At 42.6% G+C, this 288358-nt stretch overlaps 1 protein-coding gene across 1 annotated transcript; it reads left to right on the top strand.

The window, feature by feature from the left end:
- The first annotated feature begins 53090 nt into the window (after window positions 1-53090).
- On the top strand, window positions 53091-241031 carry LOC126184645 (leukocyte elastase inhibitor-like). The gene is made up of 4 exons (XM_049927122.1): window positions 53091-53146; window positions 121080-121404; window positions 183674-183901; window positions 239641-241031. Exons 2-4 carry the CDS (start codon window positions 121085-121087, stop codon window positions 240932-240934), a joined length of 1842 nt encoding a protein of 613 aa, XP_049783079.1. The 5' UTR covers window positions 53091-53146; window positions 121080-121084; the 3' UTR covers window positions 240935-241031.
- The last annotated feature ends 47327 nt before the right edge of the window (window positions 241032-288358 follow it).

The following is a 288358-nucleotide window of genomic DNA, read 5'->3' on the forward strand; positions in this document are numbered from 1 at the left end:
CCAGAGCCGCTGCGTAAGTCCTTCCGCAAGAGGGTGAATACACTTTTGTGATTTTTCTAATTTCCTGTGGAATATACGTATCGGTTATTGATCATTTTAAACAAAGGAGTATACTGAATTCCCTTAGCATTTTTCGATGTTGTTATAGTATAAATATACTTACTGTATTTTCCAATTTTCCTGTCATTTTAACTTAGGTCACATGGATTGTGACTCCAGCGCCATTACATATAGCGTACTAACGGTGGGAATCGGGATTACTATTCTGTACTTCGTGTTAGGCAGTCGGATCGGCCTCTACACCTACAGAACCCTGATCCGTCCCATCCTCTGCTATGCAAATGTTGCATGGATTTCCACCCCACCAAAATTCTACTCGAATCCTCGATCGCCACGCTCTCCGTCTAGCTCTCCACATCCGTTTTTACCTTCTCCCACACGAATCCTCTACCATCTCATCCAGTTCCCTCCCCTCCCCACCTATACTAACCGAAATCTAGATTCCAATAACTCCATTGTCTCCGCTCTGATCGACCGAGCGAGGTGGCGCAGTGGTTAGACACTGGACGCGCATTCGGGAGGACGACGGTTCAATCCCGCGTCCGGCCATCCCGATTTAGGTTTTCCGTGATTTCCCTAAATCGCTCCAGGCAAATGCCGGGATGGTTCCTTTCAAAGGCACGGCCGACTTCCTTCCCTGTCCTTCCCTAATCCGATGAGACCGATGACCTCGCTGTCTGGTCTCCTTCCCCAAACAAACCAACCAACCAATCCGCTCTGATCACCGACCCCGGCATGCTCCAGTGCCTTTACAAACACATCGCACCGTCCATACACCTACTCACACTCCATGTATACTTTTAATGAACGTAGGAGCATGTGGAATAGGTTCCCAGATATGTGAGTGGCTCGAAGACTTCTTAAGTAACATAAGCCCGTATGCTGTCCTCGACGGGGAGAGTTCATCAGAGACAAGGGTATCGTTAGGAACACTCGGGAAGTTGTGATTGGACTGCTGTTATTCTCTCTCTACATATAAATGATCTGGAAGACAGGATGGGCAGCAATCTGTAACTACTTGCTGATGATGCTGTTGTGTACGAGAAGGTGTCGTCGTTGAGTGACTGTTGGAGAATGCATGGTGACTTACACAAAATTTGTAGTTGGTGTGATGGATGGCAGGAGAATCTAAACGTAGAAACACTGAAGTTAATGCAGGTGAGTAGGAAAAATTACCTCATAAGTTTCGAATACAGCATTAGTAGTGACCTGCTTGACACAATCACTTTTTTTTACATATCTTGGCGTAACGTTGCAAAGCGATATGAAATTGAACGAATGTCTAAGCATTGGAGTAAGGAAGTTGAATGGTCGACTTCAGTTTAGTGGGAGAGATTTGAGGAAGTTCGTTTCATCTATAAAGAAGACACTATATGGGACACTAATGCGACCTCTTCTTGATTACTGCTCGAGTGTTCGGAATCTGCACCACGTCAGATTAAAGACAGACATTCAAGCAATTCAGAGGCAGGCTGCTAGATCTATTACTGCTACGTACCAACAATACGCAGGTATTACGGAGATGCTTCGGGAATTCAAATGGTAATCCATGGAGGGAAGGCGACGCTCTTTTCGAGGAACACTAATGAGAAAATTTAGAGAACCATCATTTAAAGGTGACTCAGAACGATACTACTGCTGCCAATGTATATTTCGCGTAAGGACGTCGAAGATAAGATACTAGAAATTAGGGCTCATATGGAGGCATATAGACAGTCTTTTTTCACTCATCTCTTTGCTAGTGGAACAGGGTACCCTCTGCCACGCACTGTATGGTAGCTTGCGGAGTATACATGTAAATGAAGGTATTCATCCCTCCTACCAGCTACCTCACGTGTCCCACTCCACTTTAGGACTCCTCTCCACCTATTTCTCTCCATTCGTCCCCATCCCTTTCCTTTTATTGCCATGGCCCTACCCACACATGGAATTCCTCCCCACTCTTTATCTTTCCCACATTCTGTCTTCTCACTATCCACCCCAGTACCTACCTTCTTTTTCATTGTATTGTATTGTATTGTATGTTAACCGGGGACCTAGAAACGACGGAGAGGCTCCGTCCCCGCCGCAACCGCAGTGGTCCACAACCCCACGACGACTACCGCAGTCCACTTCAGCCGTCCGCAGCCCCACACCGAACCGAGGGTTATTGTGCGGTTTGACCCCCGGTGGACCCCCCAGGGAACGTCTCACACCAGACGAGTGTAACCCCTATGTTTGGGAGGTAGAGTAATGGTGGTGTACGCGTACGTGGAGAATTTGTTTGCGCAGCAATCACCGACATAATGTAACTGAGGCGGTACCATCCTGCATTCGCCGAGGCAGATGGAAAACCGCCGAAAAACTATCCACAGACTGGCCGGTTCACCGGACCTCGACACAAATCCGCCGGGCGGATTCGTGCCGGGAACCAGGCGCTCCTTCCCGCCCTTCTTTTCCATAGTTATGCTATCCCTCAGCCCTATGGAACATATTATCTCCTCCCGAAATAATTTAAGTGAAAGAACACTGCTTTAATGCTTTTTCTGGGAACAGTTTCACAATTGTGCAATGTGGTTTTAAATGTATATATTGTCTATGTTAATATCCGTGTTTTAATTTAAAAAATAAATTCATTCCTCATGATGTTTTCTTATCTCTTTTTATATTTTTAAAAATGTCTTTGGCTGAAGAGTGGAATATTGTACTGCTCACAGCCCAGCCCCCGTCCATATGAAACGAGGACATGAGGTAAAAATAAAGAAAAAATACCGAATCTGCAGCATGCGTGCGGCGTCCCAGTGGGCGGAGCTGTCACTAACGGGAAAGAGGGACTTTGTACGCACGACTCTGACACTCTCAAGGACGACAGCAGTATCAGTGTGGGGACTTGGCTGACAGAATGGCGTTGCGCGTGCATAGTCGCAGGCTTGGCGGTAGCGTTGACGGCTGCAGCCTAGCCGTGCATGAAATGTTGCCCGCCCCACAGACATCTAATGTCACACAACGCGGTGGCAGTGGCACACGGGGCCCTACTAATTCTGTCCACTGTTTTGGCAGACAAAGAGAGAAATGTAGTATAAATTTTAAGCTCTTGTGAAATCCCTCAACATACCTAAAACGGAAAAAGATAAGCTTTTAATGTAGTACCAGGATTATTAGTTTATCCCAATTTTTGTAAGGTATCAGCCAGTAACATTTCTATGAGTATTTATTTTAGCCTTTGCCGGTTTTAAGAAGGTTTGGGAACAATGACAAAGTTAAAATTTCTTAATGTTTACTATTAGTGTGAATGTACGAACGAATGTGGGACAGAATACGAATGAAAATGGAAGAGGGTGAGTGCAATTTTAACTAATGAATATTTTAGCGTTATTACGCTTTGCGAGGTTGAACCACATCTTTGTGCGAATATTTAAACGGTGGGGGTAACTAACTCTCCGCTGAGAGCTCTAAATCTTCTCTTTCTCTCTCTCACACACACACACATACACAACGCTGATATCGAGACCATCTGAAACTGGTTAGCAGCTAAGACAGACGACGATAAATGTGTGAATAACTATGAAATTATACGAATTTCCTTCTTATGCAGCGAAGTTTTACAGTGGTAAGACACTGATGCGTATTTGAGAGCACACGGGTTAAAATATCTGTCTGGATATCCAGACTGAGGTTTTACCTGGCTTCCCTAAATCAGTTATGGCAACTTTCTGGATAGTTCCATTGAAAGGGAACGCCCATTTTCCTTTCGAATCCTTCACCATTCTGAGCTTGTGCGCAGGCGGCTCCAGTACATAAGAAGCTTAAATGAATGGACCCGCAAAGTTACAGACCAATAATCTTAACATCGGTTTGCTGCAGAATTCTAGAGCATATTCTGAGTTCGAATATAATAAACCTCCTAGAGACCGAAAAGCTGATGTCCACGAATCAGCATGGCTTTAGAAGGCATCCCTCGTGCGAAATCCAACTTGCTCTTTTCTCACATGATATACTGCGAACTATGGATGAAGGGCAACACCCACATTCCATATTTCTATATTTCCGAAAAGCGTTCGACACCGTACCCCACTGCAGACTGTTAACGAAAGTACGTGCATATGGAATAGGCTCTCAGATTATGTGACTGGTTCGAAGACTTCTTAAGTAATATAAACCAGTTTGTCGTCATCGACGGTGAGTGTCCATAGGAGACAGGTGCAACATCAGTAGCGCCACAGGGAAGTGTGACAGAACTATTACTATTTTCTATATACATAAATGATCTCGCAGACAGGGTGGACAGCAATCTGTGGTCCTTCACTGATGATGCTGTGGTGTACAGGAAGATGTCCAACATAAGTGACTATAGGTCGATACAAGATGACCTAAACCAAATTTGTAGTTGGTGTGATGAATGGCAGCTGGGTATTAATGTCGAAAATTGTAAGTTACTGCGGATAAGAAGGAAAAACAAATCTGTAATGTTTGGATACAGAATTAGTAGTGTTCTACTTGCCCTAATCACATCGTTTAATCTCTGGGCGTTACATTGCTAAGCGATACAAAATGCAACAAGCCTGTGAGGATTGTGGTAAGGAAGGCGAATGGCCGACTTCGATTCATTAGGAGAATTTTAGGAAAGTACGGTTCATCTGTAAAAGAGGCCGCACATAGGACGCCAGTGCGACCTATTCTTGAGTTCTCTTCCAGTGACTAGGATCCGCACCATGTCGGATTGAAAGAAGAATCGAAGCAACTAAGACGCGAGCTGTTAGATTTGCTACCGGTAGGTTCGATCAGCATGCAAGTGTTACGGATATGCTTCAGGAGCTCAGATGGTACTCTCTGGAGGGAGGAAGACATTCATTTGGAAGAAGATTAATGAGAAAGTTTAGAGAACCTTTATTTGAAGCTGACTGCAGAACGATCCTAGTGCCGCCAACATACATTTCGCGTAGGGACCATGAAGATAAGACAAGAAAAATTGGGGCTCATACGGAGACATATAGACAGTCGTTTTACCCTCGCTCTATCTGCGAGTGGAACAGGAAAGGAAACGACTAGTAATGGTATGGGGTACCCTCCGCCACACACCGTGTGGTTGCTTGTGGAGTATGTTTGTAGATGTTGATGTAGATGCTTCATCTCTAATGACTTTGTCGTCGACGGGGCGTGAAACCCTAATCTCCGTTTAGTTTTCTTGTTGGGATCATCGTTTCTCAGCTGAGCAGTTCCTTCGTATCCATAATTAAAAAATTTCCCTCTCATCTGGATAACATACATGCTAACAGAAAAACAGATACATGGTCTCGTCAAGAAAAGATCAACGTTAATAGTAATGGGAAGTATGCCGACATCGACTTGTTCAAACGTAACAGCAGTGGCCCTTAAGTAACGTTATTATGTTAAAGTTTGCTCGTCAAAGTACGTAAGCAGCGAAATGAATGGAAATGCTACCTAGATGAAGTACAAAGAAATAAAACCGTGGACAACGGTTTTCACACAAGAGTGATATTCTGCCACTATATATCGCACTTTAATTCTGTTTATTTTAAAATCTGATATATGGTTCAAATGGCTCTGAGCACTATGGGACTTGACATCTATGGTCATCAGTCCCCTAGAACTTAGAACTACTTAAACCTAACTAACCTAAGGACATCACACAACACCCAGTCAGCACGAGGCAGAAAATCTGATATATCAGTTTCGGGCCTGCATAAGAGCTATTGTAGTTAACCATTGAAAAAGTCAGCAATTTTTGAAGTAGGTCGTGAGAGTTGTGCAATACGTTAATGGCAAGAAAGGGATGTAATTGAACTTAGTGTGTATTTACCACTTTAAGCTTTACACACACGCAAAAATTAACTGGGCTTCTGTTTCGTTACTTTTCCTGTGCTACTTGCACTTGGACTAATCACTCATACTTGGGGCATATCGTGTATAGCCTCCTCAGCCGTTACGTAGGATATATCCTACACCGAACCATTATTTTTTGTAGCTCAGGCAATTAACTATGCCCGGTGTTCCTCATCGCAGCGTATACGTTAGAACTTGTGCTTCCAGCGCACCGCCTGTCTTCGTTTCAGCATGTTGCCAGTAGGTGGCGGCATCTGTTTAAAGAAATTAGTTGATCGCAGAGTTAACATCTCTTCAAATGTGCTACTATATTATACACTGTGAAATAAATAATTGTTTCATCACAAAAATGCAGCGATTTTTTTTCCGATGTAGCACTGGGACTACATTCAACAACGGCTTATACCTTCATATTCCACTGACTTTATCTTCATAATTTTTAGATATTTAATACTGATTTTTCTGAGAATTACAGATATTTCATTTATTTTTTAAAATAATAATTATCAGTTTGAGCATGTGAAACGTCCCCTTTCAGCAATTATACATGACTGTGCTTAAACTGACACACAATATTTTATAGCGCAACGCAATCTGACTTTCAGAAATCCCTACAAAGGAATGGCCCTGACTAACATTAACCTGTACCTTTCACAAATCACTTACCTCACAAAAATCTTCGTTACTCAAGCTACTGCAATACAGCGAGCGCCACTACTGCCAGCTAAATAAAAGATTCAAACTACTGAAGGCACTAACTACTGATAGGCATAGTTAGCAAATGAAAGATTTTAATAGAGAACAAACAATGTATTTACCTTAATAGTCATAATATATATACCATCGAGTCTTACAAATTTCAAATCTCCGCCATCTCTCTCCCCACATCCACCACTGCTGGCGGCTCACCTCCAACTGCGCAACGCTACGCGCTGTTCACATCCAGCTGCCCAACACTACAATGGCAGACAACAATGCAAACTAGCCACAGACTGCACACAGCACAGCCAGTGATTTTCATATAGAGCGCTACGTAACGTTGCCAATAAGAAAACATAAACAGCCTACTTACATAAAGAAAACATAAACAGCCTACTTACATAGCCCCCATGCTCCCCACAAAAAATTTTACAAAATGTTTTGGGCAGTGGCCAATAATGATTTGAAAATTTTTTTCATAATTACAATAAGAAAGATATCAAATGCACACACTTATTTATACAATGTTGGTCAAAAGCTAAAATTTTCTCACAGTCCATAAAGACAGTCCAGATTGTTCATCACAGTAATATGTGAGAAGTTGGGACTGTTAGTGTTTGCACGTGTGTTAATAATTCAGCAAGGGACTGTATAAGAGCATTGCTGGTTCTAAGGACAATTCCAAAAACTTTGTGAGTGCACAAGTGGTGATTATGGACTTGCTATATTAACTGCAAGACTCTTCGATGGTGATTGTGCACCTGCACAGTCGCAGCAGATGGCTGCTGGCCATCTCTACAAGGACTACAGTGGGTCTACACCTTTGATGACCCACCAATACTATTATTGCTACAAGGACTACAGTGGGTCTACACCTTTGCTGACTCACCAGTACCATTATTTCTACAAGGACTGCAGTGGGTCTGCTCCTCTGGTGGCCCTCCTATACCGTAATCTCTACCAGGACTACAGTGGGTCTACTCTGTGATAACCTACCTACCAATATTCTTCAAAACTTCGACTGACTCTGTTGTGGGTTTGCTCTGTTGTGACCCATTACCTGTCTGCATGTCGAGAGTCAGCACTGTCTTTCCGTTGGAATGACAACGCTACTTCGTCAAGACTGCATGGAAATCCACTACTTCTGTGTGCAATTTCTTTTACTAATGAGACTTTGCGAAAAAAAACTGTAACTACTATTATGATGAATGATCAGGACTATCTTTATGGACTGTGAGAAAATTTTAGCTTTTGACCAACATTGTATCAATAAGTCTGTGCATTTGATTTCTTTGTTATTGTAATTACGATTATGAAAAATTTTAACAAATATGTATTGCCCAGTGCCCAAAACAATTTGTAAAATTTTTTGTGGGGAGCATGGGGGCTATGTAAGTAGGCTATTTATGTTTTCTTATTGGCAACGTTACGTAGCGCTCTGTATGAAAATCACTGGCTGTGCTGTGTGCAGTCTGTGGCTAGTTTGCATTGTTGTCTGCCCTTGTAGTGTTGGGCAGCGGCAGCTGGATGTGAACAGCGCGTAGCGTTGCGCAGTTGGAGGTGAGCCGCCAGCAGTGGTGGATGTGGGGAGAGAAATGGCGGAGTTTTGAAATTTGTAAAAAAATGGATGTCATGAGCTGCTGTATATATTACGACTTTTTGATGACTATTAAGGTAAATACATAGTTTGTTCTCTATTAAAATCTTTCATTTGCTAACTATGCCTATCAGCAGTTAGTGCCTTCAGTAGTTTGAATCTTTTATTTAGCTGGCAGTAGTGGCGCTCGCCGTATTGCAGTAGTTCGAGTAACGGAGATTTTTGGTGAGGTAAGTGATTTGTGAAAGGTATAGGTTAATGTTAGTCAGAGCCATTCTTTTGTAGGGATTTTTGAAAGTCAGATTGCGTTGGGCTATAAAATATTGTGTGTCAGTTTAAGCACAGTCGTGTATAATTGTTCTAAGGGGACGTTTCACATGTTCTAAAATTTGGCGAATCGTACCAATTTTTAAAATTTAATATGTTAATGTTGTTTTATCACAGATCAGTTGCATAGACCTCGAATATAAATTTTGCATTCATAAAATAAAAGCTCATTACTGAATAGGAAAGTAGGTTGTATTAGAGGAAAATCTTGTCACAGGTGACATTCATAGTAGGTGTCTTAAATTTTGTAGCTGATACGTTTTACAGCTCGTTGTCTGATACTCAAGTATTGAAATACTGCGCGTTTCCGGCGGGACTGGAAAACAGTTTCGGAAATACAGATAATGGATTTTTGAACTCATAGTAAGTATGCTTGAATCTTTTTGTTCCTTTCCGGTTTTAACATGCAATCAGTATCACTATTACTACAATTAAGTTAATATTAAGTTAATTTTACGTATTTGTAGGAATACAACATCGATTCTTGTTTAAAAATAACACTCAATAGTCACAACCCTGAACATCGTCATTGACCTTCAAAATCGTTACGTGACGGTCATGTGATCATGAAATTCATAAATAACATCATCAATTATCTTGATGCATGCACGCATAATATCATAATCTATATCCATGATACCACCAATTAATAAAATCAATCGGCCAATCAATCAATAAATAAATTTTTAGAATCCAACTCTCTCAGTTGTGTTTTACGTACCCTCCCCCACCCCCACCCCCACCCGGTTCCCCTCCCCCTTCCTCTCTTGTTCTCCCTGCCCCTTCCTCTCACATCCCAAAATCTCCTACCAATCACATCTAAGTACCGAATCCTTGTAATTAAAGTGGAGCTACGTTCAGAGTTCCAGTGTTGGTTGTAATTGTCGTATGGCAGTCAAAGTTGGTAAAATTCTAATACATTAATGCGGAACCGATTTACGGTGAAAAATAAATTGCTCCAATTTTGGCCACCAGGTGCAAATCTGTCGCTGTAAAAGTTCCCATATGCGAAGGATTAGAATGGGACGTGGGCAGAAATGGTGCAACAAGTGAGAAAGGAATAGTGTTGATTTTGTTATTAACCGCAACTTACACAATTTGTTGAATATGAGCACTGGAGGCGTCGACGAGATGCTGCTACGTAAAACGTCGTGATCAATAGTTGATCGTAGCAGACCCGGGACAATCTGATACATGTGTTCCTGAATACTGGTCTTAATATCAGCTGGAGACCGAACGTGTCCCTGTTGAAAGCATTCTTTTAGATATTCCCAGAGACAAAAATAACATGGATTCGCATCAGGTGATCTTGCAAATCATGCAACTGGGTAACACCTGGAGATCGCAGGGTAGTGGAAGATAGTATTAAGCACAACTTTCACTGGACCACCGATAAGAGGCGTTGCCCCGTGTTGCATGAAAACAGAGGTTTCACACAGTTGTGATCTTACAAGGAATTATGTAGAACTAAGTCTCGATAACATGCAAACGTCACAGTACACTTGACAGTCTCTCTCGGTGTATTCTCTTCAAAGAAGAATGCACCAAGAATAAAGGTGCCTGCCAATCCACAGTCACATATGGCGAGTGCAGTGGCTCATTGAGCACAACATTCGGTTTAACGGTACCCCAAATTCGGCAGTTCAGTATATTCTCTGCATCCTGAAGTGCAAAATATCCATCGTCTCTCCATAGAATTTACCCAGACATGTGTCAACAACTTCGATCTGTGCCAGAAACCGAAGAGCAAATTCACAACGTTGCTTCGAATCATGATGTTTCAGTCGCTGCATCGTCTTGTTTTTGTAGGAGTGCCAATGTAAAACAGACCGTAGAACTTTCCATTCTGTTGACCATGCGAAGGACAATTCTTGTGATACTGCACGAACACTAGCACTATCTGGGGCACCTGCTGCATGGTCAGTCACACCAACAGCAACCTCGTCAATAGCTTCCACAGGCTTAAATGCTTATTAATGAATGAATAGTTAACTGGAAAGTGATTAACAAACAAAAACTGGGAGACGTTAGCCAATGTGGAATTCTTTCAGTCTACTGTTAAGTTCCATGTACCACAAAATTTTGCTGGGTCGCCACCCAGTTGAATTAAAGATCCAAGTGAATAGGTGGAAAGATCATATGGGAATAATTTAAATACACATGATAAATCAAATAATTCAGAGCAAACAGGAACATAAGTAAAAAAAGTGATCAGACAATAATTTAGAAATATAAAGCCTGTCTTTTGCGCTTCAGAAACACTAGGTTGGATACATTAAAATAATCTTACGAAAGGGAGGGGTTTGTTTGAGAAACAGTCATCACAATTTAACACAGTTTGTTGAAACAAAACATCATATTAAACATTCACAAAGTAATTTTAAACTATGATTTATCGTTGCCTATTATTTAATTATTAACTGACTTATTTCATTATTATACTGAGTACAGAGCTATATTGTGGTGATAAATAAAAAAGGAAATCTTAGGTGCGGAAGGGGAAAGCTCACCTAATCATACACGATTCGCACACGCGAGAAGACAGATAAAAAGAATTTTGCCCATCGCAACAAGCAAAAGGCTCAGAGGTTCATCCCCATAGCTATCATTGATTATTGTGAGTAGTAACACTACGGAACACTTTCCGACAAATAAATTTAACTTTATCATCTTCCGCCTGAAACTGAGGTACACTGGCGTGAAACACCCACAAATATCATGAATATTGAGCAACAAAGCAAAATTACTAGGACTCGTGAAAACTTTAAGAACGCAAAACATGTAATCCGTATGGACACAAAGAGGTGTAAAATTTCATGCGGAATTAAGAATAAATCATATACAAGGGGGTATAGAAATTACACACAGTGAAATTACCGTTACGTGGTACGAACAAAGCTACCCATCTTAAAAGTGAAACGGTGATGATGATGACGACGATGATGATGATGATTTTTTGTTTGAGGGGTGCTCAGCTACACGGTTATCAACGCCCGTACAAATTCCCAGCCTTTGCACAGTCCAATCTCACCATATTCATGAATGATGATGAAATGATGAGGACAACACAAAAACCCAATCATCTCGAGACAGGTGAAAATCTCGGAAAAATGGTTCAAATGGCTCTGAGCACTATGGGACTTAACATCTTAGGTTATCAGTCCCCTAGAACTTAGAACTACTTAAACCTAACTAACCTAAGGACATCACACACATCCATGCCCGAGGCAGGATTCGAACCTGCGACCGTAGCAGTTCCGCGGTTCCGGACTGAAGCGCCTAGAACCGCACGGCCACCGCGGCCGGCGAAAATCTCTGACCCCGCCGGGAATCGAATCCGGGACCCCGTGATCGGGGAAAACTGAAACGAAGTGGAAATCATAAGAAATAAAACACATACACTCGAGAAAAGTTCACACTTACATTCTAATTAAAAGAGAGGAAAACCTGTGCTAGATTAACGAACTTCCTACATCATGTGTCCTGGTTGCACAAAGGGAGGACCGGAAAAACTTACTAAACACAGAAAATATAGTGGTGACCAAACTCTGAAAAATATACTAACTCGACTACAGAACTTGAAACTGAACTGGTAAATTAAACATGTATATCAGTTAGAATAGCTACACACCATCCCACGTTGATACAATCACCAGCGCCAAATCACTCTTAACATCTTCACTGGCCAAAGGTGACAAGAACTTCTCCAAAGTAATCGGAAGGAACGAGAGGGGTCCTTTCCGCCACCGACTTAACTACTTTCAAATGACTACCGAAAGGATACAAATCTCTTTGCCTTGACTGATAAGCTGCATTGTAGGTGATATGCATAGGATTAGGTGCTTGCTGGAAGTATCGATATTATAATGTAGCTCTGTATTACTGAATGGTAACAAATGCGAACCAAAAAAAACTAAATCGCAAATTATATTATGGCGACAGCATGAAATACAAATAAATTAATATGAAACGAATCTAACAGAGACATTTCAAACTCATCCATGTTTTAGAATTTCATTATTATTTTTTTAAACCGCTTAATGACATCTGGCCCCTCCTCAGACCTTTCAGTAGGCGATTCTCTCTCAGTTCAACACTGTAATTGCTGCCGTTCACGTAAAACAGTTTAGCTAGCAGTACATTGCCTTTCTTCACGTGTTCACCCACCCTTACGGCTTGTCATGTGACAGCATAGATGTCATACCATTCTACAAACCGTGTGCAAATTCGCACCTGGTGGCCAAAATTGGAACTAATTTTTTCCAGCATAAATCAGTTCGGCATTAGCACATTAGCATATCTACCAAGTTTCACTGCTGTACGATAATTACAGCCCACACTCCACCTCCTTGAGTATCCTCATCTTCATTATAACCACCAAGTATTAAGAATGAATCAACCAACGAAAAATTCAAAAAGATGGAACTAACTCAACTCTGTTAATAAGAAATCTCCCTCTCCCCTCCCCATTTCCTTATTTCCAATCAGTCACAGCGTACTATTAAAAGAGAAAGAGCCAATCGAAAAACCCAGGATGATGAAAATAATCCAGGAATTATAGTGCTAAATTTCAAAGCCACCTCTCCTTCCAGTTTCCAACCAGTCATAGTGAAGTATTAAAAAGAGGTGTAATAAACTGCGTAGCGTCCACTTGAATGTACAAGATATACACTGAGGTGAGAAAAGTCATAGGATACCTCCTAATATCGTCCAGGACCTCATTCTGCCCGGCTTGGTGCATCAGTTCGACGTGGCATGGACTCAACAAGTCAGAAATACTGAGCCATGCTTCCTCTATAGCCGTCAATAATTTCGAAAGAGTTGCCGGTACACGATTTTGTGCACGAACTGACCTCTCGATTGTGTTCCATAAATGTTCGATGGGATTCATGTCGGGCGATCTGAGTGGCGCTTCAGTCTGGAACCGCGCGACCACTCCGGTCGCAGGTTCGAATCCTGCCTCGGGAATGGATGTGTGTGTTGTCCTTAGGTTACTTAGTTTTAAGTAGTTCTAGGGGACTGATGACCTCAGATGTTAAGCCCATAGTGCTCAGAGCCAGTTTTTTTAAAACCTGCTTTCTCGGATCGCAAGACAACAATTCAAGAAAGTCGTGTTAATGTAGTTTATTACAGTATGATAAATGACAGTACTTAACTACGCGTATTCACAAAGGTGTGTCGCAAACAAATTGCGACATGCAAATAATCGATGTCCTTCAGTATATACAGTTCCAATATAAGCAAACAATACAGTTCTTAAGTCACTGCTGCAGCGTTCGTAGGACGGCTCGTCTTCAACTCGGCGGGGGCTAGGCGGCGTGGCGCTTATATTCTCTTCGTGAAGAGGCGGCTGCTGTCTCGGTGTCGACCTAGAGCCGAGTCCGCCAGCTAGCATTGGCCGACGTCGTCTCACAGCCCCCTCTGCTCTGATATTCTGCACCGACGTGCCAGCGCTTGACGTTACGCTGGAACACCAAGAATGGCTGCAAATGGTCACCAAGTAGCCGAACATTCAGAGAATCCCGATCATTCCATGTAAACACAGCCCACACCATTATGGAGCCACCACCAGCTTGCACAGTGCCTTGTTGACAACTTGGGTCCATGACTTCGTGGGGTCAGAGGGTGGTGCGCAAACTGGAAAGATTCAAATGGTTCAAATGGCTCTGAGCACTATGGGACTCAACTTCTGAGGTCATTAGTCCCCTAGAACTTAGAACTAGTTAAACCTAACTAACCTAAGGACATCACAAACATCCATGCCCGAGGCAGGATTCCAACCTGCGACCGTAGCGGTCTTGCGGTTCCAGACTGCAGCGCCTTTAACTGCACGGCCACTTCGGCCGGCCAAACTGGAAAGCTATAATTAGTTCTTACCAACTGAAATTGAGGCTCATCTGATCAGGTTATTGTTTTCAATGGTCTAGGGTTCCGCCAATATGGTTACGAGCCCAGAAGAGAGGCTACAGGCGATGAAGTGATGTAAGCAAAGGCTCTCGTACCGGTGGGCTGCAGCCAGAGCCCGTTAACGCCAAATTTCACCACACTGTCCTAACGGATGCATTCGTTGTACGTCCCACATTGATTTCTGAGGTTATTTGATGCGGTATTGCTTGTATGTTAGCTCTGATAACTCTACGCAAACGCCGCTGTTCTCGGTCGGCCGTCAAGTTAAGGATGTAGACCACAGCGTTGTCTTTGGTGAGAGGTAATGTCTGGCATGTGGTATTCTCGGCGCACTCTTGACAAATTAAAGTCTGTTAATTCCCGTCGTGCGGCCATAGCACGTTGGAATTCTTTCCACATGAATCACCAGAGCACAATTGACAGCGTCGCCAGTGCATTGGCCTTTTATACCTTGTATACGCGATACTACTGCCATCTGTGTATGTGCATATTTCTATCCTATGACTTTTGTCAGCTTAGTGTACATTGTTTATGTTAAAGTGTCATACCTCTGGCGTAATGAAATGGTGTCAAAATACATTATTCCCGAAAGACATTTTACGTACACATCAAGCCATGCCCCTTCACGCTCCCGTCGTCCCTATATCCAACCAGTCAGAGCGTCGTTTTAAAATGAGACATAGAAATCTCACCATTAATGTAGTAAAAAATTACGTAACTTCCACTTGAAAGGCAAGGATATTCATTATTTCTTTGAAAGTAAAAGATATTTGTTATTTGCAGCATATAAATGACGTCAGGTTATATTGTTTACTTACGCATACATATCTCTGACATAATATTAAAGTGATACCGGGCCAAAGTCGTTTATTATGAATGTTCATATACATATCTTTGGCGTAATATTAAAATTAATCCATCGTGAAAGGTATGCATTATATACCTGAAGTAGCGTACACTCACACACACAAGCGGGCACACACACACACACACACACACACACAAACACACACTCCTCCGTACTCCTTAAACAAACATAGATCTCTGTCATGTAAAGTAATAATTCTCTCTCTCTCTCTCTCTCTCTCTCTCACACACGTACACACACACACACACACACAAACACAAAGACACACTCATGCACTACCTAACGTACCATTGACCATTATTGTCCACTGACCATCACAGTCCAACGACCAACGCTATCCACTGACCATCAATGATCACTGACCATCAAAGACCACTGACTATCCTTAACCGTTGACCATTGTCATCTTCTGACCATCATTGCTAACTGAGTATGTCAAATTCTGTACCCCTTAGAAAGATGTGATGTGTCTATATTTAATACATCAAATACTATACTCCTTTAACTCACCTGATCTCCCTCATGCACAGTAACTATTTCTGTTTGTATTTCATTTGTCAAAAATACTATACTCCATAAAACACCTCTAAGACCTCTCTCATGCTTGGTAATCATTTTCTCTCTCTCTCTCTCTCTCTCTCTCTCTCTCTCTCTCTCTCTCTCTCTCTCTCACACACACACACACACACACACACACACACACAAAATTGTCTCAAATTACGGTATCACGGTATCATTATGATCTACTACTGAGGTAATGGAAGGAAACACAAACACTACACAGGCTGTCCATAATTAAAGTTCCAGTTACCAAGCGCTGTAGGAAGAGAACGACTGCTCAGAATGGCGTAAAATTTGAATAGAATATTATCGACGCAGGGGGAAATGTCATGGAAAAAAAACACACACGCAAATTTGAACACTAGATGGCACTGAAATTATCAGATTATGCACACGGCTGTTCTCTGTTCTTCAGCTGGCGTTGGAGACTCCCAACATGACTGTCTTCATGAGAGGTAGCGCGCTATTGGAAAATTTCTTTTACAAGAACGGTGAGAGTGCTCCGGTAGCCCAGCAGAAACGCCGTACACTCAAGAATATGTAAGAAGGCAATGGTCCTATGTCTGCTAAGGGTCAGGAGAAAATGATTACAAAATTCGAAAAGACAGGTTCTTTTGAAGTTGAGTGTGGCAGAGGGAGGAAAGCAGTTGATCTGCTGTCTGTTGAAGATCATGCCACAGCTTTGCAGCAAGGGTCGAGTGGTGGTTTGCAAACCATGCAGTGCGCGGGGAATTGCCCGAATGTTGGACGTGCCTACGAGCATGGTGCATGAAATGCTACGAAACATCCTACATATCTGTTCATACAAAATCATCCAAGTTCAGGAATTGCTTCCTGCTGACCTGCCAGCAAGACAAACGATTGCTCTGGAATTTCTTGCTCTCATGGACGTGGGCACTGAATGGCTATGGAGCACTCTACACATAGACGAAGCCTACTGCCATCTCCAAGGAAATGCCAATACGCAGAATTACAGAAAACAGGCACGGAAAATCCGCACCACATCAACCGGTTCCGCTTCATTCTGCAAAGATGACTCTGTTGTCCGGGTTGACGACATAGTTTATGGTAGAGCTCTATTTTTCGAGGAGACGAGTGCTACGGGTCCTATTACCTGTGCCAACACTGGGAAACGCTATGAGAGTTTTCTGCGCACCAACGTCATTCTGACCCTTGAACAGCGTGGATGTGTGGGTAGGATCATTTTTATACAAAATGGGCCTCCTCCACACATGACGCGGCCAGTGAACAGGTTGCTAAAGAGACATTTCGGAAATGCTACGAGGGGCGTTCAATAAGTAATGCAACACATTTTCTCTCTGAAAGAAGTCTAGTTTTATTCAGGACTCCAATACACCATATTATTCACCACACTTTTGGTTAAAAAATACTATTTTCACCATAATCTCCGTTCAATGAGACGGCGTTGCGCCACGTTACTCGGAGGGCCTGTATGCCCGCATGGTACCACTGTATTGGTTGACGCCGGAACCAATGTCTTGCCGCATCAATAACCTACCCATTATGAAGGTACTGCATCCCACGGAGTGCTTTCTTCATTGGGTCAAACAGACGGAAATCGGAAGGTGCGAGATCTAGACTCTAGGATGGGTAAGGAAGAACAGTCCAATAAAGTTTTGTCAGCTTCTCTCAGGTGCGGAGACTTAAGTGAGGCCTTATGTTGTCACGGAGAAAGAGAAGTTAGTTTGTACTTTAGTGGTGACGACCACGCTACAGTCATTTCTTCAGTTTCCTGTAGGTAGTAGAATGCAATTCAGAATTGATCGTTGCACTGTGAGGAAGGACATAAAACAGAGTAATCCCTTCAGAATCCCAGAAGACCGTCGCCATAACATTATCGGGTGAGGGTGCGGCTTTCAACTTTTTCTTCGGAAGAGAGACGGTGTGGCGCAACTCTATGGACTGCCGTTTTGTTTCAGTTCGAAGTTGTGAACCCGTGCTACATCGCCTGTGAAGATGTTCGACATAAAATTTACACAATCAGGCCCGTAGCGCGCAAGCAGTCACGCAGAGGCGGTCCTTTACACTTCATCGTACTCTGTTGAGCGGGAGGAACCCAGCGGGCACACACCTTTGAGTACCACGGATGGTGGACGAGTATGTCAGCACTACCTAGAGAGGCATCTACACTACTGGCCATTAAAATTGATGGACCAGGACGAAATGCAGATGATAAACGGGTATTCATTGGACAAATATATTATACTAGAACTGACATGTGATTACATTTTCACGCAATTTGCGTGCATAAATCCTGAGAAATCAGTACCCAGAACAACCACCTCTGGTCGTAATATCGGCCTTGATACGCCTGGGAATTGAATCAAATAGAGCTTGGATGGCGTGCACAGATACAGCTGCCCATGCAACTTCAACACGATACCACAGTTCATCAAGAGTAGTGACTGGCGTATTGTGATGAGCCAGTTGCTCGGCCACCATTGACCAGACGTTTTCAATTGGTGAGAGATCTGGATAATGTGCTGGCCAGGGCAGTAGTCGAAAATTTTCTGTATCCAGAAAGGCCCGTACAGGACCTGCAACATGCGGTCGTGCATTATCCTGCTGAAATGTAGGGTTTCACAGGGATCGAATCAAGGGTAGAGCCACAGGTCGTAACAGATCTGAAATGTAACATCCACTCTTCAAAGTGCCGTCAATGTGAACAAGAGGTGAGCGAGACTTGTAACCAATGGCACCCCGTACCATCACGTCGGGTGATACGCCAGTATGGCGATGACGAATACGCGCTTCCAATGTGCGCTCACCGCGATGTCGCCAAACACGGATGCGACCATCATGATGCTGTAAACAGAACCTGGATTTATCCGAAAAAATGACGTTATGCCATTCGTGCACCCAGGTTCGTCGTTGAGTACACCATCGCAGGCGCTCAAGGGTAACCGGAGCCATGGTCTCCGAGCTGATAGTCGACGCTGCTGTAAATGTCGTCGAGCTGTTCGTGCAGATGGTTGTTGCCTTGCGTACGTCCCCATCTGTTGACTTAGGGGTCGAGACGTGGCTGCACGATCCGTTACAGCCGTACGGATAAGATGCTTGTCATCTCGACTACTAGTGATACGACGCTGTTGGGATCCAGCACGGCGTTCCGTATTACCCTCCTGAACCCACCGATTTCATATTCTGCTAACTGTCATTGGATCTCTACCAACGCGAGCAGCAATGTGGTGATACGATAAACCGCAATCGCGATAGACAACAGTCTGACCTTTATCAACGTCGGGAACGTGATGGTACGCATTTCGTCTCCTTACACGAGACATCACAACAACGTTTCACCAGGCAACGCCGGTCAACTGCTGTTTGTGTATGAGAAATCGGTTTGAAACTTTCCTCATGTCAGCACGTTGTAGGTGTCGCCACCGGCACCAACCTTGTGTGAATGCTCTGAAAAGCTAATCATTTGCATATTACAGCATCTTCTTCCTGTCGGTTTAATTTCGCGTCTGTAGCATGTAATCTTCGTGGTGTAGCATTTTTAATGGCCAGTGGTGTAGTTGTGCAGCAAGGTGTTCGATTGTGATCATCCGTCGATCATCTCGAATGAGAGTGTCCGCATATTTCCAACACTGCACGAGTCACAGTTCAGGGCAGCCAGCCGGCACATGAGAGATCGGAAAGGTTTGTGCTACCGTGTTGCGACGATGAGGGGTGCCTCACCCAACGACTCACCACGCTTTTGTTCACTGTCAGGTCTCCGTAGACATTCTGCAAGCCCCTATGAATATCTGCGATGCTCAGTTTTTCCGCCAAAAAACACATTGACAAATATTTGCTTGGAACGCACTTCCGTTACAGACCCCACTTTGATGGCTAAGTATAGCGCCACCACCTATTGGAACTTCACGAAACAATAGAAGCTGAAGCGGGAATATTCCGCTAAGTCCCACAGCAAATTTGGCTTTCTTTTTTCTTCAAACTGTCCGACAAAAAATTGTAACATTACTTATCGAACGCACCTCGTGGGTAGAAGTACACGAATCTTGAGAGCGAATCTTGCATGGTAGTCAGTACTTACGGGAACCACAAGTGTTCTGGCCCTAAACTCAGAATTTCCTTCATTAATTATAAGTTATTAAAGTCTACGTTTGACATAGTGGATACTAAGAGGAGCCTATGGGCCATAGGGGCTGTAATACAATAAGATTGCTATGCATTAAACCATTTAATTCAGTAGACACATGAATATTGTCAAATTACCGAATATGTACGTAGGGCTATGAAGTTCTGCGATGTAAGATATTTCGGCCGCATGCTAACTAGCCAGTCGGTGACAATATGTGCTCGTACACTGTTCTTATATGATCTCTGGCTTTACCATGCCCTCGAAACTTATTAACATTAGGAGATGAATCGTTTAAGACTACTAAACTGTTACTGCTCTGTGGTTTTCGCTACAAACTAATCATAATGGCAACCCGAGATGTATTTCAAGTTAATTAGCTATTCAAATGTCCTCTTATAATCACAGATAGCCTGCTTGCATCTTTTGAAGAATCAAATGCGCTACAAGGATTGTTTCGAGGGAGATCATCTATAACAGGTTCATAGAAAACAGGAATGAGGAAGTTCTACCTGCCGATTCATTAAGATAATCCATGAAAGGGTTAGCTTAATTAGCGTAGTCTCGGGCGGGAAGGCATGACCAGTTATAGTGTAAGCCACCTATACCACTTCGAACACAATCGCGGTGCAAGTGAGAAACTTTTATGTCTGTTTAGTAAATCGAGGGGATTTTGCAAGCTGGCAGTATGTATGTGCAGTGAGTGCTAGCTACTGAATTTTAAGCCTAAAGATAGCTTAAATTTATTGTCAGATGAAGAGTTTGTTGGGTTAGAAAGATAATTGTGTGTGTGTGTGTGTGTGTGTGTGTGTGTGTGTGTGTGTGTGTGTGTGCGCGCGTGTGTGTGTACGCGCGCACGCCATTTTACATAAACACTGCGTATTTTTTACCTTGGAATCATTTTAATTTTACGCTAGACTTATGTATTTGTACGTAAATAATGCATAATTTTGATCTTGGCATCGCTTTTACAATTAGATCACAGGTATTTATGAGTTTGTTAAAAATGTAGCTTTGCACAGTTTTTATGCCAGTAATAATGAATACCTTTTACTTTCAAAAATATAATGAATATGTTTGTCTTTCAAAGGGAAGTGTGTACGTGTCGCCATTTATACCACACACATCAAAAAAATGTTTTGCATCACCTCGCTTCCTAGAGTTCCGGAATCTGTACAGAAAATTGGAACAGAGATCAACATAAACATCATTTCCACCCGTTTTATTGCTCATGAAAACCACACCTTGCATGTTGTACCACCACACAGCGAGACCTTCAGTGGTAGTGGTCCAGATAGTTGTACACACTGGTACCTATAATACCCAGTAGCACATCCTCTTGCATTGATGCATGCCTGTATTCGTCTTGGCATACTATCCACAAGTTCATCAAGGCACTGTTGGTCCAGATGTCCCACTCCTCAACGGCGATTTGGCGTAGATCCCTCAGAGTGGTTGGTAGGTCACGTCGTCCATAAACAGCCCTTTTTAATATATCATAGACATGTTCATGTCTGGAGAACATGCTGGCCACTGTAGTCGAGCGATGGTGTTATCCTGAAGGAAGTCATTCACAAGATTTGCACATTGGGGGCGCGAATTGTCGTCCATGAAGACGAATGCCTCGCCAATATGCTGCCGATATGGTTGCACTATCTGTCGGAGGATGGCATTCACGTATCGTACAGCCGTTACGGCGCCTTCCATCACCACTGGCGGTGTACATCGGCCTCACAAAATGCCACCCCAAAACAGCAGGAAACCTCCACCTGGCTGCACTCGCTGGACAGTGTCTAAGCTGTTCAGCCTGACCGAGTTGCCTCCAAACAGTTCTCTGACGATTTTCTGGTTGAAGGCATGTGCGACACTGATCGTTGAAGAGGATGTGATGCCAATCCTGAGCGGTCCATTCGACATGTTGTTGGGCCCATCTGTACCGCGCTGCATGGTGTCGTGGTTGCAAAGATGGACCTCGCCATGGACGTCGGGTGTGAAGTTGGACATCATGCAGCCTATTGCGTACAGTTTGAGTCGTAACACGAGGTCCTGTGGCTGCACGAAAAGCATTATTCAAAATGGTGGCAGCGGTCATTCACTGCAGTAGTAGCCCTTGGGTGGCCTGAGCGAGGCATGTCATCGACAGTTCCTGTCTCTCTGTATCTCCTACATGTCCGAACAACAAAGCTTTGGTTCACTACGAGCCACCAATACTCTTACCTTGTTCAGAACCCTTCCTGGTACAAAGTAACAATGCGGACGTGATCGAACCACGGTATTGACCATCTAGGCATGGTGCACTACAGACAATACAAGCCGTGTACCTCCTTCCTGGTGGGATGACTGAAACTGATCGGTTGTCGGACTCCCTCCATCAAATAAGCGCTGCTCATGCATGGTTATTTACATATTTGGGCAGGTTTAGTGACATCTCTGAACATTCAAAGGGACCGTGTCTGTGATACAATATCCACAGTCAACGTCTATCTTCAGGATTCCTGGGAAACGAGGCGATGCAAAACTTTTTTGTATGTCTATTGTGACTGATTGGATATAGGTTGGAGGGGAGGGGGACAGGGCATGGCTTGAAGAGCCGGCCGGAGTGGCCGTGCGCTACAGTCTGGAACCGAGCGACCGCTACGGTCGCAGGTTCGAATCCTGCCTCGGGCATGCATATGTGTGATGTCCTTAGGTTAGTTAGGTTTAATTAGTTCTAAGTTTTAGGCGACTAATGACCTCAGAAGTTGAGTCGCATAGTGCTCAGAGCCATTTGAACCATTTGAACCATGGCTTGAAGTGTATGTAAAATGTCCCTCGATAATAATATAGTTTTAGACTGTTTGTACTCATCACTAAAAAATTCCGCCAGAGGTGTGTGACTTTCAAGTGAACAGTGTATATCTTTGACTTTCAAGTGGAGGAGCGAAAGGGGGTTTAAAATATCCTGCTAGAAAGCTGGGGTATTTCCGCTAGCATGGGGTTTTCGATTGGCTGTTACAATTTTAATACTACGCTGTGATTGGTTGGCCATAAGGAGGAGGGGGCGGGACAGGGAAGGGTGAAGGTTTTTAATTTTTCGAAACACAATTGGGTTAGTTCCACCAGGTCGAATTTTTGGTTGTCTCTTCCATTGCTAACACTCTGCTGTGATGACGATGACAGAGCGGGGAGAAGAGGGGCCGGAAGGGGTAGGCTCCACGACAGAGGTAGTCGATTTTTAAAATTTATTTTATTCTATTTATTGATGACGTCACTGATAAGGATCAACACATGAAGTAATCAAGTGTCGAAGACATTGATGACGTCATGCATGACCTTCACGGTCACGTGACAAGTGGTTGAAGGTCAATGACCGCCATCACGATCATTTCTGATCCAGAATCGGAATTGTAGTCCCAGTTTCATTCACAGAAAATCGACATAATACATTAAAAAACTGTCATGTCTAATGCATTCAAAGGAAGATTGCTAACATAAATAATCGTACTTAGTACCCCAACTGTCAATCTGTCACTAAAAGTGTATGGCAACTGAGGTATGCATGATTCTTTGTTCGCGTTTGTGTGTGTGTGTGTGTGTGTGTGTGTGTGTGTGTGTGTGTATGAGTGTGTAAGTGTGTGTGTGCTCGCGAGCACTCTCATAGTTGAGTGTTGATATGTATGCGTGTTTGGTGGGAGGGCAGGGGCGGGGGGAGTGAGAGAGAGAGATGCAAACACCTGAAGACGATACCAGCCACTCAGTCAGCAGGCTTCGAGAATTCTAGGTCACAGCCGCATTTTCACTTTCTTACCTCCACCACATTTCTCCTGCGGATACCGTTTACGTTCAGTTAGAGGGTTGCCTCAGTTCTGTAGTTCTGTGGGTTTGAAATGTCACTTTCTGCGAGTGTGTTCTCTTACAGACGACAGCGCTTCGCACTGAATGTGAGTTCATGTCTATTCCTTATAATAAATTCTTCACAACTTAAGGAAGCGTGTTTAATGTATTATAGTAACTGTTCGTTCTTAGCGAAATTATCAGCATTAGTGAAATATAAATCCAGGTGTGTGTACGTTAGGACGAAGTCGGTGAGATAGTGGGCTATCCTAGAACTGGCCTCTGTAAATGAAATTATTAATAACCCGTTTCAAGCCGTAAGTTCTTATCTGCAGATGGTTAATAATCTATACATGTCTCTTCATGTGATGGCTGATTCCTTTGATTTGCATTTCCGCCCAATTCATCATCCTATTTAAATGGGATATTGTAGGAAATTTAGAAAATTGACAGCTGTCTCAAGAGACCTTCAACAGAAAAATAGTTTTGTTGCATGCATGTACTAAATAATCTCAAATTTCATGTGCGTATCAGTGGTAGATGCGCCTGCATCGTATATGACGACTTACAGGCGCGTAAAACGCTAAATTTATACCTAACTGCCGAATTCGTGCAAATCACTTTATTACATACATACGGGGATTTACGAGGCACAGACAGACGACCAATATCATTTCTGAAGTATCTCCTTATATTTTTAACTTTAAATCACTAAAATATTGCAATGTATTCAGATGACACTCTTGCTATTTGATTTTGTAGTGCCAGGCGCAAACCACTGGCACTTTTCACTACTGCCAACACGAAAGTATTATCTGGCTACACTACTTGAATCCAATAATTCACATTAGGCGTTCATTCTTTGCTAAAACTCCTCTACCAATTTATTCTTGTCGAAAAATAACTAACTTCGTAACGATATCCGTTTTAAAAATGAAGTGGCATTAACTCAGTTTAATATTTGCAGCCATTGTTCTCGAAATTAAGTTTACTACAGTGTCAGCCGTAATATGACAACTAAATACCTAAAATTGATAGAGGATAATAACATGAAAGCACTTAATGTATGTATGTCAATCTATCATCTAGAAACCGCAATTTTCATAAAACACGCACGACCGCATCTGCCTGTCACGGGCAACGAATTGCCGTTAGTGATCACATTACTGCAATAGGAAATATCAGTTCCAGGATGGCGGATTGGCTAGAAAAATTGACTTCCAGGAATTCATTTTAATGTTGGAACCTTAATCCACGCCGTGAAACCGATAGTAACTTACGTTAACTTTTCTCTCTTTCACATTTAATGTCAGGTCGACAAAGAGATTTTTAGAGTCAAATTAAGTTAAACAACGTCTAACTCCTCCCGGTTTGCCTTAAGAGAAGGTAACTCTGCATCTGATAATGAAATGCGTAGGCTTCATTGTAAACAGAGCTTCTTTACGGAGCAGATGATGCGGAACCGGAGTATGAAGAAACTTTCGCCAACACAAAGTAAAAGGTTGTTAAACGCCACGAACGCTGCAACCTGGCTCCTACCTACTTATCCTTCTTCTTCTGAGAACCATGTATTAAAAGTTTAGGCTCAAGATAATTTCTGAACGATGAGAAACTCCATGTCGAAACATGTTCTTAGAGTAGAGTCTTGGTAACATGCCATTGGTCTGACATTTAATCATGCCGCATGAGGGCTCATTCGCGGAAGTGTAATACAAATATTTTCGAATAAACACTTTCATAATGTTGGGAACATTGTACGATTTGGCTCATTATGTAGGCAGACTGTGGAGTTCTGTTGTAAATGACAAAGAGCATCATAATCAGAGAAAATCAGCACTCCAACGAAATTTCGGTGTTTATTCAGACACGTAGTCTGAGTATTTAGATATAAGGGACCCGCGGTCTTCTGCGGTTCTTTACAGAATATTTACATTTCGCTTGTCTTCTTACCTCTAGTTTTCTTTACATAGTGAAGCTCCCAGAAAACTGGTGCAACTTGCGTATTCAGACATAGAGATCTGTTAATAGGCAGAATACGGCGCTGCGGTCTGCAACGCCTGTATAAGACAAGTTAAAAAAATGGTTCAAATGGCTCTGAGTACTATGGGACTCAACTTTTGAGGTCATCAGTCCCCTAGAACTTAGAACTAGTTAAACCTAACTAACCTAGGGACATCACACACAGCCATGCCCGAGGCAGGATTCGAACCTGCGACCGTAGCGGTCTCGCGGCTTCAAACTGTAGCGTCTAGAACTGCACGGCCACTCCGGCCGGCTATAAGAAAACAAGTGTGTTGCGCAGTCGTTAGATCGGTTACTGCTGCTACAATTGCAGGTTATCAAGATTTGAGAGAGTTTGAAAGTGGTGTTGTAGTCGGCGCACGAGCGATGGGACACAACATCTCCGAGGTAGCGATGAAGTGGGTATATTCCCGTACGACCATTTCACGAGTGTACTGTGAATATTAGGAATCCGTAAAACATCAAATCTCCTACATCGTTGCGGCCAGGAAAAGATCCTGTAAGAACGGGATCAACCAAGACTGCAGAAAATGTTCAAAGTGAAAGATGTACAACCCTTCCCCAAATTGCTGTAGATTTCAATGCTGGGTCATCAGCAAGTGTCAGCGTGCGAACTATTTACCGAAACATCATCGATATGGGCTTTCGGAGCCGAAGGCCCATACGTGTACGCTTGATGACTGTATGACACAAAGCTTTACGCCTCGCCTGGGCCCGTCAACACCGACATTGGACTCTTGATGACTTGAAACATGTTGCCAGGTTAGACGAGTCTCGTTTCAAATTGTATAGAGCAGATGGACGTGTATAGGTATGGAGACAACCTCATGACTCCATGCATTGAGCAGGGGACTAAAAAAAAGTTCAAATCTGTGTGAAATCTTATGGGACTTAACTGCTAAGGTCATCAGTCCCTAAGCTTACACACTACTTACCTAAATTATCCTAAGGATTAACAAACAAACACACACACACACACACACACACACACACACACACACCCATGCCCGAGGGAGGACTCGAACCTCCGCCGGGATCAGCCGCACAGTCTATGACTGCAGCGCCTGAGACCGCTCGGCTAATCCCGCGCGGCTCAGCAGGGGACTATTCAAGCTGGTTGAGGCTCTGTAATGGTCTAGGTCGTGTGCAGTTGGAATGATATGGGACACCTGATACGTCTAGATACGATTCTGGCAGGTGACACATATATAAGCATCCTGTCGGATCACCTGCATCCATTCATGTCCGTTGTGCATTTCGACGGACTTGGGCAATTCCAGCAGGACAATCAGACACCCCATACGTCCAGAATTGCTACAGAGTGGCTCGAGTAACACTCTTCTGAGTTCAAACACTTCCGGTGGCCACCAAACTCCCCAGACATGAACATTATTGAGCATATCTGGGATGTCTTGCAACGTGCTGTTCAGAAGAGATCTCCATCCCTCCAACCCATACTCTTACGGGTTTATCGACAGCCCTGCAGTATTTATGGTGTCATTTCCCTCCAGCACTACTTCAGACATTAGTTGAGTCCATGCCACGTCTTGTTGCGTCACATATGCATGCTCGCGGGGGCCCTTCACGATATTAGGCAGGTGTACTAGTTTTTCTGTCTCTTCAGTGTATATGTATCACACTGAAAAGATCTGCGCAGCACGGAAATGACGGCGGCAATCGCTATGTGTATTGTTTGGAAACAAACTTGTTCCATGTAAATACATAAAATTGCAACCAGTCACTTTTTCGAAATAGTTATTTAATATTCCAGCCATGTACTATACAACTGTATAGCACATGCTGGATGCTGGCGAAATTTCTTTATCACAGCGTATATGCAAACATATTGTGTAAAAGTGTGTGATGCGGTACCGACTGGCCACCACAATGGAAGCAGATAGATGGATATTAACAACAAAAGCCACCCCTACTGTCGCAAACTATCACCCAGCACCATACTTGAAATAGCTATTTAACTTTCGGAAAATCATCTGAAGATGAGCCTGAAAAGATTCGAAAACCATTTCATGGGGTAACAAATAACTATTTAGAAAAAGTGGCTGGTTGCAGTTTTATGTATTTACACTGAATAAAATGCTATGGCTTCTAAAACATCGGTAATGGATAAGCTTAAACTTATACGTTACCTGAGCTTGAAAACCGTAGTGTCCACCACTTCACTCTTCGCTCTCGAATTCGCATTCACCGGAGACCGCGGATATCTTACACCAAAATACTCAGAAATATCCTGTAACAATCTCCGGAATATTGCTTATGGAGTTATTTGTTAAAAAGAAAAGAAACAGCCTGTACGGTGTGTGTTCATCCCGGGGGATTCATTTCAGTATCCTACTCACTTATGTAGCAAACGTTCAGTGTAACTCGAAACGCAATGACGTGGAGATCGGTGGAATAAATGACAGCCTGAAGTGGCCTGTAATAACAGTAAGCTGACGTAGCGAACAGCTAGCTAACAACAGTCCTAAACGCAGCAAAGTCGTCATAAGCGTATATGATCAGTCCAGAGCGAAAGCGGAATGAGAGAAAACCGAAACATATGCAGCAGCTGGACACTATATCAAATGGCGCGGTCTGAAGCCTCCAAGTTGTAACAGGTATGTGGCAGTACGTGACCGCGCCCACGTATCAGAGCGCTGTACTCTATCTAGCGTACCTTCTACTTGGGCCGTCTGAGAAGCTGCGAGAAACTGTTATTACATGCCAAACGCAGCAGTTCAGATTACATATCGATAGTGTTCATTGGCGGGGAATTCGAATCGCTGTCAGAAACAAGACTTAAGCCATTTCACGTAGAGTCTGATAGTGGTGTGTACAGTGCAGTAAGACCTGCAGATAGTGTTTGCGTTTCATCTGCAGTGCGTATTTCCCAGTTCGACACAACCGGAATTGTGACTGCTTCAGATTTAACATGCAGAAGAAGCGTATCACGAAGCGAAACAGTTACCTTAAGTGCATTAGTATCGAAGACGTGGACAAGCTACCGCTAAGCTACTCACAGACGAAATATCAACAGAAAGTGACAACCATGGAGGTACAATAGGGGTAGATGGCATTGCAGACTTAACGATGTACATTTCTTTGAAGCCAACACCGCCATGTTAGATGCCCCAAAACATTAGCTGACTAATGTTTACGATTGCTTCTTGTACTTAATATCTATTGTGTGCACGGAACAGTTTTTTTTAAATAGAAAATGTTACATTGCATCCGTGAATAACACAGCACCAGGATAGCATTTTCATACTTTTTCAAGTCTTAGATGCATATTTGATCCAGTATTATGAAATATTTCGCCTCCTTAATGTAAGTTGCTTTTTGTTTTTTACGTTTCGAATAACTAAAAAGAGAAGTATGTGACGTGAAAAGGCTGCATTCGTGAAACATTTTTATTAATACGGTTCGACAAAACTGATGTTCGATGTACGTCCTCTTCTCGAAGTCGCTGTGAACATATTTTTCTGTGTTTGGTCCGTTTCCAATCTTATCTTCTCACAGTGGCGACCCAGCGAACTTCTCGTGTTGTACTGATAGGAAATCTAAAGTCAAATGACAGAAATAAATCCACTACGCTAAAAGTACAAAGGGCAACCAAATTTCTTGACCGAGGTGGCGCAATGATAGCACACTGTACTCGCTTTTGCGAGGACGACGGTTCAAATCTGCGACCGGCCATCCTGATTTAGGTTTTCCATGATTTCCCTAAATCGCTTCAGGCAAATGCCGGAATGGTTCCTTTGAAAGGACACGGACGCCATCCTTCCCCATTCTTTCCTAATCCGATGCGACCGATGACCTCGCTGTTTGGTTCTCTCACTCAAATCAAATAACACACTAAAATTCTTGTATATGAAAGAAATATCGTTTAGAGGAGTTCACTTAGGAATGAAATGTGATTCCTTTACACATTACAGTATAATCAGAATGATTAGTACACTCGTAAATAGCACAAGGCGACATTTTTTTATCAAAACACTTCCACCAAAAGCTGATGTTTGGAGCAACTAACATGGTGGAGGCTGGCTTCAAGTTTGTGACGTCATGACAGTTCCGCTTATCCAACTTTGATTCCATAAGGAACCGTTGTGCACAGCGATTTATTTAAGGAAGGATAGGAACACAGCAATCAGTAGCAATCCCACTGGTTTTTTTATTATTCTTGCATATGCAGACTTCAGCTGTAAATACCATTAACAGTGCAAAAACGCAAGGATATTACAGAATGAGAACTGATTTACACAAAAAATAAGCAAAATACCACGTTATCCAATAGCAGTGATCAATACCAGCGGCTGGTAGTCCTCCTTCGGGCATTGGTGTCTGTGTTTGTCCTTAGGATAATTTAGGTTAAGTAGTGTGTAAGCTTAGGGACTGATGACCTTAGCAGTTAAGTCCCATAAGATTTCACACAAATTTGACCATTTGAATATCAATACTAGTCAACATACCATTTGAGTGAGTTAACACTCAACAAACTCGTAGTAATACATGGCGTATAGGCAGAAGGAAATTTAGGTAGTTGTTTACAAGTATAGCAGCCTGAGTATGTGTCATTTAATAAAGTAACGCCTTCTACACTAGTGGCCATTAAAAATGCTAGCCGGCCGCGGTGGTCTAGTGGTTCTGGCGCTGCAGTCCGGAACCGCGGGACTGCTACGGTCGCAGGTTCGAATCCTGCCTCGGGCATGGGTGTGTGTGATGTCCTTAGCTTAGTTACGTTTAAGTAGTTCTAAGTTCTAGGGGACTTATGACCTAAGATGTTGAGTCCCATAGTGCTCAGAGCCATTTGAACCATTTGAACCATAAAAATGCTACACCACGAAGATGACGTGCTACAGACGCGAAATTTAACCGACAGCAAGAAGATGCTGTGATATGTAAATGATTAGCTTTTCAGAGCATTCACACAAGGCTGTCGCCGGTGGCGACACCTACAACGTGCTGACACGAGGAACGTTTCCAACCGATTTCTCATACACCAACAGTAGTTGACCGGCGTTGCCTGGTGAAACGTTGTTGTGATGCCTCGTGTAAGGAGGAGAAATGCGTACCATCACGTTTCCGACTTTGATAAAGGTCGGATTGTAGCCTATCACGATTGCGGTTTATCGTATCGCGACATTGCTGCTAGCGTTGGTCGAGATCCAATGACTGTTAGCAGAACAAGGAATCGGTGGGTTCAGGAGGGTAATACGGAACGCCATGCTTGATCCCAACGGCCTCGTATCACTAGCAGTCGAGATGACAGGCATCTTATCCGCATGGCTGTAACGGATCGTGCAGGCACGTCTCGATCCCTGAGTCAAAAGATGGGGGCGTTTGCAAGACAACAACCATCTGCACGAACAGTTCGACGACGTTTTCAGCAGCATGGACTATCAGCTTGGAGACCATGGCTGCGGCTACCCTTGACGCTGCATCACAGACAGGAGCGCCTGCGATGGTGTACTCAACGACGAACCTGGGTGCACGAATGGCAAAACGTCATTTTTTCGGATGAATCCAGGTTCTGTTTACAGCATCATGATGATCGTGATGGTGAAGCGCTCCACCTAAACTTATGCAAAAGACATTAGTTGGTTTCTACAGCTGTCGGATACAGAACTGTTACAAATTATTAGGAATGAAAAATTAAACATTTTTTAAAAATCATCCTGATAAAATATAGATCTACATCAATTTGAAATTCGTCAAAAGCGAAAACGTAGCGTAGTCGCTCGTATCATTGCGGTTAAGTGATCCACTAAATAATTAGTATAAAGGAAGCATAAAAAAGTTCATACAAATCGTTTTTATAAAGATCTGTTGATATCATAGTAAAATACTGAAGATCAACGTGACAGATCTAATTTAACCAGATACATTTAATAAAAACATACAAATGTCCTCTACTGACGTCAATTTCTTAAGTGATGTATGGCTTAGGTCCAATTGCGGTACGTCGTGTGATGTGTTGATTAGAATGGATCATTGTTATTGGATAACGTGGTGTTCTACTTAACTTTTTATGTAAATCAGTTCTCATTCTGTAATTTCCATGTGCTTCAGCAAAAAAAAAAAAACCTATGTTGAAATGTGGGTGAATTTCTAAGGGACCAAACTGCTGAGGTCATCGGTCCCTAGATTTACACACTACTTGAACTCACTTATGCTAAGAGCAACACACACACCCATGGCCGAGGGAGGATTCGAAGCTCCGGCGGCTGTTTTAGCACTGAAGATAGTTATTTATTACTGAAATCTGGACATGCAATAATAATAAAAGTCCACTGGGATTATGACTGATTGCTGTGGCCCTATGCTTCCTTAAAACTGCTATTATTATACCTCCATGGTGACAAAGTCACGTCACTGTCATGTTTCATTTCGCAGAGTACTGGTATCTTATAAGATACTTTTTGTCATTACGATCAGTGGACAAATACGTAGAAACTGATAATGCTTCATAAACAGATATCGGTCGTTACCCTAAGTACTTTGCAATAACTGCTGAAAACTGGTGGAACAATATATGCTCGGACTTAATGCATCCTGCTGTGCGAAAAAGTCAAGAGTTAAGCAATTTATCATTGGTCAAGAGAAATGCTGTATCAGTTGACGACTAGATGAAGCAACCTGATCCAAGAACAGCATGCATAAATTAGACACCTCGAATAATTATTCTGGAGCATATGTTTCACAGATAGAGCAGCTGTCGAAAATCCCTTTGGGAAGTTCTCTCAGGTTAGCACGCCGATCATCTATAAATTTGGGAAAATGGACTATAGAAACCGCCTCTGTAACTGACGCCACTACTGAACACAAGTAGAATGGTACTCGATAGGGAAATGTTTATTTTGAATCATGATCGTGAAAAGCATATTCATTATCAATATTCAACCGTCAAGGGAAGGAGAGGAGAAGGCATACTGTTCGGGATCAGCAGACTGCCCCTCTTCGATCTGTATAATAAAGTGAAGGCAAGAGCCCCTTTGTAGCTGCCATTTTGATTCCATTCTTGAGAAACAAGGTAACTGCCACCTTCTGGTGGCCCTTCATCCGGAGTACTCCATAGCTAATTTAACAGAACAGCACACTGCCCAGACCCATCAGTCAGTATTTTCAGCCTGAAGAACCGCCTAAGGCATAAATAAGTGTGGATTCAAATCTAGTTTTTGGTAAAACTTTATTGTATCAAATGGCGACTACTCTAATGGAAAACGTTCCTATCCACAATGTCACTGCTGTATAAAATGTTACAGTGAAATATGACGTGTCACATACGATAAAATACCACATAAAGTTCAAAGAATATTTGGAAAATTAAAAATAGTTTGGAAAATCAGCCAAAAGTTTGGAATATCGAAGATTCAGTGGAATAATTAAGGTTTATTTATTCTAATTTTCAACATAACAAATAGTAAAATTCATAATTAAGTCTCGTGTTTTGTGAAGTTTTTCACATCATCACTTGGCCTTATTACATCTACGGCCTCTTCTGGCTTTATGCAAGTCTCTGATAGGCTGTGACTGACTTGAGGTCAACTTGATGTAAAAAAGTCCATATAGAAACATGTTCCTATAGTGAACTCTTGATGTCACTCAGTTGGTTCTAAATTCACTCATGCTGCCTGACAGCTCATTATAGCTTAAATAATTCCTTGTCGGCAGGGATTTATTTTATGAGTACTTATAAGCAAACGCCTTGAAAAGTTTGGAATATTGAGAGATTAGGCATGGACCCCCGCTACAGTTCGACAACTCTGAAAATGAAGTCCCGGTGACAACCAGGTCATTAGAGACGCTGGGCAACTCTAATACGGCCTGCCATTGCTTATAGAAATGGTGAAAAACCAAAATCAGCCGACTTCAATCTGTCTCGCGTGCAGTTCATGTCAGGTGAACAAGCCAGTCAATTCACACGTTTGAGGCCCACGTCAGTCGTGAAGCTACTCACTGAAGCATCACTATGAGGGTGAGATTGGTCATTGATGAAATTGAATACATCGGCACATTGCACCTGCAACTTTCGTACAAATAATCGAAGAAAGCAGTTAAAGTCTCTCGAATTGTTGTCAAAAGCGTCTTAGCCTAAAACAAGACACCACAACCTCCAAATGCATGTGTCTGTTAAACGTTTTGGTCCATTCCATTGTGTGGTTAACGGCACCGAACGCTTTTTCGCTCTGTATGTTCCCTTGGTAGTATCAGTGTTTAATTGCCAAGCGTGAGATTACACCATTTAACCTCCAATGATGATGCTAGATAATCAATCATATCCTCTTCACACGATGACGATGTTCTGTTCACATAAATGTGCGTCGGCTACAATGACTATAATCCGGACTTTATGGAGCCGATTGTCCGCAGTTTCTGCATGCACACAAGCGCCATTTGTCCTCAAGGTGTCCTAGTAATTGGTTAAATCTCGATGACGGACTCCACTGCAGTGTTCGATTGGCATTTTTAAAGGCAAGTTTTAATTTGTTGTCCATGGAGCTTCTGAAGCATCCATTTATACAACGATGACTGCTCGATTTTCTTTTTGTAGAAAGTAACAAGGCTATCGGACGCCTTCACGTCACGTCCCTGGGCAAATTCATTCGGAAAAGAGACCGTAATTGAAAATCTTACAGCATCAGTGTAGCACCGTGTGAAAATTGAGACAATATAAAGTCTGAAGAAAGGAAGGAAGATTAGCGTTTAACGTCCCGTCGATATCGGGGTTATTAAAGACGGATGACAGTTTGAAAATCCGCTAGGGAGAAATGTTATATTCACCATGAACAGCCTAAAAGTCTACATTTGTGTATCCTTCATCAAAAGACGAGATATAATACGTCATATAAATATTGCTGTATTAGAATGTGATACGATAGCATAAATTTAAAATCTAGTTCAGGTTTTAGAAGTAAAAAGAGTTACTAAAAATAAAGTAAATTGCGGTTACAGTAACAAGAACTCTCATACTTTGCTCCATCACATTTATTGCCACACAGTGAGCAGACTGAGCAACGATTCATGTACTAAGTTGTCCAGCAGAATGATACATCACTTCAGTAACGATATATTGCAACTATCACTGAAGGAAAATCTCTACCCAGACAAACGTTTTGAATGAATGATTTATTTCACCATAACCAGTTTCAACTAGCAGATAGGATTTCTCGTACAAATTTCGGACTTTTATGCTACAATATAACAGGATATTCATGAATTTCTTGATTATAAAAACTGTTACGTTATGTGCAAGATTATTAAATTTTAGTTACTGGAGGAAAGATTTTGGGTTATACGACGAGGTGTCAAAACTCATGGGGTACCTATTAACATCGTTACGGACCGCCTTTTGAACGGCGCAGTCTAGCAACTCGACATGGCATGGGCTTAACAAGAAGTTTGAAAGCCACTGCAGAAAAACAAGTCGTTGGAAATCCCCGGCAGAAATAACGAGGCATGCTGCCTTTTATAGGCGTCCGTAATTACGAAAGTGTTGCTGGTGCAGGATTTTGTGCACTAGCTGACGTCTCCATTATGTCCCATTAATGTTCGATGGGATTCGTATCGGGCGAACTGGGTGGCCAAATCATTCCCTAGAATTATCCGGAATGTTCTTCAAAACAACTGCGGCTCGGTAACATGTTGTTTTATCATCCTTAGAAATTACATCGTTATTTGGGAACATAAAGTCCATTAATGGCTGCAAATGGTTTCCAAGTTGTCGAACATGAACAATTTCTAGTTAATGATAGGTTCAATCGGACAAGAGGACCCAGTCCATTCCATGCAAACACAACCCACACCATTATGGAGACACCGCTAGCTTACACAGTTCCTTCTTGGCAACCTGCATTCATAGCTTCAGGGGGCCTGCACCACACTCGAAAATACCATCAGCAGCGCCACACTCGAACAAACCATAAACTAAAATCGGGACTCATCTGACCAGACCACGGTTTTTCAATCGTTTAGGGTCCAACTTGTAACCTCCCCCTCACTTATCGACCTTAATGACAGTGAAAAATTAAACCGCGTGTACCTAATGGAAATTTGGGAAAAGCAATCGTCAGCGAAGTTAATCTGTCGGTATAGAGGGAGGAAAGGGTTACATCTTAATGAAAGGAAAAATGCTAATGAAACTGGTGGAAATTAATTTTGAAAAGGGGTAAAGTTAATAAAGAAAGTAAATGTGCGGCCGTTACGTTAACAATTAACTAGCTGTAATTAGATATTTGAGATTTGGGGGAAATTACGGTCGCCAGTCCTAAGGCCAATTACTATAGTAACTGAAAAAGAAAGGTTATTACACATATAATTAGCACTAGAAGCGTGGCAACTGAAGGTTGACACGTGTAGTGTGAAAACAGAAAGTTTGTCAGAAGTAATAAATTTCGCTACACTCTGACTTAATTTAGCAAAAGAGTTAATAAAACCGGAAAATCGAAAGTTAATTTAGTGACTGAAGTTAATAGTGAGCTTTCTTTCTGAAGCACATCGAAATTCAGTAAAATACGGTTAGTCTTGGACTGCCTCAACAATCATTTCAAAAGCTACTTGAATCTACGCAATTTAGAAAGAAGAGATTTAACTTTGAACTTGAATTAAATGATTCTGAACAATTAACAATAGTAAAATTTAGTACGTACCAAGCTGAGCTGCAGTCACAGGTAAGCTAAAATACGGTAACAAAACTCGCACTCTTAATTCGTGCTTGTGTAATCTAAATATTGTAGCCAGCTATGAATACTTTAACTGAACTTTGAAATTAAAGCAGTGAAATGCTACATTATTATTTTAATGCTGGCGTTTGAATTTCAACGACACTCGGGTTCATTCCGGAAAAGGAAGGGACCCTGCTTGGTAATGCAATTGGGACAATGAGCAACAAAGGTTCATTCTACGTTGCTGTAATTTTGTGATTTGAACCGTTTTAAAAGCTGAGGTCTGCCATACAGTTCTAAAGCTTTACGTGCGTCCAGTCTTCCTTGTCGGTTGATTGAAGGTTTGAAGCCGTCGATCGAGGAGGTGGCGACAGTCACTCATTGTCGGCCGTCGCTGTTGCAGAAGCTGGATGTTGGCGCGCCTTCTTCTCGACACGGTCACCAGACGAAACGGGCTCTTGATGTGCGTTAGTTAATGTTTCCCGTCCGCGACACCATGTCAGAAACTATCATCGCAAGTTGAGCGCAATTACATGCTGCCAAACCCCGAAAGCGCGGCAACTCGCGGGAGCTTCACACAACACAGCTGCTCCACTCGCTACTCCAGCCAGACTCCCTCTGCCCGCGCTCCACGCGGCAGAGTTAACACTACCAAAGATCCTACACACTTTGATTCTTCACACGCCCTATCGATGTAATCGTTCGGTAGCAGTTTTCCCTAGGCAAGACCCAGCGTAAAAATACAAATAATATTTACGAAACAAACCAATTATACATCGACATAAATGCATAATTATATATATACAAATAGTAAAACAATTACAATATACGAAGACACAGAAATGTTGTATATTCAGGTAACAAAAATAAGGAAAACAAATTTATAGTACAATAAATGGAAATAGGAGGATATGCATTTCCGGCGTTACAAACTGATATGGTCACGAGCCCAGGAGAGACGCTGCGGCCGATGTCGTGTTGTTAGTAAAGGCTCTCGCTTCGGCCGTCTGTTGCCATAGACCATTAACGCCACATTTCACCGCACTGTCCTAAAGGATACGTTCGTCGTGTGTCCCACACTGATTTCTGCGATTATTTCATACAGGGTTGCCTGGCCGTTAGCACTGACAACTCTGCACAAACGCCGCTGCTCTAGGTCTTTATGTGAAGGCTGTCGGCCACTGCGTTGTCCGTGGTGAGAGGCAATGCCCGAAATTTGGTATTCTCGGCACACTCTTCACACTTTGGATCTCAGAATACTGAATTTTCTAACAATTCTGACATTGAGTGTGCCATGTGTCTAGCACCAACTACTATTCCGCGTTCAAAGCCTGTTAATTATCGTCATGTTGCCATAATCACGTCGGCGACCTTTCCATATGAATCTCTGAGAACTGATGACAGTTGCACCAGTGCACTGCCTTTTTATACCTTGTGTACGCGATACTACCAGCATCTGTATATGTGCATAGCGCTATCCCATGACCTTTGGCACCTCGCTGTACATTAAAACATAAGAGTATGCATCACTAGTATGTGACATGCTGAAAATGAGCTAGTGTGTGGGCTAGATGGGGTATGCATGTGCAGCATGTCAGCTAATGACTTGATTGGCTGTAACCATGAACAGGGTGCCACAGTGCTGGATTACTTCTACAGCAATGATGGATATTATTGTTAAGATTCTTGTTTTTAGACTAGATCATGAAGGTAGTTATAAATTTAATATGTTTATAAAGTGTGCCAATGTCCAATAAAGTTTTATTTTAATTTTTTATTAACTAACCAAAATAACTATGGCAGTATATAAGGGAGATCAGAATCAGTCTGAATAACGTTTAGGTGTGTTCGAGGGTAGTTGTGCTCAGAAATTGTTGTTAAGAAAAAAATTCGGTACGTTGCGCTGTTTCAGAGTTAATTAGCATTGAACTTACAAGGAAACGGTCCAATCTGACATGTCGAACCTGCCCTGAAATTATTCACGCATGACGAGTACACAGAAAGAAATGTGGTGTAAAAAATTTAGCTCCAAAGGCGCACTGCAAATATTTTTATAAAAAATGTTGAAGTTACTCTTTTTGGCGCTCGAAGAACCGCTTGTAACAGCGGTTTGTACAGCCCTTTCTGCCTAGTGCGTGAATCGGCGAATAAGCAGACGAAGCTCTGGCAACTGAACGTAGCGCCCGTAGCACAAAGACCAAAGAGCACACACGTAAGTTTTAAGTTTATAGTTTACATTTTTATTCCCTGTAGTCGTTACAAAAATTCGAAGTGTCTATTGTATGACGGAAACAACATTTTCCCTACGCCAGGCAACCCTGATACGCGGAAAACTAATACATTCAAGAACTTCGCAGTCATTACTAGTTTTATTTAGACATAACTGTGATTGAGTAAGAAATGGTCATCGCGTTGTTCTACATATTGCGCTGCGTGCTAGGCATACTTGATCAGATTCTTAGAATGTGGCGACACAAAGTGACAATGCAGAAATGATGTCTGACAGTAGTGTTCCGCTGATAAACCTGAAATGACAAAGAGCTATTGGAAATTATGGGTTACGACAATTCTCTGAAAAATTATTTACGCTGTTTAAAATTTTTTGTCGATAGTTTGAATCACACTATTAGTTCAGGGTAGAACCCAAATTTCTTTTCGTTGTCCGCCAAATGACAGAGGTTTCATTATGTCCCGGCCAAGAGTCCAACAGAAGTAATGAACTATATTCCGAAAATGGTAAGACGTTTCGGATGTAACAATGAAAATTATTCTTTCTAGTTTTTCCAGAGTTTGCTGCTACGTCGATTACATGACTTTTGCTAGTAAACGGTCTTCGTTTTTTAATTTGTTGTCCCAAACTGAGTTGCTGTTCCTGAAGACGGATATACAGAAGCGCAAACGATAATCCAAAGTTATATATCACTGCCACTGTTTTGTAAGAAAGTATCTAAGTATTCATCGACTGCAAAAGTGAGTGTCTGTTTTTCGCTCGAAATAATAAAGTACGATTTGCATGCAGCTCTTGCACAAAACCTAACTGATTAGCTTTATACACAACGTTCCAGGGGACAACGAGAAGCTGCGTCTAAACGTCAGCTACCAATTTATTTTTAGTATTACCTATTAATGACATCTCCTCTGCAGGTTTGCTAGAGGTATACTTCATAATTTTGCGATTTCTCTTCCTTATAAGTTTCTGATCTGTTTAACCAGGTCCAAGTAGCCTAGAAACCAGTAATGTTTGTATTACTTGGAACGCATAGTGTTCAGTCTCGTACGTCTCCCTGAGTGACGGTACACTGACTCTCACGAGCAGATCTAACTTTTTTGAATAGTTTTTATTTCACGCTTTTGAAAGTTTTATTTTGTTACTTATCTCGAACTTCAAGTAAATTTTTCTTCCATTTATACAATTAATGTTCAGATTTTACAGAAAGAAACCGGTTTCCACAATGTTTCTCCCGCCTTTGTTTAACCAAAAAATTTAGAGCCTTTTCTTTGTCATTGAGGACTATCACTGTACCTGTTTCCTTTCGGCTTGGAACGTACTCCATTTTTGTCCTGCACTTTAATTAGCGTATCATCATTCGAACCACAATTCGTGAAATCGTCAGAGTTATTTCCTGTTACTTTTAATGTTGTCAGGTTTCTAACGAAATGCCCAAGAACTAATAAGTAACACACTTGTAGGTTTTCAGGAGAAATAAATGATTTAGATTGCATAACAAATTCTTCATATTTCATCTTGCCTCTGGATTTATTGTTATACGGATGTTTACCTGAAGATGTGGCTTTTAGTGCCACGAGACCGGCAGTGATTCAGTAATAAAGGACTAAATACAGCTGAAGCGGTTATTAATACCCAAGATCATATTTGTAAGGTTGAAAATATTAATTGGACTCCACACTATGAAACTCTGAAACCTGCACAAGGACAGCTGCCATTAGCAAGCATATACAAGGACATCACAAAGAAAATTAATTCAGTTTTATCTTCACTGTTAACACTTAGCGATACTACAAACGCAACTGTTAATTATCATGGATATTAAATGAGTTGCAAATTCGAGTGGATAGTAACTGAGTAATTTATTGTGTCATGGACACTATCTGAAATTAGCTTTACAAATTGCGATCGTGTTGTACCATGTTATCTGCTTACTTGTGTGCCTCCAACCAAGGACATATGCACCCCGTGTTGGGCATGTACTGTCTGCTACAGCTGCGGCAGAGATGACTTCCCCAGCCGCCTGGTAAACTACGAATTTGTCAAATTTTCAACATTTAAAAAAAATTCTTGCAGTGTGTCCTAGCAGGTAAAATTCTGACATTGTGTTTCTTTCGAGGCATTCTTCCTGCACAAAATGTTTCAGGGCCATTTCGACGTGCCAGATTGGATCATTCCATAGTTAGCGAATCAGGCCAGTGCACATCCAAATACTGGTGGCCCACCAGATATGGTGCCACCAAACGCGTTCTTCGTTTGGTTTACTAAAACTGAAGAAGAGAGTGATACAAAAATTGGACATGGTAATAAGGAACGAACCCGAGCAGAAGGTTGATCAGTATTGTGTGCTGTTATGTACTCTATGAGACACTAACTATATCTGGCGAGCAGCTTGAATTTGCAAGCGCAATAGCCTAATTGACTAACTTCAATACTAATTAACTCGCAAACGGCCCAACGTATCTAAATTCTTTCTTAACCTTTATTTCTCAGCATATCCAACCCTGCAGCACTGTACCAGCTTTTCAGGCTGTTTCTGACCACCCTGTATACTTCCTCTATCAGTACAAAATTACAGAATTGGATACAATTTTGTAGTCACACTACTGATCGAAAGTATCCGGACACCTATTACTGGACAGCAATATGAGACGTCTGTCCTCGGGCTAACTCTGCTGGGGACATTTTCAGTGAGATGTCTGAATGTCTGTGGAGGAATGATTGTTTATTACTCCTCAACAGTTGAAACCAGAAAATGTAGTGATGATCGACTCTGAAGTCTGAAGAGAAACTGACTTTTAACTCATCCAAGGATGCAGCATTAGGTTTAGGTTGGGATTCTGGGCAGATTAGTTCATTTCAGGAATGTTACTGTCGACAACCCATTGGATCAATGATGATGCTTTATGACAGGGTGCAGTGTCTTGCTGGTAAATACACTCCTGGAAATGGAAAAAAGAACACATTGACACCGGTGTGTCAGACCCACCATACTTGCTCCGGACACTGCGAGAGGACTGTACAAGAAATGATCACACGCACGGCACAGCGGACACACCAGGAACCGCGGTGTTGGCCGTCGAATGGCGCTAGCTGCGCAGCATTTGTGCACCGCCGCCGTCAGTGTCAGCCAGTTTGCCGTGGCATACGGAGCTCCATCGCAGTCTTTAACACTGGTAGCATGCCGCGACAGCGTGCACGTGAACCGTATGTGCAGTTGACGGACTTTGAGCGAGGGCGTATAGTGGGCATGCGGGAGGCCGGGTGGACGTACCGCCGAATTGCTCAACACGTGGGGCGTGAGGTCTCCACAGTACATCGATGTTGTCGCCAGTGGTCGGCGGAAGGTGCACGTGCCCGTCGACCTGGGACCGGACCGCAGCGACGCACGGATGCACGCCAAGACCGTAGGATCCTACGCAGTGCCGTAGGGGACCGCACCGCCACTTCCCAGCAAATTAGGGACACTGTTGCTCCTGGGGTATCGGCGAGGACCATTCGCAACCGTCTCCATGAAGCTGGGCTACGGTCCCGCACACCGTTAGGCCGTCTTCCGCTCACGCCCCAACATCGTGTAGCCCGCCTCCAGTGGTGTCGCGACAGGCGTGAATGGAGGGACGAATGGAGACGTGTCGTCTTCAGCGATGAGAGTCGCTTCTGCCTTGGTGCCAATGATGGTCGTATGCGTGTTTGGCGCCGTGCAGGTGAGCGCCACAATCAGGACTGCATACGACCGAGGCACACAGGGCCAACACCCGGCATCATGGTGTGGGGAGCGATCTCCTACACTAGCCGTACACCACTGGTGATCGTCGAGGGGACACTGAATAGTGCACGGTACATCCAAACCGTCATCGAACCCATCGTTCTACCATTCCTAGACCGGCAAGGGAACTTGCTGTTCCAACAGGACAATGCACGTCCGCATGTATCCCGTGCCACCCAACGTGCTCTAGAAGGTGTAAGTCAACTACCCTGGCCAGCAAGATCTCCGGATCTGTCCCCCATTGAGCATGTTTGGGACTGGATGAAGCGTCGTCTCACGCGGTCTGCACGTCCAGCACGAACGCTGGTCCAACTGAGGCGCCAGGTGGAAATGGCGTGGCAAGCCGTTCCACAGGACTACATCCAGCATCTCTACGATCATCTCCATGGGAGAATAGCAGCCTGCATTGCTGCGATAGGTGGATATACACTGTACTAGTGCCGACATTGTGCATGCTCTGTTGCCTGTGTCTATGTGCCTGTGGTTCTGTCAGTGTGATCATGTGATGTATCTGACCCCAGGAATGTGTCAATAAAGTTTCCCCTTCCTGGGACAATGAATTCACGGTGTTCTTATTTCAATTTCCAGGAGTGTACATTGTCTCCGAAATGTTTCTTTACTGCTGTGCACAGTAAACAATGCTGTCAAAAGTGTACATATCATTCTGCATTTTCAATTTTTTAAGCATTATGAGGGGGACCACACCACAACACAAAAAACATCCCGAACTGTAACACCAACTCCTCCTTACTCCATTGTTGGCGCACACAAGTATTGCCTCTGGGAAAGCTTGTTCTAGACTGCATGAATGTGCTAGCATACCGTTTCCCATCTGCCTGCTCAGGACGCGTTCACAGTTGATCGGTTAGTCCACTAATGAGAAATGACATTGAATAAAAAATTAGTTTTGGAATGCGAAATTAGAGCTATTGCAATAACAATTAGGAAGCTAGCAATGTGGAATTCTACACAACTATTTAAATAGTAAAAGTAAATAATCCAAGCCACGCACTTGACGCCAACGATAACGGGTGAATCACAGCTTTCTCAGAGCACGCTTCGTCAGGACTCGGCCTCGTCCTCACGCTCTCCGGTCATCTATGTTTCATGGGATGGTGTGGTCTACCGATACCGCCTGCTTGTTAACTCTCAGTAGCGAGAACCTAATTGCCTAAATGCATAAATGCATTGTATGGTAATTTAGACGGAACAGTCACGTTAATGTGATCACCAGCTACGTTCGACATCACTGTGCAATAACCACTCACAGACGGCAGATGCCAGCACTGGCAGTGGAGGGTACGTAAAGTGTGTCGGGGTGGACGCGGAAAAAAGTGTAGTCGTTGTTATATTGAGGAAACGAAACGATTTATCTGACGTCCAAAAAGGCATGGTCACTGGCTTTCTGGCCAAGGGTGGAAGCATTTCCGAAGCGTCTAAGTTTGAAAACTGTGCGAGTGCCGCCGTGCTATACCGTGCATGGCAAAATGGCGCTATCCAGAAATGACGCCGAGGCAATTGTGGTGCACCACGGGAAATAGATGAAAGGGCTGAACGACGGTTGCGGAGATGTGTACGGACGAACAGAAGTTTAGCTGTTGAGCAACTGTCTGCCCAGATTAATGAAGGGGCTACTATCAGTGTCTCCTCAACGACTGTCCAGAGAACTCTGCTGCGTATGGGCCTTCGCAGCAAGTGGCTGGTTCATACACCCATACTAACTGCTGTTCGTCGGCGACGAGGGCTGGAATATGCACGGCAGTACCGCAGGTGGTCTCCAACGGAGTGGTAACATGTAGCCTTTACAGGTGAATCAAATTTTATGCTCCATCGGAAGTGTAGCAGCCGGAGGAGAGAGCATCACCTTTTGGGGAATGTTTTCGTGGCATTCCATGGGTGATCTCGTCATTATGGTAGGCACAATGGGTTAACACAACTATGCATTTACGCTACTGTCCATTAAAATCACTACCAGTCGAGATGACAGGCATCTTATCGGCATGGCTGTAACGGATCGTGCATTCATGTCTCGATCACTGAGTCAACAGATGGGGACGTTTGCAAGACAATAACCATCTGCACGAACAGTTCGACGACGTTTGCAGCAGCATGGACTATCAGCTCAGAGACCATGGCTGCAGTTACCCTTGACGCTACATCACAGACAGGAGCGCCTGCGATGGTGTACTCAACGACGAACCTGGGTGCACGAATGGCAAAACGTCATTTTTTCGGATGAATCCAAGTTCTGTTTACAGCATCATGATGGTCGCATCCGTGTTTGGCGACATCGCGGTGAACGCACATTGGAAGCGTGTACTCGTCATCGCCATAGTGGCGTATCACCCGGCGTGATGGTATGGGGTGCCATTGGTTACGCGTCTCGGTCACCTCTTGTTCGTACTGACAGCACTTTGAACAGTGGACGTTACATTTCAGATGTGTTACGAGCCGTGGCTCTACCCTTCATTCGATCCCTGCGAAACCCGACATTTCGGCAGGACAATGAACGACCGCATGTTGCAGGTCCTGTACGGACCTTTCTGGATACAGAAAATGTTCGACTGCTGCCCTGACCAGCACATTCTCCTGATCTCTCACCAATTGAAAACCTCTGGTCAATGGTGGCCGAGCAACTGTCTCGTCACAATACGCCAGTCACTACTCTTGATGAACTGTGGTATCGTGTTGAAGCTGCATGGGCAGTTTTACCTGTACACGCCATCCAAGCTCTGTTTGACTCAATGCCCAGGCGTATCAAAAATGAAATGTGTGTGAAATCTTATGGGACGTAACTGCTAAAGTCATCAGTCCCTAAGCTTACACACTACTTAACCTAAATTATCCTAAGGACAAACACACACACACCCATGCCCGAGGGAGGACTCGAACCTCCGCCTGCACTAGCCGCACAGTCCATGACTGCAGCGCCTAGACCGCTCGGCTAATCCGGCGCGGCTCCAGGAGCATCAAGGCCGTTATTACGGCCAGAAGTGGTTGTTCTAGGTACTGATTTCTCAGGATCTATGCACTCAAATTGAGTGAAAATGTAATCACATATCAGTTCTATTATAATATATTTGTCCAGTGAATACCCGTTTATCATCTGCATTTCATCTTGGTGTAACAATTTTAATGGCCAGTAGTGTATGTTTGGGGATCATGTCCACTCCCACATGCAGTTTGTTTTTCCCGGCTCAATGCCATCTACTAGTAGAAGAATGAAATGTGTCACACAGCTCGCAGTGTACAGGCGTGGTCCGAAGAGCTCCAGGACGAGTTTTCTGTACTCACCTGGCCGGCCGCTGTGGCCGAGCGGTTCTAGGCCCTTCAGTCCGGAACAGTGCTGCTGCTACGGTCGCAGGTTCGAAACCTGCCTCGCGCATGGATGTGTGTGATGTCCTTACGTTAGTTAGGTTTAAGTAGTTCTACGTTTAGGGGACTGAAGACCTCACATGTTAAGTTCGATAGTGCTTAGAGCCATTTGAACCATTTGTACTCCCCTGGTCGCAAAATCCCCCAAATTTAGACCCAGATCGCACCATGAAATCTCAACTGTGACACCTAGCGCTGCCGGCCATGGCACTGCAGTTGGTATGGTACTACATCCCTGTCAGTACCTTCCAGAACCTCACTGACTCTCTTCCTGAACGTCCGCGCTGCAAAAGGAGGTTATTCAATCTTTTGATAGATTGTCACCTTAATATGACTGGACCTTTTACAGCGAAATGTGGTCTGACGTAGGGCATAAATGCCACACTGTAACTGAATTTTTCTCATTCTTACATGATATGGCAATATCAACAAAATAGTAAGGAATAAGATGAGACCTAAATAATGCGCTACCCTGTAGCCCATGTATTTTTCTTAGGTGATTATTCATATTATGCACTGAAATGCTCAGCGAAGGTTTTTCGGTTACGCATTGCAAAGTTTTTTCATTTATCTTGCAATTCCAGAGAATTATAAAGAAAAGTGCGTTTGATATGGAACGACGGATTCTTTCCTAAGTTAGAAATGGCTGAAACATTTAGAAATCTATTTCATCTGTCGTCATTACGACGTGTACTAATTACGGAGCAAGTGTTGCGTTGGATGAACATAGACCTTGGGCTACATACACTGCGGAGCAATATTGAGTGGATGGGACAAGAGCATTATCACACTCGAACCAAGGAACATATCTGGCTGTATAAATATGAGTGTCTAATCTGTGGGCAGTAGTGGAAAGGACTTGCTGTAGCGGAGAGTGCAGAGCGAGGCTCCGACCGGATGTTGTGATGACGTCAAATCTGAGCCCAGTCAGATCATGCGGACTGCTGTACTGACTACGTAGCTGATGTAGAGGGGCGTTGTCGTGGTAGCTCGGGAGATGATAATACCCATTAAACTCTACTGTTCATCACTATTACGTGTATGCTGGAAGTACAGTCTATGAGATCTGAGCACTTACCGATACTGGGATGACAGAAAACTATGAATAGTAAAGCCTTTACTATGAACGGTAAAGCCTTAACTCAAGTACAGACAACTCTACAAGACTAAATACATAAAAAATTGCCTTTAGTAACGATGAAAAGTTCCAAATTTAGAAAAAGGAAATGACGGAAACTACCTCCTAAGAAGTCAGTTCTCTGGGGAAATGAAACGTTCCTGTTCTTTGTGAGTAGAGAGTGGCTCTTTTATGCTCCATGTGTACATTACTGAGTTTATAATGAGTTTATTTATCGAACGACAAATCCGTAGTGCTCTTTTTGTAGAAAGTAACAGGACTGCCGGTCATCTGCACTTCACCTCCCTGGAAAAACGCATCCGGCTAGGAGAGAAACTATGTTATGAAGTGTCTTATTCTCAAACTCTGCTACAGGCAGACAGAAGGACAACCATCTGCCTTAACTACAAAGCTGCATATATAACATTTTGAGCGCAGTAGCCTGGTAGATATGTACGGATGAGTCAGTGACTATTGCGAATGCACTCTCTTATGTTCGCTGATTTTTATCTCCTGCTTATCTTTTGTTAATGAGCGTGGGGTCCAACTGCTGCACAAAAGCGTGGTTTTCTGTGCACTGCTCGTGACTGAAAGCTTCATTACATGCCTGGAGAAGATAAACAGTTTTTTTTTTCGCTACTATACTTCTATCAGTGCATTACTGTGAACAAGTTTTTTTTTCTTTTTCAGTAGTGGAGAGTCACACTTAAGTCAGACTGCCTCACTATTTTGCTCTTAGCTGCACTTCTCACATACAGACAAAATGGTTCAGAGTCCTACGGTTTCGTTGATAGGGAGGTTACTCGCAGCCTGCACTCCTGGACCCCTGTTCCGCTGCCACACCCTTTCTCTCGTCACTCGTCACCCGTTACCATACCACTGCCAGCTTCAAGCCCCAATCTAAGCTCTCTCTCTCTACTGCTGATAATTTCCTCTCTCCTTAAATAATCACTATCTGCCCCTGTCTACTATAAAATCATCCGGCTGCCAGCTTCAGAATTGTTAATAGCAAACTCTAGGATGGGTGTGCACGTTTTGCATCTCTGAAAGCTTTGAAGGAACTACTTTTACGTCAAACCCTGGAATTGAGCTGTTTAGGTCCTTCGAACAGCGAGGTTTTTGCATTAGCTGCAAGTAAACATGATATGCACAGTGTGTGTTAAGATACAAAGGAATTACAGACATTGGCTGCTAGTGGACACTGATGTAAATCAAGGGGGGAAGTTGATTTACGTCAGTATCTGCTCGCAGCCAACGTAGGCAACTGATTTGTGGCTTAAGTGACAGTGGCTACCAGATCAAAAATGGCGTATGTTCTTTTCGATATGTCCGAAAGAACAGACGCCACATATATATAATTAAGGTGAAGGCGGCCAATGATATCTTCAGTGTGGATGCACACCAGGCCCGATCTCTTACGGGAATCGGCGAAATGCCGTGAGTAATGAGGATAATGGGCAAGGAGGACTTCATTCCTGGCGTGCGGATTTAAAATAAATAAATAAATAAATAAATAAAAACTGCTAAGGTCATCGGTCTCTATACTTCACGCTTTTGAAAGTAACTTATGCCAAGAACAATACACACACCCATGCCCTAGGGAGGACTCGGACCTCCGGCGGGAGGGGACGCTCATCCGTGACATGGTGCCTCTAACCACGCGGCCACTCCGCGCAGCAGTGTGGGGGTAAGATGAGGATTTGAGTCTGATGGGAGGCATTCTAGGGTTGCGCTGACGGCTGCGTCGGCATGGCTTAGTGGATGCCGGCACGGTAGCTCAGCGGTCAGAGGGTTAGCTGCCCACTTAATAAATAAAAAAAGAACTGAGAGAATGGACCACGATGAACTTCAACAGGTGTCATTTAACGTCCACCCGGAACAAATGCAACGAACAGTAATGAAAAAATGAGATCGGAAAATAAGTGGTCAGAGCTTCTGCCTAGTAAGCAGGATACCTGCGTTCGAATCCTAGTCCGCCAAAAATTTTCAACTTTCCCAATTGATTTACAACAATGCCCACTCACAGCCAATGTCTGAAATTCATTTGCGTCTTAATTCGTAGTGACTGTAGGATTAAAAATAGTCTGTTCTTTTGGGCATGTCCGAAAGAATAGACATCACATATACATGCTATATCCTATCGTCTAGGACAGGGCGGCCAAGCATTCGGCTCACGAGTAATGCCATGGCACGAGTGCCACAGCATTCAGCCTCGCTGCGTGTTTCCCCCACTACCACGGTACACTGTCTGAATGCGTGTAGGGGAAAGTGGGGGGAACTACGAATGAGCCACATTTATGCGACAGTACAGTCGCACATCACACAACTTGGTTCTATATTTCACATTTCGTAACAATATAAATGACAAATAAAACAAATTTTCAGTATTATTCATTTATTTTTGGCGAACTGAAGACGTAATATAATTTTTATCTGGCACAAACTGTCGGCGTACGGACACACGCAGACAGTTTTACAGATTTTTACAACCAGATTGCCGCGTATGGTGACTTATTTAGTTACGAACTCGAAATACGCTCTATCATACAAATACGTCGATCGGAATATAGTAGCACTTTTGGAATCTCATTACGGAAACGTAAAAACCTTACCTGAGAAAAACAACGTAGACAACCCGGACAGTTTTAACCTAAAAGTATTTAATATTAAAACGGAAGTACCCTGCAGGTGACTCAGTTACATGTACATCGACATGGGTGCTTTCAGCTGTAACGACAAGCGGTTTCGAAAGCAGCTTCAAAACAGATGTATGACTAGCATTGTCCACTAGATGTTTGGGAAACTATCCACTTAAAATTCGAGGTCTGCAATCCATTCTAGATGTTCCAATTTTCCTTCCTGCACTCCTTTTACAACAGCGAGTTATAAATCGAAAAAATGATTACAGATATGCCTCTTGACTTAATCAACGTACTTTGGAGTAATACATCACGTCTCCATACTCTTCGTTCAATTCCATCGAAAATTGTTGCAATTGAGAGTCGAATAATGCGGGCCACCTCAGAAATTTTGCTATTCATACCACCAGTTTATTCACGTGCTACATACTTGCAAATTTGACACAAAGTACAATTAATTCCGTCATCGATCGTTGTAATTTTTTGCTGTTTCATTGTCAACTAAATCTTTAAATTCTTTCTGCTTGATATTGTAATATTGTTTCATAGCAAATCTGCAATACCTGTCACTTATGTAACGGCTTAATATGTATTGGGAAATCTATCCGTGTCTTCTGCCGTTCCTACTTACTTTTATAGGCTTGTGATGATAGATCGCTAGACGTTCTCTTTTAGTGAACGTCCATCATACTACGAACAAACAGAGAAGGAGTGCTGTACTGGCAGGAAAATCCCACATCACAATACTAAATGAAATGTCGTGCTATACCGAGTATATCTGGGAAGGAACAAGCAAAGGTGATGCAGACTGAGCCTTGGCCTACATGTGGTCTGCGTGATGTTTGGCACGTTGTGGATAGCTGGAACTTCAGCAAGCCATCTAGCCCAGATTATCTGCGAATTCTTTGTGGCACTTAGAGGGGTGGTGCAGTGGTTAGCACTATGGACTCGCATTTGGGTGGACGGCGGTTCAAATCCCTCATCGGGCATCGAGATTTTTGTTTCCGGCGATTACCCTAAAACTCTCCAGGCAAATGTCGGTGTGGTTCGTTCGAAATGTGTACGGCCGGTTCCCCGGAAAAATGGTTCAAATGGCTCTGAGCACTATGGGACTTAACTGCTGAGGTCTTCAGTCCCCTAGAACTTAGAACTACTTAAAGCTAACTAACCTAAGGACATCACACACATCCATGCCCGAGGCAGGATTCGAACCTGCGACCGTAGCGGTCACGCGGCTCCAGACTGTAGCGCCTAGAACCGCTCTGCCACTCCGGCCGGCGCAGATTCCCTTCCCCATCCTTCCGTACTGCAAGCTTCAGCTCCATCTCTAATGATTTAGCTGTCGACGGGAGGTAAAACTCTAATCTCTTCCTCCTCCCTTGCTTGGGCCACCCTCATAACTGAGGCTATTTACAGAAAATAGCTATGCAACCGAGTTGATTCTTCTCGCCCATTGTTCCCTCCCTAGTTCCAGAGAACTTCTTCGGCTCCCATGTAGCCGAGCACAAAGTCCCAAGCGACTGGAAAAAAGCGCAGGTGACTGCAGTGTATAAGAAAGGTAAAAGAACGGTCCAGCAAAATTACAGACCAATATCCCAAACTTCTGTTTGCTCCACAATCCTTGAACACTTTCTCAATTCGAATACAATAAACATTCTTGAGACTAAGCAGCTTATGTCTACGAATCAGCATGGTTTTAGAAAGCATCACTCGTGTGAAACTCAGCCTGCCCTTTTCTCACTTGATATACTGAGAACTATGGATCAAGGGCAACAGGCAGATTCCATAGTTCTATATTTCCGAAAATCATTTGTCACGGTGCCGCATTGCAGGCTGTTAACGAAGATACGAGCATACGGAATAAGTTTACAGATATATGAGTGGATCGAAGACTTCTTAAATAATAGAACCCAGTATGTTGTCCTCGACGGCGAGTGTTCATCAGAGACAAGGGTAGCGTTAGGAGTGCCCCAGGGGAGTGTGATAGGACGGCTGTTGTTCTCTATATACATAAATGGTTTGGCGGGCAGTGTGGGCTAGCAATCTGCGGTTGTTTACCGATGATTCTGTGATGTACGGTAAGGTGTCGAAGTTGAATGACTGTAGGAAGATACAAGACGACTTAGACAAAATTTCCGGTTGGTGTAATGAATGGCAGCTAGCCCTAAATGTGGGAAAATGAAAGTTAATGCGGATGAGTAGGAAGAACAAACCTGTAATATTCCGATACAGTATTGCTAGGGTCCAGCTTGACAAAGTCAAGTCGTTTAAATATCTGGGCATGACGTTGCAGTGCGATATGAGGTCGAACGAGCGTGTGAAAACTGTGGTAGGGAAATGGTTCAAATGTCTCTGAGCAGTATGGGACTTAACTTCTGAGGTCATCAGTTGCCTAGAACTTAGAACTACTTAAGCTAACTAACCTAAGGACATCACACACATCCATGCCCGAGGGAGAATTCGAACCTGCAACCGTAGCGGTCGCGCGGATCGAGACTGAAGCGCCTAGGACCGCTCGGCCACCCCAGCCGGCTGTGGTACGGAAGGCAAATGGTTGCCTTCGGTTTATTGGAAGAATTTTAGGAAAGAGTGGTTCACCTGTAAAGGAGACCGCATATAGGAACACTGATGCGACCTATTCTTGAGTACTGCAAGTGCGTTTGCGATCCGCACGAGATCAGATTGAAGGAAGAAATTGAAGCAGTTCAGAGAAGGGCTGTAGATTTGTTATCGGTTGGCAACTTAATTATTACGGAGATAGTTCGGGAACTCAAATGGGAATCCCTGGAGGAAGGTGGCGTTCTTTGTAGGAAACACTACTGAGAAAATTTAGAAAACCGACATTTCAAGCTGACTGCCGAACGATTCTGCTCCCGCCAACATATATCGCGCGTAAGGACCACGAAGATAAGATACGAGAAACAAGGGCTCATACTGAGGCGCACAGACAATCGTCTTTCCCTCGCTCTGTTTTTGCGCGTGGAACAGGAGGGAAACCGAGCGAGGCGGCGCAGTGGCTAGCACACTGGACTCGCATTTGGGAGGACGACGGTTCAATCCCGCGTCGGGCCATCCTGATTTAGGTTTTCCGTGATTTCCCTAAACCGCTCCAGGCAAATGCCGGGATGGTTCCTTTGAAAGGGCACGGCCGACTTCCTTCCCTTTCCTTCCCTAATCCTATGAGACCGATGGCCTCGCTGTCTGGTCTCCTCCCCCAAACAACCCAACCCAACAGGAGGGATAGGACAAGTAGTGGTACAGGGCACTCTCCGCCACGCACCTTACGGTGGCTTGCGGAGTATCGATGCAGAAGTAGATGTAGAAATGAGGTATTACACGACAGCAAATCAGTGAGCCCGGCCGCATAGGCAAGAAGCGCGCAGATCTCGGTACAGTGACCAGGACGCTGGTGTGGAAGGGACGCGCCGTGAGTCAGCTGGCTGCGGTGTTTACGCGGCCGCGGCGCGCGTGCTGGCCGTGGCGGCTGGCGGCGGCCTCGCCGTGGGCAACCGGTTCGTCTGCTCACTCCGGCAGCGCTCTCCCGGCCGCGCGGACGTCGGCGCAGCACGCAGCACGCACCAGGTCAGTACCACCGCACCGCACCTAACGAGCGCCGATACGCATCGTCTCGCCAGTCCCAAACGCAGCACGTGGCCTCGGGGCATCCCGATTGCTTCTGTGAAGTTGTCAGTCGCCTCGTATCTCGTAACGACATTGACTGACATTCCGTGTCGCACGGTAGCGAGTGAGGTCGTTCAAGAACACAAAAAGGAATATTAGGTTCGACGTACCGTCGACATCGAGGTCATTAGAGACGGGGCACAAGCTCGGATTGTGTTAAGGATGATGAAAGAAACCGTCCCGGCATCTGACTGCAGCGATTTAGGGAAATTACGGGAACCTAAATCTGGTTGGCAAGACGCGCGTTTGAACCGTCGTCGGGAGGACGAATCCAGTGCTGCACCACCTCCCTCGGTGTTTAAGAACACGTCTCTTCGTGAATATTCGGGGTGTATATTCAGAGACGACGTTCATTGTTATGTGCCTGGGCAACCCATCAGTGTCGCACTTATTAACGACCGTACAAACTATTTTACTGCTTCACAAACCAAAAACACAAAGCCGCGTAACGCACCCTTAATAGAAGCGGGACTCCTGCAATTTCAGTACCTTAATGATCATTGTACAGCATTACTAAACGATCAGCGAGGGTCTGGGAGTCTTTCTAAAATTTTGCGTTGGGGTATTTTGTAAGCAAATTTCGTCTGTTCTGCAATCGTGTGGTTACAGTGTCAGTATTTTTGTGCATTTGTTTCAGCTATTTCAGACCGGCCTCTGCAACTAGTAGCGATTAGCAACTGCAAACACGGATTTGAAGTTCCGTAAATAAGTTTCGTCGGATTCAAGTGATGTCGCCTAGAAAACCTCTTCATGTTGTGATTTCGTGGTCGGAATTGCCGCTGTTCATACGTGATTGCATTTGAAACAATACTGAGTTATAAAACACTGCAAGTATGACGGATTCACATAATTTTGTATTAATGCTGCGGGCCTCTAACAAATCGTATTGAAGACTGTTACAGGCTCTGCATAATTGCGGCAGAAGTATTGTTCGTTTTCTCGGTGACAGTGGCTGAACACTCTTCACTTCTCACGACAATGGCAACATGTGCTTCTTTCATCGTCATCAAGAAGCAGATTGGTAGATTAGCGGCAGGACATTCTTGCCTTAACTAAAATACGTTATTTTGTTGTAATCTATAGATTCATTTTACACTCACTTAGGAGCTATTTCTTTTGAGTTGTGATGGCTTTTTCGTGCGAACGTCTACCAATAGCTTGTACCGGCATTTGAAATACGCTTTGAGGTGCCGTTTCTTCCTCTTCGGCTGTATTATCGCTTTTAAGGCATCAGCATTTGAATATTTTCTAGTTTTGCACTTTTATTTTCGCATCGTGACAACATCCCTTTAAATTTCTCGGTAAGTAGTATAACTTTTATGTATGAGAGCAACACACCGGGGGAGATTTTTTTTTTATCTATCTAACTTTCGTACCAGCTTTTGCTCTATAGTTCCGGATATCCCAGAGCCAGTATCCGTGCATTTTTCCTGGAGGTATGGAAGTGCATACCTGTCACTTTCTTCGGACGGATTATCAAAAGCACTAAGCAGCAGAAAATATTGATTAGAAATTGCGTACATGCTCTCCAAGAAATGAAAATTGTATGGAGGGAACTGTACGTTTGTGAAATTAATTACTTTCATTTACTTCTTTTAAATATACAACCAAGGAAACTGAAGTTAATTTCCTGAATAAAATAATGTACCTTGAACATATGTGTGACGAAAAGTCGATCCTTGAGGAAGTCCCTTGGGAAAAATTTTAATTTTGTGGCTGTATAGTACCAGTCTCAGATACGTGTGTCGTTAATTGTATTAGTCTTCATCAAAATATATGTCACTTCATTTCAAAGTAAAACAAATTTTTCATTAAGAAAAAATGCAGTTATAGTAACAGTGGTGGAAAATTTGTGAAAACAGAGAAGCATCCGATTTTCTCAAATGGAATGTCGTATATGTTATGCCTGCTAAGGTTTCTGGATGATATGGCAGAGTGTTGCTGTATGGCACCAATCTTCATGACCATTATAATACATGCAGAAAAGAATGGAAAATGAAGACATCAAAACTAGTTCTATTAGTTACATGTCATTCATGTTGTGTTGGAGACAACGATAGTCGTCGTCGTTGCGTATTTACAGATATGATAAACAATATAGCATGCTACCAAAAGTGTTCATTCTTTTTTTCAACTTTGAAACAGAACATGTTCCGTTCAGTATTGTTTCATCACCAGATGAACAAGATATGTAGCTTACCAACGAAGCACCGAAGACTGCTGAAAAGGATATCTAATTTAAAAAATATATCTTGAGTAGTTCTGAATCGATTCCAAGCAATGTGATCACTTCACGAGACCTAGGCGTACACGAAATGATTTACTTGATCATATTCAGTTGCACGATCTTTGACAACTCGTGTCCTGCCACCAAATTTATTTGAGAATTCAACAACAAAACCACTAGAAACGCTCAGTTTTCTGCCACTCTGCACTGTATATACACGTCACATATTAGCACAAAATGACCTCAGCGGTGAAGTTCCCGCCAACGCAGTGACATGTGCAAACCAGAAACGTGAGTACAGACAAGTCACTGTGCACTCTGAGAGATTCCGAGTAGTTATCACATCTCTTCATGGTTCAGATCCTGTTCTGCGGGAAAATACGCTACGTTCGAAGAGTCAGCACTTTCGCCACACAAAGAAGACGGTTTGTCCACACAGGTCTGCACTTCATTATTGGTCATAACGTGCTGTAAGAAAATAAGACAACAATTATTTACGCACAATTATCTAACGTATATAAATTATAAGGGGCCTTCAAAAAGAAACGAGCTGGAGGCATAATTACAGAAACTAGTACCTGTATGTTAGAAGTACTGACCGTGGCTGTTAAGACATTTGCCCCACTGTGACACAAAGCGGTGAATGGCTGTCTCATAAAATTCCCGTAGCTGCGATTGTAACCAGTTCCGCACGTAACAGAGAGAGATGTCCGGACTGTATAGAGGGTGGCCGAGAACCTCCAATCTGAATTTCTGCAGGAGTGCCACGACTGTGTTTGCCGTATGAGGCTTTGCATTGTCGTGGAGCAGAATGACCCCACGGCTGAGATTGCCTGGTCGTTTTGATTTGAACGCTTGGCGAAGGGTAGACAAGGTTTGGGAGTAACGCTGGGCATTCATTGTTGTCCCGTACTACAGGAAGTGAATCAGAAGGCGCCATCTTGATCAAAGAAGAACGTCAGCATAACCTTTCCGGTTCACCTCGGACGACGACGCCCAGCTGTACGCGCGGAACTGGTTAACATTGCAGCCCCGGGAATTTTATGAGACAGCCATTCACCGCCTTGTGTCACAGTGGGACAAGTGTCTCAACAGTCAGGGTCAGTACGTCTAACATGCAGGTACTGGTTTCTGTAATTATGCCTCCGGCTCGTTTCTTTATGAACGCCCCTTACACGCAGACTGTTGTCCTTTGAATTCATGTCGTAAGCTAAAGGTGTAAATAAAGATGGGTTTCATAGGAATAGAAAACACAGTAATGAACCACTGAATTAGAGATACGAGTTATCACAATTAATACAATATTCCGGGCTGTTATGTCGTTGTCGAATGGGTTTCACATTAAAACCCAACGTTTCGTCTCCATCTGCAGAGGACATTTTCAAAGATGATCGTAGCTTCTTTCAGTGTTGGATCAACATCCTGGCTCGCTACTGAATGAATGTGAAATCCATGTGACCACGACTTAATAGTCATAGTATTTTATTAATTGTCACATTTCCGGACGTGAAAAAAAATAGCTCTGAGCACTATGGGACTTCACAGCTGAGGTCATCAGTCCCCTAGAACTTAGAACTACTTAAACCTAACTAACCTAAGGAAATCACACACCTCCATGCCCAAGGCAGGATTCGAACCTGCGACCGTAGCGGTCGCGCGGTTCCAGCCTGAAGAGCCTAGAACCGCTCGGCCACACCGGCCGGCTCCGGACGTGAAAGTTTACATTTTACTAACGATGCTACTTGGGTTCGAGAGACAGTTGTAGTGTCGCCCCGACGACTGGTATAGCTTAGCATACCACACTGAAACGTTCCTTTCGTCCTTACTTCGTGGCTTCCATGGCGTCGCGCGAAATCACAGTAACGGCCGCGGCTAGAATCCATGTATCTTGGCGATGTCTGATGCGACACATTGTTCCGCAGTTAAGCGGAAATATTTACTGGACAACCAGATTAATTCTCTTCGCTAATACATCTGTAGGATAAGGTGAAACTATATAAGTTAAGCTAAATAAAATAAGCTAAGTAAGGTCGCCAGACTTTCTTCAACCTGCGAGGGAGGTTTAAACATCTCACTACTCCGATGTCACCAGTTAGGAACTCTATAGCTATCAACCACTCTCAAGATGATTACGGCATCCGACCACTGGACTGAAATGTTTACACAGCTACCAGCTTATACTTCGCCTCCAACTTGCTTTGATCACTTTCCGCAGATTATCTCCGCAACAGCAAATCTGGAATACAGTTCAAAGTCAATAGGGAAAGAGTCACACAAAAGCACCACACTCATATTTCCACGGAAAAGAATATAATTTATTAGCTTCAATGGAAACCCTATCAAGTCTGTCTCGTTCAGTAATCACGATGGCCCAGCTAGGTACTTGGATCCACAACGCAGTCTCAGGTCTCTGACTACTGGGCGTCTGCACATTCGCGAAGTGGGAACAGTCGCCTAGAAACCCGCAATGACTAAATCCTAAATCACGTCAACACACTTACGGATTCTGTCCATTTTTCTTACTGCAAAACATAACTCTTTTGATCGCGGAGGAGAACCTCCTGGCGTCTTCCGAAATACACCATCTCCGCCGCTGAGAGTACACCACCTCTACACTACGTGACGGCTGCAAACTGACTATCCGATTTCACGATTCCTAAATTGTCATGAAACTGTTATAATATTCAGATATTCCAGTCAATCACAATAAATAGTAGTAATATAGGCATTTTAATTGCAATTTCCTGTCCCAACTAATAGCACTTCTGTAAAGTGCTGCCTCGTGTCAAGACGATCGAAAGTTTCTATCCAACGGGAAATCACCAGCCATCACTGGAAATTGCGAAAATTTAAACCAGGATATAGGCTCCGGCCACAACTCGCTACGAGTAATTTGAGAGAGATCGGTACATCATCTCGAGGCTGAAGAAAAGCGCCATTGCCCCTGCTACGAACAACTGTCCATAGCGAACAAAGGCAGCTCGAAATACGCTGGGGCCACTTCCAATGACATGTCTGTATGTCTGTGGACCAATGATAGCCCATTCTTCCTCAAGAGCCGAAATCAGAGAAAAAATGGTTCAAATGGCTCTGAGCACTATGGGACTTAACATCTGTGGTCATCAGTCCCCTAGAACTTATAACTACTTAAACCTAACTAACCTAAGGACATCACACACATCCATGCCCGAGGCAAGATTCGAACCTGCGGCTGTAGCGGTCACGCGGATTCAGACTGAACCACCTAGAACCGCACGGCCACACCGGCCGGCGAAATCAGAGAAGGTAGTGATGTTGACCGCTGGCTCTTGAACGAACTTGACGTTCCAACTCATTCCTAAGGCGTTCTGTTGGGTTCAGGTCGGGACTCTCAGCAGGTCAGTCCATTTCAGGAACGTTAATTTCCACAAACCATTGCCTCACAAAGGCTGGTTGTATTATCACGTAGAAACAAACAGTCATCGTCTCTGAACTGTTCTTCTACTGTATCCAGTACACAATGCTCTAAAATCTGTTCCTGCACTTCGGCATTTAGCGCTTCCTGAAGCACAATAAGGATACCACACCCTGACCAGGAAAAACAACCCTCCCCCCCTCCCAACTTAACACTAGCTCCTTCCTATTCACTTCACTGTTGACCCTACACATAATGGCAGGTAACGTTCTGCAGGCATTCTCCAAGCCGTAACCCTTTAATCGGATTGCGACAGGGTATAATGCGCTTCATCACTCCAGATAACCGTTTCCACTCGTCTACTGTGCAGAGAGGTCGCTCTTTACACTACCTAAAGCGTCGCTTAGCAGTCACTACTGAAACGTTTCTATACAAGGAGCTGCTCGACCACTGTACCCCATTATTTTTAACTCCATATACACAGTGATTGTGCTAGCTGGACTGCCGGTAGCACTTCTCAACTCACGAGTGATTCCCTTCGCTGATTTCGTACTATTTTTTACAACTGTTCTCCGCAATGCTCGACGGTCTCTGTACATGAGGTCTGCTTGGTCTTGTTTTAACTGTGGGTATTACTTTGCGTTTCCTCTTCACGGTCACACCACCAACAGTCGACTACGGTAGTTTCAGAAGGTTTGAAATATCCCTAATGGATCTGTTACTCAGGTGACATCCAATGACTAGTCCACGATCGAAGTCACTGAGCCCTCCAGAATGACCCATTCTGCTGTTACAATTTCTCTACTGACAACACAATACTCCCCGCCTCCTTTTATATTAGCGGGTCCGCCTCTCGTGATATTTAGTGGTGGTGATGATGATGATGTTTTGTTTGTGGGGCGCTCAACTGCGCTGTCATCAGCGCCCGTACAAAGTCCCAATTTTTACAAGTCCAATTTTTATACAATCCAATCCAGGCACTCTCACGAATGATGAAACAATGAAACAATGATGACAACACAAATACCCAGTCCCCGGGAAAAAAAATACCCAACCCGGCCGGGAATCGAACCCAGGACCCCGTGATCCAGAGGGAGCAACGCTAGCCAATTTTTGTTTCTATTGATCTTTACTGTCTTTCATAGTAGACCACGAGCTGCGGACACATTTACTGGTGAATTTCGCGTTGCATAGCATTGCATACGGGTGTCTGGATAGTTTTGCTCAGATATTGTATGAAACAACGTGACTGGGATTTCATCAGCCATGTACTGGCAGATGGTGTCACAGTCGCACGTAGGTTGGACAAGCTGCGTAATATCACGGTATTTCATCGTGGCCAGAACGTGAGTTGCCTGGACTGATGAGTCAAGGTACATGCTGAAACGTACCGACAGCAGGGGCGTATAAAACCATTTTTAATGAAGCATACAACTTGTTAACAGGGTACAGGACGGAGTTATTCTCGCGGGAGATTTTTATATCTGGTGGAATGGGGGCTCTGGTACATTCTGGGGTTAACCGAGCGGTCCGAGGCGCTGCAGTCATGGACTGTGCGGCTGGTCCCGGCGGAGGTTCGAGTCCTCCCTCGGGCATGGGTGTGTGTGTTTGTCCTTAGGATAATTTCGGTTAAGTAGTGTGTAAGCTTAGGCACTGATGACCTTAGCAGTTAAGTCCCATAAGATTTCACACACATTAGAATATTAGAACATTTATCTGTACCTCTCCTTACGTCAAATGACACAGGAATCTACTGCCCGAGCTTTTGCAGGTACGCTGTACCTTCTACAAGACAACACACCGTACCATTGCTCCCCCTCCCCCCCCGCCCCCCCCCCCCCCCCTACCACAGAAATTGACAGAATGATTCGAGAAGAACACCACGAAAGAGAGTTTGATTGTGTGGCCAGGAAGGTTACCTGATCTTAGTAACCATAACTGCACGCCGTAGAATGAGATGAACGCTCCCGGAATACGGCACCGACTAACTTGGCCGAGCTTTAGGTGACGTATGAGCGCCCATGGATCGCAATGGCATTCCCTTTATTTTCTGCGTTTCCATACCTCTACGTGTCACGGCAGCAAACAGAACGGAAGAGGATGCTAAACGTTACTAGTTGTCTGCCAGTAATTAAACTGCTCGCGAGTTTGTGTGAATGGAGTACTTAGTACAGGGGCAAGCTTAAAGCGAAGCGAACGTATCAGCAATAGCCACCAACATGAATTTGCGGATAGAAAGAGCAAGTCAGAAGTAAAATTTTTCTCTATCCACAATTAATAGTTGCCAGTCAATTAAACTGTAAGGCGCTAGTAAACTTTTAATAATTGGAAACCATTTCGTAGAATTTACCAACTCAATTTCCGTGAAATGCTGTCCATTATTTTCCACTGTCATATCTTTTGCATTACTATCTAAAGCGAAACCATGAACATTCACTTTGCTCTTCAGTAGATGGCCTCAGTTTTTCTCTTAGTTCATTCCGATAAACCCTGCATTTTGAAGCACTATTCTAGTACAGATCGTACAAGCTTCATATGAAAATTTGCTTCGTAAACAGTTTCCGGTTTTACAATACCCTATGAATCGTCCGAAACCTGGCAACTAGTTTATTCGCGAATGACCGTCTAAACCTTGCTTTCCACGACATGCGTGCAGATTGTTACTTTCAGGAATTTGGATGATATATCTACCATTAGTTTTAGTGTCAAGACAATTTTTCTCCCAAAATGAGAGAGAAATAGTACACAGACATAGGTGACAAAAAGTCGAACTCTAACACCTGTGCTTGAATTGCATGTATAAAAACGCACCTGTAGAGATAGCTGTAGTCCGTTAATCAATCAGAGAGGTACACCTGTAATTGAACTATAAAGCTTCTGTCACCCCAGCAGGAAGATACAACCAAAGCTTAAATATCACATACACTGCCAGAGAAGTATCATAATTCTCTCCAAATAAAGCAGAATTTGAACGGAATACACAGAGGCAAACACAAATAGTAGCCTAACAGTTAGATATAGTTCGGCGTGGCTAATATAATGATTCTGTTACAGAGCGACGGAGCAGGAAGTGTATAGTTGGAAAAGATTCACTCTCTTGCTGTAATAGGATCCTTACCCCACTGGAAAGACAAGTGAAAGGAAAAGTCAGAATCATAAAACGACCGCCATACTCCAGTCGAACTTTAAATGGATGACTGACGCATGTGGACGAACTGAAACTTTTAGCAAGGAGATCGTTGTTCTTGTGTATACCAGGCACAAGCTCTTGCTCTAAGTGCATCTAACGTTCCGTAGAAAGAACGACCTCATCTGATGGAGAACTAAACGCCAAGTGGCCGCAGCAATCTTTTTAACATATGCTCCTCTCATAGAGCTTTCCGTACCATTCCTCATAAGGAACATGATAACGTTTGCTATCATGGATTAAGGTATTGAGAGCCTCATGATATTGTAAAATGTGTGAACATTGGAGAAAACTTACAATATTGTTGTAAGCCATCACGTTCTCCGACTGTGGCAGACACAGCTCAGTGAGAAGTGCTCGGCAGTCTTCATATAGATTTTCGTGTCAGGCAGAAAAGAGTCCAAAATTATGTCCCCGAGAAAAGTTATCGGCGAGGTAAATTTAACGCTGAAGAGCGAACTTGCTGTGCTGAAAAATTGCAACTAGGTCCAGAAATGGGTGAATCATATTACCAACACGATCCACCACTCGGCTGAGGCGCCCATGCGTTAGTCGTCAGAGCAACTACGAAGCAGCCTGTCCCATGGTGAATTGATGATTGCTACTTTGCAGTCACGGGAAATCCAGCAGTACTGCGAAAGTTCAAATGCCACCAAAAAGCAATGAACTCTGCAGGGTCTTGGGTAAAGAATGTTAAATGATGATGAATTATGTAAGGAGAGTAAGTCATTCCACACACTCATCGCGTAACAGGTGTCTTTGTTTTCGATGACAAAGCCTACGATATTACTTAAACACGTAACATCCTCGTAGAGCTCCATAAATCGGGCTTCTCGGGACGTTTTTCCAACTTAACGTCCTTTCATTTCTTCCATCCACCCTATTTTAAACATGAAGCCAATGACGCTCTGTCTAACTGCTTTGAACAGCAGAACGTGCCAGTAGCAGATTGTAGTTGGCAGGCTGCTGGAGTAGGTAGACAAAACGAGTTTCAATTTTCGATGATGATATAATCATTTGTGTGCTCTCATCGAGATCTTTAGTGCCCATACTAAAATATGATGAAATATGAGTGGTTGAAATGGCTTATCATAAAAATAAATCTACACTTAAATGAAAATAAATTATTTCACTTGAAGTTCGACTGTACAGATATCATCAATACACACACAACCTCTCTCTCCCTCCCCCCCCCCTCTCTCTCGTTCTCTCTCTCTCTCTCTCTCTCTCTCTCTCTCTCTCTCTCTCTCTCACACACACACACACACACACACACACAAATTAAAAACTGTTCATATGACAGTTTTTAAAAGTTTTTTTTTAAATAGAAGTAGAACTCAATAAAGAAGTGTTTAACAGAGTGTCCGATATATGTGCGTAGCTGATCATTAGATGACAAACGATGAGCCGGCCACTCTCCGACACCCTAAAACTTCCAGTGTAAGACTTTAGGATGGAGTGCGCACGATGCAAAACACACTTGTCTCGTCATTAGCAAAAGCAGAGGGCATGTCCCCACTTACATTAGCCAATGCCCTCAAGTCCGAGTTACTTTAAACTCTATTAAAATCTGACCCTGGTAAATGGTACGCCACAAGCTCCAGACACTGGACATCCTTCTGCTGTAGTAGGAATCCATGCGTTAGTGGACACCGTTCTATTCGACCGCAGTTTATTGTCCCTTATGCCCCGCCAGTCTTCATCAGACAACCTCATGGCTTTTTTACCCAATGCCGAGGTACCAGCTTGCAAAGGAATGACACAAAGTCACATTGAATTCCCTGCAGGCCTTCTTGGCTGCTACATCTACTAGCTAATTTCCCCAAATTCGTACTTGCTCTGACACCCAGAGGAGTGGTAATACCTACTTCCTCTGCTGTTGAAGGAAGAGTAGTTTTTCCTGTGTTATTTAGACAATTATATCTGCCGAGACCGTTTGTTGCAATGCTTGTAGAGCACTAAGGGAATCGGAGCAGATAAGAAATGCTTCGACATCACCTCTTCCGCACCATTGCCACCAATATAGCGCACAGCTCATTACTAAAAACTATTAACCGAATGGGCAGTAGATACGTGAAAAGTTGGTCAGGGAAGACTGTGGTCAACCTATATCCGTTTGCCTTAAGTCATCTGCACATACCTCAGTAAAATTGCCGTGTTTATTTATGAGTACTAAAGAAATAGATTTACGTTTTATAATAGGAGAGCATGATTTCTTGGACAGAGCCGATTATAAAATAATTCTGTGCGTCTTGAGAAGTGAAGGGGTATTTTTATGCGGCCCTCGCGTAAAACATCGATACCTGCGACACCCATTTGGGAAAGGCTGCCGTAGTAGGAATTATTAACGTGTGTCATAAAAGACCTCGTTGCTCGCTGTCGTATAATAAAGGATCGTTCAGACCTTGGACGGTAAATGGAGTGGTATGTATCTGAGAACGGATAAGAATACATTTTGTATGCTTGTCGCACCATAAGGATTTTCCGTTTGAGGTGCAGTGGTGGTCACCAACCACAGTGCAGAGGCTGGATATGGTGCTCATCTTAAACGCTACAGTGGACGGCGTTTAATATTTGTAAGTATTATTCTCTGTCTGACTCAAACACTATACAGCTATACTCGTGACGGGATCATCCCAAGTTCGATAAAAGCGGAGAAGATAAGTTCTGCCTCCTACCCAAGCCCTGAGATTAACACATTATACACTCCTGGAAATTGAAATAAGAACACCGTGAATTCATTGTCCCAGGAAGGGGAAACTTTATTGACACATTCCTGGGGTCAGATACATCACATGATCACACTGACAGAACCACAGGCACATAGACACAGGCAACAGCGCATGCACAATGTCGGCACTAGTACAGTGTATATCCACCTTTCGCAGCAATGCAGGCTGCTATTCTCCCACGGAGACGATCGTAGAGATGCTGGATGTAGTCCTGTGGAACGGCTTGCCATGCCATTTCCACCTGGCGCCTCAGTTGGACCAGCGTTCGTGCTGGACGTGCAGACCGCGTGAGACGACGCTTCATCCAGTCCCAAACATGCTCAATGGGGGACACATCCGGAGATCTTGCTGGCCAGGGTAGTTGACTTACACCTTCTAGAGCACGTTGGGTGGCACGGGATACATGCGGACGTGCATTGTCCTGTTGGAACAGCAAGTTCCCTTGCCGGTCTAGGAATGGTAGAACGATGGGTTCGATGACGGTTTGGATGTACCGTGCACTATTCAGTGTCCCCTCGACAATCACCAGTGGTGTACGGCCAGTGTAGGAGATCGCTCCCCACACCATGATGCTGGGTGTTGGCCCTGTGTGCCTCGGTCGTATGCAGTCCTGATTGTGGCGCTCACCTGCACGGCGCCAAACACGCATACGACCATCATTGGCACCAAGGCAGAAGCGACTCTCATCGCTGAAGACGACACGTCTCCATTCGTCCCTCCATTCACGCCTGTCGCGACACCACTGGAGGCGGGCTGCACGATGTTGGGACGTGAGCGGAGGACGGCCTAACGGTGTGCGGGACCGTAGCCCAGCTTCATGGAGACGGTTGCGAATGGTCCTCGCCGATACCCCAGGAGCAACCGTGTCCCTAATTTGCTGGGAAGTGGCGGTGCCGTCCCCTACGGCACTGCGTAGGATCCTACGGTCTTGGCGTGCATCCGTACGTCGCTGCGGTCTGGTCCCAGGTCGACGGGCACGTGCACCTTCCGCCGACCACTGGCGACAACATCGATGTGCTGTGGAGACCTCACGCCCCACGTGTTGAGCAATTCGGCGGTACGTCCACCCGGCCTCCCGCATGCCCACTATACGCCCTCGCTCAAAGTCCGTCAACTGCACATACGGTTCACGTCCACGCTGTCGTGGCATCCTACCAGTGTTAAAGACTGCGATGGAGCTCCGTATGCCACGGCAAACTGGCTGACACTGACGGCGGCGGTGCACAAATGCTGCGCAGCTAGCGCCATTCGACGGCCAACACCGCGGTTCCTGGTGTGTCCGCTGTGCCGTGCGTGTGATCATTGCTTGTACAGCCCTCTCGCAGTGTCCGGAGCAAGTATGGTGGGTCTGACACACCGGTGTCAATGTGTTCTTTTTTCCATTTCCAGGAGTGTATTTACTGCTCTGGGACACCTTGTCTTTACATTTTTGAGGTGTTGCTGCAAGAAAATTTTTATCAAGATTAGGCCCAGTAACTTTACCGCTTATTTAAAGTGGAGTCCCACATGCTCTATTCAGGTAAATTAAAAACAGGGAGAGCAAACGGCTAAAAAAGGAAACATATTGAATTTTCAGTCGATAATCAGAAACAGGTTTTATCTGCCCTTTGGCCCCCTAATTGTCAACTGTAGCTTGCGTGTGATACTTGCAGTGCTGGGAGACGAGCTAATTAGAAAGAAGTCGTCCACGATCTGGAAGCACTCTACAGGGCACCTCACCGTGGACGTAATACCGGTAATAGCAACGGCGAACACGATCACACTTAAAAGACTACATTGAGGGTCATGGTTTTCTTGCTGAAAACGATGGGGCAAGATATTGCCGACTGTGTATTTAAAATAACGTGGTCAAAGGCATGACCGTAGCACTAGTGATAAAATTCCACCGGATGAGCCTTTCATTGAGCTGTCAGAGACTGGGTGTTGCGTGCTGTCCTTAGGTTAGTTAGGTTTAAGTAGTTCTGAGTTCTAGAGGACTGATGACCTTATATGTTAAGTCCCATAGTGCTCAGAGCCATTTGAATTTGAGCTGTCAGAGGATATTATGCCTCCAAGTACTATTTTCCAACTTATACGTTCTTTCACTGCTTCCACTCTATTTTAAACATCAAGCCAATGACGCTCTGTCTAAGTGCTTTGAACAACAGAACATGCCAGTAGCAGATTGTAATTGACAGGCTGCTGTAGGTAGACAAAACGGATTTCAATTTTCGATGATGATATAATCATTTGAGTGCTCTGCATTCTAAGCCGCAGGCAAAGCCGACGCTTACCATACACTCCATGCTCTTTCCTATGTAGGTAGTGTTGGTATCACTACTATAGGTACTCAGGTATGATCAGTACTCGCGAGATTTTAAGAGGGTCATTGAAGTGGACCTTGATACTCAAAACATCTCAAAGTTTCCTGCTGTCGCTCAAGAATTGATCCTATGCAGAACCCCCGTTTGCACCTGATACTAGAGCGGTATTCACCACTCTATAAGGGAACAAGCTGTCTTCGATGCTGGCTTGAAAAGTGTCGTATATATGCTCCATTGGCACGGTGGCTCACTTTCATGAAATTATCTAACCATTCTCCGACTTTACAATCGCGTTCAACAAAGCAGTTCACGTTTACAGGGTCCAGTCCGTCTTACTGAGCACCCATTGTGGCGGCTGACATTCTGGCGCAGCTCTGTCTGACTGGTGAATCCAGACTGAGAAGACGTTTAGAATGTAAGTCGTCAAACACTTCCCAACCATCAGTGTGTGTGAGGCCGAAATATCGATGGCAGAGAACAATCTCGTAGCAACACTGAAGGTAATATGCCCACACAGGAAGAATGGGCGGGGAAACTGGGTCATGAAGTTGGAGAGAGCGTCCTGATCGATTGGCTGATGAGGGGGCAGGCAAAGGGAAGATATGTTATCCTATGTTGCACATAAGCGATGGTAGAAACTACTTACGTGTTGGTAACAACGAGGAGAAGAGAAATATGCATAATATAAAGTTAGCACACTGGACTCGCGTTCGGGAGGACGACGGTTCAATCCCGCGTCCGGCCATCCTGATTTAGGTTTTCCGTGATTTCCCTAAATAGCTCCAGGCAAATACCGGGATGGTTCCTTTGAAAGGGCACGGCCGACTTGCTTCCCCGTCCTTCCCTAATCCGATGAGACCAATGACCTAGCTGTTTGATCTCCTCCCCCAAAACAACCCAACCCATAATCTAAAATGACGAGCGCTTCATCCTTAGCTCTCTCGGCACTCAGGTCGTCCTTCGTGTGGAGACTATATCCACTTGGCAGAGGGGTCTCGGAAATCTGAAAATATGTCTCCTGTAGACAGAAGAACAGTAGTCTGTCCCGTACTATCAATTTCAGTTCCTTCACGTGACTCCTGCACCCACTGATGCCCCAGTGTAGTATGGAAGTCATTCTAATGGTGACTTAATGTATTTTATAGTCTCTCTGCAGGGATGGATACCCTACGGCCCTTAGCGGATTTATTTGAAGGGCTAGAGGGGTACCTTAGGTAGGTTTCATATTCCATTCACTCCAAAGCGGAATCATTAGAACGACCAGACAGAATTATACCTGCAACGCCTAACGGTTTACAAACTGTTTTCTTCTGTATTTGGCACTTATGTCGTGGTTATTCTGTTGGAGGAGGTTCGGGAGGAAATTTCTTGGCACTGGCAGTGCTTGACTCTGCCTTTTAAGTTCTGGAAGCTCTATAATGTTGGCAAACGTTCTCTCAGGGGTCTGTCTGGAGGGAGCTGCCGCTTTTGAGATAATAATACCGTTTGCAATTGCATATAAAATTGCAGGTATTTCTGCTGGTACTGTTTATCTTTGTTTTTGAGAGCAAACGAAGTAGTGAATGTGCGAATTGAATAGCTTTGTAGGCTGTGTTTGCTTCACCATACGTAATTCGTTTCGTTGTTTTTAGCTCCCGTAACTTCTTTCGTGCGTGGTATACAGTGCAGTCTCTAATGAAGACAGAGCGAAAGTCAGAGAAAGGAATAGTCTTCATAGGCGGCGAATAAACGTGGGAAGTCTTACCACATTTGCCGCCAGTGGCTTCTCTATTATACGCTCGAGCTGACACTTGAAACAGAGAATCGGCTTGTGTATAGAAGGTCGCACTTTTAAACAAATTTGTCCTTAAGTTATGTTTCTTAGGAGTGTTGAGCTGCCTCATGAAAAGATAAAGGCTTCTGATCACACTAGTTCACCATCTAAGCTTTTCATTATATTTTACACCCTAGCACGCGTTCTTGAGCTGACTAGTCTTTCGGCTCTGCTTCTGAAATATCTATAATATCTCTGTATGAAGTAATATATTTGGTATATCTCCAGACGTTGTGCAGAACTGTGTCTATGGCATAAACCCCAGTACATTTAGATACCTTAATTTATGTTGCTTATTGGGAAGTGGATGTTTCAAACAACAGTGTCCTGTTTCTCAACTATGGTACAGGTTTTATGGTGTCAGCAGTGCCGCCAAGGTCCATGTGGATGTAGATAGGTGAAGCTTCCTCATAAATGGCCACTTTCCTCTTAACGATTAAAACACATTTAAAACACACTCCCAGGAAATTTCAATTAGCTGTTGGTACATTAGGGAAGTTTCCTCCTGCCATTAGTTCTTCGAGGCATCTTACATGTTAAATACACTCCTGGAAATGGAAAAAAGAACACATTGACACCGATGTGTCAGACCCACCATACTTGCTCCGGACACTGCGAGAGGGCTGTAAAAGCAATGATCACACGCACGGCACAGCGGACACACCAGGAACCGCGATGTTGGCCGTCGAATGGCGCTAGCTGCGCAGCATTTGTGCACCGCCGCCGTCAGTGTCAGCCAGTCTGCCGTGGCATACGGAGCTCCATCGCAGTCTTTAATACTGGTAGCATGCCGCGACAGCGTGGACGTGAACTGTATGTGCAGTTGACGGACTTTGAGCGAGGGCGTATAGTGGGCATGCGGGAGGCCGGGTGGACGTACCGCCGAATTGCTCAACACGTGGGGCGTGAGGTCTCCACAGTACATCGATGTTGTCGCCAGTGGTCGGCGGAAGGTGCACGTGCCCGTCGACCTGGGACCAGACCGCAGCGACGCACGGATGCACGCCAAGATCGTAGGATCCTACGCAGTGCCGTAGGGGACCGCACCGCCACTTCCTAGCAAATTAGGGACACTGTTGCTCCTGGGGTATCGGCGAGGACCATTCGCAACCGTCTCCATGAAGCTGGGCTACGGTCCCGCACACCGTTAGGCCGTCTTCCGCTCACGCCCCAACATCGTGCAGCCCGCCTCCAGTGGTGTCGCGACAGGCGTGAATGTAGGGACGAATGGAGACGTGTCGTCTTCAGCGATGAGAGTCGCTTCTGCCTTGGTGCCAATGATGGTCGTATGCGTGTTTGGCGCCGTGCAGGTGAGCGCCACAATCAGGACTGCATACGACCGAGGCACACAGGGCCAACACCCGGCATCATGGTGTGGGGAGCGATCTCCTACACTGGCCGTACACCACTGGTGATCGTCGAGGGGACACTGAATAGTGCACGGTACATCCAAACCGTCATCGAACCCATCGTTCTACCATTCCTAGACCGGCAAGGGAACTTGCTGTTCCAACAGGAAAATGCACGTCCGCATGTATCCCGTGCCACCCAACATGCTCTAGAAGGTGTAAGTCAACTACCCTGGCCAGCAAGATCTCCGGATCTGTCCCCCATTGAGCATGTTTGGGACTGGATGAAGCGTCGTCTCACGCGGTCTGCACGTCCAGCACGAACGCTGGTCCAACTGAGGCGCCAGGTGGAAATGGCATGGCAAGCCGATCCACACGACTACATCCCGCATCTCTACGATCGTCTCCATGGGAGAATAGCAGCCTGCATTGCTGCGAAAGGTGGATATACACTGTAGTAGTGCCGACATTGTGCATGCTCTGTTGCCTGTGTCTATGTGCCTGTGGTTCTGTCAGTGTGATCATGTGATGTATCTGACCCCAGGAATGTGTCAATAAAGTTTCCTCTTCCTGGGACAATGAATTCACGGTGTTCTTATTTCAATTTCCAGGAGTGTATAATGACCGTTCTGCAGACTGATAGCTTTGCACCACGACAATTTTCTAGACCTCAGTCGCTGGGGTTCTGATAATGAAAATTCTGAATGGATTGGTAATTCTAGATTTTTCTTGCACACGCGTTCAGCAATGAATGTGATATTCTTGTGGTTGGTGGTGGAATATTGCTAAGAACTGATAGCCAGCTCGTGTTTGCGGGAAGAATACACCCTGTGATGGTGTATTGCTTCAGTCAGCTGTGTGTCATTTATTTCAGTGCGAACACTGTTTAGCAAGGTGGAACAACAATATTCTGCTATTGAATATAAAAGAGCTACAGCTGATGATCTGAGGACTGTTACAATAGTACTTCAGTCGGATTTGCACCCGGTTGGTAGTGCTGAAGAACCACAATGTTTCGGCGAGATTATTAATCATGATCTGGTGATGACTTCAGAAGATTACGAGTGCGACATCTCAACACTGCCTCCGGCTAGAGACCCGAGAGCTGTTCATCGGTAGTACTCACTAGGAAAGTCTACATTCACAACCGGATGGTCTTGATCGTTCCAGTGGCTTAGCATATATGGTCGTGCTACAGATTATTCGCCCTGACCTGCCTCTGATTTGTGAACCGGTTGACACAGTCAATTCCAGAAAATCGGGTTGATAGTTTAATGTGGAATCGGGAGCATCGTACAGCATCTCATTTCGTGTTTGCGCAAAGAGTGAAGAGCTGAACCATAGATTAAACTAGGACCTGAGCTAGGGAGGGATGGAGGCGGGAAACGGAAACTGCTATTAGTCTCGTGGATGATGTAAGCGTGGAATCAACGACGCACACATTTTCACAAACCGAATTTAAAAAATATTGCAAAACTAAGTATTAATCACCGAGTATACTAATACTACTACTTTATAACGGGTAATTACTAAGTTCAAATACTACGACTTTATAACAGGTAATTACTAACTTCAACCTTATACATCATTGACTGACCAATTCATATTGTACAACAGGTGTTTAAATACCGCTGTTGAACCTATTGGAACATAAAACTGAATGAAAAGTTCAGTAGTCCGTTGTAGCTGTACTTATAAATGCCGCTACAGCGGACTACTGGACTTTTAATTCAGTTTTATATTTTAATAGTCTGAACACCTATATTTAAACATCTGTTGTACAGTATGAACTCGTTAGTCAATTCTGTATAACGATTTTAGCTGTAACTGCCCTGCCGGCCGGGGTGGCTAAGCGGTTAAAGGCGCTACAGTCTAGTACCCGGGGTCTAGGAGTAGCGTATTTGATTCATAATCAAAACGTCTTCGGTCCCGCGTTCGATCCCCGCCACTGCCTAAATTTTGATAAATAATCAGCGTTGGCGGCCGAAGACTTCCGGCATAAGAAGTGAGCCTCATTCTGCCAACGGCCTTGTCAAAGAGGGCGGAGGAGCGGATAGAGGTTCAGGGCACTCTCTTGTCCTAGGGGTGGGAAATTGCCCCTAAAGGCGGAAGCATCAGCAATGATCAACGACATGAGGATGCAGAAGGCAATGGAAACCACTGCATTAAACACACGTAACGTGTATCCACAGGGCATGTGGCCTGTATTTGAAGAAGTGTCATGATGATCTCTCCATTGGCAAAAGATTCCGGAATAGTCCACCATTTGGATCTCCGGGAGGGGACTACCAAGGGGGAGGTTACCATGAGATAAAGATTGAATAATCAACGAAAGGATAACGTTCTACGAGTCGGGGCGTGGAATGTCAGAAGCTTGAACGTGGTAAGGAAACTAGAAAATCTGAAAAGGGAAATGCAAAGGCTCAATCTAGATATACACTCCTGGAAATTGAAATAAGAACACCGTGAATTCATTGTCCCAGGAAGGGGAAACTTTATTGACACATTCCTGGGGTCAGATACATCACATGATCACACTGACAGAACCACAGGCACATAGACACAGGCAACAGAGCATGCACAATGTCGGCACTAGTACAGTGTATATCCACCTTTCGCAGCAATGCAGGCTGCTATTCTCCCATGGAGACGATCGTAGAGATGCTGGATGTAGTCCTGTGGAACGGCTTGCCATGCCATTTCCACCTGGCGCCTCAGTTGGATCAGCGTTCGCGCTGGACGTGCAGACCGCGTGAGACGACGCTTCATCCAGTCCCAAACATGCTCAATGGGGGACAGATCCGGAGATCTTGCTGGCCAGGGTAGTTGACTTACACCTTCTAGAGCACGTTGGGTGGCACGGGATACATGCGGACGTGCATTGTCCTGTTGGAACAGCAAGTTCCCTTGCCGGTCTAGGAATGGTAGAACGATGGGTTCGATGACGGTTTGGATGTACCGTGCACTATTCAGTGTCCCCTCGACGATCACCAGTGGTGTACGGCCAGTGTAGGAGATCGCTCCCCACACCATGATGCCGGCTGTTGGCCCTGTGTGCCTCGGTCGTATGCAGTCCTGATTGTGGCGCTCACCTGCACGGCGCCAAACACGCATACGACCATCATTGGCACCAAGGCAGAAGCGATTCTCATCGCTGAAGACGACACGTCTCCATTCGTCCCTCCATTCACGCCTGTCGCGACACCACTGGAGGCGGGCTGCACGATGTTGGGGCGTGAGCGGAAGACGGCCTAACGGTGTGCGAGACCGTAGCCCAGCTTCATGGAGACGGTTGCGAATGGTCCTCGCCGATACCCCAGGAGCAACAGTGTCCCTAATTTGCTGGGAAGTGGCGGTGCGGTCCCCTACGGCACTGCGTAGGATCCTACGGTCTTGGCGTGCATCCGTGCGTCGCTGCGGTCCGGTCCCAGGTCGACGGGCACGTGCACCTTCCGCCGACCACTGGCGACAACATCGATGTACTGTGGAGACCTCACGCCCCACGTGTTGAGCAATTCGGCGGTACGTCCACCCGGCCTCCCGCATGCCCACTATACGCCCTCGCTCAAAGTCCGTCAACTGCACATACGGTTCACGTCCACGCTGTCGCGGCATGCTACCAGTGTTAAAGACTGCGATGGAGCTCCGTATGCCACGGCAAACTGGCTGACATTGACGGCGGCGGTGCACAAATGCTGCGCAGCTAGCGCCATTCGACGGCCAACACCGCGGTTCCTGGTGTGTCCGCTGTGCCGTGCGTGTGATCATTGCTTGTACAGCCCTCTCGCAGTGTCCGGAGCAAGTATGGTGGGTCTGACACACCGGTGTCAATGTGTTCTTTTTTCCATTTCCAGGAGTGTAGTAGGGGTCAGTGAAGTGAAGTGGAAGGAAGACAAGGATTTCTGGTCAAATGAGTATCGGGTAATATCAACAGCAGCAGAAAATGGTATAACAGGTGTAGGATTCGTTACGAATAGGAAGGCAGGGCAGAGGGTGTGTTACTGTGAACAGTTCAGTGACCGGGTTGTTCTAATCAGAATCGACAGCAGACCAACACCGACAACGATAGTTCAGGTATACATGCCGACGTCGCAAGCTGAAGATGAACAGATAGAGAAAGTGTGTGAGGATATTGAAAGGGTAATGCAGTATGTAAAGGGGGACGAAAATCTAATAGTCATGGGCGACTGGAATGCAATTGTAGGGGAAGGTGTAGAAGAAAAGGCTACAGGAGAATATGGGCTTGGGACAAGGAGTGAAAGAGGAGAAAGACTAATTGAGTTCTGTAACAAGTTTCAGCTAGTAATAGCGAATACCCTGTTCAAGAATTACAAGAGGAGGAGGTATACTTGGAAAGGGCCGGGAGATACGGGAAGATTTCAATTAGATTACATCATGGTCAGACAGAGATTCCGAAATTAGATACTGTATTGTAAGGCATACCCAGGAGCAGATATAGACTCAGATCACAATGTAGTAGTGATGAAGAGTAGGCTGAAGTTCAAGACATTAGTCAGGAAGAATCAATACGCGAAGAAGTGAGATACGGAAGTACTAAGGAATGACGAGATACGTTTGAAGTTCTCTAACGCTATAGATACAGCAATAAGGCAGTACAGTTGAAGAGGAATGGACATCTCTAAAAAGGGGCCATCACAGAAGTTGGGAAGGAAAACAGGTACAAAGAAGGTAGCTGCGAAGAAACCATGGGTAAGAGAAGAAATACTTCAGTTGATTGATGAAAGGAGGAAGTACAAACATGTTCCGGGAAAATCAGGAATACAGAAATACAAGTCGCTGAGGAATGAAATAAATAGGAAGTGCATGGAAGCTAAGACGAAATGGCTGCAGGAAAAATGTGAAGACATCGAAAAAGATATGATTGTCGGAAGGACAGACTTAGCATACAGGAAAGTCAAAACAACCTTTGGTGACATTAAAAGCAACGGTGGTAACATTAAGAGTGCAACGGGAATTCCACTGTTAAATGCAGAGGAGAGAGCAGGTAGGAAAGAATACATTGAAAGCCTCTATGAGGGTGAAGATTTGTCTGATGTGATAGAAGAAGAAACAGGAGTCGATTTAGAAAAGATAGGGGATCCAGTATTAGAATCGGAATTTAAAAGAGCTTTGGAGGACTTACGGTCAAATAAGGCAGAAGGGATAGATAACATTCCATCCGAATTTCTAAAATCATTGGGGGAAGTGGCCACAAAACGACTATTCACGTTGGTGTGTAGAATATATGAGTCTGGCGATATACCATCTGACTTTCGGAAAAGCATCATCCACAAAATTCCGAAGACGGCAAGAGCTGACAAGTGCGAGAATTATCGCACAATCAGCTTAATAGCTCATGCATCGAAGCTGCTTACAAGAATAATATACAGAAGAATGGATAAGAAAATTGAGAATGCTCTATGTGACGATCATAGGAAAAGTAAAGGGACGAGAGAGGCAATTCTGACGTTACGGCTAATAATGGAAGCAAGGCTAAAGAAAAATCAAGACACTTTCATAGGATTTGTCGACCTGGAGAAAGCGTTCGACAATATAAAATGGTGCAAGCTGTTCGAGATTCTGAAAAAAGTAGAGGTAAGCTATAGGGAGAGACGGGTCATATACAATATGTACAACAACCAAGAGGGAATAATAAGAGTGGAAGATCAAGAACGACGTGCTCGTATTAAGAAGGGTGTAAGACAAGGCTGTAGCCTTTCGCCCCTACTCTTCAATCTGTACATCGAGGAAGCAATGATGGAAATAAAAGAAAGGTTCAGGAGTGGAATTAAAATACAAGGTGAAAGGATATCAATGATACGATTCGCTGATGACATTGCTATCCTGAGTGAAAGTGAAGAAGAATTAAATGATCTGCTGAACGGAATGAACAGTCTAATGAGTACACAGTATGGTTTGAGAGTAAATCGGAGAAAGACGAAGGTAATGAGAAGTAGTAGAAATGAGAACAGCGAGAAACTTAACATCAGGATTGATGGTCACGAAGTCAATGAAGTTAAGGAATTCTGCTACCTAGGCAGTAAAATAACCAATGACAGACGGAGCAAGGAGGACATCAAAAGCAGAATCGCTATGGCAAAAAAGGCATTTCTGGCCAAGAGAAATCTACTAATATCAAATACCGGCCTTAATTTGAGGAAGAAATTTCTGAGGATGTACGTCTGGAGTACAGCATTGTATGGTAGTGAAACATGGACTGTGGGAAAACCGGAACAGAAGAGAATCGAAGCATTTGAGATGTGGTGCTATAGAGGAATGTTGAAAATTAGGTGGACTGATAAGGTAAGGAATGAGGAGGTTCTACGCAGAATCGGAGAGGAAAGGAATATGAGGAAAACGCTGAGAAGGAGAAGGGACAGGATGATAGGACATCTGCTAAGACATGAGGGAATGACTTCCATGGTACTAGAGGAAGCTGTAGAGGGCAAAAACTGTAGAGGAAGACACAGATTGGAATACGTCAAGCAAATAATTGAGGACGTCGGTTGCAAGTGCTACTCTGAGATGAAGAGGTTAGCACAGGAAAGGAATTCGTGGCGGGCCGCATCAAACCAGTCAGTAGACTGATGACCAAAAAAAAAAAACAGTCTGGAACCGCGCGACCGCCACGGTCGCAGGTTCGAATCCTGCCTCGGGCATGGATGTGTGTGATGTGCTTAGGTTAGTTAGGTTTAAGTAATTCTAAGTTCTAGGGGACTAATGACCTTAGAAGTTAAGTCCTATAATGCTCAGAGCCATTTTTGTAACTGCCCTAGTTTTGAAAACTATCTTTACCTGCAAAATACTTAATTGAGACAGCATAATTAGTATGAGATTAGTGCATGTTATTTTGCTGTTAGGCAGGTAATTTTCAGATACATAAAAATGCTCTTTGTTTTATTTTAAGCATTGAAAACGGTGGCTGAACGCCTGAGGATATAAAAAAAGACAATGGATTTGTTATAAAAGCAGCAAAAGTTAAAATTGGGTTGTTTTTAAAATCAGCCTTATGCAAACACAATTTGTTTATTTTTGTATTTACCCAGACGTGTTTCGACACCTATGTGTCATCTTCTATGGATCAAATTTTTTACTACTGTAAAGTACAATATGAAATTTATAACAATTTAATTGCTGTATGCCTAAGAATTACAATATGTGCTATTTGTTTTGTTTTGTTTAGATGCTCACCTTAAAATTACATCGCTAAATGAACTGCATTATTGTACAACGGTTTTTATGCTCTTTATCGTCGATCTTTTGACAGCATGTCATCTGCAAAGTAGCCATGGAAGAAAATTAATGTGTGTTTATCAAGAACTGTTTCGTGGGTAGAGGTCATGTGGGTTTCTGTAATTACATTTTTCCATCCTGTTGCGTGTCTGGTTGGTGTCTCGATCAATGGCTATTCAGTGTACTACTTCACACAGTTTTTCACACAATTTGTGCTCACTAGCTTACTTCACATGAACTTACACAAAATGTGGCGATATGTTATCTGAGCAGACACTTCTGACACTATGTGGTATGTTATTTCGCTGCTCACTTGTTCGTCGTTGGTCTTGTGTTTGTTGTGGCGATAATTTTGAATGTTTCGTCAGAAATGGTGTGGTGTGGCTGCTGAGAGAGAGCTGAATGTATGTAATTTGTATGTGTGTGTGTCTGTGTCTGTGTGGAATATGAGTGAGAGAGAGAGAGAGAGAGAGAGAGAGAGAGAGAGCTGAAATAAACGGCTGGGGAGGGAACTGAGAAAACAGAAGTTGTTTTTTTTTTGTTTTTTTGTTTGGGTGTTTTGTTTTATGTGGGGAGGTATCTTTGTATAGTACACTGAATGTTCCAAACAGTGTTTGGCTGCACATTGTTGTATTTTCATTCAGGACTCTCTTTCTTTGTGTTATTAGTTTTCGTATGTGGTAGCTCTGCTATTGTGAGGAGCGATGTAATGTTAAGGTGAGCATCTAAACAAAAGAAAACAAATTGCACGTGTTGTAATTCTTAGGCATACAATAGTTAAACTATTATAAATTTCATATTTTACTTTACAGAAATAAAAAGTTTGACCCACAGTAGAGGACACATAGGTGTCAAAACATGTCTGGGTAAATACAAAAATGAACAAATTGTGTTTGCGTAAGGCTGATTTTCAAAACAACCCGATTTTTAATCGCAAACACAGAAGAACATCAAAAGGAGCTTCAAACCTTAGTACAGGAAAATTTATTTTATAACAAATGAAACCAATATTCTTCATATTCACATTCTTTGTAGTTTTCACATTGTCTCAAACCACAAGAAAAACATTACGAATTGTATGTACGTCTGAACAGGAAACTTTTAAAGCGCCGGTCTGCCTGAAATTTTCAACTGCAAGCACAATAATGGCGAACAATGAAAGACACTTCCTGACAAAAAACGTGAAGCACCTAGAGGACATGGTCGAATGCAAGTGTAACTTTGTACGCATACTCGCCATATGTGGGTATGTTAATAATTAGAACAGAATTCTCTTTGGCAGGTAAAAGGCCAACAGAGTGCAATAATGCTGTTCGGTTTAGTGTTGTTACCAGGCCTGGCAGGGTATATAAGGGGCGTGGACAACTTCAGATGTTGAGTTATCACTGCGAAGGACACAGAGATGCCGAGTAGTCGTGTGAGCATCTGACAGAGTATCGAACAGGGCTTCATTGTGCGTCTCCCTTTGGTCGGCTGGTCAAGTCGTGGAATGTTGAAATTTGTGGGGCTTTCGGGACTCGACAGCTGACATACTCATTGTCAAGGTTCTAGGTCGACAAGGTCTGAACACATGAGGGGGGACCACAGATCGTACACCAAGCACATGATAACCCATTCACATCAGCGCCTGCCATCCAAGAACAAGTAATTGACTCCCTGTAACATTCTGTTTCATCCTACGCCATTAGTCGGAGATCAGCAGCAACCTGGCTAAGGAATAACCGTCCCAGGCGCAGGCTGCCATTAACACCGCAACACAAACGGCTGAGTTTGGAGTGGATCGTGACTGGGATGCATGGACTGCTGATGAATGGCGTGGAATTGCGTTCACCGATCAGTTGCGTTTCTGCACTACTCTGGAAGAGCATCGTCGGTCGCTATAGCGACTATCTGGGGAGAGGCCTCAATTTCCAATGTTTTAGAGAGGTTGGTTGGTTGATTTGGGGGAGGGCAGCAAAGAGGGAGGTCATCAGTCCCATCAGATTAGGGAAGGATGGTGGAGGTAATCGGCCGTACCTTTTCAAAGGAACCATCCTGGCATTTGCCTGAAGAGGATTAGGGAAATCACGGAAAACGTAAATCAGGATGGCCTGACGCGGATTTGAACCGTCGTCCTCACGAATGCGAGTCCAGTGTGTTAACCGCTGCACCACTTCACTCGGTATTTTAGAGAGGCATAGCGGTGTTACTCCTGATGACATGATGTGGAGAGCCATCGTGTATGCCTTCAAGTCACAGTGGTAGTGGCTGAGGGAACTCTGAAGGCACAATGGCACGTCACAGACGGCCTGCGTCCTCAAGTGACACCTATCATTCCACAGTATCGTGGTGGCATTTTCCAGCAGGACAACCCTCCCCCACACATGGCACGTGTCTCCATGAACGGTCTGCTTCATGTTGAGGTACTTCCGTGACGAGAAAGATCCAGAGATCTGTTGCCGATAGAACATGTGTGAGACTAACTGGGATGTCAGTTCTGTTCCAGTGTCATTATCCAGGATCTCAGGGACAAGGTAGAACAGCTGTGGCGCAGTTTGCCTCAGGAAAAGATTCAACGTTTTTGTGACACCTCTCCCAACCATATACCAGGGGTGCAACGTCATGCTGTTAAATGTGTTTATACTACCAAGTTATTTGTAAATTCTTCTCGACAATCGCTGACATAATATCGTATATTCTCTCGACCCGTGTAATTTCATTCCGTTTACTACTTCCTCTCTCGGTCCTTCACTTTTTTTCCTGTCGAGCAATATAGTTTCGAGATCTTACGACGAATGGCCCTGTGTACTCTTGCGTCTAATCCACTAGTACGTCTGTGTGTTGGGCGGGGCCGAATGCGAGTTAAGCTTCAAAATATCATTATTTGTTTCCTTGCCGCTCACTGGGATTCCCTTGGATTGAAATCCGCGTTTTTTATTTGTCTGCCGCTTCTCTTTTGAGCCACGGAGTAAATCTGAGAGTGAGGTAGCAGTTACTGAATTGCAAAATTACAGAATTGTTACTGCTGTGTTTATACCGTGAGTACAATGACAATTTCTGATCTAGTTTGTTGAAAGCAGTATCAGGCTTTACAGCGAAAATGTAGGTCTGCAGTGAAAGGAAACTCATCCGTATTTGAACGTAAAATGTGCAGAGACTACATCATTCGATTTGCTACTGTGCTTTCGCAATTCGGCTCTAGCTTCCCAAAATACACTTCATTAGTCATTTATTAGATGTGTACAAAATTTGACTGTCTTGATTTTTCAGAAGTGGAATTTCTTGAATTCTGGAAAAATAAAAAAATGGAACTGGGTAAATAATGATCACGGAATCGGCTGAGACGAAATCAGAACACTTCATTCTTAGACATATTGAATCGTTCTTTAGTTTTTAGATGTACATGTTGATGTTGATTCGCAATATTACATAGAGATTTGCGCTTTACCTGCCTGATTCCATGTATAGGAACCTGACGAGTTTCTCCTTCAGTCCTAATTCCAGTAAAATACAACAAAAAGGAGTGGAATAAATTTCAAGGCAGTGTCTTATCTGAATCGTAGTTTAGCATTACGAAAACGGTAGCACTCATTTTAAATTCTTGTACGTTTTTATTCATTTTTCAAGTTTTGTATAAAACTGTAGTGTAGTTTCCTCCGTCTTGTTGCGTGTTCAGTATTCCGTGACAATGTAAATATATTTGATAGTGTGGAAGGAACACCAAATTTTACTGATCGAGCTCCTTCCAATATATTTTCTGTATTACGCTTTGCGTACACGAAGTAAGAATCTACATCTCTGCTCTGTTTACCGTCGTGTATCCATGCGGCCTTGAGTGATGACGCAAAGCGCCGTCTAGTACAGACGTCCGCACGCTTAACCTGATACGTTTCAAATGCCGGTCTCCCCCAGACGTCAAGGCGCTGGGAAATTCAACTTTTTGCACTTACCAGACGAGAGAGAGCACAATCTCAAGATTGGGAGGATGAAACTTTTTAGTCATGCTTGATAAAATTCAGTACTGTTTTGCTGCATCGTTGGTTAAATGTCACAACGAAAATAAGAAATCCATTGAAGTGGTGCAATAGCTGAAATCATGAAATTGTATTTGCGAGGAGTAGGTTTCAAATCTCATCCGGCCATTATGTTGAATTTGTCCATAGTTTCCTTATATCATTTCAAGCATCTGCCGAGATAGTGTGGTTTCTAGTGACCGTGCTGTCCTTAATAATTTCCTTTTAAATCAAAATGCAGGATTCTAATGTCGTTAGGCACTGTGGCTTTTAACGTGACTCCCGTCTCCAGGAAATCCTTTCGTAGACGAAAACCGTCAAGTTGAACAGCGGTTACAATATTGCTTTAGACTGCAAATCCTCAATAATAGACAAATCGAGTCGTTTCGCAGGCTGCATACAGTAAAGCAGTAGCGTGTAGAAACCAAAATCATGGTTGATAATTCTTTTACTTTAACGACACACAGCCCATTGCCGATAGGATATCTAGATCATTTGCCACGTTGTAATGCAACAATCTGAGATATCTCTCGGTACGGTGAATTCCAATTTTTATTTATTTATTTATTTGTATAGCCCACATGCGGTTTAAAAATACAGTTATACAACGGTTTTAGCCAGTAGTATCACAATTGTACTTTCGGAACCATTCACGCCCTTCAGGATTTTCAGTAACTTGACAGTTCTGATCCCACAGGTCTCTCACCCCGATATTACTGGCATCTAGCTGTTCTGCTTACCACAGAGGTGCATTTCTTGAACGGAGACTATTTCTTCTTAGACATGGTGTGCCTTCCCGTATGGGCAATTCCAGGTTCTCCTGTAACTTGCGGTATTCACTAAGCAATGCCTCGCTTCTACGGATTGCCGATGTTCAGCAGAGGAAGCCAGTAAGTCGGTGTTGGTCGGATTGTCCCAGTTATTAACCTGAAGCCAGACCAAATATTGGATTTAATAGCTACATACATGCTGCCATTTTCAAAATAAGGGGCCCAAATTCGAGGTGCAGATAGCATGGTATTGTTTATATCTACAAAACAATATGCTCCGCATTAAAACTTGCAGCTGTTTATATATGTTAATAAGAAAATGAGTTTGTGAACGAAATGTTTCATTTTCAGTATCTGTCATGTTTCGTATGTATGCTTATGTATGCATAATTAACCCACCGTTGACGGATTCAGCTGGAGCAACGAACATGAATCTACGTATTATCCTAGCACCGTACGATTCGGACCTCCATTTAAACTAAATTCAGATGAATAGTTTACATTGATTGTGAATGGAGTTTTGATGGTATGTGCAATTGTCTTCAAAACTCGTATTTCGCCTCTGATTGAAACAAATGTCTCACAGTAAGAGGGAGGGGCTAAAAGTGTAACAGGAATATCACGACAGAAATAATAATAAAAAGTTACCTTCGAACAAGGCAGGCAGGACAGAGCAATGGCGTACTTTTGCAAATCAAGCCAAGGGTTGACCTCTAAAGAGCGAGACCTTTGAGTTCTGCATCTCAGATAAAAAAGAAATTGTCGATTAGAGCTGAAAAGATATTATATCTGCCTCAATGAACACGCTGCGTATTTACAGGACACTGTTTTAGTTGCACTCTTAACGAAGCCAATGGTGTATATGATAAATATTCTTTAAGTTTTTACTGGTGAAGCCGGATGCATACTTACAATCTCACAATTAAATCACATGACCATAGCTGAAAAAGAGTTATTCTGAGTCAATGCTGTTAGAACAAATTTCTAGTTGTGTTACCAAGCTATCCAAGACGTCTTACCACTCCATCTGTTCATTTCAGCTGTGCCCAAGACAGCGAACGTGTACGAGTGAAGAAAGTGCATCATGCTAGATTAGTTAGCAGTTACTGAGAGCTAGTGAGAATGTTAACTGGAATCCAGCAGATGGTAGACTTCAGTTTATTGTAATCATGGTAGACTTCAGTTTATTGGAATAATACCGGGGGAGTGCAATCACTCTGCAAAGGAGATTGCTTGCAAATCATTCGTGTGATACATTCTAGAATATTGCTCAAGGGTGTAGGACCCGCACCAAATGAGACTAGCAGAGGATATGGAAGGTATACAGAGAAGGGTAGGACGAATAGTCACAGGTTTGTTTGATCAGTGGGAAGTACTGAACTGGCTCTCTCTTCAAGATAGGCATAAACTATCCCGAGAAAGTCTTTTAATAAAGTTCCAAGAACAGGATTTAACCGATGGCTAGGAATATACTACTACTCCCTATGTATCGCTCACATAAGGATCGTTAAGTCCCATAGTGCTTAGAGCCATTTGAACCATTTGTTACTCACTTGTTCATCGTTGGTCGTGTGTTTGTTGTGGCGCTAATTTTGAATGTTTCGTCAGAACGGGTGTGGTGTGGCTGCTGGGAGAGAGCTGAATGTATGTAATGTGTATGTATGTGTACGTGTGTGTGTGTGTGTGTGTGTGTGTGTGTGTGTGTGTGTATGTGGAATGAGACAGAGAGACAGATTGGTTTTTGTATGTGGTAGTTCCCCTCTATTATAAGGAGTGATGTAATTTTAAGGTGAGCAACTAAACAAAACAAAACAAATTGCACATATTGTAATTCTCAGGCATACAGCAGTTAAATTATTATAAATTTCACATAGTACTTTACAGAAATAAAAAGTTTGACTCATAGTAGATGACACATAGGTGTCGAAACATGGCTGGGTAAATACAAAAATAAACAAATTGTGTTTGCATAAGGCTGAATTTTCAAAACAACTCGATTTTAAATCGCAAACACGGAAGAACAAGAGGAGCTTTAAACCTTAGTACAGCAGAAGTTATTTTATAGCAAATGAAACCAATATTCTTCATATTCACAATCTTAGTAGTTTTCAAATTCTCTCAAAACACGAGAAAAACATTACGAATTGTATGTCCGTCTGTACAGGAAACTTTTAAACCGGTGATCTGCCTGAAATTTTCAACTGCAAGCACAATAGTGGTGACCAGTGAAATACACTTCCTGACAAAATACGTGAAGCACCTAGAGGACATGGTCGAATGTAAATGTAACTTTGTACGTGTACTCACCATATGCAGGTATGTTAATGATTAAACAGAACTCTCTTTGGCAGTTAATGGCCAACAGAGTGCAATAATTACAGCAAGACAGAGGCATTCAAACAATCATTCTTCCTACACTCCATACGGGAATGTAACGCGAGAAACCGTAATAACTGGTAAAATGGGACGTACACTCCGCCATGCTTTTCACGGTGATTTGCAGAGTATAGATGTAGATGTAGATGTAGATGTAGACACTTTTAAATTCTGATTGTAGCCATTGAGAAGGACGTCAGACAGGTTGTAACCTATCGCCCATGTTATTAAATCCGTACGTGGCCAAACAGTAAAGAAAACCATGTAGAAATACAGAATAAGCGTTAAAGTTTGCCGATGACATTGTAATTATGTCAGCGACATCAACTCAGTTGACCTGAATGAATACTTCTTCAAAATTGTGTATAAGGTGGCCACCATCAAAATGAAAACCCGTGTAACAGAGTGTAATCGAATGAAATTAGGCAACGCACAAAGTCTCAGATTAAGAAACGAGACATTAGAAGTAGTAAACGAGTTTTGTTATTTGAGCAGAAAAATAACTGACGATGGCCGAGGTAGAGATGATACAAGACAGAGACTAGCGAGTAAATATTATTTGTGTTATTATCTAATTGGCTAGTGTTTATCTACAGAACTTGCGTATTTATTGGCTGAAGTAGCTTTTGTGTGAGATTAGATTAGATTAGTACTTGTTCCATAGATCATGAATACGACATTTCGTAATGATGTGGAACGTGTCAGGCTAATAAAAGGTGTCTATACAAGATATTAATTACACAAAATATTACATGACAGTTAATTTTTTTTTTGGGTGGTGGGTGAGGAAATTACCCACTTACTATATCCAAAAATTCATCTAATGTGTAGAAGGAGTTGCCATTCAGAAATTCTTTTAATTTCCTTTTAAATGCTATATGGCTACCTGTCAGACCTTTGATGCTATAACGTAAGTGACCAAAGACGTTTGTGGCAGCATAATTTACCCCCTTCTGAGCTAAAGTTAGATTTAATCTTGAGTAGTGAAGATCATCCTTTCTCCTAGTGTTGTAGCCACGTACACTGCTATTACTTTTGAATTCCTTCGGATTGTTAATAACAAATTTTATAAGTGAATATATATATATATATATATATATATATATATATATATATATATATTGAGGCTACAGTGAAGATCTCTAGCTCTTTAAATAAGTGTCGGCAGGATGATCTTGGATGAACTCCAGCAATTATTCTGATTACACGCTTTTGTGCAATGAACACTCTTTTACTCAATGATGAGTTACCCCAGAATATGATGCTATACGAAAGCAGAGAATGAAAATAGGCGTCGTAAGCTAATTTACTGAGCTGTATATCGCCAAATTTTGCAATGACCCTAATAGCATAAGTAGCTGAACTCAAACGTTTCAGCAGATCTTCAGTGTGTTTTTTCCTGTTCAATCCCTCATCAACGCATACACCTAGAAATTTTGAATATTCTACCTTAGCTACCGATTTCGGATCGAGGTCTATATTTATTAACGGTGTCATTCCATTTATTGTGTGGAACTGTATATACTGTGCTTTGTCAAAGTTTAATGAGAGCCCATTTGCAGAGAACCACTTAATGATTTTCTGAAAAACATCGTTTACAATTTCATCAGTTAATTCTTGTCTGTTGGGTATGATAGCTATACTTTTATCATCGACAAAAAGTACCAGCTCTGTTAGTAGTGTAGAGCCAGACAGTCGGCCGGCCGCTGAGGCCGAGTGGTTCTAGGCGCTACAGTCCGGAACCGCGCTGCTGCTACGATCGCAGGTTGGAATCCTGCCTCGGGCGTGGATGTGTGTGATGTCCTTAGGTTAGTTAGGTTTAAGTAGTTCTAAGTCTAGGGGACTGATGACCTCAGATGTTAAGTCCCATAGTGCTTACTGCCGTTTGAACCATTTGAACATTCAGACAGTCATTTGCGCCACCGTCGTCAGATTCGCTCTGAAATTTCTAACCTTGCGACCAGTTGTTTATTAGTCAATCTAGGGTCAGCTACCCGCGCAAGAGGAGCGTCCAGCAGCCGCAGGCCAGCGGTTTGAGTTGGGACCAGAGCGTGCTGAAAAGTAATGCCTCCGAATTTTTTGGGAGGAAACGCTGAAAGCTCTTTCAATAAAACGAACGTTATTAACAGTCTACATCTTTATTTTTTATGTCTACATATTTCTCTCTCAACATAGTCATTCTACCAACGAACACATTTCTCCCATCGGAAGATCAGTTTGTTGATACCATCGCTGTAGAATGTTTGACTTTGTTCACAGGGTCACAACCTGATTTCTGCTTGCACCGCTTCACCCCTGTCAAAGTGACGACTTCGAGAGTGTTCATTAAGTTTTAGAAACAGATTAAAATCGGATAGGGCCAAGTCGGTACTGCATGGAGGATGAGCGATGACAGCGAACCCAAGGCATCAAAGTTTCAAATGGTTCAAATGGCTCTGAGCACTATGGGACTCAACATCTTAGGTCATAAGTCCCCTAGAACTTAGAACTACTTAAACCTAACTAACCTAAGGACATCACACACACCCATGCCCGAGGCAGGATTCGAACCTGCGACCGTAGCAGTCCCGCGGTTCCGGACTGCAGCGCCAGAACCGCTAGACCACCGCGGCCGGCTCATCAAAGTTTGCAGATGTCACAGCGCTCTGTGTGATCTGGTTTTGACATACTGAAGGACGAACTCTTCATATTCGAAACTCTATTACAGCACGCTGTTTCTTACACACGTTACCCATTGCCATATTACACGCTACAGTTCGGACCTTCTAATCACATGGAGCTCCAGATGTGTAGACATGAATAGTAAAGATGTAGAATGTTAATAAAACTTGTTTTATTTAAAAAGCTTTGAGAGTTTTCACATAAAAAATTCGAAGGCATTACTTTTAAGTACGCCCTAATACACTGTGTTAAGTTTATTTCTGAGTTTGTTTTTCACGTGCTTTTGTGTTTGTGTTTTTATCCGCTTGTCTAGGGTCTGTCTCCATTTAGATTTCGCATATTTATTTGCTGCAGTAGCTTTTGTGTAATTTGAGTTTCTGGTGAAAAATCACTGTGGTACGTCTGTATTCAGTAGTGAAATTTATTTCTGTTTTAAGCGTTCGTGGATTTCGTGATCTTAGTGTTTAGTGAGAACTGTGCAGGTCAGATTTCAGGGTTTGTTTATTCTCCTCGTTTACATCTGTGTACACGTGAACCTCAGTAGCGCCATAGTCGGGTAATTTTCTGTCCTACAGTGATCTGTTTGTTCTTTCCCGTTTACTCCAGTTTTTTTGTGTTTTTGAGAATTTATGCAGTGCACACGGTGCAATATGGGTTGGGACTGTGTTTGTTGTGTATGGACAATAGGAGAGTTGGCCGCTGTCCGTTAACAGGTGGAAGTTGCTTTGGCTGCAGTCGACAGACTTCAGGCCACTGCTCAAAGCTGCAGCGATATCGTGGCGCTAGTGACGACTTCTGCTACACCTTTGGTGCCATTGGAATCCCTCGTTGACCCGCTTGTCACTTCGCCTTCTGATAAGCAACATCCGATAGGCCTGTCTTCACTCGAGAGTGAGCGGTGGATAGCGGGGGACTCGCGTGTCTCTAAACATAAGGAGAAATTGGGAGCAGGCCGCACGACAACAGGTAAGAGGCGTTATCCAGAGTTGAAGACACTTCTGAGCGAACACGGGACGCCTCTTCTGTCGACCCAATGGCCGAATTTCCAGCCCAGTCCGGACAAGTGCAGCGGGCAGGAATGTTAGTCATTAGGATCTCTCACGTCCGCAGGCTTATGGAGCCCCTCAGGAAAGTAGCGGACATGTCGGGAAAGAATGCCAGTGTGCCCTCATTATGTTTGTCGCCATGTCTCATCCGAGACATGAAGGAGGCTCTGCCGGCAGCTATCGAGCGCTGTGGTCGCAACAGGCTGCGAAACCGCAGAAATGACACCAGCCGCTAGGGTTTTGAGGCCATCTTCGCCTCCTTTCGGCACATGGCTGATTTGGTGAAGACAGCATGTGAGGTGGAGGCTAAGGTCACTATTTGTAACATCATACCCAGAGTCATGGTGGTTCTCTGGTTTGGAGCAGAATGAAAGGTCTATACCAAAGGCTGAGATGATTCTGCGACGGTATCGGATGCGAATTATTTGACCCCGACTGTCGGGTTGAGAACTGGAGAGCTATAGCGTCCCCCATAATAGGTGAGACGTGTACTACACTCGAGAATTGGCTACTGTAGTAGAGGAACACGTGTGGCGTGTACATGTTGTTTTTTTTTCTTCTCTTAGGTTAAAGCCTTCACTCCCCTACCCTCCTCCTCCTCCCCCCCCTTGGGACCAAACATCAAGTGCCTGCCGAAATCGAAGAACATCAGCCTCATTGTTCTCAGACAACGCTGATCCTGCGGATAAGAAACAGAAAAGGTTAATATGTTTTTGGATAGGGCCCGCCTTTAGAAAAACACAATTTTGTTTTTTAACCCAAACATGTTTCACTGCAGTTGCAGCATCTTCAGTGAGCTTTTATTTTATGGCTGTTAAAGATAAAGAATGTTCTTTACTTGTTTGTATACATGTAACTATTAGTTTTTAAATCGTAATTACAGATATTTGAAAAGAAAAACACAGAAAATTATGAATTCATATCTGTTTACCACATGGTGGGGGTTTTTCTGGTGTATTGAGTTTCTACAGAAACTGTTTTGTTCCACAGTTTGTCATCTGCAAGCACTTACACTTTAAAGTAGAAAAATTGTCTAAGCCAAAATTACGATTTGGAAATTGTTATTTCTATGCCTGAAATTAATTAATTCTATGTATGTGAGTGTGTGTGTGTGTGTGTGTGTGTGTGTGTGTGCGTCTAGTTACATTATGTTTCACTTGCGTTTTCTTTTTCATCTTCATCACTGTCAAACACTATATATTGAGCTGTCACTGCCACTGTCACTGTCACTGTTTCACTGTTTACCTGCTGTAAAAACAAACATGGCTGACAGTGGAACAGTTGAAGGTGTTCCTGGCGGTTGTTCCGTATCTTTCAGAGGTGTCTAAGCGTTTTGTGTGTGTGTGTGAGAGAGAGAGAGAGTGAGATGAGAGAGAGAGAGAGAGAGAGAGAGAGAGATGGAGATGGGGAGCAGGTTTGAGGGTTTGTCATTATTATTACAAGTACTTTTGTGTGTGTATTTGTGTGTGTGAAAAGCGAAGGGGAGAGAGAGAGAGAGAGAGAGAGAGAGAGAGAGAGAGAGAGAGTGAGTGAGTGAGTGACAGCAGTAGGTTTCAGAATTTTTTTTGGGGGGGGGGGGAGGGGGGCTGAGAGCTCTATAGGTTGGTCTTGCCTAATAATTCTTTGAGGGCAGAGAACAGAGTTCCATTGCAGAGAGCTGTTAGAAAACTGTCGGCAGCATTAGGAACAGAAAGCTGATTGAAACAGGAAGTGAATAGCAACGAAATCCTAAATTCCGATTGGAATATTTGTCGTAAGAATAGGCTAGACGCGAAAGGTAGAGGCGTATTTATTGTAATAAAGAAAGAATTCGATAATATCGACTGAGGTTATGATGGTTTCCAAATGTGAATTAAGCAGGATGAAGAAAAGTATAAAAGGTGGATCATGAATTGTAATCGGATGCTTTTATAGACCACCTGCTGCAAGAGCCTTACTTATAGAGCACCTCAGAGAGAACTTCGCGAATAAGTTTCCAGAGCACACTACTGTGAAAAGGGTGAGGATGATTATGATGGTGGGGCGCTAAACATCGTGGGCATCAGTGCCCGTACAACTTCCAAAACTTTCTATTTCCAGTTTCGGCACTTCCCGAATGACGATGAGATGATGAGGACAACACAGACACCCAGTTCCTGAGCGGAGAAAATCCCCAGCGCGGCCAGGAATCGAACTTGAGACCCCGTTATTCACAGGCAGCAACGCTAGCCACTAGACCGCGAGCTGCGGACTGTAAAAAAGGAGGTGACTTTGACTTTCCAGATATAGAATGGGAGTGTCATGTTATCAAATCTGATGCCAGCGACAGGGATTCGTGAAACATTTTTCTCAGTGCCTTGTCTGAAAATTACTTTGTGCAGACCGTTTGAGAACCAACTCGTTAAGATAACGTCTTACACCTCCTCGCAACAACCAGGCCTGAATTTCCCGAATCAGTTATCGTAGAACATCGTATCAGTGGCCATAAGGCAGTGATTTCATCTGTCACTATGGGTACTATAAGGAATATTAAGGAAAGTAGGAAAACAATTTGCTTTGCAAGAGTGATGGGATACAAATTGATGACTGTCTGAGGCCAACATCAAACATTCAGTGCTGAGGACGATGATGTGGAGTACAACTGGAAAAAATTCAAAACAATAGTCCAATCTGCCATAGGCAAATATGTTCAGAGCAATGTCTTGAGGGATGGGGAAGACCCACCGTGGTTCAAAAACCGTGTCAGAAAACTGTCACGTAAACAAAGAGAGCTTCATCACAGATTCAAGAGAAGTCAAAATCTAGCTGACAAACAAAAGCTGAACGAAGCGAAAATAAGCGGAAGAAGAGCAATGAGAGAAGCTTTCAATGGCTTTGAAAGTAGAATTTTGCTAACCGATCTGACTAAAAACCCTAAGAGCTTTTAGTATCACGTAAAATCAGTAAGTGGATCGAAATCGTGTATTCAGTCACTCAGGCACCGTACAGTCACCGAAATGGAATCTGACAGACAGAAGATTGAAATACTTCATTCGGTCTGCCGAAATTGTTTCACGGCGTAAGGTCGTAGTACAGTCCCTCTTTTCAGCCATCGTACGAACATCGGAATGGGCGACAGGTCTATTGAAATAAGGTATCACGGAATAGAAAAGCGGGTACAATCGCTTTTTAGTGAAAAGGCATCAAGATCAGATGAGATATGTGTACGATTCTACATAGATTATGAGGGAGAACTTGTTCACCCACTAACAGAAGTTCATCGTAGGACGCTGGAACAACGAAGGGTACCTAGGAACTGGAAAAACGCAGGTCATTTCCGCTTCCAAGAAAGGTCGTAGGCAGATGCATGTAACTATAGACCTGTATCGCTAACGTTAGCCTGTTGTAGAATTAAGGAACATGTTGTATGCTCAGGTTTTAAAACGTTTTTGGAGAACGAATATCTCCTCGATAAAAATCTACATTGATTCCCCAGAGATTTTGCTAAACTCGGATAGCTCTGTTCCTCCGTGAGATCCATAGCGCTGTAGAGAGCCGTGCTCAGGTTGATGCCGTGTTCCTTGACTTCAGGAATACATTGCCATTTAGTGAAAAGAAAAACGAGCTTATCGAGTATCGTACCAGATTTGCGACTGGATTCAAGAATTCCTGGAGGAGAGAACTCAATCAACACGTCGTCCTTCACTAGATAAAACTGACAGATGTGAAGGTTTCCTTTAATTTACGTCTATGGTCACAATCTTTTTGTTTAACAGATTACCGGTTTCAGTCTTTAATGACCATCATCAGATCTGCAGCAAAAAATGGGAAAAATATAAATACACTCGCAAACTGTATACAGCTTAAGAACAATACATAGACCATACTGAAAAGTAGTACTGACAAAATTTACATTTGTGCGCTTTAAATATGAAGAGGCATAGCTGCTTCCTAATGTACTGCAGCCATGGTGGCATCGTCAAATGTTAAATGCGGAATCAGCACCAGCATCGTCAAATATATACAGGGTGAGTCACCTAACATTACCGCTGGATATATTTCGTAAACCACATCAAATATTGACGAATCGATTCCCCAGACCGAACGTGAGGAGAGGGGCTAGTGTAATTGATTAATACAAACCATAAAAAATGCACGGAAGTATGTTTTTTAACACAAACCTACGTTTTTTTTAAATGGAACCCCGTTAGTTTTGTTAGCACATCTGAACATATAAACAAATACGTAATCAGTGCCGTTTGTTGCATTGTAAAATGTTAATTACATCCGGAGATATTGTAACCTAAAGTTGACGCTTGAGTACTACTCCTCCGCTGTTCGATCGTGTGTATCGGAGAGCACCGAATTACGTAGGGATCCAAAGGGAACGGTGATGGACCTTAGGTACAGAAGAGACTGGAACACCACATTACGTCCACATGCTAACACCTTTTTATTGGTCTTTCTCACTGACGCACATGTACATTACCATGAGGAGTGAGGTACACGTAAACACGTGGTTTCCGTTTTCAATTACGGAGTGGAATAGAGTGTGTCCCGACATGTCAGGCCAATAGATGTTCAATGTGGTGGCCATAATTTGCTGCACACAATTGCAATCTCTGGCGTAATGGATGTCGTACACGCCGCAGTACATCTGGTGTAATGTCGCCGCAGGCGAGGGCGCCTACAACCCTCTGGGGTTGTAGGCACATCACGGTACACATTCTCCTTTAACGTACCCCACAGAAAGAAGTCCAGAGGTGTAAGATCAGGAGAACGGGCTGCCAATTTATGCGTCCTCCACGTCCTACGAAACGCCCGTCGAACATCCTGTCAAGGGTGAGCCTAGTGTTAACTGCGGAATGTGCAGGTGCGCCATCATGCTGATACCACATACGTCGACGCGTTTCCAGTGGGACGTTTTCGAGCAACGTTGGCAGATCATTCTGTAGAAAGGCTGTTTTGGCCCCTGCAATGAAGTGAGGACCAATGAAGTGGTCGCCAATGATTCCGCACCATACATTTACAGCCCACGGTCGCTGTCGCTCTACCTGTCTGAGCCAGCGAAGATTGTCCACGGACCAGTAATGCATGTTTCGTAGATTCACTGCCCCGTGGTTTGTGAAACCCGTTTCATCGGTAAACAGGTAGAACTGCAACGCATTCTCTGTTAATGCCCATTGACAGAATTGCACTCGATGATTAAAGTCATCACCATGTAATTGCTGATGTAGCGACACATGAAACGGGTGAAAGCGGTGACGATGCAGTATACGCATGACACTACTTTGACTCAGTCCACCGGCTCTCGCAATGTCCCGTGTACTCATGTGTGGGTTCATGGCAACAGCAGCTAACACACCAACTGCACCCGCTTCTCCTGTGACGGGCCTGTTACGGACCCGTTTGCGTGCTACGACCATACCTGTTGCATACAATTGGCGGTAGATGTTTTGCAATGTGCGGCACGTTGGATGCTCTCTGTCCGGGTACCTTTCTGCATGCACTCTGCAGGCTTCAGTTGCATTTCGTCGACACTCGCCATAGATGAGTAACATCTCCGCCTTTTCAAAGTTCGAATACACCATGGTCACAGTTCCTACAACACTACACTATCACAGACGTCTGGTAACACGGTGTACTACAGTTGGCCTGCGTGCGGAGACGAATGCAGAATAACAATAGCACCAAGCGTTACATGCGGACTCTGCGACAGCTAGACCAAACCACAACAGTGCACTACAGCCACACTCGTAAACACGGTCGTCATCGTAAACATGTCCCTGCAGATGCTGCTCACCGACCGTGGCCCGTGCTTGTTACAACACGCAACTGGACGACGGAGGTTTCAAGTGTCAACTTTAGGTTACAATATCTCCGGATGTAATTAACATTTTACAATGCAACAAACGGCACTGATTACGTATTTGTTTATATGTTCAGATGTGCTAACAAAACTAACGGGGTTCCATTTAAAAAAACGTAGGTTTGTGTTAAAAAACATACTTCCGTGCATTTTTGTATGGTTTGTACTAAACAATTACACTAGTCCCTCTCCTCACGTTCGATCTGTGGAATCGGTTCGTCAGTATTTGATGTGGTTTACAAAATATATCCAGCGGTAAAGTTAGGTGACTCACCCTGTATAAATCACATCACATGTACGAGGAATGTTGTCCGTTTAAAAGAATCTGCCGTACAGTAGCCACAAGATGTTTGTGTTCTAAGTTCACCAGATGTCGCTAATGTCGGCATACCCTACTTTTTCAATAATTAATTGAAATAGTGAAAATAAAGGGGGATATAATAGTTGAAGTCTGTAATAAGCTTATAAAGTATAAAAGGCCTTACAGTAATAAAAAGCAATAAAAAGAAGAACACGACAAAAGTAATACTGTTAAAAAGAGGAAGAGTTAGCGTTAGCGCTAACAGAGGGCGCTGATTATGTGCAGCACTTTTCTTTCATTTGTGGGTCCTTTAGCGATTTGTTTTATGTTGTTTAATATTACCCGGTGCACTATCAACATTGTTTAATATTTATGTCATTATCTAGAATATTGGCACTAGAGCACATGTCAACCACTGTTATTTAACTCTTCCTCTTTTTAAGTGAGTGAGAGAGAAAGAGAGCGAGATAGATAATAGAGATAGATAGAGAGAGAGAGAGAGAGAGAGAGGAGATCCAACGAAGAGCAGTGTGTTCCGTCGCAGGGTCGTTTAGGAGGCGCGAGAGCGTTACAGAGAAGCTCAACAAACTCCATTAGCAGACATTACAAGATAGGTGTTCTGTATCATGGACTGGTTTACTTTTGAAATTCCTAGAGAGTACGTTACGGGAAGAGTCGGACAGAATATTACTTCCTCCCACATACGTCTCGCTAAACGACCATAGTGACAGAATTCGAGAAATTTGAAATTATACCGATGTTCACCGTCAATCATTCTTCCCGCTGCCATTCGCGAATGGAAAAGGCAAGGGGAGATCACTTAGTGGTACCAAAGCACCCTCCGCCACACACCGTCAGGTAGCTTGCGGAATATAGATATAAATGTAAAAGCGTTTCTGGAAAGGTGTAGTCTGTTACTATCGAATACAATTTTAAGTATCAGGAAGTGTTGGTGTAGGGTGTAGCCTTATTTAGAAGTGAAACATGGCTCACAAATAGTACACACAAGGAGAGTACAGAATAATATGTGGTGAGATATGTGGTGCTGTGATGTGTGTGAGATATGTGGAGCTGGAAAAGAATGGTGAAGATCAGGTGGGTGGATCGGATATGTAATGAAGAGGTACTGAATCGAATGGGCGAGAAAATAGCTTATGGAGAAACTTGGCTAAAAGAAGGGTAAGGTTTCAGTACACATCCTGAGGTATTAGGGCTTAGTTAATTTGCTAATTGGGGGAGAGTAAAATTGTAAAGTGTGACCAAGACGTGAATATACACTCATGTTCATAAATTAAGGATAATGCTGATACATGGTGAAACAATGCTCTGGTGGGTGGTTTGCGGGTTTAAATCAGCTCCGGGTATGACCATGCTGTGCATTTGACCTGCGGTCGTCGTACGGTGGCGCTGGCAGCAGTCCACATATGCTGAGGTGTGCTGGTGCGTGTCAGAGTACGGTGCAGCGAGTAAGTGTGCAGATGTTTTCAGACGTGCTAATGGTGACTGTGTGTTGAAAATGGTTCAAAGAACACATATTGATAACGTTACAAGGGGTGGAATACTAGAGCGACAGGAGGCTGGTCAAACACAGAAGGTCGTAGCACGGGCCCTCCGTGTGCCACAAAGTGTGATCTCAAGATTATGGCAACGATTCCAGCAGACAGGAAACGAGTCCAGGCGCTACAGTACGGGACGTCCACAGTGTACAACACCACAAGAAGACCGATATCTCACCATCAGTGCCCGCAGAGGGCCACGGAGTACTGCAGGTAGCCTTTCTCGGGACCTTACCGCAGCCACTGGAACAGTTGTCTCCAGACAGACAGTCTACAGACAACTAAACAGACATGGTTTATTCGCCCGGGGACCTGAAAGGTGCATTTCACTGACCCCTGGTCACAGGAGAGCCCGTAAAGCCTGGTGTCAAGAGGACAGTACATGGTCATCGGAACAGTGGTCCTAGGTTAGGTTCACGGACGATTCCAGGTATAGTCTCAACAGTGATTCTCGCCTGGTTTTCATCTAGCGTGAACCAGGAACCAGATACCAACCCCTTAATGTCCTTGAAAGGGACCTGAATGGAGGTCGTGGTTTGATGGTGTGGGGTGGGATTATGATTGGTGCACGTACACCCCAGCATGTCTTTGGCAGAGGAACTGTAACAGGTCAGGAGTATCGGAACGTTATTTTACAGCAGTATGATCGCCTTTTCAGGGGTGCAGTGGGTCCCACCTCCCTCCTGTTGGATGATAACGCACGGCCCCACCGAGCTGCCATAGTGGTGTAGTACCTTGAAACAGAAGATATCAGGCGAATGGAGTGGCCTGCCTATTCTCCAGACCTAAACCCCACCAAGCACGTCTGGGATACTCTCGGTCGACGTATCGCTACACGTCTTCACACCCCTAGGACACTTCAGGAGTTCCGACAGGCACTGGTGCAAGAATGGGAGGCTATACCCCAGCAGTTGCTCGACCACCTGATCCAGAGTATGTCAACCCGTTGTGCGGCCTGTGTCCGTGTGCATGGTGATCATATCTCATATTTGTGTCGGGGAACATGCGCAGGAAACAGTGGCGTTTTGTAGCACATGTGTTTCTGGACGGTTTTCTCAACTTATCATCAATACCGTGGACTAACAGATCTGTGTCGTGTGTGTTCCCTATGTGCCTATGCTACTAGCGCCAGTTTTGTGTAGTGCCACGTTGTGTGGCACCACATTCTGCAATTATCCTTAATTTATGAGAATCAGTGTAGTAAGCAAATTAAAGTTGATGTAGTGTGCAGTAGTTATTAGATATGAAACACTATGCACAAAGTAAATTAGCGTGGACGACGGCAGCAAAGCAGTCCTTGGACGTAAGATTACACACTAAGCGATGCCAGCGAATCACATGCAGCATGTTATACCATGTGTGCATCTTCCTGACGCCTCATTCTCTTACTGTTTATCTGTGGTCTTGCGTCGTTCCAATTTTTTGAGTAGAAAATTGCAAGGTATAGTGTGTCGTGATTTAAAATGCTTCCCTTTATGTCACAATTTGGAAACTATTGACTGACACTGTAATATTATTAAAGTTGCTATATTATTACTGTTCTTTTATAGACATTATTGAACGGCCAACAGGGAAGCGCTTATTTACGCTTCAGCTACATCTACATGGATACTACGCAAGTCAATTTTAAGCGCCTGGCAGAGGGTTCATTGGACCACCTTCTCAATAATTCTCTATAATTCAAATCTCGAACAGCGTGCAGAAAACACGAGCACCTATATCTTTCCATGTGAGCTCTGGTTTGCCTTCTTTTATCTTGATGATCGTTTACCGTACGAGGGTCGAAATCAACAAAATATATTCGCATTCGCAGAAGAAAGTTGTTGATTGAAGTTTCGTAAGAAGATACCGTCGCAACAAAACCTCCTTTGTTTTAATGATGCCCACGTCACATTCTGTATCTTACCCGTGGCACTCTCTCCCCTATTTCTCGATAGTACAAAACGTGCTGCCTGCCCTTCTTTGAACTTTCTCGATATACTTCGTTAACCCTATCTGGTAGGAATCCCACACCGCACAACAGCACTCCAGAATAGGATGGACAAGCGTAGTTTAGGCAATGTCTTTAGTAGGTATGTAGCATCAAATAAGTGTTCCGCCAGTAAAACGCAGTTTTTGGTTCCCCTTCCCCACAACATTTTCTATGCGTTCTTTCCAATTTAAGTTGTTCGTAATCGTAATTCCTAGGTATTTAGTTAAATTTACGCCATTTAGATTTGATGGATTTATAGTTTTACCAAAGTTTCCTTCTAGCACTCATGTTGATGACCTCACGCTTTTCATTATTTAGGGTTGATGCCAGTTTTTGCACCATACAGATATCTTTTCTAAATAGTTTTGAAATTTGTTTTGATCTTCTGGTGAGTTTATAAGACGAAAAACGACAACATACCTGCAAACAATCTTCGTGCTACTATTATCCTGCAGAGTGGAAGTATGACATATTCAGCTTAGAAGCCCATAAACCCCAACACACACACACATACAGCTTAGAAGAACCATATGTAGACCAAAGCTACTGGGCTGTTAGGCATCTGACTGTTTCATTTAAACGAAGAATTTCCAATAGCCATTGTAGGTTCTTTACGCAACGTAAGATCGCCACTGTGCTTAGCAAATAAAGATTGCTACAGAAACAATTATGAAGCAGGAGTTACACGCAAGTAACACTTACTGAATTGTGCTGCACGTCCGCTTCACTACAACATCGCAAATCAAAGGATAACAGGATTTGGAAAGGCTGAAACAGAAATTCACAGGCTAACACATTCATATCAGAACATCCTTATCACAATTGCACTAAAATAGTAAATAAATTGAAATGAAATATTCAGTAGCTCGTAACAGCGCAAGGTGTCCTAACAATAAACTGATGTCTACTTCCTTCTGGTTAAACTATTAAAGGAACGTAGAAAAATTAGAATTTCAAGATGACGTGGTGTTTAGAGACGGAGCTCAAGTTCAGACTGGGGAATGAAATCTATCTTAAAAGCAACCATCCCGGCATTTGCCTTAAGGGGACACGCCCCTCAACGAGCTGCATTTTCAGCTTTATCTTCACCTTTATACTGCATCTGATCTATAAATGAGAGATAGCTCAAAATTCTTACACACAATTAGGGACATCTGAAAAGCACTTCCCTAAAAATCATTGAGATGTTTATCATATTTTGTTACTGACAACTATATTTATAATAGTATAAAAAACGGAACACTATTTCACTGCAGTACCATTTTCTTTGGAACCACTGACTGCACAGCTTGGAAAAAGAGCCAGCGTACAGACAACATCCACATAAGTGTTTTATGCCTCCAGTTTCCTTTCATGATGCTGATCTGTGAAAAAGACAAGTAATTTATTCTACTACAACAAAAATGTTTAAAAATGTAGCTCAAATATCACTGACATCATCATGATGTTATAAATTTTTCAGGAAATAGTAGGCAAGGAAGATAGAGGAGGACATCCTAAATACCTGTACCAATTTTTGTGATTTGACTTCAGTCATTTAGGAGAGAAGTGTACCTGAATGATGGAAATTCAAGTTTTCGGTAAATCGCAAAAGAAGATTTACAGATTTATTAACTTACCACAGTGCTCATTTAGAACATTCCAGCTGCATACTCCAGATGTCCTCCAGTTTTCTTATCCTCCATACTCTTTCTCTTCATTTTTTTCTTTATCCTTGACTCCTTGGTAGCAGCTTCTGCAGCTGTCTCTGCTTCGGTTATCCGGCGCTCATCAATAGCGGTTGAAGCTGATTCCATATTCCTTCCCGTCTGGATGTTCAATTTTTTCATAACATTGATCCTTGAAATTGCACCATCATTGAATGTTATTATTGCATTTATTACACCACCCTTCAGCATTGTCAGCCAAACAAATACAGTTTTGGGTAATCTCTCCCATATACAGCTGCTGAAGTTTTCATTTACATTCTGAGAGAGACCATGCATACATTTCCTAAGTAGATCTTTATTTGCCAGATCCCTATATGTATAAGCCTAATGTCCTCCATTACAGCAAGTGTTAAGGAATGATTGTGGGTATATTGTATGCCTGTAGCACTTCTCACCCAGTACTTGCACCACGAATCTTCCCCTTTTGGACACAAACCATGCTGTGCGGTTTCATCTGTTGACAGTCTGTGAAACCATGTTGTCCAAACAGCTCGTTTCATGTTCTCCAAATCTCCTACATTTCACCTTATTGGTAGTCCATAATATTGAGCCAAAGAATCAGTTTCACTTTTTGTAAGACGACCTGGACCACCTATGTGTTTTCCGTCTGGCAGTTTTTTTCCACTGAAGTCTTTGCATAATTTTCTCAGCCGAGGTCCCATTCTTTTTTGTAAATGCCCAACACATTCAAGCTTTTCTTTCAGAGTGTCCCCATATGGTAGTGTGTCCTTTACAGCCTCCATCCCCAAGGTGGCCTACATACGTCACACCACGACTGACCTCTAATCTTCTAAAAATGTTTAGAACTCCGTTCGTTTCTATGTTTACACTTGGGCTATCAAAGTTCTTTACACAAACATGGGTGCCAATAAATTTACTTGAGCAACCCTGGCAGTGCTTTGTTAGACATTCATAATCTAGTATCTTACCAGTTTCGATAAATGTGGTAGTTCCAACTCCATTCAGAGAAGTATGACCTCTCTTCTGCCAAGATCCGTCAAATGCTGCTACACTGTATTTCTCAGACAAGGCTACTGCTTCTTCTGCTGCTCTTTTCATTGAATGTTCACTTACACCACATAAAACATTACGTATTAATTTATTGTATCTGTTAAACCTCAGTGGAGGTGGAGGCAAATCCATCACTGCAAAAAAAGTCTGGGCAGCTCTCCTTCCCCTTCCAATACATTGCATTGCGTAAGCAAGCTGAATATTTACACTGTAATGTCGACTATCAGTTTTGGCGATGTCATAGTATAACTGCGCATGTTACACGAGTTACAGGCAATCACTAACCGACTTGAAAGACCCTTCCTTGCTTAAATGTCCTCAGAAACGTTAGTACTATCTTCACAATTGCAGTACTTACATTTCACAGCACTCTTCGAAAGTCTTGACAGCATAGTTAGGTTCACAATAACATTTCCGTCGTTATTGCTCATCACAATACTACTACGCTTGTTCTTATTATAATCAGAAAGCGAAAGCTTACGTCTAGAAGCACTGCCCGTAGACACAGTTTCCCCGGGCGACTTTTGAAGCAACTGATGTGTATTATTCGGTTGTGTTTGGAACTGGTTGCCACGAAACTTTCGTTTGTGGCTACATTTCTTTACTCTCGGCATTTGTATCACAGGAAACACACACACAGAAACAAAACAACACACAATAACTACAATACCACACTCGTGTGAAATTCCGGTATTATATATCTCCGATCTTCGTTTACATTTGAACCATATCCTTTTAGACATGACTTTAGGCTTTGGTTCCGGGAGTCAGTGCCTTCTAGAATACACCTGTGTTGACGATCCGTAACTAACGACGGAAAAAACAGAAGAACAAAATAATGCGTCACGTATTCTGACGCACTACAGACTGACAGATGGGCGTGGTCCCTGTGCAACATTACATTCAACCCCAATTTTAGAACGAACGGAAAATGACAATACCCATAAACTATAAATTTTTGAAATCAGCATGAAATGCTCTTTTCAATAGACCAAGAATTTTTTTCAAATTTTTGGTCATTTTCACGATCATGTCCCCTTAAGCTATGTCAGGAAACAAAGCAGTACTTAAATGAGAATGACCATACCGGGATTTGAACTGTGGTGCTCTCTAAAGCGGATCCAGTATCTCAATCGCTGCGCTACATTGCTGAGCAGTCAAACTATTACAGCTGTAAGCAACAGAAACTTACTGACGTCGGAGTCTCCAGAATAACTGTGATTGATTCAGTTTCAATAAATTAGTTTTTTGTTAGTTTCTGTTAAATTTTGTCTTCCACTGTTCCGTTAAGCAGCGTCAGCAGTTTATGCCATTAATAATATGATAATCGAGCTTTGAGTCTTATACATATTAAGTTATTAATGAACTTACAAAATTTATTAAAAACATTTGGTATCCAATATGACAATGTACATTTCGTATAGTCCCTGAGAAAACAGCAGTTTCCTTTATAGCATTAAGAGAAAGAACACTTATAAGTAATAAACTTTCGGCACCTACTGAATCAGCGATTTTAAGAAACTCGTTGAGAATGTGTAGCATGCGTGGAAGTTCCACTAAATTCTGAAAACATGATATGAAATGAGAACTGACGTAATACTTAAACACATGAAATTCCGTTCGTCGCTTTGGTTGATGGTAACGTGTAATAATCATTAAGAGCTTTTACGCTGCTCTCGACGTCTGGTTGATATAGAGTTCACGGAAGACGAAACATTGGCTGAGCTTACATAAGATGGAAGGAAGATGCCACCATGTATAAGAGCAAGTTGCATTGCATCATTGGCACATTCGTAGACAGCTAATGAATTTTTTACTACCACAAAGAAAGTGGACAACTGCAGTATAGGTTCGCGGAAATTTAGGAATATGAACATTACGTCTTACATCGTACGAGCAGAACTGACTGGTATATAGGTACTGTGATCACCACACTAACGAGGTTGATGCTATACTGAGTTTAATAATAAATGACGGTAGGGTTTCCGTACTCTCCAAGCGAACGTTGAGCATATCAGAATTTATGTTTCTTCTAATCTTTCCGTACAAGTATTTCACAATGATTCAACAACATGTATGCTAATGGTAGTAAGTTTAGGATAGAAAACTCTATCAAAGGCGACGTACTTAGTGACGGAACGCAAAATCGGGATAACCGGATGGGTATTTCATCCCTCCTTCTGCCTAAATGTGAGTCCATTTCTTAACCAGTGCGTCACATCACTCGGTTAATATATTCTAGAGCTCAAACCCAAATATCATGGAGGTTGGAATACTATCAATAACGCTACCGCAAACGAAACAACGTAACATGAAATGAAATGTCAGAATCTTAAAACTTTTCCTTTGTCATTTTTCTTCATCTTTTAAGTTTATGACGAATGCCATAAACCACCACTAACCGACAAAGGCCATTGCTGCTAAGTAGTCCGTTTCAAGCAACGGAATTCGAAAGATATTTTCTGGCTTTTAATGCGGCAGTCGGTCTATCGAATGATGCAATGGTGAAATCTTATACGCCCTACCGTTTCCAATTCAATTCTCAGGTGTCACAGGCGTTTATGATAATTCCGCCACCCCGTTCACCCACTCCACTTCACACATCTTTTTCCCTGCTTTCCAACGAGGAAAATTTATGTTAACGATTTTTCGTAGAAAAAAACGACCAACTCACTTTATTTATTTGCAATTTTCTGTTGCTGGTAGTTTTCAAACAGAGAAACGTATATTCAGTCACGGAGAGACTACCGTTGCCGTATCTGCGCTTACGATTCTGAGTGTCGAAATTGCAGAGAGAGAAAATTTCGCGGCTGAGTTGATTCTGCAAGGCGCACTAGACGTCTGTTGTATGGTGCGGAAACAGAAATGAAAAGTGACAGGAGCGGCGCATGGCCGCTGGGGACTTGCTTCTCGAGGGGTGAAAGAAATTTCAAGGGACGCCTTTCGAGCGTTGTGCTGGCGCCCTTCCACCTCTTTCCAGCGGAGTCACGAGAAAGCAAGCGGTATTTCATTACGCGTCGTGGAAACGGTAAAATTTCCTGACAGGGTATTGCCATTATGAGTCTTTTGGCTGTAACATAGGCTGTTTTCTTGTTACGAGCATCTTATTTATATTTACGTTGTATGGATGTTGCTAAGCAGTAGACGGGACTGATCTTGTTTACATTTAAAAAGAAATATAAATCATGACAATATAATGAAATCTTATTCTTTTTGTGTCTATTCTTTGACATCTTGCCGTTTAACTACAGAGGATGTAGATTATAAACTCTCTCTTTTCCTTGGAGTGAGAAACTACCCCCAAAGGTGGAAGAGCCAACAATTATCATCAATATGATACTGCAGAGGATGTTGTGAATCACTGAATTCAGCATAACGTAAAGTGTATCATAGAACATGCAATCTCTAAAATTCACGATGACCTCTTTCACTGAAACAAAATTTCTGGCGCTAAAGTAGTCATGAGTTGGGATCTATGGGTGGCGACTGCTCAAGTGTACGAAGACAAAGACTGACTACTGCCACATATCCCATATTATTTTGTTTGTGTTTGACTAGTTTTGTTTATCAGACGGAAGACCCCTGAGCTATTAATTGCCTCGGTGGTAACACATCATAGTTTTAAAGCACCGCTCGGTTCCATCGTCAGCACAACTCGCATCTTCCTACCGAAACTAATCAAATGATTGTGCCACTATATCCGTACATAGATTACAAAGGTTGCTGCAGCCCTGCAGGCGATGCTTGGTAAATATGGTTAACATTTCATGAGTCGGAGCATGGTGTCTTGGAGGTCTGAATGTTGGAGGAAACTGGAGAACCTGAAAAAAAAATACGAGACGAGAAATTAAAAGTAAGACTTTTTATCAATTGATGAAGTGAAGTTAAAAGAACCGGGGACCTAGAAACGACGGAGAGGCTCCGTCCCCGCCGCAGCCGCAGTGGTCCGCAACCCCACGACGACTACCGCAGTCCACTTCACCCCTCCGCCGCCCCACACCGAACCCACGGTTATTGTGCGGTTCGGCCCCCGGTGGACCCCCCAGGGAACGTCTCACACCAGACGAGTGTAACCCCTATGTTTGCGTGGGAGAGTTACGGCGGTGTACGCGTACGTGGAGAACTTGTTTGCGTAGCAATCGCCGACATAGTGTAGCTGAGGCGGAAGAAGGGGAACCAGCCCGCATTCGCCGAGGCAGATGGAAAACCGCCTAAAAACCATCCACAGACTGGCCGGTTGACCGGACCTCGACACTAATCCGCCGGGTGGATTCGTGCCGGGGACCGGCGCTCCATCCCGAAGGTAGGGATACTGGGGAATATGAGCTGTAGTAAAGGAGTGAAGGGAAAGAGGAGGGGAGATGAGGAAGGAAAAAGCTCCTGGGATTGGTTTCAACCGGATTTAGTGAACACACGCTTCCAAGGTAAGAGGAATAAAGGTGTACTTGGAAAAGATTAAGAAACAGAAAGATGTCAAAAAAAAATTACACTGGTGGGAAAATATCGCAATATCAAGAAGTAATTAATGTAGAGTAATGAAATTTCGGGAGTACATTTGTCTAGGTAACACATTTCAGTGCTTAACACTGCAAGATCACGGGCTAACGTAGGCACAAGATAAGTCACTGCAAATGTGAAATGCTGTGGCATTAATAACGGGTGCAGCCGCCAGAATGTTGACTGTAAGCATGCTGACGTGCGTGCATTGTGTTGTACAGGTTCTGGATATCAGTTTGTGGGATGGAGTTCCATGCCTGTTGCAGTTGGTCAGTCAGTACAGCGATGGTTAGAGCATGTTGGGTTACAACCGCAGCGTGTGTGCGAGCGCAAACCATTTGGGAAATACTCCTTAGAATGCTATTCATGAATGGCAATACAACAGGTCGAATCACCAGGTTAACGTACAAATTTGCAGTCAGGGTGCGGGCGATGACCACGAGAATGCCCCTGCTGTCATACGCAATCGCACCCCAGACCATAACTCCAGGAGAGTTCCAGTGTGTCTAGCACTCACATAGGTTGGTTGCAGGTCCTCAACTGCCTGCCTTCTAACCAACACAATAACAGCACTGGCGACGAGGCAGAACCAGCTTTCATCAGAAAACAGAACGGACCTCCACCTTACACTCCAATGAGCTCTAGCTTGATACCACTGAAGTCACAAAAAAAAAAGGTTCAAATGGCTCTGAGCACTATGGGACTTAACATTTTAGGTCATCAGTCCCCTAGAACTTAGAACTACTTAAGCCTAACTAACCTAAGGACATCACACACATCCATGCTAAAGGCAGGATTCGAACGTGCGAACGTAGCGGTCGCGCGGTTCCAGACTGAAGGGCCTAGAACCGCTCGCTGAAGTCACAAATGGCGGTGGTTTGGGATCAGTGAAATGTGCCCTACAGGGCATCTGGCTCGGAGCTCTCCTTGAAGCAAGCGATTTGTAACAGTTCGTATTGTCACTGTGGTGCCAACTGCTGCTCAGATTGCTGCAGCAGATGCAGTACGATGCGCCAGAGCCACACGCCTAACACCATGGTCTTCCGTTGCGGTAGACCCACGTGGTTGTCCGTATCCCTAGTCTTCTTGAGACCGTACATTCTCGTAACTACCGCTGCCAGCAGTCGTGTAGAGTAGCTACATTCCTGTCAAGTCTTTCTGCAATATCGCAGAAAGAACTTCCACAGCCTGGTAGCCCTATTACCCGTCCTCGTTCAAACTCAGTGAGGTGTTGACAATGGCGTATTTGTCCCCTTAAAGGCACTCTTGACTAACATCCAATCTCAAAGGTAACTGGCGCTCATGACCGTTACAGCGTTTATTTAAAGCGAACGTCACAGATAGTGGCACTTCTAGAGCCAAACTTATGCGACTGGTGCGAAATTTAAAAAGATATAATCTTTCAGATGTAGAAACACACGTACCAACTTTTGTTTATGTCGCACAACTCCTTCATGGTGCTTCGATTTTTTTTCCATCATTGTACATCGCGGTTAGACGAAGATAAAGATTTTGATATCAAATTCTGAACTGCAAAACATACCCGGATGTGAACAAAGATTCAGACCATAGGTAACTAGTTATGAACAGCTGGTTGAAGTCTGAAATGATAAAAAAGAAATCTATGGTGATCTGGAATACTAAAAATTTGGGTCAGACTGAAACGAATTGAAAAAACTCTCAGACATTGAGCTATTGTCAAAGCAAATGTCTTTAAAATCGTTCAATAGGAGAAGAGTGAAATATACGAGTAATAAAGACGGGCATTGATAAGGCATAACCGCACCACGTAGCAATGGCAAAAGGGGGGGGGGGGGGAGCGGCGAAGGAACCCTGGTCGTGTCAAGAAATTTTCTGTCTTACATATGGAAGTCACAATGTAAGACTTTTACGAATGAAGTAGGAAGACAGCAGTATAGGTTTCTAGGTACGAAATTAGTATGGAGGAATCTTTCCTTGTTTAAATAATTTGTCAGAATTCAGAGCAGAGGTATCGGTGCCGCCCTTGTGGTTCCAAAGTTCCTCACATGTGACACGATGATATTCGATATCTTTTGCCGCATGCTACATACTTCATAACTGGAAAATTTTTGGCAGATGGGTATTCTCATAGGAATCGTTCTTTTAATAACAGAAAAGGAAACAATTACATTTACTAACTCACAAATCACTTACCGATTTCTTACATCATCATAAAGTCGCAGCCACAAATGAATTGATGTGCGAGACATAATTTACGTGGTCACAGTTCTTAGAAAGAAAATGTTTACCAAAAAACAGATTACAAAATAAATCGATTCAATTTAAAAATAAATAAGAAACGTTATTTTAATATTGTAATCAGGTTCTATCACATTTCCAGAACTGAATTTATAACACTCCTCTTTATACAACGCCATAAAAGTACTGTCAGCTTTTATTTTACAAAACATTTGACCGTGTTCGTGTTACTAATGGTTCATTTAGGCAGTCGGGCTCAAAATTAATTATTCTACTACAAAAAATACCATAATCAGTCGATAGAACCACACAGATTACAAATTGTTTGTTAGGTCACACAAATCTGTAATTATGTGGTGTAGGGAGATAAAATTACGGTCGCCAGTCTCATTCGGACGTACTTTTTAATGAGTAGAGAAATTTCAATAATTGAATCCAAAATTTCAATTATTTATTAATTATCTGCCCTAACTGTTTGATGACAAAGCTTGGTTATTTACTTTACTGTGGGACACTAGTTAACCAACAAGTCATTTCCTCACATTAACGATTACGCAAATATTCTGTAAGGCTTTAACCAAAGCAACAACTAAAGTAACGTTAGAAATTTATCTGTAGTCCTGTATTCTCTACACAGATGTCCCGTAAAGATTAGCTTACATAAATGAGCATTACTTCCAACACTTGGCAAACGGTGACAAGTTAGTAAATTGTTAAGCGTTTACCTTGAATGACTGCTGAATAATAATGCCAGAATAAATTTACTTTTAGATTACTGGTTGATTTCTCATGAAAAACTGATTCTGTTCCAACATTATGCCACAGGACAAGTTTTTAAACGTTTGAAACTAGATTCAGTCTGTAAATTACTTTTCAAGATAACGTAAATTACTGACAATCTTCGTTACGAAAATAAGACAGTGTTTCGTTTAAAATTATGACGCTAAGTTAATCTTTAGGATTTGAGCCACGAACCTATCGTGGGCAGGATGACTTGGATTAAAACAGTCTCTATGCACACGTTAATTAAACTATACTGATAAAAGAACACTTTGTACATACTGTCTATGTAGTTTACGATGCTAGAGAAAAGAGTACATTTTCTGTTCGCGAAGAAGCACAACACTACACCGTCGCCGTCGAATATTCTGTAGTTTCAGGCTCAGCATTTAACAAGGATCACACATGGCTCTCCATTTAAGTAACAATTGAAATGGAACACTGTTAACACGTTCCACGTCTTTACTGTCGGAGCCAACAACTATCCGAGGTAATCTTTCCATTTAATTGTTTAGTTTTTAGTCTCATATTTGATCCGAAATGTGTCCACTATGAAGGCTGAGTACTGACTGCTGCTTTGTCCTCAGTTGGGGCGCTCTCCACGCCCCTACCATCTTTTCCACTTCCGCAGTTTTGCCTCACTAGCACAGAGGACTTAGAGGGCCTCGGGATAATAAATGAGAGGGCTTCACTCTCATAGGCTGCAGGTCAAATACAGAACGACGATAGACAGAGGAACAGTCGGTATTATAGTCGTAAATTGTGTTGGGAAATAACCTGAGCTCCAAGCCCTAACAGAAAGCACTTAAGCTCAAATCGTTACAGGTGCTGTAAGCTGGCTAAGGCCGGAAATACGTTCAGACAAAACTCTTACAGAGCACCTGACGGCGTTCAGAAAGGATGGATTAAATAATGTTGGTGGTGGAGCGTTTGCTGCTGTTATATGTAGTTTATCTTGTAGTGAAGTTGAAGCAGAAAACTTGTGTCTCATTTCAAACAGGTAACCCACTTTTACATTTATAGTTGGAGGTGACTTATATCCTCGATATGTTGGAGAAAATAAATGTTTGAAGTCGGTGGTAGGTATAAAACATCGTCCGAGATTGTACTAAATACTTTCTCTGGCAATTAATTTGAGCAATTTGTACATGGGCCAACTCGCAGTGCAAATGCTTGCGAAAACGTACTTGACCTCTTAGCAACAAATAATCCTGAGCAAATAGGGAGCATCATTACGTATGCAGTGATTAGTGTAGCGAGACTGAGTACTGTAACATCCAAATCCACCAAGACTAAATGTAAATAAGCAGATAAACATTCTTTTAATGCCTTCCTAAGAGGCAGTCTTCACACCTTCCAAAGTATGTAACCGTTGATCAGATGTGGCTTAAAATTAAAGGAATAGCGTCGACGTCAGTTGGAGATTTACACCAAATAAATTAATGTTAGACGGAACTGATAACCCATGGTATACAAAATGGGATAGAACACAGTTACACAGCCAGCGAGAAAAGCGTACCAAATTTAAAGGAATGCAAAATCTACTAGACTGAAATTCTGGAAACATCTCCAAGACTGCCGATATTTTACTGGTGATCTAAATTTAGCACGGACTTCAATGCATGACACTTTTAATAGTTTTCACAACAAAATTCTGTCTCAAAATCTTGCAGAAAATCCATTGAGATTCTGGTCGCATGTAAAATACATCAGCTGCAATACACTGTTACTATCCTCACTGCGCGATAACAATGGTAATGTTTTTTTCCAGGCTTCCTTCACAAAAGTGGACAAAGTAAATACTCCAGAATTCGCATCAAGAACAGCTGCCAACATAAGAAACTCTGAAGTCGACATCCCCCGTGCAGCGAAGTAACAAAAGGCGCTTAATAAAGGCAAGTCTTCCGCTACAGGTTCTACAACGATTAAATTCCTTTTAGTGAACGATGATACAATATTTCTATACGTACCAATCATATATATAACCTCTCTCTCCATGAAAGATCTGGAACTAAAGACTGGAAAGTGGCTTCGGTCACAGCTGTACTCAAGAAGGGAAATAGGAGTAATCCGCTAAAATACAGCTTCGTATCACCGATGTCGATTTGCAGTAAGATTTTGGAACATGTATTGTGTTCGACCTTTATGAATTACCTCGAAGAAAACGATGGTCATCACTGCTTCATAAAACATCGTTATTGTGAAACACAACTAGCTCTTTATTCAGATGAAGTAAAGGGTGCTATTAACAGGGATTCTCTGACTGTTTCTATATTTCTAGATTTAGATGAGGCTTTTGATATTGTTCCTCATAAGCGCCATGCAATAAAGCAGCGTGCCTATTGAATATCATCTCAATTTTATGATTGGATTACTGACTTCCTGTCGGAAGGGCCACGGTTCGTATTAATTGACGAAGAGTCGTCGAATAAAACAGAAGTGATACCTGGTGTTCTCCAATGAAGTGTTATTGGCCCTCTAATGTTCTTAATCCGTATAAATGATTTAGGAGACAATCTGAGCAGCCATATTAAGTTTTTGTAGGGATTCTGTCATTTAACGTTTAGTAAAGTTATCATAAGATCAAAAACAGTTGCTACGCGATGTATACAAGACATCTGTGCAGTGCGAAAAGTAGTAGTAGACTAAACGGAGAAAAGTATACGGTCATCTACCTGAGTACCAAAAGGAATGCGCTATGTTTCGGTTACACGATAAACCACACAAATCTAATGTCCGTCAATTCAAGTAAATATCTAGTGATTACAACTGCAAACAATTTAAGTTAAAATTATCACATACAAAATGTTGTGGGGAAGGTGAACCGAAGGCTGCGTTTCATGTTTGACTGACAGAACACTTAGAAGATGCAACAGGCCTACTATAGAGGCAGCGTATACTAAGCTTGTCCGTCGTCTTCTGGAGTATTGCTGTGAGGTATGGGATCCTTACAAGATAGCACTGACGGAGGACATCGAAAGTGTCAAAAGAAGTGCAGATCGTTTTTTATTATTGTGAAGTAGAGCTGAGAGTTTCACGGATACGATAAGCGAGTTGAAGTGGCAATAATTAACTCACGAAATTTCAATCACCAACTTTCTCCTCCAAATACGGAAATCAGAACTCGCGCTGAAAGATTTAAGTGTTCGTTTTTCCTCCTCGCTTTTCGGGAGTGGGACGGTAGGGGAACAGTGTGAAGGTTGTTCGATGAACCGTCTGGCAGGCACTTAAATGTGAACTGCTGAATAGTCATGTAGATCCAGATGTTGATGAGGGACTTCCCTCCAGCTGTTCGTAACCTATCGTTACAATTCTATCGATCCTATACACATAGTAGTAATCTATACAATATTTTCACAGATTACATTTGACAGAAATGGTTGATATTTGGTACAAAATCAGAAATGATCATATAGTGGTAATATACATAAAACTCAGGCAAAAAATTATGTATAAACGACTGAAAATTATGAATGACATAATGTGTTGGTGTTACAAAATATAATTTTGTTTAACTTAAAACTAAGCCTATGTCAAATGTGTCTTGATTTTAAGGATTTTCAGTAGTGTCATCTTCCCGCTATTGTTAATAACACGTAGGTCATCGTAGTGTACATCGTATATATGGTGTTCTGTTAAAAAATGCCCAGTAAAGGTTAAATCCGTCTTTCGTAGTCTCCAGCTTCTCTCATGTTACGACAGTCTCTCACACGTCTACCTGATTGCTCTACAGTGGTTGCAGCTTATCTTATTCGCACCACATTATACTAAGGGTAAAAATGTGTCTTTCCTGTTGAAAAATAGCTTAACTACGTTATTGTTATTGTAAAATGCAAGTGTATAGTCGCAAGAATTTAGCCTTTCCATAAAACTACCAGAATTTTTGTCAACAGAAGGATAGTGCACCAGTCTCTACTCTTGTCAATGGTTCATTAGTGTACAAGAGTAGAATGATTTTACGCCTTCCGTTTTTTTCGTAGAATCTCATAAGTCATCAGCAAGATCAGATCTCTGACTGTTCATAATTCTGTCTGAAAGATCGGTTCGGATAACGGAACTGGTATACAGTGGTGCACCATGGAAGCGGAAAGTGCTTATTCTTGGGGTTGATTTTAGGTTGTTTGGGGAGGAGACCAGTCAGCGAGGTCATAGGTCTTGCTTGTTCTTGACTTTGTGGGCGCTGGAAGCTGGCAAAGTTTTCTGTAAATGTTAAATGAGCGTTTCTTTCTTATAATATCTACAGTAATGTCCAAGAAATTCGTAGATGAGCATCCCAGATTCACTGTGAACTGAATTTTATTTCCATGGTGCTTTAAAAGTTGAAAATTCGTACGTTATTCTCCATTGGTGCCATTCATTAACAAAGCACGTCGTCCGAATATCTGGTACGTTACTTAGTTCAGCAAGTCGGGGCCTCTTTATATAACAAAATTTGTTCAAAGTTACTCACGAAAATTTTACTTGTTATGCGACTGTGAATCCGAAGGTGATATACTTTGTTGTCGTTGTTGTTATTGTTATTGGTGTTGTATTTTCCGATGACAGTTTTGAGGATACTCTCCATGCAAGTCTATTACTCGATCGCATTATTATTGCACCTAAGAGTGAGGTGGCGTGGGTGAGCTCGTGTGTTTTCCTGTGCGCTTGAAGCCAATAAGATCGTGATCTGCTGTTCCAACAACCAGATAACTTACTTGGGAAGCTGTTCGGACTTCCACAGTGTATACGACAGTTTCAAAAATGGTTAGGTTTTTGTTTACAATAACGTCACGTAGATTTTCCGACAACGGCCATGGCAGGCCAAGCGAAATAAAATCGCTGTTGGGTAATACAGGATGCAAACGATAGTTGTTTACGACCACCAAAGGTCAGAATGCGTCTTTCCTGGTGAAAACTGGCTTCAATGTGTTTTTGTTATTGTAAAATGGAGTTCTGTGGTCACAAGATTTTAACTTTTTTGCAAGGCTATCAGAGTTTTTGTAAACGGAGGAATAGTCCACCAATTTTGATACCACAGTGGTGTAAGGGAAGTCGAGGCAAAAAAAGAGATACAAGGCGCCTGTGATCTACGAAGCCGGGAAAGTAATTCAAATTGGCTTACAAAAACCGTCTAAGCCATAGCGCATGTGCATCGCGTGAGGTGTTGCTATCCTCTTACCCTCTTTTTTTTTTAATTTATTTGTTGACATTTGGCGAGAATCATTTGGTCAGAGAAGTGAGTAATGACAGACTTCGTATACAATTTCTTGTATACAACATAAGGATATCAAATTAGACTAATACCAGTTAAACTTCACGGTACACTTTATTCATTCAAAACAGTCCAACTATCACATTCTCTCACGTTGGGTCCTTTACGGCTGGTTTATAGCTGTATACTCGCTTATTCCAGAATCAGCTCTCGCCCTCTCGTGCCACCAGCTGAATCGGTCTTAGCTGTTTGAAGGGTATTTGTTTTTCTCGCTAAAATCTTCCTTCAATATTAAATGAACCTACTTCTTGCGATTGAAAATCATAAATTTGACGTATGAGTAAATTTTACCTCAAAATTTTGTGAACTTTAACACCTCAACCATGACAAGCGCAGTAGTCTCGTAGGAAGAAGGCCAAGGAAAGAAAACGATTTAATTGTTAATTTTTTTGCTCTTAAAATTCACTAAATTTTGAGGTAAAATTTATACAGATGTCGATTTCACAATCTCAAGTGGGAAAAAAATATGTTTAATATTCGAGGATGATTTAGCGAGAAAAAGACATGAGCTTCAAATAGTTCAGACTGACTAAGCAGGTGGCCTAAGAGGAAGAGAGGATACTCAATGTCTCGCACGGCGCTCTTGCACTATAGTTTATGTGACTTTTGTAGACCAATTTCAGGTCGTTTCCCGGTTTGATGCACCACAAGCGTCCTATATAAAAGTGTTCGTCTCAACTTCCCCGACAACACTGTGGTACGTTGTCAAGCGTTTTCGCTTAGACCTTGTACATTTGGCAGGTTTTACTTCTCTGCATAAATACTGTAACCAACATTCAACTAAGTTACCTACAACGAAGTGCGGTCTGAAAAAAGTTGTACAAATATTCAGGCAGACCTTGCTAAGATTTCGAAGTGGTACAGTGATTGGCAACTTGCCTTATGTTTTCAAAAATTTAAAATTGTGCGCTTCACAAAACGAAAAATATAATCTTAGTAAGTCACAGTTGGAATCTGTAAGCTCATACAAATACTCGGATGCAACACTTAGTAGAGATGTGAAGTGAAACGATCACATAGGCCCAGTCGTGGGTAGAGAAGGCAGCAGACTCCGTTTTTTGAGTAGAATAATAGGGAAATATAATTAATTTATAAAGGAGATTGCTTGCAAATCAAGCGTGCGACCCGTTTTAGAATATTGATGAAGTGTGTGGGATACATACCAAATAGGACTAGCAGTGGATATTGAACTTTCACAGAGAAGGGCAGCACGAGTGATCACAGGATTGTTTGACTCGCGGGAGACCGTCAGCGAGATGTTGAAGGAACTGAACTGGCAGACTCTTGAAGGTGGACGGAAACTCTACTGAGAAAGTTTAATAACAAAATTTCAAGAACCTGCTTTAAATGATGACTCTAAGAATATACGACACCTCCCTGCATATCGCCCCCATAGGGAGCGTGAAGATAAGGCTAGATCAATTACAGCTTGCACAGATGCGTTTATACAGTCCTCTTCCCCGTGCTCTATATATAAACGGAATGGGAAAAAATCCCTAATAATTGGTACAATGGGTGTATCCTTTGCCATGCACTTCACAGTGGTTTGCAGAGTGTAGGAGTAGATGTAGATATATATGTAGAAACTGCTTGCTGTAGTCAGTCTCTATTTGCAGTTTTTATCACCAAACTATCCCCGACACTTCCTACAGTAACGAATTAACTACTACTCGATGCCTAAGGAGGTATCTTATCAACCTATCCCTTCTTGTAGTCAAATTCTATCATAAAGATCTGTCCTCACCAACTCGTTTCGGTATCTCTTCATAGGGTATTCGATCTACCCATGACGTCTTCAGCAATTTTTTTTGTAAAGTTTCGTTTTAGGGGCTTCTATACTCTTCCTGTATCTACTGTGTTTCTTCCACGTTTTCCCTTCCTTACAAGGAAACACTCGAAACAAGTTGTTTCGGAAAAGACTTCCAGACATTTAGACATACATTCGATGTTAACGTGTTTCTCTCCCTTTCAGAAAAGCTTTCCATACTATCGCCAGCTTGCGTTTTATATCCTCTTAATTTATGCCATCGTCAGTTATTTCGCTGCTCCAATAACAGAAACTCATCTATGCTTTTTTGTATGTAATTTCGAAATAAGGGTAATTTTGATAAACGAGGACAAACAGCTGGAAGCGATCCATGATAGGACAAGGAGCAAAAAAGATCACATGGGCATGTGGCCGTAAATGCGTTTGGGCTCAAATGAAATGGCTCTAACCACTATGGGACTTAACATCTGAGGTCATCAGTCCCTTAGACTTACGACTACTTAAAACTAACTAACCTAAGGACACCACACACATCCATGCCCGAAGCAGGATTCGAACCTGCGACCGTAGCAGCAGCGCGGTTCCGGACTATAGCGCCTAGAACCGCTCGGCCACAGCTGCCGGCTAAATGCGTTTCAAAGGAGGTATACCCACTTGGAGGTGGAGGTTAAAAGATATTTGACAGTGCACCTTTCAGTGATTGAAAGGACACATGAGAACACACTAGGCAAGTGGGAATGTTCTGCCTGTACTAGTAGTCCAGTGAAACTGTCAGAAAAAAAAGCCTGTACCTTGCAAAAGGTGAGGTAGAAGATTTTATTTTTTTAACTCGTTCATATTGTTAGAAAGGTTAGAAAACCAAGTTTTGCCAACAACATTTTCTCTTGGGAAAACTTTCTGCAGTCAAAAAAACTTCGAAAATTTCGGACTTTTTTCAGTTTTTTCAAAATGTCTCAGTTACATTTGCTCCTGTCGCTTTAACGTCTATTTTCTTTTTTAAAGAGCACAAAATTCTCTACAAATTTGATTCTTACCATTTTTTTCTACTCCCAGTATCTAAGGCGCTACAGCGCGTCAAAAAACACCAATTTTTCAAATTTTGAGCAAAGTGGCAAATTACCTAATTTTTGAACACTGTTATTTGAGTTTCTATTTGTGTAGTATAAACATATTACTCATCATGTTATTCGTTGGCATTTACCATCTCACTCTGCTGCAGGGCCAGGACAAACAGCATCATATTCAGTAACTACAAACACATTCACGTCGGATTGCGTGAAATTTATTTATGTTGCAATATGTAATACGATTGCATGCAGGGTGCCGTAGATTTTCTACAGTTGATTGACGTTAATGATCAGTTATAAGAAAAAGTATGTAGCAATTGTTCTTTAGCGGACAAAAGCGTATTTATTCTTTGGCGGGCGGAAGGCGATTACCTCTGGTGATTGTTCACAGCGCGCTGACAGCTATTAGCACACAACAATAAGGGTCCTACAGTTTGGAGTCGCTTCCATTCAGTATATGTCGTGGTGCTGAAAATGAGTATGTCTGACATGAATTTGTGTTTCATTTGCGACAAACTGTGGTGAGTGGTGGACGCAATGTGGAAAAGAAGCCGGCCGGTGTGGCCGTGCGGTTCTAGGAGCTTCAGTCTGGAAACCGCGTGACCGCTACGGTCGCAGGTTCGAATCCAGCCTCGGGCATGAATGTGTGTGATGTCCTTAGGTTCGTTAGGTTTAAGTAGTTCTAAGTTCTAGGGGACTGATTACCATAGATGTTAAGTCCCATAGTGCTAAGAGCCATTTGAACCATTTGTGAAAAAGAAAGGACTGAGCACACTTATCGATTGCAGTGCTAAACGCAGGGAGTCTGCCCATACCCGTTTTATGAAAACGCTCAGTGAAGTAATGTAGCATGAATCATGCTCCAAGAAGTACATTAATGAGAGAACGATAGCAGCTAGCCATCGACATCCTCAGGAACCAAGAGGCGTGCTACGTCGGTCGCAGGATAAAGGTCAGTTCAGTTTCAAAGAGAAATGCTTCTTATTTGCAAAAGGGAATTCTGATGACTTTTTAACCAAGCAGTTAAGATTGCCATATGCCAAACGAAATTTTGTTTACAAAGTAATGAAATTGGAAGTGCAATCGACAGTATTAGAACAGGCTTAGCGACGTAGTGATGAATTTGGTCAACAAGTGATAGAGCGGCTTCAAAATGTGTATGATTTGGTTGCTGCAGATGGGTGATACCACAGATTTTGCTACAGAAAGTTCTTTCACCGTGTTTCAGCTACTGGATAGAATCGAGGTTACCGACCTGGAACAGAAGTAGGTGAAGGCGTGGAGGCTATATTTGCCTACCTGGAAACCAATACGGAAGAATGTCAGTTTTCTATGGACGATCTGTTAGAGCAAATACCCACATCACCTCGTCCTGATATTCGAACTGTCAAGGCTCGCCTTTTCCAGAAATATGGTGACGATGTGGTGATAGCTGAAACAGCTTCAAAGCCAGGCACAAGAAGATGCTGACGTTATGATTGTAACATCTGCCATTTCAAGAACCAAAGATTTTGGAAGTGTTGTCATTGTAGGAGAAGATGTTGACCTGCTTTTGCTCATGACCGGTTTGGGGCAAGGCAATGAAAACTTATTTTTCTTAAAGCCAGGAAGAGGAAATGCAGAAGACAAGTGGTTTTCCACTGCATCTTACAAGTTTTGACAGTGAATATATAATGTTCACTCACGCCTTTAGCGGATGTGATGCAACATCCGCTTTCTTTGGTCAAGGAAAAATTAAGCGCTGCAATATTGTTGCGAGAAATGCACACCTAACCTCAGCGCTTTGCACGTTCAATAAATCACATGCTACCCGTGAAGAAATAATAACAGCTGGAGAACAGGTTACTATCGCATTGTATAGTGGAGGTGTCAGCAGTTCCCACACACTAGACCATTTGCGGTACCAGCTATTCGCCAAGTCTGCCACAAAAAGCAAACTGAATCTTGCACGGTTGCCACCTACACAAGATGCTGCACAACATCATTCGTTGCGGACTTACCAACAAGTCCAAAGTTGGAAGGGAAACTGGAAACCTCCTGAGAAATGGGGCTGGAATCACAGTGACCACGGTCCAATATTCGTTATAATGAGCCAAGATCCAGCACCTGAAGCACTTCTTCACATTGTTTCATGCTCATGCAAGCTGCACTGTGGAGGAGCGTGCTCCTGCAGAAAAGCGGGTTTGAAATGTTCTTCAATTTGCAAGAAATGTATTGGGGTCAACTGTGAAAACGTGCCAAAATTTTTATATGAAGACAGTGAAGAAGATGTTATGGAGGATGTTGAGGAAACCGCTGACGAAATCAACGAACTTGCTGAGGCTGTCTCGCTGTTTAAAGAAGAGGTCAATCTGGGATCAACTCTATGTACAAACCCTGAATCCGTAACTCAAGGTATTTCTGGTGACACTGAGGAACCTGGCCCATCAAAACGTTGTAAGTGATGCTCATACCTGTCTCAAGTGCACTAAAGTGCGATATTACAAGCATTACACACCCAGAACTGTCAACATATTTTAGTAACTGACAATGCATTTTAATTGTAATAAAGCTACTTATTTTTAATGTCAACTGTGTGGCCTTTATACACAAGAATAATTACCTACCAAATTAGGTTGCCTATTGCACTAATAATAGTTCAGTTTCCTGAGACAATTTATTTTGTGTGTATGTATGTGTGTGTGTGTGTGTGTGTGTGTGTGTGTGTGTGTGTGTGTGTGTATGTATGTCTCTTAATGATGTATTTTTATATTTATAGTTTTACAAATACCAGGGCTGAGGTGGCCCATAGTGAACTTCACGTAGTGATGTAAGAATCACAATATCGGGTGCCCAGCAATCCTCATATTGCATACAGAGAAATTGAATACCTGAAAGTGAGGTGGTATATTCCAAAATATAGCATGATGTATAATGTATTTGTACTACACAAACAGAAATTGAAAAAATAGTGTTCAAAAATAAGGTATCTTGCCACTATGCTCAAAATTTGAAAAATTGGTATTCTTTGACGCGCTGTAGCGCCTTAGATACTGGGAGTAGAAAAAAATGGTAACAATCAAATTTGTAGAGCATTTTGCGCTCTTTAAAAAAGAAAATAGACGTTAAAGAGATAGGAGCAAATGAAACTGAGATATTTTGAAAAAACTGAAAAAAGTCAGAAATTTTCGAAATTTTTTGACTGCAGAAAGTTTTCCCAAGAGAAATGTTGTTGGAAAAACTTGGTTTTCTAACCTTTCTAACAATATGAACGAGTTAAAAAAATAAAATCTTCTACCCCACCTTTTACAAGGTATATCTGCAATTTGACTGGACTATAGTGTTTTAACGTTCAAGAGGTCAATTATGTTGGCTACAACGTCTGCCACTCCCACTACTTGGCCTTGAACTGAAATTTCATTTTCACCTGTATCTTTCGTTTCACTTATGTATATTTCGACCATGGAAACACTTCTGCCCTCTTCAGTGTGGGGCTAAGACACTATGACAGAACATTCCCAGGAACCTGGTGTGTTCTCATGCGCGCCTACACTGTCAAAGATCCTCTCAGGGACTGTTTCCCGTAGTTTGTTCCCATTTAGGAAAATCATTCTGTACAATTTTATCAAAATCGCCAAATTAATTCAACTACAGTACTTTAAACTTGTTTTACTTTTGTTGATTCTCATCTTATAACTTCTTTCAAGGGAGTATCCATTCTGTTCACCTGAACTTTTCCAGTCCTTTGCCGTCTCTGATAGAATTACAAAGTCATTGGCAAAAAAACACTACATCTACATGACCACTTCTCAACTCACACTTAAGTGCCTGGCAGAGGCTTCATCGTACCAGTTTCACACTATTTCTCTACAGTTCCATACACTAAAAGCGCTGCGGGAAATACGAATATTTAAATCTTTCCGTGCGAGTTCTGATTTCTCTTATTTGATTACAATGATAGTTTATGAGTGTGTAAGTCGATGTCAACAAAATATTTTCGCATTCGGAGGAGAAGGCCGGTGATTGAAACTTCGTGAAAAAAAAATCTCTCCGCAGCGGAATACGCCTTTTTTTTTTTTTTTTTTTTTAATGACTGACATCTCAACTCGTGTAATGATATCGGTGACGCTATCTCTTCTACATCGCAATAATACAAAACGAGCCTCTCTTCTTTCCACAGTTTCAATGTCCTCAGTCAATCCTTTCTGGTAAGGATCACACCCTGCACAACAGTAATCTAGCAGAGTACGGAGAACCATAGTGTAGGCCGTCTCTTTAGTAGACCTGTTGCAGCTTCTAAGTGTCTTTAGATTTGTGCGATTGATCATGTAACCGAAATTCGAGGGATTCCTTTTAGTACTCTTGTGCATGACTTCACACTTTTCCTGCCACTTTTCGCGTCGTGTAAATATCTTTTCTAAAACATTTGACAATTGGTTTTGGTTTTCTGATGACTTTACTAGACCGTAAATGACAGCACCAGCTGCAAACAATCCACGATGGCAGATCAGATTGTCTCCTAAGTCGTTTATATAGGTTATGAATAGCAAAGGGCCTATAACACTTCCTTGGGGAATGCCAGGTGTAACTTCCGTTTCACTCGAACAATGATTTATTTATTCTTCCAAAACTTTAATTCCCTTTTCAAGTTTTTCTTTCGTTTCCTATACGTATCGTTTGAAGAACATAGGGGATAGATCGCAGTCCAGTTCCATTCCTTTTCCGGTTACTACCTCCCGCTTATGTTCTTCGATTCATAACTGTAGACTATCTCCTGCTTGAGATGCCTGACAGCGCTGTACGTTTGTTTCAGGCACGATGAAGCTGTACGTATGCATGCTGCTGCTTGGTCTCGTGTGCGCACATCCCGCACTGGAGCTGAGCCGCGGCCGGAAGGAGGGCTTTGATAGCGATAAGATTTCCTTCCCGGAAGACATCTCGTCACCGTTCGTCGAGAAGCAGGAGATTGTGGCCGACCACTACAAGAACGCCGTGAAGGCTCTGTTCGAGGTGGTTATACGGCTGAAGAGGGTGGTCACTGGCGCCGAGGAGCGCGGCGGAAACTTCATCGTGTCGCCGCTCAGCGTCGCCGTGGCGCTGGGGCAGATCTTGTTAGGCGCCCGCGGAGACACCCGGCGGTCAGTCCCGCTCATCATCAAACTCTTAAGTTTAAACTCAGTGTCTGTTGTAGAGCTTTATGTACGCGTATTATGGGCTTTACGGAGCCTGACAATCTCCTCTGTTGGAATCGCTCACTCTGATCGTCCACGAGAAAATGACGACAGAAGATATCGAGACTCAGGATGGAACTATGTTACGATTTTGTTCATAGCTATAGTTCGGCAGCTGTAGAATATCTTAACAAAGATAAAAAAAATCAGTCGTCAGCTGAACAAGAACAAGCTGACGACCGACTTTTTAACTTTGTGAAACTATGAACCTTGAATGCCGAAGGTGCTCAATACAGTTACGTACTGTCGCCTAATAGGCAAAATATGAGCGTAAGAAATATCCGCAGTGAATAGTTCCAAACAAACAAATCACATCACGTCGTTTTTAGCGGAGAGATAATTGAAACATAAAAGTAACTTTGGATGTTGTCCATGGAAGGATTATAGGACTATAACTGTTCGGAATTCACATAAATGGCACAGTGGATATCATCGGAAGGACCATGAAAGCAAATGATAGTTTTGTATGTAAAGACATCGCAGCACTAGGAAAAAAAAGCAGAAAAAAATGGAGCAACACCTATAGGGGTCGACGCTTGGTGCAGATATTGTCAGTTGTCCCTCTGTATCAAGATAGTTACCTACTGATCATAAGTAGTTGGAAAATATCGTTATTGTTTGATTAAACGATTGCCGAACAATTTCTGGAAACAATCACATCAGTTAAATGCACTATGTGGTCTAAAGTATCCGGACACCCCTATGTTATGCGGAACTGACAACGAGATACCTCGAGAGGCGGGGGAGTATTGTGTTGTCAGTAGGGAAGCAGTAAAATGGCTCAAATGGCTCTGAGCACTATGGGACTCAACATCTTAGGTCATAAGTCCCCTAGAACTTAGAACTACTTAAACCTAACTAACCTAAGGACATCACACACACCCATGCCCGAGGCAGGATTCGAACCTGCGACCGTAGCAGTCCCGCGGTTCCGGACTGCAGCGGCAGAACCGCTAGACCACCGCGGCCGGCGGGGAAGCAGTAACAGCAGGATGATTTGGTCTGGAGAGCTCTGTGACCTCGAATGTGGATTAGTCAGTGGATGCCATCTGAGTACCGTCCGCCCCGATAGCTGAATGGTCAGCATGACAGACTGCCGTCCAAAGAGGCCCGGGTTCGATTCCTGGCTGGGTCGGGAATTTTCTCCGCTCAGGGACTGGGTGTTGTGTTGTCTTCATCATCATCTCATCCCCATCCGGCACGCAGGTCGCCCAATGTGGTGTCAAGTGTACGAGGGTGAGTCAAATGAAAACCTTAAATTTGTAATAACAAATCGAAATTTTGCGCTGTTATCCTGTAAGTTGGTAAGCGTGCTACAAACAGCGTGCAGAATGGCCTGTATGTGCCAGCATAGTGCTGATGCACACATACTGTCGCAGTATCAGTATATAGATGGCCGCACCAGGGAAGAAGAGCATTCTGTTATTCGGTTTTTGCGTAGTGAGGGTGTGAAACCTATTGAAATTCATCGACGAATGAAGGTTCATTACGGTGATGCAAGTTTGTCACAGCAGCAAGTCTACGAATGGAGTAGGAAGTTCGCAAATTGTGTGACTTCAGTGGAAGGTGCTCCTCGTCCAGGTCAGGCACAATGAGTTGTGACTCCACAGAACATTACAGTAGTGGAAGCCATGGTGAAGGAAGATGGGTGCCACGGCAGCTGACTCCTGAAAAGAGAGAACGACATGTTGATGCTTGTGAAGAACTTCTTCGGCGCTTTGAACGAGAAGGTGATGGCTTGCTTGCAAGAATCGTTACTGGGGACAAAGCCTGGGTTCACTTCCACCAACCGGAAACGAAGAGAGCGAGCAAGGAATGGCGCCATTCCTCATTACCAAAACCGAAGAAGTTTCGAACAGAACCATCAGCATGGAAGGTTATGCTGACTCTCTTTTGCGACGAAAAAGGCGTCATTTTGGAGCATTACGTGCCTAGAGGGACCACTGTCACCACTGCATCATACACAGATCCCCTAAAAAATCATCTGCGACCTGCAATCAAATCAAAGCGACGTGGATAGCTTTCAGCAGTTGTCCTTTTGCAACATGACAATGCAAGGCCCGACACTGCCCGTACAACAGTTGCAACAATCACAGACCTACATTTTGAGTGTCTTCCTCATCCACCATCCTCACCAGACCTTGCCCCAAGTGATTTCCATATGTTTAGACCACTCAAAAACGCAATAAGAGGAAAGAAGTTCGGTTCTGATGAGTAAGCCACGCGCTGCGAGAGTGGTTGCGCGGACTACCAAAAGAATTTTTTTCTAAAGCAGTTTATGCACTTTCTAAGCGCTGAAAGACTTGCATTTAGCGTGGGGGAGATTATGTTGAAATGTGATACAGCTTTGTACCACTTCTGCACACTAAATAATATTTAAAAAATATTTAAGGTTTTCATTTGACTCACCCTCGTAATAAGACCTGCACCAAGGCGGCCGGACCAGCCCCGTATGGGGCCTCCCGGCCAATGACACCAAACGCTCATTTCCATCTGAGTAACACATCCATCAGGCACATTTCTACCCCTCTAACGTTACGTAACTCGACTGTTGGTGATGTGGCTCAAATGGCTCTGAGCACTATGGGACTCAACTACTGTGGTCATAAGTCCCCTAGAACTTAGAACTACTTAAACCTAACTAACCTAAGGACATCACACACATCCATGCCCGAGGCAGGATTCGAACCTGCGACCGTAGCGGTCGTGCGGTTCCAGACTGTAGCGCCTTTAACCGCTCGGCCACTTCGGCCGGCTTGGTGATGTGATTGTGAAGTGGAAACGCAAAGGAACAACCACAGTTCCGAAGTCTACCATCAGTCCAGCTAACACAATGGCAGTTCGTCGGGAGTTAAGAAGAACGTGGACCAATGGTAGAGCAGCTCCTCATAACCCACATATTTCTCTAGGCAATGCTAAGCGATGCTTGATGTGGTGTAAAGAGCGGTGCCACTGGCCATAAATGACTGAAAACGAGTCATTTTGGAGTGGTGAATTACGCTATACCCTGTGGCAAATCGACTGAAGCGATAAATGGAAATGCCGTGTGGTTAGAGCCTCCCGTCGGGTAGACCGTTCGCCTGGTGCAAGTCTTTCGACTTGACGCCACTTCGACGAGTTGCGTGTCGATGGGGATGACATGATGATGATAAGGACAACACAACACCAAGAACCTGAGCGGAGAAAATCTCCGACCCAGTCGGGAATCGAACCCGGGCGGTTAGGTATGACATTCCATCGTGCCAACCACTCAGCTACCAGGGGCGGACGATGAAGCGATTAGGTTTGGAGAGTGCCTGGATAACTTTACCTGCCATTATGCGTAGTGCCAACGCTAAAATGCGGAGGAGCAGAGCCGGCCGCGGTGGTCTTGCGGTTCTGGCGCTGCAATCCGGAACCGCGGGACTGCTACGGTCGCAGGTTCGAATCCTGCCTCGAGCATGGGTGTGTGTGATGACCTTAGATTAGTTAGGTTTAAGTAGTTCTAAGTTCTAGGGGACTTATGACCTAAGATGTTGAGTCCGATAGTGCTCAGAGCCATTTGAACCATTTGGAGGAGCAGATCGGAGATGATGATTGAATCAGCATGACAATGCAGCCCGTAATAAAGCAGAATCTATGAGGACATGCTTAGCAGACAACTACATTCCTGAAATGGACTGGCCTGCCCAGATAGCCAACCTCAACCCTGTGAAACATCTTTGTGATGAGTTAGAACGTCGACTTTAGCCCAGGTGCCTGCCTCCAACATCATTACTTTTTCTGGTTTCGGCTGTTGAGGAGTACTGGGCTGCTATTCCTCCACAGACGTTCAGACATCTTACTGAATGTGTCCCAAGAAGAGTTGAAGCATTCATAAAGGCGAAGGGTTGACACATCCCATATTAATCTCCGGTAATAGGTGACTGGATATTTCTTCTCAGGCAGTGTATCTACGAGTAAATGTCGGGCATCATTTGAAGTCAAAATAGACATTAAACTTATCGCAACATAAAGCAGACGCCAGACTGAGGTTCACTGTGAAGACCCTCGGGAAGTTTGGCCCAGTGAGGGAGGGTACAGGTGACAAAATGCGCGTTCGACCGATATATGAGTAATGGTTCTGAGTATGCGACGTTTACCAGGTAGGATTCTTGGAGGAAATAGTGAAGATCCAGAGAAAAGCAACGCGTTTAGTAACGGAATGGAAATGAAGATTAGCGTTTACCGTCCTATTGTCGACGACGTTATTAGAGACGGACGGCAAGCTTGTATTGGGGAAAGATGGAGAAGAGAAATCGGTGCCGTTTGCATGGAACCATACTGGAATTTACTTTGAGTGCTTTATGAAAATCACGGCAAACTTAAATCTGGATGACCGAACGGGAATTGAACCGCCATCATCCCGAATACAGCACGTCATTACTCGGTGTTTTAACACGAGATCTTTCAGTAACTGCGATAGCATCATGAAGGTGCTCATCCAGCCCAAGTGGCAGTCACTAAGAGATAAGTGTGGATCACTGTTAAAATTCTAAAAGCACACATTCGTAGAACCAGTATATTGCTTTCACCAAAAGACAGTGAATGGAGAATTAGAGAGAATCGAACTCATACAGTGGCTTACCAAGCGTCTGTCTTCTACGGCGTAAATTGGGAGAGAAAAAGAAAAAAATGGCTTCCGTGATATAGATACAGACATGGGGTGCAGCGAAAAGGCACGGCTGCACTAGTAGGACACTTGTCTCACCTCTAGAAGAGGAAAATACAGGATTTTCTTAAACAAAGGCACATATTTCTACAGGAGGTAATAATGGTAAAAACTAGAAGAAAAGTTCCCATTATTCTACGTCCGAAAACAAATACCTGTTGAGAGGTGCGATAATCAGTCTTCTCAGTCCCATCTGTCTGTTACGTAGAAACGGACACTATAGGACGAGCCGTAGGTGGTTACCACGGATCTTGACAAATCCTTCACCTCTTCTTCATAACGAGTGACGCACTCTTTCGAATACACGTAGCTCCATCTGGATTACATTGCATGCGTTGGTCACACGCTTCTGTAACGTCTCACATCTTCAATGGTTTGGACATACACCAGTGACCTTAAATGTGCCCATAGAAAGAAATCCAACGGTTTCAGGTCTAGTGAAAGGGGAGGCCATGCTACCTAGCGCCGTCGCCCCTGAAACGCTGAGGTGAGATACTATCGCACAGTCGGTAGAAGATGTGGTGATGCCCCCCGTGCATAAACCACAGTCATTGACTTTCGGCAAGGATAACGTTCTGCAGTAGCACTGGTAATTCGTGTGTTTCGCCCTAAGAGTCTGTCACTGACAATTCTTACCCACTCATTGACACTGGACCAATCCTGATGCCTCACCTCGATGATTGCTCAAGGATTTTCACCTGTCGACACTTTCGCATTGTGGTTATCCACTATGACGTCTCTTATGAATACTTCGTCATATGTAAATAAAATGCAGACTGAGCACTGCGGATATTTAACAGCACATATCTCAACAGGTACTGAGTTCTAGACCTATGATTGTTGAAAGTTTTCTCATATTTTTGACCTGTACTGTCTCCTGTTGAAATATGGGACTTTTTTTAAACATCCTGTATGTTACATGGACATGAATACGGAAATGCTCTATTTCCACGTTAGAAGTAATTTTGTGCTACTCTCCACAGTACATTGTGGTGAATATAGGAACAGAATACAACATGAAACTCGCTCTGGCATGACATGTTCAAAAGCCCTTCGTTAGCATTGCTACACACAGCAATCCGCGTTTACATTGAATCTCTGGTGTGATTATGCATTTATGGAGTTTTGCGTATGCTAGCGCAGTTGAATGATGATGATGATTGGTTTGTGGAGCGCTCAACTGCGCGGTAATCAGCTCCCGTACAAATTTCCAACCTTTGCTCAATCCAATCTCGCCACTTTCATGAATGATGATGAAATGATGAAGACAACACAAAGACGCAGTCATCTCGAGGCAGGTGAAAATTTCTGAACCTGTCGGGAATCGAACCCGGGACCCCGTGCTCGGGAAGCGAGAATGCGACCGCGAGATCACGAGCTGCGGACAGCACAGTTGGAAGAAAAGATGCAGCGGAAAAATGATGACGACGATGATGGTGGAGGTGGTGATGATGATGATGATGATGATGATGATGATGATGATGATGTATTCGTTGGGCACACGACAGCCAAGTTCTTTGTTCCCGTCCTGCAGAGGTGGCTTATCGCAGGACAAGAGGCTATTTCCGGAATGGATCCTTACAATCTTCCAGAAAGTTTGAAAACCGCAGACACTACGCAGTGTGACATCACTGCTGTCAGGAATAACAAAAATATGAGCTCAGGAACGGCTCTAATGGCCATTTGAACAAAAGTCCAGCCACATTGTTATCGGTGTGTGATTGGAAAGGGGTTTCTCGCATCTGGTGCTGTGGGCTCCTTAAAGTCCACAATAAATAAATTCTGGGATGGTGTTGTTCATGCTGTAACCGAGACGAACTGCTTGTGATACAATGGAGTAAAATGAAACAGTTGCTGGAGCATGGTGTGAGTTTAAACTGGATACTCCCTTGGTACTACCAGCAAAGTCGAAAGGCAAGACATCCAATCTGCATAATCTACTAAAAAATGTTGGAAGTTCTCTTTGGCCGCTCTCGTAATTATAGGGAAGTCCGAGAAACAACGAAATAAAGCCAGAGTAAAAACCGCGCCTGAGCTCTGAAATTTTTAAAAGTGCTAGTAGGACACACAAGGATGTTCGTAGTTGAATCCGAAGCGTGCTTTTGAATTGCGGCACTACCTGTCACAGGTCCGGTAGCCATCGTAGGCCTATATAGTATCTTCACTCCAGCCTCTTACAGTAACCTCGGGCTAGATTGCCCTTAATTACCTGGCGTTCATCTCACAATTTGCTCCACTATGAATTTGCCATTCCTGTATCCTAGATTATAAGTATGTGCAATTACACAGGAAGATGCACACTATCATGAGGATTAATTTGAAATGTTGCAGTGAGTCATACTATTGCCAGTTCGCCAACAGTTAATAAAAATATAATTAGCAAGCTGGCTTAAGTTTATTAAATTATTTATAGTGTCTAAACTTTATTATTAAGAAACTAAATGACATATCAGTCAAACGTCATACGAGAACTCACTTTCCCTTCCTGTTGGTGTAGTACGGTTTCTCAGAACTTAAACAGAATTGATATTACGGGCGATCATAATTACGAAAACGTTAACCGGCTGGATAAACATTATAAGACTTGTATCATAAAATCAGTGTGTGATGTGTACGGCAGTATCTTGAACATGCCACACTGCTATTATGTGTAACTTCCTTGTTTGATTAATCTAAGCCATTTTTGAAAGAATTTACATAAAATGTGTTTTCTCGGTGAAATCTGATGTTTCCGACGAAAGTGGCCGTATTACCTGATGCGTGTTGCCAAGCTCTGTAATGTGGCACCACGTACCAGTAACCTTCAGTGTTGTGACCAAACAATTTCTCCACGATATCCTTTTCATCTGTGAGCGCTAGTCCCGTAACGTGTGCAGGAGAGCTTCCTAAAGTTTGAAATGTGAGAAAGACGAACTGACAGAAGTGAAGATGGGAGGCGGTTTGCGAGTCGTGAGTGTGATGACAGTCAGAAATAGCACTGCCAGGCAAAGTTAAGGTTCTGAGTCAGTATCGACCACAAGGTTTCAAGCTGCCAGGGTTTTAGAAACAGCGCACAAACCTCTACAGAGTTATAGATTCATTGAAAAATATAGTGAGCCTAGTCCCGGAGAACATAGAGGGCAGAGTATTGATCCACGGACATTAACAGTCAAATGAGATGGAGTTCCATCGTGCACGAAGTCCAAGTTCCGTTGTTCTAAATTTTTGGATTAAGTTTAACCAAAGACATTAAAACAATTATAGAATCCTGTAGAAGAACGCATTAAAACAACAAATTTATTTTTTCAAAAATTTAAACTATAAAATATATGATTACAGTACAGTATTCAGGGAAGATATGCATGAATTTCTTCCTTGTTGCAGCTTATATTGGTTGTAACGGATTTCTGATTCTAATGTACAAAGCAGTTTCATATGTACAGTTTCTGAGGTAGTTACTGGATGTCAATTATTGAACTATATGAAATAAAATCGTCATAAATTCTGGACGATTTGCTTTAGGACGTTCAAACTGCACGGTTGGCCGCGAGGCATGATTGGAATTAGTATGCATGCGCATACATTGGTTTAGCGACGAAGTCCACTTCCGTTTGGATGTGTTCGACAATAAGCAAAATTGGCGCATTTGGGGAACTGAGAATCTGCATTTCACGATCGAGAAATCTCTTCACCCTCAACGGGTGAATGTGTGGTGTTTAATGTCCAATCACGGAATAAGCGGTGCGACATTTCTTGTTGGCACGGCGACTGCCAAACGGTACGTGAAGGTATTGTTAGATGATTTCATTGCCATTACCCAAAGTGGCCATTATTTAGACAGGATGTCGTTCATGCAAGACGGAGCTCGACCCCATCGAAGCAGGGGAGTGTTTGATGTCCTGGAGGAGTACTTTGGGGACCGCAATCTGGCTCTGGGTACCCAGAGACCACTGGCATGGGCCTCAGTTGGGCGCCATATTTTCCGGATCCGAACGCATGCGACTCCTTTTCGTGGGTCTATTTTAAAAACAAGGTGTACACCAATAACCCCAAAACCATTGCTGAGCTCAAAACAGCCATTCAGGTGGTCATCGACAGCTTCGATGTTGCGACACTTCAGCGTGTCATGCAGAATTTCGCTATTTGTCTGCTCCATATCATCGCCAATGATGGCAGGCATATCGAACATGTCATAACCTAAATCAGAATATCTGTAGTGACTATTAAATGTTGAGTAAAGTGTGTGCACGCCGCAGTTTATAATTATTTTACGTTTTTTCATATAGATCAATAATTGTCACCCTGCATATAGCAATCTAAAATAAACAGTAGAGTTTCTAAGGAACTGGCGTCAGAACTACAGGCAAATATGAAGTTCAACGTATCACCCAATGATAATCGTACGATTTCATTTCTTATCTATATAAAGCTTACAATGTTCAGCGTTCATCTATATTTACAAATTCATTTGCGATGTGAATGTAAAATGGCTCGCTCCAAATTATTGACGCTCTATCGTGCAAATTATCCATGGGTATGAAGCTAACTAACTAGTTACAGTCAAAAAGACCTGCAACATTTAATGCATGCGCTAAAAGTGCATCAGTAAACTGTTCTGCGGCAGTGCTATCACTCTTTGAATCTCTTAACAGGAATAAAGAACTATGCGGCCTATCGGACTGATCACGACCTATTAAGAACATCTCGCGACCCTGCAGCCAATAGGTAATGAAACGCTGACACGTAAAACTTACTTTAATAACAAACCTGTCTCTCTACTATACATAGATTGCTGGAAGAGGCACAAATGCAGATGTTTAATTTAATATTCCTATCGTTTAAGGGCGTGTGGAGAACAACGGACAGAAACATTACTTTAAAAATATACATACATTATTACAGCCTAAAGCACAAGATTTAATGTTATGAACGTGACACACTGTGTCTAGCTCAACCTGAAGAGATATCGTGATGCAATACTAAAACCAGGGAAAGAACCCATGCATGGCTGAAAAACAAGATAAGTTATTTAAGCACAGAATGTCAATATAAAAACTAGTAGCTAAATTGTTTGGATGAAAGTTCATTCATCATCATTTCCTTGTGTCTTTGTCCCACTTCAACGTGAGGTCGGCCTTGTTACTTTTGATTTGGCGTTGTTAGTGTCAGAGGGTCTTTCCTGTCGCCACTCCATATCCCCCCTCGCCTCCCCCAAGGATGGGATTAGTGTACCACTTCGGGTAACTGAGGCGAGACGTGGGGACCAGCCAGGTATTCACCTTGCGGGATGTGGAAAATCGTCTAAAGACCACATCCAGGCTGACCGGCACGCGGGCCCTCGTTGGTAATCCGCCAGGCGGATTCGATCAGGGGGCCGGCGTCCCTACCCGAGTCCAGGAAGCAGCGCATTAGCGCTCTCGGCTAACCTGGCGGGTCTTGTATGAAAGTTCATTAAATGGTATATTCCAGTCCAGTTGTTGCTGTCAATGTTTGTTACAAAATAATTGACACAATACAGAAGATCTCGGTACTTGACGGTTTCAGACTGAATAATTTTTATAGTAAAGATACCCAGTGCACCCTATTATGTATTTCACTGTTGAGTCTTTTAATTACGCACCAACCAAAGCGGCACAGTTGATAAGACAATAGAACCAGGTTTCAATTCCTCATCCGATCCCAAGTCTAGGTTTGTCAATTTTTTCTCAAAGTCTTTTGTGTCTTTTGTGTTCACACTCTATAGAGATCCCAACGTCTATGTGACGTTGAACCCTGATCTTGCTCCCTTGCTACCGCCGGTCACGCGTAAATTGCTCCAACTGAGTTTACATACTTTAGTGGACAACGCTCGCTTCCAAAAAGTAACATTCTTTACACTGAATGCAGATTTGCTAATAAATAAATAGCTTGTAAGGAATTGTGCCTTTACAAAAACAATCATTTTGCAACAACTAAGTATCTTTGACAGATCTTTTACGAAATTTACGATCACGCTCTGATTATCATAGAAGCACCAGAGAACGCTGTTAAATATTTGAGAAAAGATCTCACGCAAAAAATTTCACGAAGTTATTTTACAGTATAATTACGACTCATCAGTGAGTGCGTTCCGAGGAGTAACTTATGAACCAAGGGTACTTCCTCTTTCAGTACTTTTTGAGTACTGATTTATTTATTCAGCTTTAACAGATAAACATTATTAAAGGTGACTGTTGGAGCTGTACTTGCATTTATGCTATTTTTTTTTTCAAATGGACGCGATACACTGCTTATTCAATGAGATTTATCTACTCTATTTACTTCATTTGTGTATCATTTTCTTCCCGTATTGGGTATTTTATAATAGCATGAGCTAGTAGGCACAACGACACTTCCTTTCATTTCTCTATTTGTCTTTCTGTCTGTAACTTAATGCCCCCTAGTCTTAGAGGTTGGGCACATATTTTCACTAGTGCTCAGCGACAGAATGTTATGTAGTTTATTTGTTACTCCCTAAAATATTTTATCTGTAAATCGGTGGCTCCTCAGAACTGCAATTTGACGTATGCGTCATAAGCTACCCTTTGTGGATGTCACATCTGCCGTAATGTCTGAGGTATTTCGATATTTTACCTCCAAAATTTTGAAGACCTTTTGATTTACGATATTTAATTTGGAAATATATAAAATCAGAAACATCTGTTCTTAATTTTTTTGGTGTAACCTGAAAACTATGCAATTTTCGGGGAACATAATTCAATACTAAACCGAAAAAAATTATTCCCTAGAGATTTGATCTTTTTTTTGCCTGCTTAATGGACTTTTTCCTTCAATGATTTATTTGGTTCCCTACTGCTAAAAATGTTCGAGAAATTATTGAAACATAATCAGGGATTAAAAGAAGCTGTGGATATAATGAATGTAACGGTATTTCCGTACGTAACGCGTCAACTATGCATTATCTACAGCAGGTGAATAAAGTTAGAGGAGATAAATAATCAAATTAGTTTCCGTCTTTTTGTGTTGGAAGGTCCAGACCGCTCACTGTCTCCTTCCTCATTTCTATTTGCTCTCAGCAAAAGGCATAACCGGTACTAAAAAGTTCTTTAAGGTCAGTACTTCCACTATGAAAAATATTACACCGTGAAAGACGTTAAATGGTGGTCTTACGATAAGCTTACATAGTTCGTTGTCTCAATGTCAACTTGCTGTAATAGATCAGCCCCTCAGATACAATGGCAGTAGGGAGGTAATGGGCATTCAAGGTATAAACTGAGCACTGATCTTTTGGTTACCTACATGCAGGGTCAGGGAAACCACATGACGTCCTCAAAGACCTTTTACCCTGACTGCATGACGGCATCAAAGACGTTGAACACATTACATAATCATACGCTCCCCTTCCTGTACATTTATTCGGAACCAGAGTATTCGCTCCAAATAAACACTTTTCCATCATTCACTGATGCCTAAATAATCTTCACGCCATGGCAATACTGATCGGCTGTGTGTGCATGCAAAAACTCCAAAATCTTTACTCCTTTGAAAGTGCTGTCAATCTCGACGGCCTGTTTGTCCTTAAACCATTTACAGAAAACAACAATGGTTCGAATTCTCTCTCTCCCTCTCTCTCTCTCTCTCTCTCTCTCTCTCTCTACATCAACATCTACATCTACATCCATACTCCGCAAGCCACCTGACGGTGTGTGGCGGAGGGTACCTTGAGTACCTCTACCGGTTCTCCCTTCTATTCCAGTGTCGTATTGTACGTGGAAAGAAAGATTGTCGGTATGCCTCTGTGTGGGCTCAAATCTCTCTGATTTTATCCTCATGGTCTCTTAGCGAGATATACGTACTACTTGACTCCTCGGTGAAGGTACGTTCTCGAAACTTCAACAAAAGCCCGTACCGAGCTACTGAGCGTCTCTCTTGCAGAGACTTCCATGGGGTTTATCTATCATCTCCGTAACGCTTTCAGGATTACTGAATGATCCTGTAACGAAGCGTGCTGCTCTCCGTTGGATCCCACACCGGTGAGCAGTATTCAAGCAGTGGGTGAACAAGTGTACAGTAACCTACTTCCTTTGTTTTCGGACTGCATTTCCTTAGGATTCTTCCAATGAATCTCAGTCTGGCATCTGCGTTACCGACGATTAATTTTATATGGTCATTTGATTTTAAATCACTCACGATGCCTGCTCCCAGATAATTTATGGAATTTCTGCTTCCAGTTGCTGACCTGCTGTATTGTAGCTAAATGATAAAGTAAGTATTCGCAGCACATTACACTTGTCTTCATTGAGATTCAATTGCCATTCCCTGCGCCATGCGTCAATTCGTTGCAGGTCCTCCTCCATTTCAGTACAGTTTGCCATTGTTAGAACCTCTCGGTGTATTACAGCATTATCCGCAAAAAGCCTCAGTGAACTTCCCATGTATCCACAATGTCATTTATATATATATATATATATATATATATATATATATATATATATATATATATATATATATATATATTGTGAATAGCAACGGTCCCACGACACTCCCCTACGGCACACCTGAAATCACTCTTACTTCGGAAGACTCCTCTCCATTGAGAATGACATGCTGCGTTCTGTTATCTAGGAACTCTTCAATCCAATCACACAATTGGTCTCTCTCTCTAAACAATTGTGTTTAAAACAATAGATCACAGTGCGTCCAGCAGTACAATGAAAATTAAAATTAGAATTTTCATGTATTAGAAATACTTAAACTATTACTTACATTCAGGCAAATACCACATTTTTCACTGCGTAATTTTCATAATACAGTAACACACGCCAACAACGCCACGACAGTAATAATTCTCATACCACAGTGAAACATGCTAACAATTCTGCCTAGCAGAAGTTAATGTTACTCAAACATGAAGTTGAACCAGCTATAACCTAGATGGTTCTTGCGTAAAAGTCCAACTTTTGCATCTGTAGCAACCTCCACGCATTAAACGAATATTAATCGTGTTTTGTCTGTACAGATGGCACTGTCATTTACTTAACGGCACTCAATTCTATTGGTCTTACGCTTACAAAAATAAAATATGACTCCCAGATACGTCACAAACTATCACAGCGTTTTTTCACGTATAAAATGTGAATCTAACTGAGTGAAGGATATAACTTGCAGTATTTCCACATTTAAACTGCACTGCTACTTTACAAAAGGCATGTGCTCTGCTAAAATAACATGCTATAGACCTCCTTAAGGCATGATGCATTTTGAGAAGATATTTAATGCATTGTATCAAAGGGTAACTTCGGAATGCTCTACATAAAAAATGTAAACACACATAAAAGCCAAAGACAATGATGGAGCTTGCTTCCATACAGAGGGAAAGCATGGTAACTCGAAAATACAATCTTTGCAACCAAATAAAATTATTTACCAAAAACGTAAAGTACAGACCATATGCAAGCTGCTTATAATAATAAGCACTATAATTGCAGATCTCTGATCTGAAACGAAAATTCGATCTTTGCGCCAAATTAAAAACATTTATGAAAACCAGACCCAGATGGTACTATGTCGTAAACTAATTACCCTATATCAGAAAAAATTTACACATGGTTCACATAATAGTGTACCGCATGGGAACGTAGCAATCCCTAATGTAAAGAAACCACTGAAACAGTTGAAAGCAAATAAGTAGCCAGGTCCGAATGGGATCCCAGTTCGGTTTGCCAAAGAGTGCTATACGGCACTGGCTCCGTACTTAGCTTGCATTTATCGCGAATCTTTGCCCAGTCATTCCTAAGCGACTGCAGAAAAGCGCAGGTGACTCCTGTATATAAGAAGGATAAATGAACAGATCTGCAAAATCACAGACCTATATCCTTACGAATCTCAGTTTAAATATAATAAATTTCTTTGAGACGGGAAAGCACGATTTTAGAAACACTGCGCGTGGAAAACTTAACTTGACCTTTTCTCACATGATATACTGAAAAAATGGACGAAGGACAACGGCAGAGTTCATATTCTTAGACTACCGAAGAGCACCTGACACCTGGTCCCAATGCAGATTGTTGACGGTGGTATGGGCGTACGGAATAGAATCTCAGGTATTCGACTGGCTCGAAGACTTCTTAAGTAATAGAACACTGCACGTTGTCCTCGACAACGAGTGTTCATCAGAGACAAGGGTATAGTGTGATAGAACTGCCTCTATTTTCTGTATACATAAAAGATAAGGTTGTAAGGGTGAGAATCATTCTGCGGTTGTTTGCTGATGATGCTGTGGTATACACGAAGGTGTCGTTGTTGGGTTACTGTGGTAGGATGCAAGAGGACTTAGGAAAAATTTCTAGCTGGTGTGATAAATGGTAGCTAACTCTAAATGTACAAAAATGTAAGTTAAGGCATATCAGTAGGAAAAGCAAACCCGTAATTTTGAAATACAGCATTAGTTTTGTGCTACTTGACAGAGTCGCGTCGTTTAAATAGCTAGGCGTAACGTTGCGAAGTGGTATGAAGTGGAACGAGCGTCGAAGGATTGTAGGAGGGAAGGCGGATGGTCGACTTCTGTTTATTGGGAGAACGTTAGGTAAGTGTGGTTCATTTGTAAAGGTTCAAATGGCTCTGAGCACAATGGGACTTAACTTCTGAGGTCATCAGTCCCGTAGAACTTAGAACTACTTAAACCTAACTAACCTAAGGACATCACACACATCCATGCCCGAGGCAGGATTCGAACCTGCGACCGTAGCAGTCGCGCGGTTCCAGACTGCAGCGCCTAGAACCGCTCGGCCACCCCGGCCGGCTCATTTGTAAAGGAGAACACATATAGGTCACTATAGTGACCCATTCCTGAGTATTGCTCGAGAGTTTGGGCTCTGCAACAGGTCGCATTGGAGGAAGACATCGAAGCAATTCAAAGGCAGACTGCTAGATTTGTTACTGGTAATTTCAGACAAGAAGCAAGTATTACACAGTTGCTTTGGGAGCTCAAATGGGAATCCGTGGAGGGAAAGGCGACGTCCGTTTCAAGGAACACTATTGAGAACATTTACGAAACTCTCATTTGAAACTGACTGCAGAACGATTCTACTGCTGCCAATCAACATTTCGCTAGAGACCACAAATACAAGATAAGAGGCATTAAGGCTCATACGGAGGCATATAGACAGTCGTTTCCCCCCTCTGTTTGCGACTTGAACACGAAAGGAAAATTACTAATAGTGGGTCAGGATACCCTTTGACTTGCACTATACGATGGCTTGCCGATTATGTATGAGGATGGAGATGTACTAATCTAAGTTACAGCTTAGTCGGCGAGCTTCGTTCAATCATTGTATCACATATTAAAAGAATGAAAGCTATCTGTATTATTTACCAAAATAGGTAAACATTTGTTGTATAACATTAAAAATATGCATTGCACTGCTGCTGATCCAACTTACAATTTAACATGTATTTGTTGATGAGATTAGTTTTGCTTGTACCAAAGTAAACAGTGTTACACCCAGATCTACTGTTTGTCAAAAATCTCGTCATGTTTTGCTAAATACAATACAACACTTGCCAGAGTCCAGTGATCGGGGCATATCATACATGGTGATTGGAGCTTCCATCCACAGTACTGGAATCTCTACTGTACCAGATACAGTGCTTATGTACACCCTGTGCAACGATTACATCAGAGTCTGATGATCAAAAAACAGTATATGCAGTGACTGAGCCTTGCTCCCCATTATTGGAATGTGTAGAATGTGAGACACACACTGCTTCAAACATGATAGCTGCCATTGCCCCATTCACTACAGTGTGGTAATGATGGTCGGTTGATATGTGGTGACTGCCAGAACCCCCAAAAATGGTTTTCTCCACCAGTTACGAAAACTAATCTGCTGACTGGGGGTGCTAGCTAGTGGATATCAAATAACATTCTAAAACCAGAAACTGACAGTTCACTCAGCCTCTAGTATTAGAACAACAAACATCGAGTAGCTGACACCGATTGAGAGGTTATGGCTCTGTGTTAGCGTTTGGTGCTAGAATACTATTTGAGATCCACTAGCTGTCACCCACTAACAGTGTATTATTTTCCTCAGTTATTGTGTAGTGCTGCTATTGTTGTATTCAGATGGTAAAGTAAAATATGGGGGCTGCCACATTTACTGCAAGGAGCTCATGGAGGAAAGACAGAAAGGGACTCGGCAGACACAATTACAACAGGCTTAACCTGTTGATGCAGCAAGAATCACTGTCACACCACTGTGGAAGTACCTCAGACCAGAGGCATAATACTGCCAGCACAGCAGAAGGCAGGGCCTCTGTCATGTCAGTGCTGTGATTACGACACGGCCAAGCTACGGGATTATATGATAAAAATCAAACCTGTGGCCCGACAGGGGCCAGCCATGCCCATATAAATACCCTTCATTTTTAGGCAGACGTATCGAGTCTGGTAGCTACCATCTATGAGAAGAGAGTTATGCCAGCTTACTAGTTGACATCAGCCTGCAACCATCCACTGTCAGATTCTGGTTGTACTAGCATCTGGTCTGCCAATTGCGCTTAGTCAAATGCTGGTAACTTAGCGCACTCCAACCAGTGAGCCTCCTGCAAGTCAAACATCTGAAGTTGCCAGCCTCCTACCTCGATGGCCAACAGTTTGGGCCAGGTGTAATGTAGCTGATCACTCATATTCCCAGCGTGGGTAAATACCACCACTGCTTGCTGCTGCTTACATGTATGGGCATTGCAGCTGAAAGCCATCTCCGTGCTATGTCCTGGGCAGCCATGCTATCTTACATCTACAATGTGAGCTGCTTCAGCTGTGGGGTAACCACCTTGGTGGAGCTGTTGTCCATGCTGTTCCACTGGTCAGGTGACACTTTAACTACAGTCAATCTGCTGATGACACACTGCTTCATTCACCAGAAACAGCATCCATCCCTGGCAACATGGACATGTCTGAGGACCATCAGAATGTTGTGATACAAGGAGTATTACACTATCTGATTAATAATGATGTTTCCATAAAGAACCATTTGTCAACATCCCAATGAAAACCCATCGCCTCGTCACAACCCTGCACCTGTAGAAGTTATCCACTATAGGCCACTGCAGTTAAATAAAACGATGCATTTGGAGGAATGGCAGTTACCATATTTCAGCTGATGATGATTAATCATGATTAAGGACCACCATTCATTCACCATGATGAAGGACGTAAGCACGATTTCGTGTAACATGACGATGTATGGAGGCAAAGTGTCACGTAGTTTCCACTGTGTAATAGCAGAAGTTAGCATTATCAGCTGATGATGACAGTCATTTTGTACTGAAAGATAAAGGCTCTACCCTAGCATTAAAGTTATTATAATGTTTGGATGACTTTGATATCAGTTTTAGGCACACTAAGAAAAGTGACAAATAATACAGATAATTTAGACATGAGAGTAACATTGTTTACTTTGGTGCATCACTATAAACTGCAAGTTAAATCAGGAGTAGTACCATGAATGTTTTTTAATGTTATAGAATATTTTTTAATATCTGGTATGTATATTGATTTAGACTTGTTGAATAAGCTGTAAGATAGGTAAGTAGTGCTATTCTGCAAGCCATGAGTAAGCAATTTTATCGTTATAGAACGATTAGGTTATGACTGCAGTGCCATGTGTGTTTTTGATAAATAATTTTGTTTTAGTGCAAAGATCGAATTTTAGAGACACTCGACTTTCCTCTTTATGCAGAAGTTTGTTCTGTCATTGTCTTTGCCCATGTTGGGAAATATGTTACATTAGTGGGTAAACATACTACCAAAGGTGCGCCACTGACTAACTGACTAAATGTAATAAAAGGTCAGTAACACTGATAATATTTTTCTAGTGTAGAACTTGATACATTGTCATCTTCCCACCTCAAATACCGTGTGGTGAAGTGAAACACCACTAAAAAACTTCTAAAAATCTCAGGTGATGAAAATTATATCTTTAAACCATGAGTACAGAAAGACTTCTATAGAATGTTATTCTAGCTGAGAAAATGCATTTTGTATAGTTACAGAACAATTTGGATATGGAAATACAGCACGTTAGGCTTTCTACTTATTTTGATGGACAATTTAGACGTGAAAGTGGTATGTGACACTTGTCATAAAAATTCTATACGTCGTTATCTTCTTCCACTTTAAGGTGGTGCCTGATCAGTTTATTTTTGTAACACAAAGTCATTTAGGCATAGGAGGAATTGTCAACTGTCTCCGTAGTTGTTAATTTAGCAGAGAACATGTATTTTGTACAATTGTAGGAAAATTTAGATTTGGAAATGTTGTAAGTTGCATTCCTCGCTTGTTTTAGATGTGAAAATAACATTGCGAGACTTGACGTAAACATTGTGTTCCTGACATATCCATTTGACATACATTTTAGACGTGATGTTATCACCATGACACTTGACATAGCCATTGTGCGTGCGTGTGAACACGCGCGCGCGCGTTCGTGTATGTGTGTGTGTGTGTGTGTGTGTGTGTGTGTCTGTGTGTGTGTGTGTGTGTTTTGTGTGTTTGTGTTTGTGTGTACATGCGTGTGAGGTGAAATGTAATGACAAGGCAGAATTTGAGGTGTTTACGTACTTTTGATGTGGAAATACTGTAAGTTACACCCTTTACGTATTGTTAATGCTATATGGACACATATGTCATGGAATTTTGAAATTGGAAATTAGTGGTAAGGTCTTATGGGACCAAACTGCTGAGTTCATCGGCCCCTTGTAACCTCCACGTGACAGAGTACTCGTTAAAGCCTGTGCTATGGTAAGTGAGCGGGGTTCACCTTATGAGAAAGGATTTTCGTATAGATATCGACCGCGTGTACCTGAATGGTGGCAAAACAGACTTATACCCACTCTGTAATAATAATGATCCGTCAAGCACGTTCGAAATGCAATTACACGTCAGGATGGACCAAAAGCAACAGTGAAGATGCTACCAATTTGATAATAATACGGTCTACAGCCTAATTAGACATTAAATGAGTTTCTTCTCTGTACAAGTTGGTAGATATTCATGCAAAACAACAAGTAATAACACTGCATAATATAGTAGAATTTTAGAACCAGAAAATCTATTGAACTGATAGTTTCACGTTCTGTACTGATATGGAAAAACCATGAATAGATAACACTACGCTATAATTTATACTACTAAACTTTATACTGTCTATTAATCTGATTAAAATCGGGCATAGGATACCATAGAAATATCACTTTCGTGCCACACACAAAATGTCAATTTTGATAAAGATAAAACACAGATAAATTTTTTCTTTTATATTGACTTTAACTTTTGCTGGCCAAACCAATTTAGAACACTTCAGAATTCAAATGAAAAAAAGGAGGGGGGGGGATCCTGAATCTGTTATGATCATTGTATTAAAAAAATAATTACTGAATTTATTATGCGTTCAAGAGTTCCAGCATATAAGTTACTACTCTTTTCATCTTATTTACTGCTCATTTAAATACCTTTATATCTGTCTCGAAACAATTAAACTTCATTATTATATCAATATTAAAGTTATCTTTCAACTTCGTTATTCATTTACTGGTTCATTAACGAAACATTTCTTTAAACACCATTCTAACATAGCTAGGTCTGTAAATAATTATTATTAACACAAATTTTAAATTTTCATTTCGGGACACTCGGATTGCACAACATTTGGAAAGGACCCTGTCTAGGTTAGTTGTGAGGATATTTAAATTATGGGAAAGTTCTGGTAAAATTTAGGTTATTATTGCACAGTTCACTCTCTGATCCATACGAATACAGTACTAAAAGTTTCAACCTGCTAGTATCGATGCGGCGGATGGCGGGCGGCGAGATGACGAGACACAGAGCACACATACAACCACAGCTATGGCTCTTGATGTATCGGCACTTTAATTCTTCTTAGCATCGCAATACTTTTCCATTTAGTGCCTATGGAATTTTGCCATACTGTGTGGGCGTTGGAACGGCGTACCCGAGGCTCAGTGAGGCTATGTCTTCCAGGAGAGTCTTCTCGCTCCAGAAGGTGTTGCTCAAACCAGTGCCAAACTCCAACTACTACTGCTAAGCCCGTTGTGCCGTGAAGTGCCCGCGTGCATTTTCCCGCGCTCGCCTGCCATCCATCTTTTACCGCTCCCTTAGAAACAGGATATTCACCCGAGGTTTTGCATTCTACATATCCTAACACATTACCTACTTATGGACCAGACGCACAGTTACAATTTTAAACATCTTACAACAGTTCCAACATTTGTTACATTTCAATTCTGTTACAATATTGCTTGACATTTGACATAAACATTAATATTCACCTTGAAACTTATTTATAGTTTTCTTAACATAATGACATGAAACAAAATAGAAATGAAATCAGAACAGCAATTACACAAGTTTATTGAAAAATCAGAAGAAAAAATATTATTTATACAGGGTGTTTCAAAAATGACCGGTATATTTGAAACGGCAATACAAACTAAACGAGCAGCGATAGAAATACACCGTTTGTTGCAATATGCTTGGGACAACAGTACATTTTCAGACAGACAAACTTTAGAATTTACAGTAGTTACAATTGTCAACAACAGATGGCGCTGCGGTCTGGGAAACTCTATAGTACGATATTTTCCACATAACCACCATGCGTAGCAATAATATGGCGTAGTCTCTCAATGAAATTACCCGAAACCTTTGACAACGTGTCTGGCGGAATGGCTTCACATGCAGATGAGATGTACTGCTTCAGCTGTTCAATTGTTTCTGGATTCTGGCGGTACACCTGGTCTTTCACGTGTCCCCACAGAAAGAAGTCACAGGGGTTCATGTCTGGCGAATAGGGTGGCCAATCCACGCCGCCTCCTGTATGTTTCGGATAGCCCAAAGCAATCACACGATCATCGAAATATTTATTCAGGAAATTAAAGATGTCGGCCTTGCGATGTGGCCGGGCACCATCTTGCATAAACCACGAGGTGTTCGCAGTGTCGTCTAAGGCAGTTTGTACCGCCACAAATTCACGAAGAATGTCCAGATAGCGTGATGCAGTAATCGTTTCGGATCTGAAAAATGGGCCAATGATTCCTTTGGAAGAAATGGCGGCCCAGACCAGTACTTTTTGAGGATGCAGGGACGATGGAACTGCAACATGGGGCTTTTCGGTTCCCCATATGCGCCAGTTCTGTTTATTGACGAAGCCGTCCAGGTAAAAATAAGCTTCGTCAGTAAACCAAATGCTGCCCACATGCATATCGCCGTCATCAATCCTGTGCACTATATCGTTAGCGAATGTCTCTCATGCAGCAATGGTAGCGGCGCTGAGGGGTTGCCGCATTTGAATTTTGTATGGATAGAGGTGTAAACTCTGGCGCATGAGACGATACGTGGACGTTGGCGTCATTTGGACCGCAGCTGCAACATGGCGAACGGAAACCCGAGGCCGCTGTCGGATCACCTGCTGCACTAGCTGCGCGTTGCCCTCTGTGGTTGCCGTACGCGGTCGCCCTACCTTTCCAGCACGTTCATCCGTCACGTTCCCAGTCCGTTGAAATTTTTCAAATAGATCCTTTATTGTATCGCTTTTCTGTCCTTTGGTTACATTAAACCTCCTTTGAAAACTTCGTCTTGTTGCAACAACACTGTGTTCTAGGCGGTGGAATTCCAACACCAGAAAAATCCTCTGTTCTAAGGAATAAACCATGTTGTCCACAGCACACTTGCACGTTGTGAACAGCACACGCTTACAGAAGAAAGACGACGTACAGAATGGCGCACCCACAGACTGCGTTGTCTTCTATATCTTTCACATCACTTGCAGCGCCATCTGTTGCTGAAAATTGTAACTACTGTAATTTCGAAAGTTTGTCCGCCTGAAAATGTACTGTTGTCCCAAGCATAATGCAACAAACGGTGTATTTTTATCGCTGCTCGTTTAGTTTTTATTGCCGTTTCAAATATACCGGTCATTTTTGAAACACCCTGTATGTACAATAGTACAGCGTCGTTGTTGTTACTCCCTAACCCTACATACTACTTAATCTAACTTAAACTAAGTTACGGTATGGAGAAAACACACACCCATGCCCGAGGGCGGACTCGAACCTCCCAAGGGGGAGGCCGCACGGACCGTGTCGAGGCGCCCTAGACCGCGCGGCTCATGAAATTAAGGACGGGGCAGTACAGTATTTAACATAACTACTTTTTTCATATGTTGATGAATAATATGGGTCGTCCAGATATTCTTGAAGATATTGGCTACATACTGATATGTCTGTTTTAATGGCCGGTAACTATACTCAGCTAGGATTAGCTGTTTCGTTTTTATGGCAGTTTCAGTACTGTAATTGGAGAAGAGGGGGAAGGGGAGATGAAAATAAGATTTTGTATGATTTCCTCTATGAATCTTTTCCAGACTGGAATAGATGCCAGGACTTAGCTTTATTGCCAAGCAACAAGACATAAATAAACGAATAACAGCTTTTGATAATGAATAAATGTTAAAAAGACCTTGTATCATAATCGCATATATTTCTACAATACTATTACGCACTAACGTTTGTACCTAAGTAGATTCATAAGTTTGTTTGATATGTGCTAGTGGTCTGTCTTTTAGTCGATAAATATTTTGATCTAGATCAATCATTCTTTTGAGAGTGGCACATCTATTGTTTCCCATCGTGTATTTACATCAATTGTTCCACTGTAATAACCGCAGTGGCGTAGAAAAAATGAAAGAGATGTCACCCGTGAAGTTTCATAGGGAGTCTTATGCCGTTGGTGTTTCAAAACATAAAGTTTCTTGTAACTTCAGGGAAATTCCTAAATTCTGGGAGCCATATTTTACGGGCATACGTAATGCTAAACCTACTTTCTGTAGGGAAAGAATATGGCTTCTCGTTACTGAGAACATTGTGTGCAACAGCGATCGACTTCTTCTTCCATCTGTCGATGTATCACGTTTTCCTTCTGCACAACAGTATCACTGAAAATACAAAGAGCGTCAGGAACGAGTTCCCTATGTTCTTGTGTATTAGTGAAACTTCCACCCTATGTCTTCGACAATAATTTAAGTTGCCGCCTGAACTGCTTCAAAAAATTCCTTTTTGAGGAAGATTTCTGCTGATTTTGTAATTGTTATTTTTTTTTGCGTACAACTGGTACGTTATTTTGGTTTGTGATCATCACCACGTCGCTTCCACACATTCTGGATAGGTAGGCTTTCATAGTTTTTATGTTCGCAATTAGTACGAGGAAAATCGAGCGACGTGGTAATTAGCGAGGAAAGGAAAATTATCTACATAACTGTCCCAGTTTCAAACGTGAAAGCACAATTTTATTCTCGATATCACCAGCACTCGAGCATAAATCTTTGTCACACAATAAATATATAGCTCGCCGCCAGCTGCTATTGAGTCTGACAAGTGCTAAACATGTATGGCTCTTCCGAACTCATCATCGAGTTCCGCAGCTAGTTTAGGCACATTTTAATGTGCTTTTATCTTCCGAACACTCCACATTAAGTTGCGTTAAGTCTTGGGAAGTTAGCTTTGGTAATTCAAAAAACGCGATATTATTGCCAATGCACAAAGAAAACTGCTTTTGTTTGGTTGATTTACGCCGCTGCTGAGCCCGAAATTGCTGCTGAATGAATGGACATCATTTAGCTCCAGTATGACGACGTAGAGGAATCAAGGGCAAAGTTTCAACTGATTGCGTGCCAAGTAAGTGGATTAAGGGTATAAGCGACCCACCGCGATTTCATAATCAAATCCGGAAAGTGCTGGGGAAACAGAAATTGTTGCAATTTCAGTTCCAAAAAGAACGCGCAAATGTTGAGAGGCAAAAGTTAAGTGAAATTCGTGAGTCCGCAAGAGGATGATTTAGCGAAGCGCACAACCACCACCTTAGCGAAAGATCTTGCCGAGAATCAGAGAAAATTATGGGCATACATAAAATCACAAAGCGGGCCTAAGGCTTCTATTCAGCCACTCGTCGAAGTCTAAGTTGGCAATAGAACACAGCAAAAGGAGAGCTTAAGTTTTAAATATCACGTTTAAGAAATCATTCACGCAGAAGTATCGCACGAACATACGTCGTTTGACTCTCGTACAGAATCCCTTATGGAAGACGTTGAAATAGGCACATGTGGCGTAGAGACGCAGCTGAAAGAGTTGAAAACAAATAAGTCACCAGGTCCAGATGGAATCCAAATTGGTTTTTACAGAGAGTAGTCTGCAGCACCAGCGTCTCTCTTAGGTTTCATTTATCGCGAATCTTTCGCTCAGCGTGAAGTCCCAAGCGACTGGAAAAAATTGCAGGTGACTCCTGTGTATATGGGAAGTAAAAGAACAAACCCGCATAATTACAGGCCAGTATCGTTAAGATCGGTTTGCTGCAGAACTCTTGAACAAATTCTGGGTTCGAGTATCATAAACTTTCTTGGGACAGAAAAGCTTCCGTCCACAAATACGCACCGATTCAGAAACTCGCCTTGCTGTTTTGTCACGTGATACTCTACAAACCACATATGGAGGACAACAGGTGGTTTGTATATTCATAAATTTCCGGAAAGGATTTGACACGGCGCCCCACTACAGACTGTTGACGAGGATGCGGTATAGGTTTGCAGGTATGTGAGAGTCTCGAATACTTTCTAAGTAATGTTAGGTTGGTGCATAACTTCGTAGCGTCGTTGTTTTGCATGCTGCTATTGTGGTTGCTATGGGTTTATTTATTAACTGTCAATTTTTATTTGGAATTTACTGTTGCTGTATAAGTTTACATGTTTCATTTTGTCATTTGGAGAATGAGTGGAACTATTGTTGCCAGAAAATGGAGTGCCAATTGGAGAAATCGGAACATATTCGACAAATAGTTTGAGTTCAATAGAGGAGTGACAGCCGTGGAGGCAGCCGGAAACATTTGCGCTATGTGTGGGGACAATGGCGCTGGACAGAAAACGGCAAGACAGTTGTTTTCCCGTTTTAAATAGGATAGTTTTAATATTAGTGACTCTCCATGTTGAGGAAGACCTTCGGAGTTTGGTGAAGATCGTTTAAAGGCACCAATCCGCAATGATCCACGTGAGTGAACTCGATAACTGGCATATGTGATGAACTGTGGTCATTTCACCATTGTGCGACATTTGTATGCATTGGGGAAGGTTCAGAAATCGGGTGTGTAAATACCGAATGCTCTAATCCTAAATCACAAAAATCAGCAGCTAGCCGTATATGCATCTCTACTTGCCCGTGATCAGCTGGCTATGGGTACCGTTTCTGGTGACGAGATATGGTGCCTTTATGATAAAATAAGGAAAATAAGGGGATGGTGAAGCCCAAACAAAGCAGCAACTCCCCGTCCTAAGAGCTGCACGCATCCACAAAAGATAATATTTTGCATCTGGTGGAACAGCGGCGGTGTTGTGTGCTACGAATTGTTTCCCCGACGTGTAACCATCACTGCTGTATTTATTGTCAACATCTGAGACGTCTTCCGGATGCAGTCCAAGAAAACAACCAGGAAGCCTACTCCAAGATAACAACCACGCGCATTCTGGCTCGAAATCAAATGGCTCTGAGCACTATGCGACTTAACTTCTGAGGTCATCAGTCGCCTAAAACTTAGAACTAATTAAACCTAAACATAACACACATCCATGCCCGAGGCAGGATTCGAACCTGCGACCGTAGCGGTCGCTCGGCTCCAGACTGTAGCGCCTAGAACCGCACGGACACTCTGGCACACGCGCATTCTGCTATACTGACAAAGAACACTACACAGGAGTTGGGTTGGGAAGTAATTCCGCACCTGCCTTATTCACCTGATCTTGCGCCCTCAGATTTTCACCTTTTCCGCTCTTTATTGAACAACCTTCAACGAACTTCCTTTCCGAATGCAAATGCGCATCGAACATGGCTCGACGAGTTCTTTGATGAAAACTACGTGATTTCTAAAGCCGCGGAATCGAAAAGTTACCCCAGCATTCGCAGACTGTTGTAAATAGTGAAGGAGAATGTTCTAAACTAATGTAAAAACGCTAAGAATTTCTGCAGCAGCCTAATACACTCCTGGAAATTGAAATAAGAACACCGTGAATTCATTGTCCCAGGAAGGGGAAACTTTATTGACACATTCCTGGGGTCAGATACATCACATGATCACACTGACAGAACCACAGGCACATAGACACAGGCAACAGAGCATGCACAATGTCGGCACTAGTACAGTGTATATCCACCTTTCGCAGCAATGCAGGCTGCAATTCTCCCATGGAGACGATCGTAGAGATGCTGGATGTAGTCCTGTGGAACGGCTTGCCATGCCATTTCCACCTGGCGCCTCAGTTGGACCAGCGTTCGTGCTGGACGTGCAGACCGCGTGAGACGACGCTTCATCCAGTCCCAAACATGCTCAATGGGGGACAGATCCGGAGATCTTGCTGGCCAGGGTAGTTGACTTACACCTTCTAGAGCACGTTGGGTGGCACAGGATACATGCGGACGTGCATTGTCCTGTTGGAACAGCAAGTTCCCTTGCCGGTCTAGGAATGGTAGAACGATGGGTTCGATGACGGTTTGGATGTACCGTGCACTATTCAGTGTCCCCTCGACGATCACCAGTGGTGTACGGCCAGTGTAGGAGATCGCTTCCCACACCATGATGCCGGGTGTTGGCCCTGTGTGCCTCGGTCGTATGCAGTCCTGATTGTGGCGCTCACCTGCACGGCGCCAAACACGCATACGACCATCATTGGCACCAAGGCAGAAGCGACTCTCATCGCTGAAGACGACACGTCTCCATTCGTCCCTCCATTCACGCCTGTCGCGACACCACTGGAGGCGGGCTGCACGATGTTGGGGCGTGAGCGGAAGACGGCCTAACGGTGTGCGGGACCGTAGCCCAGCTTCATGGAGACGGTTGCGAATGGTCCTCGCCGATACCCCAGGAGCAACAGTGTCCCTAATTTGCTGGGAAGTGGCGGTGCGGTCCCCTACGGCACTGCGTAGGATCCTACGGACTTGGCGTGCATCCGTGCGTCGCTGCGGTCCGGTCCCAGGTCGACGGGCACGTGCACCTTCCGCCGGCCACTGGCGACAACATCGATGTACTGTGGAGACCTCACGCCCCACGTGTTGAGCAATTCGGCGGTACGTCCACCCAGCCTCCCGCATGCCCACTATACGCCCTCGCTCAAATTCCGTCAACTGCACATACGGTTCACGCACAAATGCTGCGCAGCTAGCGCTATTCGACGGCCAACACCGCGGTTCCTGGTGTGTCCGCTGTGCCGTGCGTGTGATCATTGCTTGTACAGCCCTCTCGCAGTGTCCGGAGCAAGTATGGTGGGTCTGACACACCGGTGTCAATGTGTTCTTTTTTCCATTTCCAGGAGTGTAGAACCCATTACGTTGCCCTCTATGGCGAGTGTTCATCAGAGACAAGGGTATCGTCAGGAGTACCCATGGACGTGTGATAACACCACGCTTATTCTCTATACACAAAAATGATCTGATGGACAGAATGAGCAGCACTTCACAGCTGTTTGCTGATGACGCTGGTGTACGGGGATGCGTCGTGGCTGTGTGTGATGTCCTTAGGTTAGTTAGGTTTAAGTAGTTCTAAGTTCTAGGGGACTTATGACGTCAGAAGTTAAGTACCATAGTGCTCAGAGCCATTTGAACCATTATAGAACGCTAGTGCGAACCAGTATTGGGATACTGTTCAAGTGTTCTGGCTCCCCAACAGATCGGAATGAAAGAAGACATAGAAGCAGTTCAGAAACGTGCTGCTAGATTGTTATCGGTAGGTTCGATCAGCACGCAAATATTACAGATATGCTTCTTGGTTCAAATGGCTCTGAGCACTATGGGACTCAACATCTTAGGTCATAAGTCCCCTAGAACTTAGAACTACTTAAACCTAACTAACCTAAGGACTTCACACACACCCATGCCCGAGGCAGGATTCGAACCTGCGACCGTAGCAGTCCCGCGGTTCCGGACTGCAGCGCCAGAACCGCTAGACCACCGCGGCCGGCGATATGCTTCTTGAACTCTTAACAGGAATCCCTGGAGGGAAGACGACGCCCTTTTCGCGAGGCAGTACTGCGGAAATTTAGAGAACAGGCATTTGACGCCGACTGCAGAATGATTCCATAACCAGCAACACACATTTCGTGTAACGACCACGAAGAAAAGATGTCAGAAAGTAGGGCTCGTATGCAGGCTCTTGGTTGTTTTTCCTTCGCTCTATTTGCGAGGGAAACAGAAGTAGCGATAATGAGATGGATGTGGTCCTTCGCCATATACCGTGTCTTGCTGAGTATGTATATAGATGTAAATTCAGATGTAGAACTTCATACGGTCAGTGATCAGGTTTTGACTGATGTTTATATTCCTTACACTATTTGTGAGCTGTTGTTTATCTTTTCCTCAGGAGACCGATTACAATCACATTCTCCATATTCAAACTTGCCTTACAAAATATTTCCGAGGCTTTTTCCTTAGTTGTGTCACTGCACTTCCACTCTCATGAACTTTATCCTTCAGTTTCCTATCACAAAAAAACTCTCCAAACTCAGAACTTCTTTCAAAACAGTCTTTCAAATCTCCCCATGAACTGAATGCACTGAAAGAAAGAAGATGAATAGCTGACGAGGACTCGCGAGAACAGGATAGGGCTGGTAGGGAGCGATAGTAGGGGAAAATGAGAGGGAGTCGAACAAAAGAGCTCCACTCGAAGTCTAGTGAGGGGCTTCGAAATCAAAGGCTGACACTGTAACAGCGGGAGGAATGAATGGGGGCGAAGGGTGTGACTGAGGATGCCAAAAAGAAAAGAAAATAAAGCGAATAGCAAACAGTATATTCCATCTCATTATGTCGCTGCAATTTTGCCGCAAAACGATTGAATGGACAAAGAAAATCATGAGGACAAAACTTGTATCGAATTTATTCCTGTTTAATTTAGTATCAAGAGACGTTCCTCGAAAAATGCATAGCTTCTAAGTTTTCAATAAATAACTGGAAGAAAACAATAATTTTGTATTTTTCCTTTTTTTGTATTTCTGGGAAAAGGAGACATAGAAAAATTAACTTGAGAAATCAGGATACCAAACTTTAGGAACGAGAAAATTTTTATAACTTCTCAAAAACTTCGCACCACACCCATTTCTGATCACTGTACTACTGCACAGCAAACACGATCACAACAGTGCAAGCAAACAGTTCGATTCACTAAGGAAAGAACTGCCCTTTGTTGTCTAAACAGCTGGCTGACTAGTGGAACTTGGCTGTTGATAGTCGACAGTGTAAGAAATTTTCTATACGAGCTGTTGCGAACTAAGGGTGAAAACGGACTCGTGCTTAATTCCTAATCACCCTACAGTGCTTCAATGTCCTGCGTTAAGTCCCAAACCCTTCCGCATTGTTTGTCGGCACCACGGAATATTACAGTATTCATGGGTGACACATCCGCATGATGATGGTGTGAATCCCGGCGGCTTCAAATGGTTCAAATGGCTCAGAGCACAATGGGTCTTAACATCTGTGGTCATCAGTCCCCTAGAACTTAGAACTACGTAAACCTAACTAACCTAAGGACATCACACACATCCATGCCCGAGGCAGGATTCGAACCTGCGACCGTAGCAGTCGCGCGGTTCCCCGGCGGCTTCCTTAGTGCTTTCCGAAAGGAATTAATTTTATGCTGTTATGGCGTTTTCACCTCCCTTGTTCTTCGTTTTCGTAATCATCATAACAACACGAATATAACTCTGAATTACAGTTGTTCTGAACCCGACGTTTTATTCGGACTGTACTGTACTCTTCCACATATGACCCTGTTGATTACTGTACTCTTCCACATATGACCCTGTTGATGAGCCTTTACTTTTTCCTCCCTCCGATCTTTGAGATAGCTTATCTAGCAAGTTATAGGAAGGCCTACGGTTTGATGGTAACCTCGAACCACGGTGCATAGCGACGTTTTTCACATTAATATACGACAGAGAAATTCGTAGAACCGACTACCATTCAGAAACACTCATAAAAGTCATCCATAAGGCGCAGATACAAACATAACACGCTATGCACACAAGGAAAGTAGTGACCTATTTCGGTGTGCCTGAAGACACATACAAAAAATGGGCAAAACATTCGGGTTCGAAATAGTGTTACGGCGAAAATAATGAAGACATTTCGTAACCTAGAAACAAAGCTGTCACTATTTCTAGATCTTCTACATCCGTAATTTTCATTACGATAAAAAGATGTCTATGTAACTTACACATAATTATGATGATGGTTTCTATATCTACATGGATACTTTACAAATCACATAAATTTCGAGCTTCTGTGAAAGATCGCCAATCTTGGGGATTTTGCGCCTGTTTAAATTCGGCATGTTTGTCTCGTTGTTTCTGCAACAGTGTTCTAATCCGTTTTGTGTACCAAGGAGGATCAGCTCCGTCGTTTGTTAATTTATTTGGTATAAATCTCTCAATTGCTGCCGATACTATTTCTGTGAATTTAAGCCACATCTGGTCTACACTTATATTATTAATTTGGAATGAGTGGGGATTGTCTCTTAGGAAGGTGTCAAGTTAATTTTTATCTGCTTTTTTGAATAGGTATAAATACTCTACAGAAGTATGTGCAACGGCTCTTAAGATACGGAGGTTAGGTAGCGAGAAATATTCTGAATGTTTTGAATACGCTCATCGAGCACACGATTTAAAATTATCTGCTCCATTTTATCCATAGCTGTCAATCTTATTTCCGTGGTTATTTCACTTTCGTAAAATAAAAGACAAACAGATTTACGTCACAAATTGCGATTTTTATTTCAGTAAATGATGCTTTCGAGCCCTGGAGGCTTACTTTATGTGGTCGTTCATTCTACATCATTTTTCAGATTTAGGTTACTACTGGTCTTCTAAGACTACATAGGTATATTACAAAGAGTCGCATTGCGAAAATATTTACAAACATAAAATCGAAGCGAAGAGTTGCATATAGTTTCCAGAAATGGTTATATAGTTTGAAGCACGGTGTAAGTAGACATATTTTTATATATACATACTTATCGCTTCACAGTGCATTTGTGAACAAAATTCAAACAAGTCAAAGAGTAATGCAATGTAAAGAGAGTATATTTCTACATATACACAGGTATTGTTCTTTCTAAAATGATACAAAGACGTTATAATGTTATTTATACATAGATGTCGTTTGCAAAACAATTACTGTGTTGATATGAGATTTTGTTGAAGAATTTATTGATTGATTTTACTGAATAACTGTTATTCACTGCAGTTTCTTTGATGGTGTCTATTTCTTATGTTACGGCTCTGAGTTTTGAGAGTAATGTTTGTTTCCTGTTAAACATGACTCTTAATGCAACTTGCTTATCAATTTTTGGATAGTGTGATGAATTGTATACCGTGATATCAGTGTAGGTTGGTTTACTGTAGATGTTAAACTTATGTTCTTGACATTCATTAATACGTGTGAGCTATAAGAACTTTTGTGAAAGGAAAAATAAACTTGCTGAAACAATCATCTATCACAGGAATTTTGTGGATGCCACACTATGCCTATTTGATGGCATAAAGGATGAACTTCATGAACTTCTTGCATTGTTCAGTTCACAAAGGGAGATGAAACAAACCAATGTCTAAATTTCAAAGAACTCACAAATGCCATTGCACAACAAGAATGCAATCTTCACTTCTACAGGAAGCCAACGTACAGTAATATCACAATACACAAATCGTCACACTATAAAAGCATACATATGTACGCTGCATTTACATCCATCCTGAACAGGGCACACAAGTTACCTTCGAAACTCAAAGCAATAACACAACATACAGATACCATCAAAGTATTTTCAGTTAATAACTGATATTCAATAAAACCCCCCATGAATCATGGAACTTGCCGTTGGTGGGGAGACTTTCGTGTCTCAGTGATTCAGATAACCGTACCGTAGGTGCAACCACATCGGAGGAGTATCTGTTGAGAGGCCAGACAAACGTGTGATTCCTGAAGAGGGGCAGCAGCCTTTTCAGGAGTTGCAGGGGCAACAGTCTGGATGATTGACTGATCTGGCCTTGTATCACTAATCAAAACGGCCATGCTGTGCTGGTACTGCGAATGGCTGAAAGCAGGGGGAAACTACAGCAGTAATTTTTCCCGAGGGCATGCAGCTTTAGTGTATCGTTAAATGATGATGGCGTTCTCTTGGATAAAATATTCCAGAGGTAAAATAGCTCCCCATTCGGATCTCCGGACGGGACTACTCTGAAGGACGTCGTTATCAGGAGAAAGAAAAGTGGCGTTCTAAGGATCTAAGCGTTGAATGTCAGATCCCGTAATCGGGCAGGTAGGCTAGAAAATTTAAAAAGGGAAATGGATAGGTTAAAGTTAGATATAGTGGCGATTAGTAAAGTTCGGTGGCAGGAGGAACAAGACTTCCGGTCAGGTGAATACAGGGTTATAAATACAAAATCAAATAGGGGTAATGCAGGAATAGGATTAATAATGAATAAAAAATAGGAGTGCGGGTAAGCTATTACAATCAGCATAGTGAACGCATTATTGTGGCCAAGATAGACAAGAAGCCCACGCCTACCACAGTAGTACACATTTAAATGCCAACTAGCTCCTCAGATGACGAAGAGATTGATGAAATGTATCATGATATAAAACAAATAATTCAGGTAGTCAAGGGAGACGAAAATTTAATAGTCAGGGGGGACTGGAATTCGATAGTAGGAAAAGGAAGAGAAGGAAATTAGTAGGTGAATATGGAATGGGGGTAAGTAATGAAAGAGGAAGCCGTCTGGTAGAATTTTGCACAGAGCATAACTTAATAATAGGTAACACTTGAGTCAAAAGTCATAAAAGAAGGTTGTGTACATGGAAAAGGCCTAGAGATATTGGAAGGTTTCAGATAGATTATATAATGGCAAGATAGAGATTTAAGAAACAGGTTTTAAATTGTAAGACATTTCCAGGGGCAGATGTGGACTCTGACCACTGACGAAACTGCAAAAAGGTGGGAGTTAAAGGACATGGGACCTGGGTAAACTTAAAGAACCAGAGGTTGTAGAGAGTTTCACGAAGAGTATTAGGGAACGATTGACAGGAATGGGGGAAAGAAATATAGTAGAAGAAGAATGGGTAGCTTTGAGGGATGAAATAGTGAATGCAGCAGAGGATCAAGTAGGTAAAAATACGAGGGCTAGTAGAAATCTTTGGGTAACAGAAGATATATTGAATTAATTGATGAAAGGAGAAAAACATAAAAATGCAGTAGATGAAGCAGGCAAAAAGGAATACAAACGTCTCAAAAATGAGATCGACAGGAAGTGTAAAATGGCTAAGCAGGGATGGCTAGAGGACATATTTAACGATGTAGAAGCATATCTCACTAGGGGTAAGATAGATACTGCCTACAGGAAAATTAAAGAGACCTTTGGAGAAAAGAGAACCACTTGTATGAATATCAAGAGCTCAGATGGAAGCCCAGTTCTAAGTAAGGAAGGGAGAGCAGAAAGGTGGAAGGAGTATATAGAGGGTCTATACAAGGGCGATGTACTTGAGGACAATATTATGGAAATGGAAGAGGATGTAGATGAAGATGAAATGGGAGATATGATACTGCGTGAAGAGTTTGACGGAGCACTGAAAGACCTAAGTCGAAACAATGCCCCGGCAGTAGACAACATTCCATTAGAACTACTGACAGCCTTGGGAGAGCCAGCCCTGACAAAACTCTAACATCTGGTGAGTAAGATGTGTGAGACAGGCGAAATACATTCTGACTTTAAGAAGAATATAATAAATCCAATTCCAAAGAAAGCAGCTGTTGACAGGTGTGAAAATTACCGAACTATCAGTTTAATTAGTTACGGCTGCAAAATACTAACGCGAATTCTTTACAGATGAATGGAAAAACAGATAGAAGCCGACCTCGGGAAGATGAGTTTGGATTCCGTAGAAATACTGCAACACGTGAGGCAATACTGACCCTACGACTTACCTTAGCAGATAAATTAAGGAAAGGCAAACCTACGGTTCTAGCATTTGTAGACTTATGGAAAGTTTTTGACAATGTTGACTGGAATACTCTCTTTCAAACTCTGGAGGTGGCAGGGTTAAAATACAGGGAGCGAAAGGCTATTTACAATTTGTACAGAAAGCAGATGGCAGTTATAAGAGTCGAGAGGTATGAAAGGGAAGCAGTGGTTGGGGAGGGAGTGAGACATGGTTGTAGCCTATCCCCGATGTTATTCAATCTGTATATTGAGCAAGCAATAAATGAAACAAAAGAAAAGTTCGGAGTAGGTATTAAAATCCATGGAGAAGAAATAAAAACGTTGAGGTTCGCCGATGACATTGTAATTCTGTCAGAGACAGCAAACGACTTAGAAGAGCAGCTGAACGGAATGGACAGTGTCTTGAAAGGAGGATATAAGATGAACATAAACAAAAGCAAAACAAGGATAATGGAATGTAGTCGAATTAAGTCGGGTGATGTTGAGGGAATTAGATTAGGTAATGAGACAATTAAAGTAGTAAACGAGTTTTGGGAAGCAAAATAACTGATGATGGTCAAAGTAGAGAGAATATAAAATGTAGACTGGCAATGGCAAGGAAAGCGTGTCTGAAGAAGAGAAATTTGTTAACATCGAGTATAGATTTAAGTGTCAGGAAGTCGTTTCTGAGAATAGAAACTTTCGACATGTGGTGCTTCAGAAGAATGCTGAAGAGTAGATGGGTGGATCACATAACTATGACGAGGTATTGAATAGGATTGGGGAGAAGAGAGGTTTATCGCACAACTTGACTAGAAGAAGGGATCGGTTGGTAGAACATGTTCTGAGGCATCGAGGGATCACCAGTTGAGTATTGGAGGGTAGTGTGAAGGGTAAAAATCGTAGAGGGAGACCGGGAGATGAATACTCTAAACAGATTCAGAAAGATGTAGGTTGCAGTAAGTGCTGGGGGATGAAGCAGCTTGCACAGCATAGAGTAGCATGGAGAGCTGCCTCAAACCAGTCTCTGGACTGAAGACCACAACAACAACATTCAATAAAAAAAATTAATAAACTATTTAACAAAGTACAGTCCAGCATCACGAATAGAAGCGCGACAGGAAAAACTTATGGCACAGCGTAAATCATCACAAGTATTCCGTACTTAGGCACATCATCACAAGAAATTGATAACGTTTTTATAAATACCAATATAAAATCATGTTTCACAACGAGCAACATACTTGGACATCAGTTGCCTCACACAATAAACAAAAACACTCTAATAACGGAGAATAGTGGAACATATGAAATTATATATTGTATATATAATATCGTATAAAAGTATAACGTAACAGCCGCCATGCGCTCTGTATGCGTGAAACAGGAAGATACACATTACAAATACACATTGATGCTTTCGGTATCAACCAGTTTGATAAATCCTCAGTAACTAACCATATGTACCTTTATACTAGGGCTGCAACTTTAATAGTATCAATTATCTACTCAGGACCGATACAAATGAGTCACATGTTTGCACCTGTTACTGTCCTTCAAAGTAGTCATCAGCGTTCTGTAGAACCCGTTGCCAGCGATGTGGAAGGCGTTGTATACCGTTAGCAGAGCCTGTTCTGTTGATCGTGCGAATGGAGCGGTCCTCTGCCTGTCGAATCTCTGTAACAGTTCTGAAGCGAATGCCACGGAGTGGTTCCTTCATCTTTGGAATCAAATAAAAGGCACAAGGACTTAAGTCTCGGGAGTATGGTGGATGGTACAGTACTTACCAGTCCCATCGACAGAAAAAGCAGCCACAGCTTGCGCTGTATGCGCCCGCGAATTGTCGTGCAAAATGATGGGTTGGTTGCGCAGAAAGTGTCGCCGCTTCTTTCGCGAAGCAGGTCGCAGGTGATGCTCCAAAAATGAACAGTAATACTGTGCATTGGCGGTCTGCCGTGGAGGAACGTAATGCATTAGAATAACACAATCACAGTCGTACACGTAGACCGCTCCATTCGCCCCATCAACAGAACAGGCTCTGCTAACGGTATACTACGCCTTCCACATCGCTGGCAACGGGTTCTACACAATGCTAATGACTACTTTCAAGTTGCCACTATTTAAGTTCCAACCCTCGTAGACATACACTATGTAATCAAAAGTATCCGGACACCCTCCAAAAATACGTGTTTGTTATTAGGTGCATTGTGTTGACACTCAATATCAGCGATCTCAGTAGTCATTAGACAAGGTGAGAGAGCAGAACTCACATACATCGAACGTTGTCAGGTGATTGGGTGTCCCTTGTGTCATACGTCTGTAGGCGAGATTTTCATACTCCTAAACATCCCTAGGTCCACTGTTCCCGATGTGATAGTGAATTGGAAACGAGAAGGGACTCATACAGCACAAAAGCTTACAGGCCGACTTCGTCCTTTGACTGACAGAGACAGCTGACAGTTGAAGAGGGTCGTAATGTGTAATAGGCAGACATCTATCAAATCCATCACAGAGGAATTCCAAACTGCATCAAAATCCACTGCAAGTACTATGACAGTTGGGCGGGAGGTGCGAAAACTTGGATTTCATGTTCGGACTGTTGTTCATAAGCCACACATCAAGCCGGTAAACGTCAAACGACGCCTCGCTTGGTGTAAAGAGCGTGGAAAAACGTTGTGTAGGGTGACGAATTACGGTACACAACGTGGCGATCCGTTAGTAGGGTGTGGGTATGGCGAATGCCCGGTGAACGTCGTCTTCCGGCGTGTGTAGTGCCAACAGTAAAATTCAGAGGCGGTGGTGATATGGTGTGATCGTGTTTGTCATCGAGGGGGCTTGCACCCCTTGTTGTTTTGCGTGGCACTATCACAGCACGGGCCTAGATCGATGTTTTAAGAGCCTTCTAGCTTCCCACTGTTGAAGAGCAATTCGGGTATGGCGACTGCACCTTTCAACACAATCGAACACCTGTTCATAATGCACGGCCTGTGGCACAGTGGTTACACGACAATAACAGCCCTGTAATGGACTGGCCTGCACAGAGTCCTGATCTGAACCCTGTAGAAGACCTTTGGGATGTTTTGGAACGCCGAATTCGTGCCGGGCCTCACCGACCGACATCGATACCTGTCCTCAGTACTGCACTCCGTGAAGAATGGGCTGCCATTCCCCAAGAAACCTTCCAGCGCCTGATTGAACGTATGCCTGCGAAAGCGGAAACTGTCATCAGGGCTAAAGGTGGCCCGACACCATATTGAATTCCAGCGTTACCGATGGTGGGCGCCACGAACTTGTAAGTCATTTTCAGCCAGGTGACCGGATACTCTTGATCAAGAGTGTACACTAGTGACGATCACAACAGCATAACTGCACTCCATACAGAAAATAATGGTAGAGAATTTTATCTGTTAGAACAATTATAGATATTGCTACACAAAGGAAATATTCAGAAAACATAAATGAACGAACAGGGTTTACAGCCACACTTTATTCAGCAATTTTAAAAGTTTGTTTTGTGCTACAGGAACAAGATCTAATGCAGTGCGGCATCACTTTTTCTAAACCACGTAATTCCTACCAGTTGCGATGCTTAAATTTGAAATTGGGCTGGAAGATGATGACAACCTTTGTCTGTAATGGTGCAAAAGCATGGCACTCTGCAACGTCACCCTAGGTCTCGACGGTGCTTCAGAGAAAAAGGTATCGACACGTGCAGAAAAAGGCCACAGCACAGAAGATCATGTGACGTGTAAGGTGGGTTAATGGGGTTACATAGGCACCAAATATCATCACAAGTCTGCCAATGGCACAGTCGACGTGTCATACGATGGAAAGTCACAGTCCCTCTGACCTAGAAGCGCGACGCCAAAAGTTGAAATCACGCGGGACAACATTCCGGACACGCTGCCACTCAGAATCGACTCAGGGAGGCCGCCGGGCGGGTTGGCCGTGCGGTTGTAGGCGCTACAGTCTCGAATCCTGTCTCGGGCATGGATGTGTGTGATATCCTTAGGTTAGTTGGGTTTAAGTAGTTCTAAGTTCTAGGGGACTGATGACCTCAGAAGTTAAGTCCCATAGTGCTCAGAGCCATTTGGCCGCAGGAAGTGAAAGAAAGTCCGTCTATGAAATCGCCCCTTTCCCTGGCGCATTGATTCCCATACATTTCGAAAACAACAGTTCGCTGTGCGACGAGCAATAGGAAAACGTTCTTCGCGTTTCAGCCCTTCTCTAAAGACATCTTCGGGCTGTATCGCCAGCGAACCCTTTCGAGCGCATCGCGGAATTTTTAGTCTCCTCTCTAACTTAAAATCACTAGGGACCGGTCAAAACCATTCGACGAAATTTGTAAGTGCTCCTAAGCAGCGAAGGGTGCCTATTTTGTGTCGTCCTGTGGCGTGATCAGGGGAGGAGGGGGGAGGGAAGAATTGGGGGGGGGGGGGGGGTGGCAGGGGGCGGGGGAGGACATTGGCACATGCGTGAATAAAACGGCAAATAGTCCCTCTGAGACCCCCACCTCGGCATAAAGCTTCGTGGCACTCGCCCACGTTCATTGAAAACTTTAGAAACGAACCTATTCAAACAGTGCCTGTGACGAAGTCCCAGGCGCTCTCAGACTGGCAACCCCTTCGGACACTCCAATTCCGGATGACCTGTCAACTGCGAGAGCAGCAGTATAGTGGCGAAACAGGAGCGATATAACCTGCCTAGAGCGGCCTGGAGCTTTTATCACGGATTCTGTCTGCAGAGATACATATTTAAGGTGCTCAACAAAGGCAGGTAGGTGATACCAAGGGTTTCGCTGAACTTGAGGGTATTAGAACGATTCTTTGCCGTTTTATTAATGCATATGCCAACATAGCATCCCTCCATGATCACGCCACAGGAGAGCGCGTAGTAAGAGGGATGAAACAGCATAAGCACACTTTACTGCTTCGGATCATGTTCAGATTTCTTCGAGTGGTTTTGAATAGTTCCTGGTGATGATGAAATCGTGTGACTAGGACCTCCCGTCGAGTAGACCGTTCGCCGGGTGCAAGTCTTACAATTAGACGCCACTTCGGCGACTTGAGCGTCGATTGGGATAAAATTGATGATGATGAAGACAACACAACACTCAGTCCTTGAGCGGAGAAAATCTTCGACCCAGCCGGGAATCGAACCCGGGCCCTTAGAAGTGACATTCTGTCGCACTGACCACTCAGATACCGGGGGCGGACAGTTCCTGGTGATTCCAACCTGTACACGAGAGCAAAAATTCCTCGGTGCTCTCCAAACGGATGTCATCACGTTAGATGGGGAAAGAGCCACACAATGTCCTTGGAGAATGCGAAATGTGTGGAAATCAGTGCCCCAGGGAAAGGGGTGGTTTCATTGAGGTTCATTTTGCAATCCCATATGGCGTTTTCGTGCCAACTCTGGTCGACGGCATGTCTGAAATGTTTTCCTCGGCCACTCATAAGAAGACTTAGTGATGTGTTGCGACTCTAACCTCCATCGCAGCGGCGTCGGAAGAAAGGCAAAATGTGGGTAAGATGTGCTGGGACCACCTTCCTATAGCGTGAAACGTCCACGGTGGAGTTAGGCAGAGTTTTGGTGTATTTGGTGACAATTTGACTTCATTAACCCATCTTACACGTCACAGAAACTGCTGAGTCGTGGCCTTTTTTCGGATTTGTCTTCACCTTCTTGTCTGAAGCGTCATCGAGCCCATGGATGACGTCACAGCGCGTCTCGCTTTTGCACCATTACAAAGGAAGTGGTACGCACCTTCGAGCCAAAAGTCAAAATTAAGCATCGCAGTAGGCGGGAAATATGAGGATCCACAAAAGTAATCCTTTAATTCAGTTACGCCGAGTATTTTCAACCATATGATAACGTTAAGTCACATCAGATCTGTGTGCAGTAATTATTTTCAAAGTGACATCTATGTACGAGGGGTGTTGAATAAGTAATGCATAATATTTTTTTGTGAAAGCAGGGTGGTTTTATTTAGGATTCCAACACACCGTATTATTCAGCACTCTTTTGGCTACATAACGCTATTTTCCCACATGACCTCCGCTCAGTGCGACGGCCTTACGTCACCTTAGTGAGAGGGCCTGTAGGTGCACATGGTACTGGTCAACGTCCGAGCCAACGTCTTGCTGCAGCAATTACTTCCCTATAGTTCACGTACTGCTTCCAGTGGAGTGCATCCTTCATTAGGCCAAAAATATGAAAATAGGAAGGTGATAGATCTGGGATGGAGGGTGGATGAGGAAGAACAGTCCAATGAAGTTTTCTGAGTTCGTCTGAGGAGCGCAAACTTCTGTGATGCATTGCGTTGTCATGGAAAAGGAGAAGTTAATTTGAATGTTTGTGCCGACGAACATGCTGAAGTTGTTTCTCCAATTTCCTGAGAGGCACACGCCTATGATTACGTCAAAAGGTGGTCGAATGTGTCAGCACTACCAACAAAGACGTCCAGTTGAGCAGTGAGGTGTCTGATTGTGACTAGTTGATCACCTCGGATAAGAGTGTCCACACGTTCCAACATTGCAGGCGTCATAGCTGTGTGCGGCTGGTCGGCACGAGAGAGAACGGTCAGATTTGCTCGACCTTGTTGCGATGATGAGAGATGCATCTCCCAACGACTCACCATGCTTTTATTCACCGCCAGGCCTCCGCAGATATCCTGCAAGTGCCTTTGTATATCTTCGACACTCTGGTTTTCTGCCGAAAGCAAAAAGCAGATATGAGTGTACTTGACAGCTCAATACAAAAGTTTTATCTCAAGTACATATAGTGTTGAGGATCAGTGGACAAAGTTCAAAACCATCGTACAATATGCTTTAGATGAGTACGTGCCAAGCAACATCGCAAGAGATGGAAAAGAGCCACTGTGGTAGAACAACCGAGTTAGAAAACTGCTACGGAAGCAAAGGGAACTTCATAGCAAACATAAACATAGCCAAAGCCTTGCAGACAAACAAAAATTACACGAAGCGAAATGTAGTGTGAGGAGGGCTATGCGAGAGGCGTTCAATGAATTCGAAAGTAAAGTTCTATGTACTGACTTGGCAGAAAACTCTAAGAAATTTTGGTCTTATGTCAAAGCGGTAGGTGGATCAAAACAAAATGTCCAGACATTCTGTGACCAAAATAGTACTGAAACAGAGGATGATAGACTAAAGGCCGAAATACTAAATGTCTTTCGCCAAAGCTGTTTCACAGAGTAAGACTGCCCTGTGGTTCCTTCTCTAGATTGTCGCACAGATGACAAAATGGTAGATATCGAAATAGATGACAGAGGGATAGAAAAACAATTAAAATCGCTCAAAAGAGGAAAGGTCGCTGGACCTGATGGGATACCAGTTCGATTTTACACAGAGTACGCGAAGGAACTTGCCCCCTTCTTGCAGCGGTGTACCGTAGGTCTCCAGAAGAGCGTAGCGTTCCAAAAGATTGGAAAAGGAGGTCATACCCGTTTTCAAGAAGGGACGTCGAACAGATGTGCACAACTATAGACCTATATCACTAACGTCGATCAGTTGTAGAATTTTGGAACACGTATTATGTTCGAGTATATTGACTTTTTTGGAGACTAGAAATCAATTCTGTAGGAATCAGCATGGGTTTCGAAAAAGACGATCGTGTGAAACCCAGCTCGCGCTATTCGTCCACGAGACTCAGAGGGCCATAGACACGGGTTCCTAGGTAGATACCGTGTTTCTTGACTTCCGCAAGACATTTGATACAGTTCCCCACAGTCGTTTAATGAACAAAGTAAGAGCATATTGACTATGAGACCAATATTGTGTGATTGGATTGAAGAGTTCCTAGATAACAGAACGCAGCACGTCATTCTCAATGGAGAGAAGTCTTACGAAGTAAGAGTGATTTCAGATGTGCCGCAGGGGAGTCTCGTAGGACCGTTGCTATTGACAATATATATAAATGACCTTGTGGATAACATCTGAAGTTCACTGAGACATTTTGCAGATGATGGTGTAGTATATCTGGAGGTCGTAGCAATGGAAAATTGTACTGAAATGCAGGAGGATCTGCAACGAATTGACACATGGTGTAAGGAATGGCAATTGAATCTCAATGTACATAAGCGTAATGTGCTGCGAATACATAGAAAGAGAGACCTTTATCATTTAGCTACAATATAGCAGGTCAGCAGCTGGAAGCAGTTAACTCCATAAATTATCTGGTCGTAGGCATTAGGAGTGATTTAAAATGGAGTGACCATATAAAATTAATAGTCGGTAAACCAGATGCCAGACTGAGATTCATTGGAAGAATCCTAAGGAAATGCTGTCCGAAAACAAAGGAAGTAGGTTACAGTACACTTGTTCGCCCACTGCTTGAATACTGCTCAGCAGTGTGGGATCCGTACCAGATAGGGTTGATAGTAGAGATAGAAAAGATCCAACGGAGAGTAGCGCGCTTCGTTACAGGATCATTTAGTAATCGCGAAAGCGTTACGGAGATGTTAGACGAACTCCAGTGGAAGACTCTTCAAGAGAGACGCTCAGTAGCTCGGTACGGGCTTTTGTTGAAGTTTCGAGAACGTACCTTCACCGTGGAGTGAAGCAGTATATTGCTCCATGAGGATAAAATCAGAGAGATTAGAGCCCACACAAAGTCATACCGACAATCTTTCTTTCCACGAAATATACGAGACTGGAGTAGAATGGAGAACCGATAGAGGTACTCAAGGTACCCTCCGCCACACACCGTCATTGGCTTGCGGAGTATGGATGTAGATGTAGATATATATGTAGACAGCTGTATGCTTGGAACATACCTCCGTTACAGACGCCATTTTGAAGGCGACGCACATCACCACCACCTCTCGGAAGCTCATGAAACTATGGGGGCTCAAGCTCGAATGCTGCACGATGTCGCACAACAATTTCAGCATTTTTCAGCCGAAATTGGCTGATAGTAAAAAAAGTATTGTATTACTTATTGAACACCCCTCGTATGAATAATAACGTATCATATTAGAAATAACATCTGTGTGTATGTTGGGATGTTATTTCTGGATATTCTTTGCTTGTTCGAATGTTGTTTACGAATGTACTATGAAGCAAACATTTATATACAGTGTGATTATAATTGAAGTTAAAAGTTTCAGACCGCTGTAGAAATAACACCAGTGGACATAATGACGTCAAATTGCAACAGAATATTATAGGAGTATGGGGAAAACTAACGGCAGAAGAAAAATAAATAGTTACAAATGTAGCAATAGATATCACTGTAAGCAACATAATTTTATAGCGGTCGACTAGAAATGACAAAAGAATCATACAAAAATGCCTAAGGTGTACGTTTGACGTTAAACAAACTGTACTACTCAGTGTGCACGGCTGTACACGTGTGATACTGCTAGTTATGTATGGCCATCCACCACCGCAGTGTCGTATCACATTGGATGGGAAAAATCGGCTTTTAATTGTCCTGAGGCCAAAACCCGCATAAAAAGCATCAATCACATCGGTTTTTAACTGCCCTGAGGCCAAAACCCGCATAAAAAGCAGCAATCAAAATCAAATCGAAGTATTAATTTTCGTGTGACTGGCTCATAACATGTTCAATGTGCTGTCCACCGCTTTCTGCAACAAGTTGGAATCGAGAAACAGCATGTTCCACAACTGATCGAAGTGTTTCCGGGATCACGTTCAGAATGTGTTACGCAATTCGTGCCTTCAGTGCAGATAAGTTTTCAATCGGAACACTGAACACAACATCTTTCAGATAGCCCCACAGCCAGAAGTCACACGGATTAGATCGAGTGATCGGGACGGCCAGGCTGTAGGGAAATGGCGGCTGTTAATTCTAGCATTTCCGAATGGCGCTTCAGCAGCTGCTTAACTGGATTTGCAATTTGCGGCGGTGCGCCATCTTGCATAAAAATGATCCCATCCACACATCCACACTGTTGGAGAGCTGGAATTACGTGGTTGCGCAAAAAACACTCAAAGCGCTTACCAGTGACGGTGCAGGTAACAGGACCGGAAGCACCTACCTCTTCGAAAAAATATGGCCCTATGATAAACGATGCCATAAGCCCGCACCACATATTGACCTTTTCAGGATGAAGTGGTACATATCCTGTCAGATGGAAGTGGGCTGCATCTGTCCACAAAGTTTTCCACGGCCAATCTTTTCCACTTCCATGTGAGCAAGAAATTCTAAAGCAAAAGTCTCTCATGGTATAAGGTCAACAGGAAGCAACTCGTGCACATGGTAATTTTAAATGGATAGCAAAGAAGGATGTTACGTAGGATTTTACACACCGTGCTCACGTGTGTGTCCAATGTTCGGGCAATTGTCCGTGCACTACACGTTTGCACACCTCCATTCGTCTCCCCCTGAATTGCTATGGCCACTGCTTCCACTGAGGTCGAATCAATTCATTTCCTCCCCCTACCAGGTTGCACACGAAAAGAACTCGTCTTTCCGAATTTTCGAATCATTTTCTCCAGACCCACGGCAGTCATCAGACCAACGTTTTTTTCAAACCCTTCAGTGTTAGGAACTTCTGCGGAGCGACGTGTGCACAGTCATCATATATATACACAGGATGGTCGTAAACAGTCTGAAAAGCTTGCAACGGTGTTACAGAGTACGTTGTAGTGAGCAATAATTGTTAAGAACAAACTTCGATACGTTGCACCTTTCCCAAGTTAATTAGCATTAAGGTAGCCAATCAGACAGTTGCGCGGGCAAACTCAGGTAACCCTCCACAGGTGGTGTCGCCAAGCATGTGCTGCGTTCGATTTCCTAAATCCGAGCAAGATAGCGATACAAAAATTGGATACGGGACTGTAGTAAGGATCGAACCAGAGCCAACTTCTGAGAAATCACGTGCGCTACCAACTACGTTGTGAGAATAACTGACACTAAATGTTTCTGGCGGGCTGCTTGAATTTGCTCGTGTAACGGCCTGATTGGCTAACTTCAAAGCTAATTAACTCTGAAATGGTGGAATATGTCTAATTTTTTTTTTTTTGTTTGTAAACCGCCTCAGTCTGTGTCGCCTGGCTACCAAGAGCTGTTGCAGGTCGATTGATTCACGGATCCAGTTATATGGCTCCTTCCATATGTAGCGATTTTACGACTATGACAAGTGGGGCCTGAAGATGGCATCAAGGTAATGCCGAAACTGGTAGCACATAGAAGTTCATAAAATAAAATAAATTTCTTCAATACATACGGCTGTTGGTAAATTATTGCATCAAGAAGTTCATGCCAGCCGTCGTCCCACGATCCATAATGTCAATGAAGGTTAAGAGATCGAATTTTGTTCTTAACAATTATTTCTCGCTAAAACCTACCCTGAAACACCCTAACAAGCTTTTAAGGGTGTTTCTGACCATTCTGTACAAATGTCTACTCATACTGAGCTCAAACACTAGATAACCACTTCTGAAAACATTAATTAATTTTTCAGTTTTTTAAAAAAATTTGTTGCAGTATACCACCTTCAAATATACCCTGTAATAATTCACATTTGTGTTGGTGGAGTTTCAGACGGGAACTTCCATTTCTGCTTCATCAGTAGCCTTACCAAGGCTGCGTGGGCATTGATTCGGTCCCCCCACCCACCTACTCCCCATCCCCAGGACGCCAGTTGCCAGTACCGGGGATAGGATACTCAGCAACGGAGATGGAATCCATCTCCTCATCTTAAACACACATCCGAAAATATATTTAGCTTCACATCTTATTAGACTGAACAGTGTTGTGTGCCTATACATATGTTGATTTTTCCCAGGCATTCAGTTTAAACTTTCAGTAATCATGCCATCCGGGAATGCCATTTCTCTCACTCAAAATGTAATAAAAGAAAAAAAGCGTCTTACTTGAAGAACCAGCAAACCATTTTATATCTTTTAACTTTGTTTATGTCAAGACGCATTTCAGCCCAACAATAAGTGGCTTAATGAAAGAACATAGTGTAATTTATTATCCGTGTGAGTACACTGACTAAGAGTTGAATGGTGTAGCTGTCCTGTTCAGAGTGACTATGTGGGAAGGCTATGGCGACTTGGGATCAGATTGACCTTTGATCTTCTGGTTGCCTGCATGAAGGGGTAGGTTCAATTGTCTGTGACCTGGTCCTTGACATGTGCGCATATGATGTCATCAATGATTTTGAACACAAGACGTCATAAAAATGATAGCAGGAAATTTGAAAATTGGTAGGAAATTTAAAAACAAGATGGTGGTGGGTTATGAATTTTAAAAAAATGCTTATTTTCCAACTAATCACGTTGCTCATGTGTGTGCACATGAGGACCACACAGCCACACAGACGTAAACACACACACGCACGAACGTATTCATCCAAGAATTGCATTAAAGGGTGTAACTTTCGGTATTTAATAGTACTTTACAGAGTGTTCGAATATTTTCCATATCGAAATTGCTGTAAAGTGTCACAGGGCAGGAAGATAGGTAGGCATAAGTAAGATTGACGTCGCTGAACTCGATAACTGAGCGTTTTATCTTGATGTGGCATCTAATCAGCTTAATATGACACAAATGCTGATTAGGCAATGGCAAGACTGAAACTGCTGACTGATTATTTTGCTTGTTTCAACAAGTCTTCCATCCGACAGGCGTAATATGCCACACATACAGTATTGCGAAAGACATATCGGCACTACAGCTGAGAGATCACTTGTTGAGTAGAATGAACAATGTTATTACCATATCAAAACCTGGTCTGATATCAAATCCCGGCAAATGTTATGAATTCCTCAAAGTAATTATTTTCAACATTTATGATGTATTTTAAGTATTACAAAGTTCTTTTCATGGCTAAAATATAGACAAAAATACGCCAGCAACGCAAAAAGTGCACTTTTTACGTCAAACTGTTGTGTAAAACACTACTGCGAACTCTAAAGTAAATACATCTTACCTAAATACACCTGACAGACTGAACAGTATGGTGAACTTCTTATGGAATATGAGAACGATTATAAAACACACTTTCCACAGATAGTTAAAAGCCACATTTGTTTATGCGATGTAGTTTACAGATCAGTAATATGATGTTGTCAAAAATGAGTTTTACTTTAAATACTATTCGGAAAAACTTTAAAAAACGTGAAATAATGTCAACTGCTGCTTTAAGCTCCTGTTGCTTGTCATTACCAATAGGTGGCGGCGCTCATACTTCGATCTACGTATTATGTTTGGTTTAAGACACAAAAGAGTTCAAATTAATTATTTTTCAAATCTGTGATGCTTGTCAGGTGTCACACGTTCCTTCCAAATCTAAAATTTCTACGCAAATACGCCAGAAACGCAAACAAGAGCCATGTTCCAGACGAAAGAATCGCAATGTTATTTTGCACATACACACATAACCGACAAATTGATACCTAAAACTTGATTTTAAAGTCTAAAGTAAATTCTCCAATGCTGTTTCCATATCTAAATATTTACAAATAACATGCTAAACCAACATTTGACATTAAGAATTAGCATAAACTATTCACGTCATAAAACTAAGCTGAGCAGGCTTATAACTGCGAATAACACGTGATGACTGAAATACTACGCTAAGCAGCTACGCACACAAACAAATACATGCTCCGAAGCACTGCAAGAATGTGATGAGTTCCAATATTATGGCCTGCTCTTGTCACAAAACACCCTCAGATTACGTATTTCGATATGTAAATTGTTCTCAAGCATCATTTTAGAAGGGTCAATGGTAATGCATCATGTTACGTGCTAGAAAAATATATTCGATGATATTAACTGACAGTTATTGCTTTTATTACAAATGACTCAGGCCTTCTGTAAGTTATGTACAATAACAACTTTTGACGAAGTTTGGAATATTTACCAACCAGGACTATGGTGCCAAGAGTCTCTAAAACGTTTACAGAATACATTTCTCATCATCATCTATTAAATGACACCAACATCTACTAAAAATATCGGATATGAAAACATACATACAACATAGCCAAAAGACAAACAACTACGCCAACACTTTATTAGCAAAGAAGGGAGGAAGAAAGTGTTTTGATGACTTAATTGTGATGTAGCATTTCAACTGCATATTTTTCGTAATAAACAGCGAGTGCTTCTCCTATGTTTACACCCTTCATAACCATAGACGATGACAGAGATGAAATGTCTACAAAGATGGTGGTGCAACATGACAAAGTCGACATATCGAAAGAAAACTCTTTGATAAAACTGTTTATCATTTCTCCAGTACAAAAAAACCTTATAGACTGCTTATCGTATTATGCAAGTATAATTTCAACCCTCTAAAAGTGTATTATATATAATATTTCGAGTAAAAAACACACTTTGCAAGCACAGTGAACCTCTAAATTAAACATATTCGCATATAAATTGTCTGTATAGTTTATTAAAATACATGCTGCTTCTTCATTGACAACATTAAATTGATGTAGAGCACTGCTGCAGATCTAACATACTGCTTGAAGTACACCAAGCAATGGCAAAGTAAATAACGACAACATTGCAAAAAGAAGCCCCCAATACATCTTGGAATGCATAGCAACATAATCAGAATGCCCGCCACCAACATAGTACAAACCATTCTCATCTTCTGCTATTACACAGTGGAGAAGTGTGTCCCTCTGAAATAGAATATGGTGTTTTTTCCCCATTAAAGTAATCACTGGAGAGAGAGAGAGAGAGAGAGAGAGAGAGAGAGAGAGAGAGAGAATATAACGTTGTTTCCTCATTAAAGTAATCAAGACAGAGAGAGAGAGAGAGAAGATTTACTGTGGTGTAAAACTCAGAGAGATAATGATGAGGCAGATGTGCCATTATTGTAGATAATTTTTTGATGTTAATGCATATATAAACTTTATTAATTTGCACTCCCAAACCGTATGAACATACACTACCTCCCCTCCAAACTATATCAAACTGCAATCAAAATGTATCAAACTGGCCCCGAAAAGTATTAACTCTCCCTTCAAAATGTATCAACCTGGCCCCAGGCTGTATCAGCTTGGCCTCGAACTATATCAGCTTACATCCAAACAGTATCAACTTGTACCCAAACTGTATTAACTTCCTCCGAAACTGAATCAGCTTGCTGCAAACATACACCAACTTTTCCAAAAAACATATCAATTTGTCCCCAAAATATATCACCAAGCCCCAAAAAAGGGTCAATAAGCAAGCTGTGTGTATTTTAGTAAGTTAGACAGATAATTTAAATGTGGAAATATTTAATTTGAAGCTTTATAGAGCTTGAAAAGTATGGTACAGCAACCGAACTTTCGTCGTTAACGAGTGCTGCTTAACCTAAAGGGTCTTATCAGCAGTGTCAGTGGAGAACCTGCATCTATTTGAATAAGCAATAGTTCATATGTGGAAATACTTAATTTGAAGGTTACTCATATGTGGAAATACTTAATTTGAAGGTCCAATGTGCTTGCAAAGTATGCAAAATGAACCATATTTAGAGAAATGAAACTATTTTATTAGATCTGTAAATATACTTTTATATTATGATAAGCAGCCTGTCTGTGTGTGTGTGTGTGTGTGTGTGTGTGTGTGTGTGTGTGTGTGTCTGTAAACACACCAATTGTGATCCACGTTTAAGTTATATGCTGCAGCAGAAACCTGTTTCCTCCCTTCATAAACTCCTCTTTGGCTATGCTGTGTGTGTGTGTGTGTGTGTGTGTGTGTGTGTGTGTGTGTGTGTGTATGTGTGTGAGGTATTTGTATTGCATTTTCATGTTATTTAGTGATTGATTGTATGAAATACAGTCTGTAAACATTACAGAGAGCTTTAGTTACGATTGGTAAACGTTCAAGAAAGCCATAGTTCTTACTTGAGCAGTTCTCATCTCATAGTTAACTTCTGCTATGTCCTAATATTTTAATAGTTGCTGATAATATCATCAATTATATTTTTCTAGTGAGACATTAACTTTGCCCTCGTGCTGAATTGGTGGTAAAAAACGTAAAATAAATTCAGAAATCCAATTTGTTTGTGTGTTTGTGTAGTATTTTAGCCTGGTCATGTTAGCTACGGCCTTTTAGGTCTACCTTTAAATGTAAACTGTGCCTCTCTTGAACCAAATGTGGTTAGACGTGGAAGTAGTGTATGTCAGACGTCACAACCATGTTTTAGACGCCAGTTTGACGAGTATATGCGGCAAATAGCATCATGATACTTGAATAGAACATTATGAAACTCTATGTAAACATTGTACTTTTATGTGTTACTGATGGATTTTTGCAGACTTTTAGAATATCATGATATTTCAGAAGACTCATAGATGTGATAAATAATTAATTTGACTGACTTGATCTATTATAAATGGTTTTTGAAAGCCTGCGACTGTGAAAACTATAGGTTTGTTTATAAATAAATCTTCTGCTACGTCACGATTCTTTTATCTACATTTCGCACGACACATTTCGGGAAATGATTTCCATTTTCAAGTGCGTTTTTTATGTGTATTATGCCACATTTATTGATGTTGTCAATGTGTGAGAGTCTGCTTCATTTCGTTGACTTTTAAGTTTTCTAATGGTCCATTTGTGCAGCCTCACACACACACACTAAAAATCACACACAACTTATGTGAGATATTTTCGATGTTTAACGTGTACAACAAGTTGTGTGTGATGTTTAGTGTGTGTGAGTGTGTGTGAGACTGCACAAATGGATCATTAGAAAACTTAAAAGTCAACGAAATGAAGCAGACTCTCAAACATTGACAACATCAATAGAAATGGCGTAATACACACAAAAAACACACATGAAAATGGGAATCATTTCCCGAAACGCGTCGTGCGAAAAGTAGATAAAGAAAATCGTAATTGGTAGCAGAAGATTTATTTATAAACAAACCCATTGATTAATTTGACCATATGTTGTCTTAAATTATGGTACAGCAGTCGAATTTTGAGTATTTACAAGTGCAGGCATCTGTTGGCGAAGATAAGCAAAAAGGGTCTTATATCAGCAGTTTCTTATCTCACATTTTTTTAAGTATTGTGGGATAATATTCAAAGTGAAACTCATCTTTGACAACTATATATTGCAGTTTTGTTAATTAAATTGGATAAGCAAACGTTGGAGTTCAGCTGTTATATACTCATTCCAAAACTCGATAGCGAATGATACATAGCTTCCAATGAAATTCACAGACGTAACTGTAAGTCAGTCAACAACCGATTTTTTGCAACCAGTAATGAAAACACAGTTGACAGTATTATTGTGTGTGTGTGTGTGTGTGTGTGTGTGTGTGTGTGTGTGTGTGTGTGTGTCTGTGTGTGACTGAGCACACGCGCGCGCTTGTTTGTATGCGTGCGTAAGTGCTTGCACGTGTGCCCGTGTTTGCAGTGTGACTATTTGAAAAAGAAGCAATGTTTTCAAGTATACTTCCTAGAGCCATTCATAATTTATTAATTTCCAAGTTTCGTGCCCACTACCATATTTATTACTGAAATTTCCGTAGGTAACCCAAAGATGTGTTTTGATCTAGAGTTACCATAGCCCTCCGGTTAACTGTTACGTAGGTGTTACGCACGTTTCATACACACGTATACACGTGCTAGTATACAGTGGCAGCTCGACATGCTGTCGACTGACGCTATTGTTCACGTTGGAAACTACAACTGCAAACATATTACAGTTTTGGTATACGTTCAGAGACTTCCTCAAAAGTCTTTTGCGTTTTTTTACACGACGACCTTCAAATTTTACACATACGGTTGTGTGAGTAAAACCAAGCTACAAAATGTGCTATATTCGTTGTTTAATGTACTATAATGAGTGTTGAAAACATTGCACCAAAGCTCTTCTCCATCGCATGCACCATCGGATTAAAAAGAAATTCTTTAGCATAATTTTGTACGATCCTCTGTCTGCGACAAAAACTCTGATAAAGTAAGGGTCATTACAACTTGCAGGGAACAAATTACATTAAAAAATCGAAAGTAGGACAGTTAACCTAGTTTTGTACCCTAAGACGTCCATGTTTAGCATTACCAATGATTCTGAGGCTACAACGGGAACCAAGCAGACAACGCGTTTGAGTTCACGGCAGTCTTCCTATCAACCATCTATGCTGACACGTATTGAATTTCTCGTAATCACATAATTCTCCGCTCTAAATCATATATTACCAACCACGGAAGCAATTTTGAACACCAGTTCTAAACTAAAGGAAATTCTTTCTGTTCTTTGCATTGCAATGAACTGTAACATGTTGTTTTGTAGGGAGGGCAACCACGGCCAAACGTCAACATTTTTCCAAAGAAAATTCCGCACTGGCTGTATGAATGATTTTTATTAAATCTGCGATCGGTTTCGCACCACTTATCGGTGAATCCTCAGGCAATCTGTACAAAAAATAATATAGTAAGATCTCATATAAACTATTCGATCCCCCAATTCTGAGGTATAAATTAAACTTTTAAACAACCAGTTTTTTGAATGAAACAAGAAAGTACTCACATACGCTATTTATAACATAGTAACGTTGAACATTGTCCTGTAGCCACTCGCCACCATTCACGTCCAATATACCGTCATCTGGTGAAAGCGGTAGTTAAAATTTAAAAATCTTCTTTAAAATTTTTTTGAATGCTTGGAGCGGCAATGACTTAGAAAATAAAAATAAAATACGATGCTGATAATACTCCCCTGAACACGAACGACGAAGAGCGGAAGGTTAGCATGAACAAACAGTGGAATTAGGACCATGTAAACATATCAGAACATACTGTACAAGCTAAGAGGAGCCGCGCGGCAACGGACATGGCCTGACTGACTGGCCGAAACCCGGAAAGCGCTCACGCAGTGGTGCGAGAATCGCCAGAGGCCGGACGACGTGTACAAGGTGTGAAGTGCGGGGGGGGGGGGGGGGGGTGCTGAACATTTGATAAACAACTCCTTATGTCTATTATTTTTCTTAAGGTCTAATAACATGCTAGGTGGCCAACATAAAACATGGCAGTTAGTTAAAACCATAAGAATAATAAATGTGATGGTTCTGAATGCGTAAGGCCCGGAGTACGCATAAAAATGTATAGCATAGAACCTACTAACAAGTAAGTTACCTGTTTCAGTAATCAAAATTTTCTAAAAGACCCTTGTGCCTCATACCGGTCTGGGCATTAAGTGAGCGAGGGGGATTTCTTCAGAACTCTGAAGATTTCAACCTCTTCCAAAAAATTAAGGGTGTTGCCCTTATTTTCCAAGTGTAACACCCGCATGTTGTTCCGGATACCGGTGATATGGTGACCCGTTTCCCGCAAATGTGCACCTACGGCCGATTTTGAGCCTGGGTCACTGATGTGCTCCTTAAAGCGGATCTCAAAACTTCTTCCTGTCTGGCTTACGTACTCCGCATCACAATCATCACAGGCGATACTATGTTATAAATAACGTATGTGAGTACTTTGTTGTTTCATTCAAAAAAGTGGATGTTAGAAAGTTTAATTTATACCTCAGAATTGGGAGATCGAATAGTTCATATGAGTTCTCATTGTATTATTTTTTGTACAGATTGCCTGAGGATGCACCGATAATTGGTGCGAAACCGGTCGCAGATTTAATAAAAATCATTCATACAGCCAGTGCGGAATTTCCTTTGGAAAAACAATGAACTGTGCTGTCTGAGCTACAAAGGTAATTAAATTCTAAGTGTACATATTTTTATGTGACACGAGTAATAAAGAAATCAGTTTTTATGTGGTACTATATATACTTACCACTGCAGAAATGGATGAAGATATGCTTTATAGTACTCTTCAGTAGCCTGAACTACAATGTCACCATTCAGTTACAGCAGCTAGCCTTCTACAGTCCTTCAGGAATCATAAAATAAGAGTCAGTTCAAATGGTTCAAATGGCTCTGAGCACTATGGGACTTAACATCTGTGGTCATCAGTCCCCTAGAACTTAGAACTACTTAAACCTAACTAACCTAAGGACATCACACACATCCATGCCCGAGGCAGGATTCGAACCTGCGACCGTAGCAGTCGCGCGGTTCCGGACTGAGCGCCTAGAACCGCGAGACCACTGCGGCCGGCAAGAGTCAGTTACACTCTCCAAACTGCAGCGTATGCACATCAGGTACTTCACCTGGGCTTTCATCACAAACTCAGGATAGCAAAAAGTTTTGACGTAGAGTGTTTTAGCAGTTAATTCCATCGCGACATCTCATGGTGAAGAACGAAGGCGCCAACTTAGGAAAACCGTTTACTTGTTCTGTGTTTATTAAGGCTAGCTTGTTTTACAGGCAGGCTTCTAAGTGTTCAGAACCGTGCAGCAGTGACACTTTCGCTGGCACAGATTTTGTAAACTGCGCTGTAGTATTCGATTTCGAAAAAGCAGTAGCGAAAGAAATTAGTATTTTGCACAGCACAAGTGCAGAATTCAAAATTTAGCTGACGTACGTACATTTTACATCTACACTTATACCCCGAAATCCACCTAACGGTGGGTATCAGACAGTGCTTCTGGTGACATTCATAATCATCATCATAATCATCAGGTGTTTTGCCTGTTGGCCGTTCTTGGCACCATTGCAGTGTCCACCTGATCCTGTCCCAGATCAACTGGTTTCTAGTCTGCTTTCTTCCTCCTTCCTCTTCATTCAGTATTTTTAATCTTCTCCTTCCTAGTTTCTTCTGTCCTATCTTCTGACGCCGTTGTTAGAATTTCTTTTCACCGCAATATATGTCCCACCGAGTTTTATTTCGTTTACTTAACAAGGTTTACGAGAGTTATTTGTTCGTTATCTCTTTTTATTACTTCACTATCTTTCATGTTATCCATCTATTTTATTTTCTCCATTCTCGTCGAAACCCACATTTCTAACTTTCCCTTTTCTTCAGTGACTAGTTTTCATTTTTAATAGTCGTACAGTAAACGACTGCACACGAAGCATTTAATCAACCTTTTCCTTAACTTCAGTTCCATTTTTCTCCATAAGAAGCGTTTCTTCTTCTTGAAAGCTTTCTGTGCTATTGCAGCTCATGAATTTATTTCTTTTTCACTCGCCCAGTTATCTGATAGCATGCTCCCTAAATATTTGTGCTGTTCACCCTGCTACAATTGACATTCTATAATTTTAGCTTTCATATCTTCTTTTACGTGTATTCTCTTCACCTAAGTTTTCATTGGTTGATTTTCATTCCGTACTCTTGCATTCCTTCTTCAATTACGGATAGTCTTTTTTTAATAGATATTGTTTTATATGCAAGCACTCCCATTCATCAGCATATCTGATGTAGTTGATCCCGCAGCCTAATATTCTTACTCATTCTGAAACGTCCCCTTTGAACAATTTATACACGACTGTGCTTAAACTGACACACAATAACTTTTACCGCAACGCAATCTGACTTTCAAAAATCCCTACAAAAGAATGGCCCTGACTAACATTAACCTATACCTTTCACAAATCACTTACCTCACAAAAATCTTCATTACTCGAACTACTGCAATACATCGAGCGCCACTACTGCCAGCTAAATAAAAGATTCAAACTTAATATCATCAAAAGTCATAATATACACTCCTAGAAATAGAAAAAAGAACACATTGACACCGGTGTGTCAGATCCACCATACTTGCTCCGGACACTGCGAGAGGGCTGTACAAGCAATGATCACACGCACGGCACAGCGGACACACCAGGAACCGCGGTTTTGGCCGTCGAATGGCGCTAGCTGCGCAGCATCTGTGCACCGCCGCCGTCAGTGTCAGCCAGTTTGCCGTGGCATACGGAGCTCCATCGCAGTCTTTAACACTGGTAGCATGCCGCGACAGCGTGGACGTGAACCGTATGTGCAGTTGACGGACTTTGAGCGAGGGCGTATAGTGGGCATGCGGGAGGACGGGTGGACGTACCGCCGAATTGCTCAACACGTGGGGCGTGAGGTCTCCACAGTACATCAATGTTGTCGCCAGTGGTCGGCGGAAGGTGCACGTGCCCGTCGACCTGGGACCGGACCGCAGCGACGCACGGATGCACGCCAAGACCGTAGGATCCTACGCAGTGCCGTAGGGGACCGCACCGCCACTTCCCAGCAAATTAGGGACACTGTTGCTCCTGGGGTATCGGCGAGGACCATTCGCAACCGTCTCCATGAAGCTGGGCTACGGTCCCGCACACCGTTAGGCCGTCTTCCGCTCACGCCCCAACATCGTGCAGCCCGCCTCCAGTGGTGTCGCGACAGGCGTGAATGGAGGGACGAATGGAGACGTGTCGTCTTCAGCGATGAGAGTCGCTTCTGCCTTGGTGCCAATGATGGTCGTATGCGTGTTTGGCGCCGTGCAGGTGAGCGCCACAATCAGGACTGCATACGACCGAGGCACACAGGGCCAACACCCGGCATCATGGTGTGGGGAGCGATCTCCTACACTGGCCGTACACCACTGGTGATCGTCGAGGGGACACTGAATAGTGCACGGTACATCCAAACCGTCATCGAACCAATCGTTCTACCATTCCTACACCGGCAAGGGAACTTGCTGTTCCAACAGGACAATGCACGTCCGCATGTATCCCGTGCCACCCAACGTGCTCTAGAAGGTGTAAGTCAACTACCCTGGCCAGCAAGATCTCCGGATCTGTCCCCCATTGATCATGTTTGGGACTGGATGAAGCGTCGTCTCACGCGGTCTGCACGTCCAGCACGAACGCTGGTCCAACTGAGGCGCCAGGTGGAAATGGCATGGCAAGCCGTTCCACAGGACTACATCCAGCATCTCTACGATCGTCTCCATGGGAGAATAGCAGCCTGCATTGCTGCGAAAGGTGGATATACACTGTACTAGTGCCGACATTGTGCATGCTCTGTTGCCTGTGTCTATGTGCCTGTGGTTCTGTCAGTGTGATCATGTGATGTATCTGACCCCAGGAATGTGTCAATAAAGTTTCCCCTTCCTGGGACAATGAATTCACGGTGTTCTTATTTCAATTTCCAGGAGTGTATATATAGCAGTCCATGACAAATTACAAAACTCCGCCATCTCTCTCCCCACATCCACCACTGCTGGCGGCTCACCTCCAACTGCGCAACGCTACGCGCTGTTCACATCCAGCTGCCGCTGCCCAACACTACAATGGCAGACAACAATGCAAACTAGCCACAGACAGTGATTTTCATATAGAGCGCTACGTAACTATGCCAATAAGAAAACATAAACAGCCTACTTACAATTCCTACTCTAATTCTAGCTCATTCATTACTAAGTCTTCGATATATATGGTGAAAGAAAACGTGCCTCTTTTACTCATCTTTTGGTTTCAAACCAGTCTGTCATACCATTCTTTAGCTTCATTATTGCTTTCTGTCTTGTGTATAATTCCCTTAATTACTCTCCTGTTCTTCCAGTTCATCTCCTTCAATTTTGCAATTTCTATCATCTTGTCCCATCTCATTCAGTCACAGGCGTTTTCTAGATAAAAGGTGCACAAACTGATACTACTTTATCTTTCAATATATCAGTCAATAATAATTCCAACTAGTCCAATAACTTCTATTGCACTACCCTGAAAGATATGTAACTGTCGGTAATCCTCTGTATGCAATATATGTTTGGAGCAGTAGACTCTTTCAGCACTCAGCTTCAAATGCCAGTTCTGTAAATTTTCTCAATAGTGTTTCTCGAAAAGAACGTCGCCTTCCCTCCAGAGATTCCTATTTGAGTTCCCGTAGCATCTCCGTAACACTTACGTGTTGTTCAGACTCAATGGTATCAAATCGAACAGCCCGCCTCTGAAATCCTTCGATGTCTTCCTTCAATCCGACCTGGTACGCATCCCAAACACTCGAGCAGTACTCAAGAATAGGTCGCACCAGCGTTCTATATGCGGCCACATTTTCAGGTGAACCACTCTTTCCTAAAATTCTCCCAATAAACCGAAGTCGACAATTCGCCTTCCCTACCACAGTTCTCACATGCTCGTTCCACCTGATATCGCCTTGCAACGTTACGCTCAGATATTTAAAAGACTTGATTGTGTGAAGCACGACACTAGTGATACTGTATCCGAAAATTACAGATTTGATCTTCCTACTCATCCGCATTAACTTGAAGCAAACGCGAACAATTGTGGTCCAGTGGCATGGCCCATTGTCATCCATAAAAATGTTATTGCTATTTGGGAACAGGAAGTTCATTAAAGGCTAAAATGGTCTCCAACTAGACGAACATAGCCATTTCCAGTCCATGATCGGTTCTGTTGGGCCAGAGTACCCACTACAGATCTATTCAAACACAGCCCACGCCATTATGGAACCACTACCAGTTTGCACATTGAGTTGTTGACAACTTTGGTTCATGGCTGTGTGGGACCTGCGCCAAACATGAACCCTACCATTAGCTCTTACCAATTAAAATCTGGGCTCATCTGACCAGAACACAGTTTTACAGTAGTCTAGGGTCCAACCAGTATGGTCACGAGCCCAGGAAAGGTGCTGCAGGCGATGTAGGTTCTGTTGTCTACTGCCATAGTCCATTAACTTCAAAATTCACCGCACTGTCCTAACTGATACCTTCGTCGTACGTCCCACATTGATTTCTGTTGTTATTTCACGCAGTGTTGCTTATCTGTTAGCACTGACAACTCTACGCAAACGGCACTGCTCTCGACCCTTAAGTGAAGATCATCGGCCACTGCGTTGTCCGTGGTGAGAGGTAATGCCTAAAAAGTCTGCTATTTTCAGCACACTCTTGACACTGTAGATCTCGCAATATAGAATTCTCCAATGATTTCCGAAATGGAATGTCCCGTGTGTCTATCCCCAACTAACATTCAGTGTTCACAGTCTGTTAATTACCATCGTGCGGCCTTAATCAGGTCAGAAACCTTTTGAAATGAACGACCTGAGTATAAATGACAGCTCCGCCAATGTACTGCCCTTTTATGCCTTGTTTACGCGATGCTACCGCCATCTGTATATGTGCTTATCGCTATCCCATGACTTTTATCACTTTAGTGTGTATGAACATAAAACATGTTCCATAACTCTACAACAAAGAAACTTACATACTGTCGACCTACTGTTGAGCGAAAGTGGCCAACTATCCTTCTCCAAAGCAGGAATGAGCTGCGCCTTTTCCCAAACGCTTCGAAACCTTTGTTGCTCCATCGACCAAGATGATCTGCTGCTTGAAAAGAAATAAGTTTCCTTCGCATAAAATCTGGGCATCGTATGAAAAAATGAGTGCACCATAAACTTAACGAAGATAGTAGATATAAAAACTAGAAGCAAACGTCCGGAAACAATAACTTGTTGGTATATGGCCCAGTCTGTCTTATGACAGCCACAGTCTGTTAATAGTACTGGGTCTGCTAACTGTGGTTGGGATTAATTTTTATAAGTTCCAGTCCCCGTCCTCAAAGAATCACAAACTCGTTCGAACAAGTCTACGTACCCTCGGATTTGGTCACATTCGTGATATTGGGGCTCTTTTTTACTTGTTACTGTCGTAAAGCGTTAAAATTGTTCCCGTAACCAGACTTCTACGAAATTATGGTCAGATGCCATGCTACTGGACCTCCTCGATTAATTCATCGCTTATTAAACGTTTCTGTTAAGCATTGTCGTAGAAAGCACATTACATGATGTGATGCCGTGTCGTACATAAGCTATATTCGCTGTGGTTCTGATGGGGTAAAGTTCTTCAATAGCAGCGTAATTTATCGCGCAGAAACTGGTAATATACAGCACCTGCCAATTTGTCCGATGAAGTGAATGATCCTATCAGTCTGTCATCCACAATTTCTGCGGATATACTGACACAAAAGCCAACCTGATGCATCTGTTCGCTCGTGGATATTGTGGTAATTTATTATCCTACTCTGTGTGAATTCCTCCTCATCTGTAGATACATTACTGGCCACTGAAATTGCAACGGAATGAATATGGCACGCGCCAAACGTCAAATTGGCGTGAAGTATGCTACATGCTTGGATATCAGTATACTTGGACTTTTAGCCCAACAGCACACAGAAGATAGGAGTAACGCCATGTATGCGCTGCATGTAAATAAATGCTTGGGAAAGGGTTATTCATTCAGAGATAGCATTTGAATGATGTTTGTTTATGAGAAATTCTTATGATGCCCGGAGTAAGAAGGAGAAATGTCTACCAGTAAGTGTCGATATTCGACAACGCCAGGATCATGATCTACAAAAACTGTAGCTTTCCGTTCCACGATATTGCTGCTTGCACTCACGACCACCATGCAAATGCCGGCCGGTGTGGCCGAGCGGTTCTAGGCGTTACAGTCTGGAACCGCGTGACCACTACGGTCGCAGGCTCGAATCCTGCCTCGGGCATGGATGTGTGTGATGTCCTTGGGTTAGTTAGGTTTAAGTAGTTCTAAGTTCTAGGGGACTGATGACCTTAGAAGTTGAGTCCCATAGTGCTCAGAGCCATTTGAACCATTTGAACCATGCAAATATGCGAACGGTGGATTGAGAAGGGCCAGAATCTACTCCTTGGAAGATATCAGAGGGCCTGTGGGACTAGTATGGAGAGGTACGTCAAGTACCTTTAGGCAGGAAATGAGCTTGTTTTCAGCAAGATTAGTATCAGCACAGTATGACCACTTTGGGAGCGCAAGGTCTTTCACATTGGCGACCATTGTAGCGGCTTCCTTTGACGCGGCAGCAGAACAGAGGCGCATCGTCAGAGATGGTCTCAACGACAATATTGGACACAGCAGTGACATCACCCCATCTCTTTAAAGTCAGTACCGCCGTTAGACTGTTTTTTATTTGCAGTGTTACATTTACACGATCACGATTTCGGCTTTAAAGTGCCATTATCAAGTGTTTTAATGTTATACAGTGCCTAAGACGGATAGTGTCGTATTTAAAATACACTATTAGACATATTGTCTTCTTCTGTATTGGTCAATCTAAGGATTGGTTTGCAACAGCTACAATGGCAGCTTGTCTCCATTCTGTGCGTCTTTCAGCTTTTCTCTTCATTTCTATATAGGTGTTACATCCCACATCTTTCGCGATTTGATCCATGTACCTCAGTCGTGGTCTTCCTCTTGGTCTTTTTCCCTCGACATATCCCTCTATGATTGTGTTCAGGAGTCCTTTATGTCTTAATAGATGGCCTGTAAATTGCACTCTTCTTTTAACAATTAAACTCCAGAAGCTTTTCTTCTCACCTGCTCTTTCCAGAACCACTTCGTTTGTAACCTTGTCTAAGGGTCAGTATTTCTGGTAAAAGCCTACTGCTTTGTTTTATCACCGAGTATACCATCTTGACTCTTGAGTCTTGAGTCAAGATGGTATGTAGGCGTCGCCGATCGCAACGCCGTATTCTGCCTGCTTACATCTCTATATTTGAATACGCATGCTTATACCAGTTTCTTTGCCGCTTCAGTGTATTATTTAGCCGTCAGTTGAGGCAGTGTGTGGTGGGCGCGCTGTTGCAGGCGGCTGGCGAGCATCCTGACCCCTCTGGCGGGCACTCGGCTGGACGAGCCGCTGCACCGCGAGCTGGGAGCGCTGCTGCGCCTGCTGCAGGAGGCGCCCCGGAGGCACGACTTCGCGCTCGACGTGGCCGCCGCCTTCTTCGTGCAGGACGGCCTGCCCGTCCGCGACAGCTACCGCTACTCCGTCAACAGGCTCTACGGCACAGACCTGCTGCGTCTCGATTTCGCGTAAGTAATGTGACTGTCCACTGTCACGAAGGCGAAAGTAAAACGGCTTTTCAAACTCGGACCGTGCGCACGTTATCATGTACGATAACCAGGGCTATCCGTAGAGCACTGCACTCCTCTGTTATGCCAGTCCTGCCTGGATATCTGCCCCCCCCCCCCCCCAAATTCTATAAGACCCTCCAGATCCTTGAGCGTCATGCACTCCGCCTCGCCTTCCGTATCCGCCTCCCGTCCCCCACGCGGATCCTCTATGATCTCATTCCTTTCCCCCATCTGCTCCTATTCCTCGAACATATCCGCATCCTCTACACCTCCCGCCGTCTTGAACCCCCTCACCCCCTGGTTGCTCCTCTCCTCTCCCATCCCAGCCCCCTGCCACGTCTTCACCGTTGTGTCCCCCCTACCCTCCATCTCTACACCCTCCATCTCCTTTCCCAAGGTGGCTTCCGTCAACTCCCCCTCCCGGACGATGCCCTCTCTCCCTCCATTTATCCTTCCTATCAACTCTGATCCTCACTCCCCCTCCTTTCCTCTGTCCTTTCCCTGGGCTCCCTCTTCCCCCCCTTCCGTCCTGTTTTCTCCCCACTAAACCTCTCCCTACCTCCCTTCTCCCCCCCAAGTCCTTTTGTATTCCCCTCCTCTGCCTACCCCACTCCCTGTCGCGTCTGCCCCCCACCCCTCTTATGGGTCCTCATCCTCCATCAGCTCCTTTCCCGGGTTCCCCCTTCGCTTTTACTCTCCTTTGCCCCCTTTTTTGTTTTCCCATCTTCTGTCCAGTTTCCCCCCACCTGCTCTCGACTGTGGTATGTCACATTTGCCAACTTTTTAGTGAAGTGTTCCAGTGACTATTCAGTGTTGTTTGTCTTTCTCATGTTGCGAACAGAAACCATGCTGTCGCTAGGTGTGAATTTTATGTCTTTTGCGAACAGAATCCAGACTGTCGCCGTGTTTTTTAATTGTCTGTCTATTGTTTTCCCTGTCTGCTTCGTATGTATTTTATTAGCATCATTATCCTTCTGTTGTTTGTTTTAAGTTCCACGATTTCTTTTCGCCATGTTACTCTTTAAGTCTCCGATTTTATCGCCTGTTTTTCATTATTTATTGAAATTCAATAAAGAAAAAACAAAACAAAAAGTAGAGCACTGCACCTGTATGGCGAAGCCGATTGAGCTGCATTCGTTTCCCAATACTCGCTATTCACGTGTTTGTACTCCATCGCTTTGACAATTGTGAGTAGTCACCGACAGTGATTCGACAGGCGTGTGGTCATGTCTTACATATGGCTCGGATGATGGACTACTGATAAAACCTACAGGTTAACATACACTGGCGATGACCAACTGTAATTATTGTGCCAGACTCTGCAAGGCACAACAGTCCTACAAATTAAATATTTCCACATCTAAGTTGTGTGTATTTCTTATCAGGATGGTAGCACATCTGGTAAGACCAGGGAATAAGTTCCAGCCGGCCGCTGTGGCCTAGCGGTGCTAGGCGCTTCAGTCCGGAACCGCGTTGCTGCTACAGTCGAAGGTTCGAATCCTGCCTCAGGCATGGATGTGTGTGATGTCCTTAGGTTAGTTAGGTTTAAGTAGTTCTAAGTATAGGGGACTGATGATCTCAGATGTTACGTCCCATAATGCTTAGAGCCATTTGAACCATTTGAATAACTTCCATGGCACTAGAAGGAGCTTTAGTGTAAAAAACTGTGAAGGAAGACAGAATTTAGAGTACATCAAGCAAATAATTGAGGATGTAGGTTGTATGTGCTATTCTAAGATGAAAAGGTTGGCACATGAGAGGAATTCGTGGCCAGTCACATCAAATCAGCCAGAAGACTGATGACACAGAAAAATAAGGCTTATCAAAATACACATGGCCGGCTGATTGGCACTGCTGAAACAAATTATGAGTTAGGCGAAGAGCATAATTCAGTCATTTTACCAGTTGCTAAGCTGATTCTATAACATAACATAACATAACACGCATGGGTAATACTGCTGATACAACTTACAGCTTAAAGTGCACTTAGCAGTAGAACTGTCTGATCCTTGTGCCAAAGCAAACTATGAAGAAGCAAACAGTCTTGGTTGCAGTGTTGTAATTCTTATTTACTTACCAATGATATGTTTCGCCAAATTTTCAGATTGGCTGATATTAGATGGTGTTAGGCACGTGGGATACGAAGCATACAATATGATCCGTCAAATATTTGCCCTCATCAAATATTCGGAAAGATAGCGCGGTAATATAATCCAGTGAATACGAACTAGGATAAGGTCTACATATGTCTTTGGACACAACCCCTGTAATGTAGTCCAATGAATTCAAAACAGGCTCAGGTCTACATACATCTGTGTAGAGCTGATTCTATTTTGTTTTCACTGGACTACATTACATGCCTCCCATCCCCCCCCCCCCCATTAACCATGGACCTTGCCGCTGGTGGGGAGGCTTGCGTGCCTCAACGATACAGATAGCCGTACCGTAGGTGCAACCACCACAATTGAGGAGTATCTGTTGAGAGGCCAGACAAACGTGTGGTTCCTGAAAAGGGGCAGCAGCCTTTTCAGTAGTTGCAGGGGCAACAGTCTGGATGATTGACTGATCTGGCCTTGTAACACTAACCAAAATAGCCTTGCTGTTCTGGTACTGCGAACGGATGAAAGCAAGGGGAAACTACAGCCGTAATTTTTCCCGAGGGCATGCAGCTTTACTGTATGATTAAATGATGATGGCGTCCTCTTGGGTAAAATATTCCGGAGGTAAAGTAGTCCCCCATTCGGATCTCCGGGCGGGGACTACTCAAGAGGACGTTGTTATCAGGAGAAATAAAACTGGCGTTCTACGGATCGGAGCGTGGAATGTCAGATCCCTTAATCGGTCAGATAGGTTAGAAAATTTAAAATGGATAAGTTAAAGTTAGATATAGTGGGAATTAGTGAAGTTCGGTGGCAGGAGGAACAAGACTTTTGGTCAGGTGAATACTGGGTTATAAATACAAAATCAAATAGGGGTAATGCAGGAGTAGGTTTAATAATGAATAAAAAATAGGAGTACGGGTAAGTTACTACAAACAGCATAGTGAACTCATTATTGTAGCCAAGATAGACACGAAGCCCACGTCTACTACCGTAGTACAAGTTTATATGCCAACTAGCTCTGCAGATGACGAAGATATAGATGAAATGTATGAGGAGATAAAAGAAATTATTCAGATAGTGAAGGGAGACGAAAATTTAATAGTCATGGGTGACTGGAATTCGAGAGTAGGAAAAGGGAGAGAAGGAAACATAGTAGGTGAATATGGATTGCGGCTAATAAATGAAAGAGGAAGCCGCCTGGAAGAATTTTCGGCAGAGCATAACATAATCATAGCTAACACTTGGTTCAACAATCATGAAACAAGGTTGTATACATGGAAGAACCCTGGAGATACTAAAAGGTATCAGATGGATTATATAATGGTAAGACAGAGATTTAGGAACCAGGTTTTAAATTGTAAGACATTTCCAGGGGCAGATGTGGATTCTGACCACAATCTATTGGTTATAAACTGTAGATTAAAACTGAAGAAACTGCATAAAGGTGGGACTTTAAGGAGATGGGACTTAGATAAACTGAAAGAACCAGATGTTGTAAAGAGTTTCAGGGAGAGCATAAGGGAACAATAGACAGGAATGGGGGAAAGAAATACAGTAGAAGAAGAATGGGTAGCTCTGAGGGATGAAGTAGTGAAGGCAGCAGAGGATCAAGTAGGTAAAAAGACGAGGGCTAGTTGAAATCCTTGGGTAACAGGAGAAATATTGAATTTAATTGATGATAGGAGAAAATATAAAAATGCAGAAAATGAAGCAGGCAGAAAGGAATACAAACGTCTCAAAAATGAGATCAACAGGAAGTACAAAACGGCTAAGCAGGGATGGCTAGAGGATTAATGTAAGGATGTAGAGGCTTATCTCACTAGAGGCAAGATAGATACTGCCTACAGGAAAATTAAAGAGACCTTTGGAGAAAGGAGAATCACTTGCATGAATATCAATAGCTCAGATGGAAACCCAGTTCTAAGCAAAGAAGGGAAAGAAGAAAGGTGGAAGGAGTATATAGAGGGTCTATACAAGGGCGATGTACTTGAGGACAATATTATGGAAATGGAAGAAGATGTAGATGAAGATGAAATGGGAGATATGATACTGCGTGAACAGTTTGACAGAGCACTGAAAGACCTGAGTCGAAACAAGGCCCCCAGGGTAGACAACATTCCATTATAACTACTGACAGCCTTGAGCGAGCCAGTCCTAACAAAACTCTGCCATCTGGTGAGCAAGATGTATGAGACTGGCGAAATACCCTCAGACTTCAAGAAGAATATAATAATTCCAATCCCAAAGAAAGCAGGTGTTGACAGATGTGAAAATTACCGAACTATCAGTTTAATAAGTCACAGCTGCAAAGTAATAACGCGAATTCTTTACAGACGATTGTAAAAACTGATAGATGCCGACTTCGGGAAGATTAGTTTGGATTCCGTAGAAATGTTGGAACACGTGAGGCAACAAGGTTAAGAAAAGGCAAACCTACGTTTCTAGCATTTGTAGACTTAGAGAAAGCTTTTGACAATGTTGATTGGAATACTCTCTTTCAAACTCTGAAGGTGGCAGGGGTAAAATACAGGGAGCGAAAGGCTATTTACAATTTGTACAGAAAGCAGATGGCAGTTACAAGAGTCGAGGGGTATGAAAGGGAAGCAGTGGTTGGGAAGGGGGTGAGACAGGTTTCTAGCCTATCTCCGATGTTATTCAATCTGTGTATTGAGCAAGCAATAAAGGAAACAAAAGAAAAGTTCGGAGTAGGTATTAAAATCCACGAAGAAGAAATAAAAACTTTGAGGTTCGCCGATGACATTGTAATTCTGTCAGAGACAGCAAAGGACTTAGAAGAGCAGCTGAACGGAATGGACAGTGTCTTGAACGGAGGGTGTAAGATGAACATCAACAAAAGCAAAACGAGTATAATGGAATGTAGTCGAATTAAGTCGGATGAAGCTGAGGGAATTAGATTAGGAAATGAGACACTTAAAGTAGTAAAGGAGTTTTGCTATTTGGGGAGCAAAATAACTGATGATTGTCGAAGTAGAGTGGATATAAAATGTAGACTGGCAATGGCAAGGAAAGCGTCTCTGAAGAAGAAAAATTTGTTAACATCGAGTATAGATTTAAATGTCAGGAAGTCGTTTCTGAAAGTATTTGTATGGAGTGTAGCCATGTATGGAAGTGAAACATGGACGATAAATTGTTTAGAGAAGAAGAGAATAGAAGCTTTCGAAATGTGGTGCTACAGAAGAATGCTGAAGATTAGATGGGTAGATCACATAACTAATGAGGAGGTAATGATTAGAATTGGGGAGAAGAGGAGCTTGTGGCCCAACTTGACTAGAAGAAGGGATCGGTTGGTAGGACATGTTCTGAGACATCGAGGGGTCACCAATTTAGTACTGGAGGGCAGCGTCGAAGGTAAAAATCGTAGAGGGATACCAAGAGATGAATACACAAAGGAGATTCAGAAGGATGTAGGCTGCAGTAGATACTGGGAGATGAAGAAGCTTGCATGGGATAGAGTAGCATGGAGAGCTGCATCAAACCAGTCTCAAGACTGAAGACCACAACAACAACAACATTACATGCCTCAACAAGGACACTGCACAGTATTTCTAAACACTTGACGAGGGCAGTTAGTTGCTAGGATGTTATGTATTCTTGGTATCCCATGTGACTAACACCATCTAATATCAGCCGATCTGATGATGCCTGAATCAGGCGAAATGTGGAATTAGTAAATAAATAATAATTCCAACCCCACAAACAAGTTTGTTTATTTCTTCATGGTATATTACTGGTTGCTGTACCATCCTCGCTATGAGTTGAAGAAAGTCCTCTACAAAATAAATTGTGTTATTACCATGTATAAATTTGTTGAAAATTCGTCTTCATTTAGCTACAGTCGTCATTAAAGTAAGCCAAATATTACAGTGACCTCCATGCTAGTGTCTCAACTTTATATAGTGGTACAAAAGTTTTGTCATCTTCTCTTATCCGACAGCAGAGACTACATAACACTGTGCCCCATACATCGTCATTTTTTAGCAAAATTGTAACGGATTACCCCATATATCGTCATTTTGTAACAAACGGGTAATGATGATAAGATTACTTGTCACAAACCGGCTGGAACTGACAAAAATCTGTTATAACAAAAGTGTAAACGTATTAACCATAAACATCACTATTATTACATGAAATTGTGAGAAACTACATAATAATCGTCAGATTAAGTGAGATATAGCGACTACCACTACCATGGACACTACGGGTGGCAATGATGGTCAGTTGAGAAAGAGACAGCTATTACCACAAACACAATTGGGAAGAAATGATGGACAGCTGACATACGGTGACTAATGTTAACCTGAATGCAGTTTGGGGAGGGGTAGTGATGCTCAGTTTACAAGGTGGGACAACAATGGTCAATTTACAGGATGACTACCACCATGCTGAATGCCATTTTGGACAATGATTGTTAATTGACAAGGTGTCCATGATGGTCAGTGTGTAGGATGGGATAGTTATGGTCAGTTTACAGGGTAGGGTAATTATGGTCAGTTTACAGAGTGACTACCGTTACCAAAACACAGCTGGGTCAATGATGGTCAGTTGATAAGATGACTGCCATTACCCTAAATACAGTTGGGTGGGCAGTGAAGACCTATTGACATTTGGTGACTACCATCAGCCTAAGTGCAATATTGTGGGAGGGGGGGATGGCAGTTTACAGGGTGGAGCAATAATGGTCAATTTACAGGGTAACTACAATTACCTTGAATGCAGTTTTGTATAACGATGGTCAGTTGACACTGGGACACTGATGGTCGGTGTACACTGTGGCGATGATAGAAAGTGTACAGGGTGGGGCAGTGATGGACAGTTGCCAGTGTGGGGCAAATATGGTCAGTTTAGTGAGTGACTACTATTATCCCAGATGCAATTGGGAGCATGATGGTTAGTTCACAAGTTGACTGTCATTATGCCAAATACACACATCAAAAAAAAGTTTTGCATCACCTTGGTTCTGAGAGTTTCGGAACCTGTACAGAAAATTGGAAAAAAGATCAACATAAACATCGTTTCCACCTATTTCATTGCACATGAAAACCACACATTGCATGTTTTACAACCATACAGCGAGACCTTCAGAGGTGGTGGTCCAGATCTCTGTACACATCGGTACCTTTAATTCCCAGTAGCACGTCCTCTTGCATTGATGCATCCCTGTATTCGTCGTGGCATACTATCCACAAGTTCATCAAGGCACTGTTGGTCGAGATTGTCCCACTCCTCAATGGCGATTCGGCGTAGCTCCCTCAGAGTGGTTGGTGGGTCACGTCGTCCATAAACAACCCTTTTCAATCTATCTCAGGCATGTTCGATACGTTTAATATCTGGAGAACATGCAGGCCACTCTAGTCGAGTGATGTCGTTATCCTGAAGGAAGTCATTCACAAGATGTGCACAATGGGGCGCGAATTGTCGTCCATGAAGATGAATGCCTCGCCAACATGCTGCCGATATGGTTGCACTATCGGTCGGAAGATGGCATTCACGTATCGTACAGCCGATACGGCGCCTTCCATGACCACCGGCGGCGTACATCGGCCCCACATAATGCCACCCCAAAACTGCAGGGAACCTCCACCTTGCTGCACTCTCTAGACAGTGTGCCTAAGGCGTTCAGCCTGACGGGGTTGCCTCCAAACACGTCTCTGACGATTGTCAGGTTGAAGGCATATGCGACACTCATCGGTAAAGGCAACGTAATTCCAGTCCTGAATGGTCCATTCGGCATGTTGTTGGGCCCATCTGTACCGCGCTGCATGGTGTCGGGAATGTAGTTGCGCATCATGCAGTCTATTGCGCACAGTTTGAGTCGTAACACGGCGTCCTGTGGCTGCACGAAAAGCATTATTCAACATGGTGGCCTTACTCTCAGGGTTCCTCCGAGCCCTAATCCGTAGCTATCGGTCATCCACTGCAGTAGTAGCCCTTGAGCTACCTCAGCGAGGTTCAAATGGCTCTGATCACTATGGGACTTAACGTCTGAGGTCATCAGTCCCTAGAACTTAGAATTACTTAAACCTAACTAACCTAAGGACATCACACACATTCATGCCTGAGCCAGGACTCGAACCTGCAACCGTAGCGGTCACGCGGTTCCAGACTGAAGCCCGTACAACCGCTCAGCCACAGCGGTCGACCCCTGAGCGAGGCATGTCATCGGCAATTCCTGTCTCTCTGTATCTCCTCCATATCCGAACAACATCGCTTTGGTTCACTCCGAGACGCCTGGACACTTCCCTTGTTGATAGCCCTTCCTGGCACAAAGTAACAATATGGACACGATCGAACCGCGGTGTTGACCGTCTAGGCGTGGCTGAACAACAGACAACACGAGCTGTGTATTGCCTTCCTGGTAAATTCACTGGAAGTTATCTGCTGTCGGACCCCCTCCGTCTAATAGGCGCTGCTCATGCATGGTTGTTTACATCTTTGGGGGGTTTTAGTGACATCTCTGAAAAGTCAAATGGACTGTGGCTGTAATACAGTATCCACAGTGAACGTCTATCTTGATGATTCCTGGGAACTGGGATGATGCAAATTTCTTTTTTTTTATGTGTGTAGAACTGGATGGGCAATGATACTCAGTTGATAAATGATGATCACAATTAACCTGAATGTATCTGGGGTGGTTGATTTTGAGGAGGGGACCAAACAGCGAGGTCATCGGTCCTGTAAGGTTAAGGAACGATGTGGAAGGAAGTCGGCCATGCCCTTTCACAGGAACCGTCCTGGCATTTATCAATGCAATTGGGGGACACTGACGATCAGTTGATTAGGAGAAATGTTGATCAGTTTACATTGTGGCTTCAAATGGTTCAAATGGCTCTGAGCACTATGGGACTTAACATCTGAGGTCATCAGTCCCCTAGAACTTACAACTACTTAAACCTAACTAACCTAAGGACATCACACAACACCCAGTCATCACCCCGCCGGGAATCGAACCCGGGAACCCGGGCGTGGGAAGCGAGAACACTACCGCACGACCACGAGCTGCGGACTACATTGTGGGGCAATAATGGTCAGTTTACAGTGTGACTATTATTACCTCAAATGCAAATGGAGGCAATGTTGTTAAGTTGACATACGGTGCTCATGATTATCCTCAACACAGTCCGGGTGCAATTTATCATGAGTTTACACTGGTGACTGTCAGTATTCTGTATACAGTCAGGGTGTAATGATGGTCAGTTGACATATGGTGACTACCATTAGCTTGAATGCTAATGGGGGCAGTAATTATCACTAACAAGAAGGAATGATGATCAGTTTAAAGGGATGGAACATTAATGGATGGCTTACATTATGACTGCCGTTACTCCAAACGCAAAGAACAGCCATGATGATCAGCTGACATATAGTGACTACCGTTATCCTGAAAAAAATTGCTAACACTGATGGCATGTCTACAGGATGGTCCATTGATCGTGACCAGGCCAAATATCCCATGAAATAAGCGTCAAACGAAAAAACTACAAAGAACGAAACTTGTCTAGCTTGAAGGGGGAAGGGGGATATTTCTTTACGTACTATACGAATATGTAATAAAAATGGGGGTGCCTGTTTAAAAAAAAGCAGTTGATATCCGTTTGACCTATGGCAGCGCCATCTAGCCGGCCAACCATAACGCCATCTGGTTTCCCCCTTCAAGCTAGACGAGTTTCGTTCTTTGTAGTTTTTTCTTTTGATGCTTATTTCGTGAGATATTTGGCCCGGTCACTGTCAATGGACCTCCCTGTATAAGGTAGGGCAATGTAAGTCAGCTTACAGGCTGCAAATGGTGTTCAGTGGACACGGTGGGGCAATGATGGTCAGTTTACGGGATGACTAACATTAATCCAAATGCATAAGGGGGGAATGAAAGTCAGTTCACATGGTTGCACAGGTTGGTAAATTTACAGTGTGTCTACCTTTACTCAGAACACAGTTGGGGGTCAACGATGGTCGGTTGTCATATGATGACCACCATTACGCTGGTCACAAGTATTTTCAAGCCCAGTGCATATCTTATCCAAGTGATAGAGGATGTAGGATCATTTGCAGTGGCCGAGCGGTTTTAGGCGCTTCAGTCTGGAACCGTGAGACCACTATAGTCGCAGGTTCGAATCCTACCTCGGGTTTGGATGTGTGTGATGTCTTTAGGTTAGTTAGGTTTAAGTAGTTCTAAGTTCTAGGGGACTGATGACCTCAGATGTTAAGTTCCATAGTGCTCAGAACCATTTGAACCATGTTGTTGTAGTGGGTGGAGAGGGACACAATATTGATAGGGATCAGGGCTACAACATTGAGTGTGACCTGGTAAAAAGTGGCATCTGCAAAGAACCTTATAAATGTTGGCGTAGTTCTTGTTTTTATGCGGTATGATCAGCGCCAATTGAACAACTCTGTCAGGATGATCAATATGGAAATAGATCAGCTGCTTCAGGTGGCTACATTGTCAGGCACAGGTTGGTAGGTATTAGTAGATGGGACTTCACAAGACATGGCCTGCATATCAGTAGGAAAGGGAAGGGTGGACTGGCTGGGATGATGGTAAAATCTGTAAGGGGGGGGGGCGGCACTGAAACTCAAGGGGGTACTTATTTCTAGGCTAAGATCAGAGTCCATTCATCCAATATTGATTGAAATTACGCTCAATGAGAATTTCAGACAGGCTGGCATTAGAGCTGTTAAAATATCACAAGTTTGTCACAACAGTACAGTCACAAATAATGTTAGTAAGTCACAAGGTTCTCATAAAAGTACAGTGAAAAATAATGTTAGTATATTGCATCAGAGTATCAGGGGACTAAAAATCAAAGTAGATGAGCTTCTTGTTTGTTTAGATGATTTAGAAACTGAGGATGAAACAGATGTACTATTTCTGTCTGAACATCATATAGTCACAGGTATGGAAACGGTAAATTTAGGTGGATATAAGCGTTCATCACATGTAAGTATGGAGAGAGGAGTAGTTGCCATATATGTTAAAATCTGTCATAATGTGAAAAATCTGCAAACTAAAAATTTTTGTGTAGAGCAACATATCACTTTATAGGGTCGAGCAGTAAGGCAATGATAGTCAACTTATAGGGTGGCTACGATTCCCCTAAACACAATTTTGGATATATATAAAGGTGTGTGTGTGTGTGTGTGTGTGTTTGTGTGTGTGTGTGTGTGTGTGTTGATTTTAAGACCTTCATTCCAACTACTAGTTAGGACAGAATCATGCTGTCATTTTCAAATTGGCATTACTCTTTTCATATATGGTCACACATTTTGAGAACAAAGTGTCAACACATTAATTAACTCCACATGGTTTGTCATTTTAAAAATAAAATGATCCCAGATCTATGGTTCTATGGATGCTGTTCTTTTAACTTATATTCATCTGACAACCCATATGAAATATGGTGACTACAATTACCCAGTTGCAATTGGAAGCAGTGATAGTCATTTTACAAAATGATTGCCACTCTGTGAGCGTGTGGGTGCTATTCCGCTGTAAGGTAATGACACAAAAATTCACAAAATTTCTTACGTATCTAGTGAGATATTTGGGTACTGGAGTAGTGCTAGTTATTGTAAAAAAACATGAAACTAACGAAAATTATTATTTATTTTGCTAAAAACACGCTTTCGTTATATGTTCTCGCTCCAAGAGCGACAACGGAACGGCCCCTCTCCACGCCAGACGTGAAGGGGTATATCTTTCGGTCTCTTCCATTACTCCTTCAGCTCAAGGCATCAGAAGTATCGTCGGCCAATCAGCATTGCTCTTCTAAAACAGGAGAATGACGTTTCGTTTAAGGCGACCAATCCGGAAATCTGTAGCATCGGTGTTTGGTGTTTGCTGTCTCCCTGTGAAAATCTCTGAATCTGCGTGCTGTATTTGTAAAGAATGTGTAGGTTGGGCGCTCCCACACAATGTAGCGGAATTTGCTTTTAAGCCGAACACGGAGTCATTCTTCCTTTCACTCGGGCAAACTCTTTCCACTCTATGGGTGGTCACCGACCGACATAGATGGACTGAGTCGTCCTCTGAACTGATCGGCCCCCCGCCGTGCGGTTTGTGTCTCCCGAACTAAAAGCTCCTGTGACTGTCGTGTCTGGAATGTATGTGTGTACGCCAACCTCGAGTATTTCAATCTCGTTGCGCATTGGCGATTTACTAGTTATTTGGATATCGTTTACATGAATTCATACAACATTGACTTTATCTTATCGAGTTTGGGTTCGAATGAAGCGTCTTGATGTGCGGAATATGATTGTGAGGGTGGAATATGTAAGCAATGGAGGTCAGGAGACCACGACATCTTACAACCCAATTGGCTGGGCAATGATGATCAGTTGAGATATGGTGACTTTGCCCCAATGTAGGAGGATGGAGGAGGGGGATTATGGTCAGTTTACAGGGTGGATCAATAATAGTCAATCCATGCATATCTCAAATACAGTTTTGGAGAATGTAGGTTACTTGACAAAGGACGAATATGGTCAGTTTACACTGTGGAGCAATGATCGATAGTGTACAGGGTTGGGCAGTGATAGGCAGTTTCGAGAGTAGGGCAATTATAGTCAGTTTGCAGGGTGACTACTATTACCTCAAATGTAATTTGAGGCATTGGTAGTTAGCTTACAAGATGACAGCCATTATTTCCAACACAATTAGGCACAAAATGATGGTCAGCTGTCAAGGACAAAAGTGATCAGTTTACAGGGTGAATAAATAATGGTGAATTTACAGGTTGACTACCATTTCCTCAAACAGAAATGGTGACAATGTTGGATAGCTGATGCATGGTGACTGTCATTACCCTAAATGCAATTGGTGGCAAGTATGGTCATTTTACAGGATGGGGAAGTGACACTCATTTCGTAGGGTGTAGCAGTGAAAGTCAGTTTATGTGGTGACTACCATTATCCCAAAACTAATAGGGTCAGTATCGGCCAGTCAACTGTGCACAGTTTATAGTGTAGGATGTTAATGGTCATTTTACAGTGTGACTCCATTAACCCACATGCTACAGGATGTAAAATCATCTGTTTACAGGATGATGCAATGATGCCCAATTTACAGTATGACGACTTTGACTCAGATTACAATTGATGGTCAGTCACTTGTACAGACTACCATTACCCTGAACACAACTGGAGGGACCAGTGGTTGGTTGACATGTTGTGGCTATAATTGCCCCAATCTCAATGGGGGCAATAATGGCCAGTTGACAAGAGGACGTTGATGGTCAGGTTATAGTGTGGCAATGATGATCAGTTTACAGGATGGGGCATTGATGGCCAGTTAACAGGGTAACTATTATTACTCCAGACAATATTGAGGTAATGGTGGTTAGTTGATATGCAGTCACTACCATCATTACCTCAGTTTCCCCATACATCACTATTGTTACACAAAACTGTATTAAATTGCTCCATATGTCACCAGCTAAGCAATGTGAGACTTGATTCAGCAAGACGCGACTTTTACCAAAAAGCAAAAGTGATTAATCAACAAGTTGAGACTTACTGATACCAGCAAGTCAAGACTTGCAACAATAAGCAAAATGCATATTCAGATTCATAGCTTCATGTGTACAGGTCAGTACCCTATCCATAACATCACAAGTCAGGCTGTTTCCCTATGATGCCACCATGACACCATGGATAGGTCTTTGACCTTCACCCTACAAAGTCATAATCCAAGAGGGCAGAATCCGTAAGTCAAGCTAGCTGTATACAAGTCACAGAAATGAAACAACCAAACCCATACTTTACTGGCAATTAAAATGAGCATCACTGTGACATTATGTATTGCACAATCTGGGATAGCGACAGCATGTGGTCAATGGTGATAGCCTGTGTGTGATGTCATGATGATGTCATATTATAGTGGGTGTGGCTTGTGATGTCATGGGTAGGGCACTGACTTGGACTCGAGATGTCATGAATCTGGCAAAACATTTTGAATCTTGAAAAAATTCACTGCTTGCCAGAAAGAATCATAACTTGCTTAATCAGTACGGTATGGGGCAACTAGTTACAATTTTGTGTAACAATGGTGATTTTGTATTGGTGTTAAAATCGAATTTTCGTTCATGACCAGAGGTCTGTGGTGCAAAGAGATATCAAACTTTCATATTTGTGGAACTTTGTTTTGCCATTAACTTTGGCCATGCTTACACTGGCATTCAGAACATCACAAAATATTTGTGTATTACAAAATTTTGCAGTTTAAGTTATGAAATAGAATAAAGATCTTATCACAACTCTCTCTTCCCTACTAAAATCGTGCTTGGTCAGTTCATTTGACTTTGGCTGTGTTGTATGCTTTTACATCTTGTATATTGGAGCATTAGGATTACATTTGATATTATTTAGTACCTACGTATTGGAAATACAGTATGTGAAGATTTTAGAGAGCTTTGGCACCGTAGTTACAATCCGTAAATATTGCACCCTTCCTAGAAAGTTTATTTTTTTTGTACATAACTTTGAGTGTACTTATATCAAATGCAATAAAAAGCAGCCTTAGCTAGTGAATGTCATTTACGTTTTTCTAGTATAGAACATGATGTATTATATTCTTGCCCTTTTAAATGATGCTTGCTGAGGTGATGCATTACTGAAAGACGCGTAAAAATGTCAGGGACTCTTAGTTCGTTTCATGCAGCATGAGTAACGAAGTCTTAGGTAAGCCTGTGACCGAAATGCCAACAACCCTTAAGTTCTCTGAGTGATATTTTAGATGTGGAGATACCATTGTAACACTTAACATAAGACTTGTGTGTCCATTGCTAACATTTATATATCTTTTCAGACAGTTTAGATGCTGAGTCAAAAGTGCCACACTTGACAAGAATCATGTGTTTTGCATTAAAATTTATAAGTGGGAAAAATTAAAATTGGGCTCCACTGTGTCTTACGACAAGTACAGGCCTAAAAATGAAATGGCACCTATATGCTTAGCATATTGTTTTAGGCTAATGGGTTTTGTTACAATTTAGATACGGAGGAAACATTGGACACTTAATTTCAGAGTCCACAGCCATGTTTTAGTAATCGGTTTTGACAGATATTTCAGATGTCGAAATATCATTGATTTAAACTTTTTGCTGCAGATGAAGTTTACGCATATTTTCAGACATTTTAGACATTGAATCAACATTATGACATTTTGTGATAAATTTAGATGTAGCAATATGTAATTTGAGGATCTATTGTGCCTACAACCGAGTTGGGTACAGAGATCGAACTACATACATCCGCAAGCACTGCTTAACATGTAAGTTCATAAGCATGGTACAGAGATCAAACTATGTATATTCACAAGTTCTGCTTAACACTTACGTTCATGGGATAAACGTTGTGTGTGTGTGTGTGTGTGTGTGTGTGTGTGTCTGTGTGTGTGTGTGTGTGTTTGTACTGAATAGCGCCAATTTATGTAATTCAGGTGAATAAGCTTACCTCATTATAGTGTTGCCAGTATCTTTTTTGAACATTGTGCCATTTTTACAAAATTTAGGGAACCTTATGAACTGTGTGCATGCACGTAGGGCAGTAGGTACAGCACATGACTTAAACATTTTCGTTGAATAATACAGTGGTGGAAATACTGCGTTGGTAAATATTTTTAACATGGTGCAAAAAGTTCAGATATTGTTAAACATTATGATTTGCTGCTTAATTTTAATGCCTCCTAAAATACTACACTGTAATTAGCTTTTTAATTTGGTCTTGGCGGGAGGGTCATGAACAACATACTCATATCTCTCACCTGTGGGTGCAAGTGTTGGGGTTTGGGGGCCTTTAAAGGTCCCTTTTTTTGGTTTTTCTCGAATAACTTGAAAAGTGTGGCTTCTGGCGAAAATTTTTCATAGAAAACAAGTGAACCACATTAAACTGCCTACAAAAGAGGTCCTACTCATTTTTTCTCTAGGACTAATAGCTTCTGCGTTACAAGGGATGGAAGAAGCGCCGGTTATTAAAATTATTGTTCTAGCGGTATAAAATTAATGTTTATCTTTAAGAATCAGTTTCCCCTGTAGCAGTGTAGAATTGTTTTCAGAGATATACGTAAATTCTGTCTGTGTACATTACTTGCGTGGGTCTTTTTAGCAACTCATATCTCCATTCCACGTAGTTATTAACGCATTCTGTGCAAAATAAACACTCCCCATGCACATCTGCACATTGCGTCGCCAGTGATTTATAAGGCGTGCTACAGAGGGTCCGTATAACTTTGTGAAATATCCTTTAGTTACTTCTTGTGACGCAGTGTGGTAGACAGAGTGGGGAATCACCTGTTGTATCTTTAGTTTGCTGATCTATGAAGGAGGGAAGTGCTTGATGACAGTCTGGTGACCTACCTTCCTTCGCACTTCTACCACTCACGTCTCCACCCTCCAACTGCGCTACACCTCCTAACCACAGTTTATCTCTTATTACAGCTCTATTGCACTTAAATGTGGTACAAAATTTAATATACATTTAATATGTGTTTTAAGCCACTTCATTAAAACATATAAGTTAATTTTATACCATTAGAACAATATTTGTAATAGACTGTGATTTTTGCATCCCCTGCACCTAGATAAAAACGAGTACAACGTTATTTGTAGGAAATTTAATGCTGTTTAATTTTGTACTGGGAAATATATTCGCTATGAGCGGCGGTTTTCGAGCTATTCGAGAAGAAAATAGAAAAGTGACCTTTATATGCCTCGCATCCGAACGCTCACACCTGACAGATCAGGATTTTTAGTATGTTGTTCAAAACACATCCTCCTAGCACTAAAAATTTGCGACTAAACGAAATTTCTCCCCTAATTTTCCTTCGTTTACTGGAAAATTGTTATTCTTCTGGAACTGACTGAACCAGAACTTTGGGAACAGAAAATCAACACCATATCAGATGGTGTATGCGCCCTTGTGGTATTCTCGTGTGGTATAATTTCTGCCATCTTTTGCTTTCGTTGTGTATGCTATCTATGACAGAAATATTTTGAATGTATTCCAGAGCTTTCATGCTTCTGTAGATATTTACAAAACTCTGTCGCCTTTAATTGATCTTTAGGTATTCTGTAGAAACAATGGTAGTCTGGGAATAAAACGGTTTCTTTTGATTCGAATATGGCATAGAAATAATAAAAAAACAACATATTATACAAAAATCTTACAGACCGCATTTTCATTATATATATATATATATATATATATATATATATATATATATATATATATATATATGGGATATCACTGATATGCTTTTTTTCTTTATCCTTACCTTTTTATTACCACCCCTGCAGAATGTTATTTCCAGATACCAAATAACCAGTAAACGCCGGATTCCTTAAAGAATCGAACTCCATTGTATAAAAGAACTTAAAATTTCTGATTACAAGTCAGTTAACGTGTTAAATAGTTTAGGTAAAGCATTAAGTGAGAAATAATTTGAAAAGGTTTGAAATTATGTTTAAAATTAGTTGTAAGTGGCTAGGTGGTCTCATTAACCAACACTGGATGAGTACTGTCCGGGTAATTTGAGCTCCTTAATAAGATGAACTGGTTTTCGTCCATCTACTTGTTTGAGATGTCATGTCTCCTGAACTATGTGTCGTACACTGATATAATCTTGCAAATACACTACTGGCCATTAAAATTGCTACACCAAGAAGAAATGCAGATGATAAGCGGGTATTCATTGGACAAATATATTAAACTAGAATTGACAATTGATTACATTTTGACGCAGTTTGGGTGCATAGATCCTGAGAAATCAATACCCAGAACAACCACCTATGGCCATAATAACGGCCTTGATACGCCTCGGCATTGAGTCAAACAGAGCTTGGATGGCGTGTACAGGTACATCTGCCCATGCAGCTTTCAACACGATACCACAGTTCATCAAGAGTAGTGACTGGCGTATTGTGAGGAGCCGGTTGCTCGGTCACCATTGACCAGACTTTTCAGTTGGTAAGAGATCTAGAGAATGTGCTGACCAGGACAGCAGTCGAACATTTTCTGTATCCAGAAATGCCCCCATAGGACGTGCAACATGCGGTCGTGCATTGTCCTGCTGAAATGTAGGGTTTCACAGGGATCGAATGAAGGGTAGAGCCACGGATCGTAACACATCTGAAACGTAGCGTCCACTGTTCAAAGTGCCGTCAATGTGAACAAGAGGTGACCAAGACATGTAACGAATGGCACCCCATACCATCACGCCGTGTGATACGCCAGTATGGCGATGACAAATAGACGCTTCCAATGTGCGTTCACCACGATGTCACCAAACACGGATGCGACCATCATGATGCTGTAAACAGAACCTGGATTCATCCGAAAAAATGACGTTTTGCCATTCGTGCACCCAGGTTCGTCGTTGAGTACACCATCGCAGGCGCTCCTGTCTGTGATGCAGCGTCAACCGCAGCTATGGTCTCGGGGCTGATAGTCCATGCTGCTGCAAACGTCGTCGAACTGTTCGTGCAAATGGTTGTTGTCTTGCAAACGTCCCCATCTGTTGACTCAGGGATCGAGACGTGGTTGCACGATCCGTTACAACTATGTGGATAAGATGCCTGTCATTTCGACTGCTAGTGATACGAGGCCGCTGGGATCCAGCACGGCGTTCCGTATTACCCTCCTGAACCCACCGTTTCCATACTCTGCTAACAGTCATTGGATCTCGACCAACGCGAGCAGTAATGTCGCGATACGATAAACCGCAATCGCGATAGGCTACAGTCCGACCTTTATCAAAGTCGGAAACGTGATGGTACGCATTTATTCTCCTTGCACGAGGCATCACAACAACGTTTTTCCAGGCAACGCCGGTCAACTGCTGTTTGTGTATGAGAAATCGGTTGGAAACTTTCCTCATGGCAGCACGTTGTAGGTGTCGCCACCGGCGCCAACCTTGTGTGAATGCTCTGAAAAGCTAATCATTTGCATATCACAGCATGTTCTTCCTGTCGGTTAAATTTAGCGTCTGTAGCACGTCATCTTCGTGTTGTAGCAATTTTAATGGCCACTAGTGTATATTCAGTGGTATGTGTGACTATTGCCTGCAAAATGTGTTGCGAAGAGAACTAGCAGCAAACAACTCATAAATTAAAACGTCATGCTTGATGCAGCATTTTTTCACGCTTGTTAGTGTTTATGACGTTATATCCCATCCACTATGTGTGGTACACTGATATAATTTTTCAAACACATGTAGTGACAAATGTAGATCTTCTTTCTTTCTTTCGCTTGCACCTTTATCCCGCGGTTCTCGCAGGGTCGGCATGGTTAGGATCGGATTGGGCAAGGTTAATGTTGAGGGGTGGCCGGATGCCCTTCCTGCCTCCACCCCGTACCCCCCGGGACGGAATTAGTGTAACCCAGCTGTCTGCGTCTAGTTTAATCCATGGAAGAGTGTGAACGTGTTCAGATGTCTGCGAGTCGTGTAACTGAGGCGGGACGTGGGGACCAGTCCGGTATTCAAATATTGGCATGTGGAAAACCGCCTAAAGCTCACATCCAGGCAGGCTCTAACACTGGTCCTCAAAACTAAAGTATGTAGATACTGCCTAAAAAATATGTTGAGAACGTAGTTAGTTGTAAAGAAGGAAGAAATTAAAACGTTATGCCTGTTGCAGCAGTCTGCAGCTCGTGGTCTGGCGGCTAGCGTTGCTACTGCTGGATGACGTGATCTCGGGTTCCATTCTCGGCAGGGTTGGGGATTTTCTCTGCCTGGGGCTGGGTATTTGTGTTGACCTCATCATTTCATCATCATCGTCATTCGTGACAGTTGCTGGATGGGACTGACTTAAACATTGGACTGTGTAAAAATTGGGACTTCGTACGGGCTATGATGACAGCGCAGTTGAGCGCACCACAAACCAAACATCACCACCAACTGATGCGACAGTTTTACTACATGAACAGTGAAAATGTAGTAAGCTATAAATTTTTATCATTTCGTCATTTTGTGGGGAGTGTTAGCGACTAGTGTCATTCTCAGATACTGGACGAATAAAGTCTAGGCACTTGCGCGCGGTGTGTTACGTTTCTTTTTCAGCCCCACCGCTTTGAGAGGCGGGTGGTTCTTGTCCCCACAGAGCTTATTTCTATATAGCAAGTGATAATTGTACCAAGATTGAAATCGGTTCAGCCGGCCAGTGTGGCCGTGCGGTTCTAGGCGCTTCAGTGTGGACCCGCGTGGCCGCTACGGTCGCAGGTTCGAATCCTGCCTCGGGCATGGATGTGTGTGATGTCCTTAGGTTAGTTAGGTTTAATTAGTTCTAAGTTCTAGGCGACTGATGACCTCAGAAGTTAAGTCGCATAGTGCTCAGAGCCATTTGAACCATTTTTTGAAATCGGTTCAGTAGTTTCGAAGATGTTGCACATACATACACTAATTTTTAAAATATACAGATGATTCTTAGCCGTCAGTGTTATCTCTTAGTTCGCCCTTACAAATTTAGAGGTTTAAGCAAAGGGCGCACCTGTACTGATTTCTCTTCTTTCGTTTTATCAGTTACATGTTAGCGATGTTTTTGCATGTCGCGTTCCTTATTGTTAACTGTGTTTCTCCTCGCTAAATCTCGCATGGTACGCCTCTAACTCTGGAATTGCTCTTATTTAAAAAGGGGCTTCACATGGCGGGAGTACGTTTTATGACATCCAGATCTAGAGCCGCCCGGAATGACCGAGTGGTTCTAGGCGCTACAGTCTGGAACCGCGCGACCGCTACGGTCGCAGGTTCGAATCCTGCCTCGGGCATGGATGTGTGTGATGTCCTTAGGTTAGTTAGGTTTAAACAGTTCTAAGTTCTAGGGGACTGATGACTTCAGATGTTCAGTCCCATAGTGCTCAGAGCCATTTGATCCATTTGAACCACATTTAGAAATTCTGGAAACTAACTGTGATTTACAGGATTAATTAGTGTATGTCGACATCATAGTGACATAACAAAATTCATTAGCATTTGATATTTCTTGTTTGATCCACGAATGTTTCTTAGTTTTATGATACTAAGCGTAATCTTAACGCTAGGCGGTTTTGACAAATTCTGTTAATCTGCAGTTTACCAGTAAATAAGGATAATCATCCCTAAACCAAAATTACGCTGTTGTCAGGGCACAATCTGCTTTTATGTTTCGTACTCTAACAATCCAGAAGACATTATTTTTATTTCATGAAATAGATTCACAAATGTAGAGTACATTCTTACATCAGTGCGTACTGCCATATTACCGGATCGGCTAGTTATAAATGACGCGAGTTTGTGTTTTCTGTAACAATGAACTTTTTATTTATGATGCTGCTTACGCGAAATATACAAGGAATTCCCTAGTTACGTTTAGTTTTCCGCAAGTTCATCGTTGTTTCTGTACGTCTACGGAGTAGGACTATTCGCGGGTGATGCGAATGCGTCTGCTAAACTTGGAAACTATAGGCCCACACCCCGGCAGATACGCCACTGACGCTGGGAAGAGAATTTGCATAAATTGTGCACTGTCCCTGAGGACTGCAATGTAGCTCCCTACCGCGTTAGAGACTTGCTCTTAGCTGTAATTCTGTCTCAACGGGCCAACAAGAGCGATACAGCTTGTCGTAACACATATATACGCTTCATATGCTACGCCAATAGATAGCTGAAGACGCAAAAAAGAACTGTCAGTTGCTACCAAATATAAAAGAAGATAGTCATACCAGATGAATCACTTTACGTTTACTTTACAGTTGTCTACGCAACAGTGTCGTACTACTCCAGCTTAGAAACATTCACTGTGATTTTTCTAGAAGTTATGTCTTCAGCGCAACTTAATTATCTCAAATTTTTTCGACACTTAAGCATCCACGTGATGGTATTGGAATCCTAACTACAGGGTTATTACAAATGATTGAAGCGATTTCACAGCTCTACAATAACTTTATTATTTGAGATATTTTCAAAATGCTTTGCACACACATACAAAAACTCAAAAAGATTTTTTAGCCATTCACAAATGTTCGATATGTGCCCCTTTAGTGATTCGGCAGACATCAAGCCGATAATCAAGTTCCTCCCACACTCGGCGCAGCATGTCCCCATCAATGAGTTCGAAAGCGTCGTTGATGCGAGCTCGCAGTTCTGGCACGTTTCTCGGTAGAGGAGGTTTAAACACTGAATCTTTCACATAACCCCACAGAAAGAAATCGCATGGGGTTAAGTCGGCAGAGCGTGGAGGCCACGACATGAATTGCTGATCATGATCTCCACCACGACCGATCCATCGGTTTTCCAATCTCCTGTTTAAGAAATGCCGAACATCATGATGGAAGTGCGATGGAGCACCATCCTGTTGAAAGATGAAGTCGGCGCTGTCGGTCTCCAGTTGTGGCATGAGCCAATTTTCCGCGGGCTACGCGTGAATCTTGCCCGCACGCGTTCAACCGTTTCTTCGCTCACTGCAGGCCGACCCGTTGATTTCCCTTTACAGAGGCATCCAGAAGCTTTAAACTGCGCATACCATCGCCGAATGGAGTTAGCAGTTGGTGGATCTTTGTTGAACTTCGTCCTGAAGTGTCGTTGCACTGTTATGACTGACTGATGTGAGTGCATTTCAAGCACGACATACGCTTTCTCGGCTCCTGTCGCCATTTTGTCTCACTGCGCTCTCGAGCGCTCTGACGGCAGAAACCTGAAGTGCGGCTTCAGCCGAACAAAACTTCATGAGTTTTTCTACGTATCTGTAGTGTGTCGTGACCATATGTCAATGAATGGAGCTACAGTGAATTTATGAAATCGCTTCAATCATTTGTAATAGCCCTGTATTGATCCATTTAACGTTCATTCTTCTAGATCTTTTATATATAAGTATGTTGGCTGGGCAAAACTGTATTTGAAAAACGGTATGTTAAATCACCATATTTCTGAATTTCTTTATCGTAGAGTAGGCGAGGAAAGAATATTTGCAGGCAAAATCACCTCTGATTTTGTGAAAAATATTTTAGTGAGTTAACTGCATGTTGGACATCTCACGGTCACCTAATAAAATGCAAATACTAGCGATAGATGAAAAGCTAGAGAAATTTGAGGTTGTGGTATTGATTAGAAGTTAGAAGAATGAGAAACCTACCGAGGTTATTGAAACTTGTGCATGTGAGGTCAATGGTACGCTCCTAGTACTTTAGCACAGTAATTATTTCCACACCTAAATCGATTTTCGTCGGTCGTAGAGCACGAGTGTGGGAGGTATCGATTACTCGCTACAGACTAGCCCTCGGGCGTCACGGCCGCAGGCAGATTATCGTACCTCACGCTTCGTCGCGCTTCAGTGGACGCTTAGCCGCTCTATTCCGGCCACATGACTCCCCACTTCTTTCTGCATTGTTATCCGATTCGTGGAAGTAGCTTTTGCACAGACATCCTGGATACGGAACAAATATAAGAAATCTACTCACCAAGTGGCGGCAGGAGAGCACACACATAAAGTTATTGAAAGCAGCAAGCCTTCGGAAACAGTGGCTCCTTCTTCAGGCAGAGAGATTGGAGGGAAAGGAAGAGAGGTGAAGAAAAAGGTCTGGTGAGGTTTAGGAAATGGGGAGGGTTGGAAAAGTTGCCTAGAACACCTGGTCAGGGATGACTTACCGAACGGGATGAAAAGGAAAGGTATTTTCAAAAATAATTTATTGACATTGAAGGATACAAAACAATATTTTCTTGAACCAGGGCGTTATCAAATACTCTATCCTTCGAGAAAAAAGTGGCTCTGAGCACTATGGGACTTAACATCTGAGGTCATCAGTCCCCTACAACTTAGAACTACTTAAACCTAACTAACCTGAGGACATCACACACATCCATTCCCGAGGCTGGATTCGAACCTGCGGCCGTAGCGGTCACGCGGTTCCAGACTGAAGCGCCTAGAACCGCTCGGCCATTCTGTCCGGCCATTTGAACCATGAGTTACAATTTAAATAGCTGTTGGGTTAGGTATAAATAAATAAATAAATAAATAAATGTAATCAGTCATTTTGTTGATATTTTCATTACGCATAGCCGAGGATTATAGATCCATCTTCAAGGGGTTTTATTCAATTACGGCTTCTCTGGGTAACATATGACGCTCTCTGGCGGCGGAAGATTAAGAAGTATTTTTACGTTGGTCAAAATTGCGTGGAAGCTTTTATGACAATTGTAGGCAACGAATACTTTTCAGAGGTCACAGACAGCTTTTCTGAACCTTTTTTATTGCACACACACTTTCTGTAAAATGAAATAAAAAGGAATTGTCTATCAGGAGCTTTCGAGTCTAAATAACGTATAACATAATGATACTGGCAGCGGTGTTTGTATTTTATAAAACACTTGATTTAAATTATTAGTCAGTGTACAGAGGGGCTCGACAAAATATGGAAACACCTCCAGAAATGTATTCTTGAACACAAATACAGATACTAGCCAAATCTGCAGATAGCGCTGTTCTATTTGACGACGAACGGCACCTGTCCAATGTCCTCAATAGGCTGTACGTCTCAGTAGTGGTGAGAAAAGCGTTCTGTGTATTTTTGAGTGCATTATGTCGAAATTACGTGAAATCTAACGTGGCAAAATTGTTTGTGCTTCCGTAACCAAGAAAGCCGAAGTGTCTGATATTTCAAAAGGCACCGTATTGAAGGAAAAATGGAAAAACATCATCCGCTTCATCAGAATGTGGACGAAAGTGTTTATTAAGCGATAGTGACAGACGATAATTGATGAGGACTGTGACGAAAAATAAGATGACAGTTGCAAAAGTTACTGTAGCACTCATGAATCCCTGTGAGCACCAAAGCAACACTAAGGGAGCACCGTAACCAGGGAACTGCAGGGCACGATGGAATCCCAAAATCATTCATTAGGGATGCAAATGTTCGTAACAGGAAAACGTTGTGCCGAAGGCATAAAATGTGGACTATGGAGCAGCGGAAGAAAGTTATTTGGTCGGATGAGTCTTGCTTCGTACTGTTTCCAAAATAAGGCCGAGTTTACGTCCCAAGAGCGAGAAATGGCGGCAGTTCGGTGATGATTTAGGCAGCCATGTCGTGGTATTCCATTGGCCCTATGGCTATTCAGAAAGGCAGCATTACTGCTAAGGATTATGTCACCATTTTGGTTGAATAGGTCCATCCCATGGCACAGTGTTTGTTCCCCAGTGGGAATGCTGAGCGCCAAACGAACAGGGACGCATTTCACACAGTTTAGATCGTCCAGGACTTGTTTTGTGAGCACGAGGATGAATTGTCACATCTTCCCTGGCCACCACAGTCAGCAGATCCTAGTATTATTGAGCTTATATGGTCTGCTTTGGAGAGAAGGGTGCGTGAATTTTATCCACCTCCATCATCGTTAGCTGGACGTGAATTATCTTGCAGAAAGAATGGTATAACATCCCGCTGAAAACCATAAAGGACCTGTATATATCTATTCCGAGCATGGATACGCGTGGTAAGAGGGAGAGGGAGGAGATTGGAGAGGAGGGACAAAAGACAGACAGAGCACTTAGATGAGTTGCTGTGTTCTGATCTAGAAATAAAATTTTTCTGTGTTGAAATATGGCAGAGCTAAAGATTGTTTATCACATGATTGGAAATGCTTATTTTATTGTGACTAGCTTTATGATATCATTTTGATCTGCTATATAAGTGTAGAAAATAGTTGCTCTAGAATAGCATCAAGATCGATTATTGAGTAATGCTCATGAGTCTGTGACGTTCACCGGATTGCACTAACAGAAGATTAAACGAAGATGCAACGAAAACTGGCCCTTTTCGTTACGCGATCGTTTATAAGATCGAGAACGTGGCGGTGTACTCAACAAACTCCAGTACCAGACACTGCAAGAGAGCGCTGTGAACCACGGAGAAGTTTATTGTTGATATTCCGGAGCGTTATTTGCACGAAGAGTATGGCAACATGTTGTTGCTTGCCACGTACCTCTTGAGAAATGAGTACGAGGAGAAAAGCAGAGAAATTAGAGTTTGTTCGGACGTTTATCGACAGTCATTTTTCCAATGCACCAGTTTCGAAAGGAACAGGGAAGGAAAGAAAAGCTAATGATTCCAGAAGTACCCTCCACCACACATGGAACATTCCATTTCACATCTTACTGCTGGCGTTACCAAATGGACAGAGAGTAGCAATTTGATGCTACCACAGAGAAAGTGGTCAACAATTTCTCAGAGATGTCAGTGGGTTTTTGGAGAAACTGTCAGACGAGAACATACCACTTAAAACATTAGCTGCGAGCATTCAGTTCAGAATTGATAAACAAAGGAAATTTGTGATTAATTTCAAACACGTCTTAAGCTGCGAGATTAATACGTGCAAACTAAAGTAATATGAGAAGAAATAACCCAACACGACTCTGTGGTACAATTCAGCGAATGTTAGAAACGATGATTGTTACACTCTCGTTGATAAATAGAATCTAAGGTATTTGACAGAGAAAACGTTATAACACCCGTATTCGTAAGAGTGAGGCTAAACAGGCGTTTTTAACGGAACAGTAGAGTGATAAATAGCGAAGAAATGTAGTGGCATGTAATTAGGGTACACGGTATTGAAATTAACGCAGAACAGGCGTATCCTCTAGGTCGTAACGGAGACGTGTAGCCCTGGACCCATTTTCTTCCTCCAAAAGACTAGTGGTACAGCGATTTCCACATGTGGTTCAATAATGCAGTTTTTTTTTTCAGCGGGTGAATAAGTGTATTTGTGGCCACGAATGAAACTGAACATATTAAGAAAACAAAATTCCGCTTCATTTGCCGGTAATTGGCCTGTTACCGGAAAATGAAGCGAATTTTTATTCTGTTAATATGTACCTCAGTTGCGGATGTTCACCTGATCAAATATTTTTTAACTATGTAAGTTCAGAGTTGCTCGACGTGCTCGATGTTTACAATAGAGGTTCTAGACAATTAAGTTCTTATAATGGAAGTTGAAAAGTACAAATGCTTATATGGTGCTCGTAACACTGATTCCATAACGATGTGCAGCCCACAGCAACATGTACTTTTCCAATATCAAATGAAACAGTGGAATTCTAAGATTCTCCAATGTAATATTTCGATCCATCTTGATTATTGAATTGAACTGCACTGTCGGTGTCTCCAATCTTTTGTTAAGTACATTCAATTTTCTTGGAATTTGTTTAACGAATAGCAGTACAGCTGTGTTAATCTATGGCCAATTGATTGTTGTTATTATTACTATTTTTACTGTTATTATTTTATATGAGTAATACTTACCTTAATTTAACTGAAGCTTTTTTTCAGCTCCTATGCAGCCTAGCTTGTTGGTATCTTTGCGTACAAGTTTTCCAAGTACATTACAAAGGAGATACTCAGATGATCGTATCCATCACCTTCTCAGTTTTTTTTCTGTTTCTGTCGCCTAACCACCAATAACGTAATTGCTTTTGATGTGCTGCTCAGTTGTGTCAGTGTAGTTCTCAATTCTCGACATGTTTACTTCACATGCGCTCCAGTCGGTGGTTAATGGACCATGCTGCAAAGGAAACTTCGTTAACAATACATCGTGTTACTGGCGTGCTCCCAAACGTACCTTAACTCGTAAAACGAGCGATATTTAATGTATCATATAGCTAGGTGTCCACGTTAATAAAATGTTGCACTGACTTTCGTGAAATTGTTGCGTTAAACATCGGCCGTGAAGCCTTACCCTAGAAGTCGCTACGCGGAGAGCATGCAGTAATTTCCACCTTCAAATCCTGCCAAAAGAACAATCAGAAAATTGTATCTAGTTCTGGTCTATGTAAAGTCAATAATCGGATCCATACCACACACGCAATATGTCGTGGATCATTCTGACTTTGAAACTTAGACAACAATCTCTAACCTTAGACAGAAAACGGCGTTCATTCACAAGAATTGTATGATACCATCTTTGACTGCTTTACACACTCAAATGTAAGGTGCGTTGAAATAATCACCCATTATCGAAAAAAAATTAAAAATATTCAAAGCGAAAAAAGACAACGTCCAGAAAGAACTTCATTAGATTTAATAATAGGCGGCAAATTTAGCCCGATTTCTAACTCATACATAACGAGAATCTCTCGTGCAGAGAATAGTTTCTCCAAATTGCGGTAGAGTGTAGTCACATCCATTTACGAAAATGGTTCAAATGGTTCTGAGCACTATGGGACTCAACTACTGTGGTCATCAGTCCCCTAGAACTAGAACTACTTAAACCTAACTAACCTAAAGACATCACACACATCCATGCCCGAGGCAGGATTCGACCCTGCGACCGCTGCGGTCACGCGGTTCCAGACTGAAGCGCCTAGAACCGCTCGGCCACAACGGCCGGCACAAAAATGGTCAAAGAACAGATACAGGGAATTAAATCCACTATTGACATTTTCCGTCTGTTGCTGCATTGTAGAGAAAATTATAAGTTAGACACTGTGATGTTCCTGTAGGAAAAGAAGCTTCTCTCACAGAAACAATATGGCTTCGGGGAACACTACTCGGGTGAACAGACCGTGCTTCGAGAGGCGTATGCTGTACCATGTTTCCATCTAAAATATACGATCAAAAACTTGACAGCGTTGAAGAAATTTTGAAAAATAGATCACAATCTATTATATTGAGAATGTTCAACAGAAACGAAGTTACATTTCTACATCTACAGCTACATCTACTTAAAGCCCCAAGAGAACTTAATAAGGAGGACGACGGTTAAGTCCCGCGTCCAGCCATCCTGATTTAGGTTTTCCTTTATTTCCCTAAATCGCTCCAGGCAAATGCCAGGATGGTTCCTTTGAAAGGGCACGGCCGACTTCCTTCCCTGTCCTTCCCTAATCCGATGAGACCGATGACGTCGCTGTCTGGTCTCTTACCTCAACGCCCCCCCCCCCCCTATAGTTGATTGAAGTTAATAGAACCTATGCTGTTCTTAATATACAGGGCAATTATGAAGTCTATGAAACATTTAGAACAGTCGGTATAGATAAATGGCCAAGAACATCACTACAAATGCTGGAATATGTGAAAGATAAACTCTCAAAGATTTTTCTGCGGCGTTTATATATTTTCTGTGCCCACTTGATCACATGGCACGCGTCTGTTCGGTACTCCAGTTCTGCTTAAATCCTACACAGCATATCAGGAGTAACGGTAGGGATAGCAGATACGATGAGCTGTCGGAAGTCTTCGAGGTTCTGCGGGAGGGGTACAACGTAAACGCTTTCTCTCATGTGAAATGTCGTTTGGCTAGGGCCTCCCAGCGGGTAGACCGGTCGCAAAGTGCAAGTCCTTTTAATTTACACCACTTCGGCGACTTGGGTGTCGATGAGGATGATGTGATAACGAAGACAACAACACCCATTCCCCGAGAGGAGAAAATCTTCGATCCAGCCGGGAATCTAACCCGGGCCCCTCGCATGGCATTCTACCACGCTGACTACTCATCTGTGGATGTGGACTTTCCTTCATGTAACCCCACAAGAAAAAATCATAAGTCGTCAAGTCTGGCGACCGTGATGGCCCCTCATGTATGGTGCCGTCGCATTCTGTTAATCTCGTACACAATTTTTGAGAAGTTGATGTTGGGGGAGGGGGGGGACGAAGGTGCCATCTTGTTGAAAGATGAAGTCAATCATATCAGTTTCTAGTTATGGCAGATGCCACAATTGCAACATGTCTAGACAGTTCTCTCGGCGAAGAAAAAGGATCCACAGACTGCCTTATTGAACACAACACTGAACACGCAAACTTTTTCGGACTCCCAGACCTCTCCGGCGAGATGAAAAGTGACTTCGTCACTGAAGATTAATTTGCTTGTGAAGTAGTTGTTATCAATAACTCTCCATGTCACTGCAGAAGACGCAGTACGTCGTCATGGCTTATAGCTTGCAGGACCTGAAGCTTGTATAACTTCACTATTATTCGCTTATGAAACATTTTCTACGCTGGTGGGGGATGTTCAGTTTTGCGCTGTAGTCGTGCTAGAACGTCCCTGACAGTTCACGCACGAGGAACGCATTGTGTGTGTGGGGGGGGCGGGGGGGGGGGGAGGGGAGACTAGCGCCAATTCGAGCACTGGAATTCGTAAACGTTGCCTTTATGGTGGGTCACCTTTACCACCCAGACAATTCAAAGCTGCGCTCGCCACAGGACTTTCTGCAGGACACGACCATCATTTTGAAGGACAATGCGCAAGCACGTACAGTGCAATCTGTTACTGATTTGTTTGACTGATGGAGCTGCTAAGAGCTATACCATCTACTGCACTCCCCTGACTTAAGCCCCCGTGAGTTCAGTTCGATTTTTAAACTGAAGGAAACACTTCAGCATTCGCTTCAAAACTGCTACAAATTCGTCGAGCAATAGACCGCACTGCTTAAACTGTCAACACAACTGGCACTCCTAAGAGTATCCTCCGACTTTCACATTGCTGGCAACAGGCTATACGAAATGCTGGTGACTACTTTGAAGGTCAGTAAAACTTTGAAATACGTATCTATTTTGTACGAGCTGTAAATAAATAGATGCCACTATTAAAGTTCCAATCCTCGTGCATTTTGCGTAATGACCACGAACATAGATAAGAGAAATTAGTTGTCGAATGGTTCAAATGGCTCTGAGCACTATGGGACTTAACATCTATGGTCATCAGTCCCCTAGAACTTAGAACTACTTAAACCTAACTAACCTAAGGACAGCACACAACACCCAGCCATCACGAGGTAGAGAAAATCCCTGACCCCGCCGGGAATCGAACCCGAGAACCAACTAGTTGTCGTACGGAGGCATATAAACACTCGTTTTTTCCCTCACTCTATTTGCGAGTAGACCAGGAACGGAAATGACTAGTGGTAGTACAATGTACTCTCGGCTTGCGGAGTATATCTGTAGACGTAGATAACAGCCGAACAGCATCGTTGGTTCCGAGACCGAGACGCCCGTTTTTAGGCGCTGGATCATAACAGTGTGACCTCTGTCAAAGTCGTTACGTCAGCGGAGGTCTCCGTATGCGGCCACTATCATCGCTAGAATGATTCTCCATTCTCCTCTGGCCTTCTTGTATACTTTCCTAACCCCGTCACACGCCTGCAGTGCTGCAGGCTGACTTCAGATTTGTGGATTTCTGTGGTTATTAAATGTTTGACATATCAGTGTATGAGCGTTTTCGAATAGAGCATTTATGTTTCTGTTACTGCTTTGGATTTGCTCCAAAAATATTTTAAATAAAGAAGACTTACTATTTCATACCCTGATACGCCAGAATCTAAGCCCACTCACGTTCATAGATATGCAAGTGGTGCAAAACTGTTCACAGCTATTCACTATTCCATTACTTCTGAGAGAAACTGTTGACAAGAGCGTCGTTGACTAACTGCTGAAGGGACGCTGTGCCTGTTTATTGTTTGATACGCCAAAATGATTGAATAGAGAAGTTAAATAGAACATTCATTTCCAGAAGTCAAAAAAATGTTCAAATGTGTGAGAAATCTTATGGGACTTAAATGCTAAGGTCATGAGTCCCTAAGCTTACACACTACTTAACCTAAATTATCCTAAGGACAAACACACACACCCATGCCCGAGGGAGGACTCGAACTTCTGCCGGGACTAGCCGCACAGTCCATGACTGCAGCGCCTGAGACCGCTCGGCTAATCCTGTGCGGCTTCCAGAAGTCGTTCTTGTGTTTGATAAGATGTTTGGTATGTGTTTTGTGACTTATTTATTTAGAATAATCACTTTTTGTCTTACTGAATAAACAGACACTGAAATCAGTCATCGGTAATCTCTTGAAATATGGTATGGTATATTTAAAGAAATTGGGCGAAGACTTATGTGGCAATTCTGATAGCACCATCGAACATCTCTGGTACATAAAATGAGATAAGCGAGATTAAGTTTCATATCGAGGCAGATAGTCAGTATTTTTTCTTAGCTACATATTCTATTGCAGTAGGAAGTTTCTTTATACGAAGTACTATGCAGTATGACCTGTACAATGCCTTGTGAAGTATGTATGTAGATCTGCTGTCAACGTCCCTCGATCTATACAGTTCAAACTATGCAGAGAGTTTCCATTTCTCACAATAAGGGCGCATTGATCGATCTCATGTGGCCTGTGATGATGTCCGCCAAGTTAGGAGCAGCATCATCAGTGCTAACACGCGGGTGATATATCAACAAATAACATAAACATCAAACGAGGACCACATCAAATGACGTGCCGACAAGATTAATGTCGCGACATTTCTTGTTGACGGTACAAGCCCACAGGCGATCTTGGAGAGCATCCGTATTTACGGTACGAGACTTGCATCTGTAACTGTCTAGCTCTTTCTAGCACTACTATGCTACTCCAGAGAAATTTCAAATACAGCTTATTCTGTTTAATCGAGATGTTCACAGTCATCTCAGAAGAGACGTTTGTGGCACAACTTGACCAGAAGAAGGGATCGGTTGGTAGGACATGTTCAAAAATGGTTCAAATGGCTCTGAGCACTATGGGACTTAACATCTATGGTCATCAGTCCCCTAGAACTTAGAACTACTTAAACCTAACTAACCTAAGGACAGCACACAACACCCAGTCATCACGAGGCAGAAAAAATCCCTGACCCCGCCGGGAATCGAACCCGGGAACCCGGGCGTGGGAAGCGAGAACGCTACCGCACGACTACGAGCTGCGGACTGGTAGGACATGTTCTGAGGCATCAAGGGATCACCAATTTAGTATTGGAGGGCAGCATGGAGGGTAAAAATCATAGGGGGAGACCAAGAGATGAATACACTAAGCAGATTCAGAAGGATGTAGGTTGCAGTAGGTACTGGGAGATGAAGAAGCTTGCACAGGATAGAGTAGCATGGAGAGCTGCATCAAACCAGTCTCAGGACTGAAGACCACAACAACAACAACAACAGTTGACTTCATGCAGCGTAGGAAAGGCGACTTTGCACGATTACAAGTCCATAAAGTCAAAGGTCGAAGATCGCTTTTGAGTGGTTTAAAGAACAGTCATAAGATTTTAAATAAATGATTTCACCAAATATGTCGATTGAAATAAACCCAATCGAATAACGTTAAGCTACAATAAAACCATCCATTTATATAAAAATTCTTCATCTAAGAGAATCGTACCATCGATTGTTACAGATCTACAGGTTGTGCTACATGAGATGTGCACACTACTAATTCTCACGCTTCACTATATTGTTGACGCCTAGCAAGATTCAAAATTCTCATTTACTGATACTCTTTAGTGCACTGGACTCCCTGTAGATCGGAATGTACAAAAATTCGTTGATCCTGACAGTTTCAGAGTTGTTAACTTCCCTCCCAGACGTACGTAAAGAAGTTTCGAGTTTATCTTTTCACTGACGTCGAGGCCGTTAGAGACGAAGCGCCAGGTTACTTGGACAGTCGTGTGGAAGTACATCAACCGTAGCCTAATAGCTGAATGAAATAGGCATTCGCCTTGGGTGGTTTGTCATACCATAGGAAGTGTAAAAGAGAGTAAATTGTCAGGCATTTAAACATCGTTACACATGAATAGAAGCTCGGGGTTTTAAACACTGTGACAACTCGTTCGATTGCAGACTGAGTTCGCGTAACTGCGATAAGACAGTTACGTAACGTAATTCTCATTCCAGGTATAATTTTCGTCACGTTATTTCAGTCCTTGAGGGTAGGATTGTGGAGGAAGGCATACAAACGAGTCGATAATGTGATTGAATATCGCATGAAAATCGCTTATGAACGTTCGTACTGTAAATTACATACTAAATTTGTTATCGGTTATATTCTTCTGCCTATTATTGTTTCCCTCTCAGTTCCCGGATCCTGCAGAATCATTTGATGCATGCTACGTACAGACACGCTTCTGTTTATAAGGACGTTTTTCTTGTATTACCCTATTTTGTTATAATGTTAGCAGTGTGACGCGGAGTTGATCAGAAGAAGATCTACGTAACGCACGTATATTGCAAGGTAATTATTTATTGTGTAACATACTCAAAGAAACATCTCGTTGCAGTTGGTTTACGGAAACGTAGTTAGATTTTATATCAGTATTTAATTCTATCTGAAGAAATGTTTGAATAATGAGCAACAATTTTCTATCTGCAGAATGAGCAGTGCTTTGAAAGGCAAGTTACTGGGTTGAAGTCCTAGTTTGGCAGATATTTTTAAATTGACAGGAAGCATGAATTTGTCATGTCCTCCTGTCAATTACGAAAAGAATTTACTTGAGGGCAACGAATTACCTATCTTCTCTTTCGGAAGAAATTGTATTATAACATGTGTTATTGTTTTAGGTCGCCTGTTACTGTCTTCGTTTTCTAATTTATATTTTTGTCTTTCTTCTTCTCTAGCTTCGGACAATGACTCGAGCACAAATAATTTGAATTATGTACAACGAAAAATGTATTCTGCCTGATAAGAATACGAAAATAAAAAATACTGAAATATACCATTAAAAACCAAGAAGTCGGAAAGGTATTTCCAGTAAGAAGAACATGCCAACGCGCACGCTGTAAATCCTGGAACTACATGGAAACGAAATCTTCTCCCGAAAGACAAATGAGTTGTTTTACAAACAATAAGATTGTCCCAACTATGTGTATGAAAATTAATGATGGCGGCGTAAGCATAGCTGCTACAAATTCGACTGTTGTGACGTCATGTTGTGTTCTCTGCATATTGTGTCCTGTCATAGCTGTCCAGTTAATTTACCCCTTCGACAGTATTATATTGTGTTAAGCAAGTTTGTTAGTGAACAAAACCTAAACAAAATTGAATTTCGTGATAATAAGTATTGGGTAGCTTCATGGACTTAGTAAACTTTATCGTTTTACTCTCATTGTAACAATAACCTCACACTTGGGCTTCGGTTCTTAAACGAACTTGTAGTTCTTATGTCGTAATAGATAATTTGATTGGAAGAGAATCGGCAAAGTTAGATTTAAATTATTACTTTACTATTCAGAAAAACAAAGTACCAGTAATACTTCAGCCCTATTGTAAATGATTTATTCGGGAACGGGATGAGTTAGTTGCTATTCGATAGAAGCTGGAACTTGCCCTGACTCCTGTCAAACGATTGCAAGCTACTGCCAGTCTGTGTGTTGGGTGAATACCGAGAGACAAATAACAACGTCAAGTACTATCCCCTCAGTGGATACAGTCTCCTCTCCAATAAGTACTCCTTGACTTGACTGCGAGTGGCGATTTATCTATAGGTTCTCGGCCCTGTAGAAAGGAGGCGGGGACTAGGGAGACCTCAAGGCATTACACAGACTACACTCCCACTAAGCAGCAAGTTTCAGGGGCTCTCTCCCACTGAAACTGAAGCAGTGCAACACATGTCATCTGTTAGGAATCCAGCCGTGTACTGGTCAGGAGGAAGCAAGCAGAAAAGGATAGAGGTTTGTTAACTGTCGGAGTTAAACGTACGATGAAAAATGGTGCCTCTAACGGAAATTGCAACAAGGACCAGGAAAATGCCTGCCGCCACTGAGGAAACAGCCTCAACCAGCGGCACAATGTGACTCACTATGAGAGTAGCGATCCATGCCTCTGAGCTCCGAGGAAATCCAATAGATTGTGGCACCCTAGCTCTGAGTCGTGTGCAGTGCCATAACCAAGGACTTCGACGTTTATAGGGTTCAGAAATGTAGGTTGTAGGTTCCCCTTAAACGAATCAGGGATTCACTACACGTCAGTAGCAGAAGTGTCCGACACTGAAGCACTGATAAAAACCAGTGCAGCTCACGTAATAACGCGTACAAAAAGCTAGCTAAAAGTTAATACTACAACAAGCAATGTGGGCTGGAAGTAGTATATTCATTGCACTAAACAAGTAAGACAAATAGCATAACTCAAAAATTGAAGCTGCAAGCGAGATTTTTTGACAACACTAGTGGGGCAATAAAAACGACTCTACGCCACTTTTAATTTATTCAAGATGGTTCACCCTCCCCCCACCTCTGCCCCAGCCCACTGATAAATTAATTACCCTCTCCCCCTCTGGGAATTCCCCAGCCCATCGGGGGTCCCTCCCCCTCTTCCTCTGGGAAATCGCCAACCCTCCTCTCCCCCAGTTCCATCCCTCGCCCCACCCCCTTCTCACTGGAAAATTGACGGTTAAAACGCACAATCTGTGCTGAGCAATTGGTGTGGAAGGACATTGGGTGGTTTTTCTGTATTTTGGAGTGTTATCCTTTTGGGGAATGTCTCTTTCTAGTGCATATGCTCACTTTGACGTATGGAGGCGAACTGGCCTAGATCACATTACCGCCACCAGAGGGCGCTGGGAAAAACAACCTCCCTCCCCACCTAGAAACTGGCAAGAACGCACCATTCTTTGGCTTTGGTCGGTGTTTCAGGTGGTCAGAAACATTTTCGTACCCCAGGTGTCCACCAGTTCTACCTGGAAGGATGGAATGTCTTTGCTCCACACCCTACAGGTTAATATAGGCCAGAGGCAACCACACGTTTCGTTCTGGGAAATAGGCTTGGTGGCCTTTGTGAGAGAAACCAGATATGCTTCGCTCTTTATTGGTGTTTCAAGTGGTCAGCAGCACTTAAGTGTGCAGGTGTCCCATGACTGTAAAGAGGATAGTTTCACTACTAGTCTACCACTAGAGAGTTACTACAGCCAGTCTAGCCAGTGTCACTATGTGGGAAGGATGGCGAGCACTTTGGAGACTTAAATGTTGCCATCCACCTGAAACACCGACAAAAGAATGTTATGTTCTCGCCAATTTCTAGTTGGGGAAGGGAGGTGGCATATCCCAGTGCCCTCGGGTGACGGTAATATGGTCTAGGCCAGTCAGTCACCACATGTCAGTGTGAGCACATACACAAGAAAACATGTTTATTCTCTGTGTTTACATATTTATTTCTAATCGTAGTCACTTTGCTGATGAACACATTTATCACAACGAGACTCCAGTTTATTTGAGTTTTTTTGATGGAGCCACAACCTCACTTCCGCTTACACCACCTCATTACATTTTCTAACAGTATGACATCCCAAAATATAGAAAACATGCTATGTCCTTCCACACCAATTAGTCAGCACAGATTGAGCTGTTTTTCTCACCAATTTCTCAATGGATGAGAGGTAGTAGGAAGTGTGGGTTTGATGTGGGCATTTTCAAGAAAGAAGGGGGTAATTAATTGATCAGGGGGCAACGCTAGGTATGGGGCGAGTGTCTGGCTTCTTGAATAAATTTGAAAGTGGCTTAAAATTGACTTAATGTCCGTAATAGCCACTCATTTCCAAGAGTTTGCAAATAAGTAGTAATTTGGTTCCTCTTTATACAATTAGACTCACTCCCAGATGTAACAGAAAATTTTAGAGAAAACCTTGGCTCGCTATTAAATGTGTTTCGAGACCATAGTCTAATCATAGGAAGAGTAATTATCCTTCAACCGACAGGGAAAGTTGCAGTTTTGTTGGAGGGCGTGCTGCAAAGTAATGCCTCCGTATTTTTGTGTGAAAGCTCTTTAGGCTTTTTAAATAAAAAGTTATGAACGTTCTACATATTTTTCTTGATTAATTGGTATTTGCAGCCCTCTGGCACTAGAGAGGTCCGACTTACAGCATGTAACGTGGCAGTGTGTAACGTAACTATGTCGGAGCGTAAGAAACAGTGTGTTGTAATCGAGTTTCAAAAGCGAAGAGTCCGTCCTAGCATGAGCACCCTGTCCTTTTGTTTGACAATACCAGACCACACCCGAGCACTGTGAATTCTGAAACAATCTGACGCCTTGGGTTCACTGTCCTTCACCATTCTCCAAACAGTCCCGACTTGGTCCCCGCAAATTTTCATCTGTTTCCAAAACTTAAACAACACCTCATAGGACTTCACTTTGATAATGATGAAGTGGTGCAAGCAGAGGTGAGGTTCTAGCTTCGTCAACAAAGTCAAACAAACTGGTGTCTCATTGTGAGAAATGTGTTCGTCGCCAGGGCGACTATGTTGAGAAGTAAATATGTAGACATAAAAATAGATATGTAATGTTAAAAAAAGTTTCTTTTATTTCACTATACTTAATTCGGAGGTATAAGTTTTCAACACGCCCTCGAAAGTGAAGAGTATGAAAAGATATCCTGTCAAACAATATCATATAACTTCACTAGAAACTGCCTAGAACAGGTAGTTGCGAAGCTCAATGAAGACGAAAATATATTACTTAAAATGTCGACAAATGGTATAACCACGATGATAACATCACAGATAATAGCTGTGTTAGAATGTAGGAAGATGCGGAAGTCGTGCAAATATCGATCAACGTTTAAGAGAAACTTAGGGCACGCATAAGAGGCGAAATATGTTAACAATAGATTTATATTTACTTTAGTGTTACAACAGTATAGCCTCATTAGCGTGAACACGCTTAAGACGACCCCGCGGTTAAAGCGAAAAAAATATTGGCGCCGGCAGGAATGCATTACTTCTTATGGCAAGTTTTATCGGTTAAGACGAATATCGGTTAAGGCGAATTACAAACTCTTTTTCAGTCCCTAGCGTAATTCAATTTCATTGCAACAAAACTTCTGATTTTATAGTACTTGTAAGTGTTAATTTTTTTCAAAATGAATGTAAGAAATGTAACTACAGAGCTAAATTCCCACTGTTGACTCGTTTCTAACGTATTACAGAATGCCAGACGCGATAATAACTTCAACAATAAGCGTGTACGGTACATTTAAATGTGTTCAGTAACATGTGCATTTACATTTAGAAATGCAGTCGATGCCAGGTGTTCTTTTAGTCGTTGTCAAATCGAGTTAGAATAACAAACAGAAATCTACAAACGGTAGCACGCGAAAAATGGTAGAGAGGAAACAGACAGCTACAAATGTACAAATGATTCTAGTTGAAGTGGACTGTGGTACAAATAAAACAGCAATTGCAGAGCAGTTTGCAATTCCAAAATCTACTTTATCTCCGATAATTAAAAATGGAAAAAAATAAATAATGCTGCCGCATCAGGTTCCGGAAACAAATCTAAACGACTTCGTAGCGCTAAATGTGAAGATATCGAGACGTCACTACTGGAATGGTTTAATCATATGCGTGAATCTAACATACCTTTAAGTGACCTTACGATTCAGTCAAAAAGCAAATGAGACATCCAAAAATATAGGCATCGAAGACTTCAGTTGTTCTGTTGGTTGGCTGTATCGGTTCAAAAGGGGCAGTCAGTTTCATCTGTAAAAATCTATGGTGAAGCAAATGAAGTTGATGAAGAAAGTCCAAACAGGTGGTTGCAGGAATTCGACCAAGTGAGGGAAAAGTATGTCTCGTGTGATGTGTCCAGTATGGACGAAACTGGACTCTTCTGCAAACTTTCTCCAAATCGCACCCTGGGGATAAAAGGTGACAAGTGTCACGGTGGAGCACGCAGCAAACAACGTTTAGCTGTTGCGCTTGGATGTAAGGTGGACGACAGTGAGAAGTTTCGTCCCTGGATTATAGGTAAGTCCAAGAAACCACACTGTTTGGAAACTACAAATATGGACACTTTACCTTGCACCTACTCTCACCATAAGAAAGTTTGGATTGACGGGACATAATTTCGTTAGTGGTTTCTTTGTTTAAACAAGCGAATAGCTGCTCAAAATAGACATGTTCTTCGTACACTGAACAGATGTACCGCCCATAACGTACAGGATCTGAACCTAAGCAGCATCAAGAATCTGTCTTTTCAAAATGGCTGGTTCAAATGGCTCGGAGCACTATGGGACTTAACATCTATGGTCATCAGTCCCCTAGAACTTAGAACTACTTAAACCTAACTAACCTAAGGACATCACACAACACCCAGCCATCACGAGGCAGAAAAAATCCCTGACCCCGCCGGGAATCGAACCCGGGAACCCGGGCGTGGGAAGCGAGAACGCTACCGCACGACCACGAGATGCGGGCAATCTGTCTTTTCCACCAAACGCGAAAAGCTGCCTTTAGCCCTAGGACCAGGGCATCATTTCTCTCATGAGGAGATTTTATCGCAAGCGACTTGTAAGCGCTACAATTCGTGCTGTCGAAAAAAAAAATAACACTGCAACTCCAAACTGGAATCTGCTTGACGCAATGAAAGCCATCGCAGCAGCCTGGAACTCCGCGCCGCCACTTCACACAGAGAAGTGCTTCAACACAGAATGGGGACATAACAACGCTGGTGATAAAAGGACTTCCTGGCAGATTAAAATTGTGTGCTGGACCGAGACTCGAACTCGGGACCGCTGCCTTTTGCGGGCAAATCTTCTATCAACTGAGCTATCCAAGCACGACCCACGACCCGTCCTCACTGCTTCAGTTCTGCCAGTACGTCGTCTCCTAGCTTCCCAACTTCACAGAAGCTCTTCTGCGAACCTTGCAGAAATAGCACTCCTGGATGAAAGGATATTGGGGAGACATGGCTTAGCCACATCCTGGGCGATGTTTCCAGAATGAGATGTTCACTCTGTAGCGGAGTGTGCGCTGATATTTAACTTCCTGGCAGATTAAAACTTTATGCGCGACCGATACTAGAACTCGGGACCTTTGCCTTTCGCGGGCAAGTGCTCTACCAACTGGGCTATCCAAGCACAACGCTGTGAGGATGGGTATGAATCGTGCTTGCTAAAGGCAAAGGTCCCGAGTTCGAGTGTCGGTCCGGCACACGGTGTTAATATGCCAGGAAGTTTCATATCAGCGCACACTCCACTGTAGAGCGAAAATCTCATTCTGGGAACACTAAAGATGTCCACGAGTTAGACGATGCCACTTCACCTGATGAATGGACAGTTCTGCAAGACGTTGGGAATCCTGAGATTAGTTTTGAGGAGTTAATTAGTGCAGACGATGGTGTTCCCGTATGTGCTTCAGTAGAATCTGATGTGCCAAAAGCTGTGACCGAAGTGCACGAAGGGTCATCGCAAGAAATTGCGGAGGATGAGAATACAGATACCATTCCACCCAGACGTATGGAGATGTTTACAGCTTTAAACAGTTCAGCACGATTTGTGTCAATATCCGACGTTATTGCTGGGTTTACGGACGCTGTAGTTACAGTTGGTTATGATATTACAAGATATTTTCGCTCCTGTAAACGTCAGCGAATCACGCTTGAATTTTTTGGAGGAAAATATTGTAATTTTTGGGTACTTACACTTTTACAGTCCTTTTGTAGTGTCATTAGTCTCAGTAATGTAAAGCTATTGATGCTGTAGTGTATTACGCATTGCTGTAATACTGCGCCGTCCGCTGTGGCCGAGAGGTTCTAGGCGCTTCAGTCTGGAACCGCGCGACCTCTACGGTTGCAGGTTCGAATCCTGCCTCGTGCATGGATGTGTGTGATGTCCTTAGGTTAGTTAGGTTTAAGTAGTTATAAGTTCTAGGGTACTGATAACCTCAGATGTTAAGTACCATAGTGCTCAGAGCCATTTGAACCAGTTTGTAATACTGCACGTGTATACGTATTAAAATCTGTATTTTTCACATAAACGAATCTTTTGTAACACGACCTCTTGCTCTTTCGATCCTTTCGGATTCGTAGCAACGAGGTTATACTGTATTATTCGTGCAGTGCTATGGCCGTAACTTATTACTGACGGAAATGGTAAATGTTGCATCTTGAAGCACCAGTCAGATATTTACCAAACTTTGTGGAGATGTTCATCACATAACGGGTATTAAATGATTGAAATTTCATTCCATTAGGAACTGATGTCCGTCATCAACATCAGTATGAAGTGTGAATTCCATACCTTCCAATACTATCTCGTAGTCGTTGTCGAATGGAAGTAAAAATGCTTTTTCCCGCCTCGTCAAGACGTGATCTATGAGTGACAATATCAGGGATCTGTATATTCCCCATGGGATTTTCAGTGTGAACTATATTGCAATGTCTTGCATTATTCTGATGGAATTTTCCATTTGATATCCTGATCACGAAGGGTGTGGCATCAGATTTAACATTCTCTCCCCATACTGACGACATTCAGCGTCCCTTCAGCAACTGCCTAATCAGTCCTGTTTTCATACTCAATCGTTCCCTACAACAATATGGAGGAGTTGGTGAGTTACAGGCCTTACAATTCGCTATTTCCTGTAAGCTTTCACCAGTAGATGTACAAAATCCTTGCTGTTGAAATGACTGTCACAGACAGAAGCAAGACTCATTGTTGAACACCACAGAACGGCACTTACTGTGCCAGTTGGCTTTTCTCTGCGCCGTCCAAGTCTCCGTTGTCTGTAGTATGGCGTCGCGGGTACCTGACGAATGGTGACTCGAGATATCAGCACAGCTTTCAGCAGTCTGTTCCAATCGGTTCGTCGTAATGCTGTTCCTCTAACGTCTGCCAAGATTTCATGGGTTGTTGTCTGTCTATTCGTCAGAGCCAGTCGAACAATGCTACGATCTTATCTTCGTGTTGTCTCTGTAAGAGGACGCGTACCTACTCTTATTGCCACAATGTTGTCGTGCTTTCATCTCGTCATCACTCGTCCTGCCGTCATTTCACTACAGCCAACGATGTGTGTGATGTCGGTATGGTACTCGCATGACCCTCATACCAGTGAATCGACCTGTGTGAAAGTCCGAAAGAGGGGAACAAACTATGCGGTCACGTTATGTGGGCACGCTGTGACGTGATTTCCTCTTGAAAAGTTACAGTAATATTAGACACAACAAATAACCGTCATGTAGACACACCACTCTTCATCTGTATGGATGACTGTCTACTGTACTGAAAATAAGCTCGCATAAAGATGAAATTTTAATCAACGTATTCCACAAACACGGAAATATTGGTGGATACAAAAAAAAAAAAAATGGTTCAAATGGCTCTGAGCACAATGGGACTCAACATCTTAGGTCATAAGTCCCCTAGAACTTAGAACTACTTAAACCTAACTAACCTAAGGACATCACACACACCCATGCCCGAGGCAGGATTCGAACCTGCGACCATAGCAGTCCCGCGGTTCCGGACTGCAGCGCCAGAACCGCGAGACCACCGCGGCCGGCTTGGTGGATACAGGTTGATTCCGTGACGAGGTTAAAGACTTCAGCGTTGATGGAGAGACATCTGTATCACCTTGAGGTAAGGGATCCTGGTCCAGAAATGACCGAGTTGGAAGTTGTGAGACAAAATCGTTCTGATACCTCTGACAGTGTGACGCTTCTACTGCAAACTCTTTGTTTTCCATATTGTAGGAGGAGGTAGTATGGACGAAAACAAGGAAAAATTACCCAGTAAACAAGGGTTGTAAAATGCATACCTGAAGAGTTATGAGTAATTGTTCAGTGGAGGAGATGTGTTTCACAGGAGCGAAGATGAGCAAATACTCATAACTCTTAAAGTATGCACTTTAAGGCCTATGTTTACTGAACATTTTATTTTGTTTTGGTCCATACTGCACCCCCCGCCCCCCAAGATTATGGATAACAAAGAGCTTGCAGTAGAAGTGATCAACTGTCACAAGTGTCATCACGAGCCGCGCGGAGTGCCCGCGCAGTTTCAGGCGCCATGTCACGGACTGTGCGGCCGCTCCCGCCGGAGGTTCGAGTCCTCCCTTGGGCATGGGTGTGTGTGTGTGTGTGTGTGTGTGTGTGTGTGTGTGTGTGTGTGTGTGTGTTGTTCTTTGTTTAAGTTAGTTTAAGTAGTGTGTAACTCTAGGGACCGACGACCTCAGCAGTTTGGTCCCATAGGAATTCACACACATTTGAAAATTTTGTCATCACGATTTCCGCATGTAACTTTCGACTTGGTCGTTTCCGGACCAGGGTCCTTACCTCAGATTGATACATTTTTATTTCGCCATCACCAGTTGAAGTTTGTATCACCATCATAGAACCACATATGTACTGTAGTAACGTTCCGTCAGGGTGTTCATGGAGTGACATAGAAACACCAATTGGAAGAGTATCTGGGAGCGTAATGACTCAGTTCTATAGACAAATGTATAGGAATCAGATTAAAATTTAATGATCTGCAACTGCATTTAATTCACATGCTACCCACAGGAATAGAATTCGTTAACCAGTTGGTATCAGGCTGAAAGGCATTGTGTAATGAAACAGAACAACGTTAAAATAAGTATAGTTTTGGAAGTTTTATTGGAAGTGAACTTACTAGTAGCTCCACAATATTTTAAACGACGGTATGCTGAAGGTACTGTTGTCATAACTACCTATAAATGTCACCAAGGGCTATAGGCGACGCAATATGTTGTCAGTTTGGGCCTATACATAAGTAGTTTGTTTCAGTACTACATACTACCAACTGTATAATTTTTTTTATTATTCAGAATGGCGAAAGAAAAGGTACTTTATGGTAGTTCTGTATAACATTTATATATCCACTCTGAAAGTTATTTTAATTCTAAGCTTTTTTCATATCTTTATATACAAATATAACTTTAGTTTTTATGAAGGAGTGTTCTTGATACACACAGATAAAATTTGTCACTGTACAGGAAATAGTCGAGATTTCCATGTCTGAACTGTAGTTTATGACTTACGTGGAAGGGTGAAGTCAGTACATAAAAACGACTCTTGGTTATTGTTCTGTTTCTAAGCCTTGAGTGTGTATCAGCAGATTTTGTTGTTTATGTGACGTTCTTATTGTGGCATTGTCATCAATTATCGAAGCTCACTTACGAGATTCCGTGTTACAGTGCAGGGAGGGATAATGGAAGACACGCTCATCGTATCTACGGAGTCTTATTCTTCGCCATGTTGTCTGTAGATGGCGTGACGTGACAACACTGCATTTTGAGGATGCCGTTAAATAGTAGGTCACGTAACACTTTGGAAGTTATTGCAGGAGAAGAAACTCCATGTGTACTTCCTTCAGAAGATTAAGGTACTAGTACGATCTGATTCCGCTCTTGGTTTAAAATTTGTGCATTAGTTCTTCATGACTATTTTAAAGATACTACACACACACACACACACACACACACACACACAAATTAAGCACAGAATTAATCGATTTTACACATGACAGTTATTTTTTTAACAGTCGGAAATCTCGGACAATCAGCACCCTCCTGAGATTGCTGTTCTGTCTCAACAACGAAGGTTTCTCATGAACATGTGGGCTGGACGAATTGGTAGTCATTTTGTAAAATCAGTACTTCAGCCCCCACTGTTAATTAGAGTGTCTTTCTATCACTATGTGTGTACCACACGTAGGCAACGGCTGGAAGTAGTGCCACTCGTCGTTCACAACAACCTCGGCTTTCAGCATGACACAGCCTTAGTAGTTTCGCTGTGAATGCGGCAAGCTCTAAACTTTGGGGTAGTTGATCACCAGCATTATGAATTAAAGACGCTGGAAGACAAGAGGACAGTTTTAAGAAGAACTTAAAATCACTTTTATTGGCAACTTTTAGTTCATAAAGAGGTATATGAATAAATAATAATATTTGATTGTAGTTGGTTTAAATTTATCCAATTTTATTGTAAATTAAGTAAAATCCTTTTAAGTAAATGGTCAACGTCTATTCATATTTTTACTTAGAAAATATGTATTTGTAAATTCACAGATATTGTACATCGTAATGAGTTGTCGCAAATAAGATTAACGGAATGTGTACATAGGCCGAAGGTTACCTGTTATGTGGCACATTGGCGAATTTAACAAGGATTTCTTTCGAGGACATACTAAGACTTTGAAACACGTTATTCCATTATCCGCCACGGGTGAGGGATTGTTGCCGTCCGCTGTGGCCGAGCGGTTCTGGGCACTTCAGTCCGGAACCGCGCTGCTGCTACGGTCGCAGGTTCGAATCCTGCCGCGGGCATGGATGTGTGTGATGTTCTTAGGTTAGTTAGGTTTAAGTAGTTATAAGTCTAGGGGACCACATATGTTAAGTCCCATAGTGCTTAGAGCCATTTGAACCATTTTTTTGAGGGACTGTCCGAATCAGTGATGTGTTTCACGACTTGATGTAGACACCGGACACGTCGGCAGAGTTCTGTGCTCGTTCATGCGAGTAAAGAGACTCCCGACATACTATTTGACGTCTTTGGTAAACTTATTCGAACGTATCTCCAGTACGCGCGGCCGCTACGGTCGCAGGTTCGAATCCTGCCTCGGGCATGGATGTGTGTGATGTCCTTAGGTTAGTTAGGTTTAAGTAGTTCTAAGTTCTAGGGGACTGATGACCTTAGAAGTTAAGTCCCATATTGCTCAGAGCCATTTTTGAACGTATCTCCAGTACAATGTAATTTCTGTGGAACAGTTGTTATTCATTGGCAGAACTGTACAGACGTCTCATGCATATAATTCACAAACGATAAAAAATTAAATGTTCGATAACAAGAAATTCTCCTCTGTGTGCGACCTTTCGTATCACACCATTTGTCGGCGAGGACCTGAAACATTATGTATGTCGTTTTGTCCACACTGACAGGAATAATGATTTGGTGTGTCAGATTTCCTTGTAAGAAAGACAGTAGGGATATTTTTTCGGAGCAGCGGATATGGTTGTCGCTATTGCGACTTTCGTCGCGAACGGAAAAGACGGTCCTGCCTTTCGTTTCCGAAAGCGAAACGCAGAAGCTTTATAACATTATTTAATATAATATAACTACTCACTCATTGCGAATGTGCGCACCTAAAATGTTCTCTTAGATTTATATTAAAGTGACTTTTGTTGTTCTTCAGGTATAGCGAACGACAGAAGATATTATGGTTAACTGATAATGATATCCTTATTCATTAATTTTACGATACGTTTATGTGACTGTGAAATATTTCCAACTATTACGCACTTGCGTAAGGTGCCAATTTTCACAGTCATTATTTCTCTATACCAAACACTGAATTTCACTCACAAATGTTCCTGGATGGCTGCTTTGATAAGTACCTACAGGAGAAATTCACTGTGTACCACTAGTTAGTAACATTTATAGGTTTGATTCGGGATACGCATTGTTATATGTAAAAAGGTTGATTTTATTTCGGTTAGTTTAGAAGAACAAGAAACATTAACACTTGATTTCCTGTAGATGTCTGGTGTTGCGTTAGGTGAGTGAAGATACGTAGTGTCGCTTCTTTTTAGTCTAGACGTTAGTTTGAAGTCATCTGATGAAAGATCACTAGTTAATATGCCGAGAGCAGCGTACAAAGAAAACACGCCTCGAATGTCAATATTTTAACAATAAATTGCCAAAGAATTCGTGACGAAGTCTCGCAATTTATCGCCCTCCGAGAGAGCTGTAGCGCTCAGATTATACACGAAACAGAGAGCTGGATGCAGTCCGAAGCAGACAACTCCGAAATTTTTAAAACGCTTCAGACGTATAGCTAAAGGACTGGTTGGACAACATAAGAGGGGGCATGTGCATGGCAGTCGGTAAAACTGAGTCCGATTGCAAAGTTATCTGGACGAGAGTAACCACCCTAGGAAAGCTCAAATTAATCATAGGATGTCTTTACTGGCAACCATTTTCACTGCGATTGTTGTAAAATGATTCAAAGAAAGTCTCAGCTCAGTAACGCCGAATTAACCCAATTATGCGGTATCAGCTGGAAGCGACTTTAGTCTGCCGAATATAGTCTGAGATGTATATGGATTCATTGTAGGCGGTACAGACAGAAAGTCTTTCTCCGACAACCGTCTTGAGTAACTAATTCGACTACCCAAACGTAGTTGGAATATTTTAAAGCCCCCTGTGAACCATGGACCTTGCCGTTGGTGGGGAGGCTTGCGTGCTTCACCGATACAGATAGCCGTATCGTAGGTGCAACCACAACGGAGGGGTATCTGTTGAGAGGCCAGACAAACGTGTGGTTCCTGAAGAGGGGCAGCAGCATTTTCAGTAGTTGCAGGGGCAACAGTCTGGATGATTGACTGATCTGGCCTTGTAACACTAACCAAAATGGCCTTGCTGCCTTAGTACTGCGAACGGCTGAAAGCAAGGGGAAACTGCAGCCGTAATTTTTCCCGAGGGCATGCAGCTTTACTGTATGATTAAATGATGGCGTCCTCTTGGGTAAAATATTCCGGAGGTAAAATAGTCCCCCATTCGGATCTCCGGGCGGGGACTACTCAAGAGGACGTCGTTATCAGGAGAAAGAAAACTGGCGTTCTACGGATCGGAGCGTGGAATGTCAGATCCCTTAATCGGGCTGGTAGGTTAGAAAATTTAAAAGGGGAAATGGATAGGTTAAAGTTAGATATAGTGGGAATTAGTGACGTTCTTTGGCAGGAGGAACAAGACTTTTGGTCAGGTGAATACAGGGTTATAAATACAAAATCAAATAGGGGTAATGCAGGAGTAGGTTTAATAATGAATAAAAAAATAGGAGTACGGGTAAGCTACTACAAACAGCATAGTGAACGCATTATTGTGGCCCAGATAGACACGAAGCCCACGCCTGCCACAGTAGTAAAAGTTTATATGCCAACTAGCTCTGCAGAAGACGAAGAAATTGATGAAATGTACAATGAAATAAAAGAAATTATTCAGGTAGTGAAGGCAGACGAAAATTTTATAGTCATGGGTGACTGGAATTCGAGAGTAGGAAAAGGGAGAGAAGGAAATGTGGTGTCACCGCCAGACACAACACTTGCTAGGTGGTAGCCTTTAAATCGGCCGCGGTCCGCTAGTATACGACGGACCCGCGTGTCGCCACTGTCAGTGATTGCAGACCGAGCGCCGCCACACGGCAGGTCTAGAGACACTTCCTAGCACTCGCCCAGTTGTACAGCCGACTTTGCTAGCGATGCTACACTGACAAATTACGCCCTCATTTGCCGAGACGATAGTTAGCATAGCCTTCAGCTACGTCATTTGCTACGACCTAGCAAGGCGCCATTACCAGTTAATATTGTGATTGTGAAGCATGTACAGTCAAGAGAGATGTTCACCAATTGTGGATTAAAGTTAAGTATTCCAGAAGCTATGAACTCTTTTTGGCTACTACAATTCCTTGTCATTTTCCAGACCTCACGCCAGCCTGCGTGAGCTTAAACGCATGCCTTTCGGCTTCCTCCAAACTCCGTGAATTGGCTCCTGCCAGTTCACAACAGGAAACATAGTCGGTGAATATGGATTGCGGCTAAGAAATGAAAGAAGAAGCCGCCTGGTAGAATTTTCGACAGAGCATAACTTAACCATAGCTAACACTTGGTTCAAGAATCATGAAAGAAGGTTGTATACATGGAAGAATCCTGGAGATACTAAAAGGTATCAGATAGATTATATAATGGTAAGACAGAGATTTAGAAACCAGGTTTTAAATTGTAAGACATTTCCCGGAGCAGATGTGGACTCTGACCACATTCTATTGGTTATGAACTGTAGATTAAAATTGAAGAAACTGCAAAAAGGTGGGAATCTAAGGGGATGGGACCTGGATAAACTGAAAGAACCAGAGGTTGTACAGAGTTTCAGGGAGAGCATAAGGGAACAATTGACAGGAATGGGGGAAAGAAATACAGTAGAAGAAGAATGAGGGATGAAATAGTGAAGGCAGCAGAGGATCAAATAGGTAAAAAGACGAGGGCTAGTACAAACCCTTGGGTAACAGAAGAAATATTGTATTTAATTGACGAAAGGAGAAAATATAAAAATACAGTAAATGAAGCAGGCAAAAAGGAATACAAACGTCTCAAAAATGAGATCGACAGGAAATGCAAAATGGCCAAGCAAGGATGGCTGGAGGACAAATGTAAGGATGTAGAGGCTTATCTTACTAGGGGTAAGATAGATACTGCCTACAGGAAAATTAAAGAGACCTTTGGAGAAAGGAGAACCACTTGCATGAATATCAAGAACTTTGGTGGAAGCCCAGTTCTAAGCAAAGAACTGGAAGCAGAAAGGCGGAAGTAGTATATAGAGGGTCTATAGAAGGGCGACGTACTTGAGGACAATATTATGGAAATGGAAGAGGATGTAGATGAAGATGAAATGGGAGATGTGATACTGCGTGAAGAGTTTGACAGACCACTGAAGTACCTGAGTCGAAACAAGGCCCTCGGAGTAGACAACATTCCATTAGAACTACTGACAGCCTTGGGAGAGCCAGTCCTGACAAAACCCTATCATCTGGTGAGCAAGATTTATGAGAAGGCGAAATACCCTCAGACTTCAAGAAGAATATAATAATTCTAATCCCAAAGAAAGCAGGTGTTGACAGATGTGAAAATTACCGAAATATCAGTTTAATAAGTCCTGGCTGCAAAATACTAACGCGAATTCTTTACAGACGAATGGAAAAACTAGTAGAAGCCGACTTCGGGGAAGATCAGTTTGGATTCCGTAGAAATATTGGAACACGTGAGGCAATACTGACCCTACGACTTATCTTAGAAGCTCGATTAAGGAAAGGCAAACCTACGTTTCTAGCATTTGTAGACTTAGAGAAAGCTTTTGAAAATGTTGATTGGAATACTATCTTTCAAATTCTGAAGGCGGCACGGGTAAAATACAGGGAGCGAAAGGCTATTTAAAATTTGTGCAGAAAGCAGATGGCAGTTATTAGAGTCGAGGGGTATGAAAGGGAAGCAGTGGTCGGGAAGGGAGTGAGACAAGGTTGTAGCCTATCCCCGATGTTATTCAATTTATATATTGGGCGAGCAATAAAGGAAACAAAAAAAAGTTCGGAGTAGGTATTAAAATCCATGGAGAAGAAATAAAAACTTTGAGGTTCGCGCATGACATTGTAATTCTGTCAGTGACGGCCAAGGACTTGGAAGAGCAGTTGAACGGAATGGACAGTGCCTTGAAAGAATGGTATAAGATGAACTTCAACAGAAGTACAACGAGGATAATGGAATGTAGTCAAATTAAGTCGGGTGATGCTGAAGGAATTAGATTAGGGAATGAGACACTTAAAGTAGTAAAGGAGTTTTGCTGTTTGGGGAGCAAAATAACTGATGATGGTCGAAGTAGGGAGGATATAAAATGCAGACTGGCAATGGCAAGTAAAGCGTTTCTAAAGAAGAAAAATTTGTTAATATCGAGTATAGATTTAAATGTCAGGAAGTCGTTTCTGAAAGTATTTTTATGGAGCGTAGCCATGTATGGAAGTGAAACGTGGACGATAAATAGTTTAGACAAAAAGAGAATAGAATCTTTTGACATGTGGTGCTACAGAAGAATGCTGAAGTTTAGATGGGTAGATCACATAACTAATGAGGAGGTATTGAATAGAATTGGAGAGAAGAGGAGCTTGTGGCACAACTTGACTAGAAGAAGGGATCGGTTGGTAGGACATGTTCTGACGCATCGAAGGATCACCAATTTAGTATTGGAGGGCAGCGTGGAGGGTAAAAATCGTAGAGGGAGCCCAAGAGATGAGTACACTAAGCAGATTCAGAAGGATGTAGGCTGCAGTACGTTCTGGGAGATGATGAAGCTTGCACAGGATAGAGTAGCATGGAGGGCTGCATCAAACCAGTCTCAGGACTGAAGACCACAACAACAACAACAACAGATATAAACAGGCCTGACCTCATCGAAGTTGTCTGTATAGAGACAGGGATTAGCGATTAAGACGTCATCGTAGCCTCGATGGTCACTGTAGTTAACGCATCCATTAAAAAGTCTAGGAGAATTTTTTATGTTTATGTTGTAAACATCAGATAAGCATTTGTTAACGACCTACTTAGAAGCCGGTCGAAGTGGCCGCGCGGTTCTGGCGCTGCAGTCTGGAACCGCGAGACCGCTACGCTACATTCAGGCATTCAGCCACACGTGAGCATGCTGCCATTCCTGCAAGACAACATTCCGTATATATGCAGCAGAGGCAACTACGTTGGCGACCGCGGAATGAAACTGTCTTGAAGACTGCTCATCACGTTGGTGCAATGATGCGGAATTGTAGATTCTAAGAAGCTACGGTGACTCGTTGAATCCAATGTGACACTGGAGACGCTGCTGACGTGCTGTCCTACGCCCAAAGAATCCAGCAGACGATGGCTGTTGACTAGGGTGGTTACATGCCGGATCTGGCAACAGAAACAACCTGCTGTAGTTTTGATGTTTCCTAATGAATGAATAAGCATAGACGAGGGCTGACTTTAGTCACAGAAGCATTGATACCAACAGTAGTACTAGTAGTTGGACAATTGTTTAAGTGACTCACTATAGATTATTAGCTGGCTAAGCTGTGGATTTTGCTCCTAGTCCAGTTTTGACTTAAATATTCGTGGGAAATTCTGAACAATGTTTATGGAATAAAGACCCTTTGAGTGTAAACACTAAATACCGTAAATATGGGCAACTTTGTGACACTTTCAGCGCTTCTTGTAACGTAACTTATACGAGTATGTCCTGCGACGTTTAATTTCCACATACTGGTACTTGGAATTTTATAACTTTATCTTTTAATTTTGACAGATGTAATGTTTTTATGTGCAATGAGGTATTCGTAATATGGAATATTATTTGTTACGAAGTTTACCCCAGCTCAGGACAACATTGTGACATGAAGTCTAAGACAGAGAAAGTACCGTTAAATTCATCTGTCACAACGATGAGCTGAATTTGTGTTCCTTTATTACACATAACTGTAACTTTGTTACAGATTTTCCATGGTTCATGAGTTTGTTTTATCTATATACAGAAAAAAATTTTCACAAATTTTTCCAAATTTGTAAGATTAATTTTCATAATTTCCTCAAAATTGAAATAGTTATACGCCCATCCCCAATAAAACAAAAAAGAAAAATGTGAAAAAATCAACTGCACTAAGCAAGGTAATAAAACAGTACTTTAACACACTTACTTACGAATCTGTTATTGGAAAAAAATGAGAAAAAATATGACAACACTTGCATTCAACACAAAATCCTTTAAGCAAGGCAATTAGTTTAAACTGTTAGACACTTACTTATAAGTTCACTGATAGGAGAAAAAACAAAATCATAACACATTAAATACAATATTCGGAGCATCTGTATATTATATTAAAAAAAACCATAATGGGTAAGAAAACTTTACCGTTTTTTACTAAACCCTTCAGAAATGCCACTGATTTCAATAATGAGACTTGTTTTCTACAATTTCAACTGCCACAATTGTTTCTGCGGCTATGTGGGCTGTCACAGAGCTACCCGTTTCTCTTAAGATATGTGGATTTTCTGATGACCAAATTCGTGAATTTAGGGAATTAATGTTGACAGACAGGTGAAACCAAGCTGCATCAGTGAAAAAGGTTCGATCTGAAACACCAACTCCATGTCGGTTAAGAAATCGCTGAAACTAGTCTCAATTTTCAATACGCTATTCGTTTCTCGTGGGCCATACATTGCAATTATTGCACAGTAGTAATTTTATACTGGTACATCTCCAGTTCATTAGTTATGGCAGTAAGTGCTGTCGTACGAGCCTTATAGCCTCTTGCAATGATCTCCTCTCTGATTTTGCTGGCCACCGCAATAGGATGTCTGAAATGTCGTCAAGCTTCCATTTTGTTAAAACTGTGGTCCTACCAGTCCGTGGTGCATCATGAACAGAACCTGTTGTCTGGACTTCGCGAATTAAATCGCACACGGTGTCACGATGGTGACAACTCGAAGCAGGAAAATGCAGCGTCACATGCTCCGTAAAGTTTCCTTTGCACGGAAAACATCTTCCACTAAACTCGCTCTCTCTGTAATAGTAAGCATTCTCACTACACTCAGCTTATGCAAGAACTAGACAGTAACACAACTAACAGCAGCAACGCACACACATTATTACTACCACTACAGGTCCACGGAACACGTGAAGGGGAGAGACTTGAATGCGCTGCCATCCTTACGAGCCTTGCAAGGCGAGACACGCGACACTCCCCGCTGCGAAGAGACTGCGGACGCACGGTGTAAATATGCCATTGTAAAAATCGTTATTTCAATTTTTTTGCTCTGTTTCGGTATCGCTTTTCGTATGCAATACCTTTTCAAGCTGTTCTTCAGTACTCTTGTAAAGAATCAATTTCATTTTATTTTATTAGAATTGTTAATTTATTTTAAGTTCTTATGTAGGCTTTTTCGAGGTTAGTGTTAATGTACTTCCTTGCTCGTTCCCTTTACATTTATTTACTGTTTAACTTTTAACTTTTTAACTGTATTACCACTACACTGTCAAACAGACATTTACTCTGTTTCCGTGCCTCACATTTGACCGCCAACGTTTTTTTCAGTGGTGTTCACGAGTATTGTATCTTTCTGACTATGTTAGTTAAACTTGATGACGGCCTTCTAAGTTGAAACCGGTTTTTAAAATAAACTAATTCAGTAGGACTTGCACAAAATTGTGGTTTCCATTTACGGTTGTTAGTATCTTTTATAGTGGTAGAACGTAGTTCTTTATCGTTTTTCTGTTCCTTTATCTTAGTATTAGGAGTTCTTCTTTGCAGTGTTTGTAGTATTGCTGGAATATGAGGAATTTTTCCCCTCGTTGTATATGTAAATACCAGGTAGTAGTAATTATCATATATATTTTTTATTGTAGACAAAAATGTTAGTTTTGTGGGCCATTTCAACTTTCTAGATAATAGGCTGTAACTGAGAAGCATACATAAATGAAATAAAAAATAACCAGAAGAGTTATACTAAAAGAAAATCCCATTCTACACTACTGGCCATTAAAATTGCTACACCACGAAGATCACTTGCTACAGACACGAAATTTAACCGACAAGAAGAAGGTGCTGTGATATGCAAATGATTAGCTTTTCAGAGCATTCACAGAAGGTTGGCGCCGGTGGCGACACCTACAACGCGCTGACATGAGGAAACCTTCTAACCGATTTCTCATACACAAACAGTAGTTGACCGGCGTTGCCTGGTGAAACGTTGTTGTGATGACTCGTGTAAGGAGTAGAAATGCGTACCATCACGTTTCCGACTTTGGTAAAGGACGGATTGTAACGTATCGTGATTGCGATTTATCGTATCGCGACATTGCTGCTCGCGTTGGTCGAGATCCAATGACTATTAGCAGAATATGGAATCGGTGGGTTCAGGAGGGTAATACGGAACGCCATGCTGGATCCCAACGGCCTCGTATCACTAGCAGTCGAGATGACAGGCATCTTATCCGAATGGCTGTAACGGATCGTGTAGCCACGTCTCGATCCCTGGGTCAACATATGGGGACGTTTGCGAGACAACAACCATCTGCACGAACAGTTCGACGACGTTTGCAGCAGCATGGACTATCAGCTCGGAGACCATCGCTGCGGTTACCCTTGACGCTGCGTCACAGACAGGAGCGCCTACGATGGTGTACTCAACGACGAACCTCTTGATGAACTGTGGTATCGTGTTGAAGCTGCATGGGCAGCTGTACCTGTACACGCCATCCAAGCTCTGTTTGACTCAATGCCCAGTCGTATGATAACCGTTATTACGGCCAGAGGTGGTTGTTCTGGGTAATGATTTCTGAAGATCTATGCACCCAAATTACGTGAAAATGTAGTCACATGTCAGTTCTAGTGTAATATATTTGTATAATGAATACCCGTTTCTCATCTGCATTTCTTCTTGGTGTAGTAATTTTAATGGCCAGTAGTGTAGATTCTGCTTGTTATACGAAAGTCCTTGGTTATGAAATCGCATTTCCATTCTTGTGCTTGCAGGAGAGACCCAGTGGGTGCGCAGAGGCGCGTGAACGCGTGGGTGTCTGAGCACACTCGCGGCCACATAGACAGCATTCTGTCCCACCCTCTTCCGCCGACGACGGCCGCCGTCCTGGCCAACTGTATCTACTTCAACGGCCGCTGGGAACAGCCGTTCGACCCGGATGTCAGCATAGAGGCGCCTTTCCACCTCAACTCCACCAGCACTGTTCCCGTCACTCTGATGCGCAACACCATTGAGGCTATGTACGCCAACAGCAGTACTTTCAGCCTCGTTGCGCTGCCCTATCGACACCAGCAGGCTGCTATGTACCTCGTCCTGCCACATGACAAGCACAAGGACATCGGTCAGTTCATGTCTGACCTTTCATTACAGGAACTTCACCGCGTGATCGAATCAGTAACTCTCCACGTTGTCAATCTTGTCATGCCGAGAATGAGTCTATCGACGGTGTTCAGTCTTCGTGGACCTCTTGCGAGGCTGCAGAAACGGAAGGTGCCGAATGAGGACAACGAGTATGAGAAGACATTGGAAAACGTGGTAGCGCTGCGAGGAAAGGAACAAAACAATTCCTGTAATAGTTCTCATCTAGAGTGTGAGCGGATTGTTGATAGTGAACACGTTAATAAATCAAACATAGTTACACAGACGGCTTCGCACGGAAATGGCACAGATGTTTTAAGAATTTCGGCGCTGGACAATACCAGTTATGACGAGTACAGGTTGGCCAGGTTATCTGAAACGGAGCGACAATACTTTAAAGCGAACAACAATCAGAGTTCTGCTGAAACCGCTGCAGCGCTGACTGACTTCTACAAGCCCTACATTAACTCTGCCTCGGTTCCCAGCAACGGCAAAAAACCGGGTGATTTGTCGCTTAAGTGGACCCGAACACAAAACAAAACGACTGTATCTAAACCGGGCAGTACTGCACCGGATCCGAACTTCAAGCCCACGACGAGACAAAGCAGTCCGGCAACCACAACAGAAACATCGAATACTGGCAGCCCACGGCCGCCCAGCGAACTCGTGCTGGACGTGACCGGGGCATCCGACGATCCGAGATTCCGCATCGACGACATCATCCACCAGTCGTGGCTGGAAGTCACTGAGACGGGGACTGAGGCGGCCGCCGCCACTGTCTCCGCCATCGACTACTCTGGAGACTCGGTCGTCTTCCTCGTCAACAGACCGTTCCTCTTCTTCATCAGGCACGAGGTGACGCTGGCGCCTATCTTCTGGGGAGTCATCACAGACCCAACGTCTGCCAGTTCCTCGCTTTCTGCTCAGTAGCGACCTGAACAGCTGGAATAGTGTGTGTCGAAAACCTTTTGGATGAAAATTATGCAGATGGCAAAAGATCATGATATGAATAAATTGAGATAAGGAATTGATGACTGGCAATCACTATTTAGTTTCTTGTCGGAGTAAACTACTTTCACCTTCTAGCAACAATTTTAGTTCATGGCAACTGTTAAAATCGAGAACCACCAGTCCCAGTTCACGCCATACAACAGCCCATAAAATTTTGCCGCACTGTCTCAAATACCCCTGTTCTCTGCTGCACAGTGAGATATGTAACTCCGGCCTCTACCATCTGGTTTTAGTTCAGTTTCTTGTGGAGTTTCATGCACCGAGAATTTCGAGGGACCCTCCCCCCGTCCCCCCAGGAAAGAATCCGTAGGAATGAAATGCAGCGATAACTGTGCTATGACTATGGTTTAGGACCACTATTTGAAGTCTGACAATGAGTTTATGTGTCCAGCAGATGCTCTTGGATATTAATGTCGAAGTGGAGTGGCACAGAGCAGTGTCTGAACCAGAAGTTTTTCTGAAACGAAGGGTACTCTCTCCGACAACTGTTTTAGCACATCTTGAATGAGCACCATATACCGGGTGATCAAAAACTCAGAATAAATTTGAAAACTGAATAAATCACGGAATAATGTAGATAGAGAGGTACAAATTGACACACCTGCTTGGAATGACATGGGGTTTATTGGAACCAACAAAAATACAAAAGTTCAAAAATGTCCGACAGATGGCGCTTCATCTGATCAGAATAGCAATAATTAGTATAACAAAGTAAGACAAAGCAAAGATGATGTTCTTTACAGGAAATGCTCACTATGTCCACCATTATTCCTCAACAACAGCTGTAGTCGAGGAATAATGTTTTGAACAGCACTGTAAAGCATGTCCGGAGTTATGGTGAGGCATTGGCGTCGGATGTTGTCTTTCAGCATCCCTATAGATGTCTGTCGATCACGATACACTTGTGACTTCAGATAACCCCAAAGCCAATAATCGCACGGACTGAGGTCTGGGGACCTGGGAGGTCAAACATGACGAATGTGGCGGCTGAGAACACTATCATCACCAAACGACGCGCGCAAGAGATCTTTCACGCGTCCAGCAATATGGGATGGAGCGCCATCCTGCATAAACATCGTACGTTCCAGCAGGTATTTATCAGCCAGGCTGGGGATGATGCGATTCTGTAACATATTAGCATATCTCTCACCCGCCACTGTAGGAGTTACTGACGTTTTGCTGTCGAGCGCCATCTGTCGGACATTTTGTGAACTTTGTTTTCTTTTTTTTTTTGTTGTTGTTCTAATAAAACCCCATGTCATTCCAAGCATGTGTGTCAATTTTTACCTCTCTATCTACATTATTCCGTGGTTTATTAAGTTTTCAACTTTATACTGACTTTTTGATCACCCTGTATAACTTGCAACGTTTACATGGGATTATATTACAAGTTTATTTTACAGAATCTGAGCCCACAAAGTGATAGAGAGTACGTACCGAGCGTTTGAGACGAGCGTAGCGTATGTTTTTCAGCACTGCAGACATGGATATCGTTGTAGTTGGAAACACCGTAACGGTTGGAAAACGTCTCATCCATGAATAATGTAAACTTCGTAAGGTCGACACTGCAGTGCTGTGCTAATACTCCACTGACGTAATTGAAATAAAGTTGCAGAATCACTTGGCCTCATTGCTTGCATACTTTGTTTATGGTAGGGTGTAATTGCTGTTCCGCTAGACTTGAACTATCAAGTTTTTCTAAGGTTCTATCCACGATGATAGTTCTATTCTACGTATATGACGACTCCTGTGAAACTCTGCTCTAGGCATTCATTCTACCTTTCGGGCACTACAGTCCGCTATGCCATAAATTAAATAGGTATCTGCGAGTTTTTGCGATATCGAAAACCAGTCCTGAACTGAATAAGATGAAGAACTCCCCTGTGGACTCACCGGAGACTGCATACACCCAGAATGCTTAATATTTTATGTTTCGTGCCATGTCTCTGAATACTTAGATTAAGATTCACAAGATTCCCTACCAGCTTATGATACTGATCTTAAAGTTCTGGAACACACTTTTCGCATTAAGACAAACTGCGCATATGTGAGTTCGTGGATGGAAGACGAGATACAAATCCATTATGTTAAAAATAGACGAGGTTTCCGCTTGCCTTCATAACTTACATGTTAAAAATTGCCTTCTCTCCATCATTACACAGATCTCTCTATACTGTCATATTTTACACGACTAAGACAGAAGAAAAGTGGAAAACTTCGAGGAGTATACCGAGGAGTTCCCAGTTTAATTTGCCTATCCTGCCCTTTATGCCACCATCAAAATGACAAAATAAAAGTGCAGTGCAACAAGTAAAGTATGTTCTAAAAGAGTTCGTGAAAAATGTGTGCAAAAAACTTCATTGATAAAGCTCGAGGCTAATGCGCGTAGCAAATACAACTATCTTAGTGCAAAGAAGTTTAAATTTGTAAGAAGCCAAAGACATAGATACAAAACCATAAGCGTCTTCACAAATTTCCCTTTCTTGTCTGTGATAAAAGATTTGATTCATGTACGTTGACACTGAAATAGCATCCACATTTTACTGCTTATTGAAATCAAATACAACAGAATTGGTATAATTCACAGTAAATAAAATAATAAGGATATTTGCAAAAATGTTTTGAAATCACGACCTTATTGCACGAAAGAGGATAAATAGTTTCTAAACATGTACAACGTATTTACAGTAGAACGAAGAAAATGATTGTGGAGATGACTTGGTGGAGGGGGAGAATGTGAATGACGTTGTACTCCTAATTTCCCTCGGTAATTCTAATATTAATTATGGTCGTTGCTGGGAAGTGAATAAACAGTCCTATCTATGTTCGATAGCATCGAGAGGAGAAAATTTGCTTGCTCTCAGCTGATGACCATCGTAAAAGAATAGAAAACGACCTATGTTATTATTTTTGTGAAATGGTGGCTTTCACCCTTTTATATTTAAATTTTTTCTGGAGACTGGATGATGCTGCAGCATGTCATTTCCATTTTATGTTCGATAGTTTGAAGCTGAAGAGACTTGTAACAGGGAATCATCATCAGATCATGAAATAAGACGAGAATTGAAAATACCTGCATGATTTAAACCGTTTAATTTTTTATAATGCGTGATTGTTGCGTATCTGATCTACTCATCAGGTGAAATAGTCTATACTAGGTTCCATTAATGTGTTAATGACCATTTTTTTTAACTTGGGGATCTATCAGTGACTACTAAAAGAACATTTTAGTGTTTAAAATCGTTAAATTATCTTAAGGCATATGAAGTTGAATTTCTGTTTCATTCAATATAGCCCTGAAAATCGATAACTCAAATGCCGTATCAAAAATGAGAAAGGCTGTTAACTGCAATTTTTTGTACGCTATTTCACTATTAATATTAGTTGCCAGGGATTCAGTACTTAGCGATTGTATTACACGTTTTGATGAGAAAAAACAATGAGTTATTTAGTGTTGAAATATTTAACCAGTAATTTTGACTTTGGAAGAAAGGTAAACATCTGTTTTCCACGTTTTTGCGAATAAGTCTACCTCAGTTTTGTGTTGATACAGATCGATGCGTAAAAGCAAGGAAATAAAATTGATATATGTGAATATGAGAATAAGTCTTGACAGATGCTTTGAAATGTTCATAGTAAAAAGAAACGATTCGATAAATTTTGATGCAAAGACTACGTACAAAAAAAGATATGTGGCAATAAAGTTTGGTGCTCATCCCTTTTTGTATTTCCGCTGTTCGCAGCTGTAACATATTCAGCAGATCTTTGTGTGCCGCCATTGTCTCGGATCTCCGCGGCGAAATTTACACATGTGATCTGTATTCATGGACCGCAACGCACAACGGCCTCTGCTTCAGAAAATAGCCCTGTATCAGAGAGGACCTGCCTAGTGTCGAATACTGATTTCTGATTAATGTTTTAGAGAGTCCGTGAAAATCTTTGGAATTACCACGTTAAGAGAATGCAGTAAAGTACGTTTCTTTGTATTAAACAGGCAGAAAATTGCGCTTTCATAAACTGATATGTTGAAATACTTCTAATGTATACAAAAGCTCAAAAGCTACTCTCCAACAGTAAAACGCATGTGTTACATTACTTTATTACGAAATATATTACAGTAACGAACTTCATTTTGAAGCTCATTATTAATTTGTATGCACAGAATTGATATGAAAGCAGAGAAGTACGAAAAGTATGTGCACTTGACACTAGCTCTGTTATGTTAATAACATTGTGATGCATTTTATCTTTGTGTGTGCCGCGAGTGTTGTCCTTGTAAACAAATGAAAAGAATGCATACACTAAATGTAGTTAGCGTTCTTCTTCACTTTCACGTGTTACGATACCTAGTACATTAGAATGCAATACAATCTCGTTTTTTTATTCGTAGTCGTCGTGTCCTCTTACACTTAGTTTCTGAATGCTAGTTGCTGTTCATCGACTTCAGGTAATACCTTTGTATCTAAATGCACAGGCATTATTATGTACTTAAGTCTTCACAAACGGTATTGTAACAACTATGTGGAATTAACATGGAAGACACAAAGTGGCTGGAATGGTTTTATTCTTACAAATTACAGTTAGTTCATGTAGATGCACCATGGAAAATGTTAATTTAAATACGTCCACGGGTAATTCATTTATTTACACACTACAATCCAGTAACAGCTTCTTTTTCTGATAGTGGTATTCACTACGTCTATAAATGACGATTTGTTGCAACAGATGGAGTGCACACATCCTCTTTCCGCTAGGCTAATGTGGAAGTTTCGTTTAAGAAATGTAACTTGAACCTGGAACGTTTTGTTTTCCTGTAGATACTATGCCGTCTGATCTCACGTTATAATACGTTAACTACACAAACATTTCAAGATAAATTCGTAGAGAAATATATATGCTCAAACTACAAGAACGTAATTATGAACTATGGTACCTGTGTAAACATCACGATTTCAGATGACAAGCCCGTATTGAGAAAAGGAGCGCAGACTGAAAGAGGAAAGTAAAATTAGGTTTTTTGTGAAAGGGAAACGAATTTGAAGATAACAGAAGAGAAGAAGAATTAGATGAAAGTGAGATAGTGGATATGATAATATATGTCGAATTTAACACAGCGCTGAGAGACATGAGTACAAACAACGCCCCTGGAATGGATGACGTTCCTTCAGAACTACTAACATCCTTGGGAGAGCCGGCAGTGATAAAATAATCCCAACTGGCGTGCAAGCTACGAGAAATAGTGAAATGGCATAACATTTAAAGAAGACTGTATTGAATCCTATTCCAAAGATGACAAGTACTGTCTGGTGTGAATATTAATGAACGGTCAGTTAAATAAATCATGGTTGCAACGTACTGACTCGAACTATTTAGAGAAGAATGTAAAAACTGGTAGAAGCCAACCTCGATCACTTTGGGTTCCGGAGATACGTAGGATCACACGAAGCAATTCTTACCCTACGTCTTATCTTTGAAGATTGGTTGAACATAGGCAAACCTGTAAGTATAGCCTTTGTATATTTAGAGAAAACTTTTGACAAAATTGACTGAAATACGCTCTTTGAAATTCTGAAGGTAGCAGGGGTGAAACACAGGAAGCTAACGGTTATTTGAAATTTGTACAGAAACCAGACGTTATTTGCAAGAGCCGAGGCGCGTAAAAGGGAAGCAGTGGCTGTGAAGCGAGTGAGACAGAGCTGTAGCCTGTTCCATATGTTATTCAACCTCAGTAAAGGAAACTAAAGAAAAATTTTGAGAACCAATCAAAGTTTAGGGTTAAGAAATAAAAACTTTGAGGTTTGTCAGTGCCATCGCAATTCTGTTAGAGACGGCAAATGTCTTTGCAGATCAGGTGAACAAAATGCTTAAGGTCATGAATTGGAGGTATAAGATGGCCATCAACAAAAGGAAAACATGGGTAATGGAATGGACTCGAATTAAATCAATCGTTACTGATGGAATTAGATTAGGAAATGAGACACTGAAAGCAGTAGATGATTTCTGTATTTAGTTTGAAAAATAATTGACGATGGCTGGTGTAAACGGAATGTAAAACGCAGACTGGCGATAGAAACGAAAAATTTTCTGAAAAAGAGAAGTTGTTAAAGTTGAGCATAAATTTAAGTGTTAGAAGTCTCTTCCGAATATATTTATTTAGAGCGTAGTCTTGTACTGAAGCGAAACGTGGAAGATAAGCATTCCAGATAAAAGAAAATAGAATCTTTTGAAATGTGGTTCTACATAAGAATGGTGAGAGCAACTAATGAAGAGATTCTAAATCGAACCCACACACACACAGCCGGCCGCTGGTGGCTGAGCGGTTCTGGCGCTACAGTCTGGAACAGCGCGACCGCTACGGTCGCAGGTTCGAATCCTGCCTCGGGCATGGATGTGTGTGTTGTCCTTAGGTTAGTTAGGTTTAAGTAGTTCTAAGTTCTAGGGGACTTATGACCTCAGCAGTTGAGTCCCATAGTGCTCAGAGCCATTTGAACCAACCCACACACACAAATACCCAAAAAATATACTGTATACATAGTGAGTCATAAATGGTTTAAAATGTTCCATATGCGGTAAAGAACGGTTCTTGTTTTTTTATTCTACGGGAGTGTCGTATACAAAATACAGATAAATTTTAACTTGTTAAAAGAGACACTGATGGTGCATTATTGAGATATCAAAGTACTGGTCTGTATCAGCCAGCGCTGAGTAGATACGAGAAAACCACGTCACATCGAGGAGTACGAGCAGTCGCACACTACCTTGTGAGCCATACGTAACCGACAATGACAGAGTATACACTCTCTTCTCACGTGAAGTTAGATCTGTACACGGAAAGGGTGGCCGATGATTCAAGGAACAATACTGTTTACCACAGCATAGTATGCGGATAAGCTGCACAGTCTTGCCGCTATTTCCTCGTGACGTAAGCACGTGCAAAGGAACACACAAGACTTTCCTTTTCGTTTCTGGATTCTACGAAAATTAGTTGAATTGCAATTCGTTGCTGTAATAATATGGAGAAAAACTTTTTGTGCCAATAGTGAAATGTGTGACACTATGAACGAAATGTATTACTTCATTTGTGACTCATCGTGTATATATGAAAGGAGACCAAAGAAAGCTACGTTAATGCAACTATCCTGAAAATCTGTGTTTGGTGAACATGATAGAACCACGGAAAGTCATTTTATAAAACTTAAATGTTACGGCTACTGGAAAATTCTCATTAGGAAGTCTCCGACGGTTGAATCCCAGGACATGTCCCGTGGCGAAATGTCAAACGAATGGCCAGGCCAGAGAGAACACATCCCACGCGTGTAACGCAGTGCAGATTATTAGTCACTGTGTAGGAGTGCGTGTAATGCTGCGCACATTATTAGTCACTGTGTAGAGAGTAGGACTGGTGCTATACATGGACAGATTACTGCTTTGATACGTATGAGACGTAAATATTTGAGTGCGAATTTAGTTTAACGATATCCCTGTTTACATTTAGTATTTGGGGTTAAATAACTTTAATCAACAATTTCAGGAAGGAACATTGTTGAACATTACAAGAGCTTTATAAAAATATTAAGCGATTTCAAGGAGAAGTCAGTGAACTAAAAGTAGAGATTACCGCTGCTCTGTTCTGTGTTTTCAGAATATTTCCGTCCATATTAAACACCATGAGACACTTTCTGGAGGACATACTTTCGCCAGTTTGTTCTTTACGTGATCTTGGCTTATGTGAGTAGTTGCCATTTATGCCAAAGATAACACACAGACTGAAATGTTACAGTAATTCAGAGATTGGCCACGTCTTCTGGAGGAGCATACTTTAAAGCCCCCTTCAGCTATTCTCATTTAATATTTTACTCATGGCCGTAATTTCCAGCAGATATAGTATATTTTATTCTGAAAAATATTCTAATTTCTTTTATTGTATCCCTATATCGATTAAGGGGACCCGGAACGTCCTATACCTCCCATGTTAAATATAAAGAACATTTTCTTATGAACTATTAACACCAGAATGATGAAACTTTTACAGTATAATATTACATATATTTAATACCATTGAAACGTCCCCTTTGAACATTTATACATGACTGTGCTTAATCTGACACACAATATTTTTAGCGCAACGCAATCTGACTTTCAAAAATCTCTACAAAAGAATGGCCCTGACTAACATTAACCTATACCTTTCACAAATCACTTACCTCACAAAAATCTTAGTTACTCGAACTACTGCAATACAGGGAGCGCCACTACTGCCAGCTAAATAAAAGATTCAAACTACGGAAGGCACTAACTACTGATAGGCATAGTTAGCAAATGAAAGATTTTAATAGAGAACAAACAATGTATTTACCTTAATAGTCATCAAAAGTCATAATATATACAGCAGCTCATGACATCCATTTTTACAAATTTCAAAACTCCGCCATTTCTCTCCGCACATCCACCACTGCTGGCGGCTCACCTCCAACTGCGCAACGCTACGCGCTGTTCACATCCAGCTGCCCAACACTCCAATGGCTGACAACAATGCAAACTGGCCACAGACTGCACACAGCACAGCCAGTGATTTTCATACAGAGCGCAACGTAACGTTGCCAATAAGAAAATATAAACAGCCTACTTACACCATGTACCATATAGATTTTAATTTATTGGTGTTTTTTGGGAAGATGTTAATTATTTTGTTCCTGAAAATAATTGACACATTTTTGGCATAGTATCTTTGAAATAAAATCTGTTATCAATTATGTATCACAAAAAGGCTATGATACAAGGTGTATATTGGCACTGTTTACATTCCTTGAAAATTTTAAGTCTTTATCTCTAATAGTTTAGCAGAAAATCTTCCTTATATGGCAAAAAAGTGAACTTGTGGAAAACGAGTTTCAAAGTTTCACTAACATATTAGTGGAGTCCAGCACCATAAGAGGGGTTTTCACTGTCACTAGACATCTCCCCAACTAGTCTTCTTTTCACACGTTTCATTCTTTGTCTGGCTTGCCTCTCACACTCCTTTTCTTTCCTTTCAGCATCCCGTTTCCTCTCATTGTCTATCGACATCATTGCACTCACCATGTACTTTCCGGGTATCACATCCAACTTCTGCAGCACATTGCACTTTATAATGTTACCTTTGTTGTACGTAGCAATGGCATCATATGCTCCAAAATGGAGAGTATGAATTTCCACAAACACATTTTTTGGGATTCTGGTCCAAATTACATTATTCACACTCTCATTTTGATTTTGTGTGCGTCCATGGAGACATTTCTTCAAAAGTTCAGTTGCAGGAAGATCTCTGAAAATTGGTTTTATAGCCTTCATGACAGCTTCTGGTAGACTGTGATGATGCTTGTATAGACGTTCAGATCCCTGATATTTGTTGTACTTGCACCAGGAATTGGGTCCCTGTGGGCATAGCCCATGTAGTGGTTCCTCGCCAGTCGATAAGGTGTGGTAGTAAAGTGCCATTACAGCCTTTTCCATTGCTTCAACACTGTGAGTATTTTGTCTTATTGCCAGTCCATAGTCTCTTTGCAATCTGTTGATTACCTCGCCAGTCAATCTTTTAGCTCCACCCAAAGGTTTTCCATCACTGAGTACTTGGCCTTTCATTGTGGTCTTCAGCCGACGCAGCCTTGTTCCAATACGTTTCTGAACGTGACCTATGCACTCCTGTAGAGTAATGGTAACATCATTTCCATAAGGTTTCAGCTCAGATACAGCAGCAAAAGACTTCGAATCACCATCACCCAGGAACTGTAGGTATCTGACCTTGTACCACAGAAGAGAGCGACTGAAAATGTTTTTCCCACCGGAAACTTCCATGGTCCCACTAGACCCACTGTAATTCCTTCGACAGTTTTCTGCATGCTCATCCTTCACTCTTTTAGGACACCTACTGTTGTGGATTGGCAAGAGAGCCAACCTTGTATGAGAGGAAGCCGAAATGCACGCGTTTTAGCTCACGCAGGCTGGCGTGAGGTCTGGAACATGTCAAGGAAATTAGACTAGCAAAAAAGGACGTAGCTGTGGAATACTTAACTTTAATCCATAAATGGTGAACATCGCTCTTGACGGTACATGTTTTACAGCATCAATAGTAACTGGTAATGGCGCCTTGCTAGGTCGTAGCAAATGACGTAGCTGAAGGCTATGCTAACTATCGTCTCGGCAAATGAGAGCGTATTTTGTCAGTGAACCATCGCTAGCAAAGTCGGCTGTACAACTGGTGCGAGTGCTAGGAAGTCTCTCTAGACCTGCCGTGTGGCGGCGCTCGGTCTGCTATCACTGATAGTGGCGACACGCGGGTCCGACGTATACTAACGGACCGCGGCCGATTTAAAGGCTACCACCTAGCAAGTGTGGTGTCTGGCGGTGGCACCACACCTACAGTGCTTGGATTTAATTACAACATCTATAACTTTTTTACTTGTTGCCGTTACTACCCCATTATGTGAAGTGTGCCCGCGCTTCTGCCACGTACCATCTAGTGCGACAGTCAGGTCCCGAGGATTCTAAACATCTGGAATTTCTTCATTCACCGCCACAGCATCTTCCACTGCTTCTTTCATGGATTCTTGGTCAATATCTTCAACACAGGATCCAACAACCGAATTATATTTTGAGAATTTCGTTGGTGGTGGTGGTAGATTCATTACACCACAAAACATCTGACCAGCAGAGAATCCCTTACCGATTGACCTTAGAGCATAAACACATCTAATATTTACACCATAGTACTTGCTTTTCTCACTATCAGTTTCACCTTAGCCTATTTCGACATATTATGAGTTCCAAAATGAAACACTGTAATGACAACTAGTACAATGGAGACAGATTTCTGCTGCAAGTCCTATGTGTCGCTTGATATTTACTGACATACTCAATTTGCAACATTCCTTACACAATACTGAACTCTCAGTCACCTTTGAGAGCAATGAAATGTTAATTATTTCGTTCACATTATCCTCACTACACTTCTCTAATAAACTGCAGTATTTTTCAGCTGATCTTTGCAACTTCTTGCTTGTGCTAGAGACAGGAGTAGATTTAACTTCATGAAGAACCACACTATTTTCAGAATAATTTCCCAAGGTCGGAGAAATTGTCACAGTTCCACTAGTGTACCTCGGAGGAGGCTTCTTCCTCTTGTAAACTCTGTTACTAAATCGAGGCATATTTGATAAGTTCCAGTTACGCAATAGAAATACAACACAAATCGTGCACTAACCACCAAATGCTCAATGTAAACAACAGTATCCAAAGACTACAATACGCAGACAAAACAATTGCCTATCAAATCGTGTTGCCAACATAATATAAAGTCTTGAAAAATATAAAGTTTTGAAAAACGATGTTTTCAATGAACATGTATCCGTGGAAATTCAATGTCGTGACATGCCCTCTACAGCACATTATTGAAAATAATAATATCAATACTTGGAGTTGAGCTACAGGTAAGATTAATATGTCATTTTAAAGAGGAAGATCTGCAGTATTTTATTTCACAATAAACTGAAAACCCAAAATTTCATCATTTTTAGGTTCCGGGTTCCCTTAATTTAAATCCGTCTAAAAGGACAGAGCTAATCGCTTTCATAATTAATGCCTTAATTATACCTGAGTCCAGCAGTGACGACCTCGTTGTTGACGGGACAATAAATCATAATCTTCTTTCCTTACATCCAAGATCTCATTCAGACAAACCGACGTTTCAAAACATTGTACAGTAGAAGTCTTGAGACGCTGTAGGACAAGGTGTAAAATCATGGCTGTGTTTAGACCACATCAAATCTGATTTAAAACTGGAGTTTTGGAATATCCGACCACCTTCTTCGTGAAAAGAAAAAAGTGTGCTTGCAGCAATGTCTGCCTCCTTTATGGTGGTTTTCAAGCTGGTCGTCGGTCGATTGGCGTCCCTTGGCACTCTAAATTATATTGGCAGAGCGGATAACGCCTGAGCAGATGCGGGAAATCGCCAATGAGGCACTGTGCTCCCCACCCTTATCAGCCTGCGGCTGATGGACAAAAGTTGCACAGAGACTACCCCGAGAATCTTCTATAATGACGTTCACGTTTTTTGGTTTTATTTCTTAGAAGAAACTCCGTCTCAGGTCCTCGCCTCCAGGCACCAGTATGAGTGTTAGTTCTGTCCCTCTTAAAACTGTTGATGCATATGTGAATTTCAACCTGTTCCTTTATTACAGGAGTTTCGGCATGCAGGTCATGTAGATTTTAGATCACCGAAGTCACCTAGCCAGGGACGAGATGTAACGCTACTATAAAGGACGCAGGCTTTGATCCCGCCGCATAGTCACCTCCTGATGAAAGTGGCGATGAATATCTTAGAAAGCTAGATTTTAAACCCAGATGTAACACGGTCTGAATACAGAGGGAAAAAAAATGAAAGGAAATGATCGTGTGGCATTGATGGCCGGGGGGCCTCATTCGGGGAAGTTCAGCCGCTGGGTTGCAAGTCTTATTCGAGGCGACGCCACATTGGGCGACTTGGGCGTCGATGATGATGAGAAGATGATAACACAACGCCCAGTCAGCGAGCGAAAAAAGTCTCCAACACGACCAGCCGGCCCCTGTGACCGAGCGGTTCTAGGCGCTTCAATCCGGAACCGCGCTGCTGCTACGGTCGCAGGTTGAAATCCTGCCTCGGGCATGGATGTGTGTGATGTCCTTAGGTTAGTTAGGTTTAAGTAGTTCTGAGTTTAGGGGACTGATGACCTCAGATGGTAAGTCCCATAGTGCTTAGAGCCATTTGAATTTTTGAGCCAACACGGCCAGGAATCGAACCCGGGCCCGTTGCATGGTAGGCAAACACGTTACCATTTTTTCTGTTTTTGGTTTGATCTCATTTTGTTCTATATTTTTCGTTATATTTGTTCTGTGCAGACGTCCCATGACACCCATTCAGGTTCTTCGTTGACCCATTAATTCAGTTTTTTTATTTCAGAGGATAGCTAATCCGCTGACAGAACGCGCTGAGCTACCATGCCGGCTCAACTAAGCAGGTGGACAGACCAGAGAAGATTTTGCATGATGCCGTGGAAAACTTTGATGACTACACAACGCTGTCTAATTTTAATGAAATTAAGTTTTAGGTGACACTGATTTGCAGATTACTCACTTCAAACTTTGTAATGTTCCTGAGAAATCTAGTGTTACCTTGCACTTATAAGAGAAGCTTCACTACAGTACTACATGAAAACTTCGTTAGCAATTTCGTGGGTATACTACAGTCAGGAAAGAAGCAGAAGATTTCATTACTTCGTCGAAGGTCCTTTCAGCTTTCGTAACAAACGTACAATGATGCAACAGCACGAAAATCTTTAAACTTTCTTTTGAACAGGTGTATGAAACTCTAGAATTTTCCAAATCTATTAAAAAAGTGTGGAAAAAATTGAGATAATTATTAAACTTGAGTTTTTTCTAAACATGGATTTTAAAATCTAACAATTCATTCATTTTTTGACAAATTAAATAACTTCTAGAGTTTCATACACCTGTAACTATGGTTTGTATGCTGTGCAAAAGTCATCGAAGAATCTCTCTTACCTAGGAAGAAAAGTGTACCTATAGCATGAAATGCAGCCAGTAGTAAGTGAAAAAATGATGAAATTTCACATTTAAAAAAAGTGTTTTGTTACGTTTTTGAGCTTCCACTGCTATGAGTATGTATCCTGAGTCATTCCTGGTCATGCTATTAAAATTTTATGAAGTTATTTGTAAAAGTATAGACAGTGGAAATTAAAATGTCCTGTGGTGCCTCTCCTGCTCCACGTCGGCCCGTTTGACGTCCTACCCTCCCTTAAGTGTTAATTGAAACGTATTTAAGCTTCATACTGGTTTTCCTAGGTGACATTTTGGATAACATTTTAGAGCAACTCAGTTCATGCACCGATATTAATATGGCTCTGAGCACTATGGGACTTAACTGCTGAGGTCATCAGTCCCCTAGAACTTAGAACTACTTAAACCTAACTAACCTAAGAACAACACACACATCCATGCCCGAAGCAGGATTCGAACCTGCGACCGTAGCGGTCGCGCGGTTCCAGACTGTAGCGCCTAGAACCGCTCGGCCACTCCGGCCAGCTGCTCCGATATTAATTACAGTGCAAAAGTCAGCAAGCGAGTTTGTATGTGATCTCAGTTCACGAGCCTCATGTACCTCTTAATTTAACGATATGGTAATTCTTATGATTACGTCGCAGTCACTCTACTTGCAAATGATATTATGTTTGACAGTATCGTCTAATTTGAAACGAACAGAAGCGCCCATTCACCATTCAGTGAACAGTTCACCCGATTTGAGAGTGTTTCTCCTGCAAACACATTCTATTCTGTGCAAGATTACTTTTAAGTCTAAATGTGTTTGTTGTAGAATTGTAATGCATAGAAGTGAAATAACAGAAAAGGGCTTAATTTATAAATAGTTCAGATTGCCTTGATTGTAGTTTTCAACGACCTAAAGTTTACTGAAGCGAGTAAATAACTACTAGTTATATAAAGAAGACTCGGTAACAACCATGAAGGCAAACAGTTGTGAGTTTTATATGATTTTTGCAACCTTCCTCTTTCCTTGTTCATAATTAAGCTTTATAAATTCATTCTCAAGCCCCCATACTGTAGCGCATTGCGTAATTGTAGCACAGAGACAGGTGTCCAACAGCGTAAAAAATAACGCAGTGGTCACTGTTGACTTGAGCCGCTTAACTTCAGCGTGGCTGTCGTGTCAGAGAATCTCACCTGTTGGCGTTTTTCTTTACGCTTTTGCACCTATTATGGTTTTTACTTTTATTCCAGTCGGACAGTAGAACACGCACACTAGTAGACCCGGACCAGAAGAGCCGTCATCCTAACTGTTATAATTGCTTGTATGGACATTGTCTATAGCGCAGGACATTTATTATTTGCATGTCACTCATCGCTTGCGTCAACTCGTTGTAAATCAACGTTAAGTGTTGTCAATCTCCTTTATTGTAACAAAAACCATTAATGTGATTTTCTTGAATTATATAACTATCCCAGAAAGCACCATCCTTCAGGTACCCTGTAAGGGACGACTGGGCAGGATCCCACAATTATAATAAAAAGCCGCAGGAGGCTAGCCGCGCGGTCTAGGGAGTCTTGTCACGGTCCGCGCGGCTCACACTGTCGGAGGTTCGGGTCCTCCCTCGGGCATGGGAGTGTGTGTTGTCCATAGCGAAAGTTATTTTAAGTTAGATTAAGTAATGTGTAAGCTTATGGACCGATGACCTAAGCGGTTTGGTCCCATAACATCTTACCACAAATTTACAAAATAATAAAATCATAGATCACCGAGCTATTTTATTTTACGTAGCTCAGTTGTAGGCAAGAAACAGGGGGGCAGGTCGACTGTAATTACTTTCAGTTTTCCTGAAACATCCATTTTAACTGTATGCAAATCTAGATTTGAACACACCCGCCTAGAAAACCTATATGGATATGGTGTCCTAAAGGACAGACGCCATATCCATATAAGTATATTGTTCTGGCAATATCGGCCATGACCTTCTTCTGTGCGGATGCACACATATTACCCGAACTCTTACGGGACTTGGTAAGAATGTCTTCCATGAGTAATGAGTGTGTTGGGTAGGGACACTACTAATGTAGTGTGTGGACATTAAGGTAAGAAAGTGGGTCTCGCGGGAGGTGTGCGCGAGATAGTTCCTGCAGTCGCGCTGTCCTGTGTGCCGTCGGTGGTTCAGATGGTTGCCGGCGCGGTAGCTCAGCGTGTTCGGTCAGAGAGCTGGTTGACCTCTATAACAGAAAGCTGAGTGGAAGGGTCAACAAACTAACTTAAACGGATGTCATTGTGACGTCCGCAACGACCAAACACGACGATCAACAACGAACAAAAAAAAAAAAAAAAAAGTGGTTAGAGTCTCTGCCATGTAAGCAGGAGATCCCAGGTTCGAGTCCCAGTCGGGGCACATATTTTTACCTATCCCTGTTGATATATATCAACGCCCGTCAGCAGCTGAAGGTATTAATATATAAATCTAATTTCGTCTACAAAACAGTTGACCGGTGTCTTTTAACGTAATTATCTGATCTGTCAACGCTTGGACACGTCTGCCGACTCTTTCCGCTGCAGTAGCAGTCGGCAGGAATGCTTCACTGTCCACGGCCAGCTGTCAGCCGGATTTGCAACTATTATACAACTCAGTAAGGCCTCTGCGACGTCAACGGAGCTTCAAGTCTGTGTGGTTCCGCCGCAAACATGTCGCGGAGGTCGCCAGCTTGTCCTGCTGTCGGCATCATATATCGACAACCCGACTTGAAACACAACTCTCATTTCATTATTACTGACAACTCATTTACTGGCTTGAGTTTTTTTATCACATGAAGGATGGTGTATGCACTGACAGTAATTTATGAGATGTATGTAATTACAGGTTATTGCGTGAAGGCTAATTTACTTTTGTTTGTAAAAATAGTACTAAACAAGAAACTAAAACTCTGGCTGATGACGTAAATCTGAATGTTCCCGTCGATTTCAGATCGGCCAAACTATTCAGTCTCAAAATACGAGGGTTATTCAGAGAGTAAAGTCCGATCGATCGCGAAATGGAAACCACAGTGAAAATCCTATGAAACTTCGCATAGATGTGTTGTACAGCGTCTCAAGTATCACCACCGATCGCATCACGTCGCTCTTTTCAATTCTGACCGCACAGTGAGCGCGTTAAGAAGCCTGGAAAACGCCCAAGTATGAAAGCCTGTGGGAGGTTTCACCTGATTTCATGCAGCCCACACAACATAACTGTCATGCGTTTCCTTCTCCATGACAATCCTCCTCTGCAAACTGCAGGGACAATGAGGCGGCTCCTGCATCATTTTCGTGGGAAGTGTTTCGCCACCCAACATACAGCCCTGAATAGGCTCCCTCAGAGTTCCCTTTCTGCTCACATGAACCGCTGGATATGAAGACAACATTGGCACAGACAACATGATGTAGTTCAACATAGAGAATTGGTAACAAGCACTGACAGCTGCCTTCTGTGACGACGTTATTGGAAAGTTGGTACAATGCTACGACGAATTTTCAGTCAGAGCGGCGACCACAGTGTAGTTAACTCTTGCAAATAAAACTTTTCTATTTTCCCTGTGATTTCCATTTCGCGTCCGATCGGACCTTACTTTCCAAGCAGCCCTCGTAATTAACAGAAAAGCACTCGCCTATGCTTCGCTTGATGTAGTATATAAAACAAATAAAGGAAAAGAGAAATACATTGCACATCTTATTATGAAATATGGACTGTTTACTAGAAAATTCCAAACATTACTTTTCAGTTTAGGGAAATACCCAGACAAGTTGCTCTAGTTTTAAAGAATAAGTGAACAGAATTTGAATGAACCAGTTCCACCAATAAATTCAGTTTCTTCACACCTTAAGGTACCTGTAAATGGAACATACACTATCTCATCAAAAGAATCCGGACACCTATTTGAAAGCACTGATGTGTGGTACGTCCACCCTTCGCCTTTATGACGGATTTAACTCTGTAGAGTGCACTTTCAATGATGTGTCGGAATGTCAGTGGAGGAATGGCAGTCCATTCCCCCTCAGTAGAAGAAACCAACGAATGTTGTAATGTTGGACATTGGGCTCTGGAGAGAGTCGACGTTATAACTCGTTCCAAACGTGTGCCATTGGATTCAGGTCGGGACTCGGGGGGCAGGTTAGTCCATTTCAGGAGCATTATTACCCAAAGACCATAGCCCCAGATATGCTGCTCTATGACAAACTGCATTGTCCTACTGATACAATCATCGTTTCGGAACTGTTTCTCTACTGTACGCAGTATGCAATTATGTAAAATATTTCCATATCCTTCCTTATTTAGCGTTTCTTTAAGGGGGTAGGACTTCAAACGGGCCGACTTTGAGCAGGAGAGGGACCACAGGACATTTTCATTTTCACTGTCTATACGTTTACAAATAAATTCGTAAGACTTTGCCAGCATGGCCAGGAAGGATTCAGTAGAAGTGGAAGTTCAAAAACATAACAAAATAATCCTTTTTTAAATGTGAAATTTCAAATTTTTTCACTTGATATTGGCTGCTTTTGTTTCTATAGTTACATTTTCCTTCATAAGTAAGAGGGAGTCTTCGATGAATTCTGCACAGCATACAAACCATACTTACAGGCGTATGAAACTCTAGAATTTATTTTATTTATGAAAAAATGAATGAGTTGTTACATTTTAAACTTCAGGTTTAGAAGAAACTCAGATTTTATAGTTAATTATGGTTTATATCATGTGCAAAATTCATCGAGGAACCTCTCTTACTCACGAAGGAAAGTGTACCTATAGGCAATAGTAAGTGAAAGAAACCATGAAATTTCACATGTAAAAAAATTATTTTGTTATGTTTTTGAACTTCCACTGCTATGAGTGTGAATCCTGAATCCTTCCTGACCATGCTGACAAAGTTTTATGAATTTATTTGTAAAAGTATGGACAGTGGAAATGAAAATGTCCTGTGGTTCCTCTCCTGCTCCAAGTCGGTCCGTTTGACGTCCTACCCCCTTAAGCACAATAAAGAGTAACACCCTAACCACGAAAACCACGATAATACTGGAACACTGTCTACTCCGCAGCTCACTGTTGGCACTACACGTGATGGCAGGTAACGTTCTCCAGACATTCGCGAAACCGAATTCCTTCCATCGGTTTGACACAGTGTGTGGCGCAATTCATCAACTCAAATCACTCGTTTCCAATCATACACTGTGCATCCACTTCAAGCGTTGCTTAACATTCACTGCAGAAATGAGTTGCTTATGAGGAGCTGCTCGGGTTTTGTGCCCCATTTTTTCAACTTCCTACACTAAACTACTGATAGCGATTTTGAACTCGCCAGTGATTAGTTCCGCTGATTTCTTGTGATGTTTTACGACAACCTTCTGTAATGCTCGATAGTCTTCCTGCTAAAGATTTAGCTGTGTTCTTCATTCACGTTCCCACTTCACAATGACTTCACCAGCAATCATCTTGGAAAGCTTCAAAAGTATTGAAATGTGTTACTAAGATGACATCTGAACCAAGTTCACGTTTCATGTCACTGAGCTCCTCTGATCGACCCATTCCGCTGTTACTGCGTTTCTACTGACAACACAGTACTGCCACTCGCCTTTTATACTGACAAGTCCGCCTCTCACGACACGTCGTGGTCGATTCTCGATTACAGAACTCTGACTGGGTACTTTTGATCAGATAATTTATTTAAGTTTTTTTATTATTTAAACCGTTGATAGCACTTGTAACTCCTTTTTCTGTGTTAATTTTTATATCCAGATCCACTTAGCCAAATAAAACTTCTGATAAAGCTTATTCCCACAGTTATTTGTCACATTTCTCATCGGAATACGATTTTGAGTCATTTTAAATGTAGCATAGTCCTCTCTTCTATTCTGTCAATACAAAAACTCCGTACCACGGGTGACAATTAACAAAAAATGTCACCATCCGTTTTGACAGTTTAAATGCATTTCAACGATCGCAAATCGACTGTTAAGTTGAGTGTATGCATCCGTCAATACACATTTACGTGCGTACGATTTTCGATCATTAGGTATCCAACTGTTTGATGACAATGTATTAAAAAAGACGGTCGACGGAATTTTATTATTTTTCTTCAAGTTACCCAACTTATCTGTCGAACAACAACGCGTCGAATATATGTGTATCTTCATGGTGTTCAAAATGGTAGAAATGGCTCTGAGCACTATGGGACTTAACATCTATGGTCATCAGTCCCCTATAACTTAGAACTACTTAAACCTAACCAACCTAAGGACATCACACACATCCATGCCCGAGGCTGGATTCGAACCTGCGACCGTAGCAGTCGCGCGGCTCCGGACTGAGCGCCTAGAACCGCTAGACCACCGCGGCCGGCTCTTCATGGTGTCCTGTTACGGTTTCACATCTATTCAAACATAAACAGGGTGTTAGAAAAACTTTCAGGAAACATTCCTCACACACAAAGAAAGAAAATATGTTATGTGGACATGTGTCCGGAAACGCTTACTTTCCATGTCAGAGCTCATTTTATTACTTCTCTTCAAATCACATTAATCATGGAATGGAAACACAGCAACAGAACGTACCAGCGTGACTTCAACACTTTGTTACAGAAAATGTTCAAAATGTCCTCCGTTAGCGAGGATACATGCATCCGCCCTCAGTCGGATGGAATCCCTGATGCGCTGATCCAGCCCTGGAGAATGGCGTATTGCATCACAGCCGTCCACAATACGAGCGCGAAGAGTCTCTACAGTACATTTGGTACCGTGGTTGCGTAGACAAGAGCTTTCAAATGCCCCCATAAATGAAAGTCAAGAGGGTTGAAGTCAGGAGAGCGTGGAGGCCATGGAATTGGTCCGCCTCTACCAATCCATCGGTCACCGAATCTGTTGTTGAGAAGCGTACGAACACTTCGACTGAAATGTGCAGTAGCTCCATCGTGCATGAACCACATTTTGTGTCGTACTTGTAAAGGCACGTGTTCTAGCAGCACAGGTAGAGTATCCCGTATGAAATCATGATAACATGCTCCATACTGACGAAACTAAAATGAGCTCTAACATGGACATTAAGCGTATCCGGACACATGTCCACATAACATCTTTTCTTTATTTGTGTGTGAGGAATGTTTGCTGGAAGTTTGGCCTTACCTTTTTGTAACACCTTGTATACAGACTAAAACTTATTAAACAGTAAGCCACCCGCTGTCATAATTTTTCACTGCAAGGTTTGAAAATCAAGTGCTTGTGTCCACAAAAACTGTTATGATTTATGAAAAGAAAACTGATTTATTGAGAAGCTAAGATGCTATACTACCACATGCATAAAAATCAGATTCTATAACCGCATACTTCCTTCAAAATCGATTAAGAAACGATAAGTAACTAAATCATCACCCGAAGCGAAGTGTAGACGTTTTCTTTTTCACGAGGAAAGTAAAACGTTTAAGAAAAAAATAAGTTAATGAAACGATGTTGCACAGTCTTATATACCGCCAAGAGTTTTTACAACGTGAAGATCGGAAAATTGGATTTTCGCTCTTTCCGCAGTCCCGGCCTGATGCGCAGTATAAATGCAGCCTTACAGTGTAGCCTCTCTCCAACGTAGCGTGAAATAACTGCAGAAATCGATGTGCAACGTACAACGAACGCATCTGTTAGGGCAATACGGCGAAATCTGGTATTAATGGACTATTGCACCAGACGACCGACGCAGAGTGACTTTGCTAACAGCACTATATCGCTTGCAGCTCATCTCTTGGGCTCGTGAATATATCGGTTCGACCCTAGACACTGGAAAACCGTGGCTTGGTCAGATGAAGCCCGATTTCAGTTGTTAAGAGCTTATGGTTAGGTTCGAGTGTGTTGCAGACTCCACGAAGCCATAGACCCAGGCGGGGTTCGACCCTGGACTACTGGAAACCGTGCCTTGGTCAGATGAAGCACGATTTCTGTTGTTAAGAGCTGATGGTAGGGTTAAAGTGTGGTGCAGACCCCACGAAGACATAGACCCAGGCTGTCAACAAGGGGCCAGCCGGGTTGGCCGAGCGGTTCTAGGATCTACAGTTTGGAACTATGCGACCGCTACGGTCGCAGTTTCGAATCCTGCCTCGGGCATGGATGTGTGTGATGTCCTCAGGTTGGTTAGGTTTTAGTAGTTCTAAGTTCTAGGTGACTGATGACCTCAGAAGTTAAGTCCCATAGTACTCAGAGCCATTTGAACCATTTTGTCAACAAGGCACTTTGCAAGTTGGTGGTGACTCCATAATGGTGTGGGACCCTCTGGTCCAACTGAAACAATCATTGACTGTAAATGGTTGTGTTCAGCTTCTTGGAGATCATTTGCAACAATTCATGGAGCTTAGTTTCCAAACAACGCTGAAACTTATGGATGGCAATGCGCCATGTCACCGGGCAACATCTGTTGGCGATTGGTTTGAATAACATTCTAGACAAATCGAGAAAATTATTTGGGCAGCCAGCTCGCCAGACATGAATTCCATCGAACATTTATGGGACATAATCGAGAGGTCAGTTCGTGCACAAACTCCTGCACCGACGACACTTTCGCAATTATGGATGCCTATAGAGGTAGCGTGTTCGAAATTCTGCAGCGGACATCCAAAGACTTGTTGAGTTCATGCCACGTCGAGTTGCTGCACTACGCCGAACAAAGAGAGATCTGACACAATATTAGGAGGAATCCCATGAATTTTCTCTTCTCAGTGTATTTCGAACGCGGCGAAAGTTTTCCTATAGCGTTCGAATAGAATTATTGTAGGTTCTATTTCTACGCAAACGAGGAGAACATTGCAAGTGACATAACCCGAATCTGAGGAAGTTGGTTCAAATGGCTCTGAGCACTATGCGACTCAACTGCTGAGGTCATCAGTCGCCTAGAACTTAGAACTAATTAAACCTAACTAACCTAAGGACAGCACACAACAGCCAGCCATCACGAGGCAGAGAAAATCCCTGACCCCACCGGGAATCGAACCCGGGAACCCGGGCGTGGGAAGCGAGAACGCTACCGCACGACCACGAGATGCGGCCTGAGGAAGTTCGCTCAATGGAAGAGGAGTGGACACAAGCGAACACGTGTAGCTCGGCTCAGCCGTAGATACTCGATCGTTTCGGAAAAACGACGGTCAAAGTTTCTAGTTATATTATGTGCCTTTTACCGAGTGATTAGTTCAGTCGAAGCGGTGGCACAGCGGCTAGCGCCCTGGTTTTTCATCTTTATGCCCCGTGATCGAAACTCGATTATTCCTTTCTCTTCATTTACCTAGCCATGTCCGTAGAAGATTACTACACGAATGTTTCTTGTCAAGTTAGGAGATACTTGGAGCTACATTTATTGTAAAATTACCACTGGTTTTCACACTAAGTGTCATACATTTATTATATAGTACGTGTGCCTAACATTTTGAAGGGTTACAGCCTTTTTAAATTCTCATATACTTACATTTCATTCTTATATCAATTATTATATTAATTCTCATGTTTTATTCTTATTCTTCAGGAAGATGTAGTGCATTCGCTTGGGTGATACCGATCGTAAAAACATTCGAAATAGAGAAATTACGAACACCGCGAGCATAGCACGAAGGCAGGTTTGCCGCAGTGGCATTTCTTCTATGAATTTCACTCGCGAAAAAAAACCGTTAACATTGGCACAAGTTTCGTGGCACTCCACCCATAACGGATCACTTCATCGAAAACTGACGACTGCTGTTGAGTATTAATCAAGATACATTACGGAGTTTCACCCAAAATAATTCAAATAATTTTCTCATTCCTTTATTGCTTTTTTTCTTTTTTAACTCATTGCCGAGACATATAATTAGTAAAAGAATAAGGATAACGGTATTTCAATATACACTGGGAAACATTCGTGTAGTAATCTTCTACGGACCTGGCTAGACAAACGAAAAACTAGAGTAAAAATAATAAAACGGTTTCGGTCACGGGGCGCAAAAGTGTGAAGCCGTGGCGGTAACCACTTTGCCGGTCGATCTGGTTGCTTACTAAGAGGCACATAAGGTACATAGAAATCTTTGACCATCGTTTTCTCAGAAACGGTCTGGTATCTACAAATAAGCCAACACCGCCTTCCACTGAGCGAAGTTTCTGGGCCATCTACACTCCTGGAAATTGAAATAAGAACACCGTGAATTCATTGTCCCAGGAAGGGGAAACTTTATTGACACATTCCTGGGGTCAGATACATCACATGATCACACTGACAGAACCACAGGCACCTAGACACAGGCAACAGAGCATGCACAATGTCGGCACTAGTACAGTGTATATCCACCTTTCGCAGCAATGCAGGCTGCTATTCTCCCATGGAGACGATCGTAGAGATGCTGGATGTAGTCCTGTGGAACGGCTTGCCATGCCATTTCCACCTGGCGCCTCAGTTGGACCAGCGTTCGTGCTGGACGTGCAGACCGCGTGAGACGACGCTTCATCCAGTCCCAAACATGCTCAATGGGGGACAGATCCGGAGATCTTGCTGGCCAGGGTAGTTGACTTACACCGTCTAGAGCACGTTGGGTGGCACGGGATACATGCGGCCGTGCATTGTCCTGTTGGAACAGCAAGTTCCCTTGCCGGTCTAGGAATGGTAGAACGATGGGTTCGATGACGGTTTGGATGTACCGTGCACTATTCAGTGTCCCCTCGACGATCACCAGTGGTGTACGGCCAGTGTAGGAGATCGCTCCCCACACCATGATGCCGGGTGTTGGCCCAGTGTGCCTCGGTCGTATGCAGTCCTGATTGTGGCGCTCACCTGCACGGCGCCAAACACGCATACGACCATCATTGGCACCAAGGCAGAAGCGACTCTCATCGCTGAAGACGACACGTCTCCATTCGTCCCTCCATTCACGCCTGTCGCGACACCACTGGAGGCGGGCTGCACGATGTTGGGGCGTGAGCGGAAGACGGCCTAACGGTGTGCGGTACTGTAGCCCAGCTTCATGGAGACGGTTGCGAATGGTCCTCGCCGATACCCCAGGAGCAACAGTGTCCCTAATTTGCTGGGAAGTGGCGGTGCGGTCCCCTACGGCACTGCGTAGGATCCTACGGTCTTGGCGTGCATCCGTGCGTCGCTGCGGTCCGGTCCCAGGTCGACGGGCACGTGCACCTTCCGCCGACCACTGGTGACAACATCGATGAACTGTGGAGACCTCACGCCCCACGTCTTGAGCACTTCGGCGGTACGTCCACCCGGCCTCCCGCATGCCCACTATACGCCCTCGCTCAAAGTCCGTCAACTGCACATACGGTTCACGTCCGCGCTGTCGCGGCATGGTACCAGTGTTAAAGACTGCGATGGAGCTCCGTATGCCACGGCTAACTGGCTGACACTGACGGCGGCGGTGCACAAATGCTGCGCAGCTAGCGCCATTCGACGGCCAACACCGCGGTTCCTGGTGTGTCCGCTGTGCCGTGCGTGTGATCATTGCTTGTACAGCCCTCTCGCAGTGTCCGGAGCAAGTATGGTGGGTCTGACACACCGGTGTCAATGTGTTCTTTTTTCCATTTCCAGGAGTGTATTTATGGCACTTGCCACATTCGTCTCGTAAGTACATTATCGGTTCTATCCGTGGTTTTGTCAAGTATGAGTCGCAGTGCTATGAATGCCGACGAAATGTCGAAATCAGCAGTCTGCAGGATTTGTAATTATCGAATTGGATTGGGAAAGGCCGGCCGGGGTGGCCGAGCAGTTCTAGGCGCTACAGTCTGCAACTGCGCGACGCTACGGTCGCAGGTTCGAATCCTGCCTCAGTCATGGATGTATGTGATGTCCTTAGGTTAGTTAGGTTTAAGTAGTTCTACGTTCTATCGGACTGATGACCTCAGAAGTTAGGTCCCATAGTGCTCAGAACAATTTGAACCACTTTTGATTGAGAAAGGAGTAATGTTGGACGAACACCTTTCATTAGAGGCGTGAAAAATGTGTTGCACCTCAACAGAAACAATCGTTTGTTGAAACATTTGGTTCCGCTACCTCCTCATCTATTACCTTCACAAGCATCTGTGAGAGGTGTCCTGGACCTAGCATTTCCTGGAACTGACGGCTTACGCTTAATCTGTGACTATTACCTAGCGACATTAATTCCTTCTTTCAAAAGTACATTTTCTACACCGGCTGTAGTACGAAGCTCCCACCGGTTCACAGATTATCGGCGTGCTTTGCACCGTGGACTATAAGCACATATTCCTGCCCACAGAAGACTCTTAACATAATAAAAAAGAATTGTTAGATTTTCATTTTTACTATGCATGCCACTGTCTTCAAAAAATCACCCATAGAAGTTTCTTAACAGCTTCTTTGTGATGGTTTAACCTGTTTAACCAGTTTTGCTGTGCATCGCAACACTTTATAGAACTTTTCCTCTAGCTCCAGCTGGTGAGTATCCCAAACACTCAAGCTATACTCACCAGAGCGAATTTTATGTTCAGTACTGGCACAAGGAAGAAAATATGACAATGGTACAGCGTGTTAACAACAGGGCTTAAAACAAAATCGAGCTAAGACTCTGGAAGAAGGGTACCTGGGAAACTCAGTGCGACTGTGTAGTTAAGGACAGGCGAATGTGTTCTTCCTACTTGTAGTATTGCTATGCACTCCGTAAAGATCGAACTCTGCCAACAAGTGACCTATCTGAGCGGAGCGTAGAGCAGCTGGCTGTTCAGAACGGCTGATCCTAGACTGCATTAGATTCAGTGCCGATAGGCGGACCCTGCGTCTCGTAACACTTGTAATGAAATAGGAGGAGTACAGCATAATATATGTAGCAGACTGTTATTTAACTACAATGAAAGACACCACAATGGGATATGACCTATGTCGTGTGATGGAGAAGCTGATGAGTTGACAAAGTTCTGTGTGATCCAAATAGTGAGAACATTTCTGACAGTCGGTATTTAAAATTATGCGACGCCACAATCTGCAACGAAATTACGTTGGGCTGCTTTCTCATGAGCAGAAGTTGTGGTAGTGACAGGTAAGAAGGTGACTGTTGCCGTATAAACAGGGTGTTACAAAAAGGTACGGCCAAACTTTCAGGAAACATTCCTCACACACAAATAAAGAAATGATGTTATGTGGACATGTGTCCGGAAACGCTTAATTTCCATGCTAGAGCTCGTTTTAGTTTCGTCAGTATGTACTGTACTTGCTCGATTCACCGCCAGTTGGCCCAATTGAAGGAAGGTAATGTTGACTTCGGTGCTTGTGTTGACATGCGACTAATTGCTCTACAGTACTAGCATCAAGCACATCAGTATGTAGCATCAACAGGTTACTGTTCATCACGAACGTGGTTTTGCAGTCAGTGCAATGTTTACAAATGCAGAGTTGGCAGATGCCCATTTGATGTATGGATTAGCACGGGGCAATAGCCGTGGCGCGGTACGTTTGTATCGAGACAGATTTCCAGAACGAAGGTGTCCCGACAGGAAGACGTTCTAAGCAATGGATCGGCGTCTTAGGGAGCACGGAACATTCCAGCCTATGACTCGCGACTGGGGAAGACCTAGAACGACGAGGACACCTGCAATGGACGAGGCAATTCTTCGTGCAGTTGACGATAACCCTAATGTCAGCGTCAGAGAAGTTGCTGCTGTACAAGGTAACGTTGACCACATCACTGTATGGAGAGTGCTACGGGAGAACCAGTTGTTTCCGTGCCATGTACAGCGTGTGCACGCACTATCAGCAGCTGATTGGCCTCCACGGGTACACTTCTGCGAATGATTTATCCAACAATGTGTCAATCCTCATTTCAGTGCAAATGTTCTCTTTACGGATGAGGCTTCATTCCAACGTGATCAAAGTGTAAATTTTCACAATCAACATGTGTGGGCTGACGAGAATCCGCACACAATTGTGTAATCACGTCATCAACACAGATTTTCTGTGAACGTTTGGGCAGGCATTGTTGGTGATGTCTTGATTGGGCCCCATGTTCTTCCACCTACGCTCAATGGAGCACGTTATCATGATTTCATACGGGATACTCTACCTGTGCTGCTAGAACACGTGCCTTTACGACACAACATGTGGTTCATGCACGATGGAGCTACTGCACATTTCAGTCGAAGTGTTCGTACGCTTCTCAACAACAGATTCGGTGACCGATGGATTGGTAGAGGCCGACCAATTCCATGGTCTCCACGCTCTCCTGACCTCAACCCTCTTGACTTTCATTTATGGGGGCATTCGAAAGCTCTTGTCTACGCAACCCCGGTACCAAATGTAGAGGCTCTTCGTGCTCGTATTGTGGACGGCTGTGATACAATACGCCATTCCCAAGGGCTGCATCAGCGCATCAGGGATTCCATGCGACGAAGGGTGGATGCATGTATCCTCGCTAACAGAGGACATATTAAACATTTCCTGGAACAAAGTGTTTGAAGTCACGCTGGTACGTTCTGTTGCTGTGTGTTTCCATTCCATGATTAATGTGATTTGAAGAGAAGTAATAAAATGGGCTCCAACATGGAAAGTAAGCGTTTCCGGACACATGTCCACATAACATATTTTCTTTCTTTGTGTGTGAGGAATGTTTCCTGAAAGTTTGGCCGTACCTTTTTGTAACACCCTGTATACTAAAAGTACAAAAAAGTTTTTGAAATGGTAGTGACACTGATATCTGTCGGCGTTCACAAGTAAATACGAGTTATTGGGTGGCGTCAATGCCGCGATCGCAAGCTTACGGAGTTTGCTCATATTACCGTAGTGTCAAACACTGCGGGACGGGAGAGGGGGGGGGGGTGGAGGAATTCCTGACGATCAGTGTAGGCCAGGTGCCAGTCTCTTATATTATTACAGTAATCTAAGTCCAGAAAACTACAAATACATACGAATTTTCCCTCGGCGATGACCGATTACACTGGATATAGTTTTACAATAGGCCATACATGACGTTACAAAAGGCGAGTAATCATTTCTTGTCAACATCTTACAATTAATTGAATGTAAATTTCGTATTTGGAAGCAAAAGATAAGAATAAATTATCCTGAGACTTTTTAGCGGATGCTCGATATTAAAAGCCTGTGACATTCTACTTTATTGCTTTCTAGTTGGAGATGAAAAACGGCTGAGGCTAAAAAATAGAATTATTTTTATAGATGTCTATACGTTTAAGCTAACTATTGCACAAGTTGTTCTGTTTTCAAATTGTCACTTTCGTATTTCTGTGAGAAGTTTCAATTTCGATTTTTGTATTGTAACAGAAAGAAGGAAGGAAGTTTAGGATTTAATGTCCTGTCTATATAGAGGTCATCTGAGACTGTTAACAAAAAGAATAATGGGCAGCTTCAGCGTACCCTCAAACAATGCTATGCAGGTGGACTAATCACTTTCAATCGACGCAGATTTCCCATTATTGTTGTTTGTTTTTCCTACTTTTTACTTTTTCTCCTTGGCCGGCCGAGGTCCAGTGGCTAGGGAATCCCCACTCTTCGACTGTTGACATACAAGGTCGAAGATAATACAGAAGGAGCCATCAGTTTTTCACCGCCAGCCAGTGTGTGCTATCGTACAGAATACGGGTAGTCAACCCTGTTTTACCTACCGGCCACTTTTGTATCCCTGTTAGTAGTAACGTTTCCTAATCGTCCACCGTTTCCACAGTGCTGGTGACTACTAAAGTACGGAAGTAACTTTACCTAATAAAATTTGTAAAACAGAGTGCATCCCGTTAAGACAGATATTAATAATTACTTACAAAATAATGGCATAATTTTCTGAGAGTCTCACGAAAGTGGACCTAAAATCCCTACCGCGTACAGCCAGCCATGGAAGCCGTAATGCCGACTATTGGGCGGTAGGGACCGGGTTGAAGGCCACTGGTGTACAACAATGACTTCATCACTTTATCGGTATTGTTTTAAAAGTACAGTGACTCGTAGAGGTTTTAAGCACAAAAGAAATAGGATGTTATGGACTCATCCCATGTATAGTGACAGTCATTTAGGAGAGTTTCTTACTTTACACAAAAGAACTTCCCTGAAAGTTTTTATTCGTAATACAGAATGAAAAATGGTTCAAATGGCTCTGAGCACTATGGGACTTAACTTCTAAGGTCATCAGTCCCCTAGAACTTAGAACTACTTAAACCTAAGTAACCTAAGGACATCACACACATCCATGCCCGAGGCAGGATTCGAACCTCCGACCGTAGCGGTCGCGTGGCTGCAGACTGTAGCGCCTAGAACCGCTCGACCAGTCCGGCCGGCCAATACAGAATGAATCATAATAAATTTCAGCGTATGCTGCAGATGCATCAGAATGATCTTGTCTTGTGACGCAGACTGAGAGGCGAAAATTCTTGAGATATTGCCATTTGGCACACTGGCTCTGTTTCCACTGTCAAGTATCTGTGTACAGCTCTCAGGATTAAAATAGCTTTTAAGAAACTATGACGAAACCATTGTCAACTGGAACTTTTCCGGTTTTTCAAGTTTTTCTCTCTAACTGTATCTAGGGCGTTTATATTTGAATTTACTATTTTAATATGAATAATAATAAAAATGTATAAAATGTGCCTCTTTAGTTCCTTATTGTTACAGATCTATGAAAATAGAAGCACTACATAAATGCAGATGGACTAAGTAACTTTGCAAGTATTATTACAAATACCTGTAATTTTTTCTCACTGTCTGCGAAATGTGGAGAAACTTCCTCTCCTCCGAGCGAGGTGGCGCAGTGGTTAGCGCAATGGACTCGCATTCGGGAGGGTGACGGTTCAATCCCGCGTCCGGCCATCCTGATTTAGGTTTTCCGTAATTTCCCTAAATCACTCCAGGCAAAAGACGGGATGGTTCCTCTGAAAGGGCATGGCTGACTTCCTTCCCCGTCCTTCCTTAATCCGATGAGACCGATGACCTCGCTGTTCGCTGTTTGGTCTCTTCCCCCAAACAACCCAACCCAAGTTCTCTCTCTCTCTCTCTCTCTCTCTCTCTCTCTCTATATATATATATATATATATATATATATATATATATATATATAGTGCAGTAACACCTCTAATAAAGAAAGATACGAGACGTCTGATACATGTACTGCAGAAGATGAAGCGTAGCTCAGCGGCTAAATCCGGCCGCCGGCAGGCGACAGAAATATTAAACAACTGGATGCCGCTGGCGCTGTCCGACCGCCAGTGTGAACACCGCAATGCAAAACAATAGATTCGATATCCCGGCGAATCATGGCCTAGCCCGACACATCTCGGCCTGGCGAACAGTGTTAACAAACTTTACACTTGCACCCGACCGCGAGCTTAAACAAATTACAATTTTGACCGTCAGAGGAGAAACGAGTGGTGCAGGGAAACAAGCGGACAGCCAGCCTACACCCAAGGTCCGTGTTGCTTCGAAAGGAGAACTTGACACAGGCTCATTGGGATCACCAATCTGGTCTGGTATTTTAATGGTCGTACTGGTAATAGAGCATCGTGATGAACTAGAATTAGCTTCTTCACACATAAAAAAATAAATATAAAAAAAAGGAATGAGAACCATGAGAAATGCACAATGCAGATCATTCGGTAACAGCTGCCGCTCAATTGCTTGCTGATGTTGGAGTATCATAAACTAGGTACGTCAAGCGCAACATCTACTAGTGCTTGATGCAAGCAAAGTTCGAAACACGCTCACCTGACTCTGCCGTGTTAAAGTGTCCGTATTTTACCAAATTTTGAAGTATAGCTACCAGAAAAACTTATGCTTTTCTTTGATCTAGTATTGATAGGTCCCACGGTTGAGTCTTATGTTACACTACGTAGCGCATACCTCACGCAGACCATTCACTCATCCAAAACTGGTGTAACACGAGACCATCGAGCGCACTCATGTGTCGTTGCGTTCGTGCACTTTTTGTTTTGTAAACACGTCCTTACACACGTAATCTTTGGAAAGTGGGCTTTGCTAGAAGAATGGAAACACCAGTAACCGAAACTTGAGTATATTTGCGGTATTTATATGCAGAAAATATAGCTATTTCAAATTATCTCTTATAAAATACACGGTGCAGTCAAATTAATCAGTGACCCTTAACAACTGAGCATGACACGGCTGTCGGTCGGTACAGCTAGGCTTCCCGAGACCGGTTCGGACGGAGTTCAGTTCAGCCATATTAGTGTGAGCACCGTCTGTGTTCGACACCAACCAATTACAAGTCACAGACGGCAGCTGGCAGCACTAACAATGGAGGGTGTAACAGCATGCTGGGAAACGCGGAAAAAAGTGCAATCGCTGCCATTGTGCGGAAACGGAGTGATTTATCTGATGTACAGACGGGCATGTTCATTGGTTTTCGGGCCAACGGTGGAAGCATTTCCGAAACGGATAAATTTGTGAACTGCTGGCGTGCCACCGTGGTTAAAGTATACCGTGAATGGCAAAATGGCGCTATCCAAAACAGGCGCCGAGGGAAGTGTGGTGAACCACGAATCATAGGTGACAGTGGTGAACGACGGCTGCGGAGACGTGTAAGGGCGAACAGACGTACAGCTGTTGAGCGGTTAACCGACCAGATGAACAAAGAGGCTAACAACAGTGTCTCATCAGTGACCTTTCAGCAGGCGCCTGGTCCGTGCGACTACGCTGACTGCTGCTCGTCGGCGACGAAGGCTTGAATTTACACACCAGTGCCGCAAGTGGACATCCACTGAGAGGCGACAGGTGGTCCTTTCTGATGAATCACATTTTGTACTCCATCGGAAAAATGGCCCATGGCGTGTACGGCGTGAAACGTCTGAAAGCAAAGAAAGATGGAGCGTTGTGAACTGGGGACTGTTTTCGTGAAATTCCCTGCGTGATCTCGTCACTCTGGAAGACTCACTGGATCAATACAAGTATGCCACTGTCCTCTGGGACCGTGTTCACCCCTACATGCAGTTTATTTTTCGTCGGCATGATGGTATCTTCCAGGACAACAATGCAATGTGCCACACAGCTCGCAGTGTACGTGTGTGGTTCGAAGAGCACCAAGATGAGTTTACCGTGCTTCCTCGGCCACGAAACTCCACGGATTTATAACCAATCGAGAATCTATGGCATCTCCTCTGTCTAGCCGTTCGTACCGTGGATCCTCAGCTGAGAAACCTAGCGAAGCTGACCACGGCGCTGAAGTCGGCGTGGCTTGACATCCCTGTTGCTGCCTTCCAGAACGTCAATGGTTATTCAGGCTTTTGACAGGTAGTCACGTTAATATGGCTGGTCGGTGTAGTTAATCTGGATACAGTTAACTATGAAACAGAACTTATTAGATAATTTCGCATTTTGGCGTTTTGATCCAGAATTCGCTCACATATTCGAATTTATCGCAAATTGCAACCTTTTCAGCTCCCTGACTACTCGCCACTGAAACTGCAGCACCATAAATGCGGAATGCAAAAAAACGGGAAGAGTGGCAAGATGTGTACTACAAGCTTGGATTTGCAAATGCTTAGCATTTTAACACGTACAAAAACTGTCTACGAGTCAATTCATCTACACTATGTTTATGCAGATTTTACATTCATAGATTAAATTTGAATTTCGTTTGTTAGAGAGGACACAGTGTTGTGCCTCTTTCAAGATGAGAAACGCCTACCTATACATACTGGAATTCGACAGCGACTTGAGACTGCAGTTTATTGTTCCGCGATACCGCTGCTAGCGTTAGTCGGGATTTCACGATTGTAATGTGAATATGGAACTAATGTGTTTTCGAGGGCCGTACTCAACGCCAAGCAGGATCTCAGTGATACCAAGTGACTAGCTCCCGAGTGGACAGACGTAATGTTATCTCAACTGTGCAGTGTAGTACAGCCATGTCACGTACAGGGAGAGGACAAAAACACGAAAACGCCACAAACACAACACATTACCATGGCTAATACGCTGTAAGAAAATCGTTCGCATCCAAAATAACCTCCAGTCGTCTCGGAATGGATGTATACAGGTCCTGTATGGTTTTCAAGGGAATCTTATTCCATTCTTCCTGCAAAATAGTGGCAAGTTTGGTAATGATCATGGGAGTGAATAACGATCACGCAACCTTTTCTCCAAAGTAGACCACCGAGCATCAACAATATTGAGATATGTTGACTGTGTTGGCCAGGCGGCAGTCGACAGTTCGTCATAATTCTCACAAAACCTGTCCTGGACGCTGTAAGCTTTCATATAGGAATACAGCATGATCACTGGGGAACAATTACTGTACCATGAGATTGACCTGATCGCTCAGAAAGGAAACATAATACTTGATAGTAAAGCGACTTTGCTGAGGAACCGTGAGGCCCATGGAATACCACGATATGTCTGCCCAAATCATCACCGTACTCCCGCCATGTTTCACTCTTCACGCTTAAACTCGACCGGAAGCTGGAAGCAGTGTGGAATAAGACTCATCCGACCAAGTGTTGAATGAAACAAGTCTTTCTTATGTAAAGTGCTAGCAGCCATATACACTATGTGATCAAAAGTATCCGAACACCTCCAAAAACATACGTTTTTCATAAGGTGCATTGTGCTGCCACCTAATCTCGGGTACTCCGTATCAGCGATCTCAGTAGTCGTTAGACATCGTGAGAGAGCAGAATGGGGCGCTCCGCGGAACTCACGGACTTCGAACGTGGTCAGGTGATTGGGTGTCGGTTGTGTAATATGTCTAAGTCCACTGTTTCCGATATGATAGTGACGTGGAAACGTGAAGGGATACGTAGAGCACAAAAGCGCACAGGTCGACCTAGTCTGTTGACCGACAGAGACCGCCGACAGTTGAAGAGGGTCGTAATGTGTAATAGGGTCCAGACCAGCACATAGGAATTCCAGACTGCATCAGGATCCACTGTAAGTACTCTGACAGTTAGGCGGGAATGGATAAAACTTGGATTTCATAGTCGTGCGGCTGCTCATAAGCCACACATAACGCCGGTAAGTGCCAAACGACGCCTCGCTTGGTGTAAGGAGCGTAAACATTGGACGATTGAACAGTGTAAAACGTTGTGTGGAGTGACGAATCACGGTACACAATGTGGCGATCCGATGGCAGGGTGTGGGTATGGCGAATGTCCGGTGAACGTCATCTGCCAGCGTGTGTTGTGCCAACAGTAAAATTCGGAGGCGGTGGAGTTATTGCGTGGTCGTGTTTTTCATGGAGGGGACTTGCACACCTTGTTGTTTTGCGTGGCACTATCACAGCAAAGGCCTACATTGATGTTTTAAGCATCTTCTTGCTTCCCATTGTTGAAGAGCAGTTCGGGGATGGGGATTGCATCTTTCAACATGGTAGAGCACCTGCTCATAATGCACAGCCTGCAGCGGAGAGGTTACACGACAATAACGTACCTGTAACAGACTGGCTGGCATAGAGTCCTGACCTGAATCCTATAGAACACCTTCGGGATGTTTTGGAATGCCGACATCGTGCCAGGCCTTATCGACCGACATCGATACCTCTCCTCAGTGCAGCACTTCATGAAGAATGGGCTGCCATTCCCCAAGAAACCTTCCAGCACCTGACTGAACTCATGCCTGCGAGAGTGGAAGCTGCCATCAAGGCTAAGGGTGAGCCAACGCCATACTGAATTACAGCATTACCGATGGAGGGCGCAGGAACTTGTAAGTCATTTTCAGCCAGGTGTCCGGATACCTTTGGTCACATAGTGTATGTGATAACAACAAAAATCTTTTAGCATCATTAAACTACAAATTTTTATTGTTAGTAATGTCACTAACACCTGAATGATTGTCATGTTAAAAGTAGTTTGTTTAGAAACAGTCCATGGAAGGAAATATTTGAAAGTTTAGGTACTGAAAAATCACGTGGTCATAAAGTTTCGACCTTGATAAAAATTATCTGTTTTAGGACTGAGATATATCATTTTAAAACCCTAATTTCCTTGCATGAAACGAAGATTATGCCTTCTTTCAAACTTATTTAATTTAGGAAATATATTTAAAATTATTCTTGTAGTAAGAAATCCAGAATATTCGGATCTCAGAATGAAATATTTTCCAAAATCTGATGTTACTATTTTGTAGCTCAGCTTTTTCTCTTTCTAAAAATGTACAATATTACTTAGAAACAAGGTTATGATGAGGACTAAAGAAAGTAAGTTGCGTATTATTAAGGCAACCCGGTAAGTTTTACTGAATGCTGTACTACACTTTAAAGTGACACCGATACATAACACTGTTTTTAAACATAGTCATCAAGGCTGTTGGAAGAGTCTACCAGTCGTTCAGTTCCTCGACGATAGGAATTCGCTCCTCGGTCGCGGATCTATTCGTGAACCGCCGTGAAAGCGTCCTCATAGTTGAAAATTTCTTTCCCCCAGGTGTTCTCTGACCTTGCCGGAAAGATGGATGGATGTGCAAGATCCGGTCTGTATGGTGGATCAGTATGTATCACGCCTCTGCGACCTTGGTCAAATTGTTGGCAACATTTCACTACCAACAGACGCGGCAGTGCATTTGATCCATATACCGCCAGAACTTCACGGTGAATCTATGTGCAATTTAGACGTTTTAGCACAAGAATCGTACTGTTCGTCATACTTTAACTTCGGATTATGTTTCCAGTCGCCGCACCATTGTAAAACCACTGTTTTTCGTGCATTATCAGAACTGCGTCTGCAGCGAATCCAAAACGTATGCTCTCTTCTGACAATATGCCAGTGTTGTTGCACAAAGGTCTTAGTGTGGGTTGATATGCGTAACTTACTTTCTGAATTACCCACGAAGTTAATGAAATATCTCAGCTGTAAGTATTATTTTGTACAACAGTCTTGCACGCTGAAAACTACTTCCATAATAGTAGAGCCCTCTATAAGAGTATTATATTAAATAAATTGACATTATTTACGCAGAAAGACTTCGTTACCAAATATGGTAAAGTGCTATCTATTGTCCCTGTCTTTCACATTATTATTGTAAGTTATACTGATGTGTATTTTAATATTTTGCAAAAACTTTCCCGAAATAACAAGTTCGTCTACGTGGTCATCCTCCGCAGCAAGCACAGAAATATTTGTTTTTCTTGCTGCACGTGTTTTATTTCTCCCACACGCGTTTCGTCTTTTTTACATTAAAGCATCTTCTGTGGGATCCAGAATGATACAGTTTGGTTTTCATGTATGTTATTTTTAGATTATAAAACAGTTTCCGTCTCGTTATTTATGTAAATATGTGACTACATACAGTTATTCGCATTTTGGGTTGGAATTTGCCTTACGTCTGATCTGCTAATATGCTGAAGGCCGCGTTACAACTTCATTTAAGAAACGTAAGCACGTTTTCAGGGTTCCGATCTTTTTTCTCCGCACTTGTCATGTTGCTTTCCCTTATAGTTGTGGTACACTATTAGTCATCTGTCAGTAGTTATAGATATCTGATGGAACACTGTGATCTAAACACGTAAATACTGTGGGTGCACTATGTGTCTCAGCCTGTTTGGTTTGTTTACGTACATGTTGCAAGTCTAACGAAGTATATGCTGAAAATAAGCGACTATTGATTTCAGTTATATATATATATATATATATATATATATATATATATATATATGTGTGTGTGTGTGTGTGTGTGTGTGTGTGTGTGTGAGAGAGAGAGAGAGAGAGAGAGAGAGAGAGAGAGAGAGAGAGAGAGAGAGAGAGTGTTGAAGAGTGTATGTGTATATATGTATGGGATTTTGTGTGTGTGGTGGGGGGGGGAGGAGGGGAGGGGTATGTTGGCGACTGTTGAGTGCGAGCTGTAGAATGATGTTGAGCATGACTGTAATAGTTGTCAGAGAGTGGTTGAAAGTTTTTGTTCAGCTGATGTGAGTTTTGGTTTAAATGTTTCTTGGAGGGGTTCATGTACAAGTGAGTGGAAAGGGGTTGTCTGGTATTATTATTATTATTATTATTATTATTATTATAATCCTCTGTTGGAGAGTCAGCAGCATTTCCTTTTCTGCTTTGGTTTTTTGTATGTGGTAATTTTCCTGTAGTGTTAGGAGGTGTTTTCTTATTGTTGATCGTAATTATTGTCATGTCTTCTTCTCATGTGGTTGGTTTGTGATTCTGTTCTCTTAGGTGTTCTGCCAGTGTGGAGCGGTTTGACCCATACTTCCAGGCTCTCATGTGTTCTTTGTATCTGACGTCACATGTTCGGCCTGTTTTCCAATGTATCTGTCATCGCAAGTGTTACTCTGTAATTGGGATATATCTGCTTTCTGGCCCATGTCTCCTTTTTTATCAGTTTTAGGATGTATTTCTGGATATAATTGTCTGTTGTGTATGTCATGTCTACTCCCTGTCTTTTGAAAATGTTAGTGATTTTATGTGTGAGTTTGTGTTTTTATGTCATTATATACTGTCTTGTGTTTTCTGTAATATTTTACTTGTTATTCTGTGTAGTTATTATGTTACTGAGTGGTTGTGATTGCGTTTGGTTCTGTTGTGTTGTTTTTTGTCATTTTGTGCTTTCTAATTTTATTTTATTTTAATTTTGTTGTTTAGCTTTGTGACTAATTACTATTGTGACAGTTGTTATCTTTTATCTGCATTATAATGTCAAGTTCTTTTTGGCAGTGTTTGTTGAGTGGCACTGGGTTGAGTCTATGGAGCATGTGTCGAAGTGCTGTTTGCTTTTGTTAGTGTGGGAGATTCGACATTTGTGGAATGTTAATGTCAGTTATTGCGCGCTTACAATAAATCTCAGATATATGTTTATTACTTTGTTTTTTGATTTTTATATCCAGAAAGTTAATTTGGTTATTCTGCTCTTTTTCAATTGTGAATTTTTTATTTTTGTGTATCTTGTTGTTGTCAGTATGTAGTTTGTAATATTACCTATCTTCTGAAACTAATCTCTTTAATACTGTTTATAAAACTGTTTGCTAAGACTCCTGAAACTGGGGACCCCACTGGTAATCCATCTCGTTGTAAATAAATTGGATTGGAAGTAATTGTGTTCTGTTATGACCTCTATTAATGAGAGTATTTCATTAATGTGTTCACTACGGAGCTGACTATGTGTTTTCAGGTTCTTATCTATGATTTCTATTGTTTCTGGTACTGGTGTGTTTGAATACCTGCTTTCTATATCAAATGACAGGATTGTTGCTGTGTCGGCAATTTTTATAACTTTTATTTGTTTTATTAGCTGTATAATGCTTTTAATGGTTCCGTCTTCTTGTAGTATGAAATTTTCAGACAGTAATTTTAACACGCTTCCTGCAGCCTTGTAAGTGGGGGTTTCCTGAAATCCAGTACTGGCCTCACATGAAGATACGGTTTGTGGGCCTTTGGTTGGCTTTGGAGGGCAGGTGCAGTGGGACGTGTCAACTTTCTTTTATCCGTGTTATCCAGTATGATGTCTATATTTTACAGAGTTTTCGTACTTTTGTGTGGAATCTGTTTGTTGGGTTTGATTTTAACTTTGTAAAGTTATTTTGTGAGATGAGTTCTTGTGTTTTTTTAATGTATTGTTCATTGTCTGTAAGTTCTACGACGTTTCCCTTGTCCGCTTTCGAAATGATGACATTTTTATTTTGAAATTTTTTCCTAAGTTTATCTTAGTGTTACAGATCCTGTGTTTGTGTTGTTGTGTTTTTATATTGGTTATTATGTTACGGATTCCTTTTTCCACTAGTTCTCTAGTTAATCCAATGTTGACACTGATGTTTTCTCTCCTATCGTCTCTTGTCAATACACTGTCTGCTTCTATAATTACATTTTCTACGTAATCTCAATTTGTTTCTGAATTTATATTGCATTTTAATCCATTCCTCACAAATTGTATTTCTTTGCTCTTTATTTGTATGTCTGCAATGTTCACTAATTTTGGTAGAGTTTGTGTGTGTTTTGTTGGTTGTGTGTTGGGTTATAATGTTGTGATTGGAGTTTTTTGAGTTGACTAATCTTCGTCCTATGAACTGGCAAATAGACAGGGCAAACAGGCCGAACATTTGATGTCAGATATAAAGAATATATGAGAACCTGGAAGTATGGGACAAACCTCTCCACATTTGCAGAACACCGAAGAGAACACAATCGCAAACTAACCACTATAGATAAAGACATGAAAATAATTAGAATCAACAATAGAAAACACCTCCTAACACTGCAGGAAAATTACCGCATACAGAAAACCAAAGGAGAAAAGAAAATCCTGTTGAATGAAGAATTACACATGCCAAACAACTGTTTGTTTACACTAATAGATAAAATAATATAGTAACACTCCAACAGAGGATTATTATCATAATAATAATAATAATTCCGCACAGCCGTCTTTCATTCACTTTTACATGAACCCCTCCACAAAACATTTAAACCAAAACTCAAGTCAGCTGAAAATCAAAACTTTCAGCTACTCTCTGACATCTATTCCATTCATGTTCAACATTCTACAACATGCAGTCAACAACCGGCAGCAACGTTCTCCTCCCCCACCCCCCTCACCCCCACCTCAACACACACACAAATAAAACCCATGTATACAGGGTGGTCCATTGATAGTGACCGGCCCAAACATCTCACGAAATAAGCGTCAAACGAAAAAACTACAAAGAACGAAACTTGTCTAGCTTGAAGGGGGAAACCAGATGGCGCTATTGCAGGTCCGTTAGATGGCGCTGCCATAGGTCAAACGGATATCAACTGCGTATTTTTAAATAGGAACCCCCATTTTTTATTACATATTCGCGTAGTACGTAAAGAAATATGAATGTTTTGGTTGCACTACTTTTTTCGTTTTGTAATAGATGGCGCTGTAATAGTCACAAACATGTAGCTCACAATTTTAGACGAACAGTTGGTAACAGGTAGGTTTTTTACATTAAAATACAGAACGTGGGTACGTTTGAACATTTTATTTCGGTTGTTCCAATGTGATACATGTACCTTTATGAACTTATCATTTCTGAGAACGCATGCTGTTACAGCGTGCTTACCTGTAAATACCACATTAATGCAATAAATGCTCAAAATGTTGTCCGTCAACCTCAATGCATTTGGCAATACGTGTAACGACATTCCTCTCAACAGCGAGTAGCTCGCCTTCCGTAATGTTCGCACATGCATTGACAATGCGCTGACGCATGTTGTCAGGCGTTGTCGGTGGAGCACGATAGCAAATATCCTTCAACGTTCGCAACAGAAAGAAATCCGAGGACGTCAGATCAAGTGAACGTGTGGGCCGTAGTATGGTGCTTCAACGACCAATCCACCTGTCATGAAATATGCTGTTCAATACCGCTTCAACCGCACGCGAACTATGTGCCGGACATCCATCATGTTGGAAGTACATGGCCATTCTGTCATGCAGTGAAACATCTTGTAGTAACATCGGTAGAACATTACGTTGGAAATCAGCATACATTGCACCATTTAGATTGCCATCGATAAAATCGGGGCCAATTATCCTTCCTCCCATAATACCGCACCATACAATAACCCGCCAACGTCGCTGATGTTCCACTTGTAGCAGCCATCGTGGATTTTCCGTTGCCCAGTAGTGCATATTATGCCGGTTTACTTTACCGCTGTTTGTGAATGACGCTTCGTCGCTAGATAGAACGCGTGCAAAAAATCTGTCATCGTCCCGTAATTTCTCTTGTGCCTAGTGGCAGAACTGTACACGACGTTCAAAGTGCAATTCCTGGTGCATAGAAATATGGTACGGGTGCAATCGATGTTGATGTAGCATTCTAAACACCGACATTTTTGAGATTCCCGATTCTCGCGCAATTTGTCTGCTACTGATGTGCCAATAAGCCGCGACAGCAGCTAAAACACCTACTTGGGCATCATCATTTGTTGCAGGTCGAGGTTGACGTTTCACATGTGGCTGAACACTTCCTGTTTCCTTAAATAACGTAACTATCCGGCGAACGGTCCGGACACTTGGATGATGTCGTCCAGGGTACCGAGCAGCATACTTAGCACACGCCCGTTGGGCATTTTGATCACAATAGCCATACATCAACACGATATCTACCTTTTCCGCAGTTAGTAAACGGTCCATTTTAACACGGTTAATGTATCACGAAGCAAATCCCGTCCTCACTGGCGGAATGTTGCGTGACACCACGTACTCATACGTTTGAGACTGTTACAGCGCCATTTATCACAATGCGAAAAAAGTGTTCCATCTAAAACATTCATATTTCTTTACGTACTACACGAATATGTAATAAAAATTGGGGTTCCTATTTTTTTTAAAAATATCCGTTTGACCTAAGGCAGTGCCATCTAGCGGGCCAGCCATAGCACCATCTGGTTTCCCCCTTCAAGGTAGACGAGTTTCGTTCTTTGTAGTTTTTTCGTTTGATGCTTCTTTCGTGAGATATTTGGCCCAGTCACTATCAATGGACAACCCTGTATATACACTCTTTACCTCTCTCTCTCTCTCTCTCTCTCTCTCACGCACACACACACACACGCATATGCAGATACAGAAATGAATATGCGTTCGTTTTCAGCATATACTTGCTTAGGTTGGCAACATGTATTTAAACAAACCGAACAGGATGAGATACATAGTGAGCTCACAGTAGTTACGTCTTTAGATCACAGTCTTCGACCAAATAACTATAGCTAGTGAAAGATGGCCAACAGTGCACCACAACAATAAGGGCAAAGTCTGGAATGCAAAAACGTGCTTACGTTTCGTGAATGAATTTGTAGTGTGACCTCCTGCATGTGAGCAGATGAGAGGAAAGGCACATGCCAACTAAAAACGCGAAGAACAGTAATTAGTCACTTATTTAACTAAAAAAGAGAAGCGAACTGTTTTATAATCTACAAATAAGACACATAAAAAACTGTATCAATCTAGATTCCACAGAAGATGCCTCAAAATAAAAAACGCAAGACGCGTGTGGGAGAAATAAAATCCAGCGTAGCAATAAAAGGTGGTTTACATTTACAGAACAAATATTGCCTGAAATAGTCTTTAAATAGGCTCCAAGAGAAATGCCGCAGTCAGCCTCAATTCAGCCTGCATTAAGAAAAGTTCTGTAACGGCAATCTGTATAAAGTCACAATTCTTAAATAAACTTTATCCGTTACAATGAGCACTTTCCTTCGAGAAGAATTCAAATATCAGTGTTTACATACGCGTGTAAACAACCTAGGCACTAGATGTTCATTATTAACGTCAACAACGGAAGTGTCTGTTTCTTATCTATCAAAGTATTTGAAAGGGAAGTACATTTTCTAATCTTGGTTTTTGTACTATGTTTCTCTCTCCAGAAAGATAACTAAAAATCCAAACACTCAACTTGCAAATGTTGCCAGTTGGAGGAGGAGATTGCAAAGTACGTACAAAGGGCATCAGGCCGCAAAGTTCAAGCTAAATAATTTCGGGTTCATGAAATCGTGCACACCATCACAGGCTAGGTGAGTTAGAGATATCCAGTGACACACGGGAAAATATCCAGAAGAAAGTGAAAGTGAAGAGTGGGGTCCGTGAGCACTTCTAGTGTAGTGAAGAAGTTTTCTGAGGGAACCAGGAGAGGCAATGAGGAACTGCGGTGGTGTGTTGTGTGTCGCGAGCTGGCAGCGGGCAGAATCTCCAGAGTGTCGTGCGCTGCCAACAATCCCATCACGGCCGGCCGCCTGCGGCTGGCTGTCACAACAGTGGGGGACCCCAGCCGTCATCCTCCCACCCGGCAGTCGTAAACAAACGCTCCGCGATTCCCTGGGTGGTGCCGGACGCTGTCGCATCAGACCCGTCCGCATCTCCCAGCGCGGCCGTATCCCAGAGTATCGGCGTCAACCCGCTGCCTACCAAGTCACCATCCAATTTCGGCAGCGACCCAGATATCCAAGAGCAACGACAATTCGTTTTGTCGATATGAAAATGTTCTATGTAGTGAAATGAAAAGTGTTTTCCTTAACAGATAGTTAATGAAAGGACACATAGAATTGATAAAATTATAATTTCAAATGTTAACGATTTGAACACTATATCACTCCACTTTTAAGATTTTTATACCCAGTATTGTTGTTGATCAGTTTCCTATTAGTAAAATAAATCTGTAATAGTTGTTATAAATGAACATCATTAAATGTTATTTGCTTATTACGTAACTGAAAATGTGTAAAGAATAACCTCCACACTTTGAAAAAAAATAAAAAGATATTTAAATATGTTAAATATGGCAGTTTTTTTTTACGGAAATATGGAAGGTACCTTCAGCACCCATGCTGAAATTACTATTTAGGATGTGGTACTTGATAATTTATTAATGTTTTGTGAGTTTCGTTTAATACTTATGTGCTTCACGGATTTTCACTGAGTATTGCAATATTTGAATTATGTTAAAATGTTACAATTTTTCTAATTACGATTTCGAGTTCTGATGCGTCTATACAAATATTTAATAGAAAAAAGTGGCAAATCGATGTACCTTGCTTACGTTCGAATGTTCATTTGCATGTATATTTTCTGGAAAAAAACTGTCAATATTTCCTTTCACTGTACATCATCGCGAGAACTTGTACACTCAGCACATCATTAAATTTATTCAGAAATAACAGGAACAGCACACTCTATAGACACATGGATTCGGCAGTTCCATGTCAGCAGTAATCTGTATGTAATTTATCACTCCACCAAGGTTTTTTTGACTTTTAAGAGCGAGAGAAAGAGTGGGAGAAGGGTGGAGGATGCAATGAGGGAGATGAATGTAAGCTTACAATATTTATAGTGTTATGAAAGATAAAGTACAGAAAAAACAAAAACAGAAAAACTGTTAAATTTATGCCGCATGCATGAGTTTGTTGACAAAGTAGAAAACTTCAATGGAGCTGCTCTTCGCCGGCGCACTTGTATATACGTGACAATACCAAAAAATTGTAAGTAAATCTAGGACCAGCTTCAGCCAAATAAATCTAATACATTGCGAGCGATAGTGCGGAGAGAAACATTTAGTATTTTATCATACTATAATTCATATTTTACAATTTATGGAAGAAAAAAGAAAACCTCACATAATAATTATGAGATAGGAGAAACATTTGAGTAGAAAACAGCAGACCATCATGCAATGGCAGGCAGTAGCTGCATTACAAACGACTAAAATACACTGAAGAGCGAAAGAAACTTGTGCACCTGCCTAATACCGTGTAGGGCTCCAACGAGCACGCAGAAGTGCCGCAACATGAAGTGGCATCTAGTCGACTAATGTCTGAAGTAGTACTGGAAGGAACTGACAACATGAATCCTACAGGGCTGCCCATAAATCCGTCAGAGTACAAGGGAGTTGGGATCTCATCTGAATAGAACGTTGCAAGGCATCACAGATATGATCAATAATGTTCATATCTGGGGAGTTTGGTGGCCAGTGGAAGTGTTTAAACTCAGAAGAGGGTTCCTGGAGCCACTCTGTAGCAATTCTGGACGTGTGGGTGTCGTATTGTGCTGTTGGAAGTTCCCAGGTCCGTCGGAATGCACAGTGGACATGTATGGATGCAGCTGATCAGACAGGATGCTTACGTACTCGTAACCTACAAGAGTTGTACCTAGATTTATCAGGGGTCCTGTATCAATCCAACTGCACACTCCCCACACCATTACAGAGCCTCCTCCAGCTTGAACAGTCGCCTGCTGACATGACGGTCCATGGATTCATGATGTTGTCTCCATATCCGTACATCTACATCTAACTACATCTACATCTAAGTCCATACTCCGCAAGCCACCTGACGGTGTGTGGCGGAGGGTACCTTCAGTACCTCTATCGGTTCTCCCTTCTATTCCAGTCTCGTATTGTTCGTGGAAAGAAGGATTGTCGGTATGCCTCTGTGTGGGCTCTAATCTCTCTGATTTTATCCTCATGGTCTCTTCGCGAGATATACGTAGGAGGGAGCAACATACTGCTTGACTCTTCGGTGAAGGTATGTTCTCGAAACTTCAATAAAAGCCCGTACCGAGCTACTGAGCGTCTCTCCTGCAGAGTCTTCCACTGGAGTTTATCTATCATCTCCGTAACGCTTTCGCGATTACTAAATGATCCTGTAACGAAGCGCGCTGCTCTCCGTTGGATCTTCTCTATCTCTTCTATCAACCCTATCTGGTACGGATCCCACACTGCTGAGCAGTATTCAAGCAGTGGGCGAACAAGCGTACTGTAACCTACTTCCTTTGTTTTCGGATTGCATTTCCTTAGGATTCTTCCAATGAATCTCAGTCTGGCATCTGCTTTACCGACGATCAACATTATATGATCATTCCATTTTAAATCACTCCTAATGCGTACTCCCAGATAATTTATGGTATTAACTGCTTCCAGTTGCTGACCTGCTATTTTGTAGCTAAATGATAAAGGATCTATCTTTCTGTATATTCGCAGCACATTACACTTGTCTACATTGAGATTCAATTGCCGTTCCCTGCACCATGCGTCAATTCGCTGCAGATCCTCCTGCATTTCAGTACAATTTTCCATTGTTACAACCTCTCGGTACACCACAGCATCATCTGCAAAAAGCCTCAGTGAACTTCCGATGTCATCCACCAAGTCATTTATGTATATTGTGAATAGCAACGGTCCTATGACACTCCCCTGCGGCACACCTGAAATCACTCTTACTTCGGAAGACTTCTCTCCATTGAGAATAACATGCTGCGTCCTGTTATCTAGGAACTCCTCAATCCAATTACACAATTGGTCTGATAGTCCATATGCTCTTACTTTGTTCATTAAACGACTGTGGGCAACTGTATCGAACGCCTTGCGGAAGTCAAGAAACACGGCATCTACCTGTGAACCCGTGTCTATGGCCCTCTGAGTCTCGTGGACGAATAGCGCGAGCTGGGTTTCACATGACCGTCTTTTTCGAAACCCATGCTGAATCCTACAGAGTAGATTTCTAGTCTCCAGAAAAGTCATTATACTCGAACACAATACGTGTTCCAAAATTCTGCAACTGATCGACGTTAGAGATATAGGTCTATAGTTCTGCACATCTGTTCGACGTCCCTTCTTGAAAACGGGGATGACCTGTGCCCTTTTCCAATCCTTTGGAACGCTACGCTCTTCTAGAGACCTACGGTACACCGCTGCAAGAAGGGGGGCAAGTTCCTTCGCGTACTCTGTGTAAAATTGAACTGGTATCCCATCAGGTCCAGAGGCCTTTCCTCTTTTGAGCGATTTTAATTGTTTCTCTATCCCTCTGTCGTCTATTTCGATATCTACCATTTTGTCATCTGTGCGACAATCTAGAGAAGGAACTACAGTGCAATCTTCCTCTGTGAAACAACTTTGGAAAAAGACATTTAGTATTTCGGCCTTTAGTCTGTCATCCTCTGTTTCAGTACCATTTTGGTCACAGAGTGTCTGGACATTTTTTTTGATCCACCTACCGCTTTGACATAAGACCAAAATTTCTTAGAATTTTCTGCCAAGTCAGTACATAGAACTTTACTTTCGAATTCATTGAACGCCTCTCGCATAGCCCTCCTCACACTACATTTCGCTTCGCGTAATTTTTGTTTGTCTGCAAGGCTTTGGCTATGTTTATGTTTGCTGTGAAGTTCCCTTTGCTTCCGCAGCAGTTTTCTAACTCGGTTGTTGTACCACGGTGGCTCTTTTCCATCTCTTACGATCTTGCTTGGCACATACTCATCTAACGCATAATGTACGACGGTTTTGAACTTTGTCCACTGATCCTCAACACTATCTGTACTTGAGACAAAACTTTTGTGTTGATCCAACAGGTACTCTGAAATCTGCTTTTTGTCACTTTTTCTAAAC

Source organism: Schistocerca cancellata, chromosome 4 (genome assembly GCF_023864275.1).
Source record: "Schistocerca cancellata isolate TAMUIC-IGC-003103 chromosome 4, iqSchCanc2.1, whole genome shotgun sequence".
Taxonomy (NCBI): Eukaryota; Metazoa; Arthropoda; class Insecta; order Orthoptera; family Acrididae; genus Schistocerca; species Schistocerca cancellata.

Bases quoted from the DNA above. Each gene is read 5' to 3' on its own strand.
- LOC126184645 (XM_049927122.1), top strand. From the start codon at position 121,085: ATGAAGCTGTACGTATGCATGCTGCTGCTTGGTCTCGTGTGCGCACAT. The intron at 121,405-183,673 runs GTCAGTCCCGCT...GCGCTGTTGCAG, and splicing joins GCCCGCGGAGACACCCGGCG to GCGGCTGGCGAGCATCCTGA. The intron at 183,902-239,640 runs GTAAGTAATGTG...TTGTGCTTGCAG, and splicing joins CTGCTGCGTCTCGATTTCGC to GAGAGACCCAGTGGGTGCGC.